Consider the following 288,358-nt stretch of genomic DNA (forward strand, 5'->3'; position numbering starts at 1 on the left):
GCTTGAGTCCAGGAGATCAAGATCAGTTTAGGCAATATAGTGAGACCCTGTCTCTACAAAAAAAATTTAAAAATTAGCCAGGTGTGTTGGTGTGTGCCTGTAGTCCCAGCTACTTGGGAGGCTGAGGTGGGAGGATCACTTGAGCCTGAGAGGTCAAGGTTGCAGTGAGCCATGATCATGCCACTTCACCCCAGCCTGGGTAACAGAGCGAGACCCTGTCTCCAAAAAAAAAAAAAAAAAAAAAAAGACACACACACACAAAGTTTCTTGATATAGTGTATTCATAAATATTTTTTATTCTCTCTGTCTCTTAAGACCCAAGTGAAAGGATAATAAATTTTAAAAATATATAAATCAATGCAAACAAAGAGAATTGGAAAAGAAACAATTCTAGATGAAAGATTTCAACAAATTTTCAGAAGACAGAAGACAAAAGCAGCAGCAACAGACGTAACAGGGTGGAGAAAGCCATGATATAATTTATGCAAAAGAGGATAGTGATGAAAAGTGAACTTGAGACTCAGAGCTGATAAGCACAAAAAGGGGCATACCAGCTTTTTGAACAGCGGCATGCAGCTGTTCTACATATGCACTAATAAACCATGAGACAACCATGGTTTATTAGTCCATATGTAGACTAGCTGCAACTCTTCATCTCTGCAAACTTCTGCAAAGAATTCCTAGCACCTATACCCCAAGCAAGGGTCCAACTTCTCATCTGATTCGCCTTAGAGCAGAGGTCTGCAAAGTGGCTCAATCCCTCTTCTTACAAATAAGGTTTTATTGAAATGCATCCTGTCTATTCATTTACATATTATCTATGGTAGAATTGCAAAGTTGCAACATAGACCTTATGGCCTGGAAAGCCTAAAATATTTTCTGGCCCTTTACAGAAAAAAGTTTGCTGGCCACTGCCCAGAGTAGAGCCTACCAGAGGAGCTTCACCTACACTCTCAGAGCTGCTTCAATAAATGTTTTAGTATCATCTTTCCCTAAAACTAAATAGACCATTAGGCATCCTAGATGCATGGAGAAAATCATTATGAAAGGGAAAATCCAAATTAAATAGGCAAAATAATTAATAGAGAAAATAACTCAAGAAAAAGTAAGAAATGGTTTTTAAAACTAATTGGTATGCTCAATGACAAAGGGAACTCTATTCTCACATTTCTATAAGGTTATTATTTCTTTGGAAAAAAGAGAATTTATGTTTCTGATTGGTGAGTGGCAAGAGTTCAACATCGCCAGGTGTGGTGGCTCATGCCTGTAATTCCAGCACTTTGGGAGATTGAGGTGAGTGGATCACTTGAGGTCAGGAGTTTGAGACCAGCCTGGCCAACATGGTGAAACCTTGTCTCTACCAAAAATACAAAAATTAGCCAGGCGTAGTGGCATGTGCCTGTAATCCCAGCTATTCGGGAGGCTAAGGCATGAGAATCACTTGAATCTGGGAGGCGAAGGTTGCGGTGAGCAGAGATTGCACCTGGGTAACAGAGTGAGACCTTGTCTCAAAAAAACAAAAACAAAAGAAAAAAAAAGTTTGACATCAGTTGCTCCCCCCAGCCCAAATTTTCTCTTTTCCTTTTTTTTTTTTTTTTGAGACAGGGTCTTGCTCTGTCGCCTAGGCTAGAGTGCAGTGGTGTGATCATTGCCCACTGCAGCCTCTACCTCTTGTTCAAGTGATCCTCCTGCCTTGGCCTCCTGAGTAGCTGGGACCACAGGTAAACACCACCATGCCTGGCTAATTTTTGTTTTTGTTTTTGTTTTTTTTTGTAGTGATTGATAGGGGTTTCACTATGTTGCCTCAGCTGGTCTCTAACTCCTTGGCTCAAGCAATCCTCCCATCTCAGCCTCCCAAAGTGCTGGGATTGCAGGTGTGAGCCACCGTGCCCAGCCTGTTTCCATTTCTTAAGTGAGTGCAATACCTGTATTAAAAACCAATTGCATGTGACACTATTCTTTCCCAACACTTGAGGCTTGACAAGTGAGGGGTAAGCAATTTTTCTTTTGGTAGGCTGCCTAAGTAGATAAGTAAGTATCTGCCTTGCCAAATACTCGACCCAGCAGATGCATTGCAAGGTCTAGATTCCGGGAAGAAGGCAGCAAGCTTGATTGTGATTGCAGGTCCAGGTTACAATGTGTTCTGTATTCTGGCTCTACTGACAATAAAGCTGTTAATGTTACCTCCATCTATCTGGCTGCAGTTTATAATTTGAATCAGATCTCTAAGGAATACGGCATGTGATTTCTCAGCCTACTTAATCCTGAACACATGCTATGTTGGCTGTGACTTGAGCTCAGGCCCCCAGATGGCAAGTGAGAATTCTATTTTCTTTCTTTCTTTCTTTTTTGAGACGGAGTCTTGCTCTGTCACCAGGCTGGAGTGTAGTGGTGCAATCTCAGCCCACTGCAACCTCTGCATCCCAGGTTCAAGCAATTCCCCTGCCTTAGCCTCCTGAGTAGCTGGGACTACAGGCGTGCACCACTGCACCTGGCTAATTTTTCGTATTTTAGTAGAGACGGGGTTTCACCATGTTGGCCAGGATGGTCTCAATCTCCTAACCTCATGATCCACCCACCTTGGCCTCCCAAAGTGCTGGGATTACGGGCGTGAGCCACCACACCCAGCTGAAAATTCTACTTTCTAATCTAACAAATAGATGATATGAGAAGGCGGTATATTTATTCATAAAATAAAAGTTGCTATATGAAGGGAGCAATCAGAGAACAAGAAAAAACCTTCAAAATTTAAAATATAGTTGTAATGAATTATTTAATATTAGAGTTAAAAGATAGATATAATGTTGGAAAACTCTCAAAGAAGACAGAGCCAAAAAGGAAAGAAAGCGGGGTGGGGGGGAAGAGCAAAAAACATAGCTGAGAAAATTAGTCTAAAAGGAACAGTATCTACAGATTTAAGAGGACAAATAAACTAAAGGGGAGAAAATTAGTAAAGAAAATTCTCCAGAGCTAAGGACACAGATTAAATAAGCCTACAACACACCCTGCAAAATGAATTTTATTAATTTTTATTAAAACAATAGAGATGGGATCTTGCTTTGTTGTCCAGGCTGGTTTTGAACTCTTGGCCTCAAGCAATCCTCCCACCTCAGCCTCACAAAGGGCTAGGATAACAAGTGTGAGCCATGGTGCCCAGCTGCAAAATGAGTTTTTTAAAAAAGATTCACATTAAGGGACATCGCTATGAAATTTTAGAATACCAGAAATACAAAACATATCCTAAAGTCTTCTAGAGGGGAAACACAGATCGTATACAAAAGAACAAAAATCATAATTGTATCAGTCCACTTAACAGCAACAGCACAGGCTAGGAGACTATGAGAAGCTTTCAAAGGGAAACTTTTCAACTTAGAATTCTAGACCCGGCTATCAATCATGAGACTAAAGACGTTTTCAGACATCCAATAATTCGAAAACTTTGTCCCCATGCACCTATTCTTAGGAAGTTATGGCAGGATATGCTCAAGCAAACCGAGAATTTTAAGCTAAAAGGAGAAAAGTATGGATGCCAGAGATGGACCCTGGATCCAGCCAGAAATGGGGAAGGAAAAGTCTGGAACAACTTTGCAGCAGCCCTGGAAAACGAATCCACTTTGATACAAAACTAATGGGGAGGAGGGGCTGGGATAGAGGAAGAGGGTGGGGGAAGACTCCAAAGAGCGAATGATATAAAAGAACATTCCAAAGGAATTAAAGTACACAAGAAAACATCATATACAGGAACATGTATTTATAGTACACTAAGTATTGGCTCTGATTAAACAATATTTACATAGTTTTATATTATATAAATGCTCATTAAATATATCCATATTGGGAGGAGAGGGGAAGGACATGAAAGCCAAGTCCTTACCTATCATAAAAAAGTCAACAGACATAATATAATTCAATATGTAAGGTCTAGTGTTAACAAATTGTAACAGTATATTCTTTAGAAATATAAATGACCCAAAGAAAGAGCTAAGAATTTAAAGTGGTTGCCTCTACAAAGGACTAGATGGAGAGAGGTGGGATAAGGTATTCTTTCTTTAATTAGCAAAATCAAACTATTAAGTAACAAACTTTATTGAGTTAAAACCTTCATTAATTGTCTTGAAATTACTTTGAATTGTATAAATGGTAAAATGTTAAAGATTCAGTTGACTTTTTACAGTTATGCAGGAATCCACCTAGACTACTTTTCTCCTTTCTGGATAATGTAATATATTTAGATTCTTCACTTAAAATCATGGTTGTTCCCTCATGGGCCATTCTCCAGAAGAACGAGGAGTAAGTCATGTTTTCTCCTATGTGGATGCAACCCAGGAAGGCTGGCTTCACTCATCTGATTTTACTAAGGAAGTTCATACTTGTTATCTCCTTATTACAATTTAAATTATAATAACCAAAGATACGTGACTGACTTAACTTTCCAAACAAATGAGGCCACTACCCTCCCTCCACTACTACCACCCCCCAGCCCAAGTTATCGTCATCTCTCACATGGAACACTATGACCCTGCTCCAATCATTCTATAGGTCGTAGTCAGTGATCTTTTAGAAACACAAATTGAATTCTACAAATACAAATCCCTATTCCAGCCCCAGGTATCTTAATCTCTTTAATGGTGCTCTGTTGTTCATAGGACATCCTTAACACGGCCTACAGAAGCATGAATCAGCCCCTATTTCATTGCCTTCATCATTCTCTCATTTGTTCTCCGCCATTCGTAGGAACTGTGAAGCTTCTGAGGGCCACATGCTACTTTATCCAGGGCCTTTGTAAGTGCTTGGTCATCTGTTTGGGACACTCTCCTTGCTTCCCCCTCCCTTCAACTTTTTCCCCTTCATACTTTAAAGCTCAACCACCATGTCCCTAAGGAATAAAATGTGGGAGCATTTTTTTTTTTTTTTTTTTTTTGAGACAGGCTGGAGTGCAGTGGCACATCACAGCTCGCTGCAGACTCAACCTCTCTGGCTCCAGTGATCTTCCTACCTCAGCTTCTTGAGTAGATGGGACCACAGGTGCATATCACCATGCCCAGCTAATTTTTGTATTTTTTTGTAGAGAAAGAGATTTGCTATGTTGCTCAGGCTGGTCTTGAACTCCTGAGCTCAAGTGATCTGCCCGCCGTAGCCTCCCAAAGTGTTGGGATTATAGGCATGAGCCACTGCACCCAGCCTGCAATTTAAAACAAAAATCATTTCCTATTTCTCAATAGTTCAGACATTATTTGGTATCTGTTATGTCCGTTGCATGTCCTGCTTTATCTGAGAATGTTTCACTTGGAGAAGGAAGCCTTTCTGATCTCCCTCAACCATCCAGACTATGTCAGTGCTACATACTCTCCTGGCTTCTATTACTTTTCCTTTCAAGCACACATCTCAGTTGTTATTAAATTGTGTACTTTGTGGTCATTTCCTGTCTCCACTACTGGAATGCAAACTTACTGCCAATGGGTGCAGCACAGCTCATAGTAGGCACTCAGCAAATACTTGTCAAATGATGGAATCTGCAAAAACTAAAGATAATAAACCAGTGTCAATACCAAAGAAAGAATAAGCCATTGTTTTAGCTCAGGAAAGGAGTATAGAATGTACCATGTGATTCCTTGATCTCCACAATGCAACTCTTCACTTTACTAATTAATTCCCAAGGCCACACTCTATACCTTGCACCCAGAACTGCTCTCAGGAATCTCTTACATCCCTTTCTCTGACCATATCATCCAATTATTCCACATCTGCTGCTCACACTCATACTTGCTCTCCCACTTCATGGAGACTTCTGAGCTTGGATTCTTCCATTTTCTCTGAATCTAGCTCTTCAACTAGAGCTATCCCCGCATCCTGGCTTGATGCCATACTCAATTCTTTGTTGGGAGCTGAGTACTACTGGAGAAAAACAATACAATCATGCAGTTTGGCATCACCACAATTTCTCTACATTGTAGCCAATTACTGATCTTTCTGAACTACAGCCCTTAGTATTATCTTACCCCATTTAAAGCTCTTCCAAATTCCTAAACGTGACATTTTAAATGCTTTATTATTTGCTTCCCTCCCCAGCTTCCCTTCTCAGAATTTCAGTACTCTATATAGTTATAGCTTAGCCGTTGGTAGCCTCCAAGATCCTCCCCTTGCTCTGTGCTGCTCCTACTCTACAGCTTAAATGCTGTTGACTCCAATAGGGTCCCCACCCTGGCTACCCAAGTGTCATGCTTGTGTATATTCCCACCTCTGAACATCACCATCACCTGAATGTCCCACAGGCACTATCAACATATTTAAAATTGAACCTGGTGACTTAAGCCAAAGAAATCTGATAGCTATCCTTGTCCTGATGTTTTTATTTCCTAAATACATTTGCAGATCACTCCAATCTTCATCCCTACTGCCATCATCCTCCTAGTTCAGTCTCTATTTCTGAGACTATTGCATTAGTGTCCTCTTCTTGACATCCTTGTCTTTCCCCTATGTAGCAGAGTGAGCGTTCATCAATCCCTTGAGCCCTTCAACTGCCTATACATTAAAATGATCAAATTATATTACTACATTACTAAAGTTATCAAAATTTCATACTTATCTCTCCTTTCTATAGCTTCATCTTTTGACATTGTACTACACGCACGCCAGCTCCTCTACTCACTATGCTGCTCCCACTTTCAGAATTCCATCCCCCATCTCCCCACTTAACCCAGCATTCTGATTCTCTCTCTCTAATGTGTCTACACAAAACCTAAGTATAGATTTCTTTAAATAAGCTTCCACAAAATAAGCTAAGTGATTTTGTTTACATTTCATTTCACACTTGTTTCAGAAACCCATGGCTTTGTCTATGGCTATGACTATGTCTTCTGACTTCAAAGTTAATACTCTTTTTCACTAACCTAAGTTTTAGTCTTCTACATCAAGCCAGGTGATGTAGAAATAATTAAAACACAATAAAATATCACATTTTCCCTTTTCTACCTAATAGGATGGTAGGCATCACAAAATCTGAGAACACAAAACGTGGATCTTTTGAAAAGGTATAGAAAAAAAAATCAGTAAAATTTAGTCATTAAGTAGCCTACATTCAGATCTTAGCAGGAGACTGAATAAGAACTTCCCAAGATTAAATCTTCCTTATGGGAGATAAGAACCCAGTTTTGCTTTTGACTCTAGCAATAAGTAGGTATGCAGCTTGGTGATATCAATTCACCTCTTTGAGCCTTAATTTCACCTTCTTAAACCTGTAGTCAGTCCATAGATTCCCAAGATAGGCCAAAGACGGAAATGGGATGGGGATGTCCATGAACCCCTTGAAATTTTATGCACAATTCTGAATATGAACTTATTCTATTTTCTAAGGAGAGAGATTTCTCGGCTTTCATTATATTCTCAAAGGGGTTAGTAAATTCCAAAGTGATTAAAAACTTCAGATTATTTGTCATCTCTCATATGACTGTATAAATATTTTTAAAACTATGGAATTGGAGATCCATTATTGGTTTAAATTTTATAACAAACTTAGACCATAATAACCTTTTTCTGTTCTTTGCTCCAGGATCTAAATCTAGTAAGGTTAAGGCTAAATTACAATTCTAGGCATGTTATAATCAAGAAAAGCTTACTCTGCTATTTCTTAGCAGAAGAAAGGTCAATGTAAAGGGTTTGATAAAGCAACACTAACTTTTCATTTCAAGTTCTATGTGATTGAGATTTAAACAATGACTGAAAAAAGTCACAAAAGGGCAAAATTCCATTCAACAAAAACTGTAACACCCTGAAAGCTGTATCATTAAAAAAATCATAGCCTGCAGTCAACTTATTTCAAGCAGTATGTATTACAAAATTACTGACCAACAAAAGGAACTCTGATTATAGGGCATCCTCTGGCATCTAGTTCAACTTCCATTTCCTTACTTTAAATCTCTATCTCCAACTGCCTGCTTGGTTATTTGCCAACTCCAAATCAAAGGATTAATCAGTGCTTATCACCATCTTCCTGAAAAGTGGACCTATCTCCGTACTTCATTCTCTCTGTAGTGGTACTCTGTTCTAGTTATACAGGCTCAAGCTACTTATGAATTTGAAAGAGATGCAATATCTCTCAAGCCTACAATAACTTCAGGTAAGAAAACTGATTAAAAATCAGAAAACAACTAGACTCTCCATTTAGAATCAACTACTTATTTATTTATTTTTTTTTTGAGACGGAGTTTCGCTGTGTCGCCAGGCTGGAATGCAATGGCGAAATCTTGGCTCACTGCAACCTCCGCCTCCTGGGTTCAAGTGATTCTCCTGCCTCAGCCTCCCAAGTAGCTGGGACTACAGGTGCGTGCCACCACGCCCAGCTAATTTTTGTATTTTTAGTAGAGAGAGGGTTTCACCATGTTGGCCAGGCTGGTCTTGAACTCCTGATCTCTTGATCCGCCCGCCTTGGCCTCCCAAAATGCTGGGATTACAGGCATGAGCCACCGCGCCCAGCCCCTAGAATCTACTTAAGAACCCAAGGAAAAATACTTGTGTTTTCAATATAAGAAATTTGCAAGGAATAAAAAGACATGAGAAAGCCTACAGAAAGGACCTAAAAAATGACATTTATGAGAAAATAAAAAATTTAAACACTTACTGGATATTTGATATCAAGGAAGAATATTTAAAGATAACCTATTTATGGGGCTGGGCACGGTGGCTCACGCCTGTAATCCCAGCACTTTGGGAGGCTGACGTGGGTAGATCGTGAGGTCAGGAGATTGAGACCATCCTGGCTAACATGGTGAAACCCCGTCTCTACCAAAAATACAAAAAATTAGCCGGGTATGGTGGCGGGCGCCTGTAGTCCCAGCTACTGGGGAGGCTGAGGCAGAATGGCGTGAACATGGGAGGCGGAGCTTGCAGTGAGCTGAGATGGGGCCACTACACTCCAGCCTGGACGACAGAGCAAGACTCCGTCTCAAAAAAAAAAAAAAAAAAAAAAAGATAACCTATTTATGGATAAAATAAAATGATGCCTGAGACTTGTTTCAAAAAGAGTGGAAAGGGGTGCATGGAGTACAGCTCAAATAAATTTGGTCAGAAATTCAGAATGACTGAAACAGAGGAATGGGTAAATGGAGATTCTCTTAAAGTAAAAATAATTTACAAAATTCTTATAAGAAAAATAATTGTGTACACCGTACCACTCTCAGCAGTGAAGCCATATACAATTGAGGTCTTAAAAACGAAGGGTGGCTTGGTACTCACATCATCATGCAAAACACACAGGAACTTTATGACCACTTAGTCAACAGAGTACCAAACTGAATTTGTTTGGTCAGTGACTTTCTATTACACTAAATTTGCATGTAATTGTTTCTCGGCTAGCACCAATAGGACAGACTGTATTTCAGAAAAAAATTCAAGTGAAAAATTAGTAAAATCAATTTGTAACAAATGCTGCCTATGACAAACATTAGCTATAGGACTAAACAAACTTTGGTTTTAAAATGAGCAAGGCAAACAGCAAAAGGTTCAAACACGTAGGATTTTTATGGGGCAAAAATTACTATCAAGTGTTTCAAATTACATTATTTCAAGTGGGTAATCTGATGAGTTTTATATTTGCAAAAGTAATCTTATTCCAATTATCCATATCCACAGTTCTGAAGATGCAGACCACCTGGACACAGGTAGTGACAAGGATGAATTTTTCTGTGCAACTAAAAGTGGTGTGTAGGGGAGGGAGAACCACATACTTCCCTGGTTAATTTATTTCTAAATAAAAATACGGTAAATTTGCTTGCTGATCATGAAATCTGTATTGAACAAACATCAGCTTGACTTACCTGTTTTCATGAGACAGACTATGGTCATAAAAATCACCTGTGTGCTTCAGTTACCTGAATAATTCAAATACTCAACCTATCAACAGAGTAAGCTACATATTTCTCTCAAAAAAACTCAGCATTTCTTCCATTAGAGATTACTACATCTAGAAAATTCTAGAGATCACTGAATTTTCTGCCATGTGTATTTTGGTATGAACATATTTTTAAAACCAGCCATTCTTTCTTAATAAACAATTTCAATAAGGCTAAAATTTCATATTAACGTACTTAAAAAGTGAAGAGATACTTGAAAATTTTTATATCAAATATAACCTATCTTTTCAAGTCAATATAACAAGATTAATCTATGGTAATTAATCAACACACTATAGAGTAAGACTGAACTTTCTAAATAATAGAACTTTGTAAATCCCCAATATACTTAAAGTTTGATTTTGTATATTTGACTGCCAAAGCTTTAATAGTGTTAAGACCTAACAATTCATCTTGAAGAATCTTCAACTTTCTGAAAATTTTGGTTTGTATATTTAAGAGTTAAGGCTTATATTAACATTTGGCTTCTATTAATAGATAAAATAGGAGCTTAGAATATATAAAAAATTTCAAAACTGATTCCTAAAATTCCTAAATTTCTTTTTCTTTTTTGAGATGGAGTTTCGCTCTTGTTGCCCAGGCTGGAGTGCTATGGCGTGATCTCGGCTCACCGCAACCTCCGCCTCCTGGGTTCAAGCGATTCTCCTGCCTCAGCCTCTTGAGTAGCTGGGATTACAGGTATGCACCACCACGCCCGGCTAATTTTGTATTTTTAGTAGAGACGGGGTTTCCCCATGTTGGTCAGGCTGGTCTTGAACTCCTGACTTCAGGTGATCTGCCTGCCTCGGCCTCCCAAAGTGCTGGGATTTCAGGTGTGAGCCACCGTGCCCTGCCTAAAATTCCTAAATTTCTAATGAATGGCAAACACAGAATTCCATCTATGGCCAACTGAGGCAACAGAAGACTTACTACTGTGTACCTACTTCCTAAAAATTACTCTAAACAGGATTCCCAAGTATGTATACTACAAGGATCCTTTAGGAACTGGTTTACTTCAATAAGGATCATCTCTCTTAATGTCTGATGTTCAATTAGCTTAGAGTAGTGAGACACAATTACTTCAATTCCAGATTTAAATCCCTATCATGACATTAGTAAATTACCAAATCCTTCTAAGCCTGCTATCCTCATCTACAAAATGAGGATAAAATATATAACGAGAATTAAATGACAGCATGCATCACCGTCACGTAAATAGCATTCAAAACTGGCTTTTTACTCACATTTACATTCTTAGTACTCTCTCTGGGCTGGATTTTATTCTTATATTTTCTCTAACCAGTACCCTTTTTGATATATTATTCTCAGAAGTGACCTCAAATCCTTTGTTGATATACATAAACTCCAAGAAGAACCAACCAACCAACCAACCCAATCTAGTTTTGTTCCAGAGTTCACAGTATAAGGAAAAGAGAAACATGTAAGTAAGGGGAACAAAACGAAGAGTGAGAAAACATTTCCGTGAAGAAAGCATTTGAAAGAATTCCACATAGGAAATAGATCCTGAAAAGTTATTTTCATAGTGGTTTAATAGGTGTCACAAAAAGGTATTTTGTGGCAATGTCATTCTTCCTCAAAAATTGAATACCTTCATTTATTTGCCAATTTCATAAAACAGCATTCTGGAGGTCAATTTTTTCAAAGTGATTTAAAAATAAGTAAAACATTTTAAAAAAGAATTAAACTTGAAACAGACCTCATCCACTGTAAATTTTAGGCATTACTATTCCTGAGTGTCAACTATACATATCAAATGATTAAACACCTCCCTCCTGATTTAGTCAAGATATCTGCAGTAAGTAATGTGTAAATGACAACTGTTCCCAAGACTTATGATAAAAGCTTTTAGCATAGAATTATTAGAAAATGAATAAACATCTCAACAAGTAAAATTACTCTTTTCAGCATTAAAAAATAATTTGTGAAAAATGTAGTGAGTGTAATTATGAAGTGTCATATTCATCTCAACTCTAGTTCTAAAATAACCGGACATCATTTTAACCAAGAGAAATGCTGGTTTTCCAAATAACAGGTTACCTTTACCCGAGGTTTAAAGAATAAATATCAGCATCATGACATCACTAGAAAGAAATTGAAGCATACAAGGAATAAACTATAGTTTCTTTTTATATCAAAATGTACTCTTGAAAATGTGTTTGGCACAGTGCTAAATCATATATAGTTAATACTAAATATTGCAGGATACAATAAAACCCTGGAGTTAATTGTTTACACCCTCTTATGGGAATGAAAATAATAGATACCAATTATTCAGAAGTCAGCCTATACAAACTGTATAAACAATATTTTATGTTTTGCTTTGAAAACCACTGATATAATAAATTTTACATAAAAGACTGTAAAATAATATAAATGGATTTAAACAGATTTTTACAATAAGAAATTCAAATGGAAACAGACAAGTAACAAAGAGAAGTAAAAAAATTTATTGCAGTATTCGCTCCACCAGATTACCTGGGGATCCCTTTTCTTGTATTGTTTTCAGGGTGACCTAATACATCAAAATCTACATTTACAAAAACTCCTTCTGCAGATAGGTCATAGATACTGCATGCTTTTTTTTTTTCAACAGAATAAATTATATATCCAGGAGATTCTGCCATTTTACAGCCTGGAAAAAACAATGCTTCCCTGGAAACTGGGCTAAGCTAAAGAAAGCCATCCGCTGCTAGGTTAAACTCCAAGAACACTTTATTAAGAACATTAACAGACTAATTTCCAACATTCACTTGTTTATTTTTTTTAAACAGAAAGTTTTTTTTCCAAGATATAAACAATTTTTGTTAAACTATAATACAGTGGGAGTAAAAATGAACTGAGAATCTGTTTCTGCTGCACAACAGCGAAGGGAGCTCCCACAAAAATGTTTGCCCAACATTTCCTTCTTTTGTTCCTGCATCCCAGGTTCCACTTACTCTTCATAAAACTGATTTTTTTTTGCCAGAATGTTGGTATTTCAAGTTTTTCTGCCTTTTAAAAAAATTCCTGTAAATTTGGCTGCATGTACAAATTCATTAGCTGGAAGTCCCATCCTTGGCGGCATACAGGGATCGTAAAGTCTGAACAACTTTATTAGTCAGCTTATTAGCACTCGTTAGAGCAATTTTTTTGTAAATAATGTCTGACTCTTTAATAGTGTCTACCCAAGGCACCAGTTTGCGGCCATCACGGCGCTTAGCCTCAGTCCAGGAGCCACTGTAGGAGCCTGCCATCCACTGAACACTGAAGCCACTGCTGGTTTTCTGCACTACTCTTGCAATTTGTGGTCGATCTTTGTACTTTGGACAGCAAATAGCGATGACATCCATGACGTCAACACTTTCATTCATCTGTGCTGCCAACTCCGTAGAGTCTGAATTTCGTTTTGACCTTCTCAATGACTAAAACATTGGGAGGGGGGAAAAAAGACCAAGTGTTACACAAAAGAATTTTAGTGAAATTATTGTTTTTATTGCTTTTAATCCCTTGACGCCGGGAGTTGGGATTTCCCGGCACACTTCCATTGCCGGCAATGAGACGCACCGTGACCGCCAGCGCCAAGGGGTTAACATATACTTGTAAAACCATATAACTCTTAATTTGTACCCGTGTCTTTACTCTTATTGATATATAAAATTATATATACATATGAACCATATAGCTACATAAAACTTAGCAACAATAAAAATAACACACATTAATACAATTCAAAGAAAAATTAACCCTTTATGCTGGATAAATCTCATTTCTGTTTTTTTATTGTCTTTTATGTTAAACTTTCTACAAAAGGATGTATAAATGGGTAAGTAGAGAATCTCTATCTACAAAATGTTTTCTCTTTTAAGTATTACATTACTTGGTGTACATTTAATAGACTGACATATATAAGCACATAAAAATCATTTTACGTAATACGCTGCGAAATACGTTGACTCCTCCTCCGCCTCACCCCTGAAGTGCCTCCTCCTCTATCCTCCCCATCACTTTCATCATCTTCTGTCTCTGCTGCTGTATTATTTTTAGGGCTGCCTCCTCCAAGCAGTGAGGTAATTGCTTTGTTCCGAGCATTTGTGCTAGCTGAAACCTCCCCTTCTTCTTCTTCTTCATCAGGGTCCAGATGTTCCATGAGAAGTTTGAACTACAAAAAACAGATATTATTTCAGAATTTTAAGTAAATATTTCAAGCAAGATTGTCAAATTCCTAAATGTTTTCTATGGCAGTAGTTTGGTGTGGGTGAAACAGACGTTAGCCATCATCTAAATTAGGGGCTAGTAAACATTTTCTGTAAACAGCCAGGTGGTAAATATTTTTCATTTTGAAGGTCAAATAGTCTGTCACAACTACCCAACTCTGCCACTGTAGTATGAAAGCAGCTACAGAAAAATAAATGAGTGGGCATGAATGTTTTCAATAAAACTTTGTTTGCAAAAACAGGCAATGGGTTAGATACAAAAACAGCCAGAGTTTTCAGACCCTTGGTCCAAGTCATCAAGCAACCAGGTGATAATTACTGATAGACATTTTCTAGTTATCTCCCCTCTTTGCTCTCTGCTAAGAGGATACAAGAGAAAGCAAAGAATGTTGAAAAATTTTAAATAAGAACTAAAATATTTTTAAATTTTAGAGTAAGGTTTGCAGTCAATGAATAATATGAAAAGCCACTGTGTAGATTATATTCTTAGTTCAAAAAACCTTATTTTATGTTCAGCTACTTGCTTTAAAGTAGATTTTTAAAAATTTTTTTAAGAAAAATAGAAATGGGGTTTTGCAATGTTGGCCAAACTGGTGTCAAACCTCTGGCCTCGAGTGATCTGCCCACCTCAGCCTCCCAAAGTGCTTGGGAGCCACTACACCTGAAATTAAGTAGATTAAAATATAAAACTTTATTTTTATTTTTTAGGATAGTCCTCTAATTTCAAAAACATTTTTAAAAACTTTTATATTGTGGTAAAATAGAAATATCATAAAATTTGCCAGCTTAACCCTTTTTTTTTTTCTTTTTAAATTGAGACAGGGTCTCACGCTGTCACTCAGGCTGAAGTGCAGTGGCACGATCATGGCTCACTGTAGCCTCCACCTCCCAGGCTTAGGTGGTCCTCCCACCTCAGCCTCCCCAGCAGTTGGGACTACAGGTGCACACCGCCATGTCTGGCTAATGTTTGTATTTTTTGTAGAGACAGGGTCTCACCCTGTTGCTCAGGCTGGCCTGGACTTCCTGGACTCAAGCAAACCTCCTACATAGGCCTCCCAAAGTGCTAAGATTACAGGTATAAGCCAGCATGTCCAGCCTACCAGTTTAACCATTTTAAATGTATAATTCATTGGCATATTGTACAACTATCACCACTGTCCATTTCCAGAGCTGTTTCTTTTTTTTTTTAATCACTGGAAACCACAGCTGTCCTCATTAAACAATAACTCCCCATTCTTTCCTTCCCCGGTCCTTGGTAACCTCTAGTCTATTATCTGTCTCTATTTTTAAAGCACATTTTATATACATACATTTGCATACTTGATAAGTGAGAAAATCTACAAATATATATATTGGCATTACTCATATAAGAACATACGAAAAAGTAATAATATTGGTTATCAGAAAAGAAAGGAACAGAATAGCCAAACACGGTAAGAGAATGACTGCTTGCAGTTTTACCTTTTATGACATATAAGCCATGTATTTTTCTGAATTAAAAACATAGCCCTCTGTATTCCCGGATTCCGCACCTGCGGATTCAACCCACAGTGGATCAAAAACTATTTGGAAAATGCCACAATAAAAAATAACAGCACTGGCCAGGTATGGTGGCTCATGCCTGTAATCCCAGCACTTTGGGAGGCCGGCGGATCACCTGAGGTCAGGAGTTTGAGACCAGCCTGGCCAACATGGTGAAACCCCATCTCTACTAAAAATACAAAAATTAGCTGGGCGTGGTGGCTGGCGCCTGTAATCCCAGCTATGCGGGAGGCTGAGGCAGGAGACTTGCTGGAACCCGGGAGGCAGAAGTTGTGGTGAGCCGAGATCGCGCCATTGCACTCCAGCCTGGGCAACAAGAGTGAAACTCCGTCTCAAAACAAAACAAACAGCATTACAATAAAAAATACAACTTAAAAAAAATGCAGTATAACAACTATGTATATAGCATTTACATTGTATTAGGTATTATAAGTAATCTAGAAATGACTTAAAGTATATGGGAGGATGTATGTAGGTTATATGCAAATACTATGCTTTTTAAATAATTTTTTTGAGACAGGGTTTCACTCCTGTCACCCAGTATGGGGTGTAATGGTGCAATCTCAGGTCACTGTAACCTCTGCCTCTCAGGCTCAAGCACTTCTCCTGCCTCAGCCTCCTGAGTAGCTGGGACTACAGGTGCACACCACTGCCCCCAGGTAATTTTTTGTATTTTTTATAGATATGGGGATTTGCCACGTTGCCCAGGCTGGTCTCAAACTCCTGAGCTCAAGTGATCCACCTGCCATGGCCTCCCAAAGCATTGGAATGACAGGTGTGAGCCACCTCACGCAGCCTACTATGCCATTTTTTATCAGGCCCTTGAATATCGGAGGATTTGGGTATCCATTGGGGGACTGGAACCAATTTCCCGTGGATACCAGGGGACAACTACAAAACACACACAGGTTTTCCTATAATCTTTCATTTTTGCTAAAATAAAATTATTCGTGGGCTGCTGTTTCCTAAGAAAAAATAATTAGGATGCCATGGGTGCAATGGGAAAGACAAGCTTAAAGTAACTCATTAAAACAAGATAGAGAAAAATTATCTTGATAGTTCATGAAGCTTATATTCAATGTGAAGGAGATAGTTATCTCCCCACCGGCCCCCCACATTTACTTGTCAAAAAAGCCCTTATGAGAAGTAAAAACTTTTGGTTTTACTACTCACATCTAGATACTGTTTTACTATACTCCTTTTCACCTCTTCTGTGATTTTGGAATTAGCCATGTCACTCCGCAGGAAGTCCAGTGTTTGTTTTGGATGAAAATGAACTCCTGTTTTTCGGTTTATCGCTTTATCATATACTTTTGCAGATTCAGATGGAGAGTACTTCTGAATTTTACTGTTTTGGGAAAACAAAACCAAAAACTTTAAAACTATGGAAACAACATATTTGGAGAAATCCAATTATAGGTAGGAAGCACCATATTAATGAAATTAGTTTCTCATGTCTATTTTTAATACTATTGTGATCCTAGGACAGCTTCAATACAATTACTTAATACCACCTAACTGGTTTACCTCTTTCTACTAGTTGCTCCCCCACCCCCAACCTATCCATCCTCTATATAGTGGCCAGAATGATTGTTTATAAACCTGTTTCAGGTTATTAACAACTCTGCTTAAAAATCTTTCCAACTCCTTAGCATTGCCTCAAAACCTTACAAGGTTTTAAATTATTTTGCATCTTGCCAACATTTAACATCAAGATATTCCTTATAAGGCCAGGAGCAGTGGCTCATGCCTATAATCTCAGAGTTTTGGGAGGCCAGTGTGGGAGGATCACTTGAGGCCAGGAGTTCAAGACTACCATGAGCAACACAACTAGACATCATCTCTACAAGTAAAAAATAAAAAAAATTAGCTGGGTGTGGTGGCATGCATCTGTACTCCCAGCTACTCAGGTGGCTGAAGTAGGAGGATTACTCGAGCCCAGGAGTTTATGATTGCATAACTGCACTCCACCTGGGCATCAGAGCGAGACCCTGTTGCAAATACAGATATTCCTCTTAAAAATCTGGATTTCTAGTGTCTCCTGAAAAAGTGGGAGCTCTAGCCACATTATGCCCACCCTCTCCTTTGGCAACAAGCTTATGGAAACTTGAGACAGGTCCACTTAAATGACCTCTTTACATGCAACACACTCTTTCCAGTTGGCCATTGACCAGGTAGCCTATTAACATTTGATTTTGTGATTCCTAATCTTAGATTTCAATGAATGTAAAAAATGACCAAAATTCCATGGTTACAGGCAGAAAAGAGGTATCTTTAATGACTACTGGTGGGTAAAACTACAGGGTGTTTATAATAGCTGTACCTTTTCTCTCTCTTACTTTATAGAGTACTTTAAATACTATTTGAGTTCTACTGGAGCTCTGTTTAGTTGGTTTACATCTGTTACTTCAGAGCTCTTTAAAAACTTAAACTTGTAATCTATTTTAAGGTTAGCTTGAGTCTTTTTAAGGAAATCAACAAAATAAGTCCTTCAATTTGTAATGCATTATCACCAAGTATAGGAATATGTTTTTTTCCCTTTAATAAAAATAAATTATGGCATATTACACAATAGAATACTATCCAGCAATAGAAGAGAATAAACTCCTTTTTAAAAAAGGAACATTTCTAACATTAAAGTAAGCATGCAAACAAAACTGGGTTTCATATTTATTATTATTTTTTTAGACAGAGTCTCGCTCTGTTGCCCAGGCTGGAGTGCAGTGGCGTAATCTCAGCTCACTGCACTCTCCGCCTCCCAGGTTTAAGCGATTTTCCTGCCTCAGTCTCCTGAGTAGCTGGGGCCACAGGCGTGCACCACCACACTAGGCTAATTTTTGTATTTTTAATAGAGATGGCGTTTCACCATGTTGGCCAGGCTGGTCTCGAACTCCTGACCTCAGGGGATCTGCCCGCCTCAGCCTCCCAAAATGTTGGGATTACAGGCATGAGCCACCACACCCAGCCCAAATATTTATTATTTGAACAGAGTGAAGTTTTTTCTCTCACTGCTTATGTAACCTTACCTATCAGAAAATCCACAAAGATTCTTCAAATGTTGTTTTAACATTAGAAGTAATAAAATACCCTGGGACACATTTGCAAATTCGATTAAAGGAGCTGAATTTTCTGGCAAACATTTCATCACTGAATTTATATCGTCTTCTGAATCTGAATCTGAATCTGAATCTACACGTTTCCGTGACTTCCGAGGCCTGGAAACTTCTTCTTCACTGTCGCTTGACTCATTTTCCTTACTAGGTGATGATTTTCTCTCTTTCCTTTTGTCCTTTACCATAGACTGAAAGAAAAAATTGTTTGATAAACAATAAAAACAAAATGCCACTAGTAAATATAAGTATGCTCCATTCAACAGCTTGAAAAAGCTTCCTTAAACTAATATTTTATAAACCTCTTGACTTTATATCAACAACTGGATATGTAATCTTAGGGGATAGTTTCTAAAACTAAATAAAATTATATATAATATCCACCCCCTCCCCTACAACCACTCCTTCAAAAAAATCCTTCTGAAATATCATTCAAAGGGAAACAATTTTCTTCTAAGGACAGTAATAAAAGATAGTTATTAAAAGTATCAATTTGGTGCATAGGTAAGTCATTATGAGGAAAAGCAGTAATTATAATTTAACTGAGGAGAATAAAGTAATCTTGGACATCCCAGCTTCGAGCAAACTCTCCTTTTCAAGAACATTTCGGCAAGATAATAAGCAATTTTCTCTGAAGACTTAAATCCTGTTTCTTTGTACTTTATGAAAATGTTAGCTCTTAGAAACAAAGTCAACTGGACTTAAGCAGGTTGTGTGGTGTGTGTGTGTGGGGCACATTATAACAAATTTCTTCAAAAGTGGAAGAAACATTTACAAAGATAGCCATACCAGTAAGTAGGTAAAATAAGAGAACATGAGGGCTAAAGCTCCTGGGAAATTATTAACTTCTCAAACTTAAATGTGCATATTAACATCTGTGGATTTTGTTGAAGATGCAGATTCTGTTTCAGCAAATCTGGGTGGGGCCTGAGGTTCTACAGCTTTAATAAGCTCTCAGGTGAAACCACTGCTGCTGGTGTGTGGTCCATACTTCAAGTAGTAAGGGTTTAAGACACCTCTGTAATTCCAGCCCTCAGGAGGCATCTAAAATAATCTGTCTGATTTACTAGTCTGACAAGGCTGAGTTGTGAGCAATACAATTTTATAAAATGAGATCTACTTGGATCATTAGATACATGAGAATATTCAATTTGTAAAGAATTTACTGAGTGCTTACTATATGCCTAGTGCTACACCAGGTACTTTTATAATTAAATAAATTACATTCCTCCTAAAAGTCATGACAGAAACGATGGAAGGTTCAACAAGAAATTTAGCAAAGATTTTGGGCACACATATGCAAACTCTATTACGGTGCTGTAGTTGAGGGATAAGAAAGTCAATGGTGTCATAAATTTTCTGTTTAAGTGTAAATAAGCTATATATTTTCATGTGTAATGTTGTGATTACAGCATTACAAGATTTACAGAATAATGTTTTAAAATGGGGTTTAAATGAATGTATGAATGGATGCAAACACTTAAGGTCAGTGCTTAAAGTGAGAGAAATAAATGTGATGGCTTATCAACAGAACAATCCATATATCTATTTTAGATGTTTCTAAATAGAGGTAAAGTGGCAACGTACATCCTCTCCCAAGTCAAGTATTGCCCAGATTTCATTAAGTTCACTTAGAAAGATTTTATATACTCGTGAAGAGGATAAAAAGAATAATGAGAAACAAAACAGTGAAAACAGCATGCCTGCACTTTGACAGATGGATTAAGAATAGTAATGTGTGTAACTTACCTCCTTGAATGACTGCAGTAGGTTACTACCAGAAACTGAGAGTGTAATGTCTATATGATGCATTATAAACAACGGCTCTTCCTGTGTCTGGTATGGAAAACAGGCTAGATTGTCTGCTATATACAAGAGCATAGTCACGTCTGTTTTCTGTAAATTTTAAGAAAAAGCACACATGTTTAGCGGATAATCTAGAAACCCAACCAAAAAACCTTTTTAAGAAAAAATACAGGGCACTTTCACCTCACTTAATGTTAGACAGAGATAAGCAGACACACACGGAGAGAGTGGGGAGAGACACAGAGAGACAGAGGGAGAGGAGGGAGAGAAATATAGAGGGGGAAAAAGGGAAAGGGAGACAGGTGTAACGAAAAGGGAAAAGGGGGAACAGAAATGGAATTTTATAAAATAATCTTAGGCCCATTTTGTTTTATTTTATAATGACTTACACTATGCTATCTCAAGAGAAGAGGTGAAATTTTTTATTGCATCCATGTGAAATTCCTTGAAGTTTTCTTAGAGTATATGGAATCTTTATGATAAATCCATACCATATCAGAAAGTATACATGAAAGTTCTAGTTATATCATTGTGCTACTAAGAGTTTAACCTATATGGAGATCAGTTACACACAGTTACTATTCTGCCCTCAAAATAACTAGTAATTATAGTACTAATACATAGGTTAAAAGAAAAAACCCAAATCCCATGTACTCATAAACATTTGTCAGTTTCCTGTGTATATGTAATTCAGAATGTCAGAGTTGTTTTGACAATGCTATCAGTTTCACACTGTAAAAACTGTGAGGCAGGCAAAATTTAAGAGAAAAATTATGATTATTTAGTTGCTTGCTTTAAAAAGAAGTAATAGAGAATTCAAGCATTTCATGATCATAAACAGAAAGGCATATTAATATTCAAATTTCTTTTAAATATTTATAGCTCAAGGAAAAAAAAAGCTCACAACTGGAAAACACTCACTCCTACCATCTACCTTCCCCTGCCATGGAAACAACATAAAACCCAACAGCAGCAGCAGCAAGATCCCATAGCACAGATGGAATAACCTTGCTATTAATATTCATAAGAGTATCACTCTCACTCTATTTTTACTTTACAATATGTATCAACACCCACGTTACAGATGAAAAAATGTAGACATAAAACCCTACCTCATCTATTAGTTTTAACACTATAATTCATATATATATTTTCAAAACTCATATAATATTGAAAATATACATATTTTCTTCAACAATCATAAAGGCCCTGTATTTCTCTTTCCTTTCAAAGTTCTTCAAAGAATAGTTTAGACTCCTCCTCCCATGTCTTCCCCACTATTTTTTTTTAAAGGAGACATGATACCACTCACTGCCACCTTGAACTCCTGGGCTCAAGCAATCCCTTTGCCTCGGTCTCTTCAGTAGCTAGGTAGCTAGGAGTATAGGTGCATACCACCAGGCCTGGCCAGTTTTTATTTTTTAATTTTTGTAGAGATAGGGTCTCACTATGTTGCCCAGGCTGGTATGGAACTCCTGGGCTCAAGCTATCATCTGCCTTGGGTGCTGGGATTACAAGCATGAGTCATCTCACCTGGCCCTCCCTCTTCAATTACAATCTGCTTTTGTCCCTCACTGCTTGACTGTTTTTGTCCACGAAGTTCACCATTCTACTCTATTTTTCACTTCTTACTCTCCTTGACTTCTCAGTAGCATCTGACTATTACCCACACTTTCCTTCATGAAATCTTCTTCCTAAGTTTTCTCTTCCTACCTCTTTGACTACTCCCTTTTTATGTACTCCTCAAGCCAACTCCTTTGCAATCTGACTTTGGCAACAATCCTATTATTATTGTTTCAGGTGCTCAAGATAAAAATATTCCAGTTGTCCACTAACTATTCTTTTCACATAGTCTCATTTAATTCTTTCCTCAACTTTCTTTTCTTTTCTACTATCCATTCTTTTTTTTTTTTTTTAAATATTGAGATGGAGTCTCGCTCTGTCGCTCAGCTGGAGTGCAGTGGTGTGATCTCAGCTCACTGCCAATCTCTGCTGCCCAGGTTCAAGTGATTCTCATGCCTCAGCCTCCCAAGTAGCTGGGACTACAGGTGCGCGCCATCATGCCTGGCTAATTTTTTTGTATTTTTAGTAGAGATAGGATTTTGCCATGTTGGCCAGGCTGTTCTCGAACTCCTGACCTCAGGTGATCCATCTGCCTCGGCCTCCCCAAATGCTGGGGTTACAGGCATGAGGCACCACACCCAGCCTCTACTATCCATTCTTTTTCTCCCCTACTGTTATCATAATAATTTATTATTACCTCCAGTGTGACCACAATGCTAAAAAAATTCATCTTCCTAAACTGCTCTTTGGCAATTGTCCTCATTATTTTATTCACACACTTACAATGTTTTTTTTTTTTTGCCATCTACAGGATCCTCTATATACTATTCCTCATTATGACCTTTCTGCCCCAGTCAAATAACAAACTATTCATTATTTCCCACACATTCTTATCTTTGTATTTTTAATTAATTTTTTGGCCCTGACTGGAACATCTTCCTTCCCTGGTTTATATAGCAGATCCCTCTCATTCTATCCCTCTGGGCCTTCAGGCATTTGTTCCTTCTCTGACATTCTTTGTTGGAGGTAGTCAGAAGAAAGCATTGCATTGTGAGAGCTGGGTTTCCAGTTTAGCATTTCAAATGCTGAGATGACAAAACATCTAGTCAATGACATAAAGCAGGCAGTGAAATCACATAGAAATGAAGTTCTTTTGGACAGAAACAAGGACTGGAACAATATTATCAATACAAACCATCAGGGCACTCAGGATATACTAACCGTAATCACTATTAATTTTGTATCCTATCCCCACAGCTGGAGGGAAAATCCTTTCAGGGCAAAAGCGCTACATTATATCATCTGGCACTCCTCGTATAGTGTCCTATACACAATGCAAACTTAATACTGATAATGATATGATGATAATGTTGATGATAAATTTCATGTAGTACTTGAAGAGGTCTAGTAAGATATCTACACTATGGTAATTATAATTTTGCTTTATTGCAAAAATCTGCTGTCAGGCTAACAAGTAATTAAAGTATTTCTTTTGTTCTTTTTTTTTTTTTTTGAGACGGAGTCTCGCTCTGTCGGCCAGGCTGGAATGCAGTGGCGTGATCTCAGCTCACTGCAACCTCTGCCTCCTGGGTTCAAGCAATTCTCCTGCCTCAGCCTCCTGAGTAGCTGGGATTACAGGCGCGTGCCACCACGCCCGGCTAATTTTTATATTTTTAGTAGAGATGGGGTTTCACCATGTTGGTCAGGCTGGTCTCGAACTCCTGACCTTGTGATCCACCTGCCTTGGCCTCCCAAAGCACTGGGATTACAGGCGTGAGTCACCACTCCTGGCCTCTTTTGTTCTTTTAAAAGTTGCTATACACACAGATTCATGTGTGCTCTGTGTGGGCAGAAACCATATCTGTTTTTACTATTTTATGCTCGTTAAACTTCTTAGCGCAATGGCTGGTACATAGCAGATGCAGAATAAATACTGTGTGAAATAAATAAATTAAAAGGTAAACTTAAAAGAATATTCAGTTTTCTTGGCCTATGGTCCTGGCCAATGCAACTAGTGCAACAGCCAGAAGTGTCAAAATTCAAATTATGGTAATCTCCCCAATTGCTGTTTTGCTTTCCATAGTTTCAGTTACCCTTGGTCAACCATAGTCCAAAAATAGGTGAGTAAACTACAACAGGGTATTTTGAGAGAGAAAAGCAAGATCCCATTCACATAACTTTTATTACAGTATATTGTTTAAATTGTTCTATTTTATTATGTTAATCTCTTACTGTGACTAATTTATAAATTAAAACTTTAACATAGGTTTGTATGTATTGGAAAAACCAGTACAGTCATGTGCCACATAACATGTTTCAGTCAATTACAAACTACATATATGATGATGGTCCCATAAGATTATCCTATCATATTTTTACTGTACCTTTTCTATGTTTAGATATGTTTAGGTACATGAATACTTACCATTGTGTTATAGTTATCTACAGTATTCAGTACAGTAACATGCTGTACAGGTTTGTAGCCCAGGAACAATATAGCCTAGGTAGGCTACAACATCTAGGTTTGTGTAAGTAAGATGTTCACCCCACAAAGAAATCGCCTAACTATGCATTTCTCCAAATGTATCCCTGTCATTAAGTGATGCATGACTGTATATATAATAATTAGTACCATCCATGGTTTCATGCATCCACTGGGGGTCATGAAATGTATCTTTAATGATAAGGGAGGACTACTATACATAAAAGTGGACTACTATACAGAAAAGTGACTTCCTTTCATTAAGGGAAATCAAGTTGAACAACTAGGGATCTCAATAGCCAAAAACCTAGAACAGTTATTCTCTAACAATATTTGAGGTAATCGGTTCCCAAAGCGATTAGTTTAGTGATGTTGCTTATTTAAAGATACGCTTACAGAAACTGTTATCAAAGTTTATAGGATATTCAGTATGGAGGCAAAATTATACATTATTCCTCATTACACTTATTCTCATACAAAATTTCCCCTTCACTTCTGACTGTGTACTTTGTAAATAACTTAGAAGATTAAGAAAACACTTAATGAAGTTACTATCATATACTAATAAAATGGTAATATTTAAAAAATGACTACTTTATCCATAAAATTTCTAGAGCATTTATTTTCTTAAAATAATAAGTTTTTGTGCTTACTGCTGTGTCATCAAAGAGGTTGAGTAAAGAAATAAGAAAGGCTCGTCTGTGTTGGCGGTTTCCACGGATCATGGAGTAAAGGTGTGAACACAAAGCGCTAGAGGACTCGTCTTGTCTGAAACCCCTTACAGGATCTTTTAGGCATGTGTTGATTGCCTGTTGTACCTGGTAAGACATCTTCATACCAGCCACTGCTTTCATCTGAAATCAATAAAAGTCTCATTTTTGTCAGGGAAATTAAAAGACACAAATTAAAAATATACTTAGAGCATTACATTCTGAGGCTAGCTTCATTGTTTTTTTTTAATTAAAATAATACGAATCACAGAATGAAGTGCTAGAAGGAACATTAGAGATTATCTCTTACAATTCCCTCATTTCAAAGAAGAAAAAAAAAATGAGGCCCAGGAGAGTCACTGCAGCCAAGTTCACATAGTAAGATATAAAATCCAGGTTTCCTGATTTTTAGTCTGGTGTGCTTGGTACTGTCACCTCTAGCCCAATCTTAACTTTAGACTAGAATAAACACCTTGGAAGACTAACTTAGTTGCATGTTTAGAAGATAGGTACTAAGTAAGACATTTTATTCCAATTATGAATGTGGGCAGGGCATTTATCAAAGAAATGCTTTACTCAAGAAAAATGTTTAAATTTAGGTTATAAAATGTTAAAATACATACATGAATGAATCCAGCATATTTTTTGTCTATTTCCACAAGTTGCTGATCAGCCTTGTTCCGCATAGCAGGTTCTGGGTCTGTGCCCATAGCAATTAAATATGGCACACACTGGAAATAAAAAAAAAAATTACGAGATATCACGGTAGTAAAAATTCTCTATTTAGACATATGTCAAAACTTTTCGTATATCTGAGATATATGAATTTAACCTTATAGGCCTTCCTATAAAGTCTATGTTTTAGTGTTCTTTTTAAAATGACAGATCTTTTGAGATTCAGCTTAAATCCAGAAAGCACTGGAGCACCAGCAAAAATACTGACGTGATAAAATTTAAACAATTTCATTGTAAAGTTTAGGTTCTTTAAACATAAAGCATTCTCACACTAAGAATATCTATTTAAGATTATGATATAGACTACAAATGTATAATCCAGTAGTTTTTAAAGCTTGACTGAATTTGCCTTGTAAAGATAATATAGGGCAAACAGTAATTTGTTTTCCATACTCAAAGCTACGAAAATATAATTGTTTTTCAAAGTTGATTTCAGATGTGGCTTTGAGGAACAGAGAGTTGATAACAGTCATATTCACTGTACTTCTAGAGTCAAAAAACAGTACTACTATGTTAAGTGAGTCTGAATTAAAAAGCAATGTGAAGGCCAGAAAAACAACAACAAACCTAACTTTAAAATACAGACATGGCACTAAATGAAAGAAATGATCATATTAAATCTCGAATCAGGAAAGAAAAAAGGCTGTAAGGTGGGTGCGGTGGCTCATGCCTGTAATCCCAGCACTTTGGGACACTGAGGCAGGCAGATTACTTGAGCTCAGAAGTTTGAGACCAGCCTGGCCAACATGGTAAAACCCCGTCTCTACAAAAACACAAAAATTAGCCAGGTGGTGGCGCACACCCGTAGTCTCAGCTACTTGGGAGGCAGAGGTGGGAAGAGTGCTTGAATCCAGGAGGCAGAGACTCCAGCCTGGGAAACAGAGCAAGATCTTGCCTCAAAAAAAAAAAAAAAAAAAAAAAGAAAAGGAAAAAGGCTATAGAGAACGCCCTTGGTTAACTAGCAGAATCTGCAAATGAACTGTATATTAGATAATATTGTATCAGTGTTAAACTTCCCAAATTTAATGATTATATTACGGTTTTGTAAGACAATGTCCTTGTTCTTAGAAAATATATGCTGAAGTGTTTAGTGGTAAAGAATCATAATTACTTGAAACTTCCTACCAAATGATTCAGAAAAAAGCAGATGTATAAAGGGACAGAGAGAAAGCAATTGTGGCAAAATGTCAACAAATGGTGAATAGAGGTGAAGAGAATAAAGGAATTCATCGTATCACTTTTGCAATTTCTTTGTGTGAATTTTTTTTTTTTTTTTTTTTTTTTTTTGAGATGGAGTCTCCCTCTGTTGGCCAGGCTGGAGTGCAATGGCACGGTCTCGGCTCACTGCAACCTCTGCTTCCTGGGTTCTCTGCTTCCTGGGTTCAAGCAATTTTCCTGCCTCAGCCTCCCATGTAGCTGGGACCACAGGCATGTGCCACCACACCTGGCTAATTTTTGTATTTTTAGTAGAGATGGGGTTTTGCCATGTTGGCTATGCTGGTTTTGAACTCCTGACTCAAGTGATCCGCCCACCTCTGCCTCCCAAAGTGCTGGGATTACACGTGTGAGCCACTGCACCTGACTCCTTTGTGTGAAATTAAAAAAAAAAGTTTAAAAGGCATATATAATAAAAAGCACCCAACAAAGAACCCTCGGTAGTTTAAAAAGGTGACAGTCTCAATGTACTACTGTTTCATTATAATGTATGATTCTTTATGATAATAGCCTGGAGTCATGAAGAACAGGATAAATATTTGTTAACATGTTTTGTTTCAGGACACAGGGAAGACCACAGTATGTTTAAATATATCATATTTTTAAAACGTTCCATGAAAAATACCCAAAATAAAAATCTTGAAGGGTATAGACTCTGCTTACTTAATACATACACTTTTGTAGCCTATGGTGCTCTCTTGACCATCAGATGGTATATACTACTACATCAGCATTGGCTGCCAATCTTCAGTAACACTAATGTCTTTATTATGTCGTTGTGTCCTCATATTAATGCTATGAGGTGTCGAGTAGTTGGTGTTATACCCAACTTAAAGATGAAGGAATTGAGTTTACATAATTTACTTTTCTGTGGACTAAGACTCCACCCTGTTGAACAGATTATACTTTTAAACCCAGTTAACTCTCTTCACATTATAGATTGTTGGATCTTAGGGACAAAAGTAAATATGAATTAAAACAAATATATTATCCCTACTTAGAAAAATAATTTGAGTATATGTTCTGCCAATAGAAATTACAAGTTTATAACAGAGACAATATTATGAATATATGGGTATTTTGCAGTAATCATAACCCAAGAGATTATCTAAAACTGCCAGATTCTTAAGAGTTTAGTACAAAGAAGAGTAAGAGGAACAAAGAACTACTTATTCTCTATAATCACAATGTATCAAATTACAACTAATCTTGCTCTTTTATTAAGTGCTGCTGCCATAAAACATGCTTACCTGAACTGGATGAATAAGACCTTGATTTAGAGTCAATGCAATGACATTTAGGGCAAAGTGGCGTACACTTGACTGGGTGTGAAAAAATGCCTCAAGCACCTGTTTGAGATAAAGCTGCATGATGGAACTACTCATCCCTGAGGAAACATCACCCATTTCTTTTAAGTCTTCCTGTTTTGCAACTTTCTTCCCTACAAAAGCAAGCAAAGGATAAACACACATTAAGAGCACCTATACTAACTTTACTAAATATTTCAAAATTAGGCCATAACCAAAATCACAAAACGTTACAGCTAGTGTTCTGGCTCAATGGTTCTTAATCTGTGTGTGAGAGTGTGTGTGTGTGTGTGTCTGTGTCAGAGGCCCCTTTGAGAACCCAATGAGAACTATAATCTCTTTCCTCCCTCAAAATGTTAATGTTTACACACATATACAATTTTAAAACTATTTTAGAGAATTTAAGAATATGCTAAAGCCCAGCTATAGACCTCAGCATAAGGACTGCTATTTAACTGAATTTCTTCATCTAACAAATAAGGAAATTTAGATATTTAGATTAAAGAAGATAAAGCCATTATAATATAAATGTAGCTATGAAATTTAAAAATATATTTTCACTTACAGTCTCTATCTGCCTGCTGCATACGTGTATCTTCTTCTTGTAGGTAGGTCTGGAGGTTTTTTAACACTTGTATTTTTAAATTGACTGAGGAGTTCTTATCAGATAAAATATTATTATATAGATTCTTCACTTCTTGCTCGAACATTAGACTTGGATGCTGAATAAAGGCAAACCCTATGGGAGAGGGGAAAAATCTCATCATATATTCATATTAAAATTAAATAAAACATTTAATAAATATGTTAATAAATTATATAAACGGCTCCTTATTTCAAAAAATTAAAACTTAAAATGACTGGAAGAATATGCTGGTGGCCTTACCTAGAGAAGCCTTAGAGCAGGTACTTCTTTCCCCATGAATTAAAAACAAGAAATTGCATTTCAAAGGAGAATTTCACACAAGAGGAAACCTTGAGGAGGGAGCAGGGCCTAGTGGCTAGGGGAGTGGATTAGGAGTCAGGAGTCTTGGGTTCTATTCCTGGCTCCACCACTGACTTGTAGTGTGACCTTGGGTGAGTCACATAATCTCTCTGTGCCTCAATTCTCCATCTGTAAAATGGGGATAATAATATTTACCACCCACCTACCTCACAGGGATGTTTTCAGGATTTAAGAAATAATGTCTGCAAACATTTTTCAGATCCCCAGCAGAAGGTACTACATTGACATTATTTTAAAAAAAAAATTAAAATATATTCATTTGATGAAACAATATAATAAACCAGAGCTAAAAATATCTTCCATTTCTTTCTCATATGGCATTATAATAAGGCCACAATGCTGAATCCTATAACCACGGGTTAATAAGTAGCAATATATCATCCATGTTTATTTGTATATAATGTTTATTTGAGGAAAAAATGAAGATCTCTGATGATAGCAAGTATTATTGGTAACAAACAACAAACTAAACTCAAAGCATAGAGTGATCAGATAACTAGCCCAAGGTCACTCAGGATAACTATGGCCCAGGCAAGATGTCTTTTATTAACTGGTCTAGAGGCAATATTTTCTGAATAGCACTGCTTAAGTTAAAACTTCATCTTTTTGTACTCTGAAATACTTGTAACACTGTATTCATATTAAAATTATATGAATTTTAATAGTTTTGCCACTCTGTATAAATTATGTCCAGACTGAATATTTGAAGGTACACATTGGCTTGAAGTTAATATTGCACCAATTTAACTCCTTAGTAAATGATGTCTGAATTTTTACTCTATGTGCTATACGTAATTTTCAAAAAGGGATGGAGGAGGAATAAAATGATAAGGTTTCAATTTATTTACAGAAATCATAAACATGATTTAATAAGGTATGGGTAAGTTAGAATCTTTTCTTACTCATTTTTGTTCAAAAGACTAATATAAATAACTACTCATGCATATTAAAGTATAAACCTTAATCATAACACCAAAATAAAATTTCCAAATAAGTTTTTAATCTCATTGGGTAGCTTTACGTGTACAGTCATTGCTCGGTATCCATGGGGGATTGGCTCCAGAACCTCCCAGGGATACCAAAATCCGTGGATTCTCAAGTCCCTGATATAAAATGGGGTAGTATTTGCATATAATCTACTCATATCCTCTCATATACTTTAAATCATCTCTAGATTATTTATATCTAATACAATGTAAATGCTATGTAAATTGCTGTTGTATTGTTTAGAGAACAATGACAAAAAAAGTCTGTACATATTTAGTACAGGTGTAATTTTTTTTTTCTCAGTATTTTTGATCCTTGGTGGTTAAATCCACAGATGTGAAACCCATGGATATGGAAGGCCAACTGTATTTGTACCGAAAAAAACAACAACAAAAACCAAAAACCTGGACAGACTGTTCTTGTATTTTTTTGAAGTGCATTCAATTCAGGTACTTTAATGCCATTCACCTCCTATTTCCTCATATTCTAATTCCTTCCTAGATATAAGCCACATAGACCTGCCTAACAATTGCAAAACATGTTTTTATTACATCAATCCTTCCTGGAAAAACATTATAAAACAGGTATATATCCAAATTGTTCCTTCTGGGTTGCTTACTATTTGCTTTTATATAAATAAGTCAGTGTAGACTGATCATTGTTTTAACCAGATGTGGCAGCTTCCTGTAGTGACAAAGCTTTGCAATGAAAAAGAACAATTAAAAAAATGCAAAGAGCACAGAATTCTTCTACGTTATTTTTCTTTATCAAAGGGCTTTAATAAATGTTCTTAAGATACCCTATGGAGGAGGGGTAGAAGAAAGTATTGTTATCTCTATTTTACTAATGAAGAAACTGATGAACAGACAAATGGCTTGCTCAAGGTTACCCAGGAAGTCAATGGCCATGACAAGAATGCAACCCAGTTGTTTTAATCCTCAGACCTACATTCTATACACCAAATCTTACTGCTAATAGAAACATATTAAAGTAAATCAACAATTTAGATTCACAATATTTAAAAATATCCTCTATCCCTCTCAAATAGCTACAAATTATAAAGAAATTTAGACTTACCTAGACCAATGATAGCTTTTGTTTGTACTTCTTCATCTGAGTGTTTTGTAAAATACATCAATAGTTCAAGTACTTTATCTTTTATGTTAACCTAAGGGGAGGAAAACACATTAAAGTGTTCATGAACTGTAACTTAGATTAATTTTCAACTATAAAGGAAAAAATACCTAAAGACAATGAGAATTTGTGTGAACTTTATTAAAAAAATAAGTAACCAATTCCATTTATTTTAGAACAGTGGCATTCAAAGTATCAGTCTGTGACAAAGAAGCTTGTTTCAGAATGTAAATCAGTGCATTGTTTCCTTCATTGAAAAAAATTTTTTTTAAAAAGTCAGCTGTTGATGTCAACAGTGTGCTACTGTTACAAAGCTGATATAACTTGTCAGGGAAATTTCATTATCTGGTTACACACCAGTAACAAAAAGTTGATGGATTAGCAGCCAGTCTGAGGACCATGCTTTGAGCAGCACTGTTTTCAGAATTTTCATTAAACCAGACTACTCTAATGTTGCCTTCATCCTGGGTCACTACTGTCATTCTCAGATCACAGTGCCATATAGTTCTATGTTTTATAGCATTTTAAGTATTACTATCTTTACCTTGCTGTTGCCTTTAAAATCTTCCAGATCAAAATCAAAATGCCGACATAGTGCTCCAACGGTGAAAAGGGATCTAAGAAGTGCTGGTTTGTTTGTTAGAAGTGAAGTGTTATTTGGGTCCTCTTGGTGTTGACTTTTTAATTTTGAAATGGCACCTAATAAAGATAAGTAATATTTACTTATAATATTTATCTTTGTTCAAGTAATTACTACTAATGAATTACAATTTTTTTTTTGAGATGGAGTCTCACTCTGTCACCCAGGCTGGAGTGCAGTGACGTGATCTTGGCTCACTGCAACCTCCGCCTCCCGTGTTCAAGTGATTCTCCTGCCTCAACTTCCCAAGTAGCTGGGATTACAGTCGTGTGCCACCACGCCTGGCAAATTTTTGTATTTTTAGTAGAGAGACAGGGTTTCACCATGTTGGCCAGGCTGATCTCGAACTCTCGACCTCAGGTAATCCACCCGCCGTGGCCTCCCAAAGTGCTGGGATTACAGGCATGAGCCACTGTCCCCAGCCAATTAATTTTTACTAATGGTTCTAAATATTAAATATGTCTAGAATTATGAGAGTGCTCTTCAGAGTCTAAACTAACTAATGTAAGAAAATTTAAATTTTACTTTTCACAGTGCGCAAAAAATTTACCAATCTTTACTTATCAGGAGATAAATTTCTGAAGTAATCACAGTGGGTTCTTCAGGAAATACAAAAGACACTAGAAAATATTGTTTCTGAGAGGACCACGGTGGATAATCACACCTCATAATTTCCTCGAGTCTAGCCTTTTATCAAATGTGTTTAAAATAAGCTGACCCCCTGCAGGACCTAGCAGAATAATTTTAAAACCCTGGTATTGAACTTACCATAGTATCTATTGAAACAAGCCCACACAAATTTAAAATTTTGTGTCACTTTATTTACAACAGCTCCAAGACAGCTCACACAATGTTGCACTACCTAAAAGATATAGAAAATGTTTAGATAAAAGTTAAAAATATACTATTTTAAAAACTTAGCTTTTTACAAATATTTGCTTTAAAAATTTTAATAAAATACATTAGAACTTTACAGTAATGAATAAAGAAATGGTAAACTGAGTGCTTACAGTCATGCCATATTTGATGATGAGCTTCATTAGATCTTCCTCAATAGTGGCAAGAAAAGTTTCACTTGGATGCTCCATCAGTGGTACAACTAGCTCTAGGATTTTTGCAACATTGCAGATAACCATGAAATCATTTTGCGTCTATAAGAATAAAATTAATGCTTTATGAATATCCAAAACCTGAAGAGAAACTATATACAGCTTTACGTATTTGGGGGCAGAAATAGGGCATTTTGCACGTAAAGGTCCAGTTAAAAAAAAAAGTCTGTTAGAGTTTTTTTTTCAAGGTATGGAAGGAGAAGCACCAGCATGTCAGGAATATGGACCGACAACTAACTTACCAAAATGTGACTTTGGGGTCACTTAATCACAATGTTATATTTTTTCCCTAAAATGTAACACAAGTCAATTCTAAACAAAGGTATTTACATATTGACAGCATTATACAAAGACTGGTACAGTTTTTACGATTAGTATTTTCCAAACTGTGTATATTAACCCAGTAGTTCTCAATCAGGAATGAGCTTTCTTCCCCCGTATCCTGACACAGGAGTATTTGGCAGTATCTGGAGACATTTTTGGTTGTCACAATGGGAGCCACTACTGGCATCTAGTGGATAGAGGCCAGGGATGCTGCTTAACAACCTGCAATGCACAGAACAATCCTTGACAACAAAGAATCATCTAGTCCTGTCAATAGTGCTGAGGTTGAGAAACCCTGTGTTAAAATTTTCTAGGACAGATAAACATGTAGAATCCCAGAACCAGGCAAAAGGCTTCTTTATTTCTAAGAAACACAGTCTTGCTCAATTGCCCAGGTTGGAGTGCAGTGGCACAATCACAGCTCAATGCAATCCTGCTCCTGAGCTTGAGCGATTTTCCTGACAGTCTCTCGAGTAGCTAGGACTACAGGTGCATAATACCACACCCGGTTAATTTTTTAATTGTCTTTTTTTTTTTTTAGACAGAGTCTTGCTCTGTTGCCCAGGCTGGAGTGCAGTGGCACGATCTTGGCTCACTGCAACCTCTGCCTCCCGGGTTCAAGCAACCCCCTGACTCAGCCACCCGAGTAGCTGGGATTACAGGCGCCCACCACCATGCCTGGCTAATTTTTGTATTTTTAGTAGAGACGGGGTTTCACCATCTTGGCCAGGCTGGTCTAGGACTCATGACCTCGTGATCCACCTGCCTCGGCCTCCCAAAGTGCTGGGATTACAGGTGTGAGAAACTGCGCCTGGCCTTAATTTTCATTTTTGTAGAGACAGGGTCTCACTATGTTGCCCAGGCTGGTTTTGAATTCCTGGCCTCAAGTGATCCTCCTGCCTTGGCCACCCAAAGTACTGGGATTACAGGTGTGGGCCACCATGCTCAGCCTAGGACTTCTTTATTTTAAATTTAAATGTGTATTTCTTTGATTAGAAAAACTAATAAGCATGTTTAAAAAAACAGGTAGAGACTTTTTAAAAAAAACCAAAAGGTAGAAAAGGATTTACAATAAAAAGTCTTGTTTCTATCTATCCTCCAGCCACCCAGTTCATTTCCCCAAAGGCAATCAAAGTTATATATGTGTGTGTGTGTGTGTGTGCGCGCGCGCACGTGTGTGTGTGGTAAGGCTTTCAATGCATGTTTTTAATCTAGTTTTTTTTTTTCCTTTCTTTTTTTTTTTTTGAGACGGAGTCTCGCTCTGTCATCCAGGCTGGAATGCAGTGGCGCGATCTTGGCTCACTGCAACCTCCGCCTCCTGAGTTCAAGTGATTCTCCTCAGCCTCCAGAGTAGCTGGAGGCATGGAAGGAGAAGCACCAGCATGTCGGGAATATGGATCGACAACTAGCCTGCCACCACGCCTGGCTAATTTTTGTATTTTTAGTAGAGATGGGGTTTCACCATATTGGCCAGGCTGGTCTTAAACTCCACACTTTGTGATCTGCCTGCCTCGGCCTCCCAAAGTGCTGGGATTACAGGTGTGAGCCATCATGTCCAGCCTTAATCTAGTTTTTAAGCTACTAATCCTCATTGTTAGTAATGGATTACCGGCATAGATTTTGGACTTTTTTTTTTTGACACAGAGCCTTGTTCTGTCACCCAGGCGGAAGTGCAGTAGCGCAATCTCGGCTCACTGCAACCTCCGCCTCCAAGGTTCAAGCGATTCTCCTGCTTTAGCCTGTCGAGGAGCTGGGACTATAGATGCGCACCACCATGCTTGGCTAATTTTTGTATTTTTAGTAGAGACAGGGTTTCACCATGCTGGCCAGGCTGGTCTTGAACTCCTGACCTCGTGATCCGCCCGCCTCGGCCTCCCAAAGTGCTGGGATTACAGGCGTGAGCCACCGTGCCCAGCCCATTTTGGACTTTTTGAGTGCATTAACACACTAGTTAAAAACATTCCCACCACTTGGCTTGTAGGAGTATTAACTACAAAAAAAAGAAATTCCCACATCATATTCATCCTTCCTTTTAGGATCCCCACAGGATTAAAAAGAAAAGATAAATTCTTTTTAAGTAGCATAGAAATCCTGTTGTTTCCCATAATGAGTTAAAGTGGGTCTAGGGATAGAAGAATTTTTGTTGGGTAAGATATTCATTTGAGAACCAGTGCTAGCATTTTACTTAAAAAAAAAAAAAAATGTAGTGGCTGGGCACAGTGGCTCACGCCTATAATCCCGGCTCTTTGGGAGGCCACAGTGGGCAGATCACTTGAGGCCAGGAGTTCAAGACCAGCCTGGCCAACATGGCAATTCCCTGTCTCTACTAAAAATACAAAAATTAGCCGGGTGTGGTGGTGCACACCTGTAAAATCCCAGCTACTTGGGTGGCTAAGGCATGAGAATCGCTTGAACCTGGGAGGCGAAGGTTGCAGTCAGCCAGAAGTGCAGGACTGTACTCCAGCCTGGGCAACAGAGCAAGACTGTGTCTTAAAAAAAAAAAAAAAAAGGCAGGGCACAGTGGCTCATGCCTGTAATCCCAGTACTTTGGGAGGCCAAGGCGGGGCAGATCAATAAGGTCTGGAGTTCAAGACCAGTCTGGCCAACATAGAGAAACCCCGTCTCTACTAAAAATACAAAAAATTAGCCAGGTGTGGTGGTGTGCACCTGTAATCTCAGCTACTTGGGAGGCTGAGGAAGGAGAATCGCTTGAAGCCAGGAGGCAGAGGTTGCAGTGAGCCAAGATTGCACCATTGCACTCCAGCCTGGGTGACAGTGTGAGCCTCAGTCTCAAAAAAAAAAAAAAAAAAACAAAACCACCACATAACAACAAAAAAGTAGCATTTTCTGAACCTTCCCTTAACATCCTGGCCTGGAAAATCAAGTAAAAGAAATATCTTAAATTCTAGAAGAAAAATTTAAAGAAAGATGGAAACCATTAAGTAAAAGAGCAACAGAACAGAATAGGAAAAAATATTTGTAATGAATATACTATAAGATGGTTTAATATCTAAAATAAAGAGCTCTCCTAAAAAAAAAGCCTATTATTCAAAGGTAAAATGAACGAATGATACGAAAATGATATAAATAGTGAATTAACAGAAAAGCAAGCCCCACTGGTCAGTACCAAGAAAAGATGCTCAACCTTCTTTGCAGTCAGGGAAGGAAACTGAAGCAATAATGAATTATTCCTTACCACCTGTTAGACTGGCAAGGAATACTAAATAATGACTGATTGTCACATACAGCTTTCCAAAAGGTTGTATAAAACACATCCACTGCAAAATGGCAAGATCAATTAAAAATGAAAACCAAAATAACCATTGTTTCAACCTAGCAAGTCCACTTCTCAGAAACTGTTCCAACAAAATAAAGTCACCAGTACTTAGGTATTTAAATTGGAATGTTTATTTAAAAATTGTTTGTAGTGGTGATCCAAAGGAAATATGTAAACATCTGCCAAATAGGGAAATGATTAAATAAGGACATCTATAAAATGGATAATATATAGCCATCTAAAACAAGGAATTAGATATATACCAGGTAATGTGAGATTACCAAATATGCCTAACAAATATCTATATAATATGATTCAATTTTTACAAAACCCGGTCAACCATTTATATATACCTCTGTGTCCACAACTATAAAAGTATGTTAAGGATACTCTAAGATGTTTATTCTGAAGGGAAGATGAATAAAGATGGAGATAGGATATAAAAACAAAAATCAAAACCACAAAACATTAAAAAAAAGTTTACCATGTATGAGATACTCTTATTTATATACAACTTTATATTTGTGTACATACATACATAAAAAATGCACAAGACATTTTAAAAGTGATTTTGTTTTAAAAAAATCACTGGTTCAAAATCATGCAAGGACTATTTATGATATAAATAATATATAACAGGTTTCATTATAGTCCAGACTCTACTGGCAGACATGGGGCTGAATTCTAACTTTGGGACTGCTTAGCTATGTGACATTGGGCCAGTTATTTATATTCTTTAAGCTTTCATTTCCTTATCTGTAAAACTGAGATCATAATAGTACTTACTTCACAAAGTTAATGAGATAATACATGTAAAATTTTCACAGTGCTTGGTACTGTGCTAAAAAATTATTAGCTATTATTAGCCACAATATTAAACAATTTATTTCTGGATCTAATACGAACCCTAAAGATAGAATTAGTGTCTCAGAAGTAAATGCATGTTGTTTTTAGGTATTTATTATCCTTTACTACTCTCCTCAGTTCTTAAAGTTTTCTCAGGAAGTCCTGAGGTTTTCACCTAGAGCTTGTAATTTAGATAATCAAAAAAACTGACCACAGCAGCAAAACAAATGCAGCAGAGAAAACAGTTAAAATTAGCTCCTTAGGAACATTAGGAACACAGTATGTGAGAAACCTTTATATTTGTTAAGTTTTTAGAGTATTTTAAAATTTCAAATTTTTAGCAGTTACTTATACTCTTTAAGCTTCAGTTTCCTTATCTGTAAAACAGAGATAATAGTACCTACTTCATAAAGTAAATGACATTATACACGTAAACCACGTAACTCACTATGCTGTCATATATACTTTAAAATCTTTATTTGATGGATAATTTTACTTAAGCAATGTCTTACTACTCACACCTTATTTTAGAAAAACATAGTGTATGTTAATATTAACAGCCTAACATCTCTGGTATGATATTATAGATTTTCCATATTTAATATATTGTTCTATTATAAAAATAAAATATATTTATAAAATATAAAAAATTAAAAAAGACTGTATGAAAAATATAAAGCATATCAACAATTTCCTTAGGTGCCATAAATGGACCTCTGTTAGAGGCTACTGGCTCTCAATTTTGGAGAATGACCGAGGTTGACTACTGTTCCTTATTAATGTGCATTAGATGGGAAGTAATGCTAGTCTTTGTGTGCTTCAAGCAATGGGTATCAATTTTTATATTTATTATATTATAAATGACAGACAAATGAAAAGTAAATTCAGGACCCAAAAGATAGTAAATTTCTCAAAGAGAGGAACTCTGCTTCATTCATTTTGAGATCTTAACAATAGCTATAACATTTAGTAAGCATCTACTGAGGGTTTGGCTTGAGGAGTTTACAGCAAAATGGAACCTGAACTTTATTTATGTCAGACTTGATGTTTATAGATCACTTGCTACAAATAGCACATATATCTAAGTAAATGACACAGTTGATCTGTCAGTGAGAATGTGGTTGACGCATATGAACTCTAAATTTAAAGCACTTAATGTTTTATGTAAGATACAAGAATAAGACAGCTCTATACTTACACTACATTTAGTGGTAAGGTATGGTTGCATAGTCATTGCATGTTTAACCATGAGCTGGGGTCTTATTTTGCTGAATAAGAACAAAGTGGTTATGCAAGCTACCAATCTTCCAGAATTCACACCTTTATTGTCAGAGTCTGGAAAAACAAACAGAGAAATAAGACACTAAAATATGACAAGGTAGTGGAAATTATACAGAATATTATTTAAATTACTTATACTATCCCCTAAATAGGTCCAGTATAGGCCTCAATATAATGAATTAGTAGTTCTTATGATACTAGACTTTCTCCATCTCATTTTTTCTTTGATATAGAAATAACATATACTCAAGATAAAGAACAAGAGGCCATGCTCTCTATAGAAGGCAAGTTTTATACTAATGGAAATTGGGAAGCTTAGGAATGGGCTTTTGGGAATAAATGTCGTATTGGTTTTATCTAAAATCAATGGGCTGGGTGTGATGGCTCACACCTGTAATCCCAGCACTTTGGGAGGCCATCACAGGAAGAAGGCTTGAGTCTAGGAATCTGAGATCAGCCTGGACAACACGCAAAAACTGCATCTCTACAGAAAAATAAAAAATTAGCCCGGTGTGGTGATGTGCACTTGTAGTCTCAGTTACTCGGGAGGCCGAGGTGGGAGGATTGCTTCAGCCCAGGAGTTCTAGGCTGCATTGAGCTATGATTGCGCCACTACGACCCCAGCCTGGGTGACAGAGTGAGACCCTGTCTTTAAAAAAAAAAAAAAGGAAGTGAATATGGGAAAAAAAGCAATTTAGCTGAGGTGAAACTGTGTTTAAGGGTACTGGTACAAAAAGACATGTTGCTGCAGTAGAAGAATGTTAAAAAATGGGAGCAACAAACAAATTGGAACAATGCTATAAGACAGCTCTAAACAAAATGCTGTTCAGGTGGGAAGAAAATGTTGCTAATCAGGAAATACACTGGTTCTTAGGAAACAAATTTTTGGAGGAAATTAGCAACTTTTTAACATTAAGGGACATCAGTATCACCCCTAAATTCCAGGATGGGGAAAAATAAAAAAACGGAACAAGGAGATAAAAAGAAAAAAAAGAGGTACACATGGAAAAAAAAAAAAAAGACTGCATAAAAAATATAAAGCATATCAACAACTTCCGTAGGTGCCATAAATGGACGGCTGTTAGAGGCTATTGGCTCCCAATTTTGGAGAACAACTGAGGCTGACGTTGTTCCTCATTAATGTGCATTAGATGGGAAGTAATGCTAGTCTTTGTGCGCTTCAAGCAATGGGTATCTATAACTATATCTATCTATGTATCTATATATACATATATATATATATATATGTTTTTTTTTTTTTTTGAGACGGAGTCTCGCTCTGTCACCCAGGCTGGAGTGCAGTGGCGTGATCTTGGCTCACTGCAAGCTCTGCCTCCCGGGTTCATGCCATTCTCCTGCCTCAGCCTCCCAAGTAGCTGGGACTACAGGCGCCCGAAACCATGCCTGGCTAATTTTTTTGTATTTTCAGTAGAGACGGGGTTTCATCGTGTTAGCCAGGATGGTCTCAATCTCCTGACCTCATGATCCGCCCGCCTTGGCCTCCCAAAGTGCTGGGATTACAGGTGTGAGCCACCACGCCTGGCCCAATTTTTATATTTCTTAAGTAATCATTTATTTATAATTGATTTAAAAATTTCAGATTTGTGATTGGTAAATAATGAGATAATATAAAATATTAAGTACTTAAATAATTTGTGATTTTAAACATTTTAATAAATTTCTAGCTCAAGATTAAGCAAACTTTATGTAACAATTATAAATAATAAATATTAGGAATGTAATATAAATCTTTAAAAAACATTTTTATAATAGCTAAAACAATTTCATTTTGAGAGATAATTTTATATGACTTAGAAGATATCAGTTTTGTGATGAGTATCATTAGCTAGATACATATTAGCCCCTGGATTTTTACTCCTATTCAATATGACATCTAAAATTATAACATGCTATTAAAAGATATGTGGAAGAGGTGAGGCCCATGCTTTTATTACAATGCTCTAGATAATCTTAGTCAATCTTAATATAATCTAGGATGCAACATCAAACAGATATCTATATAACAAAAATGTATTTCATTTAAAAGTGAAGTAATCATTAGACAAGCAGAGCCAGAGGCAAAAATGAGAAATTTGCTCAAAATATTTAAAAATATCTTATAAAATCAACTAAAGATCAATATATATATAAAATGTCTTACCAGCTAGAGATTCCTCATATTTAAGAATGTGCTCAACTAGGTTATCAACAAGTTGAGTACAAGCTTTCTTCACAGGTTTATATGAGGAATCCTCTTCGGACTTCAACAACTATATATATATATATATATATATATATATATATATATATATACACAAAAAAGAAAAAAAAATCCCGGTATAATTATTCATTAGGCAATAATAATATAAACACATTAAAAGTGTCCATAAGTAACATACTTTTCAATTTGTCATTAACAATTTAATACTCAAAGTGCAAATTAATAAAACAAAAATATATATGTTTAAAAATATCTTATAAACCAGTAATTTACCAATACTTTCAAACAATTTTACTACAAAGTACTTAAATTGCTGTGTAAGACCTAAGGTAATATGTGAAAGATGTAGAAAAGATGACCTTCCCTTTCTCCCTATTCCAATCAAAAACACAGTATCACATAATACTAGTTGAATTATTTTAAATAATTAATAACTGCATCTGAATTGCACCTTAAAAGGCAATTATAAAACATAACGGTAGATTTCTTTTCTGCATTATCCTTTGCAAAATCACAAACAATGCTAGAAAAGTGTTATGAATAATGAGATGAGGATAGAGCTCATTCTAAATAAAGCTAAAAAGTAAAACCAATCTAATCTTTCATAATCAAAGGTCAACAGAAAAGTCATAAGGTATATCTGTTTTCCTAAGAAAAGCTAGCTAATCTAATTCTGGGGATATTGAAGGAATCTAAATGTGTATTTGATTTCTGTGAAGAGTTCCACTGCTGTTAAATATAACTTTCTCTGCAATAATGGAAATGTTCTATATCTTTGCTGTCCAATATGGTTTCCAAGAGTCACATGCAGTTATTAAGCACTTGCAATGTACCTACTGTGACTGAGAAATTAAAATTAAATAAAATAAAAATTGAAATTAAGTTAACATTTAAAAAAATGCATGTGGCTTACAGTTGGGCACAAGCTTGGGCAGCACAAGCTTAAACTTTCCCCACAAGATGCATAAATGACTAAAACAACTGACAGCAACCAGAGTAACATAACACACACACTGCCCCTTTTCCTCCAATTTGAAGAAATAAATAAAGCAGACAGCTTCAATGTACTAGGTTTCAACTATGAACCGCAAATTCTTCCTGCCCCATTCTCTAATTTCCTTAAAGCAGCTATTAATATCACATTCTAGTTTGGTCTTTTCTGAGACAGGGTCTCATTGTCACTCAGGCTGGAGTGCAGTGGCACAATCAAAGCTCACTGCAGCCTTGCCCTCCCAGGCTCAGCCTCCCACACAGCTGGGACCACAGGCGTGAGCCATCGTGCCCAGCTTATTTTTGTACAGTTTGTAGAGATGGGGTTCTCTATGTTGCCCAAGCTGGTCTCAAACTCTTGGGCTCAAGTGATCCGCCTGCCTTAGCCTCCCAAAGTGCTGGGATTATAGGCATGAGCCACCATGCCCGGCCTAGCTTGGTCTTTTATTTAACGGCAGGAGTAGAAAACTATCCTCTCTCATCCTTGGTTTTTCCTTTTTCATTTCCAAGGCTTCAGGTACACACAAAAGAATTAATCATAAATTTTGACTCATGACACACTGTTGCCACTCGTATATGCCCTTTTAATTTACTAATAAATAATGGCATACTTTGAATCCAAATCAAGAACACGAATAATTTTAATATCTTGTAGCTCCCAATGTGCTCCTTCCCTTATCCCATTTTCCTGTTTCACACTTGAGGTAACCACTATCAGAAATTTACCATCTCCTTGTTTTTTAAAAAAGTATAAGCTGTATGCTATTTATATTTTTCTTTGATTTTCCACTTTCTAAAAAGGTAGTATACTTGATGTAGTCTTCTGAGATTTGCTTTTTTCACTCAACATTATGCCACTATGATCTAGGTTGCTGCATACAGCTGTATTTTACTGATTTTCTCTGCTGTACAACACCCCACTGTGTGCCTATACCTTAATTCATTTATCCACTCTTTTGTAGATAGGTTAATCCCAATTTTAGTACAATAAGCACTCTTGTATATGCCTCCTGATGCAAATATGCAAGATTCTTTTGTGTGTATATATACTTGAAGTCGAATTGCTGGGTCATTGGATACATGCATTGTTCAACTTCACAAAATAATGCTTTTATGAGATAATTTTATGAAATCATTTTTCAAGTGGCTGTAATACTTTCTCAATTATTATCTGTATTAAAAGACACTACCTGATCCCTCTTTTCCATTACTTGTGATTGTCTGACTTCTCCATTTTTGTCAATAAAATGGTGTAGAATGTGGTCTTGATTTGTATTTCTTACTTTACTAACGGGGTTGAACACAGTATAGGTCCTATACTGTGTTTTGCTATTTTCTCCATGAAATGCCTATTAATGAACTTTATCTATTTTTCTACTGGGACTCTTGACTTACACTGGTTTTGTAGGAGAGGAGTTCTTATGTATTTATTCTCAGTATGAATTGTTGGTTATATATGTGCCAAATATCTTCTCCCATTTTGTGACTTGTATTTTCACTTTCTTCAATCTTTTAAGGTTAATGGTTTTTGTGACTTGTTTAAGGCATCCTTTCCTACCCAGAGATCAAAAATATATTCAGGCTGGGCATGGTGGTGCATGCTTGTAGTCCCAGCTACTCAAGAGGCTCAGGTAGGAGGATCACTTGAGCCTAGGAGTTTGAGTCCAGCCTGGGCAACACAGCAAGACCAAGCCATTAAAAAAAAAAAAAAAAAAAAATATATATATATATATATATATGTGTGTGTGTGTGTGTATATATGTATATATACACACACATATGTAATTAAAAATTTTCTTTCTCCTATATTTTCTAAAAGTTTTAAAGTTCTCCTTTAATCTATATGGAGTTGATTTTTGAGCTGAAGTAGGAATCTTTTTTTTTTTTAATTCTTATGGACAGTCAAATATCCCAACCCCATTTACTAAACAGTCTATCTTTTCTCCATCATCTGCAGTGCCACTTCTGTTTTATAGCGTAAGCCTGTTTTCTGGGATCTCTAACCTGTTCCATTGTTCTATTTAGTACTAATCTACTTATTACTGCTCTTAATTATGTAATGTATCTTTGAAAATAAGTCCCAATATTTTGTAAGGCAAGTCAGTGCTTCAGCTTTTTTCAGAAATTGGTTATTTTTACCTTTTCTCTGCTTTTCCATATACATTTTACAATCACCTTGATATATTTAAATTTTTTTATTCATGATTTGAAGAAAGCTCACAGTTTCCCATTTTGCATTATTTTCATTTTAGGTTTTGTAGTTTTATCTGTCAGATTAAGGAATTTACATTGTATCCTTGTTTATTATAAGTAATCATTCAAGGATATTGAATTTTATAAAAATTTTTTGTTGCCTACTCTGAAATGATTTCTTCTACTTTAATGTTAACCTACACACATATATTAGCCATGCACTTATAATATAAATAAGAACTAATCAAGGTGCATAAAATTTTTTTAAAGTATAATTTAGTTTGCTCATTTAAAAAATATCTTTTAAAGGTACCAACATTCTCAGTGATACAGGTACATTTTTTACACCATCTTAATATTATGAAAAATTTCAGCCAAACAAAAGAGTTGAAAAAAGTTTTATCATGAACACTCTCTAACGACCATCATCTAGATTCTACCATTAAAAACATTTTTGGTGAGTGAGATAGAGTCTCACTCTGTTCCCCAGAAGAAAGGGCAGTGGCACAATCATAGTTCACTGCAGCCTAAAACTCCTGGGCTCAAGTGATCCTCCTGCCTCTGCCTCCCACGTAGCTGAATCTACAGGCACAGGCCACAATGCCCAGTTAATTTTATTTATTTATGTTTTTCAGAGATGGGGTCTCAGTACATTGTCCAGGTTGGTCTAAAACTCCAGGCTTCAAATGATCCTCCTGCCTCAACCTTCTAAGAGGCTGGGATTCTGGGTGCAAGCTACTGAGCCTGGCTCCTGGATCCTACCTTTAAGATTTTTTCTGCTGGGATGAACACACACACTACACACACACACACACACACACACACGTATACATGTATGCATATGCATACACACACACCTATATCCATTTTACTTTCAATGCATTTCAAGGTAAACTGGAGACTTCAGTATACTCCCCGTTTTTTCCTTGAGATAAAATGTACATGCAATAAAATGCACAAATTTTTAGTGTACATTTGCTCAGTTTTGTCAAATGCATTCACCACTGTAACTCAAGTCCCTACACCAATATACAGAACAGTTGTTCTCAATCGTCAACTTATATCTGAATCATCTGGAGAGAGACTGTTAAAATACAGAATGATGGGCTCTACCCTCAGAGTTACTGATGAATTAAGTCTGGAGTAGGGCCTAAGAATTTGCATTTCTAATAAAACTCCAGGTAATGCTGGTAACCTTTAGAACCACTGATAGGGACCATTACTATCATCCCTGAAAGTTCCCTCATGTCCTTTCCCAGTCAATCCCCAGCTCCCTGCAGCCACTCTTCTGATTTTTTCCAGTATAGATTAGTTTTACCTCTCCTAGAATTTTGTATAAATGGAATTATAATATGTACTCTTCTACGTAAGGCTTCTTTTACTCTGCACAATGTTTTCATTATTTATCTATGTTGCTGTATGTATTAATACCCTGTTCCTTTTTGATGTGGAGTACTATTAAATTGCATGGGATTGTCATAGTTTATTTATCCATTCACTGGTTGATAGAGATAAAATATTTTATTGTAAACTCGGAAAGATCTTGCTCTGGATTACAAAGGACAGGAAGAGATGAAACAGGTTACTCTTAACTGTTTTTCATTGCCTGTATTTTCCTTACAAACTAGAAAATGGTCAGTCTTAGATCTTAAGTAATTGAAATGAATGGCACTGTAAAATCTATTTAATTTTTGTGTACCCATCACATGGCTATCAATGTGTTTTTTGAAGAAGACTGTCATAAAGGGCTACTCAATTTATGGTAGTGGTTTAAACTAACTGGAGTACATTTTGGAAATAAAAAAAATGTGAGGACCTTCAGGACAGAAGTTAATCTTCCACATCCTACTGAAAAATGCCAAAAAACTATGAATTGTTAAAGGTTATAAAGGAATGATAGCACCATACATTTAAAAATGACATACTGGCCAGGCACGGTGGCTTGCGCCTATAATCCCAGCACTTTGGGAGGCCAAGGTGGGCAGATCACCTGAGGTCAGGAGTTCAAGACCAGCCTGGCCAACATGGTGAAACCCCGTCTCTACTAAAGATATAAAAAAATTAGCCAGGCATGGTGGTGGGTGCCTGTAATTCCAGCTACTCGGGAGGCTGAGGCAAGAGAATCACTTGAACCCAGGAGGCGGAGGTTGCAGTGAGCGGAGATCGTGCCACTGCACTCCACCCTGGGCGACAAGAGTGAAACTCTGCCTCAAAAACAAAGACAAAAGATATACTAAAAGCTTGAGTAATATAGTGACATCCTGTCTCAAAAAAAAAAAAAAAAAAAAAAAAAAGGCTAAACATGGTGGTGCATGCCTGTGGTTCCAGCTACTTGGGAGGCTGAGGAAAGAGGACTGCTTGAGCCAGGGAGGTTGAGGCCACAGTGGGCCATAATGGTGCCACTGCACTCCAGCCTGCACGACACAGCGAGACCCTGTCTCCAAAAAAAAAAAAAAAAAAAAAAAAGATATACTAACATAATTATTTAGACAATGAACAGAGTTTAGTACATGTGGGAATTTGAAGCTATTTTAGTAGTACTTCAAGTTTCCCTAAAAAAAAATTCAATAAATGGGGAGAGTCAATGATCTACAACAAACAAACAACAACAACAAACCCCAAAAACCCAATCCAAAAATAAAAATTAGAAATATCTGAAATTGGACTGAATGCAATGCATGCATATGTGCTCATGTAAAAACAGTAAGCATGTTAATTATTCTGGACTCAAGAGTTTGTAATAACTCCAGCAGTCCATTCTTTATATCCTTCCTAGCTTTTCTTAACATTTATGCATACATGTTATAATTGCTCAGAGTAGTTATGTCTCTGTCACATATATATATATGAGTTTGCTTTCTTTCACTAAACCAAACTCTGCTAGTATAAGGAAATATATCACAAAGTCACAATATCATTGGTAAACTAAGTTGCTGGCAGAAACTAAAGTAGGAAAGCATAGAATAGAGAGCATGAATAGGATGGATAAACTAACTTACTAACTAAATAAATGGGACTAGAGAATAAAGATACAAAGAATATACAAGTAAAACTATCATTGTTAAGAGAGTATAAATCTGGTCATGTCCCTTCTGCTTCTAATTTGCTAATACAAGATGACATTATTGTAGATTCTTTTTAGTAATCCTAAATAGTGACATTTCTGATAATTACATTGAATTCTTACTTGATCATTTATAATAACTATCAAATGAAATATATGATTTAGAGCCTTTTAGAAATCATGATGTACCTTTTGGGATGGCTGACATAAACTTAACTAAGGTGGTCATAAGGTTCTATGATATAGAGCTAACTATTTGATTTAGGAAAGAAATGATGCCAAATATATCATGTAAAAATATGAAATGAAAGATGATTTAAGAAGACAGTCTAAGATTACACACTGAAAACACCATGAAGGTTTTTTAAAAAAGACATCTTAAGAAAGTAATGTACTACTTTTACCACCACACCAAAATGGCTAAAGTTTTTAAAAAAGTGACAATAATGAGAACTGGTGAGGATGTGGAGCAACCGGAACTTTCATACACTGATGGTGGAAATGAAAAATGGTTTAGCAATTTTGGAAAAACATTTTGGCAGTTTCTCACTCACCATATGACCCTGTAATCACATTCCTGGGAATTTACCCAAGATAAATGAAAACATACATCTACACAAAACCTTACACACCAATATTCACAGAAGCATTATTCATAACACCCCAAACTGGAAAGAACCCCAAAGTCCACAAAATGGTGAATGATAAAGAAATTATGATATATCCACACTACTGAAACTACTCAGTAATAAAAAGATATATTAATATATTAGCAACAAGAATGAATCAACATTCTAAGTTTAAAAAGTCAAACACAAGATTACATACTGTATGACTCCACTGATAGGAACAATGTACATGAAAAGGTACAACTACAGTGAGAAAAAGTAGATCAATAGTTTTCTAGGGCCAGGAAGAGAGGATCAACTGCAAAAAGGCATTTTAGGGTGAAATCCTGTATGTTCATTGTGTTGGACGTTACATGACTGTATATCATCACTTAAATTCATCAAAGATCAATCACTGAAAATGAGACAACTAGATATGTGCTTCCTGCTGTGATGCAATAATATTCAACACCACCTATGAGGTATTTGTCTCCTAGATTAAAAATTGAACTTTAATCATATTAAGCCTCTAGATTTCACTAAGAGTTTACTTGAAAACTGGTGGATAGAGGAACAACTTAAATGACACCAGAAAAAAAGTGGACTATTAAATCCAGAATGTGGGAGATTCTACAGAAAAACATACAAGTCGCATGAGAAAAGGGAGGTAAGGGGCAAACTAACATAAGAGACTTAAGAGTGTATCAACCAAAGCAACTGCAAACCAACTATAAAAATACATTTTTGAGACAGGAAAATATGAACACTGAATAGGTATTAGTTATGGAATAATGCATTATTATTTTGGTATAAATGATAATTTTTTTTAAAAGTCATCTGCTACAGATAGATAGATGCTAAAGTATTTATGAATGAGATAATATAAAGTTTGGCCTTTGTTTTAAAAGTATTACAGGCTGGGCATGGTGGCCCACACCTGTATCTCAGCACTTTGGGAGGCCGAGGTGGGCAGATCACCTGAGGTCAGGAGTTTGAGACCAGCCTGGCCAACATGGCGAAACTTCATCTCTACTAAAAATACAAAAATAAGCTGGGTGTGGTGGCAAGTGCCTGTAACCCCAGCTACTTGGGAGGCTGAGGTAGGAGAAACCCTTGAACCCAGGAGGCGGAGGTTGCAGTGGGCCGGCCAAGATGGCGCCACTGCACTCCAGTTTGGGCAACAGAGTGAGACTCTATCTCCAAAAAAAAAAAAAAAAGTATTATGGAAAACAAAAGAAGAAAGAAAGAAAAGGAGAAAACCAGATAGGGGAAGGATAGCTATAACAAGACTAGGAAAATGCTGATAATTTTTGAAGCTGGGTGATGGATATTTCTGCCTATGTGAAATTTTCTAAAATAAAAAATTTAACAATTCATAGGGAGATAGACATTTCTATTTATGAAACTTAAAAAAAACCCACTAGTTGTGGTTTGACTCTGTACTACTAAAGGAAATTCTATGCATAACATACTAAATCATGTAATTATATTTTTAATGCAATATATTGATCCATTTATAAATCTTGTATCTATTAATCACAGAGATTAAAGAAAAAATAATTATCTGGAAAGAAAGTAAGATACAATTTTAGTTAATGATTCAGAAAACTTACTTGTACAATAGACAACTGAAGGCCAGGCGCAGTGGCTCATGCCTATAATCCCAGCACTTTGGGAGGCCGAGGCATGCAGGTCACCTGAGGTCAGGAGTTTGAGACCAGCCTGGCCAACATGGTAAAACCCCGTCTCTACCAAAAATACAAAAATTAGCCAAGTGTGGTGGTGGACACCTGTAATCCTAGCTACTCTGGAGGCTGAGGCAGGAGAATTGCTTGAACCCAGGAGGCAGAGGTTGAAGTGAACCAAGATTGTGCCACTGCACTCCAGCCTGGGCGACAGAGTGAGAGAGCGAGACTCCATCTCAAAAAAAAAAAAAAAAAAAAAAAAAAAACCCACAACCAGGCAACTGAATTAATTATAGAAATTAACAAAATCATCCAGCCTAACATATTGAAATAAATTTTCCCTACCAAAAGAACTAAAAAGGTTCTTTTAAATCATACAGTCCAAAAAAAAAAACACCAACAACAAAAAACTAACCTATTAAATTTTAGGTTATCAGGAGTCAAAAGAACACTCACGTTTTGAAGCAGTTGCTCAAACCAGTCATATCCAGTATCTCTGCATGCTGCAACCTAAGGGTGATGAAAAGAATCAAAGTTAGAAGTATATTTAAAAATCTGAATAAAATATACTTTTGTTATGCTTTAGCCTGAAACATGTTTCAATTTTCTCAATTCAAAAGTTTATTTTTAAAGTAAACTATTCTTTCAGTAACACAACCATTTACCAACGTTACAGAACTTTATTCTAAAAAATATCTCGGAAAACATTGAAGAAATTAGTTTAATGTATTGAGGTTTAATATGGCACTAAATGTTTAAAGTGGCATAAGTTTAAAATGGCCCAATAACTTGAACTACACTCTGTGAGGAAAATCTGTAATATCTTAAACATTAAGAACAAAAATATTTTTCTTATTACGCTTCTAGATGGCACATTTTAAAGACATCAATAGAAATGTAGAAGATGATGTAATTGAATATACAGAATTTTTCTTTTTTTTTTTTTGAGAAGGGATCTTGCTATTATATTGCCCAGGCTGGAGTGTAGTGCCTATTCACAGGCATGATTACAGTATACTGCAGCTTTGAACTCCTGGTTCAAAGATCTCCTGATCCCCCATCTCAGACTCCTGAGCAGCTGGGATTATAGGCATATGCCACTGTGACTGGCAAAAATTTCTTATATTAAAAACACAAAATGTATAGCTTATGCATAATAAAAAATGTAGCTAATCCATATTCATAATTTCTGAAAAAAGTAGGCATTACTATCTTTGCAGATTATTACCCTTGGGCGATTGTATCTGTTCTTCCATTTCTCCTTTCCCTCCCTGTTTTTAATTGCTGGAGGAATAGGAAAATCTCAGTATCAGTGTTTACATCAATTAATGCCAAGAAGTAGGGCTATATGGAAGCATCAACGACATGTTACTTGCATCCCTTCAGCATCTCCAGAAATATAAAGTAAAGGCAGCAGTACGAAATGTCAAGATTAATGAAATATCTCATTATTGTCTCTTCCTTCATAAGACATGTAGGCCTCAATTAGGTCTGGATCAACAGTGACCACACCCTTGTTCCAGTCCTTCTTACCACATCGGTAATGTTTAAAATTTTCCTTGTCATTGCTTCTTTGTCATTGTGTGGAGTTGGAGTAAACCAGAGTTTCTGGAATGTTTCATTTACTAATTTCTAGAAGGAAGAGAAATTTCAAATTAACTAATTATAACAAATACGGCAATTTCACAATTCCAAATTCTCATTAGGCCCAACACAAAGCTATAAATAACTAATCAAAACACAAATTGCCAGGAATTTCTGGTATTAATTTCCTCAGTTTTTTCTAAAACTACTAATTTCTCAAAACTATAAAAATTTTCAATTTGGTAAAGATTTTAAACAATACGAATGGGTGATACTATCCCTAGCCTAGAACTTCTTCATACTATACACTCAAATGTTTATGATCAAACTAAAAAATATATTTACTGCTTTTGGAGAAGAAGTTGTTACAGTGTTTGCTAAACTTAAAAAAAAGGGACAATTATACATATTATTATATAAAATGTAAATTTACTAATGAATTTAGGACTAAACTTAAAATTTTTTTTTATGGATACATAATAGCTGTACACATTTATGAAGTATATTTGAACTTTTGATACAAGCATACAATGTATAATGATCAAATCAGGGTAACTGGGGTATCCATCGCCTCAAGCACTTACCATTTCTTTGTGTTAGGAACATCCTATTTCCATTCTTCTAGTTATTTTGAAATGTACAATAAGTTATTGTTAACTATAGTCACCCTATTGTGCTACTGAACACTAAATTTTATTCCTTCTAGGTGTATTTTTGATAACTGTGAACCAACCCCTCTTTATTCAACCCCTCACAACCCTTCCCTCCCTCTGCTAACCATCTTTCTATTCTCTATCTCTATGAGATAAATTTTTTTTAAGCTTCCACGCATGAGTGAAAATATGTGCTATTTTCTGTGTCTGGCTTATTTCACTTAACATAATGAAACAAAGTATTTATTTAATAATTTAGAAAACTAAAAACATTTGAAAATTAAAATAATCCCATGAGAAACCTTTGAATATAATGCAATCTCTTATAATAACAATCAATAAATCAATCAACACACACATGCACATTTTTTGAGATGGAGTCTCACCCTTGCCCAGGCAGGAATGCAGTGGCAAGATTACAGCTCACTGCAGCCTTGAATTCCTGGGCTCAAGTAATCTTCCTGTGTCAGTCTGTAGAGTAGCTGGAACTATAGGCATGCTCTACTATGTTTGGTGAAATTTTTAAAAATTATTTTCATCATTTTATTTTTTATAGAAATAGGATTCTTACTATGTTGCCCAGGCTGATCTCCAACTCCTGGCCTCAAGCCATTCTCCTGCCTTGGCCTCCCAAAGTGCTGGGATTATAGGCATGAGCTACTATGGCCAGTCTTAAATAAATATTACCACTGAGGAATTGGTTGGTTAAAATCAGATTATAATAATTAATATAAAAATATAGAAACAAAAAAAATTAAAGTATGTATTTTTCTTAAGTTTATAAACTATAAACGATTCATTGTAAAGTGTTTGGATATATTTAAAATCAACATTTAGGTGCAATAAACATTTAACTTATTTTAAACATTAATGAAAAATAAATTTAAAACAGTCAACACTACCTTAATGCCCTCTTCATCATTGACTCTGCGAATCATTTTTACACACATTTCTGTGATTTTTGGAAATGTTGGTTGTTCAATACAAATGTCTCTGAGAATCTTTATTACTCTTTTCCTGACACTGATACCAGTATCCTAAAAACAGAAAGGTATTTTTAAGTGTCAGAAAAATTGAGATGCCTAGTGTGTGAAATTAGAAAATAAGTATCCATACGCAGTATATTCACTATTTGTTAACATGATAAACACATTTGACATATTTGCTTTTTACATGCTTTCTTACTGCTACTATAAATGTGTTATTTTATTATGTTGTCTTTACTTTTAAAGTATGATATCTAAGACATAGAAACATATTTTATAGTTAAGCCCTGGACACAAGACTAGAAGTATACGCTTGTCAAAATTAAATGAGAAAACAAACATAAGCTTTAGAATAGTGTCTGGCACTTAAACAGCACATGAAGTATCACTTAAAAGTAGACTTCATAAAAATGTTTAACCTGAATCTAATCAAACCTTTGGCACTATCTTATGGTTACTTCTTTTTTTTTTTGGGATGGAGTTTTGCTCTTCTCGCCCAGGCTGGGGTACAATGGTGCGATCTCAGCTCACTGCAACCTCTGCCTCCCAGGCTCAAGCGATTCTCCTGTCTCAGCCTCCCGAGTAGCTGGGATTACAGGTGCATACCACCACGCCTGGCTAATTTTTGTATTTTTAGTAGAAACAGTGTTTCACCATGTTGTCAGGCTGGTCTTGAACTCCTGACCTTGGGTGATTCACCCGCCTCAGCCTCCCAAAGTGCTGGAATTACAGGCATGAGGCACTGCGCCTGGCCTATCTTATGGTTTATAAGAGATACAAAACACAAGTTAAATTAAACGAAGTATGGGAAGATAACAAAACCGATCAGGCCTTTTTAATCAGTCAATGTCATACGGGATGTGTAAAAAAAAAAAAAAAAAAAAAAAAAGAATAAGAAAATAGTCTTCAATTTTAAGACATGACCCCCAAATGCAATGTATTGCCTTTGACTGAATTCTGATTCTTAAAAAAGAAGAATGAAAAAACATTTTTAGGACAACAGAGGATCTAAGAACTAGTATTCAGATGATACTAGAGGCTAATTTGGGTGAGATAATGGTTTTGTTTATATAGCACAGTATCTTTTTTTGGTGTTACAAACTGAAGTGTTCACAAGAAAAGAAGTAAAAAATGTTTGACTTAAAATAATTTAGCAGAAAGTACAGATGAAGTATGGAGGTAGGTACAAGGGTGTTCACTGTACTATTTTTCTTTAACAAACTTTCATATTAAAGAGTTTTAAAAATAAAAAGCATCATACATGAAGTGTGCAAAATTATTAATCTCCATTATGTGATTTTAGCAATCCCCAAAATATTTTAGGATATTTTACTAGGGTTACAAATATCAGAGTTTATCAGATACGTGGGAATCCTGTTGATTTTACCCTTCAAAAGATGGAAGCCCTAAGAAGGAAAAAAATTTTTCCAGCTTTTCTTTAAATTATTTGTTTCTCAACCAAGATTTATGCCTAGTTGAAGCTAAAAATGACTCTATACTTCTGTCACACAATGTTCTGATATTAGGCCAAGGGTGACAAAATAAACTCTTCTCATTGAGGTAATACTTAATTTTGTGCACTAGTGCATCTATGTTGAGTTCTACAATAAGTCAATATGCCTGCAATGGGTAGTGTGGAGATTCCACAGATATTTCCTAATGCCAATGTTTCCTTTCATTTTTCAGAAAAATGCTTCAGAGCCAGAGAATTCCATGATGTATGTAGAACCTCTTTAGTTTGCTCTTAAACCTCAACGGACTTTTGGGCTTAACTTGTAGGTATCTGAGCTCATCATTAATCAGCTTTAAGGAAACAAGAAGATGCACCTAAGGGATCCAAAAATATTGTCAGGTACCAACGTTCTGTACGTGTCTCTCACTGAAATAATTCTTCCTGTTTATATATATACATACATAAATATATACATAAAATCACTCTAGATTCTTGTTCAAAAACATTTAACTATCCCATGTGGTTCCTATCATCTACTCATTGTAAACTGGTATAATTAAAAAGAAACAGCAACTGAAAAAAGGAATCCAATTATTACCAATGATTTGTTTTATGATATTGCAAGGGCTATTCTTGAAAATATGTACTTGTTTAGAAAGTGGCAATATTTCATAAATTAGACAATATAAATATATAATTGGTACATTTATTTTTCTAACTTAACACTTTAAAACAAAACATGATGCTTGAAAGGCAAAATTATATTCATGAATCATTATAAAAATGACAAACATACCAATATTCTTTCAATCAGCATATCATAATACTGTTCAGCAAGCTGAGGTCGACAAAGGACAAATCGACCTAGTAATTCTACTGCTGCTTCTCGGACACTAGTCGAATTATCCATCAATCGTCCATGAACACCTCGTTGCATATCAAGCTAAAGAAAAATGAAGAGAAAAAAACAATTTATACCTAAATAGAGTGAATATTCCAATTCGAGTAGAAAAGAAAGAATCATTTTTGCTCTTTACCCTTGCTAGAATACTGGGGTCTACAGCAACAACCTCAGACAAACACTTCATGGCTTTTGTTCGAACAGCAATTGCATTTTCACCAAGAACTCGTAGGATCTGCCAAGCAAACATTGACATTTTTGTAAATTTTAGAATACATAAAATTTAATTAAAAATAGCATGAAAACATGCAAAAGAAAACAAATCTATTATTTACCTCTCTTTAATCTGTATCTAAATGAGTAAAGGATCTTTCCTAATGATTCAAAGTTTAACGTAAAGATCAGTACAGGTGTTAAGCGTATAGTCCATACTTTGGAGCCTTTCGTTTATCCAATTAAACCTGTTTTTTAATTGTTATGCTTCATTTGCAGAACCTGTAGCCCCACTAAAACCTGCTATGTGTAACTTGAATCAAAGATATTTAGTATCATTCAAATCATAATTTGGTAGTTGAATGTTTTGTATTTTATTACTTTATTTTTTGGGATGGAGTCTCGCTCTGTCGCCCAGGCTGGAGTGCAGTGGCGCAATCTCGGCTCCCTGCAACCTCCATCTCCCGGGTTCAAGCGATTCTCCTGCCTCAGCCTCCTGAGTAGCTGGGACTACAGGCACATGCCACCATGGCAGCTAATTTTTTGTATTTTTAGTAGAGACGGGGTTTCACTGTGTTAGCCAGGATGGTCTTGATCTCCTGACCTCGTAATCTGCCTGCCTTGGCTTCCCAAAGTGCTGGGATTTAGTTGAATGTTTTTATAATGTCACTTACTCTACTGATATTGTATGTGTGTGCATTCATACAAATATATATTTGTAAAACAAGAATATGTAAAAGGGATGTAGAACAAGGACTTTTTTTTTTTGAGATGGAGTTTCCCTCTTGTTGCCCAGGCTGGAGTGCAATGGCACGATCTCGGCTCATTGCAATTTCCACCTCCCAGGTTCAAGCGATTCTCCGGCCTCAGCCTCCCGAGTAGCTGGGATTACAGGTGTGTGCCACCACGCCCTGCTAATTTTTGTATTTTTAGTAGAGACGGGGTTTCACCATGTTGGTCAGGCTGGTCTCGAACTCTTGACCTCAGGTGATCCACCTGCCTTGGCTTCCCAAAGTGTTGGGATTACAGGCGTGAGCCACTACACCCGGCCGGAGAACCTAAAAACAAATACTACATCTATGATCTTTTAAGTATCTGTACTCAACAATGAATGATATTATATACTGCTCACAAGCATCCAGAATCAGAAAAATCAATATCACTGTATAAGGAATTCTTATCCAGTTTACCTGTGTCAAATAAATATCAAAGCTCTGGGCAAACGGCCTCATGGAGGCCAAGTATCGAACAATCAAGCAAGCATCATCATAGTCCACAGTATCAGAGTTCATCCTGCAACAAAAAGTCATTAAAAATTTATTTTTCTTTTTTTGTAACTTAGGGAAATAGATATCAAGGAGATAAATGTAAACTGTTTTCTCCTTGGATCTTACTTTAATGTGCTAAACTGAGAAGGTGTGGTTTTGATAATGCTTCTAAGAAACTTTTTTCGGTTTTCAGCTCGATGCATAATTTGGCCAGTTGTCTCAATTTCCTTTGCATGATGTGTTCCTTCAGATGATTCTTCATCTTTTTGTGATTTCATTGCTTTTTCTGTTTCCAGAGTTGTGTCTCGAAACCACTGGGCTATATAGAATTTACGAGAAAACTGGAAAGAAATTAGACAGACTTGAGCTTGATGAAATTAGCAACAAGATTTCCAAGTTAATAAAGTTAGAGTGCTCACATTACAGGAATACAAATATTAAAGTTTACTTTAAAACAACTTCCATGTGATAAAAACAGATTTTAAGAAAGCCAGAAAATATAGAATATCCTAAATGTTAGAAAACTTATTATTTTACTATGTTCCAATACTTATATTAATGAAGTCAAGATAATTTGATAAACACAACTGTATTAAATATAGAATACTATTATCAACTACTTAATCAAGGACAATATCATGACAAAGTTAAACAGATGATGGGTCAACTAGGAAAGTTTAAAACAAATTGATAAAATGCTGAAGGTAGAAGACTTCATCTGTTTTCAAATTTTGCCTTAGTTCTCCAAGAAACACACAAGACAATTGTCACTGAAATAGTTTAACACTGAGACACACCTGTAAATCTGTTCCTTTGAATACAAACTGAAAACCTACAGTATTTGGCTGAAGAGCTTAGTAGTATCCCATTTCTTTCAATTGCATATCCCACCAGTTAAAAAATAAAATAAAATATCTCTATGTATAATGTTCTCAAATAATAGTTTATAAATTTTGTACATGAACCTCTCATACTAATATTTTGGTTACGTTGTGTAACATACATGAAATAGAAGTAAAATTATATTTAAAAATATACATATAAAAATCCAATAGTTTATTTTTACAGGCTTGTAGATCATCTCATGTACCACTCGGCCCATACTCACTCTGAGAACCAATGACCTAGCCTAGTCTCAAAGATCACTTACGGAGAGACTTCCAAATATTTCTCTTGTCACACAATTTTAGTACAGTACAGTATCTGTAACCAGAATTCCATATAAGACAAATCAACCCAAAGCATTCTTTTCTGTTTAGATTATCAAGTATCCCTTTGTTTTGAAAATCAATATTCCAAACAACTTAAGTTTTCCTCTTCATCATGCTACCTCCCAATTTTCTTAAACCCAATTTAAATAAACATGTAGTATCTCCAAAACAGGGGAAAAGAATCCTACCACTAGTGAAGGATCAGTCTCAGTGTTTTCATCCAAGTAATCAAGCAATGCTTTTTGTAATTGTTGGATTTCATCTTCCCCTCCTGAAACCTATAGAATAAACCAAATAAGAACAAAAAAGATATTACTGGTGTGCTTTAATAAATCATCTAATTGTAAACACAAATCTGAAAGAAAAACTGATATTAAAAATGAAAATACAACCACAGTAACTAAAAGGAAAAAACAGAAAAATATTATTTCCGAAAAATATTATATATTGATAGCTGAAGTTTGCCTTTTTTGTTTTACTTTTTTTGAGATGGAGTTTCACTCTGTCGCCCAGGCTGGAGTCCAGTGGCACTATCTCGGCTCACTGCAATCTTTGCCTCCTGGGTTCAAGCAATTCTCCTGCCTCAGCCTCTCTAGTAGCTGGGACTACAGGCATGGTCCACCATGCCTGGCTAATTTTTGTATTTTTAGTAGAGACAGGGTTTCACCATGTTGGCTAAGCTGATCTCGAACTCCTGACCTCAAATAATCCACCCTTCTGAGATTACATGTGTAAGCCACTGCACCCGGCCATTATTTTTATGAACCATATGTCATTTTTTAAAAAAAGAGCTCATAGGTAGTTGACATAAAAATGATCAGAAAAATGTGTTAAATCTTCAGAGGTAGGAAGAATTTCCTTTTGGAAATATGTGTTGAGAGCCATAAAAATTTACAAATGATCCTTCCCCTTGAGCTGCACAATGTATAATCAACATAGCCATACATGGCAATAAGAGGTTCCAGGCCCACTTTAAGAAATACAGAAAGTCATCCAGTAACTAGATCTTGGTTTCTACATTACAATTCACCAACAAAAGGAACCAAGATTCCTAGGAGAAACAACTGATCCCAGGGCAGGGGTAGGGAAGGTAAAAGATCTGCCTGAAATACCTTTTTGTTCTAGAAAGCCCTCAAATTATGATGGGAATATATCAAAATGATATAAAAGCCAGCTTCAAAGGGTTCTCATTGATCAAATCTAGGATGATTTGAGCATTAAAATAATGATGGCAACAAATTATAATTTACCAGAGTAGGTATTGTATTACATCAGATGTTAATATTGTATTAATGATAATTTTTTGCTTTTGATAATTGTACTATAGATATTTAAGTGAGAGCTCTTGTTTGCAGAAATATACACTAAGCAGTGGCTCCCAAGTTTCAGCATTCATTCATTCATTAGAATCACCTGGAGGGCTTGTTAAACCAAGAGTTTTTGATTCAGTAGGTCCAGGGAGGGTCCTAAGAATTTGTACTTTTGTTAGAAATGTACTTGTTAGTTCCCAGATGATTTCAATGTTGGTGTTACTTGTCAAGGGGATCATACTTGGAAAATCACTGCATTAGAGAATTCAGGGGTAATGAGGGAATCATGTCTGCAACTTAACTTCAAGTGGTTTGAAACAAAATTAAAAAAAAATGCATATACAGACACACATACATCTATATTTTGAAAGATGAGAAAGGAAATTTTGTAAATTGTCAATAATTGAGGAATTTGCAAGAAGCTTTTATGGGAGTTCTTTGTACTATTCCTACAATTTTTCTCTAAGGTTGAAATTATTTCAAAACACGAACTATAGCTAAAAAAAAATTAGAGGCATTTCTACCAACATGGATATGATTATGAGCATAAAAAAGGACTAGAAAAAAATGAAAACAGAAGTTGTATATAGTAGGATTAGAAATCATTTCTTCACCAGTTTTCTCAAGTAACTTTATTACTACCACTTCATCCACATTAAAAAAAAAAAGCAATAAAACACTTTTTCCCCCAAGATGAAAACTCTCTAATGTAATAAAGTATAAAAAAGCTCTCCTCACACCTCCTTGGTATGAGAAGATACATAACATTCAAAAGTACAAAACAATCTTATTGGGTATGCTAAATCACCATTCAATAAATTAAAAACTTAAATAAAATTTATGTTAAATCAAATATTAAACAGCATTATACATTATTAAGAGTACTTCACAAAAAGAAAGTAAATGATTTATATGAACCATTCAGAAGTCCCTGTTAGACTAAATAATTCATTCTCGGGTCTTAAAATTTCTCACTGGGGCTTTGAAAAGCCCACTTTTAGAAGTAAAAATCTTATTTTGAATCCACACAAAATGAAATGCAAAACTAATGTAAGGACATGCAAAGAAAATAACTATTATTCATTCCCATAATTTTAATCTTTTATCTTAGTACCTGTTTTAAAATGCGTTCTATAGATCCTTGATCCATTTTGCTCGTAACAGCATCTTTTCTTAGCCGTGCAGCAACAGTTCCAAGGTAATCAAGAGACGCCACTCTTAAAGCCATCTCTGTTGACTTGTTACTGAACTGATGAACCTAAATATCAAAAGTTTTTGATTGAATAGATTTATAACAATATATTTTAAATAGCAATTTATCATATAAATTCCCAATCTAAATTGTATAATTTAAAATTTAAACTTTTTTTTTTCCTGTGATATTGTCCCATAAAGTCATTTTTGCCTTTTGATTTTCTGGAATCTGAACATTTTCATGTGACTAAAAAATTACAGATTAAACTTCCTTAAGAACAACACAACTCATTAAATATGCAGGCTCAACTGTATTATTTGCACAAAATGTGGTATTACTGAGTAAGAATTTCTTAGGGTGGAATTCTGATGCCTATGAAAAGTTATTATAGTTTCCGAATAATATTAACATATTTTCCCATTCACAAAAAGGTCCCAGAAGCTTTGTAACAATGTGTATTGTGCAAGTTCAAATGTAGTTTAAAAATAGAGTCACAACATTTCTTTGCATTTACCTACTGCGTTACATGACGACTACAAAATGCCATACATTTGTAGAAATACTCTTAAAGATGATAAGGAGTCTATATTAATCATTTTCTTGCTTTGAAATGAGTAACTTATGACTCAGTGTTGAGATGCTTTTAACAATATAACATTTCCAAAAAAAAAAAAATTGTTAAAGCACTGTTATCTTATGTAATGAAATGAAAGCACCAAACTTCACAACATTTGAAAATTTTCTACAAGGTACTGACAATATTGTGTACAGTTATGCACATGCAAAAAGAGATGCAATGTTCATATTTCCTTACACATTTTTAAAGAATTCATCATCTGTGAATCAGAGTACATCCTCATTATGTTGTCTTCTAGTAATCTAATAATCTTTAAATGCTATACTCTTACCAACAGTCTCCCTAACAAACTAAGGAGTAGTTCAGCAGCTGGCCATTCAGGCTTATTGACTGTTGAAAGAAGGTCTTGAACAAAATTTTCAAACAGTGGTCTGTAATCTTCTTCACCTTGCTTACTACCACATCTGTTCAAAGACAAATAATGAAAAGGATGTCAATTTAGGTGACACATGTCAGTCATCTGTCTACCAACATGATTGAAATTGTTAGCTAAGTTTTCTTTTTTCTATGTTTAGTAACAAAATATATAAATGTACATTAAATAAAATATGGTTTAAAATGAGTCTATTTCACAAACTCCACTTTCTCCTTAATTATAGGGAATTCATTTATTAAGCAATACTAATACTACTTTCTTGCAAGTGAAACACATTTAAAAAAATGATCACTGTTTTTCTACCTAAAAGATCACCATAAATTCTTTATTTTTTTGAGATGGAGTCTCACCCTGTCACCCAGGCTGGAGTGCAGTGGCATGATCTTGGCTTACGGCAACCCTCCACCTCCCGGGTTCCAGCGATTCTCCTGCCTCAGCCTCTCAAGTAGCTGGGACTACAGGCGTGCACCACCATGCCTGGCTAATTTTTGTATTTTTAGTAGAGACGGGGTTTCACCACGCTGGTCAGGCTGGTCTCGAACTGACCTTGTAATCCACCTGCCTTGGTCTTCCAAAGTGCTGGGATTACAGGTGTGAGCCACCACACCTGGCCAAGGTCATCATAAATTCTTATGGAGGCTGGGCTGGGCGCAGTGGCTCACGCCTGTAATCCCAGCACTTTGGGAGGTCAGGGCAGGCAGATCACCAGAGGTTGGGAGTTCGAGACCAGCCTGACCAACACGGGGAAACCCCGTCTCTACTGAAAATACAAAAATTAGCTGGCCATGGTGGTGCATGCCTGTAATCCCGGCTACTTGGGAGGCTGAGGCAGGAGAATCGCTTGAAGCTGGGAGGCGGAGGTTGCAGTTAGCTGAGATCGCGCCATTGCACTCCAGCCTGGGCAACAAGAGCGAAACTCTGTCTCATTAAAAAAAAAAAAAATTCGTATGGAGGCTAAATAACATCTCTTCACAAACTTTCCTATTCAGGTACAATAGGAAAATTCTCCAAAATTTACTGAAGACAAATTACAGAATTTCAATCTAGTACTTTAATTTCTGGAGTCTAACATATAAGCAAATTCACAAAATTTTAGATTTTTTTCCCCCGTGTAGTCCCATCCCAATTTTAGATTTTTAATACTCCAATTGCCTCATTTTAAAGATCAAGAAACCAAGTGTCAGGAAGATGTACTCATGGTTCAGATTATGGCAGGAAATTGGATTCATCTTTTTAAAAAAATGAACTATTCTCTATACTGTGGAAAAGAAAAACCAGATTTATATTAATTTTACTCACTTTTTAAGGAAGATGGAGAGGAAGTTTTGGGCTGTTCGCATAGCTGTTTCGTAAGAGTTAGTAATGACAACATCCTGGTCAATCTAGAATGAAAAAAAATGAGTTTATAAAGATACAAGAAATAATAAGTTAGCCCTGTTGCTATTGTCATGTTATTACTGAAGAGGGGTAATATATTTAAATACTAAAATGCTTAAACTATTACATTATATATAATAAGAGAAGCCAAAATTAGCACACTAAGCATATTTTAAAACTTTATAGAAACAAATAAAAATACAGATAGAGTGTTATTAAAATAATGTAAGAGTAACATATGTGGTTAACAAATTTAATATCAATAGTTGTTTATCATAATCCTGGTCAGAACAGAAAGAAATGGATTGAAAATAAAAAAAGAATTTAGAAAAAATATGTCAACCTCAAAGTTTAAGAAACATATAATCTATACAATCAAAAAAAAAAAATTCAAAGCCTTCATCAGAAATTTAAAGATTAAGATATAAACAGTCAATTCACAGTTATAAAAATACAACAGACAAATAACTATAGGAAAAGGGGCTCAAGCTCACTAATAACCAGGAAAATGCAAAATAAGATGGGTATTTCTCAATGACCATAATTTTAAGTAAGAAGTAGGGCTATAAACTGAAACACCACTTTAGTAAGCAAATTGACAACTTCCAGTAAATTTAATGCATGTATACTATCTTAATTTTACTTCTAAGTGTATCTAGAGAAACTTTTGCTTTAAGTTGTGATTCTATGATATGGTGTTTTTAACTCAAGTAAAAAACAATCTAGTATGAGTTGTATGTATTAAAAGCGATGTTGAGTGAAAAAATTAGCTGTAAATATGTCACTGTCCTTTACGTAAAAATGAAATAATTGTATATCAAATTTACATAAAAATAATTAAAAGAAAGAAATAAACATATTCATGATACTTGTCACCAATGGTTAGGAAAGGAAGACTAGAGACAAACAATGGGATTGGGATGGGAGAAATAAAGAGGATCTGAACTTTTCAGAGAGTGTTTGACTTTCTTTCATTCATTCATTTTTAGACAGGTTCTCAGTCTGTCATCCAGGCCAGGGTGCAGTGGCACAATCTCGGCTCACTGAGTCTCGATCTCTCAAGGTTCAATCGACCCTCCTGTTTCAGCCTCCTGAGTAGCTGGGATGACAGGTGCACAACACCATGACCAGCTAATTTGTGTATTTTTTGTAGAGACAGAGTTTTGTCATGTTGCCCAACTGGTCTTGAACTCCTGGCCTCAAGCAATCTGCCCACCTTGACCTCGCAAAGTGCTGGGATTATGGGCATGAGCCAAAGTGCCTGTCCAGTTATTAATAATTATTACATATTTATTATTATTCCCAAAAAGATACACACATATGCTTGGCTCTAACAGTAGATAAACAAAATTATTTGTTTCTCTTAAACTTTTGTTGAGATAAAAGTATACACTTGGAAAAATTCTAAACATCTCCAAAAGCTATAAAACCAAACGCAAATCGTCGGCATGAGCTACCTATTAGGGAGGGAATAAACTCATTTTCCACATGAATTTAATGTTAATTATAATCCTATGTTATGTATTTATATATGGGTTTAGTACCCCTAATCTGAAAATATGAAATGCAAAATGCCCTAATGAATATTTCCTTTGAATATCATTTTGGTACTCAAAAAGTTTCAGATTTTAGAGCATTTCCGATTTTAGATTTTTTGGATCAGGGATACTCAACATGCATATATATTACATATTGTATTATTCACTTTCACATTTAATATCTCACTGACCCTTACAACCTGGTATAGCAGTTTTGATAAGTATTATCACCTCCATTTTACAGCTGAAGAATAAACTCAGAAAGATTAAAATGATTTATATGTTTTATGACTGATAGATACAACAGAATCAGAACTCAACTCTTCCAACACCATGTCTAGTGCTCTAAAAGGACCTTAAAGCCCAGCCATGAACCTCTAATTAAGAACATCAGCTTTGGCCAGGCGCAGTGGCTCCCACCTGAAACCCCAGCACTTTGGGAGGCTGAGGAGGGTGGATCATGAGTTCGAGACCAGCCTGACCAACATGGCGAAACCCCGTCTCTACTAAAAATACATAAATTAGCCGGGCGTGGTGGTGCGTGCCTGTAATCCCAGCTACTCAGCAGGCTGAGGCAGGAGAATCACTTGAACCCGGGAGGCGGAGGTTGCAGTGAGCCGAGATCGCGCCACTGCACTCCAGCCTGGGTGACAGAGCGAGACTCCGTCTCAAAAAAAAGAAAAAAAAAAAAAAGAACTTCAGTTTTATAAGAATGACAGAGAATATAGGTATTTCCTTCAATAAAAGTACAGTTGTAAAACCTTTAATAGATTCCTTACTTTTTTATTTGAATCTTCTTCTGCATTAGAGTCCTTCTCTGATGATGGTAAGTGTACCACACACTGAATAAGTTGTAAAACCAGTGCTGTAACCATCTGAATATACATAGGTTCTCCATCCATATCACTACTGTTTAACCTTTAATGAAGAAAAAAAATTTGTATGGAGTATCAAGATAATCTCATTTAAATGTCGTCTATTGTCTGAAAGTTTCACGATACTGTGTTTGCCAATATTTCTAGGCATGATCTTAGTGCTTATAGTGTTCTTATGTGTAATTATTTGTTGTAAGTTAGCAAAAACATCAAGTAAATGCCTATGCATGCTGAGATAATTAAAATAGTCAAAGGAAAAATACAGTATTTAATACAAATTTGTATGCTTTACATACATTGCAGATAAAAATTCATACTACTACTAAACATTTCTCAAAATGATTTTGAAAATGATAAGTCTTCAAAGTTTCCAAATGCCCATATATTTTGCTATTCATCTGCTGAATCTGTTATTCATTTGGTATTAAAATCTGCTACACAGCTCTTGATCATCTGTGCTAGTGTTGGTAGCACAGATTATAAAAAATCAATTTCCACATCTTTTGTTCTATAGGTATTGTAAAAAATCTAAGGATTCTTTTATGTGTTGATAGTTTTTCTTCATAGTTTTTCTTCAGGTTTAACAGACAATAAATGTTTATCAGTATACAATTAGTCCAAAAAATGATTAAGATAAAATAATTATTTTAGAGAAGAAAGAAGCCTTCAAAGCAATCTTAAAAACAATCCTATATGCCACGTCAACACTTTTAATCACTCAGGAATATTAAGATAATTCCGGTGATTATCTATGATGGCAAAGACAATAATGCTGACCATAGCAGTGGGTAACATTCCTTATTAACAGTGTGCTTAGTGATTAAAGAGCATTTAATCCCCATGTTTATTCTCCATACTGCCATTAGAGTAATCTTTCTGTTTTTTATTTTTTTTTGAGACACAAAAATCTTATAAAATCCTCTTTGAACTGATCTGATTATTTTGAGCCATATTTCCAACAGTATCAACAAGATCTTCTCACTGACTAGTGGTTCGTATTAAGGAATGATTTTGCTCTCCAGTGCCTGGAAATAATTTTGGTTGTCACAACTGGAAGGAGGAAGGGTGTCTATTGGTATCTAATGGGTAGAGGTCAGGGATGCCGCTGAGCATGCCATATTGCACTAGACAGCTATGCATAACAAAGTGTTATATGGCCTAAAATGTCAACAGTGCCAAGACTGAAAAACCCTGCCACAGATCTTTACCTTTGAGAATCAGTGAAGTTTTCTAAGCCCCCTAAATATGCCATGTTATTTCACACATCTATTTTTCATGCTGTTCTGATGTAACTGCCTAGTTTTTAATTATTAAAATATAAATCAGACAGAAATGAAGAATAAATGTATGATGGTTCAATATAATGGTGGTTCTTCATTAAACTTGACCTCTGTTATAATTAATTACCTGAAGTTCCTTAAACTCCTCTTGCTGGTTGGTAATCTTGCAAGTGAAGTAAAAATTTCTTCCAAAATTAACTGCCTATGTTTTTCATATCTTGAGAATACCTGTTTAGTAATTATAAGATTCCAAGTTAAACTTATAATAGAAAACAAACCAAAAAATAATATCATGTGATTAAAAAAATTACCTGCCATTTAGAATGAAAATGTTTTCAGTATCTAAGGTAAGCTGCTCTATTTTCCTATCATTAATTATAACATTCTTATAGAAGTCAAAGAGTACACTAGTTTCATTTAAAGGACTATGAAATCTTGGCTATAGGCAGTCAGACAAGAATTTAAATGATTTTAAACCATTCTAACTTTATTATAAATATCAAGGAATTATTAGCTGAAATATTTGCAAATATTTGGAAGTGTTGTAAATGTGACAAAAACAGAATAACCCAACAAATTAACCAAACAGAAAAATAAATCCTCAATTAATAAAGTCTAATAAGACTTAGTAAAATAGTCCTTAGATTGAAATGAATGTACTGAAAACCAGGTATCTTCATTATTTTTTGGAAATTTGGATTAAATGACATCAATATTGTTTTATTTGTGGGGTAACTAAAAATACAAATTGATTATACTTACTGCAGTGACTAACTTGATGGCACACAACTGTAGTTCACTGACATTTTCCACAAAAAATGGTGTTATTCCCATAGATGAAACCTGTTTAAAAAAGAAGAGTAAGTAGTATACACCTTTAGTTGATTTCCGTAACATTCTATCTTACTAAATCCCAATACATTCATAAGCTTACTGGAAAACACTAAGAAAGCATTTTTTCTTTTCCCCACCTAATCAGCATCTATTCTTTTCTCTGTTTCCCTTCATCCTCAAAGCACGTTAGCATATACAACAGGTACATTGCATTATAGCTATCAGTCCTCTAATCTCTACTTTTTGAGTTTACAAATGTCACAGGAATATAAAGAAATAACAAACATTTAATATCTGCATGAAAATATAACCCATCTTTCAAAGAATTTAGAGTTTGGAATTTACACTACATTTGTCTGTCTCCTGATAAAATGTCTTTTTAAAACTCCTGAAGTTTTATTTCTTCGATTTAGATATAACATACTCTTAACAGGAAAAATTCTTGATAATATAGTGCTGGTCTTATTACTGAGTGAGCTAGGTTATACTGGACTTAATCATTTAGTTTAGAAATATACAAAATGCTTACCAAAAAAACTTACCTGAAGAATTGTTGTGTCTGTAAGAAGTTGTATCTCTAGCAATTCTGATAAGCTGCTAACAATGTCACAAACTTTGTTATAAAGCATTACTATTACTCTCTGCTTATGGGTAGAACATTTAGCCCGTTTTGCTTTTGAACTTAATAAGCCTCCTAAAATGAAACAAATTCAAGATAAGGAAAACATCAACTTTTAATAATTTTTAATAAACAGTACTCAAACTGTTTTTTGAATTAAGAGAACACAATTTTCTAGCTACAGAACCTGGAAGATAAAGCTTTTTATTTATTAAAATAGAAAATTACTCTCTAGAGATATTCTATTAGAAACATTCTTGCATCAGATAATCTTCAGCAGCTATTAAATCCCTGTATCTAAAATATTATTTTATCTTGATTTCTACTTTTCTCCATTGGAGCAGGATAGTAAGATTATATTTCCCTTTAAATTAATTTGCAGTTATACAATAGATCGTCAAGTTCATTATTCAGGAACTATACTTAGGTATGACCTTACTCCCTTCAAATGTATACATTTCATTGCTCATTTATAAAGGTTAAGAACAAGAGAAGGAGTATTTATCTTGAATCAATCCATTTTGTAGACAACTGCTATTTTGGGTAAAATTAGGGCAAAGTGATAAATGCAACCAGAAGGTAGTATTTTCTGAGATTTTCCCTGACAAGTAGAAATAACTTCTATTATATATAAATGTTCCTAAAGAAATTATAATTGAACAAGTACTATATTCTAGTCAAATCCATAATCAAAATCAGTGTTTATTACAAGTTATATGATTCAAAAATTTTGGTGCCATTTTAAGTCCTATTTTGACTCATCTAACATGGCAAAAATTTACAATAATTTTGATATTATACGAACTAACCTCCATGAGGATCTAATCTGTAAACAGGATCATACTGAGGATAAAGTGTATTCTGCAAATGAAATTTAGTGTACTGTATAACTCTTTCAATTACATCCTCAATGTACACAGCTTTTGGCATGTTAGGGGATGTCATAATGTTGATAGTTGTAAGACAAGCATCCGCTGATTTTGTAACTCTCTCCATAATAAGGTCTCTCCATAACCTTTCTTCTTCTTCAGTATCGTTATTCTGTAAAACAGTATTGTTAATGAAATGGAAATAAACACATTTATAGGTTTAAAATATACATTAAAATTATGATTTGATTTTCACTGGTGGAAAAGTGTTATGATGTGTGTTAATTCTTTTAAGAATATCCAGAATGAGGTACAAATACTGATACTACTTTGAGCACGATTTGTGTTTCAATGTTTTCAAACGTGATATACTCTACCTCATTTCACCACTAGATGACACCCTACTGACAAAGTTATAATTATCTTTATCCTTTGTGTGCTTTATCCGAATCTAAGATTTAGCTTATGACTTTAACTGTATATAAATTAATTTTGTGTTTTGGGTATAAACATTATGATAGTTTAAAGACTTTATAAATTGTGCTTGCTGCTGTGATAACAAAGCAAAAATTAATGACCAAGGGTAAAATCTTACTTAGTACTAAAATTGACAATCATTCCTAACACCTGTTTTTCGACAACACAGTTTCTGAAACTGAGATTAAAAAGTAGTAATATGCAGACTAATGAAGACTTTTTTTAAACGGATAATTTAAGAACTGACAGAAGACTTTATTTTAATTTACACATCAGCAACTTGACATTGCAAATTAGGAGTAATCTCACTGTTAAAGTAAAAATCCTTCTATCACATCTTTAGTTATGAAATATAAACTATATTACAGGACTACTTCCAATTCAAAGCTTATACCCTAGGAAAACGAACAAAAACACGATATATAATATGTAAAGCAGACAGGGCTTTCTGTTCAGTAATGCCTAAAACCTCACAAAGGAAAGACAAAGTAGCTTGTCTTTGATGCGAACATTGCTGTTTGTTTGGAAGAGTCAGTTAAGGAGGCTCATGATTCATGCCAAACGTTAAGGCTATCCACAACATATTAAATACTGTTACGGTTTTTAGGGATGAAAGTAATTTCCTTAAGACTGAGTCAGCCAGCTCTCCAGAACTCTAGATTTCTGATGATGATTATCACAATTTCTTGGTGAAGTATTTAAGTAACTTGTAGACTAACAATGGAGTAGATTGTTACTTTAGGTTTCTCTAAGCCTTTGTTTCTGTGATGCAAAAAGTAAAGAAAGGGCACTTAAAAATATAAATATATTTAATAATCCAGAAAACAACCACCTGAGGTTATTTTTCTACATATTTTATTCCAGAAGTGTCCAATCTTTTGGCTTCCCTGGGCCACAGTGGAAGAAGAATTGTCTGGGACTACATATAAAATACACTAACAATTACGATAGCTGATGAGCGTAAAAAGAAATTGCAAAAAATCCTCATGTTTCAAGAAAGTTTACGAATTTGTGTTGGGCTGCATTCAAATCTGTCCTGGGCCACATGGGCCACAGGTTGGACAAGCTTGTTTTATTCCATGTAGATCCCCTAGCAATCCTGTGGCTTTTGTAAACACCAAGAGCATTTCCCTCATAAGATAAAATAAAATCTAGTGCTTGTATATTAAATATATATACTACATATGTATACATGAGAAGTATATATATCAAAAGTGTTCAAAATGGTTATTGCTGGATTAGAATATAGCTTTTTTGGTGCTTTCTGTGTTTTGGAAATTTTCTACAATAAATATGTTACTTTTATAATCAGGCTTTTAAAAATAAAGAAAATTTGGCCAGGTGTAGTGCCTCACATCTGTGGTCCCAGAGCTTTGGGAGGACAAGGCAGGAGGATTGTTTGTTGCCAGCAGTTTGAGATCAGTCTGAGGAACAGAGTGAGCGCTTGGCTCTACAAAACATTTTAAATAATTGGCCAGGCATTGTGGTGCATGCCTGTAGTTCCAGCAGCTTGGGAGGCTGAGGTGGGAGGATCACCTGAGCCCAGTAGTTCCAGACTACAATGAGCTATGACTGTAGCACTGCACTCCAGCCCAGGGGACAGAGCAAGACCCTGGCTCTATCAGGGGAGAAAAAAAAAAAGGAGAGAAAGAAAATTTATCAACTCAGAACTTACTAAATGCCTATAAGCATTAGTGTTTGCATTCATTAATGTCAGAGATATCAAGATCAATTTGAATGCACATATAATTTATAGTCCACTACAATGCTAGGAAGGCAAATCCCAGGAAATTTGCTTCACTCAATTAATAAACCATTGCAACCATGTTGCTACTGCTTTTGATATAAGCATATTAAAATATAGTAACAGCTGGAGTTAACATTTACTGAGAAGTTAAAGTGTGCCAGACACTGTTATAAGTGCTTTACATGAATTAATTCTTTAATCCTTTGAACAACCCTTTGAGGTAGGTATAAAAACGGTATATAAGGAGTAATGTATATTAATTAGTATATATTAGGAAATCATAAGGTTTCTAACTATGTTATTTCTTCAGGGAAGCTCAACAAAAAGAATTACTACCTACTATCATCTCATAACTCAAAAACAAAATTTAAACATTCATACACTTACATAAGGAAGAGCATAAACTAAAGAACTGCCCCTTAAATTGACAAACATTTTCATGTCTTTATTATTCTTACTTTATGGCAAAGCTGTGAATTGACAACGTGTAACATTAATTCTGAATTACTAAAAGTGAAGTTCTATTAGCAATGCTAATGAATGTAACTAGTAATTCATGGTAACATGCTCGAATTAACGAAATGTGAAATTTCCCCCACATGAGAGTCATTTGTGAAAAAATTCACATTAGTCCCTCCCTAATGCACAGATGATAGATTCCAAGACCTCGAGTGCATGCCACGGATACTATCAAACCCGATATACACTATGTTTTTTCCTATACGTACATACCTAACATAAAACTTAATTTATAAATTAGGCATGGGAAGAGATTAATGACAATAAAAAACAGAACAATAGACTGTAATAAAAATTATTCACCTACTTTCAGATCACAGTTGACTGTAGGTAACTGAGAAAATGGAAAATGAAACAATAGAGAAGTGGGGGACTACTATAGATCTTAATAACATTAAGGGTAAAATTAACAGTATGGATCTTAAACTTACATGATTTAACAAAGTGGAAAGCTTTGACCCATCCTGAATATTCTTCTCCAAGATATTTAAGACTTTCACAGTTTTGTCAGTTGAAAGCTAAAATAGCAATATAAATTCTTTATCAATCGTTGGTAAAAGTTATATATTATTCAAGAAACAATCTGTACAATTATTCCCTTTGAGCTATGGAGGAAATAGCATTGTCACCCTCTTAAAGAGTAAGAAAACTTTCCCACTTAGAACTTCTACTCAACGACCCTAAATGACTAAAGTAAATGTCAAAGAAAACTTTAATATATTTCTGCATTTAAATAATCTAAATATTTGAGAAAATGAAAAAAAAAAAAAAACTCTGGAAAAAATTAAAGTCCATGCCTCTTTCAATGCAGTAATATGATTCTCTTTAGAATAATCTGCAGAATACTTGTTTTTTCTTTTGTAAAAAAACAAAAAAACTCATTTAGACTCTCAGAAGTCAACAATGAGTTTTCTTTTTACTATTTACTTTACATAAATTTTATAATTGACCCTGAAAACCTTAAATTAATTTCAAATGTTTCTATGAAGTAAATTTATAAATTTTACTTTGGTGAGATACCTTATCCATTATACCCATTGCTTTTATTTTAGCAGATTCACTGCCAAGTTCATTAAGCTGATGTTTTCCTAAGAGCAGTTCCTGAGGAATTTCATCATCATCACCTGCAAAATCAAGCCAAACAAACACAAACAAAGTTTAGGTAAATAAAATAGTTCAAAATGTCAAGCTTAACTTTCTAATAAAATTTTTAGACATGCAAACTAAACAAATAACCTAAGACGCCTCTATATATAAACCTCAAGTAAACCCTGAATGAAAAAGGACAGAAATTGAAGTCAGATTTATGACTGAAATGGGAAGATGAGATAGATATCTTATCTTTACTACTTTAGATATACTCTTGACTCTTTCTCAACCACATTCTCTGCCTCAGGAGGCTGACCTGAATGGACTACATCAAGAGTCTCCCATGCCCTCTGGCTTTTGTTTGGGTTTGGCCAGTAGGGTGCCCCGTTAGAAGATCAAAGAGGAGTGTAAGGTCAAAGTATTTATATCTCTTACTCTTTGCTTACAAGGTCTCCTCAGGCTAGCTCAGTCCCCTGACCAAAAGGTATTGCTTCTTTCAAGGCAGCCTACTCTACTTTTTTTCCTGCAGAATGAGTTCTGGTGACTTTTCGGTATCCTCACTCTTTTGGTTTAAGGCTGTTAACCCTGGGTTCTGGTACTATTTTGCCTCCATTTTTTAACTGGTCTCTTTGTAAATAACTCCTCCTCATATTATCCTAATTTGAGAGTGCCCTTTGTACTTTTGGACCCTAAATGATACAGAAGACAATTTCTCAGCACAGAATTGTAAAGTTTTAAAAAAGATGAAACTGACATTCTAAATAATCAGCAAACACAATGATACTCAGGCAAGTAATTCTCACAAAACAAATACTTACTTTACCAGCTGAAGGTGGCATAAGATTGTTAAGAATAGCTCTATACATTGCAAGCAGTGTTTTTATAAACATATTTTAATATTTATAGATGTAATCTTTATGTCATTGTAAAAGTAATACATGAATATAACATTAATCCTACTGTATTCTAACTGGTTTACTATTTTGTTTTCCATATTAGAATCTGTATTCCCTAAAGCCAGGTGGTTGGGTTTTAGTTATTTTTACATCTCCAGCACTTAACATACTACTGGCATACAGTAAGTATTCAATAAATATTGGTCATTAGAATAAATGAACAGAAGAATAGATGCTTATTTCTGCATATATGCTCCTATCAGTACCTTCATTATACAGGGCCTTTTCAAGCCTCCTCACCTGCATAAAGACTTTTTAAATTACTCTCACTTACTCATGATTCTTTAGATACTATCCAGACTTGATTAATATATACTTGAGTTTTGTACTAAAGTTTTTAATTTCTTGGTAACAGACTAGATTTGACTTTACAACTAGATTTCAAGTTTCTCGATAGCACAGAGTATGCCTCTGTATCCTCTAGAGTAACTGAGTTAAGTCTTAAGTATTTGTGTATTTATCATAGTTAGGGATTCAGAAAAGAGCAGTTGCCAGTCAAATAACAGACTAGAAAGTTTATCATTGTCAGCAACAAGTGATCACAACAACAACCAGTATATGATTTCAAGGTAGGACACATCACTAGAGTAACTGAGTTACTCTAGAGGATACAGTTAAGACACTTAGAGTATGTGTAAATGTATTTTAAGTTGATTTTACCAAACGCAGTAAAATCCATATCTTCCAAATTATCCAAAATATTCTCTATTGAGGCTGTGAATCTCTTAAAAGTTGAAGAGTCCATCATTTCTGCAAGAGAGAAAAATATATTCATTATTCTCACATTACAAGTAGACATGTGAAGCTGAAGAATATGAATAAAGACAAATTAAATAAACTAACGTGTTACCTTCAGGTGTTAGTTTTGGTTCATATGCTTTCCTTTTCTTCTGTTTTTCTTTTTTCTTCATTTTCCTAGCAACTAAAACGAACAAAAAGAAGTACTGAAATGTAGGACTGACAACTTAAAATAATTCCATTTTTGTTTCTAGTTTTTTTCCTGAACGTTAAAGACTTAAACAATAATCACTGCACATAGAAACTAAGTATTTTTGTCTTAATTGAAAATTAGTTATTAACTCATAAAAATATATAAAATATTCTTCAAAGTTAAAGCCCTAAATTTAAATTGGTTTATGTAAGAAATCCGTTGACACTGATGAATTACCCTCACTAAGGCTGGGAGGAGGAGAATAATCTTCCATGTCAGAATCTGACGGACTTCGGTTTCGATAACGACCACCACCTGAACTCCTTCTTCCTTCATGAGAGTGGCCACTTCTCCTATGATCCCCAGAGCTTCTTCTGTCACGCTCTTCATATTCCCAAGCTTTATCATCATCTTTTTTATGTCGTTTCCTAGAGGCTAGAAGCAAATCCCCATGACAAATAATTTACCTCATTTAAAAAGATGATTAAAACTTGTACTTTACAAATGAATCACATGGGGAAAAAAAATCTTCATTCCATAGGGTCTAGGAAATTCAGTGATTTTGTCTATCCAGAAGTTTAAGTTATGATATAGAAAAAGTATCACTAATTTTAGCACAATCTACCCAGATTTAAAGATCTTTACATGAACTCAGTATTTACTGTTAATAAATACAGATAGGAAGGTTCTTGAAATTAAACTACAGTGTTCACTTCAAGGACAGTTATTCAGTAAGTCAGTAAGGGTTATACCTAAACTTCAAGATTAATTGAGGCTGTAAAACAAACTATATTTAGGAATTAGATGAAAAACAGAACCACCTTAAAGCACTTAGATTACTGATGGGGAGCAGGGTTTGGAGGAAAAGTCAACTTTTGAGAAAGTGTTACAGAATATGGGTAACCATGTACACCATCAATTAATAGCTAAGTTAAACCCACAACTCAGCGATAAATTCCATAAGCCCTGGTGACCTAACATGACAAGCCTACTGAGACAGAAAAAACCTGTACAGTTGTAAATACTCACATAATGAATTCAGTTCTTCAACAAAAGTCTTGCTTAAACCCAAGAAAAGTTTCTAAGCTTATGCACGCTTCATAAGCATGATTATGTATGTTACCTTCAATCTTTTCCCCATCATTTTAGCATTCTGCTAAAATCACCCGTACTGACAGGAGCCTTTAGGCAGACCTGGCAAACAGATTTCATCTAACACATCAACTCTCATCAACTGGCAATAGCTGCCTAGAACATTATGTTGAAAATAACCCCAAGCCCTGAGAAAGCATCATAGTTCAGCAAGAAAGACTGATTAGAAATGTCTGCAGTAAGAGCTGGGGGCCACTATAAGTGACAAATATTTATCATGTCTGTTCTAGGATGCAGTAGGTACCACCAAGTTGAAACCAGGGCAGAGAAGTGATGTGTCCTACCTTGAAATCATATACTGGCGGTTGTTGTGATCACTTGTTGCTGACAATGATAAACTTTCTAGTCTGTTATTTGACTAGCAACTGCTCTTTTCTGAATCCCTAACTATGATAAATACACAAATACTTAAGACAAATGTTTTGCTTAAGTCCCCTACTTGGCTTAGATGTAAGGATGCCAACCTCTGGCCCAGGCACTCTATGCTTGTGCCAGTGTCTTCATGTGTGGGTAACAAATGTCTATACTCTGTCTAATCTTATTCTTAAATGCTACCCTAACTACTCCTGTTCAAGAATCTAGGTTGGTTTCTGGTTCTGGACTCTTCTAGCTAATCTATGGACAACATGGCAGGAAAAGGTCATTTTGTTTCCTCTTCTTTACAGTCACAGGCTTGGATAGCAAAAAGGTTCATGTAAAGCACAAATGTAAATGGATATAAATATCTGAGATTTTCTTCATAATTAGGTATGAATTTGGTTATGACGTATGTGAAGAGTGATAGGACTGTTCCTCTTTTATGATTACAGTATGCTCTAGTACGTTCCTTTAGTGACAACTTGTTTCATACACTAATATAAGTAGGGTGTGTGTATGTGTGACAGAGAAACAGGTCATTTCTATATATAATTCCTTAGATTTTTTTTCACAAGTACTGAAATGCCTACATTACAAGGGATGACAACTAATAAGCAAACATCTTCAGAAAGCACTATTTTCTTATGTGGGCAGAGAAGGGGTCTTGCTATGTTGCTCAGGCTGGTCTCAAACTCCTGGGCTCAAACAATCCTCCCACCTCGGCCTCCCAAAGTGTTGGTATTACAGGCATGAGCTACTGCGCCAGAAATTAGTATTTTACAACCTCGAATATGACCTGCTTTAGTCTTTGTACATTTTAATTAATTTCATAACAAATCTGTTTCAAGCATTCAATCCTATGAGTAGAAAATGCTTGAAGAATCTTATAGTGGTTTGTAATTACATAGAATATGCTGTATTGGTGGTAACTATCCACAGATCTTGTAAATCTTTATTTCACATTCATCAAATTTTAGACAATTTAGATAAAAATGGGGTGACAAATTAAAAAAAAAACAACTTCCATAACACATTGTGTTATAATGCGGTTATTAGGATACCAACTCATTGTGGTTAGCTTATTCTTTCTCCATTTCTCTCATTACCCTGGAATAAGCAGGGGAGGGGAAAGGACTCAAAAGAGAGGTACGTAAAACATGACTTGGGTGTTCTCTATCTTCTCTTTCCAAATTTCACCTATATATCTCTTGAGCTTCTTACATCGCCCCTCTCTCCATTTTCCCCAGGCACCCAGTGACCTTATATTTGTGCTATGGCCATCCAAATCTGTGTACCCCAACTTTCAAAATTATCCTTCAACATTTTCCCCTAACCTTCAACAAAACTATTTCCTTGGTTTTAGATTTTGAGAAACCAATTTGATTAAACTGCTAAGTTTCAAAAATTTTTTTTTCTCTCTCTCAGCAGCATAATGCTTGCAACTTAACGTTCTCATAATAGTTTCACATTTTGTATTGTGCTATATTTTCAATACACTGTTTCTGTTGTGGTGTTACCATTTGGTTGTTTATGTGAACAATCATTTGGACTTCTTTCACCATTCAAATCGGTGGCTCCAGTGTCCACTTTTCTATAGTTACTTGTATAGAAATAAGTGAAGAAAAACAGGAAGCTACTCTTGACATCTCTTTAAAAATCCAGAGAAACTTTCCTTTCTTCTAGCAGTGTGTGAAGCTTAGGTTCTTTAAAATAAATATTACCTTTCGATATAGTTGGGCATAGATATAACAGGATCCATGGCTTTATAACGAAGCTATGTGCCTCCATAAGATGAGACAATAGCTTTCATGATAGAAAGCAAGGGGAAAAGAATGGTGGCTGCATTGGTGACAAACATGAGGGATGTGTGGCTCTACTCTCCACTATTTTACACTTGGTGGAAATTTTTGATTATGTTATCCTTTCCACTTAACTGTGAGACAGCTTCAGAAATCTTTGCAATTTAGTAATGGAGGCAGTCACTTTCAGTCAACTGGATTTGAAATGTCATTTGAAATCAAACTGGAATTCAGGGACTCCTCCTTCTCGGCTGTTCTAGATATGGGTGATATGTTTATTAGAGGGAAAGAGGCAGAGTGGTAAGGCATGTATATTAAAGGGAATGAGTTCCTGGGCCCCATGTTTCTTTTATCTTCTCATCTTCCAGAGCTAACCACGTCCCCATATGACCAAAATATCTGATTGTAATAAAAAAAAATTAACTTTAGCCATTTTAATATACTGTGTGTCAATACATTTCATAATACAATTATAACAATTATACATGATTAAATGTTAAGTTTGCTGTATATTTTATTTCAATTTTAAAACTTTTTTCAGATTTGTTCAGTATTCATAGTCTACTGCTCATAGCTCAAGAGCTCACAATTAAAAAAAAATCAGTAAATTAACATTAAAAACTTTGGAGGAGGTGAAGGGCTTCCATCAGCAATATACATTTAAAAATGGCAGCATGCATCTGTCCTTCCTGCCCTTGCTTGTCACACCTCAATCTATGGACACTAGGTGGAAAAAGTAGAACACTGGTGGTCTTCCCACTTCTTTTGGTCATTATGACTAAGTCAGTTGGCACACAAGTGAAGATCTCCCATAGTCTGTTTCCACTGAATGCCGTTTAAGTCAAACAAGGTTGCTGACCCCTCTTGGCTAGGCTCAATTCTCTTGCTCCAGAAGAAGGAAGATAGGGATAAAAGAGAAGAACTTTTTCAGTGGACCAGTAGGAAGACAGGCGAGGTATAGCAAGTCTAGTGCAAAGACAGGTGATCACAGTGTTGTAGAGAGGTAGCTGTGTAGTGAAGAAGCCAGCTCTGGAAAACAGTGAAACAAGGGAGGAATTCCAGGACACAGCTGGGCAAAAAGGAGAAGCCAGGTCCAAACCACACAGATAATCTGCAATGTGGCTAATCCATTCATAATTTAGTGATAGTATGGTTTTAAATATTTCTTCATCTGGCTATCTCCTACGTGTCCTTCAAGACTCAACTCAAGTGTCACCTCTTCCAGTAAGCATTCCCTGAGCCCCCACTCTGATTCTGATGCCAATCCAATGTGTTCCCATAGCACCCTGGATTTACTGTTATCATTGTACTTTTATCAGCATACTGCAATTATTTATTTACATATTTCCCCCATTAGACTGAAGGCTCTTTGAAGACAGGGACCATATCTTATTTGCATTTTTACTCTCAGTGTCTAGCATATAATAGGAGCTCAATAAATGTTTGCTGAATGCATACAGACACATACCTACCTGTGTTTTAAAATTAATTGTAGCTTATTTAATATTTTTTTCTTGGTGCCAACTGATCTCATCTTTCACACATTTTTAAAGTATAGAGAAAAAAACTTACTATACTGTGTTATTAAGAATTAAGGTGACTGTGCTTTTGCTAAACCCCCAAATTATAAATGAGAAAAACACATCAACCTGCTTTTAAACTCTAAAATAATAACAAAGAGTTCTGTGATACTTACATTCAAAAGCTTCATCACTATCATTATCTTCATCTGAACTGATTTCAGCATATTTTGGCTTTTCATTAACTGTGCTACGCTTGCGTTTGTTCATTTTCACACGTTCACAAAGTGGCATGGTGGACTCAATTTCTGCCAGGAGTTCAGGGGGTAATTCTTTTAACACTGATTGATCTATACTACCTATTAATGAAAGGTAAATTAAAAAAAAATGTAAATCTGAAGATAAAAGGAAAATTTTAACTAAGTTAGCATAATAAAAATATTAGTATTTGTTTTCTAAATCAACTGTTTATTTTAATAAAACACAACTATAATACTCTTAACCCTAAAGTGACAATATAGTTAATATATACGTATGTGTACATATATACATATAATTATGTAATGACTTTAAAAACATGACACCACCATAAAAATGAAGGGTAATTATGTAATACATTTTTGATATAATGCCTTCAATTTGCACTGACTAAAAACTTTCTGAAACTAGAGATTCACTGACATTAGCAAGTGGATTTGTGGTAAGAGGTACACTTGACATTCTTGGTAGTACATAAATTTTGTTTTGTGTAGGTCTGAAGTAGTTTGAATCTAATGTTACCCCTCAATACAAGTGAGAAGTGTTGGAAGACACTTACCACTCCTCCTCCTTCTCTATGATCTTGGCAGTTGTGTATGGTGGCTGAGACAAGAGCTTTACATATGCTTTTACCTACTACTGTCTATTTGAGGGCATGGTAATGCCTTTAGCATTACGGAGAACTTCTTCAAACAGACAAATCAATATATACAATTTAACTGAAGACGAGAGAAACATGTAACACAGGATAAATAGATGACAAATCTTTTAAAATATAAATGTTTGTAACTGAAAAGTACATTTCAAGTTAGAAATTCAAGTTCATATCTTCCCACAAAAGAGTCAAGGCAATAAAAAAGAAGACAAGACAATAAGAGCCATTATACTACTTAATCCTACACACATACACACAAACACATACACAAATAGTTCTTCTGAAGAAATAAACTGGGACTATCTTCCTGATAGTTTAAAAAATAAAGTAGAAGTAGCAAAAGCTACTTATTCAGGATAATTTGTCCTTAATGATTACTAAAGATGGCAATTTTAGCTTCCTTTACTTACTTTGAGTGGAAGTATAAAAAGAAAAATCTTACCTGATAAATTTTATGAATTGGAAGCAAAGAGTACCTTTGTGGTTTATAGCAGGAAATATTAGTAACTTACAATCAACATTAACACTATCCTTTATAACATGCAAATGATAATAGTGTTTACGTAAAGAATAAAAATCATGACAGAAAAGTAAATAGCTATCAAGAATATTAAGACGATACAATCAAATAACTCAAGATGGAGATATAAAATATTAATCTTAATGAAAGAATAACCCTTTTTTTATTCTTCTGAAACTTTTATTCAGTATCACAAAGGAGTTATTTCAGTAACTTTTAGGCTTCTGTTCTTCTAAGGACATGCATAGGAACAATTTTACCCAACAAACATGAAATACTCATGACTGGTAATATCCCAAAGACTTCATTGCTAAGAATTCTAACTAACGTTGAGTTTAACTTCTGTGTCATTTTGAAATCAGGTAATATTTCTCTGTATTGGCTTTCTTAATTTAACTAGTTAAGTTTTATCAGTGAGGGCCTTCTTTTTTAGAATACTGGTAGAAGTAAAAGAAGTCAACTTTAGCTTTGCATTGCGTATCTTCAGCCCCAAACTGAACACGTTCTGCACCTCACTATAAAGTCTTTGAATATCTCTACTTTAATATGTGTCTTTTTGATGGAAAATCATGTTTTAGAGTATACATCTTCCCTTTTCCACATGACCTACATAATATTGAGTACATATATATGGATAGTCAATAGATGCTTCTTGATTGCCTAACTCTGTGGTTCACAATTTCTCATGTTCACTTACAGATGTACTTCCTGGATAGTTTCTGAGTTGCTGTATTTGATAGACAAATGAGTACATTTCCAAAATTTCTAAGAATAGAAATTTTTTTTTGCAGTATATTGGAAACATTATAATCTTCATGGGTTTATAAATACAGATAACCCAAAGTATTTGGCCTTTCATCCATCACGGGATTTTTTTTTTTTTAAAGAAAATGTACCTAAGTGTTTTGCTTAGATTAAGTTCACATCACAGACACACTGACTCAACACTAATATCCCAGAATTAATATTTTCCTTGTTAATTAACACAATAATCAAAGGTTAAAATATGTACTAGTTCTTGTGCTCTCTCTGCAATGGATTATGTTCCCAGAGCAAGGACTCTGCTTCTTCTTTTTAAAAAAATTACTCACAATAGCCAAACACAGATAACCTATGCCTTATATCCAATAAAGCAGGTATCAACATTTATCAACAGTAGTTTACCCTTTCTTATTCCCTACATTAACAAGAATACTATCAATTAAGACCTCTCTAGTATTCTCTGGATCATTTTAACTTCTGTAAAACTTTGAAAGTCTAAACAATATAATTCAAAGGCCAAATGTTTTATTTCTGAAGGTGCTCCAACTTTAAAGAAAAAAAATCCAGGAATCAATGTCTCTACATGTATCATCCTCCAAAAGTGAACGCTGTTTCATTTTGAACAGAATTGTCTATTCCACAGGTTTCACACATTTTCTGAATTAACCACATCCTTTCTTCCATTTCATGAAGCTCTTTATAAATGGACTCTGCCAGGTTCCTTGATTACAAAGATAAGAAATAAAGGGGCCGGGCGTAGTGGCTCACACCTGTAATCCCAGCACTTTGGGAGGCCGAGGTGGGTGGATCACGAGGTCAGGAGATCGAGACCATCCTGGCTAACACAGTGAAACCCCGTCTCTACTAAAAATACAAAAATTAGCCAGGCGTGGTGGCGGGCGCCTGTAGTCCCAGCTACTCGGGAGGCTGAGGCAGGAGAATGGCATGAGCCCGGAAGGCGGAGTCTGCAGTGAGCCAAGATCACGCCACTGCACTCCAGCCTGGGCAACACAGCGAGACTCCATCTCAAAAAATAAATAAATAAATAAATAAAATGCATGACTTTCCCATATTCAGGCCTGAGATCTTCAATATGACATCAAGGATCTGGATAACTCAGCCATTTGGAGGCTGAGATGGGAGGATCATTTCAGCTCAGGAGTTCCAGGTTGCAGTGAGCTATATTAGCACCACCGTACTTCAGCCTGGGTAAGAGAATGAGACCCCGTCTTTAAAAAAACAAAAGGATCCTGATCTGGATAACTAACTCAGTTTAACAGAAATGAATAAACAGCAAGTACTTAAAATTATCTGTATGACATAATTGGTTATGTTATTTCCCCTGAATTTGTTAATAATCCATTAAATGCAAACATAAAGTCTTGCTATCTCTTGGTATATGATGATGTATTTTAGGGATTGATGATTTTAGGGATTATTGTTGCTTGCCAAGTTATTTGTTCCTAAAACTTCAGATTACTAGTGCTTTATGATTATCTCTCACCTAATTTCTTTTGTCCTAACTACTTTATTCTTTAAATCAGCATGTCTGAATTCCCATAAAACTTTATGTTACTGGCTTGATGAATAATGTCATTTAGTCACAATTTTGTGAGATATCAAATTTTCAGCTTCTGTACATATATTCCATTAGATACAGTGCACTCTATACTCTGGCTTTAATATGGCTAAAGAATACATTTACTCCTAGATATGCTACATTTAAGCAATCTTTGATTTCCATTATAAATCACTCAAATCAGCACTTGCCAGATTATTAAAACCAGAAATCATCAAAAAACTTAAAAGAATCATTGATTTGATAACTAACAATGTGTTCTGTTTTCTTTTTAAAACAGGAAAACAACTCTGAGATAGAAATAAATCACGTAAACTAATAAAATCTTTGGGACTGAAGTGAAGCTTTGGTCAATGGAAACAAGTCACGTTCAGAAACAAAACTAAGAGCCTCACATAAACTTCCAAATTTTATAAATCCTAAAAAAAAAAAAAAAACTTGGGCAGGCATAATGGAACAGTTCAGTGACAATTCTTCCACTAACCTACCCATATAACACAGAAGCACCAAATGGATCTTCAACTTCAATTAGAGGTAAGTGGGGGCAAAAAAAAAATTTCAATACTGCATGTAAATGACAATTTACTACTCATTATGTAAGTAACAACTTACTACTCATTACAGAAAAGTAGGGGGCAGGGATCAAATGATTCTTTCCTTGATATGTATACACGGTGACAAAAATAAATTGTGGCAGTAATATCTTTAAATCTACACTGAATATAAAGTACAGATACATAAAAAGATTTATTTTAAAAAATTACTTTCTTCATTAGATAAATTCAATTCAATTAGAAATTGAATGACTGTACTTTCCTTTATATAAAAAAATCGGACAAACTTTAGCTTTTACTATAACAACATTCATTTTTGTCTTTATAACTGTATAAAGTAGGAGGGAAATTGGTTTCTTTATTTTAAAAGCGAATGAACCAAGCTTTGAAAGGTTAAGACTTATTCAGGGTTTTGATACTAGTTCTCTTTGTACTATAATTTGTAATAAGTTTAAAAGAGAATTTTAAAAAATTGATACATTAGAAGCCAGAAAACGCTAATATTTTTATAGGCAAGACAGAGAGATCCATATTAAAAAACCCATTTTATTGGTGGTGTAATACTAGTAGGTATTCATACTCTTAATTTCACATCAGGCCCTTGTAAAGAAGGGTTTCATTAAATTTTTTTTTTTTAGAATATAAAAGGGAATTTAGCATGTCAAAGATTATTTCTTCATAAATAGGCACAGGGTCTTACAGAATTAATATTTGCTAGCTCCTTAGCTGTTAAATCATATACCTATTTCTACAGACACAAGAACCCTATAGAAACTATGTTTTTGGGCTGGCTTAAGAGACGGAATGGAAAGGAGAGAGAATACCTCCAGCAAACTTTAGTTTTTATAAAAAGATTTCTACTTAATGCATTTCTTTTAAGCAATATTTGTATGAACAATCTATTAAGCATACTTTGGAAAATTTCTACAAATGGAAATCATGAGTACAAATTTTCAAAATACTGCTCTAAAGTCACAAGAGCTAGATACAGATTATGCCAACTTCTGTAATAAACTTTCTCCAAACATTTCCTAAAGATATCACTGATATCAATATCTTTACAGAAACTGAAAATTTGAGTTTTTAAGAAAGGTATTTTATAAAACTGTACAAATGAAACAAAATAAATTTCCACTGCATCATTAAATATTATTCAATATTACAATCTACTTTAAAGAAAACACACCGAAAATTCCTCAATTTAGGAATAAACTGTGCTATAAATTCACTGTCAGAAACAATACTTTCAAACTTGCAGAAGCTGAGGATCCTAAACACCATCTAACTAGACTGGTTCAGTGCTAAGTAAAAGGCAACCAGCTGATGATAGTTATCAGCATTTAGTAGTGTAACTGTAACAGTAGATAACTGAAGTGTGATCACTGTCGCTAGTAAGGCCTGCAATCATTAGCTCATCAAGTGAGCAATATAGGCTAATCGCTATTGACTATTAAAGCTGCTAGATACATTCCCAGTGAAGACTACTTTCAGAAACTGCTTTACTCTTCAGTTTAAAGGATGATGTCAAATAACAAATAATACGGATATTTCTTGAAAGCACTGAGTCCACACAATGGAGAATGATATACTAGTTGGAAAGAAGTAGGGGGAGAGAGAAGAAAAAATGGTTTCCTTAGACATAAAGCAAAGATATTTTGAGACACTCTGGAGTTAAAAAAAACAAAACAAAACAAAATCAAATATGTTTGTAATTACTGATAATAAGCTGTTAATAACACTGAAGGCATGTGTTAGTTGATGATTATGCCAATTTTTTTTTTTTTTTGAGACAGAGTCTCGCTCTGTCACCCAGGCTGGAGTGCAGTGGCACAATCTCAGCTCACTGTAATCTCCTCCTCCTGGGTTCAAGCGATTCTCCTGCTTCAGCCTCCTGAGTAGCTGGGGCTACCAAGTGCCTGCCACAGTGCCTAACTAATTTTTGTATTTTTAGTAGAGGTGGGGTTTCACCATGTTGGCCAGGCTGGTCTCTAACTCTTGACCTCAAATGATCCACCCACCTTGGCCTCCCAAAATGCTGGGAGATTATGCCAATCTTAAAGGATCTCATAACTTTATTATTTTAATTTAGAGACACTATACATTAGGGTAATAGTCTAATAAAATTTTTAACAACATATTTTTTGGCATGTAACATACTGATTGAAGTATATTTTAGTAGAAGATATTTGAAGAACTTAAAAAGAATTCTACAAACAGTTACATTGCCTGACTGCCCCCTCCACCCCTCCCAGGCAAGGAATAAACATGGTGATGGAAAGATAGGGAAGTTAACAATGCAGGATAAGAATGGGAATAATATTAATCCCAGTATAGATCAAAATAAGTGTGACAGAAAAATTAAACACATATTACTATAAGCAGGTTTTCTTTGGATCTTAACAAAAAAACTAGGTAGTTGACAGGGTGAAGAGTTATTAACAATGTTTAGGAAGCAGGATTTGAAAAATAAGTAGCTCTTGAGCTAGGGTGTATTGATGGGAACATAAAAGACGATTATCTAATTTTAATCTGTACACAAAAGCTTTTCCTGAAAATGGTGGCAACATCATCTCCATTCAATAGGCATTAAATATGATTTATTATGTATGAAGTATTTTGTTAGGTACTAGGGATATAGATATAGTGCCACAGAAATCAAATCAAATGTAACAATGCCACTTTACATTTATCATGCTCATACAAAAGACAAAAATAAGTAATCTAAATTAGGAGTAATAAATCTATACCTCTATCACACAATCAAAATTTATCAGCTTAAAATATATCCTAAAGAATCAATATTTTCTATATGAACATCAGGTAAAATATTTAAAAGATGGAAATTTATGGCTCTTCAATTTTGGCCCTAGGAACCAACCATACAAGTATCCCAGCAGTATTCAGACTAACTCCTTTACTCAGAAAATCATCAACACATCAAAATGTGATTTTCTGTGAATCTCCAAAGAAAATCCCAGTATATACTACAAAGGGTCAGTAATCTACAACTGTGCTTCATATACATGCAATTTTAAAAAATCCACAATTACCCAACTCTGCTATTTAAACTGAGTAGCAAAAATCTAAAACAAAACCAAAATTGGATCATTACTAAAAAAAAAGATATGGATCCTAAGACATAAATAAATTAATCCAAAAGATAGCTACACGGCATCCTGAAATGCATCTAAGCACTGACATAGTATTTTTTGATGAAAAGGACTGTTATTGTAATTGCAGTTACATTAATATATGTGTATATATACACAAACATGCACATGTACACATACACACACATCACTCTAATAGGCAGACACCCAGATAGCTTACTTACATACTAACATGACCATATCAGGTATATACATCTGCATTAAAAGTATACTATCAGAAACACATTTTGGTGCTAAAAACATATTCATAGGCAATATTATTGCATGTGAAAAACCCAGGTGAAATAATATACCAATTACTAACTAAAAGCTATATTCACTTCTGGATGTTCTTTAAGGAGTTTTAAAAGACTCTTTGTTAGAACAGAGTTTAGAAAGCAAGGCTAGGGTAAGCTGAGAGGGGAGGGAGAGAAAGATGGTCCAGATCAAAGGAACAAGAGGGTACCACTTTCCATCTTTCACCTGACTCTTCTAAAATTGTATAGCCATACTCTTTAGTTTATAAATATAAGCTACTCCCAAACTTTCACTAAAAAATTTTAAAGAAAATTTTTACCTAAAAGAAAACAATTGTGGTGTTAACCCCCACATTCTACAACCTCTTTTATATTAACAAGTAACTCTGAAAAGATGCATTCAAGTTAAATAAAAAAGCCTACTTATTAATTAAGGCTGATGTCTTAACTGACTTTTGGTAAGTCTAATTGCCATAATTTAAAATTTAAAAGCTTCACTCAAAGAACACAAATATTAGCGACTCAGAAGGCCATCTTTTTTCATTATTGTAAGACAAAAGGAAATAAATTAATAGTGAAAAAATGAATGTTGACGAAGACCAAGCAAGAATAACAACAGATTAGCCACAAGTCATTCTTTGAATAAAGAGTTCTTTATAATATGTTTTCAAAGAGCTTTCTTGGTAGACAAGCTACAACAGCATGTTATGAAAAACAATAACCACACACTTTTTGTATCTCCTAATACACTGCAGTGCTATACAACTTTGTGATGATGCAAATGTTCTGTTTTGTCCAATATGGTAGCCAACAGCCACATGTGACTACTAATGAAATGAACTTCCAATTTTAGTTAACTTAAATTTAAATAGCCAAAAAAGGCAATGGCTACCCTCTTGGCCAACGCAATTCCAGATTTCATATACTTGGTTATATATAAGTATAAATCTAAATTCTTAATAATTCTCTTTCACAGAAGGAAAACTTAAATAAACTCTCAGTTCTATTGCATTCACTACACCTCAGTATATTTAGACTGTATGGACACGGTGGCTCACGCCTGTAATCCCAGCACTTTGGGAGGCTGAGAGGAGAGGATCACTTGAGGCCAGGAGTTCGAAACCAGCCTGGTCAACAAAGCAAGACCCCATCTCTATTTAAAAATAAAAAAAGTTATTTTAAATACTTGTGTACAAAGGGATACAGAAGTATATCTTCTGCACAAATGGCCATTATCTTTTGGCACTTAAGACATTCTTCTCCCTTTGGAAATAATTTTACTCGAGTAACCAGAGAATTTAATTCAGAAACCATGCAAAAATAACACCAGTCCCCTGCCTCCCACAAACTTACAATTTAACCAAATTTTAAAAGTAAGTACCATTCCCTATTACCTTTGCATAAACAAGGACAAAAAGATATGTTTTAAAAATATAAAACATATTTAACTAACCATCTCCCCAACAAAATGAAAAATAACCTTTTATATAACTTTCTAAACTATACAAATTATTCATCAATAATTGGCTCAGACACAGGTCTGTAAGAATGTAGTATTGTAAGACATTTTTAAATAGAGAGTTTTTAAAGACAGCTATTTTAATACAACATTCACTTAAGCATATTTCAGAAATATAAGAAATAACTAAACAGCAAAATAACTTATCTCTGTGTAACCAAATAGCAGTAACATTCATAACTACCTTGAGTAGTGGGTGGGAAGAAAAAAACTGTGGGGAAAAAAAAATTCACTGGAAACTTTTTATCTATACTCCTGAAAAAAATTTCCTGTTGTTTGACATAAATGTTATATTTTCATGTAGTAGCTTTCTAATTTTTGTAAATTTCCTTTTTAATACTTAGTAATCTTAACACTTAAAATCGATTATATTATAAATGACATCAGTAGAAGTATCCTTACCTTTATTTGACTTTGATGGTTTATTCTTGATAGGTTTAAGGGAACTTCTTGATTTGTCCTCTCTATCTTTAATAAGTTTCTGAACATCATCCAAAGACAGTTTTTGTAGCACAACTACAGGCTTAGCTCCTTTATTTAGATCTTCAACTAATCCTATTTTTTCTACTTTGTCTTTCGGCTCTCCTTTCATTTCCATTTTCTTTGTCTCCTGAGTAACATTGCCATCTTTATCCCTCTTGATTTTCGGAATGACAAAATTTTTCAACGCACCAGACCTGCCCCCCAACAAATAACTTGGAAATTCTGCCTTATTGTCAGGGTGTGCTTTATTAGTGTCTACTTTACTCTTGTTACCCTCTGTCCTTTTGTCATCTTTACTAGTTGGTGATTTAAAACCAAGTTTATCAGATCTTGATTTATTAGAATCTCCTTGTTTAACACGAGGACTGTCAGGTCTTGATTTTTGTTCCCCAGAAGATGGTCTTTCCCTTGAGTCCCCTGATTCATGCCTGTGTTTTCGTTCTAGTTTATCAGTTTTTGAACTATCAGATTTAATGCCGTGTTCATTTCTACTAGAGGATCTCAATGTTTCTGGTCTTCGAACCCTAGACTGATCCCCTCGATGTCGCTCTGATTCACCCCTGTCATCTGATTTTTGTTTATTATCATGGTCACGTCTTAGTGACTCAGAAACAGATCGCCCATCAGGTCTCTGCTTTAAGGCTTCAGCTCGTTCTGATTTTAACCGAGGTGAGTCAGATTTAGTATCTTGTTTATGTTTAGACACGTCAGGTTTTTTCTCTGTAGATGGCTTTCCAGAATCCCTCCTATTGTCATGCCTGTGTTTTGGTGTTTCAGGTCGCCCTTCATTTTTTTGCTTTGGAGTTTCAGGGCGGCTCTCACCTTTTTGCTTTGGAGTTTCAGGCCTTCCATCACCCTTCTGTTTTGGGGTTTCAGGATGCCCATCACTCTTTTGTTTTGGAGTCTCAGGCCGGCTTTCACCCTTTTGCTTTGGGGTTTCAGGCCTTGACTTTGTTGTTTCTGATCTGCCATTATTTTGTTTGTTGTCATTTGGTTTTGTGTCAGACAGTCTATTTTCATTTTGTTTAGGCTCAACTATGGTGCTCTCGTTTTGTTTGCATTCAGTTGTTCTGCTTTCATTCTGTTTAATTTCTTCTGTTTGGGTCTCAACTTTAGTTTCTAACTTATTTTCACTTGATTTTGTCTCCACCAATCGGTTTTCATTTGGTTTAGATTCTGCTAATCTACTTTCACTTTGTTTCATTTCACTCTTCGAAAGCTCAGGATCAGACTTTTTTTTAGGTGTCTCAGGATGGTTTTCTGGTGTAGATTTAAGACTTCCAACAATATCTTCCTGAAGAACAGAAACAGGTGCATCATTACATTGTTTGATTTCTTCAGGCTTTTTTATGGAGTCTGAATCCTGAGTTATAGAAGCCTGAGAGTCCACTCTTCCTGCCTGATGAAGATCAATGCTAACCATTAATGCTGGCCTTGACCCATTTCCCGTAGAACCCGTCTCCTGAGAAGCTGGTCTATTACCTCCTGTAGCACCCCCAGCCTCCTGTGGGTAAGAATCTTGTTTTCTTTTTTTCAAAGGCTTATCTGAAATTTAAAGATAAATATCAATATCAGTAATAGACATGTATTCTTATCTTATTAAAAACCCTATGGACGTTGTTTATCTTTTTAAGGTTATGTTTTTAAAATGGAGTAAAATGCAAATGCAAATATGTACACATAAAATAGTAAGCATGAATGACACAATACTTTGAAAACCAAGGTTTGAAGAAATATACTTGAGAGATCTCAATAAATATAGTAAAAAGAATTTAACTGCATACTCTTTAAGGATATAAATAAGTGTAAGAATATAAAATGAATAGAACTTGTAATGTACCAAATACAAACATATATTTATGTTCATAGATGTCACGGATAAATCAGATTCTCTTCCTAATAATAAAGCAACCAGTTATAAATCATAAAGTCTCACTCAGGTTAATTTTAACTGTTAGCCAAAAACCATAAAGAGCTCCAAATCTGCCAATATACCAAACAGGAAATATAAGTTTTTACTGTATCTAAGATAAGTATGGAAAAAAAAGAAAGAAAATATATACCATGCCATTGGGAAAAAATGAATTTAAAAAAAGAATTTAATAATTTGTCATTTAACTTTAATCAATAATTCAAATTCTTTAAAGTGTTAAAAGTGTGAAAGGAGTTTAAAAGTTAACCACAATGTTAGATAGAAGTAAATTTAAAATAAGGAAGCAACAGATTTCATAGGTATAGAAAATTTAAAATCAGGGAGCAATAGGTATAAATTAGAATCCTGTCTTAAGCAACTTCCACTGAAGAAAACAGTTCCTACTCTTCGATATAAAGTTATAATGTTCTGGGATCCATTCTGGTCTCAGAAAGAAATAATTTACAGTATTATGAAATGTAAAGACAAACACACAAACACAAATTCACCATTACAATAAAATGTGAAGGTATTTTTAACATCTATATATTTCTGTGTATGACTCCATTTCTGACTTAAGAGGGAGCTAGTCATTTTCTATAAATTAAATCTCCAGTTAGGTCTTGGGAATGGTTACATTATAGCACCTTGAGGTTTGGCTTCCTTTTGTTTATTTGCTGAATTGCTTGAGTATGTTTTAAAAGTCACTCTTATTTCTTTTAACAAGACAATCTCTAGATTCTCTTGCAATATTCACTAATGTGATATATCATATAAGGAAGATGGTATTACAAGGTTAAAAGTCAAACTGACAACTGAAAAATGGCTCCTTATTGTTAGAGAACCAAGTTGTGATTTTTTTTTCCTGATGGTAATGCTTCTTCTATATAGCAAAGTTCCACTGTTTTCTTTTTAAAGTGGGAAGTAGCAGTTCTTGCCAGTTTAAAATCTAATCAAATATAACTGCAATTTACTTAAGATATTTGTTAGTTATATTTTGTAAAACTAAGTCCTTCTGCTCCTTCAGTTGTCCAGTCAAATCTATCACCACACATGCTCCATTTGCAAAACACTACCATTTTAATTCTAAAGTATAATATATTATCATTAGATTGTTTCCACCAGTTAAAACTAACATGGTAAGAATTTATAGGAAGTTTTCTACATCAATACCTTAAAAAAGAAATCAGAATACTAAATTTATGTTTATAGAATCCTCTTTTAGAATGTTCTGCCATTCAAAAATCATCTTTATGTTCTGCCACAGGGCAAACCAATTGATATCTCATGAATAAGATGCTTTATCAATTTATGCTTATCCCTTAAACTTTTATAAGAATCTAGAAATTCAAAAAGTATAACCTAAGATTTCTATATTTTTGAGGAAATATGCTTTGTAAAAATAATTAAAATGGTAGACTAATCATACTTAAGATACACAACGACATAGGTCTCAGGCATCTGAAGATTTAAGATATCTATGGCTCACTCTTTTATGCACAGTCTTCAGAAAAACATTAACATAGCTTAGAGGGCTGATTTTTAAAGGATTACAAAATACTCAAGAGTTTATATATTATTAACCTCAATCCAATTTACGTAAAGACATTAAAATGAAAATTTAGCAAATACAGTAAGTTAATTTCAAAGAAATGATTTATTTAAACTATGAATCCTATGATTATTTATAATAAAAAATGTATGAAAGTATTTGCACACAAGTAATTAAGATTGGGAAACATCTTACCATTGTTTTTCAGTATATACAAAATGCTGTTAAATACAAAATTTTAATCATTCAACTACTGAAAAGTACTTTACTCCTGTAAAACCTGGAAAATTTTCATTACTGTGGCAAGGATTCTTAGGTATGTTAAGAGCATGTATGTTCTGATTCACTTGGTCTGATTCAATTCCACCATGAACTTACTCCTTATAAAGCAGCTCTGAATCTGTACAGGTCACTTTTGTCCACCCACTTTTGTTATGAGTCTTCATTACATCATAACCACCTAATAATCATGGAAAGCCATCTCTATTAAGAATCACTTTGGTATTTAGGACAGTGATTACCTGTAAGCCCTCTTCAGCACTGGGAACCATAAGATTAGCTATCAGAATACATATATTCCTAAAGAAAATGCATACAAAAGGATTATCGTAATCTCAAAACCAACACTTGTCATCCAGATGCTGATATTCTCAAAATAAGATGCAGCCCTTACAGAAATTCTAAACTCAATTACGCTTACAAGAAAAACAAACTATACCACTTACTTAAATGTACAAGTGATAAATGAAAACACTTAAAGCAGAAAGCACAATAATTGTGTATACATGGTAGCCAATTATGTAAAATGAAAACACACCACCCCTCAACCACAATACAGGCTGAGTGGCTATATTCCTTGTACCAAAATCCCGGTCTCTTATTCCAAATGACAGTAGGTAATCATTGACTTTTAACAAGGGCTATAGTGCAAGAATACTGTAACATTATAAAAACATTAGTGAAGCTGAGCCATTCCTTATACTTGCTAACATGGAAAGTGGACCTTGGGAAAAGATGAAATAGGCAAAGATGAACAAAGGAACCCCCTCTTTGACAAAAGAAAGCAGAAATTTTCAGCACATGAAAAAGGTATTAATATCTAATGACAGGTCATCCCAGAAGCAAAGAAAGATGAATAGCCTTTTAAAATTAATTTATGTAATTAGAGACACTAAAAGTATGAGCAAAAAGATTGAGAAAAGGGTCCTTTTGGAATATTATAAAATATTAGGTTACAAAGTTGCCTTATCAACGTATATACAGAACTGCTCAAAGAAGAGAGAACAGGACAAAGGGACATAAATACCTAGCGGCTAGAAAAATGTCTTTCTTCTGCGGAACAAGGGTACAATAGGGTCTACCACAGCCTAGGTAAAACATTTCTTAAGATTATTCTATCCCTTTACTTGAATTCCACAAATATTCTACATTTGTTGAACTTTCTAATCTTACTTATAAGGTACAGTGTTTTTGATTTCTGGTTATTGAGTGGAATATTTCTCTCACAGTAAACGAATATATTGGCAAACAAACTCATATCCTAAAGTACAACTAGTAGGCCAGACAAATAGTCCTGCCTGCTCCATATCACCAGTAGTAATACAACAGTTGTAAAAAAGTCCTCAGTGCCAAATGTTTGAATATATTAAATGTCCACTTTAACATTTAGTCTTTAATAAGTAAAAATAATGGTAACTAGGGACAAATTAATTTCAAGGAAGTATTTCATCTCTTAAGGGCTCTAAAACCACCACTTCAGAAGAATTTTGCTTTTATTTATGACCTCACCTACACCCTTGGACCAATATACACACCTTTAATCATCTCAAAATCTCAAGGTAACTTCTTATATAACAAATACCATCCCATCACACAATGCAGAAACTGAATGCAATATGCCAAGTTCAAATCAAAAGGGTTAGGTGGCATCTAAGTTCCAAAAGTTTTCAAATGCGGTCATGTATTTCATGTATTGCTTAACAACAGGATACATTCTGCGAAATGCATTGTTAGGAGGTTTCTCTATTATGTGAACATCATATAGTATATTCACATAAACCTAGATGATATAGCCTACTATGTACCTAGGCTATATGGTATAGCTTATTGCTCCCAGGCTATAAACCTGTACAGCATGTTACTATACTGAATACTGTAGGCAACTGTAACACAATGGTAAGCATCTGTGTATCTAAAACATATCTAAACATAAAAAAGGTAGAGTAAATATACAATATTATATTTTTATGGGACCACCATTGTATATAAAGTCTGTTGTGAAATGAAATATCATTACGTGATACGTGACTATAAATCCACGAAATAAGAGGAAAGTGGCTTTCAGGAAACAAGTTAGAAATGACAACAATAATATGAAATCAGCAAAACCTACTTTAATCCTCAGGTTGTCACCGCATACCTGTATTTTCACCAAAATTGAATGTCAACTCTGCTCATTCAACTTTTCAGTTATCTGTTAACTATGCCATCACAGATTACAGAAAAAACTATTTAGATAATTGAAAATAAAATATACAAGTTTCTACAAGAACAGTATGTTGTATCTGTTGACTTTGTTCTATTTTTCCAAAGGAAAGTTCGCAGTATAAAATAAGTTTGCTAATATGCAATTAGAACTATATATGACCCTTATTTTAATTCCATTTTTATAAGTAGAAACTTTGGATTCAACAAACATGATACATAAAAAAGGGTCACCATTCCTCCTCTGTTTTTGTTACTATCAACAACTATTAAAATTCACTTAAAAAGTACATTCTTTTTCAAGAACACATTTTTCCATAATACAGATTTAACGTCATGCAAAAAATTCAGTTATCAGGGCAACTAATATTTCTTGGTCAGGGAATTGTGATATTGTATGTTTCCTGCAAAACTGGCTATCCTAAGATTCAGGAATTTTGAACAGGTTAATAAGAAAAGCTGAGTAATATTACTTTTTTCATTTGATATGCGTATACTTTTATAACAGGTTAGAGGAAGAGATATAATTTGGCACCTATGTATTTATTTCCTGAACCTCATACTGCAAACTAAAGAGAAGAGGTACAAGCAACATTTCACCCTTAATATCAAAACTTTACCAGTTTAAAAAAAAATTCCAGAAGTCCTACCCAGAGCAATCAGGCAAGACAAAGGAATATTAGGCATCCAAATAGGAAAAGAGGAAGTCAAATTATCTCTGTTCACTGATGACATGATTCAATACTTAGAAAACCCCAAAAATTCCTCCAAAAGATTCATAGACCTGATAACTTCAATAAAGCTTTAGGATACAAAATAACTGTACCAAAATCAGTAGCATGTCTATACACCAATAACGTTCGAGCTGAGAACCAAATCAAGAACTCAATCTCATTTACAATAGCCACACACACAAAATAAAATACCTAGGAATACATTTAAACAAGGAGTTGCAAGAGCTTTACAAGGACAACTACAAAACACTGATAAAATAAATCATAGATAACACAAACAAATCAAAAACATTCCATGCTCATGGATAGGAAGAATCAATATTGTTAAAACTGACTATACTGCCCAAAGTAATCTACAGATTCAACACTATTCCTATCAAACTACCAACGTAATTTTTCAAAGAACTGGAAAAACTATCCTAAAATTTATATAAAACCAACAAAGAACCTGAATAGCCAAAGCAATCCTCAGCAAAAAGAATAAAGCTGGTGGCATCATATTAGGAAACTTCAAACTACACTGCAAGACTAGAGTAAGCAAAACAGCATGGTACTGGTATAAAAATAGGCACACAGATCAATGGAACAGAATAGAGAACCCAGAAATAAAGCCACATACCTAAAAACAACTGATCTCCAACAAAGTTGACAAAAATAAACAATGGAAAAAGTACACGCTATTCAATAAATGGTGCTGGGAAAACTGGCTAGCCATATGCAGAAGAATGAGACGGGACTCCTGCCTCTCACCTATACAAAAATTAACTCAAGATGAATTAAATATGTAACTGTAAGACCTCAAACAATAAAAATCCTAGAAGAAAACCTGCAAAAAACTCTTTTGGGACATTGTCCTAATTAAAGAATTTATGACTAAGACCTAAAAAGCAAAAACAACACAAAGAAAAATTGACAAATGGGACTTAATTAAACTAAAGAGTTTCTGTACAGCAAAAGAAACCATAGCAGAGTAAACAGACAACCTAGAGAATGAGAGAAAGTATTTACAAACTATGCATCCAACAAAGGTCTAATACTGAGAATCTATAAAGAACTCAAATCAACAAGAAAAAAACAACCCACTAAAAAGTGGGCAAAAGACATGAACAGACACTTCTCAAAAGAAGATGTACACACAGCCAACAAACATTTAAAAAAATGCTCAGTATCATTAATCATCAGAGAAATGCAAATTAAACCACAATGAGATACAATCTTACACCAGTCAGAATGGCTATTATTAAAAAGTCAAAAAATAACAGAGGTTGCAGAGAAAAGGGAACACTTACACACTGTTGGTGGGAATGTAAATTAGTTCAACCCTTATGAAAAACAGTATGGAGATTTCTCAAAGAACAAAAAATAGAACTACCATTTGACCTAGTAATCCCACTACTGGGTTTCTATCCATAGGGAAAAAAATTACTTTATAAAAAAGACACCTGCACTCATATGTTTATCACAGCACTATTTACAATAGCAAAGTTACAGAATCAACCTAAGTGTCCATCAGGAGTGGACTGGATAAACAAAATGTGGTATTTATACACCATGGTACACAATCATAAAGAAGAATGAAATCATGTCCTCTGCAGCAACATGGATGCAGTTTGAGGCCATTATCTACCCTAAGTGAAATAATGCAGAAACAGAAAATGAAACACTACAGGTTCTCACTTATAAGTGGGAATTCAACAATGGGTACACACGGACATAAAGTTAGAAACAACAGACACAGGGGACTCAAAAATGGGGGAAAAAAGGACGAAGCCAAGGTTGAAAAACTATCTAATGGGTACTATGATCACTATTTGGGTGACGGGTTCACTACAAGCCCAAATCTCACCACCACACAATATACCCATGTAACAAACCCCTGTACATATATCCCCTGAATCTATATTAAAAAAAAAAAAAAGACAAAGAAAAAAAACCCCAGCTCCCTAGCCAGTAAAATGAAGACTTCTAGCAATCTCTTTATTTGCATCTATTTCTGATTTACATATGTTGCAAACATTGTAGTACAACAATTACTAAATACAGTCCATTTTTTTTCAATAACATTAAAATGAGCCATCATGACAGGCAGGAGATATAATACTAATCTTCAGCATGTTTCTTAGCATAGAAACACAATTATCTTGTCATGATCCTGTCAAACACTGAACACATCATATATAAAAATCAGCTCTACCCAATATCAAGAAGTTTTATCATTACCAAGAAATAAAATATAAGAACTGAAAATCAACCTAAAATATTTTAATCATAAAATTAAATCATAAAGCATGCTTTTGGTCTGATCAAATGTGTATATGCATTTATATAGCAATCAAATTCATCAATTATATTGCTAATTTGAATCACTGATTCATCAGTCTCTTAAAACATGAAAGAAATTTTGTATACAGTGTATACCAAATTACTAAGAACTTACTAGGAATTTATTTTTGTTTGATTATGAAGCACAAGGAAAGCTCATAAACTCATAGACCAGGTATGTCTTGAAACTCCATCCTAACATACTAGTCAGACAAAAGGGAACACTTCACTGTAATTACCACCAAAAGACTCTTAATTTCTAAGGTTTGCTATTTAATATTAACTCTTTCCATGATTTGTTTACTAAAAAAAATTGACATTATTAAGCCAGTAGGATCATAAACCAAGTGAAATATCTAACTGCCTAATAAGCATACACACGAGCTTTTCTTAAATGTACCTGTTCGAAATAATTCTACAGTGGTTAACCTTGTTTTAGCAGAAAAAAATTTGAAGGTGCACAACAATATTAATGTAACTTGTGAAATATACATGTTATATAGAAATGCTAATGTTCATTTTAGCAGAAAAGCACAAATAAGTAAAATCATATAGTACATAATGAGTAATAGACCTGTAGTAGAGAATTACCAAATCTCATATAGTTGTTTCAGACAATAAATGAAATTGTTACGAATTTAACTTCTGCATTATGAGTATTAGTAATAAAAATATGTACTTGAGTAGACATAAATTATACAAAATATTCAGGAAAAAAGTAACGTGAAAAAAATTTTTGACACTATAATTACATATTTGCCCAGATGAGGAAGTGGTAATAATGAGATTATTTTACCTTTATCTTGAACTTCTTTTGAGAAGCGCTCCCTTTCAATAGCTGATTCTCTCTCTATTCGCTCAATTTCAGCCAATGCATCCAATTCCACTTCATCATATATAGGTCCCTGTTGTGATATCTGTTGTTGATTCTGTACCACAGAAGTCTGGGGTTGTTTTGCAGCAACTGAAGTGTTCTGTTGTAAAACAGGCACTTGATTTGCTGGAAGGAATGCTGTTTGTTCTTGCTGCGACAAACATTGAGCAGCATTTAGTGGGCGGTTTATATCTTGTGGAGTAATGGGTGTTTTTGAAGTCTGTCCTGGGTACTGCACATTAAAAGGAATATCATTTTCTGAAACATTGCTATTTTCCACACCAGAAATCATATCCTCTTGCTGGTCCATGTCTGAAGACCTTACACGAGAAAGTCTTAATGTAAGTTTAGTAGAGTCCTTGGATGGAGAACTAATTATATCATACATTGCCGCTTTCTCACTCTGCTCTTTTTCATCCTTGCCTAATTTCATTTTCTTCTGCTTCTTTTGTTTTCTTTCTGGAGAATCTAGCAAGATATCTGGTGGAACATCTCGAGGTGATGAACAAGGTAGAGACTGAGATTGTAGGATTAAAGGTGGTCTTGAGCCTAGAAAAATAATTCGATAGAAGTAACAGTTGTGGTGGTTTCACATTTTCTTACAATGTGATAGAAATATTAATAAGTGACAATATAGTAATGCTAGAAAAAAATAAGAAATTATATAATCCAAGCTACTTATTTACGAAAGATGAAAAGAAAGCTTAAAAACTTGTCCCACACAGTTGTTTAGCTTGCTAGTAGTTAATCTAAAATCTAGGTTTGAATCTAAGTATGAGTATTCAACTTTTCAGACCAGTATTATTTCTATATTTTTGTGCCTATAAAGTATACATATTTAGCTTTATAGGGGTAAAAAGTTCATTGCTTCTAAAGATGACACAACACAAATATTTTGGGTATGACCATCTCTGTTCTTTCATGGACTATCTGGGAAAACAGATATATCCTGATTAAAGTAAGAATAAGTACGCTTTTGTTAAATTACACAAAAATAACAATTTAATCCTAGAGACTATCTTACATGAATACTACTGGGATGATAACAAAAAGCAAGCGGTCAATTTACAATTACTAGAGCCTTTACTTACTTCAAAAACTGGTGGTAAAATATTGATTTATACTTTTATGTGGTCTTCTCTTTCTCCCTTAACATCATTCACATACTCTCTTCAGCTTGCTAATCCTCTTTTTATTAGAAAAATAAATAAGTTCAGTAAATTTCAAGGCCCAATAAAATATATTGAGCCCAGAGTCCATTAAATCAACCAATGTTATATGAAACAGGAAAGTGTTAAAAATAATCAGATGGAAAAATTATCCTAGTTAATAAGCCTTCAGACAAAAATTCTCCTTCAGACATGAAGGAAAAAGTGCATTGATATGCTTCAGAAATAATAGTATAACTGCATCTGAATAATGTATACATTTCTTATCACTACACTATAAGATATTTAAAAACTTGTAAGAAATTGTAAAAATTGGTCAAGATAAAAGTTTTTTTACAGACAGAACTTAAACCTAGAACTGCCTTCAATTAAGCTTTCAGTCTTTTTCCATGATACATAAATCTGGACTTTCAATTAGCAAGGTTAATGTATTTTAAATGTTATATATAAACATACAACTTTATTGACTCAAGTGTGATAAAGATATGGGAGCAATTAACTATAAATGTTAGTCTAACATTTTGTGTCAGAGTTGTGAAAGGTGCTTTACATATCAATTCACTTGATTTTTACAACATTCTTGAGTATTATCTTTAAAATTTTTCACAAATGGAACATGAAGCCTACAGAGGTTAAGAAATTTGCCCAAGGTTATGTAGTTAACAAACCTGAAGATTTAAAACAAGATTTGTCTAAGTCTGAATTGTAATATACCATTATGCCTTTGTATTTAAATTCTATGTGGCAAATTATATATACTTTAGAACAAACTTCAAATTCTAATAATTAATCTAAAAATCAAGATAGACTGACAATGCACTTACCCTTCAAAACTAGTTAGAAAACAACTTCATGACAGAAGTTCAAGCTTTTGGTGAATAATATATTAGTGAGGTTATTTGTTTTAAAGTTTTCCATTTCTATCTAAAGTTCATCTACTATTTATCTATCTAATCTCAAGAGTCAGAAGAAAAAAAGCTAGTTATCTAGATCAATCACCTATCTCCCTGTTCTCTTTCCCCGGCAATCTAAATAACTTCTCACCTTGACAACATTTGTGGGATATGTATCTAACCTACAAATAGTTACTCTGGAAGTTTTTCTCTCTTTCAGAAGCCGGGTTTTTATCCCTGAAAATTCATACAATTTACAGAATTGAAATGGCTCATAACAGCTCAACTTTCACTCTATGAAAAATGTCCTTGATAGAAAACCAAACACTGCAGGTTCTCACTCTTAAGTGGGAGTTGAACAATGAAAACACATGGACCCAGGGAGGGGAAAATCACACACCAGGGCATGTTGGAGGGTAGGGGGCAAGAAGTGGGAGAGCATTAGGACAAATACATAATGCAGGCGGGGCTTAAAACCTAGATGACAAGCCTGGTGTGGTGGCTCACGCCTGTAATCCCAGCACTTTGGGAGGCCGAGGCGGGCAGATCACGAGGTCAGGAGTTTGAGACCAGCCTGACCAACATGGTGAAACCCTGTCTCTACTAAAAATACAAAAAAAATCACCCGGGCGTGGTGGCATGTGCCTGTAATCCCAGCTACTCAGGAGGCTGAGGCAGGAGAATCGTTTGAACCCGGGAGGTGGAGATTGCAGTGAGCTGAGATCATGCCACTGCACTCCAGCCTGGGTGACAGTGCGAGACTCTGTCTCAAAAGAAAGAAAGAAAAAAAACCTAGATGACGGGTTGATAGGTGCAGCAAATCACTATGGCACATGTATACCTATGTAACAAACCTGCACATTCTGCGCATGTATCCCAGAACTTAAAGTAAAATAAAATGAAATTTTTAAAAAATTTTTGAAAAAAAAAAAGAAAAATGTCCTTGATAAATAGTACGAACACAATCAGTGAAAAAAAGATCTTTACCATATGAAGCAGATACGAGGTAAAATATCTTTATGTTTCAGATGGCTATAATTAGAAATTCTCATTACTTGAGAGAATATCTTACCAGCTATGTTAAAATTAATTATAAGCTAATTTTAAAAAGTAGAAGACAGTTTTCTCTTCCAACAAACTGATAATTAAAACTATTTGACTACAATTTTAAGTATTTTAAAAACTGGCTCAAACCTGGACTTAAATTCACAATTTTGTGAATCTGTTACAGATAGAAGACCATGCAAGGTTCTTTGAAAATTCAAAGATAAACTGAAATTCGTGTGCATAAAGTAGTAAAAGTTCTTACAAAAAATATAAACTAATAGCTTGAGGAGATTAGGGGAGGGCCCATGGAAGATCACCCATTTAACTTAGATCTGGAATAAAAGAATTTTAAAAGGCAGAGATAAAAGTAGATGTGAGAGATTTAAAAATTAACATAGAACAGGTTAGATTTGATAAATGACTAAATAGTTGAGAAGAGGCTTTATGATAACTTAAAATTTTTAAGTTACAATGATTCAGGACTGGAATAGCATTAAGACAGATGGGATGGCAGAAAGAACAGTGAAAACCATTTTGAACATGAATTGGAAATATCCGCTAGGTATGAAGGAAGTTTTGTCTGGAAATGAAGAATTAGAACTTGGGAGACAAGACTGGAGCCAAAGATTGATTTAGGAGTCTTATGCATGAAAATAATCAATGCTGTTAATGAAACTTAATAAAACGGCCAGGGAAAAAAGTACAATGAGTGATAAAAGGTCTAATAATAGAAATCTTGAGAAGAATAAGAATAAGGAGAGGAGCTAATGAAGAAAAAAAGTATCAATGAAAGAAGTGGGAGAAAAACAGATAGGCTCATATGAAATAAGTCTTTTTGGAGGAAAGAGGAAAGCTGATCAAAATTTTCAAATGTTTAAGAGAAGAACGTTGTGGTTTGAAAAGACCACTGGATTTATCAGAGAGAATGGATACTGGATGTATCCGAGAATACTATCAACAGATTACTGGGTAAGTGGAAGATAAATGAATCAATGAATAGGGACAGATTTAAATCCCATGATCCAGACCTGCTTGTACAGGTTTATTTTCTTTTCTACAATGAAAAAAAAAAATACAGAATAACTTTTTAATATCTGCTTTAGGAAGTCTGAGTTCTTTATTCAACTTCAAATATAAAATATACAGAAGGAAATTTTAGTTACAGTAGTACCTTTAGGAGTTCCTTCACTTCCAGCAGGGGAGCATACTGGCTGTGGAGATCTCAAGGGAAAAGATGCAGCATTCCTCATTGTTGAAGAATCTCCATCCTAAAAATAGAGTATACAATTTATCTTTTGAATGACAGGAGAGGCTTTATAGAAATCTTAAAAGAGAACCAATAAGAGACATAAATTACTGACAGGTAAAGTGTTGGAATTCAAAAGCATAATTCTTCTGCACTTTCCTGTTTTCTTCTTGGTATATCTTAGAAGAATTGAAATTGTATCCAAAAGAATCAACAGCCTAAGCATGGCAATGAATAAGAAAATTTGTATTACTAGTATGCTCCATTTTTGTTTGCTTTTTTCTACAAAAGGAGCTATGAATACTCTACCAGGTGGTAAATGTCTTGAGGGCAGAGTTTATTGTCATCTGTGTTATCCTTAGACACATGCAGCTTACATAAAATACAATCAAATCAATAACAAGGCAAATTTCCAGAATGTGGAATATTTTAATAACATCAAGGCAATATTAAATTTCAGACCCAAAACTTTGTACAAGTATTAGAGGGAAAAAGAGTCAAGTACTAATAAATACAGGCTTATTATCTAAAAAAAAAAAAATTTTAATGTGAGCAGTATTAACCTAAAACTGAAATATTTCATTAAGAACCTAAACCTCGAGGTCAGGGGTCAGCCAACTTTTCATTATAAAGGAACAGAGAATAAATATTTTAGGCTCTGTGGGCCACACACAGTCTCTATCACATTTTTTTTTTTTAAATAACTCTTTATAAATGTAAAAACCATTCTCACTTTGTGGTTCAGGCTACTGGTCACACTTGACCAATCCTGCTCTAGACTAAGCTCTGTATGTGCAGGAGCCATGTTGTACTCAGTACCTAGTATAATGATATACGGTAGGTATCATTCAAATTTTGAAATGGAAATACTAGGTTATATGACAAATATTAGAACTATTTTATCACCTTAATGATAATATATTACATACGTCACTACTTAGCCTGTGCACCATGTGTAGGTAGTCCTCACTTGAACCATGTCTAGGATTATCAGCATGATGATTAGCTGAATTGCCAGACAACGGACCAGAAACTTTATTATCATGTATGTTTCTCAAACCACCTGCAACAATGGGACTTGATACCGATGCTGAAATTAATAAGAATAAAAAAAGGTTTAATAAAAGATTCTTAACATTCTTGGAGAATAGTAATTATTCACAAATATTTTAAGCATATAGAAATTACAGAGAATAATATAACAGATACTCATGTACTGACTAGTTTCATCAAATCTTAACACTCTGCCAGATTCCAATCTATTTTTGAAAAGAACTAAAACATTACAAATACAGTTGAAGATCTCCATTTATCTGTTATTTCTCTCCTCTATTCCTTTCCTTTTACTCCCTAGAGGTAACCACTATTTTGATCTGAGTTTATTCTGCCTATGTGTTATCTTTATACCTTTGCTATGCATGAATATATTCCTAAGTAATTCATTGTGTTGTTTTTACATTATAATTTTATATAGATGATATATGTATCTATCCTTATATAACTTGTTTTTCCATTTAATATTATACTGAGATTTTATATATATATATGTATATATATATAGTTTTAAATTCTTTTATTTATTTATTTTTTTTACAGACAGCTCTGTTACCTAGACTGGAGTTCACTGGCATGATCATAGCTCACTGTAACCTCAAACTCCTGGGTTCAAGTGATCCTCTTGCCTTAGCCTTCTGAGTAGCTAGGACTACAGGAAACTGCCACCACATCTGGCTTTTTCTTTTTTTGGTAGAGATAGGGTCTTGCTATGTTGCCCAGGCTGCTCTCAAACTCCTGGCTTCAAATGATCCTTCTGCCTTAGCCTCCCAAAGCACTGGGATTACAGGTAGATGTGAGCCACTGTGCCTGGTGTAAATTCATTTATTTTAAATAATTACACATACTCTGCTGTATGATGTACACTATTTATTTGTTCATTCTTATGTGGATGTTCAAATCGCTTAAAATGCTTGCTGCCATAAACAATGCTGCAATGTATGTTCTTGTACATGAGGACTGTTTTTATAAATGTGTAAGAGCTCTAGGTGCCAATACCTAGGAGTGAAATTGCCAGATATGCATATTTTAACCTTACTAAATAACAGATTACTTATGACCATTTGTATTCACTGGTAGCGTATGAGAGTTCCCACTGTTCTATATCCTTGCCAATAATTTTTATCATTCTAAGGGTAGGAAATGTTTCTGACAGTCACTTTAATTTGGATTTCCTTGATTACTAGTGAAGCCAAGCATCTTCTCTTGTGTACTGGCCATTCAGATCCCCTCCTTTACACAAAGTCATAAAAAGACAGCCTCCTGTATCTTCTAAAAGCCTTACAGTTTTGGTTTTTCAGTTAGGTCTTTAACCCATGTAAAACTTATTTTTAAGTGTGAGATAGGGATCCAATGTTACTTGTTTCCATATGAAGAACTGCATCATTAATTAAAGAAATCATTCTTTCCCCCATTAAGATATAATGCCATATGGACCAAGTTTACATTTGTCCATGGGTATGTTCCTAAGCTCTTCATCATGTTCTACTTCACTATATGTTATTTTTCCATGTCTGCACCAATATTACAATAAATCTTGACTGTTGTTAGACTGAGCTGCTACACTTCATTCCTTATTATTTTGTCTATTCTTGAACAACTTCTACATGAATTTTTAGAAGCAGGTTAAATTCCACAAAAACCTTCCTTGAGATTTTTTATCAGTTATACTGAATTTATAGATACGGGTGTAATAATAATCTTTACCCTATTGAGTCTTCCTATCCATGAAGATGGCATAACTCTTCATTTTCTTAAGTTTTCTTCTATCTCTTTCAAAAGTTTTGTAATTTGCTCCACAAAAGTCTTTTACATCTTTCATTAAATTTATTCCTAGGTATCTTGTGGTGCTCTTTTAAACTGTTAATGCTATCAAAAAAGATTATAACTGCTTATTTCTGTATATAAAAATGCAATTGATTTCATTATAATGATGCTGTATCCAGTAACTAAGTGGAATGCTTTTATTAATTCTAGTATCTTGTCTGTAGCTTATCTCGGATTTTCTGTGAAGACAATTATGTCACCTGAAAATGACACTTTTTTCTTCCTTACCAATAATTATACATAGTTTAACGCTTCTTATCTTCCTGTATTGGCTGGGACACCCACTAAATAAATGTCATTATAGGCATTCATGTCCTGTTCCTGAATTGAAACAAAATGTTTCTAATTTTTTCTACCACTAGGTAAGATTAAATCAACCTCTTCTCCTTTTTTTTCCATACAGATGGGGTCTTGCTGTATTGCACAGGCTAGACTTAAACTCCTGGGCTTAAGTGATCCTCCTGCCTTGGCCACTTGAGTAGCTGGGACTACAGATGTGCACCATCACACCCAGCTTAATGTATTTTTCTTCTTTTTTTTTTGAGACGGAGTCTTGCTCAGTTGCCCAGGCGATCTCGGCTCACTGCAAGCTCCGCCTCCCAGGCTAACCCCATTCTCCTGCCTCAGCCTTCGGAGTAGCTGGGACTACAGGCGCCCGCCACTACGCCTAGCTAACTTTTTTGTATTTTTAGTATACACGGGTTTCACTGTGTTAGCGAGGATGGTCTCAATCTGCTGACCTCGTGATCCACCAGTCTCGGCCTCCCCAAGTGCTTAATGTATTCTTATTCAGTGAAAAGTTTTAAATGTCATGAATGGAAGTTGAATCTTTCTGAATGCTCTTTTGAGACCTGTTAAAAGGCTCACAGGACCCCAGGCCCATAATCTGAATTATATTGTCTTCTACTAACCAATTCATATATATATCCAATTTTGTCATATAGGTTGATAACACTGCTTATTCGTTTTTTTTTTTTTTTGAGACAGAGTCTCACTCTGTTGTCCAGGCTAGAGTGCAGTGGCGGGATCTCAGCTCACTGCAACCTCTGCCTCCCAGGCTCAAGCCATCCTCCCACCTCAGCCTCCGAACAGCTGGGACTACAGGCACACACCACCTTGCCTGGCTAATTTTTTGTGGAGAGAGATGGAGTTTCACCATGTTGCCCAGGCTGGTCTTGAGTTCCTAAGCTTCAAGCAATCTGCCCGTTCTGGCCTCCCAAAGTGATAGGATTACAAGAGTGAGCAATCATGCCTGGCCTGGTTTCTTAATATTTGTTTAAAAAATTTGTTTCACCTTAAGGCTTAAGGATCACTTAAGCCCAGGAGTTTGAGTCTAGCCTGTGCAATACAGCAAGACCCCATCTGTATGGAAGAAAGAAAAAGAGATTGATTTAATCTTACCTAGTGGTAGAAAAAATTAGAAACATTTTGTTTCAATTCGGGAACAGGACATGAATATTCATATGTGATGACTGATTTATAATTTTCCTTTCTCATACTCCCCTCACTTCACCTGATTTTGGTATCCAGATTGTAATTTAACTTTATAAAAAGAGTTAAGAAAGTGTTGCTGTTTTTCTTTTTTTCTGGAATGGATTAAGATTAGCATATCTCTTCATTTAATGTTTGGTAGAACTTGTTAGAACAGTCTGAGTATGTTTTTATCCCTTTCCCCTTCTTTTAAGGGAGGTAGATTTTGGACTACTGAGTGAGGTATATGAATTTTAAATTATATGATAGATACTGTCAAACACACGGTTCTCTAAAAAAGTTGCACCAATTTATATCACTATGAAGACTGAAATGTTTATCAATCTGATATAAAATTTTATTTCATCTTAATTTTGAATGCATCTCTATTAGCTAAGGTGACCACAATTTCATATATTTATTAAATCTTTCTGTATCGACTTGGCTATTCTTTTCCAGTAAATTGCCTGTTTACTTCTTTAGTTCATTTTTGTCTTGTTCTTATCGATCTGTATGAGATTTCGGTATATTAAATCAATACTTTGTGTTTATAATAAATGTTGCATATATCCCCCATATTTGTTTTATATTTATGTAATTTATATATTTCTGTTCTCTTATATACAAATTTATAATTAATCTTTTTTTTCATTTCTACAATCGAGGTTTTTGGTCTGCTTAGAAATAATGCCTTCTCAACTCTTAGAATACCAAAAATTTGCCCACGTTTTTCTTATAATTTTATGACTTAAAAAATACAAACAGCTTATTAATCTAGAACACTTTTGCTTTCAGTGATCCAGGAATCCAGCTAAAATTGCAAAATACCTAGACAATCACCAACATCATTTATTAAACAATCCATTCTTATATGCTGATTTTAAAATGTAATCTTTAGAATGATAAAATTTTTAAAAATCATCGTTTTTCCAATGACTTTGTAAAAACTGATAAAATGAGATTCACTGAATGCTACCCCCTTTAAGTAAAAGATTAATGGGAAATTGTATATTTACATGATCTCAAAGTATCATCCCACAGATTATTTACTAATTGCAAAGGGAAAAATATGTACTTTTACAATAAGGAGAGGTTCACCACCTAAACACCACCGATACTGAGACCATTTTATGATAATGATAAGATACAATGTAAAGTGCACAACACTGCTTACCAAGTACTCTTGCCAAAAATGTGTAACTGGAAACTAGTAAAACCTTAAAGCTAACTTCTACTTGATAGGAAATACAGAAAACAAATTAAACAACACCAGCAGAAAATAGTGGAGTTTAGAATATGAAATATTCTACAACAAAAGTGGCCAAACTCTTCAAAAACCAAAAATTAGTGTCATGGGGTGAAAAAGGTGTAAGATTGCTTTAGATTAAAATAGCCTCCATAAGAGATGTAAAAATCAAATGCAATGTGTGAAAACCTAGATTTGAACATGCTTTGAAAAGATATTAAAAATATATTTAGGACAACTGGATTGGTAAAAGTCAAATGTATTCTGGATATTAGATGATACCACAGAACTGACCTTAATTTTTTATATAGGAGAATATTCTTAGCAGATGTACTTAAGGACAAAGTGGCAGGATACCTGTTGGTGAAGGGGTTCATTGTGCTAATCTTAGAACTTTTCTGCATGGTTAAATTTTTGTAATATAAAGTTGAAAAAAAATGCAACCTTTCTCAATAGTCTAAACTGTCTCACGTCTGCATTCTCTCTGTCCTACTGACCTATCCACTTTTTCCCTGCCAGACTTTCTTCTTTTTCAAATAAAATTATGTTTTATTATTGACAGATAATAGAGGCACGTATTTCTGGGATACATGTGATAAATACATTCATATAATTTGTAAAGATTGCATCAGTGTAATTCAGATATCCACCACCTTAATATTTGTCTTTTCTGTATGGTAAAAACATTCAAATTATCTTCTTCCAGCTATTTTGAAATATAAAATAGATTGCTGTCAACTACAGTCACCCTACTGAGCTATTAAACACTGTGTGTTATTTCTCCTATCAGACAGTATATTTGTCCCCATTAATCAAGCTCTCTTCAACACCTCCCTCCTCTACCCTTCCCAGCCTCTGGTAACCACCAATCTATTCTCTATCTTCTTAAAATCCACTTTAATTGCCACATATGAGTGAGAATATATAATATTTGTCTGTGTTTTGCTTATTTCACTTAACATAATGACCTCCAGTTCCCTCTATGTTGCTGAAAATGACAGGACTTTATTCTTTTTTATGGCTGAGTAATATTCCATTGTGTATACATACACCTTTTCTCTATTCATCCACTGATGGGGGACTTAGGTTGATTCCATATTTTGGCTATTTTGTGAATAGTACTGCAATAAACATGGGTGTGCATCTCTTCAGTATACTGATTCCCTTTCTTTTGGATACATACCTACTAGTGGAATTGCTGGATCATACAGTAGCTCTATTTTTAGTATTCTGAGAAACCACCATACAGTGTTCCATAAAGGCTGTACTAATTTACATTCCCACCAACGGTATATGAGGATTCCCTTTTCTTCACATCCTCACCAGTATTCACTATTACCTGTCTTTTTGAAAAAGGCCATTTTAATTAAGGCAAGATAATATTTCACTGTGCTTTTTGTTTGTATTTCTCTGATGATGAGTGATGTTCGGCATTTTTTGCTGTATCTGCTGGCCATTTATGTCTTCATTTGAGAATGTCTACTCACATCTTTTGGCTTTTAATCAGTTTCTGTTGTTATTGTTTTGCTATTGAGTTCCTTATATATTCCTGATATTCTAGTTATTAATCACTTGTCAAACAGATAGTTTGCAAATATTTTCTCCCATTCTGTAGGTTGTCTCTTCATTTTGTTGATTGTTTCTTTTGCTGTACAGAAGCTTTTTAGCTTGACGTAATCCCATTTGTCTATTTCTTCCTTTGGTTGCCTATGCTTTGAAATCTTAAACAGAAAGTATTTTGCACAGACCAACATCCTGGAGTGTTTCTTCAATGTTTTCTTCTAGTAGTTTCATGTCTCAGATTTAAGTATTTAATCCATTTTGAGTTTATTTTTCACAGCATTATTTATTGAAGAGACTGTCCTTTCCTCATTTTATGTTCTTGGTGCCTTTGTCAAAAGTAAGTTGCCTGTAAATATCTGTATTTATATCTGGATTCTCTATTCTGGGATTGGTCTATGTGTTTTTATGCTAGTATCAAGCTGATTTGGTTACTACAGCTTTGTAATGTATTTTTAAGTCAGGTAGTGTGATGCCTCCAGCTTTTTTCTTTTTCCTCAGGATTGCTTTGGAAATTTGGGGTCTTTTTTGGTTCCATATAAATTTTTTCTGTTTATGTGAAGAATGTCATTGGTATTTTGATAGGGATTACATTGAATATAGAAACTGTTTTGGGTAGTACTGACTAAATTTTTTTATTTAGAATAACTTTAATATCTGGGTGAGGCTAATCCCTGAGTATGGTTTTTAGTTCTTTATCTGAGCATTTCTAAGAAATGACACAATACTGAATAGGTCCTCAAACTACATTAAAAAGCTAAGTTAATTTTGTGAAAACACATCACATTTCTTAGAGATAAAATTTACATTCTGTTTTACACACATTCATGTGTATATGGACATTTACATAAGAAACAGATGTGCTCTTTTGACATTTTTCCTCCATTACATATAAAATGTCCCTCAGACTTTTGTGTACTTGAGTATAATAGTATTTTACATATATTAAGAATCTGCATATACACATAGATATGTATGTTTGGCACTCACACTCAATTCAGTAATTTTCTAAGTGTCTATTTCTTTTCTTTGAGATAGGTCTCAATCTGTCACCCAGGCTGGACTGCAATGGTGTGATCATGACTCACTGCAGTCTTGACCTTCTGGGTTCAAGCAATCCTCCTGAGTAGCTGGGACTACAAGTAAGTGCCACCATGCCTGGCTAATTTTTTTTTTTTGTAGAGACAGGGTCCCACTATGTTGCGCAGGCTGGTCTTGAGCTCCTGGGCTCAAATGATTCCTCTGCCCCAGCCTCCTACAGTGCTGGGATTACAAGTGCATACCACCACACCTGGCTGTGTCTATTTCAAATGTATCAAATTTGCTTCCCAGTTTCTCCTTCAGTTCGTGTGTAAAAAAGCTCAACCTAATATTTCATAATCTGGTTTTGGGAAACCAGAGTTAGCTGTTTTGATGGATGACAAAGTTAAAAGTTTATACATTAATAAGTTTATTAATGAATAAAGTTTCAACTTCATGCATAATAAACAAGAATACACATGTAGAAACTAGTGACTGAAAGCAAGTTTTTAAAATTTGCTGTTAATTAAGGAGGACAAAAATAAAGATGTTTTTTATATTATCCTTTGCACTTTTCTGCTTTAAAAAATTTCTTTAAAACATACAATTTATACTAATAATAAATCAATTATTTAGTAACCATGAAATATATCTCCAGGCAATATAACCTTAAAAAGACATCATAATATCAACATTATGACATTAAGAACTAGTAATCAAGTAAGAACTGGTAATTTAATCTCAGATTTTTGCATCTAAGATTAATTTTCCTTTACTGTACTACAGTAAATTTTTACTACAAATTATTACAGTATAGTAAATTTTTCATAGTAGTCATCCCTCAGTATCCATGAGGGATTGGTTCCAATACCTTCTGTGGATACCAAAATCTGCAAATGCTTAAAAGTCCCTGATATAAAATGCATAGTACTTGCATATAGCCCTATGCACTATACAGTACTTTAAATCATCTCTAGATTACTTACAATGCCTATACAATGTAAGTACTATGTAAACAGTTGCTATACTATATTGTTTATGTAATAACGACAAGAAAACACGCCTGTACATGTTCACTACAGACTCAATTTTTTTTCCAAATATTTTCACTCCGTGTTTGGTTGAATCCATGATGCAGAACCCATGTATGTGAAAGGCTGACTGTATCTACTTTACCAATTAAAATGTAATTGTCCCTTGGCTTAGTGCTAATGTAAGAAGAAGGAGCAATTTTTAAAAACGCAGTTCTTCTTAATTTCACACCTAAATATACTTAGTTATATAATAACTGAACCCAAAAAGCCAAAATGACACTGCTCCTTTCACCTCCTAAAATGGCAAATTTTCAAATGGTAAGTGTAACATTGTTTTAATGACTTAAGCCATATCTTTAAAAAGGTTCACTGACAAATAAGTATACAGTATAGTATTTTAGTTTGTGTTTAATAATTATATTTTAAAAAACAAATTTGCTTGGAATTAAAGCACTTAGACATTCCCAGTAAAGTTACAAACAACTTTCTTACCTTGTTGCATCTGTGGATGTGTTGTGTAACTTGAAGGATGGGAATATGGCATGTATCCTGCAGGGCTTTGTGGGGCATATGGACTAGGCACTGGGCTATTTTGCTGTGGCATAAATCTGTTCCCAGAGCTTGTCTGTGGTGGCACAAACCGGCTAAAACCCAAAACCCAAATAAAAAATATAAGGAAATAAAATAAACATGCTATTCCTTGAAATCTGACTGTCACAAAGTCCTCTGAACTCTTAGTTTATATATGTAAAATCTATGCAAACAGAAGAATCTTGCAAAATAGTCAAATAACATACAAAAATTGTTCACAATTCATAATCAAAGAGTTACAATAAAAAAGTTTTTAAAAACAGGTAATTTGTTTACTTATATAAAAGTACCAATCTGTTTAAGGTACTTAAAGCCATGCTCCGTAAATCTTCTTATCTCAAACACATTAGTTATTTTAACATTTTTTGTCTGTATGAAATTACGTTACTAAGATGGTAGCTACTTCAATTAGCATATCAGACTATTTCCATATACAACATTTTAAGGCAAATGCAAAGTGGATTACTATTTAAGTATTTCAACTATTTAAACTCTAAATAATCCACCATTACCTAAATGTATGAACCATATATTCACCAGCATATTCACCATACAAGACAATATTTAATAAACGATATATACATATATTACCTGGAGGGGCTATGTGAGATAGTGGTTTGTTGATAATTGGAAGATGCAGGACTACTGTGCATGGAATTCTGAGAAAGTTTATACTGAGACATCATCATTCCTATGCAAAACACAAAAATACAGAACGTTATTTTCTTCTAACAGTAAAGTGTCCTTTAAATAACTGAAATCAGTTATTCTTTCAAACATTCCAGAGATTTTTTTGATCAATGTTTTCATTTCAAAGAGCAAAATATAGACACTGTAAAACTGTAAATTTCAAGAACAATTTTATTACAACACCATTTTCCATAAAACTAATCCAGGACTAGAAACAGAGATTATAATATTTTTAAAAAATTTACTTGCTTACTCAATATTCTATTATTTAGCCTTAGAATTGAAAAGATTTTTTAAAAAGTTGTCTTATCTAACCTCGCACCTAACACAATACACTTCCTTCTACAACAGGACTCAGGGTAGTTTTTATTACATGAATATTTTATCATATACATCTCTCATGCTTGGGAACTTAATTTCACAAAACTATTTGTATTATCATGGTTCAGACACAGGTTTTAAAAAGTACTTTATTTATGGGCTGAAAGTTTGAATTCCTGCAATTTCCATCTGAATGTCTTCTGAAGCAAAACAGAATGTACCTATTCCTTCTTTCACAATAACTCTTTGTCACATAGTAGGGATTAACGGAATATTTTATTAAAAAATAAAAACCTGTGAAGAGCATTCTGGTTCTTACATTTATTTCCAAGCTAGACATTATTTCTCAATTATTCACATGACATTTCATTATATGGGAGACACAGAAAAATTCACTTATTTAGACATTTCAAAATCAGATAAAAATCTACAAATAACACCCTGAATTTTCTTATGATTTCTATAGCCAATCTCTTTTTTGGCAGCTGCAAGCATCAAATTGTATTTCCAAATTTCATTTCCTGCTGTTGTTATAAAAAGTGGCTTTCACTAGAAATATTCAAACAGAAGTTGATTTGCTAAGAGTACTACAAAAGAGATTGTAGCTGAATGAAATTAGGTTTCAAAATCGCCTCTAAGTCTACCATTGAAGGGTGTTTTCTTAAGTATGTAGTCTAAATTTCAACTTCTGACTTTTCTTTTCCAACTCAAACTCAGCACAGAATTGTTTTGCTCCATAGCTTAATAGCTTAATTACTATAATTATTGTTGCTGGAGGGTTTTTTTTTTTTTCTTTTGGAGGGAGATGAACACTCAATGAGACAGGAGTTAAAAAGCTTTTCCCCCCTGAATTAACAGCCATCACTGGGGACAAACTGGAATTACTAGTTTGAAAGCAATGGCTTTCTAAATAAAACGGGTAAATGAAATTCTAACAGTCCTTTTCAATTAATTCTAAGTTCCAAAGAACTATGATTAAACTGATTTGCATTTTATTACAATTTTCTCCACATGCATGACTCATATTTAAACTTAACAACCCCAAAATCAACTTTTAAAATTTCTATTTTATTTTTATTTTTTATTTTTCAATGAGACAGGGTCTCTCTGCATTGCCCAGGCTGGTCTTGAACTCCTGGGCTCAAGCAATCCTCCTACCTTGGCCTCCCAAGTGCCAGGATTACAGGCGTGAGCCACCACGCCCAGCCAACTTTTAAAATTTCAAAGCCATATATCACCAGGAAAATGCTTTAAAAAAAAAAAAATAACATGCAATTAATTGATTAATTTTAAATGCTAGTTTATGCTTTTACAAAGTAGGGTATATAGAAATCAAACAATATTTTGGACTAAAAAACAAGTATATGTAGTATAAAACACAAAATATGTGACTGAGAGGTGAACACTCTAAAAGTTTTTATCAGGGTGATTTACTACCCAAATACTCAAAAATGTAAGTTGCAAAAATGTAGTATTAGTAGCCTTAGATTCATTTATCCAATATTAGATTTACTCACATTCTCATAAAACTAATACTCCTACTCTTATTAGTCTTTCTTCCACACAACTCTTTCCACATTTTCTTTCAATTCCAACATTTTTCCAGAAAGCCGTCATAACTCTAGCTTCCTTCATTATTTATATCTGTCTCCTACTACTGCAATCTAACTTATTAGTTCTGGTGAAGTCAGGGCCCTGTCGTGCATACCTACCTTCAACTTGCTAAAAGGCAAGTCGGTCAGAAGCATCCCCATTATGCATTTTGAGGAATCAATAGTAACTATGCAATTGCTTTCAAAATACCATTCAAACAACACAAGTACACAGAATCAGCAAAGCAATATTATTTAAAGGAAACAGAATGGGAAGCATCATGGAAGTGCTGCCAACAAAGTAAACCAAAACCAAAATGAATTTGGCAAAATTATTTTATTTATTTTTTCTTTTTGTTTGGAGACAGGGTCTCGCTCTGTTGCCCAGGCTGGAGGGCAGTGGTGCAATCTCAGCTCACTGCAGCCTTGACCTCCTGAGCTCAAGCGATCTTCCCACTTCAACCTCCCAAGTAGCTGGGACTACAGGCGCACACCATAATGCCTGGCTAGTTGTTGTATTTTTTTGTAGAGACAGGGTTTCACCATGTTGCCCAGGCTGGTCTTAACTCCTGGCCTGAGGCAATCCACCTGCCTCAGCTTCCAAAAGTGCTGGGATTACAGGCGTGAGTCACCATGCCCGGCTGATAAAATTCTTAAATACAATTATTTAATTAACAAAGTTGAACTTTCTGAAGTTGTCCAAGCTATTCCTGCCCTGACTATTTTAATCTTGAGAGCCAAACAGGCACTTGGGCTTGTCAAATTCAGTAGGCTTGAACAGAACAATGCTCTTAACCCAAAGGTACTCCATGACTACATAAAAATTATATCTGTGTTGGATGTAATATTTTTATTATTTTATAATACCATGAATCAATTTTTCTTTAATAATAATACTTAACCAATTTTTCTGTTGCTAAGGCAACAGGAGTATTAAATCAATTACTAGAAAACCATGAATATAATCACAATCAGTATTAAAACTCTATATACCTGCTACAATGTACATGTTCAAAAGCTTTGCAAATATTTATTTAATTAATGAAATACTTATTTCAAATTAATTCTGATTTTCTAAAACAAAAAAATTTTTAAGCTGAGTAAACTGATATATTCCAACATATTTAACAAAATACACTTAAAGCTTTGTCTAATTCTCAAGGAATTTAGTTACATATTAAACTACAAGAATCTTATCAGTTTAGTTTCCTTCTTGTTCTTGGCTTGACTGAAGGCATAAACATCACATTCCTGATAGGCCAGCCTGTTAAAGAAGACACCTGGATTTAAATATGTATAAAACAAGTTTGATATGGGAATTCAGTTATTAAGAAACTCACCACTTTGTACATATCTGTTCTGCATGCTTTTCTCCCTGAAAACATTAGGACTCCTTGCCAGGATGGCCTGCAACAAGACTGGTATGTCACCTTCTGGGTCATCACTGCCAAGGTTATCTTTCAACTCTCTGGCATTGAGAAAATAAGTATCAAAAATTAAAATGGTGACTGATTCTTAAGAAGACTTATCATATAAAAGTAAATCACACTGGTATGGCCAACAATATGAATTTTTTTTTTTTTTTGAGACGAAGTCTCACTCTTGTCCCCCAGGCTGGAGTGCAATGGTACAATCTCAGCTCACTGCAACCTCCGTCTCCCAGGTTCAAGTGATTCTCTTGCCTCAGCCTCCCGAGTAGCTGGGATTACAGGTGCCTGCCACCACGCCCAGCTAATTTTTGTATTTTTAGTAGAGACAGGGTTTCACCATGTTGGCCAGGCTGGTCTCTAACTTCTGACCTCAGATGGTCTGCCCGCCTCGGCCTCCCAAAGTGCTGGGATTACAGGTGTGAGCCACTGTGGCTGACCCAACAGTTATGAATTTTCAAATATGCTATCCCTGGGAGAAATATAATTATCAAAAATAACAGAGAGGGATTCTTCTAAGGACAATCTTTTTCTTCATTTTACTTTACACAGTCAAGAGAAAAAAAGCCCAAAACACTATTTTATTGAACTATGAGTTTAATAATTTCCAAGTAGTTCTAAAATAGAAAAGAAATACATTCTATTCTAAACTATTCAAAATAATGGAAGGGTAGATAAGTGAAAGTTACACAAAAAGTTGATATTTGGTATTGGAATATATTTTCTTACAACTGAATATGAGTCTGACTTTCTGGGAATGTCTTACAAATAAGATACTGTTGCCACACTGATAAAGACAAGACCCAGAGGTTATGTAATTTTTCCATCTTACATTGCTTTCTCAAATAATGTCATGGTGCGGGAGAAGCGGAAACCAAACAGCAAATTTCAATACACTTCACAGCAGCAATTTTCAATAAACTTCAATGTAAGTAGCAAATTAAATTCATAACCATGGGAGATGATGGTAAAATTAATTATAGGCAGTGTTTTAACTTTACATTATACATGTCAATGTTCTACTCATTGGATCTAACCATGAAGACCTATAAAGATGGTGTCCAATGATAAGACTCACTACATTTCCAGGGCAATCTTACAGGAGCTCTCCATAAAATAAGTCCTTATTTTACGTGTGCTATTTCCTTTACATCTTTAAATATTTGGTGAAAACTACTGAATAAGTATGTACAAGCATAAGAAGTGATTTAGAGGCTGGGCACAGTGGCTCACCCTTATAATCCTAGCACTTTGGGAGGCCGAGGTGGGTGGATCACCTGAAGTCGGGAATTTGAGACCAGCCTGGCCAATATGGTGAAAACCTGTCTCTACTAAAAATACAAAAATTAGCCAGGCATGGTGGTGGGGGCCTGTAATCCCAGCTACTTGGGAGGTTGAGACAGAACAATCACTTGAACCCAGGAGGTGGAGGTTGCAGTGAGCCGAGATTGCACCACTGCACTCCAGCCTGGGCAACAGAGCAAGACTCCATCTCAAAAAAAAAAAAAAAAAAAAGAAGTGATTTAGATATTGCTGAATTTTTGGAGTGACAAAATATTAGTAGTAGTATACTTCTTTCTGATTTTAACCAATCATTTCTTAGCTTCTCCATTAGAAAATCCATTTAGTAAGTATCTCACCTTAGAGTCATCAGCTTTAAAAATGCCCCAAAAATATGTACCGCATCTAATGCAGATATCTCTCCATTATAATGTGTTTATCCTCATTCCCCTACATGATGAATTTTTAAATTAAAAAAATAAAGAATGCGAGGTTACATGAGTAACATTGTGTGGTGGAATATGAAGGGATAAGAATGAGAGATTTTACTTTTTACACATTTTTGTGTTGTTGTTATAAATATGTATTGGTTTTGCAGTGAAAAATAATTTTTTTTTCCCCAGACGGAGTCTTACTCTGTTGCCAGGCTGGAGTGCAGTGGCGTGATCTCGGCTCACTGCAACCTCTGCCTCCCGGGTTCAAGTGATTCTCCTGCCTCAGCCTCCTGAGTAGCTGGGACTACAGGCGCCCGCCACCACGCCTGGCTAATTTTTTTTTTCTTTTGTATTTTTAGTAGAGATGGGGTTTCACCATGTTGGCCAGGATGGTCTCAATCTCTTGATCTCGTGATCCGCCTGCCTCGGCCTCCCAAAGTGCTGGGATTACAGGTGTGAGCCACCGCGCCCAGACAGGGATATAGTTTCATGACCAGATCTCTGCACAAATGATGGATCCCCCAAGATAAGTTCAAAAGAGCTGAAAAAATATCCATAGAGCTACATGGGTCAGAATTATTATCTAAAAATAAATATTGCCTACTTAAATCTCATTAATCTATTATTGCAATAAGACTATATTCTCCCTCGGATACGGATATTTTTAAAAAATAAACTATGTATCTAAAAATTTCTGAAATAAAACCAGGAATACGGATTCTCTTAGTAAGGCCAAAACTTTTCACTTATAGTAGATATAAAATTGATCATACTTACATGTGATCTGTTGATACCTGGTTGAGGCTATGGACAAGCTGTGAAACCAAATTGTCATCCCTACAAGCCAAAAGGCAGTTCACCTCTTCTGCTATTCGTGCATTAAAGAGAAGGCTCTTTGTAGTTGTAGCAGGTAAAGGAGATGGAAGAGGCAGCTGGTTCAGGACTATTTGGAATAAAATCAGATTATTAGAAATTGAGTGACTGTAGAAGTCTCTTTAGTGCTTATCTGTATTTTGGGATTAAAAGTAAGTTATAAATATCAATGTGACAAATTATTAAAAGGCATTCCTCCTCTTCCTAACAAACCTCAATCAACCCTACAAAACTTCCAAAACATCACTTGGACCATAACAGATTATACTAGTCTCTAGGAATAAAATTCAGCTCCCTTATATTCATCCTTGCTTTTCATTTCTTAAATTTTATTAACAAATGACTAGTGAAAAGGGCATGGTTACAAACTAACTTCCAATGTAGCAATTCATTAATCTCATTTGTTCTTGTTTATAAGATTTTTCAGAATCAATAGTACGCTCATACAAATAAATAACAATATCTGACTCTTCATAAAGTAGACAAGTAACGTTTTTTAAAAGCTTAAGAATATACAAATAAATACCTCACTTTAGCAAGAAAGCATTCATAGCATAGAATTCTGTAAGAATATTAAAATATTCTTCTAAATTCCAAATTCCTAGTTGTCTCCTACTTATTCTCTTCTAATAGCAAAGAACATAAATGTTTTATAGTAGCTTAAATTCAGCCGTTTAATCTCTGTTCACCTAACAAATTTGTTCATTTGTCTAAAGGTTAAGAAAGCTCACTAAAATATCAGGTGTCTTTGTTTTTGGCTTAATTTCTAATCACCTATACAGTATAATTATCATGGTGCTCAGCCTCAATAGGTACCAACAGGATTTTCATTAATAAAAACACAGAAAATAAATTATTACTTAATGAACAGGGCTCCTGGAAAGACAAAATATTTAGGTATAGCAAAGATCATGGGGAGAAAAACCAAAAAGAAATTCCTGACAGTATATCTGATTTTGAACTCCTATTTATGCCTTACCTACACCAAAGTGATAATAAAAACTAATGCCAGTTTCAAAAAGTTTTCTTACCTGAGTAATGCTGACCCAATCACCTACAGCACTCTCCTGTTAATTTAGACCTCATAAACTAGTTACGCTTATTTCCTAAGCTCAAAGCTAACAGGCTGTTATCTATTTTACCCCACTAAAACCAACTGGAAATTCACAAAACAAAACAAAAGCCAGAAAAGTTGTATTTGGAGGATACTGAACATGGACAAAAACATTTCTTGAAGATACTTTCTCCTAGCTCCCTTATTATGAAGTCCCAAATCTTGCATAATGCTATCCAAAGAAAAGTATGCCATCCTCTCACTTTCTACCCTTCCCTCTCATATCTTTTTCCTTTTATTTATTCAGGTAGGATGACACAGTAACTAAAATTGTAGGTAGCTTTTTGTATCATAATTCAAGGACTAAGAATTATAGTTACAAATGCCTAACAAAAGAATAAATCTGTGAAAAATTGAGTTACATTAAATAAATCTCAAAAGACTGGCAATGTTCTTTAAAATTCTTAAGTCCTTAGAGTAAAATAGGCTGCTGATACCTCCAACAAGCTCCAACAGATTACTGAACATGACAACCAAAATAAACATCACTAAGAAGTTAGATAAATTAGGCTATCAATTTTTTTTTCTTTAAAGGGCAGTTTCAGTTGCTATTTCTATAAATGTGTTTTAAAGAACCTATAATAATTTTTAGAACAGTCACTGTAAAAATTATTGTTAACACACAGTAGAACTTAAATTAGATAAATTAACCAAACTTACGGTCTGTGAGACTAGCAATCCCCGCAAGAGTAGTAATGGGGACATGGGGCATATCCCCATTCATCCTGAATTTCTGGAATGGTGTTGCCTATAAAAGTACTTAGTTCAGGTGCCAGCTGTCATTACTTCCCATTTCCCAAACACTGCAACACACAAAACAGACAATTATTTGTAGAAATATGTCAGATATATTACTATGAGGAAAATGCTTAATCACTATAAAAAAAAGTTACTGCTTTGGTTTGTTCAACCTATATAATAATCATTTTCACATACCACTTATTACATGTTAAGCAATTGCAAAGTGCTTTGCACACATTAATTCAGTTCTCACAACAACCCAGTACAGTAGCTACTATTGTTTTTTGCATTTTACTAAGAGGAAATTAATTTACAGTGAGTTTAAAGTAACTAGTGGAGCAAGAATTAGAACCAAAGCAATCTGGTTCCAGAGTTTGTTTCTTAACTGCTAGGCTGGATTGCTAGAAAGGAATACTTGATCAACCTCGACAAGCACTGCAATTCATTTCCACATTATAAGCACGTTAAACATTTAACCTCATAATCTAGCTTCAACTTGCCTTTCTAGCTGTGTCTTTTATCACTATCCTACATAAACCACCCTCTCCAACCAACCTGATCTAATCAGATTCTCCCAAATCTCCCTTGTGTATTCCCATCTTTATACATTTCCTTAAGACATTCTTCCTACCTAGGGAGCCCATTCCTACTTTGGTCCAAATCCTATAATTCTTCAAGATCCAAAGCACGTTCCCACGATTTCATGAAACCTCAAATTCATCCAAATGAGTATCTTAATCTACTCTGAACTTATGACATTTATTGCCCAATATTATTTTGGTAAATAATTATATATTCCTTTGTGACATCTTTTGAAACTTGTCTTGTTTCAATCTTGCACGATTACTTAATGTTCATGTACTTAGCTTGTCTTTCCAACTATCACTACATGTTTCTTACAAGTCACATAATCAATATGCAACCACATAAAGGACAAAGACGTGTTAACATTTTTAATGTTCCCCATACAAATGACTTAATTGACTTTAATGTTCAGTATTTATCATGATGGAATTCTCTCTCTTCACACACAGAAAAATATATGAAGACATTCTGTAAAACTGAACACTTTGTTATTCTGTTCCAAGCCCCCACATTTTTCTCTTATTTTCAACATATGGCTTGTAAAACATTTATCTTTCCTTTAACAGTACTTGGTAAGTCCTTTTTTGTAAGTAGATAATATTTTAACAATGTACGCATTAATCAAAGATATGCTCTCATTAAGTGACTTTTACTTTATAAATTAATCAGCAAATGGAAGTCTACATCAACTAAACCATAGAGCTAAGATTAAAAACGGAATTGTAATTTCCAGTTTAAAAAACTTAAATATTTATCTTTTTAAGGTTGTATTTGCTAGTCAGTCACTTTTAAGAGAACCTCTTAAGTTTTTGAGTTGTAAACGTCAAACATTCAAATGACATAATACTAATAATTTCCCTTACTCATATGTCTGAATGCAACATTGCAAATAGAATTATTTAACGTATAATTATACGGGTAGTTAAAACTAAGAATTTCCTTCACCCCAAACATTATTATTATAAATATAAGACCTATTGCACAAAGGTACATTAAACTGGTACACACACACATGCGCGCGCACACACACACACACACACAGTTAACAGAGTTATAAAGTAAGCATCCATAGAATCATCATCCAAAAGGCTAGCATTCTGGTTCCTTCTAGGGGTATTAACTATCTTGTCTTTGTGGTAATCATTTCCTCTTTTTTCTTTACAGTTTAAAGACCTTTATATGTACATTCTTTACTAATTGCCAGCTAAGGGAAAAAACATTACTTTCCTTTGGTGAATGACTGACAAAATTTCTAGCAGAAGCCCACTGAAAGGAAAAGGCATAGGAAATAATATAGGAAAGCTATAATCACTACTAGCTATTCTATATTTGTCCATTTGCTACACTGTGAAATTACTAATTTCTACTCTTTGAAATTATTAATTTGATTATTTAACAATTACTAAAGAAATGTAATGCAACACTGCATAGTTAGTAGTCACATCAAGCACTTTAAAAAGTTGGTTGGAATTTAAAATCTGATAAAGGTCACCAAAACACAATGAATTTTTCCTAAATTTATGCTAATAAGAAAGTTCCAACTTATGCTCAGTAATTAATGGAAAGAAACCATTGAATGAAAATTACAGATCACAAAAATATCTTGTTATTCATATACAACTCACTGTTGTACACGTACACTGCCATATTCAAGCAGATTAAGTAACAAATGACTGTATTTAATTATTTAACTCAGAGAATAGGAACCTAAAGAGAGTAATATGCTAGAGGATTCTACTGTGGGCTATCTGACTGTTTTCTTAAGTCCCAGGTGAGTAACAAATAGAGCAGATCCAACCCCAGGCTAGGATTTTTAGCCTAAAAATGACTATGTATTTAGTTACCCATATATGAACTAGAAGATTAATAAACCTAACCACAAGATTGTGCTTTTCACAGTGACATAAAAATGCACTGAAATGATGTCAACTAAACACTGGGAGTAAAGGGGAAAGGGCGGGAGAGCAACAATACTTACTTGGTTTAAAGTGCTTTAATTACACGTTGATAGATGATTACTGACAAAAATATTTGATCTTCACTGCTGAACTATGGCTAATTCCACTGGAATCCAAGATTTTGAAGAACAGCAGAGGAATTTGGTAGAAATGAGGTTACAATTTTAGCTAAAGTCACAGCTTTTAATAAATGTAAGTAATCTGTGGAAATGTTGCTACTTTACGTTGGAAGGTGACCAGGGTCCATCAAGAAATAGCGTTCCTAGGATTCTAAACATGAACAAACACAACCCTAACTAACTAGCTATGACATTTTTGGCTCTGGATTGAATAATGTTTTGGACTGCTTGGCTCTGTGAAAGTATATTGTTTTTCGTAAAACTGAAGCTGACATGTGTCTAGAATGAAACTGCAACCAAACTGTAAAGAAGATTTTAATGAGGGCTTTAAAACTGTCACTTAAGGTAGTGCTTTACAATCTGTGATTGGTGACTGATTAGTAGATTATAAAATAAATTTAGTGGGTTGAACACTGAAAGGGATGGAGGGAATAGAACTATAAGAGTATACTGCACAGTGCTTTGTGAGTTCAGGTAAAATGTCTTTAAAATTGTGGGTAAATTTTAAACCAGGCAAAGCCATCTGAGAGTTGCTGATTTGAAAAAATGGAAGAGTGAGGAAAGTAGCCCACCTCATAAGTGGTGATGAGAATAAAATAAAATAATGCACATATATCATTTGACATACCACCTGGCACATAGTAAGTGATCCAGAAAGTTAACAGCATTACTAAACAGATTTGGGAGAACAGATGAAGAACAGGAGTCTTTTCAAAACAAATAGAGGGAAAGGCATCTTTTCAATACAAATAATTCCTACTTCTAAAAGATCTATTATAAATAATTATTTGGCATTCCAGTATATATTTCACCACAGTGTTAAAAGTCATAGTCTTGGGCCTGCTCACCTACAATTATTTAAATCATAAGGTAGGAGAAATAAATACTGGCAACAGAAAGCAGAAAAAAATTTAACTGTTGTAATACTAAGAACTAAATCGAACAAAATACATTGAGAAATCATTTATAAACTAAATTTAAGAATGGCTGGAGGTTTAATTAAAAGAATGCTTAATTAGGGGAAGATATTATAGTAAATTATCAATTTAGTCCATTCTAATGAGTCTGAAGGGAACTTTTAAGCATTTGCCAAGATTTTTAAAGACTCCACTTCTTCATTTAATTTCACAACAAAATTTACAACTTCCTCAAGCAAACAAAAGAAATGCAAATAAAACAGTATCAGTAGGGATTATAATAATACTAAAATTGGGACAGATTTGGAATAAAAGGCATTCTTATTATCTGATGGTAGATAAACTTTCTGGAGGGCCACTTTGCACCCTATAACCAACGCCTTAAAAAAATGCATCATTTTTTCTCAACAATTTCACTTTTAGAAATATATCCTAAAGAAATAATCATATACATGTTAACATACACATGTAGATATTCCCACATTTTTACTTTTAGTGATTAAAAAATAGAAATGGTAACTCATGTTTGCTCAGCACTTACTATGTAATAAATTTAATCCTCATTTAATCCTCATATGAACCTGAGGTGCTAATATTACAGTTCTATTTGATGAAGAATGTGATGTACAGAGAAGATAAATAATTTGCCTAAGGCCATACAGCTGGAGTCAAGATCAGGCTATCTGGCACATGGACACTTAAACTAACAGCTAAAATGTATAACAATATTATTAGTATAACAAATGATGGTACATCCATGAGAGATTACTATGCATACACAATCAATGTACTCAAAATATATAGCCAAGAAGAAAGAGATTAATTAGGCTGTGTGTTTGAATCCAAGCTCCCCCACTTACTACATAACCTTGGACAACTTATTTAATCTCTGCACCTCAGTTTCCTCATCTCTGATATACGAGGTAGGTAATTATTATTAAATTTTGTTGTGAGGATGAAATAATATGTGTAAAGTTCTTAGAATTGTGCTGGGCATGTACTAAGTGTTCGTTAAATGCAAGCTGTTATTTGTTATATATTCTTCTGCATCTTGCTTTTGCCATGTATATTATCTTAGAAATCTTTCATTTATATAGATGTCTCATTCTTTTTTAAATATTATTTTATGGGTTGATTGAAACATCCAGTTTAAAAGACTGTTAGTCAGTATACTACACCATGTGACAGTAAAGTATGGTGACTCTGGCTTTATGGAGTTAGGATCCTTACTTTATAACCACATTTAGTATGTGATTCACATTTCTATGGCACTTCAATTACTCTTACTTCCTTCTTGATCTGAACTATTGAGCAGAAAGCAAAATTCACTTTGAGGAAAATCAGTTTTGGATACAAGATTACAACGAGTAAGTAAACACCATGGTATTTTTTATGTTAAGTTCATAACCTTTCTTTTCAAAATTTGTACAATGACATTTTAGCAAATGAATCTTACCAAGCACAAACCCCTTATTTCCTCCATCTTTGAATACACTAAAAATGAGCTAAATACATGATGGATGTAAGATACGATTTTGGTAACTTTTCTCATAATAACTATTCAATCTGTCTTAGTAATTTAATAAATTGCTTTAAACTCTACTTTGTGTTGTTTTCCAGAAAAATCTGCTTCATCTTGTCTTTAACATAACTAAAGCATTTTCCTTTTACTATGCTTAATAGTTAACAGTTTAAAATGCCGTATCAGGTTACATAACAGTTCATTCAAACCTGTAAGTACCTCCTGAGTTATAAGTGGCACCCAACACAACATACTATTTCTAAAATATTTAGTCCTTCATGACGCATCCAATTAATATTTATCTTATGTTACTGTGTCAGACACTATGCTAGGCAAGCAAAGTACAATGGTTAACAAGATGGAACATCCTCTGCCCTTTAAAATTTGAGTTTGGCCACAAGAATGTGGTAAAGGGGGGTACATATTTCAGAGGGAGAAAAGAGAAAGAATCATTGAATTAAAGCCTGAACCAACTTTACAGTGATGATTCTATATTTTAATCTCTCAACAAATTGGCACTAAAATAAAGAAGAATGGCAAAGATTCTTGAAATTCATGAAAAGATATTAAAGATATATTGCTAACTGAAAATATCAATGTGCATATCATAAGCTCATCAACCAAGCTAAATACTTCTGCTTAAAACACATTTTCATAAAAATGATGGTCTAGGCATGAAAAAAAAGAACATTATTAAACCTTTAACAATGATTAGGGGTCGGGTATATGCTGAGATGCTGGGGAATTCTTATTTTGGTGGTATTTCTATCTGTACTCCTTGGGACTTTTATTATGATTAGAATATTACTTTATGATTCAGGAAAATACTAATATAAACTATGATAAAATAAAAAAATTAGTAAGTCTCCTGTTGCTGCTATATGTACACAGATTTCTCTGAATATTTAAATAATTACCTATGTTAAGCATCTTCTATGAAGTATACTGAGCTAGGTACTAAAGACTAATATAATATGCAAGGTATATTCATAAACGCTTTAGACAGAGCATATGGCCAGAAAAGTCAATTGGAGTCTGCAAGGGAGTTTCTTACATAATGTTGATATCTTTTTCCACATCCTTAAGCTTTCAGTTAAGACTAATTTAATGGTGATAAGGAAGATAAGGTGGGGGAGAAAGAGACAGAGGATGGAAGCAGAAAGTTCTGTTAGAATACTGCAGTACTTACATGTAACCATGGTGTAATTTTGGACTTGTTCAGATTAAAATGCCAGTGTAATATCTAGTTGGAGATGTCTAAAGCAGGAAGTTGGAAATTCACAATCTGACAAAAGTAGTCTGAACTATAGCTATAGTTATGGAAGCCACTTATTGAGGGTTGATAACAGTTACATTAAAATAGATCAGATAGGCAAGAAATAAAGTAATGCTGTAAGGGAAATTTTTTTTGGCACTTCTTATGTGTCAGATATTTATATATTCCTTTCCTTAAACATTCCAATATCAAAGGATTGTAAAGATTATCACTATTTCACAGATGCAAAAATTAAGTTTCAGGGCGTAAATACTCTCTCTACAGCTAAACAGGCAGCATGCAGCAGAAATAGGATTTGAACTCAGGTGTTTCTAATCAAATCTTACATTCTTATGTTTCTCTAAAGGACATAAAACTGAGAAACATCTACACTGCTATGGAAAAAAGATAAACCTACAGCAAACAGTAAAAGTTCTTCAAAGAACATAAGTGTCTGTTCAAGGTCTCTGAGCTAGTAATTCACTAGCCAAGACTAGAATATAAGTGTTTGATCTCTAGGTCAGTATTCTTTATACTATATTGTCACCTTGTGTGATTATAACATTATTTTGAATAAACTGAAATTTCATATATGTGGAATATTTAGCTAATTAACACCTTTGCTAATGTTAATTTTTTTGGTGGTGGGGGAAAGGCTTAAAACTAAGTACATATATGTGTGTGTGTGTATATATATATACACACACACACATATACACACACACAGATACATGCATATATATATATACACACACACTGTTTTTGAGCAGGAAAAATTTAATATATAGAATTATTAAGTAGTAAAAAAATGGTTAACTAGAAGGTATAAAAAGGATTCTACAAAATACAGGAATGGCAAATACAGGAAACAGCTACCATCCACATGTTTAAGGGAGGAAAATATCTGAGGAAAATAAGAATTTGGAAAAGCATACTCATCTCACAAGGCTGAGATTCAGACCTTGTTATAGTGTGGCTGCAGCCCAGCCTGTTGGGCAACAGAAAGTCTGCTGGAGTCTTGGTGGGCCAGAAAACTAAGGGTAAATCTGTTAACATACTATGCTAAGAACTAAGGTCAGACCTTAGAATTGCCCTGCCACCACTTGGAGAGATGATTGAAAGCTTTAGTAAAAGAGGAGCAAGATTTCTGGGGGGAGAATGAAAAGGTTCTCCTTGCCCTGTGCTCAGCCTTCTCACACTAAAGAATTTTTTAAAAAGTTTAAACTAGTATATTTTTATTGTCCTGGTTTATATTACATTTAACATTATAAAACACCTAAAATCCTTTTAGGAAATAGGTGGGATATAAATGCTAAATAGCTACACAGGTTAAGTAAATAAATAAATCAATCTATGTGGTACTACTTACTATTTTAAATAGGTCAGTGAGTCCCTAGAGAGTGGCACCTCTCCAGCAGAATCCTTTCACTTCAGTCAAGCCACCTTCAGATTCCTTTTCCCTGCCTGCTATTCAAGAACAGATTTTTCACATGCTATTTAAGATACTTCTGAAAGGATCTTCCTCAAATCCTACCTCAAAAACAAAAAGTTCCCAATAAGCTGCACTGTAAAAATTCTCACTTTCTTTAAAACATTTCTGCTTTTCTAAAGTTTCAAATTACTTCCAATAAATTTTTAAAATGCAAAATAAAGCAAAGTTCTAAAACTCTCTTCAGACACTTGCTTTGCTTCTGGAACCCTGAGCTCTCTGCAGCCACCGCTGGATACCAATAATGTATATGCGTGTCCCAATAGTGTAGCTATATCACATATTTATAACGTGTATTAGAAGGATATATTTACACTACTGAGTACTATTATGCAGAGAAAGAAAAGTTACCACTAAGTAAATAAGGTTGAGATTTAGGGTTTCTCAAAAGCAGTTTATAAAATATGTGTATGTTTGCTGAGAAATAAAACAATAAGCAAAACTATACACATCTATGAACTGACTTTAATAAAACTTCACATAACTTTAAATAGTCCCAGTTTGTTATACAGTTAAATGGATTTGCAGAGGCCTGTAGTTAGTTATGCAAAGTTTAATTGTACCAAACTATACAAAACTACAAACTACTTCAGGAAAAAAATAGTCCTGTGTCCTGGAATTTGATTATTAAAAATTTATTTTTACATAGAGGCTACGGAGGAAATTTCCAAGCGCGTCTATGAATTGTTTGGATTTCTAGTCCACTCCCAACACACCAAAACAAAATTTATTTCTCATCTTCTTTTATATTGCAAAAGAAATAGCCTGTCTCCAAGTCCCTTATATAGGTTGAAACTGTTATAAGAATGTTTCATACACAATTGTATTAGAAATGCAAAATCAAACAATGACTGTTTGTTTCCAAATGAGGTTTAGGTTTTAAAGAACTTAACATTAAGATCTAGATCTCAACGTCTGACCAAAACATATGTGATGATATACAATTAATTTAGTCTGCAATATACAAGGAAAAGGCTTTTATGTGAAAATTACTGAATAGTCCACAAGAGGGCACACTTTCAACTTATGTAAATAAGTGAGAAAATTAAAAATTCAGCTTTGGTTTTTTTTTTACTAGCACATCAAAGATTGGCCAGATTCTTCTGAATTGATTATTCAACAATATTAGAAAGCAAAAGATCCTGAAGTGTGTGGTTTTTTGTTTAAATACTGAAATGGAAACTTTTTGAGATGTACATGTGAAATATAAGAAAAATTTGTGAACAAGACTTCTATATTAATATTAAATTATAAAAGTATGTAATAGTCTTTGCCATTTTGGTTCTGTTAGCCATTTGGAATCTGGCTGCCTTAAGAATCTTTTCAAGAAACTCTGGCTACTTTGATTTTTGATCCTCAGTTCTTCAAGACAATCTAGTACGAGAACATGGAATATGCTTCAGATACTTTAGGAAACTCTCCCAATAGGTAAGATCATTAATAAAGCACATGAAAGAGCAATCAAGAAAAGGTATACGTGGAAGAGATGCAAAAAATCATGGATCACTTATGTGTCATCTGCATACTGATCTCTATCCTGCTCTAACTCATTCAAAAATACCGTTTCAGCAATTCTCCTCTCTCCTGCATCATCAATTTTTCCACATATTGAATAATTCCAATCAGCATAAAACATATATATGCAAATAATTGTCCCTACTTCCAATAAAAACAAAACACAAAAAAACCCCACCCTTTATCTTGACCCCTATGATCTCTCTCCAACAATGGCTTAATTTTTCTGTTCCCTTTCACAGCAAAATTCCCTCAGTTGTTTATATTCATCCCTAATTCTTCTCCTACTTTCTCTTGGAACCCATAACCATATGTGTTTTTATTCTCCATTCCACCAAATATCTTGCCACAGTTAGCAATTACACTAAAATTGCTAGATTCAGTGGGCAAGCCTCTCACCTCATATGATTTGACCTAGAAATCAACAAAGTTGATCATTCTCTCCTCCTTGAATAATTCTTTGTCTTCCAGAACAACACATTCTCCTAGTTTTTCTGCTGACTAAACTGGCCACTCCAGGATCCTCTTCTGGTTCTTTTTATCTTCCTCTCCGTACTCTACTGTTGAACTCATTCAGTGGCATGATTTTAAAATAGTGCTTCTGTGCTTCTGGCTCCCAAATTTGTATCTCTAAATCTGACTTTTCTCCCATATACTAGACTCATATCCAATTATCTAATCAATATCTCTGCTTTAATACAAATTTATTCCCTCTTCCCAAACTGTTCTGATGCTAGGGTTTTTTTTTTATAGTTACATATGGATTTTAGAATCATCTTGTCAGTTTCTACAAAGCTGCTTGGAATATGATAGATATAGCATTCAATCTATGTAACAATTTGAGAACTGATAACCATATTGAGCATTATGATCTACAAACAATTTATATGTCTCCACTAATTTAGATATTCTTTAATTTCACTCAGCAATGTTTACTAGTTTTTGGTCTACAGTGCTTTCACATACTTTTTCAGATTCATTCCTAAGTAGTTCACATTTTTGATGTTATTATAATTGACAAATTTTTGATTTCCAATTGTTAATTGTTAGGATGCAGAAATACAATAGAATATTGTATATTAATTCTGTATCCCGAAAGCTTACTAAACCTTACTTATTAATTCTGGGATCTTTTTTGTACAGTTGGCCTTCCGTATTCACAGGTTCCACATCCATGGATTCAACAAATTGTGGACTGAAAATATTTGAGAAAAAACAATATGACAATAAAAAATACAACAAAAATTTGAAGTTACAGTATAACAACTATATAGTTTTCTATAATAGAAGGGTTTTTTTTTAAACTAAAGATTACTGCGGAAAATTTTTTGTTAGGTACAAAATACTACAGTCTCACAGTGAGGTTAGCAAGAATTAAAACTTTTTTTCAGTCCTACTACTGCTAAACCATGTTTCCCTTGGGCTGTATTTGTGCAATTGGTTTCAAAAACTCAGAAAACAGTTCAAGAGAACCAAATATAACCACTAAATAATATAACTAATGAATGTGAAAAAAGATACTGGAATAGCTTTTTAGGGAGGATAATTTTTTTTTTTTTTTTTGAGACAGAGTCTGTCACCCAGGCTGAAGTGCAGTGGTGCGATCTCGGCTCATTACAGCCTCTGCCTCCAAGGTTCATGTGATTCTCGTGCCTCAGCCCCCCAAGTAGCTGGGGCTACAGGTGTGCACCACCACCCCCCAGCTAATTTTTTTATTTTTAGTAGAGATGGGGTTTCACCATCTTGGCCAGACTGGTCTCGAACTCCTGACCTCAAGTGATCTGCCTGCTTTGGCCTCCCAAAGTGCTGGATTTCAAGGCGTTAGCCACCGCACCTGGCCTTTTTTTTTTTTTTTTTTTTAAAGACAGAGTCTCACTCTGTCACCCAGGCTGGCATGCAGTGGCACGATCTTAGCTCACTGCAACCTCCGACTCCTGGGTTCAAGCCATTCTTGTGCCTCAGTCTCCTGAGTAGCTCGGATTACAGGCATGCACCACCCCACCTGGCTAATTTTTGTATTTTTAGTAGAGACGGGCTTTACCATGTTGGCCAGGCTGGTCTCAAACTCCTGACCTGAGGTGATCCGCCCCACTCCGCCTCCCAAAGAGCTGGGATTATAGGCATGAGCCACTGCACCTGGCCAGGGAAAATAAATTTTTAAAAAGTCAACTTAGACCAATAAAAAACAGCTTTTTACTAAGGATCTAAGTTTTTAAATTATTTTAAATAGTTCGATTTACAGAAAAAGAAGCTATCAATGGAGAAAAGTGACTTGTGACTCATTACCTACAGTAACCTTTCTATGATTTCCACTGGACCCCTGCACTATATGACAAGTATACAAATTAAGGATGATGTAAATTAGGGATGTATTTTTTTCTAAATTAATATACTCATGGTCAATGAACTAATCATAACATGTAAGTTTTGATAACATCAAATACTATATCCTTTCTGTACATAAACTTTTAAAAATTTAGTTCTGTAATATCAATTTTTTATCAGAAAAATAATTTTTTAAATTTTAAGTGAGATTTCTGATTTATTTAATAATAGAGTTCCACAAAAGTAAACTTACTGTGAAACACAGATTATTAAAAAGAAAATGTAGTAGCCATATATCCCAGGGTAGAAGGCTAATGGGAACAGAATCAAATGACCATGTGTTATAGCATAATTTCTCAGATAATGATTCCAAACAGTAAAAACACCTGAACAAACTCTTTAATTAAACCTGAAACTCTCCAAACAGCATTTTTGGTGGTTTTTTTTTTTTTTTTTTTGGTTCTGGGTTTTGAACGTCTTAGGATATTAACTCAATAGTGATTCCCCTTGTCCAGAACATGTGATAGCTGATTGATTTTTTTTAAAGTACCTAAAGAAGATAATTAGGAAGAAAAGCTTTCTTATGTTACAGGAGACTTTTATTGTTGTTTAAGAAAGTGAAGTAAAATTGGGGGGTATAGAAAAGAGGGATATAGAAAGATCGGTTTCTAAAATTATGTTTTAACACAATTAATTATGACATACAAACACAAAAGCAAAACTAGACTTAAAAAGGAAACACAACACTTTCAATTAGAATACTGAATTGCCTGAACTTGAAGGAGTAGTTTAATCTCTCTTTACCTAAGTTTTCTTATCCCTGGGAGATGAAACTTATTAAGTGATTAATTTCTTTCTTTTTGATTATCTGGTTTCCTGAATTTTTTTAAAAAAATAAACCTTTATGTATTCACTATCATGCACTTAATACCTAACACCTACAATAGGGACAATCAGCAGTTGTTGAGGATACAGTGGTAAACCAAATAGACATATCCTCACAGACCTTAGAGTCCAGTAGGGGTGATGAATAATCACTACGAAACATATAATTACATATTTGTGATAAATTCCATAACAGTAACAACAACATTTGATGATACTAACATAGTGCTTAACATATGCCTAGCATTGTTATCTAAGGGATTTATATATTTTAATTCATTTAATCCTTATCTTATGAATTAGGTACTACTTTTATGTTCATTTTAAGACAATAATTACAGAGGCACATAAAGATTAAGTAACTTGCCCAAGTCTGATTCCAGAATCCCCACTCTTAACATTCCAGAGTCCTAGCTGTTTTTTATATGAAAAACAAAACAAAACAAAGTGCTGCAAGAGAAAAAAAGAAGGTAACTAAACTTACGTTTGGGGAGGGAGGAAATGTCTCATTAAGGAAATCTCATAAGTAAGAGTTAAACAGGCAAAGGCGGAAGAAGAAATGAGGATCCGTAATGATTAACATGTTCAAGTCCCTGAAGAAGGACAGAGCCTAGCTAAGGAAAGAAGATTATGTAACTGGTACATAGTGAAGGACTGACACAAGATGAGGGAGAAAAGGTACGTACAAATTAGTTCATTCCTGACCTGACAGACAAGCTGAAGGGGCTCTCAATTTGATTTATTTTGACTCATGCTACTTCAAAAAATAATCTACTGGTTATTTACATACATATCTTAGTTAATACACATGGCACACTTAAAAGCTGCTTAGTTTTGAATCCATTTCTCTCTTTTCACACAAGGCTGTATATACTCCTTAAAAATATTAACCTGAAATTACAATAACTGTGTTTACAGAATTAGTCATAGCTTTAAGGCCTTGGAAAGAACAATAGTTTCTCACAAATAGAGTATGAAAACAATTGCCTCAGAATAAACTTTAAAGGAAAAATCTAAATGCTAAGTAAAAGGGCAATTGTACATTCTTGGGTATTTATGAAATGAAAACTGTGTTCATGCAAAAACCTGCAAATGAATGTTCATAGCTGCTTTATTCGTGCTATGGTTTGACCGTGTCCCCCAAAGTTCATTTGTTGGAAACTTAATCCCCAATACAACAGTGTTGAGAGATGGGACCTTTAAGAGGTGATTAGTTCACAAGGACTCTGCCCTCATAAATGGATTAATGTTGTTGTCTCAGGAGTGGGTTCCTGATAAAAAGAAGAGTTCTGTCCCCTTCTATTTCTCCCCACTAATGTCTTGTGCTCTCTTGCTCCTCCACTTTCCATGATGGGATGACACAGCAAGAAGGTCCTCGTCAGATGTGGGCCCCTCAATCTTGAACTTTCCAGACTCCAGAACTATAAGAAATAAATCTCTGTTTTTTATAAATTACCCAGTCTCAGATATTCTGTTATAGCAGCACAAAATGGACTAAGACAATTTCATAATAGCGAAAAGCTGGAAACAAATGTCCTTCAATGCAGAATGGTTAAACCAACGATGGTAGAGCCATACTACAGACTGCCAGAACAATAAAAGGGAAAAACTATTGGTAAAAACATCAACTTGGATGATATAAAGGAAATTACACTAAGTAGAAAAAATACCAATTTCAAAAGCCTACAAACCACATGATTCCATTTTTGTAACATTCTTGAAATAATAACATTGTAGAGATGGTGAAAAGATTAGTGGTTGCCAGGGGCTGAAAACTCCCAAGTGGGCCAGGCGCAGTGGCTCAAGCCTGTAATACCAACTTCAGGAGGCCGAGGCAGATGGATAGTTTGAGCCCAAGAGTTCAAGAATAGTCTGGGCAATATGGCAAAAGCCCATCTCTACAAAAAGTACAAAAATTAGTCAAGTGTGGTGGTATGCACCTGTAGTCCCAGCTATTTGGGAGGCTGAGGTGTAAGGATCACTTGAGCCAGGGAGGTTGAGGGTGCAATAAGCTATGACTACACTACTGTATTCCAGCCTGGGTGACAGAGCAAGACCCTGTGAAAAAACAAACAACAAGAGCGCAGGTGTGGTTATGAAGAGATACCACCTGAAGTAGTGTTTACAGTGATAGAATAGTAAGTTGAGTGTGGTACTGTTACACATAACTATATGTACACACAACTGTACACACACACACCTGCTGTACACGCACACAACAGTACATATCCAGCTGGTTAAATATGAACAAGCTCCCGGATTGTATCAACGTCAGTTTCCTGGTTTTGAAGCTGTAATACAGTTATGTAAAATTGTATTATTGTGAGAAGCTGGGTGACGACCTCCTTGTATACTTTTTCCCAACTTCCTATGGATTTACATTATTTCAAAATTAAAAATTTTAAAAAACAGTAATAGTCTGTGTATTCTGGACAGTACCTAGTTCATTAGTATAGATTTTTATCACTGAACAAAGTTTAATGTTCAAACTAGCTGATTTAGAAACTTTGCAGAACAATTTTCTTAAGGTTTTAAATGTTTTTACATTTTTAGGTGGAAGAGATAACTTTTACTTTTGATATAATTTCAAACTCAAAAAATTACATAACTAGTCAAGAAACTACCATAATCTTTAACCAGATTCACCAGTTGTTTACATTTTGCTCCATCTGCTTAAATAATCACACTCTTTCCTCGTCTTTCCCTTCCTCACTCGTGGTGTGGTGGTGGTGGTCGGGGGTGTGTGTGTGTGTGTGGTGTGTGTCTCCCTGAACCATTTAAGAGGTGACAACATCAAAGTTCATTCCCCTAAATACTTCAATACGTACTGGCCTAAAACTACAGTCTCTCAACCCTTCTCCCGGAACCAGTGGGCCAGGCTGGACATGGTCTTTTGGAGACAATAGAGGCACAAAAGTACAAGCCTAATCCTGCCAGTGCTATTCAAGCCTTTGGTCATGTCACGCCCACTAAAACCAAAGTAAGTCCTATGAGCAAATCCAAAGTCGGGGGCAAGGAAATATAATCTGCCCCTTTAGGAGCAGGGGGTAAATGGTGTGGTCACATGGCAAACAACCGGTGCTATTAATGCAATCTATTATACCCGCTGAACCCAAGGTTTTCAGGGATGGGAGCTGGTATTTAATAAGTGCTTCAGATAATTCTGATGCATACATATGACTAAAAATAAACAGGGGAAAGATTCAGGGCAAACGATATATTTTGATATCGAAAATAAAAATGGCACATAGAAACACACATTGTTCTCCAAACTCCAAGAGTTGGTCCTAAAATAAGGCTTAAGTCTCCTTGTTAGTAAGGCAAAGAAGAAAATATGTGTATAAAATAAAAGTGAATTAGTAGTTGTTCAGAAGTACAGCATTTCCAAGATGCAGAAATCTGAGAGTAATTTCACTAGTAAGTCCTCAGAAAGACGTTGGATGACATAATGGAGAAGGTCCTTAATAGCATTCCTAAAAAAACTAAAGATCTGTTTTAGGCAACTTCTCCTTTTCCTCTCTTTTCTTGGGGAAAAAAAAAAATCACATCCTGAAAGTACAATCCAGCAAATGCAAAGTTAACAAGAGGTCAAAATCATGCAATCCATGCACACAGATTTCCAACGGTATGGTTTAACCTAAAAGGAAAATTTGAAATATTCAGAGGAATGCAGAGAATGCCAACCTTTAGTCAGTCCTCTATTAATACATTTTCTCAAAATTGGGTGTTAGAAAAATTTAGAATGTCAAGAGTATATGGCTGAAGGTCATTAAGAGCAGAAGTACATGTTTTATTAATTAAGGCAAGGAATAAATGAGAAGGTGATTTTATGAAGTTTAAGAAGCTTACCCAAAATACATTCCACTTCTAGACAGAAGCCTCAGGCAGGTTAGAATTGTTTTTAAAATAAGTCTGACTCTGCTCTAATACATAAATGAATGAGAGGATCAAGATTCCAAATTTTAAAACTAGTGCTACTAACTATAGATAAATGCTATCTATAGTTTCAGGAGCTGAAAGCCAAAAAATTGATAAAACTTCTGGGTAATATTTTATAATGCCTGTTTAATATATCACAAATTCTCCTTTATAGAAAGAAAAGGCTATATGTGAACAAACTGATTAGCCTCCCTAATTGTAGGCAATACATAGCCTATATTATGAGGTACAGAAGGGAAAAAAGGAAATTGTATCTACTATGTGCCAGGCACTGTGCTAGTTGTTTTACTTTTTTTTTTTTTCCATTTAATCTTCAATATAATCCAATGAGTTAAGTCTCGTTATCACCATTTTAAATATAGGAACTTTGAGGAGTTTGCTTGTTTTTGTCCCATGATTAAGATGAGGTTAATCAATCAGACTTACTTGTTAGGTCAAGATAAACTTGAAAGTAGTCATGAAATGGTTATCCACAAGGAAAGTAAAATGGGATGGTAGTGAGAATTCTGGGCATATCCTCCTAATATAACTTTGACCTCTGAGCTACACACAGTTATGGGTCACATAATGACAGGGACAAACGTTCTGAGAAATGTACCATTAGGCAATTTCATCACTGTGCAAATATAATAGAATGTACCTACACAAACCTAGATGGTATAGCCTACTACGCACCTATTGCTACTGGTATAGCCTATTGCTCCTAGGCTACAAACCTATACAGCATGTTATTGTACTGTATACGTAGCCAACTGTAACACAACAGTATTTGTGTATCTAAACATAGAAAAGGTACAGTAAAAATATGGTATTAAAATCCTGTAGGACCTGTAGGTCATTATGGTCTGTTGTTGACCAAATGTCATCATATGGTGCATGACTGTGTATGTTATATATACTCAAAAATCAGTATTATGATTATTGGATGAAAAAGCAAATCCTAAAACTGAACACAAACAGCAACAAACAAACCCAACTATATATCAAATAATACCATAATCACACAGAAAAATTTAATTCAAGTAACTTTGATGACAGGACTATAACTATGCAATTACTGAATAGTTTATTGAAATGTGAAACCCTCAACCCCCTGCAAATAAGTCCACTGGGAGCCCATAAATGTCACCTTATTTGGAAAAAGTGTCTTTGCCAATGTAATAAAGGATCTCAAGATGAGATCATTTTGGATGGTCCCTAAATCTAATGACACACATCCTTATATAAGATAGAAGAAAGAGACAGACACACAAAGGGAGCCACGTAGGGATAGAGTCAGAGACTGGGGTTTTAGGTAGCCACAAGTTAAGGAATCCCTGGAGCCACTACCATAGCTGGAAGAGGCAAGGAAAGACTCTTTCCTAGAGCCTTTGGAAGGTGAATAGGCATGCTGACATTTTGGTTTGGACTTCTGGCCCCTTGAACTGTGAGAGAATAAATCTCTGTTGTTTTAAGTCACCAGCTTTATGGTATTATAAGTTGTTATAGCAGCCCTAGGAAACTAATATACTGGAATATATTCTAAGAACAAAAAGAACTGAAAAGAAACCTTGGATATTGTGTGTTCTGTGTTGGCACTGGTATTGATACAGCAATTCTAATACAATATGGTACCTTAGAAGCACAACGAAGAGAGCCCTCAATACCAAAGGAGTCATCAACTGGTCACTGAATCTTGAAGTCTGAGAACTGATCACTAGACTTGATGCAAGTTACTGGTGACTTAGAGAAGACCCATTTTGAAAACGGTGGGAAAGAAGAGCAGAAACCTGTTTAGAGTAGGTTTAACAAAGAATAGGAGGACAAATGTGATGTCAGGTACTTGTGAAAACTTTTCTGATTGCCTTGATGAAGAAGAGATGTTGGAGGTTTTCAGGAGAGGAAAAAGAATGAAACAATCATCTAGGAGAGTGAATGGATCAAAGAAGTGTGGTACAATTGCTGGGTAACATTAAGAGCCCACTGCCTTTAAAGTGAGACCAGTCATTATGTTTTTTGAATTATTTTCCAGTCCCACTTAGCTGCAAGGGTGAGATTTAACCAAAGCTGTGGTTTTGCCAAAACAGAGGGGAGCGAAGGAACTGAAGGTATTTGTATGCAAGGAAATGATTAAATGACCTTTGAATTTAAGCTACAAGGAGGAAAAGAGGGACACTGAAGAGAAGAGAAACAGTATTGCAACATTCAACGCGCATGGTGAGTGTGAGTCCTTCTATCTGGTAACTCATTCTTTGGTTTCTGTGACTCAATCTTCTTTCTTGTACCTTAGATTGACTCTACTGACTCCACTTTCTCCAGTGGTTCATTATCTTTGATAATTTCTTAACTCTAGCTACTTAGGTCTACCTGTAGCTCTTCAAAAATTCATTTATTTCCATGGCCTCTGAAAGTTCTTCATAGCTTCATTATGTGGGAATTCATTCATGATTCTTTTCTGGCACTACAAATTCTTATAGTACCAATGTATGAATGTGTCAATGTGACAATCATTTCCCCTTAAAATGTTAGTGCTCAAATATTTCTAAAATGAAAAGCCACTATCTGTAATCTTATAATTTCTACCATTGCTCCCATTCATTAGTAATCTAAACTGTAAAGTTGACCCACTGTAAATCAAGGACTGTCTATGTTACTATTTTATCATGACACCTAGACAAAATCTATCTATCCTCTATTCCTCTATCATTTCACTTACCATCCTTCAAGTTCCAACTCTTCCTGGAAACCATCCTCTACCTACCATTTTACTTTACAATCTTTTCCTTTAATGAATTTCTGTATTAGATGCACACAAAGTCAGCATCCAGTCATGCATAATTACATTCTATCAAATCATTTCACTGGCACCTTAGGTACAGAATCTTGTCTCATTAATTTTTAAAAATTAATTTTTGAAATCTTTCCATAATACCTAGCACAATGCTGGTCATATGGTTACCAGGTTGAAATAAAATATAAAACTGCTAGAGAATGTATTAGATGAAAAACACAACACCTTACACAATCAAACACTAAGTTAAAGAGTGTGAAATCTGGATGCTGAGCAAGTTCATGTAGTTAAAATGATGACACCAGGTGGTCATATACAAACATAAATCAAGTGATCTTAATACCATGATCTTTACATGTTAAACTTACATTAGCCACGTCACATTTGTTTTTTATTAGAAAGAGAACCTCATTTTAACAGAGACCTATCAGTTAATTATAGAAACTGCCCACCCCCCCATACTCTTATTAAGAAAAATAAGAGTTGAAGTTTTACACAGACTGAAAATGTAAAAATCCTTGGGAAAATTGAGAATAAAATCCAAAACAGATCCACAAAAAGCTAGCAATATGAGTAACTTTTTACTTATAAAATATAAATATGGTATAGTTGATGAAGGAGCAAGGAAGATTAATCAATAAAAGCCAACTGGTATCTTACTGCTACCGAATTAAATGGAATTGGGTAATTTTCACTACTGGTGTCTGAAACCATACAGAAAAATCTGCTCAGCCTTAGATTTAATTAAATTAAAAAATTAAATGATCAAAAATTACCATTAGATTGACATTAAAAACAAACTTCTTTTACCATGTTATGGATTCTAATTTATAATCCTTTTCTTTCCTGAAATCAGATCAAATTTTCATCCATCCAAGACTAAAGTCCAGAAATAAAAAATGTCTCTAGAACTATATCTCATCAGATGTCAGCAAATAATATATGAGTAAGTTTTGAATAACCGCTATATAAACATATCAAATTAAGTATTATTTCCACAGACCCTTTTGACCAAACAGAATCACAGAATTTTAAAGGTAGAAGAAAATTTAAAATTAAGAGTTCAAATTGGAAAAATACCATTCGACTATGTAATGAGGAAACTGGTTATTATAAGTAACCATGAAACTCGTAACAGAATTCAATATGACACTGCTAAAAATAACTAAGTATAAAAATTAGGATTTTAAAAACAGTACATTTTTAAAAAACAGTATGTTTTTAAAAACTTATCTACTTTAAACTTTATTAAAGGAAGAGTTTTTCTACTACTATACTGGAATAAAAATTTAACTATACAAGTAGATTGTGATAAATTAAGAAGCATATTGTAATCCCTACAGTAACCTCCAAGGAAATAACTCTAAAAAGTTGTTTTAAAAAAAATCAAGAGAGCTGCATGCAGTAGCGTACACCTGTACTCCAATGTACTCCTATATGCCTGTACTCCCAGCTACTCACAAGGCTGAAGTGAAAGGATCACTTGAGCAGAGAGTGTGAGTCTGTAGTATGCTATGATGGCAGTTGTGAATAGCCACTACACTTCAGCCTGGGCAACAGAATGAGACCCTGTTCTTTTAAAAACAACAACAACAACAACAACAAAAACAAAACAAAAATCAGCAGAGGAATTTAAATAGTACACTAAAAGAATATTTAACACAAAAGAAGGCAGTAAAGGAAGAATGGCATAAGTAAATTCACCCATATCAAAAATCACATTAAATGGGAATAGGCTAAATATGACAATCAAAAGCCAAAAACTATCATATTGGTTCAAATAACAAGACCCAATTATATACTTCTACAAAAGACACTCTTTGATTCAAAGATACAAATAGGTTGAAAGTAAAATAATAGAAAATATACTCCATACAAACAGAAACAATAAAAAAGCTGGAATGGCTATTAACAGCAGATGAAACAGACTTGAAGATAAATAGTAATAAAGAAAAAGAGGGATATTTCATAATGATAGAGTCAGTACATAAGGAAGATATAACGTTTATACCTAACAACGAAGTTGCCACATATATGAAGCACAAACCGACAGAACTGAATGATAAATATAACTAGAGAGAAAATTAACAATGATGTAAAAAACTTCAGCAACACTATCAACCAAAATGACCTAACTTAAGTTTACAGAACACTCCACCCAAAGACCACAGAATACTCAATGCCTTTTAAGCATACAAGAACATTCTCCAAAATTGATCACATGCTGGACCATGAAATAAATCTCATTAAATTTACAACAAATCATATAAAGGGTGTTCTCTGACAACAAAAGAATAAAATTAAAACCCATAACCGAAAGAAATCTGAGAAAATCAATGGGTCAAAGAAGAAATCATGAGAGAAATTAAATACTTAAAACTGCATGAAAATGAAAACGCAACATATTAAACTTCATGGGATACAGCTAAAGCAGTTTTATAGGAATATTTATAGCTTTAAATGCCCATATTAGAAAGAACAGCCTCAAATCAGTATTTATGCTTCCATACCTTAAGAAAGTAGAAAAAGTATAAACAAAATCAAAAACAGGAAGAAGAAAAAAATAAAGATAAAAGTAAAAATAAACAAACAAACAAACAAAAAACAGACATACGAATGAATTCAAAAATTACTTCTTAAAAAATAATCAACAAAATTGACAATGTCTTAAATAGAATGATCAGGAAAGTAAGAGAGAACAGACACAAATTACCAAAATCAGAAATGAAGGAGAGGAAATCACTACCAATCCTTTAGAAATTAAAAGGGAAGGCCCGGTGTGATGGCTCATGCCTATAATCCCAGCACTTTCCAGGCCAAGGTGGGCAGATCATTTGAGTCCAGGAGTTCGAGAGCAATCTGGGCAACAAGGAAAAACCTCGTCTCTATAGAAAATACAAAAATTAGCCAGGCATGGTGGCATGCACCTGTGGTCTTAGTTTCTCAGGAGGGTTAGGTGGGAAGATCACTTGAGCCTAGGAGGCAGAGGCTGCAGTGAGCCGAGATCACACCACTGCACTCCAGCCTGGGTGACAGAGTGAGACTCCTTTTCAAAAAAATAAAAAAAGAAAGAATTAAAAGGGAATATTAACTTTAAGCCAACAAATTACACAACTTATGTTTAAAAAAAAAAGGAAATTCTTCAAAAGACAAATTACCAGAACAGACTCAACAAGAAATAGAAACTCTGAATAGATCCCTAACAAATAAGAAAATTGAACTACTTATTAAAAATCTTCACACTAAGAAAGCCGAGGCACAGACGATCTCACCAATGATTTTTATGAAATATATAAGAAAGAATAGCAAACTTTTATAAACTGTTTTATAAACTAGAGAATATTTCCCAGCTGAGTCTGGTATCACCAAAGCCAGACAGAGACAATGCAAGAAAACTACAGACCAATATCCCTCATGAACACACATACAAAAATTATTTTTTAAAAACTGGCAAACCAAATTCATCAACATATAAAAATGACTACACATTATGACCAAATGGGATTTATCCTGTGAATGCAAGGGTGGTTAACCATCTAAAAATAATGTAAAACATCTTATTAATAGAAATAACAACTAAAGCTACATGACCATTTCGAAAGACACAGAAAAACACTTGACAAAATCCAACAACCACTATTTTTTAAAACTCTCAAAAATTAGAAATAAAAAGGCTCTTCTTCAACCTAATAAAGAGCATCTATGAAAATTCTACAGCTAACTTCCCTATCAGGAGAAAAACAAAAATGCCTGTTCTTATTCCTTCCACTGAATATTGTCCTGTAGGTTTTAGTTAGTACAGTAAAACACCAAAAAGTAACACATCTTAAGAAAAAAACTTAAAAAGATATTAAATGCATTCAGATTAGACATGAAGAAATGAAACTGCATTATCAGATGACACCGTCCAGTATGTAGAAAATCCTAAGAAACCACTAACGAACAACTAGAATCAAAAAAAAGCTCAGCTAGATCACAAGATAGAAAATCAACATACAAAAATCAGTTGTATTTCTATATTCTAGCAAAAATGCAAAAATGAAATTAAGAAAACAATTCCATTCAAACTAGGACCATGAAGAATATTTGGGAATAAATTTTTAAAAATCAGTATAAGATTTGTATTTGCACACTGTTATAAGACACTGCTGAGCCAAAAAGATCTAAAACATTCCATGCTCATAAATTAGAAGACTCAAAATTGTTAATATGGTAATTCTCTTCAAATTGATCTATAGATTCAACATAATCTTTTTCAAAATCCCAGCTGTTTTTTTTTCCATAGAAATAAGCTGATCCTAACTTTATAGGAAAATACAAAGGATCTAGAATAGCCAAAATAATTGAGTGAAGAAAAAAGTTGGAGAACTTATACTACCCAATTTCAAAACTTACTATGAAGCTACAGTAATCAAGATTGTGTGCTATTAATATAAGGACAGGTATACGGATTGATCAATGAAGAGAATCTAGAGTCCAGAAATAAATCTTTGTATTTATGTTAGATTTTTCACAAAGATGCCCACAAAATTCAATGGAATAAAAGACAGTCTTGTCAACAAATGATTTTTAGATAACTGGACATTTACATGCAAAAATAAATTTAAAAACAGACCATTAACTTATACCATACACAAAAATTAATTCAAATGGATCAAATACCTAAATGTATGAGCTTAAACTATAAACCATCTAAAGGAAAATATAGGAGAAAACATCTGTGACCTTAGGTCAGGCAGAGTTCTTAGATGACAAAAACAAGGCAGAGTTCTTAGATAACAAAAACATGAGCCATAAAAGATAAAACTGATAAACTGGATTTCATTAAAGTTAACAACTTTCATAGTTCAAATGATATCAATAAGAAAATGAAAAGACAAGCCATAGACTGGGAGAAAATATTGCCAAATCACAAATCTGATGAAGCTCTTGTATTCAGAATTTAAATGAACTCTCACTAGTGAACAAGAAGATAACACAACTTTGAAAATGGGCAAAGAACTTAAGACACTTCACCAAATAACACATACGAATGGCTTATAAACATACAAAAAAAAGTGCTCAATATCACTTCACCAAAGAACACATATGAATGGCTTATAAACATATAAAAAAAAGTGCTCAGTATCATTAGTCATTAGGTATATTCTCACTGAAACCACAATGATACCATGACACATCCATTAAATTGTCATAATGTTATAAAAAAGACACTATTAACTGTTGGTGAAGATGTAGAGAAACTTGAACCCTTACACACTGCTGGTAGAAATGTAAAATGATACAGCCACACTGGAATACAGTTTGGCTGTTTCTTAAAAAGTTAATTTATCATATGACCCAGCAATTCCATTCTTAGAAATGTATCCAAGATAAATAAAAACGTATGTCTACACAAAGATTTCTCCATGAATGCTCAAAAAAGTATTACTCATAAAAGTAAAAAACTGGGAATTATATAAGTATCTACCAACTAGTGTATAGACAAACAAAATATCATAATACAATGAACTACCATTCAGCAATAAAAAAGAACAAAATACTGATACGTTATGTCATAAATGAACCTCAAAACATGCAAAGTGAAAGAAGCCAAATGCAAAATACTACATATAATTCTTTTTAGATGAAATGTCCAGAAAAATTTATAGAAACAAAGAGCAGATCAGTAGTTGCCAGGACTGGAGAGGGCTGTGGGAGTTGGGAACTCACTGCAAATAGGCTTGAGGAAAATTTGGGGACTGATGAAAAGGTTCTAAAACTAGAAACCATTAAATTGTATACTTAAACAGGTGAACTTTATATTAAGCGGATCATACCTCAATAACGTTGTAAAGTAAAATTGCATCTAGATATATTAATCTCCTTTATCTAGCTCTAAACATTTCTCCTTAGGTCAATATTTTTTTCCTTAAGAAATTTTTTTAGTTAGTAAAAACATTTATTGTACATACTGATCATATACAGTACTAACAATTTCTGGGAATGCAAAAACAAACAGTGTGATTTGTTTGTATTAATTAGCTCTAACTTGCACTTGACTAAAATTTCTTGAGAAGAATAGGCAAAGCAATCATGTTTTTAAGCAAGCTTACAAACTGTCACCTGCATGTAGTTAAAGACTACTTCACTTACCCTAGGATGACAGTTACATTCAATATAATTACCCTGTTTTGAAAAGATTCACTGATATATTAAAGTAGGAAGGCATCTTACAAATAATCTAGTCCAATCTCTTCGTTTTACAGATAAGAAAAAGATGAAATTACGTGTTCAAGACCACACATTCAAAGTTAGTTGCAAAGCTTCCCAGTCTCCTGACTTTCCTGCTCTTTTTGTGCATCGAGTATGGTTTTATTGAAAGAAAGTGGTAGAAAATTAAAAAAAAAAATCACTGCAGCCGGGCATGGTGGCTCATGGCTGTAATCCACTTTGGGAGGCTGAGGCAGGTGGATCACCTGAGGCCAGGATTTTGAGACTAGCCTGGCCAACATGGCAAAACCCGTCTCCTTTACCACTTTATTCTCCCTTGGTGATTTCCATGTCTCAAGGATTTTAAACACTATATATATTAAAGACTCCAGCCTGGACCTCTCTCCTGAACTCCAGACTGGTATATCCAACTGCCTATTTGATATCTCCATTTGGATGTCTAACAACCATCTCAAACTTACTTCCAAAATAAATTCCTTATACTGTTCTTTGTGCTTCTTCTACAATACTCCTAATTTTGATTAAAGACAACTCATTTGTCCAGTTCCTTTGGCCAAAAATCTTATTATCCTTGACTCCTATCTTTTTTACACAACTTTTGGATCGTGAGTCTCTACCTTCAAAATATATCCAAAATTCGACCATTTCCAAGCCACCATGCTCCCTTCCCAGACTCTTAATTGGTCTTTTTCACTCTTGCACTCCTTGGCAGTTAAACATAGCAATCAGAGATTCTATTAAAATACAGGTTGGATCATGTCACTCTTTTGGAAATCCTTCAATGACTTTTTCAGAGCAAAGGCAAAATCCTTATAATGATCTACAAGTTTAGAATATGAATAACATTTTAAACCAAAAATCCGCCTTGATATTCTTTTCTCCTCTCAGTAAAATATGCCTGTATCCTCCTTGAGAAAACAATACTTATAATATGTAAGTGTTATATAAATTGGTGAGAACATAACATTAAATGAAATGGAGTGGAGGATTCTTTCTTTTCTCAGATCTCATACACCTACAACTCTTGAACTCAAGTCGTGATACAAAAGCAGATGATAGTATACTGTTAATCATAAAGCAAATATTAGAGGGAGAATATACATATTTATAGGAAAAAGTGTTTATAGTTCTAACATCAACAAAACCAACTTCTCCTTTCAAATCAAACCAATAAACATTTTGGTTCAGCTTCAGGAAAAACTGACTCCAATTATAGGTGCTCTGATTCTAATAACTGTTTAAATTTGTTCTCGGTAAAAAAATACATGAAACCATTTGCCCTATTACCAATTTTTTTCACTTGAATTTACACAATCTAAAATAATTGGTTTAATTCAATGTGGCAGATTAAAAACCACATGATTAGTACTCATGGCATGCCTATACCAAAATATCTCACATACCCCATAAATATATATACTTACTATGAACCCACAAAAATAAAAAATAAAAACCACAAATTATTTGCTAGTCCTCATATTGAGGTAATGGCTAATTCCTCTCCTTTGAATCTGGGCTGACCTTTGTGACATGCATGGTGAATAAAATGCAGCAGAAAGGGGCTAGGTGATAAGAAATCTTACAGCTTTCAAATAAGCATGTTGACAATACTTTTTGGAAACCCTGATCCACTATGTTAAATGTCACATGACCATGAAAAAGCCATGCTGATGATGCTGTATGCAGATGCTACACATGATGTCTCCGTTGAATCGAGCTTTCTGGCTGTCTCTACCAAGGCGGCACTTATATAGGTAAAGCCATCTGGAACTATTCTGGCCAGCCCATCTACCAGCTGAATACCTCCAAGTAACCTCCATCACCACCACATGAACAAAGCCAAGCCCTGCCTAAATTCCTGACCCACAAAATCGTGAGACATAGGAAAATGGCTGTTATTTTAAAACCACACTAAGTATGGGGAGTAGTTTGTTACACAGCAACAGATAACTGGAACAGTCAGTAACATTTTTTTGTTTTGTTTTTAAATCAAACTGGCAACAAAGAAGTTCTCAAAGGTACATTTACAGTGTTCAAAAGTGGTAAAGAATTCACAGAGTGAGCCAAAGGAATTAAGTCAGGATATATGTTTATTCTCATATTCAGGAAGGTATTGCCATGGTAATGGAGAAACTACTGACGTGACTGAGTCATCAATGAATTAGACTTGAGAATGGGTACGAAAATGAGAAGAAAATATTCATAAATGATACCTAACTAAATGAGCATAGCAGGAGGTTAAAACAAATCCATGACTTAGAAGTTTGGGAGACAGGGTATAGAATATTATGTTCTTGGTCTAGTTGGACAGAAATAAGTAAGAATGGAAAGCAGGAAATGTGAGTAGAATATAGGCAAATGAACAGACAATGGGAACTGTAAGTTACGTAGGATGGATATATGTTCTCTTAGCTCAGCCTCAAGAAGAAACAGCCTTCTAACAATATGCAATAGTGGCAAAAACAGGTTTTTAATTATAATTCTGCCACGTACTAGTTGAAAGACTTTAAGTTATTTACTTAGTCTCTTTGAAGGTTTCCTCAAATATAAAGTGAGGATAATAGTGCCTACCTCACAGAGTTATTTTAAAAATTAATGAACTGGCCGGGCGCGGTGGCTCATGCCTTTAATCCCAGAACTTTGGGAGGCCGAGGTGGATGGATTACCTGAGGTCGGGAGTTCGAGACCAACCTGACAAACATGGTGAAACTCCGTCTCTACTAAAATACAAAATTAGCCGGTGTGGTGGTACATGCCTGTAATCCCAGCTACTCAGGAGGCAAACGCAGGAGAATCACTTGAACCCAGGAGGCGGAGGTTGCAGTGCGCCGAGATCACGCCATTGCACACCAGCCTGGGCAACAAGAGTGAAAATCCATCTCAAAAAAAAAAAATTAATGAATTAATGTATGTAAAATAAGTGTAAAAGACAATAAATATTAAATTTGGAGATATGATATATTAGAAAAGAGTGTTTTAAAGTATTACTATCAATGCTATTAATAGGTAGCATCACTTATTTGAGTACCTTCTATATGCCAGGCATTCTGCTAGATAACATTAATCTTCAGCAGATTCCTGTCAGACAGATATTGACCTCCCTACTTCATACTTATGAAATACCTGCATAAGTGGACAAAGTAACTGCTTAGTAGCATCGTAAAATATTTTCCTTTAAAAATACAATTATTGTTTCTTAACCCGATGACAGAATAAAAGATATATAAAATTTTACTGACAAAGATAATGGTATAATGGATGTAAGTAGTCAAAGAAAAAGGCCTTTAATAGAGGCCCCCAGGGATTATTATAGAAAATAAAAGCAAAATGGAAACATCTGGGGTGGGGATAGGACAAGGAAATCTTAAAAGGGAATGTGAGATGAAAGTCTGAGGAAAAATCTATTTCTTGTATTAGCTAGACTGGAGATTTTCTGTCACTGTTGATAATAAGAGCAGTTAGTGTCAGCTATGTACATTACTAGCTGCTTTACATTCATATCATCATTTAATTTTCATGGCAATCATCCAAAGCAGTTATCATTCATTTCATTAAAAATTTAGTGAGTACCTACAAGGTGCCAGACATTGTGGATACACCTATACACAAGACAATACAGTGTTCCTGACCAAACCAGCTGGCAAACTATTACAGAAATGGAAGCCTTTTCAAAGAGGTTACAGTAATTTGCCTAAGTTCACACAGCTAATAAAGACCACAATCAGAATATGAATTCAAATCTTACTCCAGGCCTATGTTCTTAACCACTACACTTAATGACACAATAAAAAAATAAAAAATTCTGTAATGCTGACAAGCTACAAAACTATTTAAACTGATATAAAATTTTCTCAAGAAACATTCAGTAACACACTAAACATTTTATTAATCATCCATAATTAATAATTTATTAGTTATATTTAAATTTATTTCAATAATATTCCATGCTTACTGCAGTTGTAACATTTAAAGATTAAAAATTTGGATATTAGTTCAAGAGGAAAATAGCTGTTATCCAAAGTTAAGAGCTATATTCATTGAGTTCTATGTTATCTGATTTAGTTTGATTAATCACCTAAGCAACCATGTTAACAAATAAGAAAATCCTAAAGATAATAATAACAGATCTTAGTGGAAAGCAACAATGTGAGTGAACAAATTATAACAATGTCATCTATAGGACAATTAGTAGAATACAGATAACTTGGAACTTGCAAATATAATCCTTAACCACTTTAAAATAGGAATTCATTCACTCAAAAGTGCATCTTGCTCTATCCATTTATAAGACTAGATATTGCCAGGACTCAATTTGCAATTTTTACATCATATTATATATGAACTTTCTACAAATAGTAGTGAACATTTTCACAGCCTTAGGGTGTTGATTGGGCCTTAACACTTATTATTATCCCCTTAGAGTCTCATTTATATCAATCAGTTGGTATCTAATACAGACATTACACAGAAAGCCAAAACAGGTCAACCAAGACTACTTCTGTGACTGCAGAAAAAGATCCTTCTGGATATAAAATTTTTAAAGTAAGAGTATTTATCAGAATAACTAAATTGTAAAGTAAATAACCAAAGACCACATAATGTTTCAGGCCACAGAAAGAAGAATGTATATAAAAGCAAGAAACTGGTCACTTTCCATAAAGGACCTTAATGAGTGTTTTTAATAATAACTAACTACCAACAATATTCAAAGATTACTCTAGTTATCAGATCAAGAGATATCAAGATAATGTCCTCAACTTATCCATGAAAGGAAAAAATATATATATATATCTCAGAGAATAACATCATTGGCCCTGAGAAGTCAGCATTTTTTTGTTGTTGTTGTTTGTTTTTGTTTTTTGTTTTGAGATGGAGTCTCGCTCTGTCATCTACGCTGGAGTGCAGTGGTGTGATCTCAGCTCACTGCAACCTCCACCTCCTGGGTTCAAGCGATTCTCCTGCCTCAGCCTCCCAAGTAGCTGGGACTACAGGCACACGCCACCACACCCAGCTAATTTTTGTATTTTGTATTTTTAGTACAAAATTACAAAAATTTTGTAATTTTGTATGTTGGCCAGGATGGTTTTGATCTCTTGACCTCGTGATCCACCCGCCTCGGCCTCCCAAAGTTCTGGGATTACAGGTGTGAGCCACCAGCCCTGGCCTAGAAGCCAGCTTTAATTGGTTTAGTTACAACAAATCTTTTCTTTCAAATGTATTTTTCTTTAACTTTGTTTACAGAGATAATACTGGAAAGGACCTTAAAGGTGGTAGAAAAGAAATCTGTAGTTCAAATCAGTTACCCTTTAACACTCCCTTTATCAAAGGTAAGGTAAAGAAAGGTAAACTAATTTTCCAAGGGTTTGCTTTTTGGCATTTATCTTCTCAACAAAATTGCGATGGTACATAAAATCATCAAGTTTAGGCATAACAACCCTAACAATTTAAATGTTTTATAAGTAATATAAGTACATGAACCTCAGAGTTCATCACTGCACAACTTCATAAAATGAGTAAGACAGTCAAATCCAGGACTTTCTAAAACAAAACCTGTGCTTTCTGCAGTAATACCAAATACCACCATTAGACAGCCAGAGTGATTCCAGAGAAATAAGTATCCAGTATGCTGGACATTTCCTACATTTCATACTAAGTTAAAAGTATAATACTCGACAATGGCCAAAAGAAAACTGACCCCTCAGTTTTGTTTTCTTCATGGCTCTTAAGGACTCAAAATACTTTTTCTATGAATATACTACTCAAGTGGGTAACCTCAGATGAGATTTCACCTATACTATGAATAGCATGATTTTTCTTATTGAAAAATCAAACTAACAGGTTTAGGGTAAGAGTATAAAAATTATGATAAAAATCCAATTTTTAAGAAATGGGTCAAAATTCAAGGTCATTATACAAAAAATAAGGAGGTGGAAAATGGGCAGTGATAGAAACTGGTAACATATTTTTAAGAAAAACATTGAAGGGGCCAGGTGCTGTCGCTCATGCCTGTAATCTCAGCACTTTGGGAGGCCGAGGCGGGCAGATCGCCTGAGATCAGGAGTTCAAGACCAGACTGGCCAACATGGTGAAACCCCGCCTCTACTAAAAATAACAAAAACTAACCAGGCGTGGTGGTGGGAGCCTGTAATCCCAGCTACTTGGGAGGCTGGGGCAGGAGAACCACTTGAACCCGGGAGGCAGAGGTTGCAGTGAGCTGAGATCACGCCACTGAACTCCAGCCTGGGTGACAGAGCATGACTTCGTTTCAAAAAAACAAAAAACAAAAAAAACCCAAAACCAAAAAAACACTTTGAGGAAAATGTATTTCAACAATAAAAAGTTAGTAATTTCTTGTCCCCCTGCATTTTATTTTTGAATTACGATTTACCAAAACTCAATACAGTTAAAGTTTTTAAGCAACAATCAATTCTGTGTTGGTCCCATTCATTTTGGAAAGCTGGTATTTTCATTAAAATAGCTTTATAAAACGTAGGATTTTACTCCTGTGGCAAATGAATTCTCCTTTCCCTAACTGAAGGCAAACTAAAATCCTGCCTATTTTTTTTGTAAGCTTCAAAATTGGGAAAGTGGTGACAATATGAACTTATCTCGACAAATGCCCAAGTCCTAAATCATCACTTTTGATTTTGACCTGGCAAGAACATAAATTACAGAAAAAGTAAGCCAAGAAGAACAATTAATATTTTCATGAAATGGTGAAGGCAGGCACAGAATTATAAGACAACAGTTCCAAGTGAAGACAGTACTTTTTATTTTGCTTTAGTGTGAGTAGTATAACAGACTATGCTACCAGACTAATAGTTCCATGTATAATACTAGTTCTAATGATAATTTTACTAGTTTTAAGATTTCATCATACATTTTTACATCCACTCTATTTCAAAATAGTAGTCAAACCAGAATCAATATGTACTCATGGAAATATCAGTAATTTTTTTTTTTTCAGGAGATGAAATTTTCCTGTTCAAGAACATATAATACACTTTAGGTCCAGGGGTAAAAATGTGGTGTAGGATGAATTTTTCTTGGTGGATCTGGAGGAATGGGGAGACGCTTAAAAATTAGCTAAGAAAACTAGAGTATATTATTTGGTATTGAGGAGAGAATAAGGTAATCTGAAGTTTTTTGAAGATAGGTAAACCTAACCCATGGTAAAATGTAATTTATAGTACAGTCCTGAATGACAAGATCAAAATAGTAAAAGCAAAAGATAATTACAGCAGCCAAAGCAGAGAATGGGAATGTAGAAGAAAGTGACAACTATAGCAGCAATACAGAGGAGAGAATAAGAGAGTAGGTCCAGGCAGTCTTTGAAAAAAAAAAAAAAATTAAGGAACAAAGAAGAAGATATGTAAGGTGCCAGACACAGGTTAAAGATGCCACATAAAGTATATAAGGTGGTCAAGCTACTGAGAGGAGGAGCACAGTACTTAGTGGTGGGTGATCGCAGCAGCAGACAACATTTTTCTTTGCTGAAAGACATTTATAAAATGATTCCATTTTAATAGCCACTAAGTAGCAAAGAACATAATATGCCACGTACATTTTTTGAAATAGATATGAACAGAAAGTGGAAGTCTGATAATTTTCATTTCAGAACACTGTTTCTTGTTCTATATTAGTGCTTTCTTATCAAAAATACTATCAGTCATTAGATTCCCAAGTTTGACCTATTAAAAAATTAAAGCATCAACTTTAAACTTACACAGTCAAATATCAAAAGTTGAGAGTCACATCTGTCCTAAAGCAATGTGCTCATTACTCATTCAAGGTCTACCTGTATGATTTCACCATATCTGAATATCATCAGTGTACTATTATTTACTTTATGTTTTTCTTTAAAATGGCTATTTGTTGAAATACACAAATTGACAAGATGCTTGTAACAAGTGCTTTTCAAGTGACACAAATCTAAATGCGTTACAAGTTCTGTCATCATCAATTTATGCTTTCTTAGTCTCTGAAAACATATGCATTTGTGTCACTTGAGAAGCCTTTTCTTTTTTTAATCCCATGAAATCAGAAGTATAACATGTAGTTATATTTCTCTGATATTCATATCACCTTACAAAAAAGCTGCCTACTGTAATAGCTTCAAAAATGAGTATTTCTATCCTGAAAATGGCAAAATACTATTGCCATAAAAAATACAAAAGAAACTTCAGTGAGTCTCAAATGTTACAACCCATTTTAGAAATCACAAGATAAAACAGAATACCTGACAACAAGTTTAAAAGATATTTTAAAAGGCATCCAAGATAGTTCTATTAAAGTCTGTATTTAGCTTACTGAGTCATCTGGTATTGACAGCTGCAGACACCTATTTGTGTATTTAAATTCTAATCCTGTGAACACTGCAATTAATAAGAATCTCTATGTTCAATATCAGAGGTTTTTCATCATGCATATGGATCAATTTGCTGTGTTAGAAAAAAAGTAGAGGATTATTTGCTTACTTTTAAATGAAAATATCTTCTTTCTCAGTCAGGGATCTGGCACACAAAAACTTTGCCTACAAAATTGAAAGCTCCTTTTCTATTGCAATATTGCAATAAGCATTGTAACCTTCATCACAGGGTGTGTTCAAAATCATGCTTTTCAAGTAAGGATTAAAATAAAGTTCACAGAAGCACATGGTAAAGAGAAAAAAAGTAATACTCGGTGCAGTGGTACATGCCGGTAGTCCCAGCCACTAGGGAGGATGAGGTGGAAGGATCACTCAAGCCCAGGTGTTCAAGGCCAGCCTGGGCAGTTTCATGAGACCCTATCTCCCAAAAAAAAAGAGAGGTAGGAGAGAAATAAAGATAATGGGAGACATACTATATCAGCATAATAATGTCAACTGAAATATATGGAAGGGCAGTCTTTTATTCTGAAGATACACCTTTCCTACTTTACCTTCTGGTAGTAAAATGCCCTCTCTTTTATTAAACTAATTTTTTGGGGGAATAATTTTTACAAAAATGTCCTTAGCAGCATAAAAACCTGGTAATCCTATATTAAAATGTAAATGGATTCGAATAATACCAGAGGTACAAGGAGGAGCTGGTACCATTCCTTCTGAAACTATTCCAATCAAGAGAAAAAGAGGGACTCCTCCCTAACTTATTTTAAGAGGCCAGCATCATCCTGATACCAAAGCCTGGCAGAGACACAACAAAAAAAGAGAATTTTACACCAATACCCCTGATGAACATTGATGCAAAAATCCTCAATAAAATATTGGCAAAGCGAATCCAGCAGCACATCAAAAAGCTTATCCACCATGATCAAGTGGGTTTCGTCCCTGGGATGCAAGGCTGGTTCAACATACAAAAATCAATAAACGTAATCCATCATATAAACAGAACCAAAGACAAAAACCACATGATTATCTCAGTAGATGCAGAAAAGGCCTTTGACAAAATTCAACAGCCCTTCATGCTAAAAACTCTCAATAAATTAGGTATTGATGGAACGTATCTCAAAGTAACAAGAGCTATCTATGACAAACCCACAGCCAATATCATACTGAATGGGCAAAAACTGGAAGCATTCCTTTTGAAAACTGGCACAAGACAGGGACGCCCTCTCTCACCACTCCTATTCAACATAGTGTTGGAAGTTCTGGCCAGGGCAATCAGGCAAGAGAAAAAAATAAAGGGTATTCAATTAGGAAAAGAGGAAGTCAAATTGTCCCTGTTTGCAGATGACATGATTGTATATTTAGAAAACCCCATCATCTCAGCCCAAAATCTCCTTAGGCTGATAAACAACTTCAGCAAAGTCTCAGGATACAAAATCAATGTGCAAAAATCACAAGCATTCTTATACACCAATAACAGACAAACAGAGAGCCAAATCATGAGTGAACTCCCACTCACAGTTGCTTCAAAGAGAATAAAATACCTAGGAATCCAACTTACAAGGGATGTGAAGGACCTCTTCAAGGAGAACTACATACCACTGCTCAATGAAATAAAAGAGGATACAAACAAATGGAAGAACATTCCATGCTCATGGGTAGGAAGAATCAATATCGTGAAAATGGCCATACTGCCCAAGGTAATTTATAGATTCAATGCCATCTCCATCAAGCTACCAATGACTTTCTTCACAGAATTGGAAAAAACTACTTTAAAGTTCATATGGAACCAAAAAAGAGCCCACATTGCCAAGACAATCCTAAGCCAAAAGAACAAAGCTGGAGGCATCATGCTACCTGACTTCAAACTATACTACAAGGCTACAGTAACCCAAACAGCATGGTACTGGTACCAAAACAGAGATATAGACCAATGGAACAGAACAGAGCCCTCAGAAATAATACCACACATCTACAACCATCTGATTTTTGACAAACCTGACAAAAACAAGAAATGGGGAAAGGATTCCCTATTTAATAAATGGTGCTGGGAAAACTGGCTAGCCATATGTAGAAAGTTGAAACTGAATCCCTTCCTTACACCTTATACAAAAATTAATTCAAGAAGGATTAAAGACTTAAATGTTAGACCTAAAACCATAAAAACCCTAGAAGAAAACCTAGGCAATACCATTCAGGACATAGGCATGGGCAAGGACTTCATGTCATTACTAAATGACATGTCATTTACCGAATGTAAATGATGAGTAATGCCATTTAGCAATGGCAACAAAAGCCAAAACTGACAAATAGGATCTAATTAAACTAAAGAGCTTCTGCACAGCAAAAGAAACTACCATCAGAGTGAAGAGGCAACCTACAGAATGGGAGAAAATTTTTGCAATCCACTCATCTGACAAAGGGCTAATATCCAGAATCTACAAAGAACTCAAACAAACTTACAAGAAAAAAACAACCCCATCAAAAAGGGGGCGAAGGATATGAACAGACACTTCTCAAAAGAAGACATTTATGCAGCCAACAGACACATGAAAAAATGCTCATCATCACTGGTCATCAGAGAAATGCAAATCAAAACCACGAGATACCAGTTAGAATGGCGATCCACTAAAAAGTCAGAAGACAACAGGTGCTAGAGAGGATGTGGAGAAATAGGAACACTTTCACACTGTTGGTGGGACTGTAAACTAGTTCAATCATTGTGGAAGACAGTGTGGCAATTCTTCAAGGATCTAGAATTAGAAATACCAGTGGATCCAGCCATCCCATTACTGGGTATATACCCAAAGGACTATAAATCATGCTGCTATAAAGACACATGCACACGTATGTTTATTGCGGCACTATTCACAATAGCAAAGACTTGGAACCAACCCAAATGTCCAACAACGATAGACTGGATTAAGAAAATGTGGCACATATACACCATGGAATACTATGCAGCCATAAAAAAGGATGAGTTCATGTCCTTTGTAGGGACATGGATGAAGCTGGAAACCATCATTCTCAGGAAACTATTGCAATGACAAAAAACCAAACACTGCATGTTCTCACTCATAAGTGGGAATTGAACAATGGGAACCCTTGGACACGGGAAGGGGAACATCACACACCGGGGCCTGTTGTGGGGTGGGGGGAGTGGGGAGGGATAGCATTAGGAGATATACCTAATGTAAATGACGAGTTAATGGGTGCAGCACACCAGCATGGCACATGTATACATATGTAACAAACCTGCACGTTGTGCACATGTACCCTAGAACTTAAAGTATAATTTTAAAAAAATGTAAATGGTTGGTAAAATTCACTCAAAAAACAAAATGCTGTAAAAATTGAGGGCACTTCTGTGGTTTTAGTAAAACAACTGATATTAAACAACCTGACATGTCCAATTTAAAAACCCAAAGAGATACTTTATTTTAGTCAGATGCTTAATTAATTGTATTGTTAAAAAGTTTCAGAAAAAACATTGTCAGTTTCTTTCAAACTAAAGCAGTAAGTTAGTAAGTAACTGTGAAAATAGGTATCATCTTCTGCCTCTTATAAATAAGAAAAACAAACTCAAACACCTACATGAACTTGTAATAAAGAGGAAACTTGCCAAAAGGCAATTATCTACTTTTATTAGGAAACTTCAAATTTGGATAAAGTATAATGAGAAAACAAATTTCACTAACTTTCCTTTTCTTCAAGAAATAGCTTTTTGAAGAAAGGACAACTACCACAAATGAAATGACAAAGACAGTTCATTTCCAATGAGTGATGTTGTTCCTCATATCTTTTTCCACTGAAGATAATGATGAATTAAAGAAATGGACTTCAGATGTATTTCCTTTTAGTCTGTGTTCTATCAATGATAATAAATGATAAAATATAATTTCACTGACTTATAAGCTAACAGCTGGGTTCTTAGGCAGTTTGATACAAATGCCTAAGACTTCCTGGTATGTTCAGTTGGCATCACTTTCACAAAAGATGAAGTCAGTTTTGGAGATACTTGGGCATGTGTTACAATGTATCACTATGATAAAATTTATCATTTTTACATGTCAAACCAAAGGTCAGAGATTAAACATGAAAGCTATTTTTTGATTATAATTGAACAAAAGTTAAAGCTACTAAGCTAATAAACCTGCTTCAAACATGTAAAGCTTTAAACATTTTAAATATTAAAATGTAACTCTCTCCCCTTCATTCCATAGTTATGATATAGCTTTGGCGTTTGTTCATAAGAGTATGATTTTGAGAACAAAACTCCAATCAGGAATTACAGGGGTATAACAGACTGTTGAATCTGTAATGACCTGAGAACTTCATCTAGTAAGAGCTTTTGGTTTACAATTTACCTAATTCAATAAAAAGAAGTGTGCAGGAAAGGTTGGTACAGGGATCAAGTCAATTGAAGAATCTGGTTAACTGACTTTGTTTATAACTAGATTTAAAATAAATATCCTAAAATTAAATACAATTTAAAATGTTTTCTATTGTTTGTGGTTCTATTAAAATTTTTAATATTAGAAATTAATTGTAGTGCCATATCTTAGAGACATGTTACTAAAGTTTATATAGATTTCATCAATCTATTATATGTAGACATTTCAAATGTGTTTAAGATAAACTATGATATAGGACATTTTGGATATTTTTTAAGAACTACATTAGAATTTATACCTTTGAGAAATGTCTAACTAATTAAGTGCCCAAGAAAAAAAGAATGATTATATACAGGGCTGATAGACTTCATTCTGAAAACACTATCTAATGTTATTTTTTAAATGTAAATAATATAAATTTTAAGAAGAAAAATAAAAATCTGAGGAAAAAACTCCTTTTTAAAGATATTTTAAAAAGTTTCAGGTTAAAATAGTATTTAAATGTAGCTATCATTAAATTTAAAGGGAAAAGCAAAATCTCAAAACTCTACAAGCTCTCCAAGTGACAGACTCTGTAACTCTGGGCAAATCACTAAACTCTCAAAATCAGTTTACATTTATTATATAGTTTTGAAAGTAATAAATAAAAATGGATTATGTGAGAAATAGTCAATATATAAGAGGAAAGCCACTGTTTGTCACTGAAAGTGATTCAGGTTGAGTGTCAATTCTTGGAACCAGAAGTGTTTCAAATTTCGGATTTTCAAATTTTGGCACATGTGCATATACGTAATGAGATATCTTGTAGATGGCACCCAAGTCTAAACACAAAATTCATTTATGTTTCATATACACCCCATACACATAGCCCAGAGGTAATTTTATACAATATCTCTAATACTTTTGTGCATTAAAGTTTTGACTGCAACCTGTCATGAGGTCAGGTGTGGAATTTTCTACTTGTGGCACCACGTCGGCACTCAAAAAGTTTTGGATTTTGGATCATTTTGGATTTCAGATTTTTGGATTAGGGATACTCGGCCTGTAACACTTTTTTAGTACAATTTAATAGGCAGAATTATGGCAACAATGGCCATTATCCATAGGTTTAAAGGCTACGCATATTTCTTGAGATGAAGTACAATATGTGACAGACACATTTACAGTTCACCAAACAACCTGTGCTTCCCACATGTCCCAGACACTTACCAGTAGGGTAAGGTAACTAGTTCTGGTTACTAGGTTGTGAGTGCCTGAATGACCTGGGTGTCATTTCATGGCTGAAATATTTAACGGCCAACAGAAGACCTTCTAGCTCTTTATTTCCATGTGGTGGTCACCGTGGAGGACTAATGTTCCAGGTGTACAGATATACACTGTCAGAAATTCCATCAGTGTGGTTTCTGGAGCTACTGTATGGAGTAGATCTATTTCCTGACAAACTGTTGGATAAGTAATGTGAGCAAGAATAAACCCTAGTTGTATTAAATAACTGAGATTATATCCTATTCTGACTAATACAGGGTTTAATAATAATAGATTATGAAAATAATTTATTCTGGTCCATTTACTTAGTAAGTTTGCCTGCAAAAAGAACCACAGGATAAACCAGCTGCTATACAGTGAATGCGATTTTTGTCTTAACAATTTCCCATAATCAATAGAGAAAAGCACAAACATGTAATAAATACAATTGTATTCAACCTCTAATATGCTACCACATGCAAAAATATATTAAGAAAACTAAGCTGGGCACAGTGGCTCACACCTGAAATTCCAGCACTTTGGGAGGCTGAGGCAGAAGGACTGCTTGAGCCCAGGAGTTCAAGACCAGAAAAATTGGGAGTTTCTCTACAGAAAAATTAGCCAGCTGTGGTGGCACACATCTGTAGTCCCAAGTATTCAGGAGGCTGAGACAGGTGGATGGCTTGAGCCCAGGAAGTAGAAGATGCAGTAGCTGTAATCATGCCACTGCACTCCAGCCTGGGAGACAGAGCAAGACAGTCTGTCTTTAAAAAAAAAAAAACAAAAAACGAAGGAAATAAGAAAACTAGGCACTTTTATAAAAATACATTTTTACATAAGAAGAAGCACTTACAATGCAAACTACATTTGCTTTATCACTTTACACATACTTTTTTGTGTGTGCTGAACCACTGCAGTTGTTGCATTATGGCCCTTTACCCTACGTAAAAGGACATTCTCCTATACAACAATAAATTATCACATTTTAACATTGTTACTATTATCTAAAATACAATCCATATTCAAATTTCTCCAATTATTCCAATAATGTCCTCTAAAAAGATTATCTGGAATCAATCAATCAAATCAGGTTGCATTTGGTTATCACGTCTCTTTTAGTCTCCTTTAACGTTGAACAATTCCACAACCTATATTTTTAATATTTCAAGACACACATTGTTGAAAACTTAACGCCAATTGTTTTTCACAGTGTTCCTCAACTTGGATTGCTTTGATTTTTTTCCCCTCATGATTAAATTCAGGTTGAAAGACACTGTTTCTATAATAAAAACAATAATAGAAAGTAAACCATAACAAATACTTGCTAATGGAAACACCAGAGAAAACAGTGAAAAAAAGGTTCTAAAAATCAACAACACACTGGGCGCGGTGGCTCACATCTGTAATCCCAGCACTCTGGGAGGCCGAGGCGGGTGGATCACCTGAGGTCAGGAGTTTGAGACCAGCCCGACAAAATGGAGAAACCCCATCTCTACTAAAAATACAAAATTAGCCAGGAGTGGTGGCACATGCCTGTAATCCCAGCTACTCAGGAGGCTGAGGCAGGAGAATCGCTTGAATCCGGGAGGCGGAGCTTGCAGTGAGCCAAGATTGCTGCCACTGCACTCCAGCCTGGGCGACAGTGAGATTCCATCCCCCCCCCCCCCCAAAAAAAAAAAATCAGTAATACATGTTCTCTAGGACAAACTCTAGCCACTCTTACTCTGAATCTATATGCTGATGATTCTCAGACTTGACCGCTCCATAAACCTGAGTCTTATATAACCAACTGACTGCTGGACATCTTCAACTGGCTCTCTTACAGACAATCCAATATCGCCACACTCAAAACTCATCTCAGCCACTAAAGTTACTGCTATTCTCCCTCCTCCCTATATTCCTTCTCTAACTTAGGTGTCAGCACTTCAATCTCTAAAGCCTCATCAAGATGCTTCCATCTGCCTTACTTCACATCAAATAAGGCACCAAGCCTATCAATTTTATCTGTATTTCTTAAATCTATTCTCTTTTATCCTACTATACTGCCTCTGCTCTAAGATTTTAGGATTTATTCTTTCCTAGATTCTTGCAATAACCTAATTGGGTTCCCATCTTCTGGTGTTACTATCTGTACAGTTAGCTTCCTCATTGTATCAGACTAATTTATTTAAAACACGAATTTGATCAAATGACTCCCCTCTTAAAAGTCTTCAAATGGCTCTCTTCAAGTACGGAAAAAGGTCAAACTCTTTGCATTACCCACAAGGTTTTATAAAATTCACTGCTTATCTACATCTCTACTCACTTCTAGATTTACACTAGCTCCTTCTTCAATACATTGCTTTCCTAATTTCAGTTATTGGATATCAGCTTTATAATTTTTGCTAATTTTTCTCTGTGGTAAAAGACATTTTAAAGGGGTAGAAGAGCAATGACATTTGAAGTTCATTAACTTTTGCCTAGCAAACTTCACAATTAATAATATGATCAGGAAATATTTGCTGAGCCTCTATATTATGTGCAAGATGTTCTATTAAGTACTGTGAGAATACAAGAGGCGTTAGACATTTACTCTGCTCTAGGAAGAGTTTCTAGTATAGAATATAGATTTTTTAATAAGCACACACATAATTTATAGTACAATGTAGAAAATAACAAGGGTCATAAACAAGATTCAAGTAAGATCAGAAGAGGGACAAATTAAATAGGAAAGGCCAGAAGGAAAGCAGGGAATATTTCCTACAGGAAGTGGCAGTTTTCAGCCTTAAAGAGTATGAAAGATTTGGGCATGGGAGTGAAGGAAATAATCACTGTTACTGCCAACTCACTTTCTTTAAGGTAACTGTTCCAAATTAATTTTCTGCCCCTGCACATGAGAAATAAAACACATTCCCTTAGTAATAATGACTCATTAAAACTGATTCTCCAAGGGAGAAAGGTGATAAGTGGGATGCCATCTCAGAATGTGATGACTGTCACTTAGGAAAAACCTCTCCAGATGCTATGACCTCCCTACTACATCCTCCATATGAGAAATTGCTATCAAGGGGATACACCTTACTAACTGACCAGTTTCTAGCAGGTTTCTACAGATTTCTGCAGTCTTCATTCATACAATGCTAGTCTAGATATTTTTTTAAATGATCTTTTTTCCTCTTAATTCAACTGAGGATTTCTAAAAGGGAAGATAAAAGACATGGAATAAAATAGCCCCAAACTTAACAGATATTAGAAAAAGAGCAGACATGCTTACTCATTCAGAATTCCTACCCTAAAACACAATTCACTAAGCAGGCTTCTCCCATAAATATATCCATTTTAAACCTTGGCTACAATCTCTCTCCTAGTTTTGTTAACACTCTCCCTTCTAGAAGAGTTGGGTCAGTATGCAAGCTTATATAATTATTTAGCAATAGATCACCAGTACTGAAACACAATAGTATCAGCTCCTATATCTCCCTTTACCTTTACCTTCTTACTCCACCACTAAAAAAAGGTAAGATAAAAAATAAATTATAGAGTAAAGAGGTACAAATTGCTACAGCAATATTTTCATTGAGGTATACTCTCCACAGCTGGAAATACTTAAGCCGAAAAGAGACCAGCTTCACAGGCTACTATAATAATCTAGGTATGAAGTGAACTAGGATAAAGACAGGAAGAACAATAAAGGTATATGGAAAAGATGTGCAAGTTGGACCCAACAACTGAAGATGACACGGGAGCAAAGACAGAGAAACAGTTAAAACATGACAAATTCTGAGCCTAAGGTGCCCATGATGATAGTGCTGCTTATTGCCCCATTAGTTACTAGATCCTTTTCAAAATATCTTTGGGTAGGGATTCAAGAGGAAGGGTTTACTGCAAGTGCAACTGTGCAGTCTAAAGGAAGAAATGAAGGAAAATGATGGGAGGACCAATCATGTTCTAGAAAAACAAAGGAAGTATTATTCCCTTTCTCAACCTTTGAAAGCCTTGGTTCTACTTTTTTATTTATTTGTTTCAACAATATAAGAAGTCACCTTCCAGGCCTTACTTATCCATACACACACATTTTATTTCAAAACTGAAGATCATACTAATCATAACATTCTTTTTTTTTTTTTTTTTTTAGACTGAGTCTCACTCTGTCACCAGGCTGGAATGCAGTGGCGTGATCTCCGCTCACTGCACCCTCTGCCTCCCGGGTTCAAGTGATTCTCCTGCCTCAGCCTCCCGAGTAGCTGGGACTACAGGCGTGCACCACCATGCCCAGCTAATTTTTGTATTTTCAGTAAAGGCGGGGTTTCACCACATTGGCCAGGATAGTCTCGATCTCTTGACCTTGTGATCTGCCCACCTTGGCCTCCCAAAGTGCTGGGATCACTGGTGTGAGCCACTGTGCATGGCCCATACTGTTCTTTTTTTCCTTTAATAATACATTGTTAAAAATTTATTCAGGATATAGAGTCCTGGTTCCTTTTAAATAATAAACGTATAGCATGTACTATATGCCCATTTAACCTTTTCTCTATAATACTCATTTAGGTAGGTGGGGTTATATTGTTGTTGGTTATTTCGTTCTTTTTTTTTAGTTTTTACTATTTTTGTGATTACCAATAATACTGCAAATGAACATCCTGGCAAATAATTTTTTATGCCCTCCAAGATTCCTACAGGCTAGATTCCTAGAAGTGGGGTTAATGACAAATGCGTAATTTAAAATTTTGATTCAAACAGTAGTGCAAAATTACCCTCCAAAAACACTGTAGCAAGTCCTCTCCTGAATTTCATCAATCTTGGAACAAAATAAGAAGATTCAAAGATCTTATATTAGTTTCCTGAATACACTGAACTCTAATCCTTTTAATTCATGTCCAATGTGAAGCTTTTACCTAAACACTATGACAGGAAATTAACCTATTTTAGAAAGAGCTACCTAGCATTCTTCAAAGGACTAGACCAATTCTCAACAGAAGGTACTTGCTCACCAACCCCATGAAAACTGTGAGGGTGTTTCTAGTACTCAATTCCTGAGGGTTGCAACTGGTAGTAATGAGTGGGACACAAAATCACAGGGCAGTCCAGCACAAGAAGTGTCTTGTCCAAAATGCCAACAGCTCTCACCCAACATATGGCTGGGAAATACTCAACTAGATAATTAGGGTATGCTATTTGGTTTCAGTTTTAAGAAGTCTGGAAAAACAGTCAACAAGGTTCAAGTGGAGACAAATCATTTCAGACAAGGATATACATAAAATAATAGCTCTGTAAAGTATTTGCAATATTAAATGTTATGTTCATGTAACATGGTATATGTTATACATTCCTTTACCTTGTTCCTTAGGTAAGACTTCAAGTTTCTACAGAACCTGCACCTGACCGATTACTTCTGAAAGTCTCTGCTTAAACTTTTTAATACTGTGGCTTACTGGTACAGACCATTTCTCTTTTTGCTTTCCAAGATTTAATGCACATGTTTGGCAGTGGCTGTGCTATTTTGGATGCAATTTTGGACACTGAAGAGAAGAAACTGAAACCAGAACTTACAGATTTTTTTTTAATGCCTAAAGTTCTCCAGTCATTTCTGAAATAATATCTTTAAATCTTTCTATTTCTTAAAATCATTATTTCCTTGTGGTACCAATTCTACGTTCCCTGTATGATAACTAGATAATAATTGTACCACATACAGGTGAATTCAATAAATTTGGAATAAGTGGTTGACTTTAGTACTAGGAAAGTTAAAAACAAATCTCAAGACTTGTTTCTAATTTAGGAAAATTCTATAGGAATTAGTCTAAAGAGGGCTAAAAACAAACAAAAAAGCATAAACATCCATAATATGCAAAATGTGGTTTACTTACTTGATAGAGGGCTATCATATGTAAAGTTAACTTTGGTTATTTGCTTTTTTTAAGTTAAGAAGACTTAAAGAATGTTTAAGCAAACACTAAAGCACTCGGTAATCTCATCTCTTTATCCTCAAAGAAGAGTTTTTTCCCCAAAAGATTGTCTTTCAGCATGCAAACATGTTACATAGTGACAGATGGAGTGTGTATAGTATTTTTGTATTCTATTGCCATTAAATATTTATGAATCTTTGTGTTAATCACATTACCTTTCAAAAGGATGCATACTACTACCAGAAATGAACAAATATATTGGTTTTGCTGTGCCTTGTCAGCATTGGTTGTTAGCTCTAAAATACTTCCTTTTGGAAAAGATAGATACCTGCTTAGCTGCATGTTTTTTTACTATTGTGTAAAGCTGTTTACTATTTTACTAAAGCTGTATTTGATTTATTCTTTTCAGTTGTTCATTTACCATTTTTCACTTGTGTGAATTATTCTTTGTCCATCTTGATGATTTTCATTTAAATTGTAAAGTATTTATTTAGTTTAGTTATTATTAACTTTCAGACCTTTTCCTCAGTGGCATTTCTGAGAAGACTAAGGTTTTTAAATTTTTATTGTAAAGGTAACATATGCACATTATAAATATTGTGGACTGCAGATAAAAGGAAAAAGTGCCTGTTATAATCCTATCACCCTAATGCAACTACTGTATGCTCTGACATTTTCTTCTGGTCTTTTCTAAGTAAATACATTTTAGTTTCAGTCATATTACTCCCACAATGTTTGTTTTCTTTACTTAAGGTGGGAAAATGCATATAATACTCCCGAAGCTATAACTTTAGTTCCTTTTAGAGCTTTAATCTTCACTTGGAGTCTTAAACTTATAAATAAATATTATTTTAATTTCTGGTATCTACGTAACTTTTATTTTTCTTCTTTTTGCTTATCTGAATTTTCCATAATGAACATGTATTACAGTCTTGCAGGGGTGTTGTGAAGATTAAGTGAGAAAAAATATATGGGACTCACCTAACAAAATATCTTACAATTATAAGACCAAGAACAAAGCAGTTCTTTTTGAATAAAGACATCGCAACAACTAAGTCTATATAGGAAATTTAGCAGTCTAGAACCTTGCTGAGAGCATAACATCACCTTTGGGTTTGTTAGAAATGCAGACTCTCAAACCCTACTCCAGATCTACTGGTTCATAATCGCCATCTAACAAGATGTGGAGTAAGAATCTCAGAGCATTGCTTTTAAAACTTGGCTATATATTCACCCGGAAAAACTAAACAAGTATGATGGGATGAGAAGCGGAATCCACATTCTACTAGTCACCACCTGTGCAAAGACATACACCTGTGCAAAGACAGCACTACATTGAAAAATTCAGTCAAGTCTAAAGTTACAATGTAGTGTATCTTTAGGGGCTGGGAAGAAGAAACTCCTGTTTCTTGTGGATCTATTTTCCCACATCAAGACAGTGCTTAACAATAATTCCCCTTGAGGAACATATAGATTAAAGTTCTAGAAAATATTTAAAATCTAGCATTCTTCAATTTGGTGCCCTTTTCTCCAATATTCAGATTTAGAAATCACCAAGTATTAATTATATCTTCTACTGAAGACTTAATAAGATAACTAGACTTTGACAAAATAAAAGCTCAGATTGCAACAAAGTCAAGTAAATTCTTTTACTTGATTAAGGTAGTTAGGACAGTCTACACAGTTGATTAAATTTTCACTTCACTTCGTTTTGCAAGTTAACAATCTTAAGCAATAAGTAAAACAAAATCTGTCCTGGTAGCAGAAATAATTTCTAAAAGACATTAGTAGTTTGATAGAAAAAAGGACATATCACTCTTAATGAAAAGACTAATAAAGACAACAAAATGATTTTAACAGGATGATAAATTATGTAACCCCAGCAACCAAGATTATACTTAACACAAAATACATTCTTGTTAAAATTAATGTTAAAACAGAGTCCCAAAATAATCATAATATTATTCGTATCACTGTCACTATTTAAAATCGTTGTGGGAGGTCTAAAAATGCAGAATTCCTTTACACATCTTATGTATATTCATTACATGTTATATACTACATATTACATATTAGCTATATTAGATAATGATTATATACTTCATTCGCAGAAATGGTAGGGTTTTATTTTCGGGTTGTTCTCATCCACTGATTTATCATGATGTATTGATGTTTTAGCTACTACTGCTTGAAATGACATTTTACTATGTAGTAAGGCGTGTCTGTTTTTCCTTCCCCATTAATATAGTTTTCAGGGCTGGGTGCAGTGGCTCACGCCTGTAATCCCAGCACTTTGGGAGGCCGAGGTGGGCGGATCACGAGGTCAGGAGATCGAGACCATCCTGGCTAACACGGTGAAACCCCATCTCTACCAAAAATACAAAAAAAATTAGTCAGGTGTGGTGGCGGGTGCCTGTAGTCCCAGCTACTTGAGAGGCTGAGGCAGGAGAATGGCGTGAACCCAGGAGGTGGAGCTTGCAGTGAGCCAAGATCGCACCACTGCACTTCAGCCTGGGTGACAGAGTGAGACTCCATCTCAAAAAAAAAACACAAAAACAAAAACATAGTTTTCAGAATTTTCTTTGACTTTCTTATTTTTTAGATAAATTTCAGAAATATTGCACCTACCTAACATCTCACTGAAATTTTTATTGAAAATAAATTAAACCAATAAATAATTTATGAATAGGCATCTTCAAAATATTTTCTCTATCTTAAAGTTTTGAAGTTTTTGGTACATGTCACACGCATTCCTCATTAAGATTGGTTCAGGAAGGAGAAGTGCAAGGAAAAACTGCACAGGGGAAACTGCCTCACTCACACATGTAAAACTAAATTTAAGAAGGTAGTATATTCCATATTCAAAACACCGATTATGATCTTACAAGCCAACAGTAGTGTTTTCTGCTCAATCCCAAGTCCTAATCATCAAATAACAATCCTCCATTAGTGGATCTCACTCAAACAGGAAAAAACTCCTGCGTCAGAACCAACACAGAAATGAGAAATACATAGGAAGAGATGAACTGATCCCATGAACACACACATTACAGTAATATTATCTCTTAGTAAATTATTCAAATTCATTGCTTATTACCCCTTTCCAACTAACTGCTGACAAGCTACATATTTCTGTTCTTGACTAATTTTTTTTGGCCAATTTACCCTCTATGCATTAAAAGTTGTAAAACAAACCAACCAACCAACCAACCTCAACTTGCTTCCTGTACTTGTTTTTGTCGAATTTTTCACTTTTGCATCACTGGAATTCTCATACTAATGCCATACTAATTGCACTGTGATAGGCAGCCTTTAAGACAGCCTTCAATTACGCCATCCACCTTGTGTAATTCCCTCCTATTGTGTGTTTGCTTCTAACAAATATAGAATATGGCAAAAGGGATGGCATGTCACTTCTGAGATTAGGTTACAAAAAAACTGGCTTCTGTTGTGGTACCCTCTCTTAGTCACTTTAAGGGAAGTCAGCTGCCATGTTGTGAGCTGCTTTAAGGTGAGACACAGGTGGCAAGAAACTGAAGTATCCAGCCAACAGCTATAGGCAACCTATGGCTCACCAAGAGCCAAGTGATTAAGCTTGGAACAGATTCTCTGCCAGTCAAACCTTGTGATGACTGCAGCTTCAACTGACCCTAACTATAGGAAGACTATAGCCTCCTGAGATACCATGAGTAAAAGGGCATTCAACTAAACTGTAGCCATATTCCTGGCCCATAGGAATACTAAGATAATAAATATTTATTGCTCTAAACTGCTAAATTTTGGTGTAATTTGTTACATGGCAATACATAACTGCTTGTTTGTTTTTGAGAGGAAATCTTGCTCTTGTCACACAGGCTGGAGTGCAATGGCACAATCTTGACTCACTGCAACCTCCGCCTCTCGGGTTCAAGTGATTCTCCTGCCTCAGCCTCCCAAGTAGCTGGGATTACAGGCACACGCCACCATGCCCGGCTAATTTTTTGAATTTTTAGCAGAGATGGGGTTTCGCCACATTGGCCAGGCTGGGCTCAAACTCCTGACCTTGTGATCAGCCCAACTCGGCCTCCCAAAGTGCTGGGATTAGAGGCGCGAGCCACCGCACTTGGCCCAGTTTTTAAAAATTCTTAAGAATCACTTTATCTACAGTACACTAAATATTTAATAAAATTCATTTTGCAGAAACAAACATCCTACTTACGAGCACTTCTATTTATATTATCTCAACTGAACCTCATAAACAATCCTATAGAGTATGTGGTATGTGTAAGAGCACATATAATTCTGGTTTACACTCTACTTTAGGACTCTATAATTTAATCTAATATATTCCTTTCTATATTTCTATATTCAAATTCTTAACCTGTTTATTCCTATAAATCTGTCTGCTTATTTATGATCACATCTTTCACTGATTAGGTTCTTCCCTCCATTCTTAATTTTTTCCCTAAAAAACATCTTAGAAAATACTAGCGGCAATCTTTGGATGGTGTAGTATCTCCTCAAATATTAATATTTCTTAAAGAATGCAGCCTTGAGAAATGGTGCTCATAAACTAAGAAGTAGCCTAAAATCACAAAGCAAATGACAGTAATTCAGAGAAGACAAAGTTTAAATAAAGTTCTCCATCATTTATCTACAAGTCTATTTTTAGCTTGTTTATATGAATTCATTCAGCCCAAACATTTAGTGAGCACCCACCAAGTGCCAGAAATCATACTTGAGACTGACAATAACTGAGATGAGTTAGATAAAGCCTACCACTGTCCCCCCACCAACCTATAAAGAATTCCCAGGCTAGAGGAAGTAGATAATTACAATATGAAAATAATAGGTATTACTAATATATTAAAGTTTAAAAAGAGGGGCAAAATAGTAAGAGCCATCTATAGCAAACCCACAGCCAACATCATATTGAATGAGCAAAAGCTGGGAGCATTCCCCTTAAGAACTGGAACAAGACAAGGATGCCCTCTCTCACTATTCCTACTCAACATAGTACTAGAAGCCCTAGCCAGAGCAATCAGGCAAGAGAAAGAAATAAAAGGCATCTGAATAGGAAGAGAGAAGGTCAAACTATCTTTCCTCATAGATGATAATGATCCTATTCCTAGAAAACCCCACAGTCTCTATTCAAGAGCTCCTAGATCTGATAAACCACGTCAGCACAGTTTCAGGATACAAAACGAAGTGCAAAAATCAGTAGCATTTCTATAAACCAATAACGTCCAAGCTGAGAGTCAAATCAAGAATGTAATCCCATTTACAATAGCCACAAAGGAATAAGATACCTAGGAATACAGCTAACCAGGGATGTGAAAGATCTCTACAATGAGAATTAGAAAACACTGCTGAAAAAAATCAGAGTTTACAAAAACAGGTGGAAAAACATTCCATGATCATGGATAGAAAGAATCAATATTGTTAAAATGGTCATACTGCCCAAAGTAATTTACAGATTCATTGCTGTTCCTATCAAACTACCAGTGACAGTTTTCACAGAATTAGGAAAACAAACAAACAAACAAACAAACAAACAAAAAAAACTTCTAAAATTCACATGGAACCAAAAAAGAGCCCGAATAGCCAAAGAAATCCTAAGCAAAAAGAACAAAGCCAGAGGCATCACACCATCCAACTTCAAACTATACTAAAAGGCTACAGTAACCAAAACAGCACAGTACTGGTACAAAAACAGATACATAGACAAATGGAACAGGTGAGAGCCCAGAAATAAAGCCACACACCTAAAACATCTAATCTCTGACAAAGTTGAAAATAACAAGCAATGGGGAAAGGACTCTCTATTCAATAATAACTGGCTAACCATATGCACAAGACTGAAACTGGACCTCTTCCTTTCACCACATGCAAAAATCAACCCAAGATGGATTAAAGACTGAAATGTAAAATTTAAACTATAAAAACCCTAGAAGAAAACCTAGGAAAAACTCTTCTGGACATCAGCCCTGGCAAAGATTTCATGATGAAGACTTCAAAAGCAACTGCAACAAAAACAAAAATTGGCAAGCTGGATCTAATTAAATTAAAGAGGTTCTGTACAGCCAAAGAAACTATCAACAGAGTGAACAGACAACCTACAGAATGGAAGAACATGTTTGCAAACGATACATCCAACAAAGGTCTAGTATCCAGAATCTGTAAGGAATCTAAACAAAGTAACAAGCAGAAAACAACTCTATTAAAAAAAAAAACGGGCAAAGGACATGAACAGACACTTCTCAAAAGAAAACATACATACCGCCAATAAGCATATCAAAAAAAGTTCAACATCACTAATCATTAGAGAAATGCAAATCAAAACCACAATGAGACACCACTGCACACCAGTCAGAATGGCTATTCTAAAAAGTCAAAAAATAACAGATGCTAGTGAGGCAAAGGAGAAAAGGGAATGCTTATACACTGCTGGTGGGAATGTAAACTAGTTCAGCCACTGTGGAAAACAGTTCAGCAATTTCTCAGAGAACTTAGGGCTGGGTGCAGTGGCTCACCCCTGTAATCCTAGCACTTTGGGAGGCAGAGGGGGGTGGATCACTTGAGGTCAGGAGTTCGAGACCAGCCTGACCAACATGGGGAAACCCCCTCTCTACTAAAAATACAAAATTAGTTGGGTGTGGTGGTGCACGCCTGTAATCCCCGCTACTTGGGAGATTGAGGCAGGACAATCACTTGAACCTGGGAGGTAGAGGTTGCAGTGAGCCAAGATCACGCCATTGCACTCCAGCTTGGGCAACAAGAGCAAATCTCCGACTCAAAAAAAAAGAAAAAAAAAAAAAGGACTTAGAAGGACCATGCAACCTAGCAATCCTACTGCTGAGTATATACTCAAAGCAATATAAATCCTTCTACCATAAAGACACATGGAAGTGTATGTTCACTACAGCACTATTCACAATAGCAAAGACATGGAATCAACCTAGATGCCCACCAACAGTGGACTGGATAAAGAAAATATGGTACATATACACCATGGAATACTATGTAGCCATAAAAAAGGATGAAATCATGTCCTTTGCAGCAACATGGAGGCAGCTGGAGGCCATTATCTTAAGCAAATTAATACAGAAACAAAAAAATCAAATACTGCATGTTATCTCTTGTAAGTGGGAGCTAAACATAGACCACAGACGGACACAAAGAAGGAAACAAGAGACACCAAAGCCTACTTGAGGGTGGGAGAAGGGTGGAGATCAAAAACTACCTGTCAGGTACTATGCTCATTACCTGGGTCACAAAATAATCTATACAACAAACCCCCTGCGACTCGCAATTTACCCATGTAACAAACCTGCACACGTACCCCCTGGAATCTAAAATAAAGGCTGGGGGAAAAAAGGGAGTGGATAGAAAAGGGAACAATTAATTCTGCCTAAAAGAGACAAGGAAGGCATCAAAGAAAAGATGGAATTACGCTGGAACTTGAAGAATGAACAGGAACTTACTAGGTCCCCTGCCAAGTGGTATTCCAAGGCAAAGGAAAAAAAATCATGCAATGTAAATGAAATTGGTATGGATTCCCTCCAGAAGACTTACAGCTAAAGCTAATGAATCAGCCTCTCACAACTTCATTTCTTTATTAAAAAAACAAAACAAAACAAAACAAAAAAAACCCGAGCATATGCCATATGCTGGGTGCTGTGCTTGGTACTAGAATTAAAAGAAATAAACATATTAAGTCCCTGACCTTAAGGAGGTCAGGAGTCTAACTAAACTTAAGGAGAGCATACATTCATTGTAATTATGTTGACTGAATTGCTCATGGGACTTCCTTCTCTCATCACTTGAGCAAGTCACATTCTTTGTAAGCATCAGTTTCCTAATTTGGAAAGTAGAGATATTATAGCTAGACAGTCCCCTTTGGCCCTGAGGGGACTGGTTCCAGGATCCCTGCAGATATGAAATTCATGGACGCTAAAGTCTCTAATTTAAAATGGTGTAGTATTTGCATATAAAATGCACACCTTCCTGTATACTTTACATCATTAATAGAATACTTACAATACCAAATACAATGTAAATGCTACATAGTTTTTATACTGCACTTTAAATGTTTTTGTATTTTTTTTATTGGTTTCTTTTCCTGAATATTTCCAATCTGTGCTTGGCTGAATCTGCAAATGTGTGACTCTCAAATATGAAGGGCTGATTATACCTCAAGAACTGTAGTGAAGATTAAATAATGCCAGTCAAATATTCAAAATAGTGAGCTCATGACAAATACTGGCCATCATTGCTATTAATATAATCATCATCATCACTAAGAATAAGGCTATTAAAGGCTTTAGCGAAGACTTTTTCTATTTTCTAAATCATAAGGAAGGAACAGAAAAATACTTTTCTGTTTAACTCCTTCTAGATTCTATAAACAAAGTGTAAGAAGTAATAATGTGATTATCAACTAAGGCATTAAGTACCCCTAGTCTGTCATAAAGTCCAAGAACAGTATACTGAAAACAACACCTGATCCATCAGCAGGCAAATCTCTGTACAATACAGGACTGATTTTTGAGTACTAGCAGGTTTTTAACTCTGTGTATATACATGTACTTAAGTAATATTCACCAACTCAAGCAGGAAAGCTTAATTCACTTTGGGGCTAAAATACAAAATCAGGAGGCAAGCATGTCTCTAACACAAAATTTAGAAAGCAATCCTTTGGAGGCAGTCATTTAGTTTAAACCTATTTAAAAATTCACTTTTGAAAGGGCACAACAGCCAAAGTTCTGAATGCTTTAAGCTGAATTTCCTTTTACAAAATCCTACTGCTCACCAGGTCAACAAACCAAACTCATTACAACAGTCTGCACTGAATATGAGATTCCCAAAGAAAGGTATAAAACAAAGAAAGCAAATGATATAAAAATTCCACAGAGATGCAATTAAAGATACAATACATATTAATTTGTAAGTACATAAGACAATCACATTACACTTTTTTTTTAATGCAGGCAAGACTTAATGCAAAAACAAAAGTCTTCAACATAGAGAAAACAAGAGGTATTAAGTTTTCTTCAACATTTACCCATCCTTCTCTTTAAACTGTAACTTTTTGTCCTAAAACTATTTAAGGGGTTCTCCCATGACTGTCTCTTTCACTGAGTCTATTTGCTTCTGGACCCAAAACTGGATTTCATGAATTTCAAGACCCCATTTCCCAAAGTGAGAATCAAAGAAATTTTGGAAATCACAATTGGGAAATACAGCAGCATTACAACTATGGGCAAATGTTTTGTTTGATTTCCCAAAGCAAAGACTTGAGAGTTTTCTGAAGTAAAATCAAAATCCAATTTTAAAATTCTACTTTAAATCTTATTTAATACAATTTAAAACTCCAAGGAATACTATTAATTATATAATCCACCTAGGAATAAGTTCAAAGGTAGTGGAGAAGCAATATAGTATGCCAATTAAAAGTTAAAGACTAAATTTTAAAAAAAGTTTAAAACTAAGTTTTAGAATCAGAAAAACAGGCCAGGTGTGGTGGTTCACACCTATACCCAGCACTTTGGGAGGCTGAGGTGGGTGGATCGCCTGAGGTCGGGAGTTTGAGACCAGCCTGACCAACATGGAGAAACCCCATCTCTGCTAAAAATACAAAATTGGGTGGGCGTGATGGCGCATGCCTGTAATCCCAGCTATTCGGGAGGCTGAGGCCAGAGAATCACTTGAACCTGGGAGGCGGAGGTTGTGGTGAGCTGAGATCGTGCCACTGCACTCCAGCCTGGGCAATGAGAGCGAAACTCTGTCTCAAAAAAAAAAAAAAAAAAAAAAGGAATCAGAAAAACATAGGTTTGATCTCTTCTTCCTCGTTTCAAGCTGTGTAAGCTTGGGCAAATTATTTAACTTCCTACGCCTCAACTGTCTCAAAAATATCTCATGGGTTTCTTCAACAGTATTAAATATGACCATGAATAAGACATAAAGCATTTGATGAATTTTTTTTTAAAGGCAGGATTACACTACCCTTCTCTACATCTATTTTAAGACCTAAAGGTCAGTGATAAGAACAACAATATTAATGATAATACAGGATACAACTTATCAAACAAGCATACTTTATAGTATATGAAGCATACTTTCAACACTTTATCCTTACTGATCAACAAAATACATAATAAGCTAGCTAGATTTTTACTCTTTATTTCTCTAACTGCTAGTAAGTTTGGGCATCTTTTTATATGTGTATTTGACATTTTAGGTTTGATTCTGGCATTAAGAAACACAGAAGTTTGAACTTGAGGAATAATACTGTAATCTGTTATTTTTTCCTCTTTTGTTCCTAATCAATAGATTTATTTAAATCACAATATTATCTGTATTAACAAAATTCAAATTATTAATCTTACTTCCTTTTGTTTCTTCCTTCCTTGCTTTTTTTTTTTTTTTTTTCCCTGTATGACTCAAGCTTTCCAGATGCACTACTGAAAATCACTTACTGACTAGTGGAGTAAAGACTTCAGAAATTACTGACCAATAGAATTTATTTTGCATCCCTATATACACATTGTTAGCAGGCATTTATTTATTTCCGCAACAAATACTCAAGATGCCTCACTATAGGCAAAGCTTACTGCTTTAACTACTGAACCACAATCCTCAAATTTTTAATCCTATGTTACAGCCAGAGCGCTAAATGAAAATGTTGACATAGTTTTTAGTGGATATCGTTTTTCTTCTGAGTTGTCTGATCTTACTTTTCATATGTGCACAAGTTTGTTTAAGTCACAAAGCAGGATTGAGAAAATAAGAAATTTCTTTCTTATAACACTGTTGACATGTATTATTTGGAAAACTGGAGGAGGGCACAATGAACCAAACTAAAGAACATAAACTGTCCCTAGAAAGAAGAGCATGAGTTACAATTAATAAACAAGTTCAGCAAGGTTGCAGGATACAAGATCAATATATAAAAATCAACTGCACTTCCATACCCTAGCAGTGAACAATCTGGAAGTAAAATTAAGAAAGCAATTTCAGGCCGGATGCGGTGGCTCATGCTTGTAATCCCAGCACTTTGGGAGGCTAAAGCAGGTGGATCACGAGGTCAGGAGTTCAAGACTAGTCTGGCCAACATAGTGAAACCCCATCTCTACTAAAAAAACAAAAAATTAGCCAGGTGTGCTGGTGTGCACCTGTAATCCCAGCTACTCGGGAGGCTGAGGCAGGAGAATCGCCTGAACCTGGGAAGTGGAGGTTGTAGTGAGCCAAGATCGTGCCATTGCACTGCAGCCCGGGTGACAGTGCAAGACTCCTTCTCAAAAAAAAAAAAAAAAATATATATATATAAAAGTCTATTCCATTTACAATAGCATTAAAAAGAACACAATGCACAGGAACAAATTTAACAAAAGAAATGCAATATTTGTACATTTAAATCTACAAAACACTGGCCAGGTGTGGTGGGTCAAGCCTGTAATCCCAGCACTTTGGGAGGCTAAGGCAGGCAGATCACTTGAGGCCAGGAGTTCGAGACAAGCCTGGCCAACATGGCGAAACCGCACCTTCTCCTAAAAATACAAAAATTAGCCAGGCATGGTGGCAAAGGACTGTAATCCCAGCTACTCGGAGGCTAAGGAACAATATTCACTTGAACCAGGGAGTCGGACTTTACAGTGAGCCAAGATCATGCCACTGTTCTCCAGCCTGGGCCATATAGCGAGAGTTTGTCTCAAAACAAACAAACAAAACACTAAAGGAAATTAGGGCTTTAAAAAAATGGAACGTCTTCCCATGCCCTTGGATTGTTAAGATTTAATATTATTGTAAAGGCAATACTCCCCAAAATCATCTACAGATTTAATACGACCCCTATCAAAATTGCAGCTGCCTATTTTGCAGAAAATGACAAACATCCTAAACTTCATATGAAAATGAGAGATCCAGAATAGTCAAAACAATCTTGAAAAAGAACAAAGTTGGAGGACTCACACATTTCACTTTCAAACCTTACTACAAAGCCACAGTAATCAAGACAGTGTAGTACTGGCATAAGGACAGACATATGGACTGATGGAATAAAACTGAGAGCCAAAAATAAACTCTTAAATTTACATTCAACTGATTTTTGACAGGGATGCCAAGACCATTCAATGGGAAAGAATAGTCTTTTCAACAAATGGTAATGGAAAATTGGATAAACACATACATAATAATGAAGTTGGATCCCTACCTCATACCTTATGAAAAAGATTAACTCAAAATGGATCAGAGTATTAAATGTAAGTGCTAAAACTAAACACAGGTGTAACTTTTCCTGTCCTTGGATTAGGCAATGGTTTCTTATGACACCCAAAGCATAAGCAACCAAAGGAAAACAATAGAGATCTTTAAAATTAAAAATGTATGTGCTTCAAAGGACACTATCAAGAAAGTGAAAAGACAATCCACAGAATGGGAGCAAATATTGCAAATCACGTATCTGATAAGGAACTTGTATCTAGAATATGTCTAACAACTTATAATTCAACAATAAAAAGGCAGATAACCCAATTTAAAAATGGGCAAAAGATTTGGATGAATGTTGCTCCAAAGAAGATACACAAATGACCAATAAGCACATAAAAAGGTGTTTAATATCATCAGTCATTAGGAAAATGCAAATCAAAGCCACATAGAGATACCACTTCACACCCTCTAGGACCAATACAATCAGACAGACAATAACAAGTGTTGGTGAGGATGTAAAGACAGTCTAACCTTCATACATTGCTACTACAAATGTAAAATCATGCACCTCTTTGGAAAACAGTCTGACAGTTCCTCAGAGTTAAACATAGTTACCACATGACGTAAAAATTTTACCCCTTTGTACCTACTCAGGAGAAGTAAAAACATGTCCACACGGAAACTTACAAATGAATGCTTATAACAGCATTATTCATAACAGCCAAAAGTTGAAAACAATCCATGCGTCCATCAAGCGACAAAGCAAAAGTAAAATGTGGTATATCCATACAATGGAGTATATTCAGTCCTAAAAAGAAATGAAGTACTGATACATGCTGCAATATAGATGAGCAATTAAAAGAAGCCAGACACAAAAGGGCACATTATTTGATTCCACTTATATGAATACAGAAATCCACAGCAACAGAAGGTAAATTAATGGTTGCCAAGGACTGACTGGAGACAACAGGGTGTGACCACTAATGGAAACGTGGTTTTTTGGGGGGTGATGAAAATGCTCTGGAACTAGAAAGTAATGATGAATGCATAACTTTGTGAATATACTAAAAATCACTGAGTTTTACACTTTAAAAGGGTGAATTTTACAGTTTATAAGAGTGTGAGATATTTTCCAAACCTCTTCAAACCAGTCCAGATGAGCTACACCAGTTATCAGCAAACACTTGCTACAAGCCTGTTGCAGGTAAGACACCAAGCACCACAGGCAGACTGTGTCCTCTAAGAGTTTATAATCTGACTGAGAAGACAAATAAGGTAAAAATAAAACAAAATAAACTTTAGCTTGATATACAGTAAGAAAATGTGACAAGCTAACATATAATTTCTATAACTCCTACACACAGGTACTGCTAGAAAAGATCAAGTGAACTGGGGCAGGAGAAAAGGTGGAAAGGATTTTAAGCTTGAAAATAATCCACAGAGGATTCTGATATGCCACCTCCCCGCAGTGGGGGGAAAAAAACCATAAGATCATGATAGAAAGAAAGTATGATTTGGATAGATGGATAAAAAAGGAGGTAAATGTTTTGATCAAAAGGTGTGAGGTAGGAAAATACAAAACAAGTTATCAAAATAGAGCTATCAAAGTGCATAGGATATATTTGTATATATGATTATATGTATATATGTATTTTTATATACATGTATTTTTGAAAGTACATACATGACAGTATAGTATAGTACAATACCTTTGGACACATAATTAACTTTAGATATTAGACAAAGGTTAAATCAAACTTCTCATATAAATAGAGTTTTTTTTGGATACTTCACTTTATCTGCGGTTTCTAGCTAAGCTGTGTTACTAAGGAGTACTTATCATATTTCAATATCAGATGAACTTGAGCTAATTTGATTACTTTTTCTTTGCTTCTTATCAAATACCTTCCTTCCTAATAATCCATTAGAAATGTCACAAATTAGCAGATTTTCTTTTTTTTTTTTTTTTTTTTTTTTTTCTTTTTTATTGATCATTCTTGGGTGTTTCTCGCAGAGGGGGATTTGGCAGGGTCACAGGACAATAGTGGAGGGAAGGTCAGCAGATAAACAAGTGAACAAAGTTCTCTGGTTTTCCTAGGCAGAGGACCCTGCAGCCTTCCGCAGTGTTTGTGTCCCTGGGTACTTGAGATTAAGGAGTGGTGATGACTCTTAACGAACATGCTGCCTTCAAGCATCTGTTTAACAAAGCACATCTTGCACCGCCCTTAATCCATTCAACCCTGAGTGGATACAGCACATGTTTCAGAGAGCACAGGGTTGGGGGTAAGGTCACAGATCAACAGGATCCCAAGGCAGAAGAATTTTTCTTAGTACAGAACAAAATGAAAAGTCTCCCATGTCTACCTCTTTCTACACAGACACAGCAACCATCCGATTTCTCAATCTTTTCCCCACCTTTCCCCCCTTTCTATTCCACAAAACCGCCATTGTCTTCACGGCCCGTTCTCAATGAGCTGTTGAGTACACCTCCCAGATGGGGTGGTGGCCGGGCAGAGGAGCTCCTCACTTCCCAGTAGGGGCGGCCGGGCAGAAGCGCCCCTCACCTCCCGGACGGGGCGGCTGGCCGGGCGGGGGGCTGACCCCCCCCACCTCCCTCCCGGACGGGGCGGCTGGCCGGGCAGGGGGCTGACCCCCCACCTCCCTCCCGGACAGGGCGGCTGGCCGGGCAGAGGGGCTCCTCACTTCCCAGTAGGGGCGGCCGGGCAGAGGCGCCCCTCACTTCCCCGACGGGGCGGCTGGCCCGGCGGGGGGCTGACCCCCCACCTCCCTCCCGGAGGGGGCGGCTGGCCGGGCAGAGGGGCTCCTCACTTCCCGGTAGGGGTGGCCGGGCAGAGGCGCCCCTCACCTCCCGGACGGGGCGGCTGGCCGGGCGGGGGGCTGATCCCCCCACCTCCCTCCCGGACGGGGCGGCTGGCCGGGCGGGGGGCTGACCCCCCCACCTCCCTCCCGGACGGGGCGGCTGGCCGGGCGGGGGGCTGACCCCCCCACCTCCCTCCCGGACGGGGCGGCTGGCCGGGCGGGGGGCTGACCCCCCCACCTCCCTCCCGGATGGGGCGGCTGGCCGGGCGGGGGGCTGACCCCCCACCTCCCTCCCGGACGGGGCAGCTGGCCGGGCGGGGGGCTGACCCCCCCACCTCCCTCCCGGACGGGGCGGCTGGCCGGGCGGGGGGCTGACCCCCCCACCTCCCTCCTGGATGGGGCGGCTGGCCGGGCGGGGGGCTGACCCCCCCACCTCCCTCCCGGATGGGGCGGCTGGCCGGGTGGGGGGCTGACCCCCCCACCTCCCTCCCGGACGGGGCGGCTGGCCGGGCAGAGGGGCTCCTCACTTCCCAGAAGGGGCGGCCGGGCAGAGGCGCCCCTCACCTCCCGGATGGGGCGGCTGGCCAGGCGGGGGGCTAACCCCCCCACCTCCCTCCCGGACGGGGCGGCTGGCCGGGCCGGGGGCTGACCACCCCCACCTCCCTCCCAGACAGAGCGGCTGGCCGGGCAGAGGGGCTCCTCACTTCCCAGAAGGGGTGGCTGGGCAGAGGCGCCCCTCACCTCCCGGATGGGGCGGCTGGCCAGGCGGGGGGCTAACCCCCCCACCTCCCTCCCGGACGGGGCGGCTGGCCGGGCCGGGGGCTGACCCCCCCACCTCCCTCCCAGACAGAGCGGCTGGCCGGGCAGAGGGGCTCCTCACTTCCCAGTAGGGGCAGCCAGGCAGAGGCGCCCCCCCCACCTCCTGGACAGGGCGGCTGGCCGGGCAGGGGGCTGATCCCCCCACCTCCCTCCCGGACGGGGCGGCTGGCCAGGCCGGGGGCTGACCCCCCCACCTCCCTCCCGGACGGGGCGGCTGGCCGGGCCGGGGGCTGACCCCCCCACCTCCCTCCCAGACAGAGCGGCTGGCCGGGCAGAGGGGCTCCTCACTTCCCAGTAGGGGCGGCCAGGCAGAGGCGCCCCCCCCACCTCCTGGACAGGGCGGCTGGCCGGGCAGGGGGCTGATCCCCCCACCTCCCTCCCGGACGGGGCGGCTGGCCGGGTGGGGGGCTGACTCCCCCACCTCCCTCCCGGATGGGGCGGCTGGCCGGGAGGGGGGCTGACCCCCCGACCTCCCTCCCGGACGGGGCGGCTGGCCGGGCAGAGGGGCTCCTCACTTCCCAGTAGGGGTGGCCGGGCAGAGGCACCCCTCGCCTCCCGGATGGGGCGGCTGGCCAGGCGGGGGGCTGACCCCCCCACCTCCCTCCCGGACGAGGCGGCTGGCCGGGCAGAGGGGCTCCTCACTTCCCGGTAGGGGCGGCCGGGCAGAGGTGCCCCTCACCTCCCGGACGGGGCGGCTGGCCGGGTGGGGGGCTGACCCCCCCACCTCCCTCCCAGATGAGGAGGGAGGACGCTCCTCACTTCTCAGACAGGGTGGCTGCCGGGCGGAGGGGCTCCTCACTTCTCAGACGGGGCGGTTGCCAGGCAGAGGGTCTCCTCACTTCTCAGACAGGGCGGCCGGGCAGAGACACTCCTCACATCCCGGACGGGGCGGCAGGGCAGAGGTGCTCCCCACATCTCAGATGATGGGCGGCCGGGCAGAGACGCTCCTCACTTCCCAGATGTGATGGCGGCCGGGAAGAGGCGCTCCTCACTTCCTAGATGGGATGGCGGCCGGGCAGAGACGCTCCTCACTTTCCAGACTGGGCAGCCAGGCAGAGGGGCTCCTCACATCCCAGACGATGGGCAGTCAGGCGGAGACGCTCCTCACTTCCCAGACGGGGTGGCTGCCAGGCAGAGGCTACAATCTCGGCACTTAGGGAGGCCAAGGCAGGCGGCTGGGAGGTGGTTGTAGCGAGCCGAGATCACGCCACTGCACTCCAGCCTGGGCGCCATTGAGCACTGAGTTAACGAGACTCCGTCTGCAATCCCGGCACCTCGGGAGGCCGAGGCTGGCGGATCACTCGCAGTTAGGAGCTGGAGACCAGCCCAGCCGACACATCGAAACCCCGTCTCCACCAAAAAAATACGAAAACCAGTCAGGCGTGGCGGCGCACGCCTGCAATCGCAGGCACTCGGCAGGCTGAGGCAGGAGAATCGGGCAGGGAGGTTGCAGTGAGCTGAGATGGCAGCAGTACCGTCCAGCTTCGGCTCGGCATCAGAGGGAGACCGTGGAAAGAAGGGAGAGGGGAGAGGGGAGAGGGGAGAGGGGGGAGGGGGGAGGGGAGCCAGATTTTCATTTGGAAATATATTTGAGAAGGATATATTTTCCATCAAATCAGTAGAAAGGCAACTATGAACTAATAAAGAAGAAGTATTTGCTGAGGACTTAGTGTGAACACATAGGCATGGTTTATATTTTTAAGTAGTGTGTTTCTAACAAGATTCAATTTGACTTTTGAGCAAACTTTTAAAATATAAGACACCTTTAGGAACAGATAGGTCAGTTCACAATTTCTAATTTTACTTGAAGTACTGCTGGTAGGCTGTACTGAATTTTTTCTACCAAATTCATTTACACTATCTCCTACCCTAACTTCTTTCCTCAATTCTACGTCCTCGCTAGTATCCAGCAACTCCTCCTCCATTCTTCAGAACTAAACACATCTCACCATTCTCATTTTTTTAAAAATCTAATTCGCTAACTCTGCTCAGAGGATTCCTTGCTCCTTTATGCCTCACAGATGATGTTTTTATAGAATACAAAAAAGAGAGAGATCTTTTAGGTAGCCATGTAAAATTCAGGAGGAAGACTCAAAAAAAGTCCATATCAAATATCTAGTATTCATTGCTGAACACACTGCAGTTATTCAATTCTTACTGAATGATTGAGAAGTCTAAGGGAACACAGCTAAAAGAGAAACTTAAAAACTTACATCTCCAAAAAAGGATTAAAGTTTGAAAAAAAAAATCCCTAGGTGATTCTGATATGCTACCTCTTAAGCCAAAAAACAAAATGAAGTACATTTGTTTAAGTATACTTAGAACCTTGGAAAGTACTAATTTTCATTTTGGCAGTATGTCACCTGGTCAGTTATTTTGGATACATCAGTTTGACTGCTTTATAACTGTTCCTGCATGTAACAATTCTAAAAAGCTACTGCCATTTTAAAATTTATTTTAAAAGCATCCCTTTAATTATATTTGTAAAGATAATCCCTTCATGAACAAAGTAACATAGTTCTCACTACAAGATTTCATTATAGTGTATGTATGGATTTAGTATAAAACTAACTGAAGAGGCAGTCTTCAGATGAGGCTGGATAAACAAATGCACCAGAAAGGCCCTAAGAGAACTTTGCACAATAGAAAATAGTTATTAAAGAACATTCATTATGTTATTCTAAGCTCACAAGAATATAGTCAATATACTAGAAAACAAAGCATTAAAAAGAGATAGTATTATCTTATAGTAATTTAATCAAGTAAGATTATAATCCACCATGCTACTTTTTTATATTATACTTTAAAGTTCTAGGGTACACGTGCACAACGTGCAGGTTTGTTACATATGTATACATGTGCCATGTTGGTGTGCTGCACCCATTAACTTGTCATTTAGCATTAGGTATATCTCCTAATGCTATCCCTCCCCACTTCCCCCACCCCACAACAGTCCCTGGTGTGTGATGTTCCCCTTCCTGTGTCCAAGGGTTCTCACTGTTCAATTCCCACCTATGAGTGAGAACATGTGGTGTTTGGTTTTTTGTCCTTGCAATAGTTCACTGAGAATGATGGTTTCCAGCTTCATCCATGTCCCTACAAAAGACATGAACTCATCCTTTTTTATGGCTGCATAGTATTCCATGGTGTATGCGTGCCACATTTTCTTAATGCAGTCTATTGTTGTTGGATATTTGGGTTGGTTCCAAGTCTTTGCTATTGTGAATAGTGCCACAATAAACATACGTGTGCATGTGTCTTTATAGCAGCATGATTTATAATCCTTTGGGTATATAGCCAGTAATGGGATGGCTGGGTCAAATGGTATTTCTAGTTCTAGATCCCTGAGGAATCGCCACACTGACTTCCACAATGGTTGAACTAGTTTACAGTCCCAACAACAATGTAAAAGTGTTCCTATTTCTCCACATCCTCTCCAGCACCTGTTGTTTCCTGACTTTTTAATGATCGCCATTCTAACTGGTGTGAGATGGTATCTTATTGCAGTTTTGATTTGCATTTCTCTGATGGCCAGTGATGAGCATTTTTTCATCCACCGTGCTACTTTTAACCCTGATTTAACACTGGAGAGATCTTCTAGGTCAGCTGTAAAAGTCATTTCCAAATAATCATTAGTACAATTTGACCAAGCCACTAAATTTTTCAATATCCATTCCTTTTAAAATGTGAAAGGTGATACAGGTTTTGGTACACTATATTTTTACTCACAGGCAGCCAAAACTGATTTAACTTATATTCTACTCTCATATGCCCACATGAAACTTGGGAATCAAGGATATATCCTTGACTGTTTTCATTCTCTCTTACCCAATCTACCTACATAGAATCACTAAACTATAACCAGATTAACTCTTTAATATTTGTTATGGGTTTCCTTCGCTACAATCCCCCTATCTTAATTGAGGACCTCAACACCTACTGGCCTCCTGAGCCTCCCTTTTCCTGCCTACTATCCAAAAATTTTTTTGCATATGCATAAAACATACTCCATTACTAAATAACTTCCTGGCTTCTCGACTTTAAAATAAAACACAGAATTCTTAGTAAGGCATATCCACTCCTTCATAATCTGTAGCCTGCCCCTCTCTGTAGCTTCAGACCTTTTTGGCATGCCCCTTTTCCAGCCTATGTTCTAATAATCTAAGCCATCATCAGTTTCCAAAAATCAAATTGTTGGCCCAGACTCCACAGTATGACTAACAGCCTTCAAAACTTAGTTTGCATATCTACTAACCATCACACCTAGGAGGGCTCCTGACTTACTGCACCTCACCACACTAGTCTAAATTAGGTGACCACCCCTACCACCAGTGCTCCAACTGCACCTTGTTTATCCTGATCATAGCACTTAGATATTGTAACATCATCTCTGTTTACCTGTCTATAAACTGTATTAGACTATAATATGGGTGGGCTGAAGTCTTTTATTTCTTTTTCTTTTTTTGTTTTTTGAGATGGAGTCTCGCTCTTTGCCCAGGCCAGAGTGCAGTGGCGCTATCTTGGCTCACTGCAAGCTCTGCCTCCCGGGTTCATGCCGTTCTCCTGCCTCAGCCTCCCAAGCAGCTGGAACTACAGGCGCCCGCCACCGTGCCTGGCTAATTTTTTGTATTTTTAGTAGAGACGAGGTTTCACTGTGTTAGCTAGGATGGTCTCCATCTCCTGACTTCGTGATCCGCCCGCCTCGGCCTCCCAAAGTGCTGGGATTACAGGCGTGAGCCACCGCGCCCGGCCTGAAGTCTTTTATTTCACCATCTGCAATGCCTTAATAGCTCCTGAGAAAAGACATAGGAATCACTCAGTGTTTGATGTACAAGAGAATGAATATGAGATCATGACCATGTTCACATCACACTGGGTATTTCACATTTCAAATATTAAGACTAAGTAATGGGTCTTACCTAGACATTACTTTTCTTTTTACATTCCAATCTACAATATCCTTACCACTTTATTTCTGCAGAAAAGCACTTTCTTGCTTTGTTCTGACTAGTCCATGAAATCTCAAAAGCTGAGAACCTCTTCAGTTTACAGTTGAAGACATGGGCTTGGGTTAAGAATTGGCCTAAATGCCACTTGGCTAATAGCAGTTTAGATCCCATGCTAATTTTACTATATAATACCTCGAAATGATATACACCGTTTGAAAAGCCACAACTGTTTATCATCAAGAGGTTAAAAATATATAGTAAAAAGAGACCATAGGCACAATAGTGGGAAAAGGGAGCATTTAAATGACCTAATAATATTCATAGGAAGTGTGTATTCTATATGAAAAATACAATGAATCTACTGAATGAATTAAGATGTGAATGAAAATAAAGATTATAGCAGAATAAAATTAGTTTTGGAAATATATATTAAAGGCCATAAAAATGTTCAAACCTTTTGACCCAACTTCCACTTACAGGATTACTTCCACTTAAGAGATTCTACTCTAAGTGAATAAAGCCCCTAAAGGGGGAAAAAACTACATATAAAGATGTTCACTGCCTCATTATTTATATAGAAAAAAAGTAAAAGCAAAACATACGCAAGAATAGAATGAATAAATTATGGTTCATCCACTGACAAAATACTGGGCAACATTTTAAAGAATTATGAACATTATATAGAAAACTAGGAAAATCTTTATGATCCAACGTTAAAAGAGGAATAAATTTATAGCATTAATATATGTATTTAACCGTAATTACATTCATTATAAATATTTTTATGTAAAAATTTAATAGGAAACTTAGTAGGAAAAACTTAAAATTTGATATTTTTCCCATTTCCCAAACAGCATGTAGTTTTTTTTTTTTCACATTGGTTCTACAATTGAAAAAAAATTAAGAAAAGTCTTCAACTTTGAAGCTCTTGAAAATTTTTAAGTTCTAAATTCCACAGTTTAAGCTTAACATATCAGGAAACTATATGTAGTTTTGGCTTCCAAGAAAATAAAGGAATGGATTGTTACTGAATTATAAAATTTTTATAAAACACACTAAAACTGTGGTGTTTATCTTCCAGTTTAAAATATCAGAATCATAAGAACCATATGATAATCAGAGTAGATGGCAATGTGGCTCAACAGCTAGGTAACTAATTATTACAGATTCAGATACTGAACTTCATACTAGGACAGTTACAAGCTTATTGTAAATTATATGTGATTTTAAATTCTAGTTTTTAGACATCCTCATATGAATACGGAGGACAGTGCAGTGGCACCCTGACATATACTAAGAAACATGAGTAATTGGAAAGATTGAAGAACTGTAAGAAATACCTCTTTCCCAACACCTCCTCCCAGTTCTTAATATGAGTATCTGGATTATGCAGATCATTTTAGCCCCAAGCCAACAATTAGTTCTTTAGCAGTGAACCTGGGGGTTCAGAAGTAGAGCCAGAGTGGAAATAAGAGTAGAAAGAACTCAAAACACTTCTGTATATAGATCTTTCTCTTATCCAACTAAACAAACCTTATTGTCCAGATAAAAATAGTTAACTAAATTACACCAATTCTTTGCTGTCAATGTTGTCCACCATTTCTGGGTTTCATGTTTTCTTTCCTCTATAAAACTTGCTCAGTATTTAGCAAGCCCCACCCATCTTCTGTCACTCTAATTAGTCCTATGTCCCCAAACTGAAAATATATTCAAATTCATTTATTCAACAATTGTTTGTTGAGTGCTTACTATGTGCAAGCCACCAAAGGGATCCAATGACTACCAAACTGGGTCTCCCTTCAGCCTTTGTAAACTGCCTTTAGATTGATTCTATTCATTCCAAAATATGGTACTTGGCACTAGAGCAAAATATAGCACATATTACTTCTTTAGTTATAAACTCTAGATATAGTGAAGAAAATGCTTGCTTTGTTTTTCAAGGCAGCATTACATTTTAAAATGCCCTTTACAAAAGATGCGCTCAGGATTATTTAAACTAATAATTTCAAGCAGACCCTTTGGCTCAAACTGTGGGCTGGAGGGGTAATTTCTTATTTTAAGGAAGAAATATCATAAAGTTATACAAAACCATGAACATTAATTTCCAAACTCACAAACAAGCAATACTGTACAACACATCTAACTCCTGTCATTAAAAATATGTGCATGCCTAGCACCTGAATGGTATCATATCCCACAGCATTTCTTTAGTTTTCTGTTGTTTGCAATAAAAGTGAAAATGTTATTTAAGTAAACTTGTTTCCACAGTATAGGAAAGTCAATTCAAAAGTCCTTCCTTTAACTTTCCTTATACATTCCCATTTTCTCCTCTACCCTGCTCCAAAACACATAAACACGAAGTATTGAAATGAATATACAACTCCATGAAATGCAGTATTCTAAAAGCAAGAATGAAAAGATGAAAAATGAGTTAAAAAATGAGTTCAAGTCTTCCAGCTGATAAGCTGGGCTGTAAGTCAAAAGTCCTAAATTTTAGATATAACAGAACACAGTGACATTTAGGCTATATAGTATCACTGTTACTAAAGATTACACCTTAATTTTAAATACCAGAGCCCAAGCATAGAAGCAAAAAGTATCCAATACTAAATACATATTACTTTCACAATTACTGCTAAATCTTTCTTAAAATACTAGAAGTTATTAAATCTGAGAAAACTGTATGTTCAGGACCTCTCACAGAATCAAAACATTGGGGGAGGGGTAGATTCAAGTGATAATTCAGGGAAGTGTTACAAATGTCAGAACTGGGTGAATAACTGAACTGGAAGTATGGTAAAGAAGTGTCAAGGATTATCCCAAATTTCTACTTTAGGTAAATGAGTTGATAGTGAAAACATTAACCTACTTCATGTATTTTTTAATAGTTTTCTTTCTTTGGGTGACAGGTCAGAGTAAGGAAGAATTAAGGGATGAGTTCAGACTTACATACTATCGAATTTCTGTTATTCGTGGGACATCAGGAGGTACCTGGTAGACAGCTGGATCTGGCTCAGAAGAGAAATATATTCTGGAGATAGATTTGTGAGTCATCAGCATACAGGTAGCATGTAACAAGTCATGTGAATAAATGAGATCAACAGGAAGAACAGAAATAAGTTTGAAGCACCTCCTGGAGAATACAAATATTTAAAGGGGTAGGTAGAGGAGCAAGACCTAGCAAAAGACTTAAAAAATGGGAGGTCAAAGACATAAGCAAACAACAAGAGAATATCCCAGAGATGAAGCTGTTTCAAAAAGGAAAGGGTTGGGGGAAAGGTGGTCGAATAAAATGTCCAGAAAATTACTCTTTTCTCATTATCTGCCCCCAATTTTCAGTAAAGGGCACTGCTTTTCTAACTTTAATCATTGGAAGAGAGGCTGTGACTGTTATTCACTATAATCTATGCTCTTTTTTTTTTAGCACAAACTTACAAACACTAAACCTAAAGCAAATGTAAACTCAAGTTTTTGGTGTTACTGCACCATCCCTCATTTTTTATTCTAGTTTCTATGTGCTATATGTTCAAAATGCAAGATGCTACCTATTTTAATTATGAAAAAGAGAGTAGGTCTATTTCACATGCTTGGTAGAGAATTAAACAGCATTTACTAATATAAATAAATGCCATATAATAATGTCAATTAGACTAGATTTGGGGGGTGAGGGTTAAACAGGTAAGTAAAATTTGGGGGGTGAGGGGTAAAAATGAGCAAGTAAAATGTTCAATAATAAGGCAGCTGCCAAAATCTGAGAGAAATATCTACCACTGTTCAAAGTACTATTTTTTGATAATACTCTTTCGTAAGAGCTTCACCAAAGTTAACAATTTTAAACTTCAGTCATTGACAAACTACTGATACATAGAACATGAATGAATCTCAGAAGCTTTCTGCTAAATTAAAAAAAAAGACATAAAAGGCTATATATGATTCCATTTTTATATTCTAGAAAAGGAAAAACTATAGAGACAGAAACCAGATCTAGTTGCCTCGGGCTGCAGTAGGGGCAGGAAACTGATTACAAAGGGATACATGGGAACTTTTGGGGGTAATGGAAATATTCTGATTGTGGTGGTGGTTTTAAGACTGTGTATGTTTGTCAAAACTCATCAAACTGTACACCCAAAAGACTGAGTTTTACTGTATAAATTATACCTCAATACACCTGACATATTAAAAAAATATTTCAGTCATCAGATAACTATTTTAACTGAATAGCCTATTTTCCCCCAATGACCTCTGAACATTTTATGGGCCTCCTGCTCCCCAAAGGGTACCCTGCTTCTGCTGACTTAATGTCTCAGAACTTTGGTGTCACTGGTCTCAGACACCACTCTGCCATCCACTATCCAGCGGGTGGTGGTCTTTTGGATAGTTTGCATGGAGTTGCTGCTGTCCAGGGCATCATCAAGACTGAAGTTCTTGCCATCTTCAAGCAGGCGGTGGTAGGTGGCGCTCTCAGCCTGCAGCTTGACCTTGATGTTCAGCATGGTCTCGTACTCCTGGGCCTGGTGCTGCCCCTCTGCCTGGGTCTGTGCCAGCTCTGACTCCAGGTGCAGCAGGATTCTGTTGAGCTGCTCCACCTGCAGGGCATAGCAGGTCTCCACCTCCCTCAGGCTGTTCTCCAGAAGCTGGCCTTCAGATTTCTTATCAAGTCCAGATGGATCTCCAAGGACTGGACCGTATGTCTCAGCTCCGTGAGTGTCATCTCAGCAGCTCCGACCTGCGCGGACTGAGTGGTGACCACTGTGGTGCTCTCCTCAATCTGCTGAGACCAGTACTTGTCTAGCTCCTCTTGGTTCTTCTGAGCTAGCTCGTCGTATTGGGCCTGTATGTCTGCCATGATCTTGGCGAGGTCCTGAGATTTGGGAGCATCTACCTTCACGGTCAACCCAGAGCTGGTGAGCTGGGCTTGTAGGCCTTTTACTTCCTCTTCGTGGTTCTCCTTCATTAAGAGCAGCTCCTCCCTGAGAGCCTCGATGTCTGTCTCTAGCTACAGCCAAGTGACACTGGTGTCATCAATGACCTTGCAGAGCCCACGGATGTCGTTCTCTACAGACTGGCACATGGCCAGCTCTGTCTCACACTTGACTCTAAAGCCATCAGCAGCAAGACAGGCATTGTCAATCTGCACAACAATGTAGGCATTGTCCACAGTATTTGCAAAGATCTGAGCCCTCAGATCCTCGATGGTCTTGAAGTAATGGCCCCAGTCTCTGACCTGGGGTCCCTTCTTCTCCAGGTGCTCCCGGGTGTTGCTCTCCAGTCTCTGGCTCTTGGTCTCTAGGCTCCTCACTCTGTCCAGGTAGGAGGCCAGGTGGTTGTTCAGGCTTTGGAGGGTCTCCTTGTTCTGGATGCCTCCCATTCCTGCCAGACCCTGGGCCATCCACTTGGCCAGGCCCCTGGACCCCAAGCCGCCGCGGAAGCTGGTGGAACAGGACACGGAGATCCGCGAACCAGAGCCCCTGGCGCCTGCATAGACGCTGGCTGCACTGCTGACCAGTCAGGCACCATAGCTGGGTGGCTGGACGGAGCCCAGGAACCAGCAGTTGGTGGAGAAGGTGGAGCAAGTGGTGAAGCTCATGCTGTCCAGGGAGGAGAGCGAGAGGACAGGACTCAGGCTTTGCTGACCCTGAATAGCATTTTTTATGTGCTGTAACGTATTTCTCATTATTTAACTTATCTGATTATATATAATACTTAAATTGGCAAAAAAAAAAAAAATTAAAACTGCAATAAATCCAAAGATTAAAACAAGAAAGTATTTAGATACTTCACCTCTTGCAATACTCCAGTATCTTACTCCAATTATACTGCCTAAGGAATCAGAACGAAAAAGCCTTCCTGTACTTCACGATCCTCATTAACAGCTTAAAAAGGAACTTTAAATTTTTCTTTATTTTTATAAAGTTACGTATGTATTGTTAGGGATATATGTAAATAAAATATTCCTACCCCCAAAGCAAGAAGCCCTCAAGGACACAGCTCTACCTAAGAAAATTATATTTTGAAATTAAGAGAAATGTACTTGCCATTCACTAATCTTAGATTTAAAAACATACCTTTAAGAAATACCACATGGCTCAATTCTAACTAAACAACAAATATATATTGAATACCTAAAACAGGAGCAGCACTGTGATGATGTTATAGACATATAGATGAAGATAATACAAAATCTCTTTGCTTTCACAGAGCTGATGGTTTAGTATGGCTGACGAATATAGGAACAAATTATTTTATCAAGAGATACAAGTAAAAAACTGTACAAATGCTATGAAATGGAATGATCAGGGAAACTTTTGTAAAGGCAATGCTTTCTCTTTCTCCTCAGAAAAAATTTCTGGTCCTTGAGCTGACATTTTGAAAAGTAATATATGTCTATAGAAGTGGGAACAATACACAAATATATATTTTCATGGTTAATGTCAATGCTTTTCTACCAGCAATCTATTTTGAACTTAGGAAGATCTCATTATTTGAGGCCTCTGAAACTGCTCTGGGTTTCATCAGGGAAAGTAACACATTACAAGATCAACCACATTAACAACAAATACCTGTATTAGCCACAGTATGTAAAAATTTGCTTTGGGGGAGATGAAATGGACATTGATAGTGAAAGGAAGAGATACATAAAAAAAGGGAAAGAGAAAATAGTAAAAAGATTAGTAGAGTTAAATAAAAGCGTATGTCATGTGTGTCTTTCAGGATAACTTGAAGGTAACGTTATGGAATAAATACTAGTTTCCAAATTCTTTTCTTAAAGGGGAAAGAATCAGTAGTTTTCAGGTCATGACATTTCAGCTTTCAATCTTAGAGCTTTCTGAGGTATACGCAGAACCCTAGGAAGAAATTTTTTCATGTGCATCAATTTTAAAGAATAGTATTAATAAAAAATAAATAAATAATAAATGGAGTTATGCCCAACTTAAAACCATGTAAAACTTCAACTTGGTCATTACCAAAAAAAAAAACTGAATTACATAGAGCATACACTCAGACGATCGATGTCTTTAGCTCAAAACTGGCAACCCACAATCTGATTCAAATAAAGACAACTAAAGGCAGGTTTTAAAATACTGAAAGGGTTGACAAGTAGCAGTGTTGAGAAAACTCTGTAATGTATTTCCTCACCAGGATTAAAGGACATTTTTGCTTTACAAATACCAAATTAAATATCATAAATATCAATCATAAAGACTAATATTTTAAAAGTATAGTCAGAATTTAATAATTTATTAGTGTTTTAGACATTTGTTAGTTTTAATGTATCTAGAATAGTATTTTTTCAATAGTGCTCATATAAAAATAACTGTGCATTTCACCTGCATAAGTGACCCAAATATGTTAATTCTAACAAAAGGAAATCCAGCATTTTAAAATTATGTCACAGCTTCTGCATTTCTCAGGAGAGGCAAAAGTATATATATAATTATTTTAATAAATTAATATTGCTAATTTCTGAAAAAGTTTTTCTTTTCTGTCAAAGGAGAAATATGTACAAAAGAGAACTCAAAGGAAATTGGTATATCCATGTTAAGAGATATGTCACACATGTAAGATGGCAAAGCAATTTACCTACATGAATTATTTTGAAAATTCAATGCATTCTTGGGAATTTTTTTAATGCTTAATATTATTAAAAGTAACGAGAGTCACAATAAAATCATAAAAATACAGTTAATCTATAAATTAGCATGACTGATCATTTTTTAAAAATTTCAGTATTGTTATAGCCTGAGAATAGCTTTTGCCAAATTTTCTAAAGCTACTTATTCCACAGATACCTACATTTAATATATTCCACAGTACCTGCATTTAAAAATCAATATCCTATTTACATGCATATTTGAATATACAAACATTTTGTGTACTATACATGAAGTAAAGTAACAAGGTGGTTTTTTTTTTAAAAAAAAAGACTATAATCAAATAATGAATCAGCTATAACTGATCAAAACATTTTAGAATTACTCTTGTAAGCTCCACAAGAAAAACAGTGTCACTAACTTCATAATCAAGGCTACCCTTTCACCAAAAATTGTATTATAAATTTTGAAGAGCCAGGGTGGTAGAATGTAAAGAATAGAGGTTTTAGAATTAGATACATTTTAGCTGGAATCCTACTTCTAACACTTGCTTGGTTTGCTACCCTGAATAAGTTTCTTAAGCATGATGAACCTCAATTTCCTCTGTAAAAAGAGAACAGTATCACTAACTTCACTGAGTAGTTGGGTGGTTCAAATCATGATACACAGTATCGTGGTTAAGGCTTATGGGTAAAGTATCAACTCTGAAATCCTTTCTCCACTGTCTTGAACTTATTAGTTGTGTGATCTTGGGCTAGTCACGTAATCATTCTATATCTCAGTTTTCTCATACAACTAACTTCAATTTCATATTCAACTTTTCAATACCTTGAGGAACTGAAAAACCTTTTCCCTCGCAGTTTCTGTCACATGGAAACATTCAATAATACTACATATTACAAACATAAAGCACTCAACATAGTGCCAGACACAAAAAAAATCCCTAAACTAAGTTTCAAGTGATGTTGTACAGTATCTAAAACTCAAATTCACCCCAGAAAATAAAGATTTGTCATAAAGATGAGAAAAAGACTATTTCAAACGTGTTAAAGGTATTCACAAAAGGAATTCCTATAAGGTTGTATGTAATGGCAACAGTTCTGGAATAAGCGCACAACCTCCCAAGTTGATGACTATAATGATCAACATTCTCTGGCTATAAAAATACTGAAACTTTACAAAATGATCAGTCATACTAATTTATAGATCTAGCTACTATCCTACAATTGGTCATATACATTTCTATGAATGAAATGACTCTCTAAAGCTGAACTTTGTCTAACAACAGATGCTTTGACAAACATCTTCAACTCAATATAAAATACTTCAAAGAACTAAAAGCTTCACAGACTGCTTAACAAAAATTGTTTTAAATAAAAGATGGTAAAGAGTTATTGATTTTTAAAAGTATTATAAATACAGAATATATAGCCTGAATTCTATTTCAGCTTCTTTGCCTGAAGTACACAATTTTCTTGACTAAGTGACTGGCAAGTATCACATCAACTAACACCCAAAAGATAATATTAAAATTTCATTGAAACTAGATACATAGAATCCTGAATCCATAAGAACAAATGTAAATCAGACTGATCATTTACTAATTGTAGGACCATGGGCAGTTTTCTAAACCTTTCCAGCCTCAGGTTCCTCATCTGTACATTGTAGATAATTATTGTTTCTACTTTTGGGCATGTTAAAAGATTAAATGAGATATTATGGGGACAGACTTAACTCCTGGCAAATAAGTCCTCAAAATCTTAGCTGGCAATGCTACATCAAGCAATGATCTCTCCTAATGATATAACTTTGGGAATAGAAAAAAATATGCCTTAAAACATAATGCAACTTGACAAAACTCAATTCAACAAAACTGACTCCAGATTTACACCAAAAAAAAAAAAAAAAAAAAAAAAAAGAATTACACACAAGACAAATACCTAAAATTACTTTTATTACTTAATTTATTTGGGCAAAATATTCTAAGCACATAAAATACCCTTTAAAATTACAATGATGGCCTTAAGAGACGTGGAGTTTAAAATTCCTTTTAAATCAACCAGAAACACTAAAATCCCACTCTATTTTCATACCAGGAAAATACAACCAAGAAACAGGTATCCTCTCTCTCAAAGACAAGAAAAATGCACTTTGAACTTAGATAATTGAAAAAGTAACAAATGGTATCAGTGTCAGCACTGAGCAATACCTAGCTTCAAGACCAGAGCTCACACATTTCTTAAAGCAACATAATCTAAGAAAACACTAGTGTCAGGGAATCCCTTATCCTCCGGCTGACTTACTACATGAATCTACACAAATCATATGGTCTCTTAAGTGTCAAGTATTTCATCATTAAACGGAAATCATGCTGGTCACTTCTCTCACAGGGATATCAGAATATTTTTAAATGAACTCAGGTCACCTTGAAAAAGGACTAGTTTTAAAATACAAAGAATTATTATAAATGACAACTGCTGAAAAAACGAAAAACTTTGCTTAAAAAGTCCATCTTAAAACAATTTTTAAAGGCTATATAAGACCATAAATTACCACCAAACCTAACCTAGTATGCTCAGGATATTAAAATAAGCATGTTCAACTGAACAGTTAATTGTCAGGCTTCTATAAAGGTTCCTAGTCAATTATTTCCCATTCATTTTTATGGCAAGTAAATGTGATAAACAGAATTAAAGTTACATTTCTCTAAAAGGAATTACTGTTTACCTCACACTCCCTAATCACTTCACATAAAACTGAAATCTTAATTTAAAATTTTAGAATTTCTTCCAAATTATCCTTTTCCTAATAAGCACCAGAAAGGAGGATTAAATGAAATTAAATAAAACTCAAACTCCTGGTTTTTATTTACTCTTATATTATTAATTACTACATCTTATTTTGAGAAAGTAAAAATACCACAATGGGGTATATCAAACATGTAACACAGATATGTTCAAATATTTCTATGACAGTTTGATGATGGATTGGTACCAAAAAATTAAATATGAAATTAGTTGAAGAAGCCTTAGAAAATACATTTTTCGGCTGCAAGTAAAGAAAATTTTGTATTGGTATAGCTTTGCTCATATTTTTGAAATTTAATAATGATTACTATGAAGAACCAAGTTTACTGCCATAGTAAAAACTTTCACTTTTCATCCCTAAAAAGAATCTCAAGTAGACAGTTTTTCTTTTTTCAAGTAATGTATAACTTTTCCTTAAAAGCAGAAAATATTATAATGATCTCTAGAACAGGTTCAAAAATGTTCTCAAATAACTTTAGTAAACAAATTGTTGAATAACTTTAAAAAGGAAGCATCCTATATACACTTCTCAAACATTGAAAATTATCTATTTAATGTTCAACTCTGATTTACTTTCATTACTTGAAATCTCTTTTCAAGTAACAAAAGTTATTGACAACTCTTCAGAGTTAAGAGAAACAATAAGCGACATTGTTGAAATTTCCTTTAGGTGTATGAGAAAATATTTCTCCAAATAATATAACTAGGATTATAAGGTTACTGGAACACTTCTGATTTCTCCTTTCACTGAATTTTAATTTTTAATGGAAATAGATGATTAGCCACTAGTGAATATTCCAACCAACAGAGGGGAAACAGAACACTCTACACTCTTTAGGGAAACAAACTATTCTCTCCAACTAGGTTATCAGAGATTTAAAGTTCAAGTTTAAATTTTACAATTTGAATTTTACACAATGTTTTCTCCTTTAAAAATGACGTATTTAATTGGTTTGGACCAAACAAAACATATTTTTAAATTTAAAGAAATGTTTATGCTATCATAATGAAAGCTATCACACAACCCATATTACTCACAAATTACTAAATATGTAGAATTGGGAAAATAAGTTGGGAAGAACTAATTCACTATAACAATTCCAAAGTCTCAGGAAAAAAAAGAATCAATCACATAAACCCATCTCTAACACACTTATTCAAACATCTGCATAAGACAATCTCTAAAAATAAGTTGCTTCAGTTCGTGAAAATTAAGCAAGCACAACTCCTCTATTATCTTTAGTAAAAATATGTTTATCCCTTGAAATAAAAGTTGTAGAGACAATCACAGGAATATATGAAGGCCTTTTAAACATTTATAATGAAGCCCTTACCACCTCCATCCCCCAAAAAGCAAACCCTCTGCTTTCTTAAGATGTGAACTATTCCTCCCGTCTGCATTCCCTCCCTGGCATGCCCCCCACTCGCACACCCCCCCACCCGCAGTAGGCCTGAGGCCCCGTAGCAAACAGTGTCTAACAGGAGCAGGCAGCACAAAGACAGGAATGGGAGATTAGTGGGAGGGAGGGAGGCCGGGATTGGGGCTCAGCAGGAGCTTCAGGCTTTTTAAAATTCAAACTGCTCCCTAACCAATACAAATCACGGACACGCTACTGACTACTACACGGATTTATAGCATTAAAAACATGCCTAGTACGTGACAGCTATATTAACTTCATTCTTTTAAACATTTATCCGTACGTTTGCAGGAAATGTGAAACAATTTATTGTAACCAGGACGCTAAACTCAAAAATAACCTCCACAAAATAACTTATTCTACAGTGACAATAATTTAATGACACAAAAAATATGAACCAATGTAACAAACACTAGTAAAACAAGGGATTTCGCTGAGCAGTGCTGCTTCATTTTAACCAATGAAAGTTTTCCTTCAGCGAATATGAAACAAAATATCAAAACGTGTAACCCAGGTACTCTTTTCTAGCAATTTGCCTGACTGAGGAATTTTAAATTGGTGTTTCCCCCTTATACCAACCTACATTACGAACGCCTCCATAAACAAGCTCGAAACACTTAACTTACTCATGAACTAGAACTTGTCAAGTTAGAACTGATATTTTTCTCCAGCATTTACAGATACATTTGACCTATTAAAATGACACCTCTCTCATTACACAGTCAAACATCATGGCACAAACAGCCAATGACAATCCTGGGACCTCAAGAAGAACTGCCCTGACATAAAAGGATGGCACCTTCTACAATTTTTTAACCTCCCAAGGATTTTAAGTATAACTTAATTTCTTTTTTGGAAAAAGAAAAGAAAAGAAAATTGGTTTTACCCGTATCTCAGCACAATTCTCAGAACACTTAAAATTCTTTGTATGCTCCTACACGTTTTGGTCAGGAAGTACCTGAGTGTTTTACGTATAGTCGCTTAAAACTGCCCTTACATAACGCATACAAATAGAAAGTGGCAGAGTAAACCTGTCAAGTACTTTATACTTGTCTTTGAATAAAAAGTCCATGTGCAACAACACACTGTCAAAACAACAAGATAAAAGCTCTTGGGGAGGGGGAGATGTGCAGTGTCTACCACAGTATGTTTTTCTGTATTAAATATTCATGTGGACGATTTAATTCTTTAAAAAAGAAAATGAGTCTTTATGAACTTTCCAACGTCCAAACAAGTTTTAGAAAGAGAAAGAATTACCACTGGATCCGCGTCTGAGTATTTACGTTTGTCTCACTAACTGAAACTACTTCCTCCCTTCATGGGGTCACAGGGGGAAGAAGGGGGGTTGTTTGTTTCACTGGGACGTTCCCCACTCCCGGACCGGGAAAGTTGTAAATATGGGGACGATCAGGGCACATTTGCTGTTAGTTGTATTGTTTCCGCCTCCCCACTAGCTACGGCTCCACTCCCGGGCGAGGCCTGTCACCGACCAGCAGTCGCTCCGCTCAGCCCGGAGCTCTCCTAATCCCCGAGCTCAAGTAGATTCCGCTGGCCCGCGGCCTGCACTCTCCGCCGGGCCTACGCCTCCCCGGCCGCCCGGCAGCAGCCCAGTCCCCGCCACCGGAGCCGGCCGGGAGAGGGTACAAAACCACCGCTACCCAAGGCGGCTGCCACCAGAGAGGAGCGAACTCTAGACTCGCCTGTGGAAGAGACCTGGGGCCGCTAAGGAAACGGCGGGGAGGGGAGCGAGGAGGAGAGACGCTGAGGACCTGGCGCCGCCGCCGCCGCCGCCGCCGAAATAAAGAGCAGGAATTTACCTGGGCGAATCGGCGTCTGAATCCAAGGGGAGGCCGAGGCCGCTGTGGCGAGAGACTATAATCCGGGCCGGGAGGGGGGGTGGCTACGGCTCCTCTTCCGTCTCCTCAGTGCGGGGAACATGTAGAGCCGGGGGGAGACCAGCCGAGAAGACAAATCGTTGCTTCTTCTTCCTCCTCCTCCTCCTTCTCCCACATAGAAACACTCACAAACACCCGACCACGGGCCCGAGCTACCGGGGGGGCATCGCCGCGGGCCCGGGAACCAATTCTCCTGTCGGCGGGGGCGTCCCTCCCTGCGGCTTGGTGGTGTCGGGTGAGTCGGTACCGACGGAGGGGGGGGAGGGCGGGGGGAAGGAGCCCTGTGTGTGTCTCTCTCTCGTTCCGTCTCTCCCTCTCAGAACAAAATGCCGACCGGAAGTGCAGCTGCAGGAATGACTCCCTCCGCCGGCGCCAAACACTAACAACCACCCCCTCTTCCCCACTCCACTTCCGCCACCGCCGCAGCCGCCGCTGCCGCCACTTGGGCTCGCGTCCTCGGCCGCGCCGCGCGGCACCCGGGCCCAGCAGCCGGGAGGCGGCAGCTCTCCTCTACGCCCGTCCCCTCAGGGCGGCTGTGGATGTTGCCAGTATTGTCGATGCTTCAGAGCGACGTTTGCCCTGCGACACAGGCGGGCCGGCTCTCCTCTGTCTTTATTTTCCTGGAGGCCGACAGGAGCGGGGCCCGAGTTCGGTGGTGGTCGTGAGCGTGGGGGGCACTCAGGCCCGGACGGGCTCTCAGGTCGCCGACGGCGGCGGCTGGAGGCCGCGCTGGCTGTCCCAGGTCGTCGTTAGGTTTAGGGAGCCGATCTCCGGGCGGCCCCACAGAGGACGCCCGCGATTCGACGGCGATGATGCCCGTTTTAAATGGTGTCCCTGCAGCCGGGTGGATGGATGGATCGTACACCTTGCCTTTTGAGAGCCGGGACCTTACGCCCGACTGCGTGTTATTTCTGCGGAATAAGAACGCAACCTTTGGAGGTGAAGACGACTGTCGGCTGGATTGAATTGGAATCGTGTTTGTGATGCGTTTATTTCTGGAAATACGCGGTCTCCGCTGCTTTTGCTTTTTGTCGGCAGAGGTTTGGGTTCTTCTCTAACCGTCAGGATAAAGGCCTGTAGGCGACGCTGCGCGAGCGAGAAGCTCGCCCGCGGCGGCCCGGGCGCCCCCCTCTAGGTGTGGGTGGAGCCGAGCGCGCGGGGAGAACCGCCGGCCGCGACTCAGCCACCGGTGACTGCGGGCGACCCGCGGGCCTGCGGCCAGCTGATTTCAAACATCGTTTTCCTCTTTAGGTTCGGAAAACTGAGGCGCTGGACAAGGCTGGAATACAATATGTGATTATACGTACAGTACTATGGTTGTTGTAGTTTTTAAATTGTAAAACAAGAAGTAACCATCGTTCCACAGTTCTCTATTAAGTTTGTGTAAATTAAAAAGGGGCTATTTTCGGTAAAAAGTGCAGTAGGTAAGCGGAATTTTACTCAACCGGGACGAAATTCGTGTTATATGAATTGTATTGTGTATTTGTGTGTGTACCAGTGCGCTAAAAGTAAGTAGGAAAACTTGCTTAGATTATTCCTTTTGCCTCAGGCCACTCAGGGGGCCAAGATCCTGTCACTCCTTTTCTCTAGGCCCTGCGAATGGCTTCCCGTCTTGAGGGGAGTGAGCCAAAGCCTTGACTGCGGCAGAAGTCCCCGCGCGCCGTTGAGGGTGGGGGCGGGCCTGCCCTGGCATCCTTGCGAGTAGGACTCTTCCCTGAGCGTCGTCCACAGGGCTTGCTCCTTCACCTTCAGGATTTTGCTCGTGTCACTCGGTGCTTCCGCGGCTACTTTTAAACTGAAAGTTCCCTAGCCCCCTTCTCATTTTATCCTTTGGACAGTCTACATATCCATACTTGTTTATCTTCTTATCTCTCCTTCCCCAGTGCAATGTAAGCTCTAAGAGGACAAGAGGTTGTGTTTTTCTGCACTGGTGTTACGGCCCCCGCCTAGAATGCCACACAGTAGATGCGTAGTATGTGGTTAAGGAATGAATGACGATTATAAGGGCCTTGATGCTCCCCCATTTCTGTCTTTAATATGTACTTATATGCTACAGAGAGCTTTATAAAAGATTTAAAACACGTTTATTACAGAATTCTATAAAAATATATTGCTTCTAAACATTGGAAAGCCCTCCACAACACCAGAAACCCACAAACGAGGGATAAAATTTGTTTTTAGGCTTCTGTAAATGAGCATGCCCGAGGACGGTGCATCAAATGATCATATCCATACTGGGCCGATTATGTTTGCTCTTCTGAGTCTCAAACTGCATTCTTCATCTTGTCGTCCTCTGTCTTGCAAAATACATTAAAAGTGAGAATTTGGTTGGCTCAGAGCAAATCCAGCACTATTGGAAAAGTTCATTCAGCAAGTATTTATTGGGCACAAATGGGTACCAGGCACGCTAATTCAAAAGGTGTGTGTTTCTGAGGCTAGAAGGCCTTACATAAAGGACCACATATGGCTACTTTGGTTGCTACTCAATTATGCTGTCAAGCAAAGCAAATGCTAGTGAAATTTATTTTTAGTTTTCTTCTGAAGAAAAGGTTCAATGAAAGCTGAGGTCAGGCTTGGTGTGGATATTTTAATTCACCATTTAGTTTGCTGTTTGCTTACACTTAGGTTAGCATTAGATATACTTAATCATGATTTTTGAGTACTATAAAACGTGAGAAATCTTATTTCCTAGTGGCTGGAAAAACAGGCTTTTTAAATTAAAATAAGTAAATATATCAGTAAGCTAGAAGCTATGCAATAAGGCTTTGGCTATGGTATTACAAATTTTCATATTTCATGTATTGAATTTTTGGACAAGAAAAGACAGCCTTGATAGGTATTTTATAACCGTTAATACAATTAATCAAACATTGTTTAGTAAATCCAATCGTCTGTTCATTATTATTTTTCCCATTAATCTTCAGAACAGCTTTAAGTTAATACAGATGACTCAGAATGTGTTTTTCACTCAGTTTCAAAATACCATTATTTCAATTCGCTAATAGAAGCACAATTATCTTCTTGTCTGCTTTCTTAAATGTTACTGGTAAACTAGTAATTTTGCATGTCCAGGTAACTGCAGCTGCTACAGTCAATCTGCTTTGGAAAGTCTTGGCATTATTGTGTCATTTAATTTAAAATTTTTAAGTTTTTTTAGTTTCTTCCCTTATTGAGGACTTATTAGGCGCTAATTAGCTTTATGCTAGACATCTCATGCATGGCAGTGAATGAAAACAACACTGCCTTTGAGGGTTTTAACTTGTATATAGTTTATACCATTTTTTTTCCAGGTTATAGAATCAAAGAAATTGTTTCAATTCATATCACAGTATTTTTCTATTAAATCAAATGGTATTTTGCTTGCATAAATTTAAGTATCCAAGTTGAGATCTTACATAGAATCTGTTAATCTAATATTAGTGTTTTCTTCATTTCATTGTCTTGGGTTTTTTTTTCTTAATAATTATTTTTCCCAATACCATCCATTTGTTTTGCTCTTACATTTTTAAGTCTTTTATGTTCCAAATCAGGTGACTTACATCCTCCACTTGTCCATTGAGGATAGCCCAGTAAACCTTTATTCTGACTTTAAATTGCCTCCTTGCTTCAAGAACTGAGTTGCATGACTCAGTTTTCTTTGCTAGAAATATCCCTGGATAGTCTCGTATGTATTCTTGATCAATGAATTGCAGAAGATTTGATTAAAAATTTTAAATGGATTTCAGGGATAAACTATTTGTATCAAATGTCATCACCAGGAATTTCTACAACTGAAAAATTTGAATTGTTATTTTTATTGAAGAATATTTATCTTTAAGATAAATGCAACTTGCTATAAAATGATAGAAATGAAAAATTTTAGAAAATCATTTTCTACTCACTATTTTATGCCTGCCAGTTATCCTTTGTTAGTGATAAAATTGTCTCTTATGGGAACGAATTTGTTAAAGGTAGAAAAAAAAACTGGTAGTGTATGTATGTTTTATAGATTAGACACTACCAAAATTATTTAACATTTAGAATAATTAAATTGCTTTCAGGATGACAGATGACTTAAGAAACTGATGAAGAGTTAATTAAGGATATTGATTTTTAGGGCAGAACTACAAAATTATCAAATCACTTAACACTGTAAATATGTTCCTGTTTCAGGTTTTCAAAGTAAATACCTTAATCAAATTTGGAAATAGTATTTATGGATTTTATTCAACATAGATTATCTTGTTAAAATTATAGAAATGAACAGTTCTTTTCCCATGGATGCCTTTTTTCATCTTGGCCTATTCTGATCCTTTAAGAACAAGCTTTGTCCTTTCATTAATACTTCTCACCTATAATTACAAATTTTCTCTAAACTTGTAGACTTTATTATCCATGCCATCTATTTATAATCCTATGACACTCCTATATTGTTTATGGGTTTTTTTTTTTTTTTTTTTAGACGATGTCTTGCTCTGTCACCCAGGCTGGAGTGCAGTGGTGCAATCTCGGCTCACTGCAAGCTCCGCCTCCCGGTTCACGCCATGCTTCTGCCTCAGCCTCCCCAGTACCTGGGACTACAGGCGCCCACCACCACGCCCGGCTAATTTTTTGTACTTTTAGTAGAGATGGGGTTTCACCGTGTTAGCCAGGATGGTCTCCATCTCCTGACCTCGTGATCCCCTGGCCTCAGCCTCCCAAAGTGTTGGGATTACAGGCGTGAGCCACTGTGCCTGGTCTTACTGTTTATGTTTTCATGCATCTATACCTTATGTTACTAAATCAAAGTGACCAGTTCCACATTATACTGCAAGTTTCACTGTGTAATGCATAAGAATTACACAGAGGGAAGGGCCTCAAAAAATGCACTTCTGAAGTATTTTAATGTAAAATTATTTAAGACCATAAAGTTTCATGAAAGCCTAATCTTTCTGGAACCTACACATACTCTGCATGTGAACCAGAGTTAAACTAGTCAAGTATTTTAATACTGAACTAATCTAAAAACATCATTTAAAAAATTACTGTATTTATGAAGGAAGAATATAAAATCTGTTAAAAACTTAAAACATCTAAAATAGGTATGAAGAGAGGCTTATGGTGCTCATTTTAACAGCATTCTTGAGTAGGTTAGCTTGCAGTCAAAGCATCTGCTCCAGACCAGTGTTTTAAACTGTGGATTATGGTACCACTATGGGTCATGAAATTAATTTATTGCATTATGACTAGCATTTTTTATTTAAAATAGAGAAAAGAATAGAAAATAAAAGCGTACATCACAGATGGTAAGGGTATGTGTTTTTAAGTAAACATTTGTTCATGTGTATATGTGTTAGATTACCTTGTAAAACATATTCCTTATTGTGGGTTACAGGCCAAAAAAAGTGTTTGTTTTTGTTTTTAAAAATCTACAGTTCAGATTTTCCTTAGAAAATGGAGAAAAAAGGAATGTTAGAAAGATCTGACTGCCTATGAACTAGTGAAGGATTTTAGAGGAAGTACCAGGCTATTTTAGAGATCTGATACTGGTTTCAGAAAGGTAATCTTAAGGCAAAGGGTAGGAAATAAAGTATGTTGTTAGTAGAAATGTCAAATACGGTTAAAGTTGTGAGGAGGAATTATTTTCCTAGTGGACCTACATTTGTTGTGTGTAGATCTGTGACTCTTATTGATCTGTTGTAGCACATTTTCCAATCTAAAATGTCCGATACAGCACAATAATAAACATGGGGCAAAATATATATTTGTTTCTATTTCTTCCCACCTTCCCTTCAATCTTAAAACAAGTGTTTATTAATAAGTCAGACCAAAGCAAATTTCTATCTTTCACAGAGTAATTATCATAGGAACAAATTACTCCCTGAAAATGGTGGAAACTTCTTTCTCCCTCCGAAAAATAAACTTTCAATAAGTGTTTTCTCTCTAGCCAAAGTAAATAAGTTCTTAAATAGGTAACTCTCACTTGCCATCCAACTCATTCTATATATTTAAATAAATGTACTTACACTTGTGTATAGGATTTAAAAGGGGGAAACTTAGGAAGGAAGAAATTGTGTATAGAATTTAAAAAGGAGGCATTATGTTGCATGAGTAGAATGAAAAGTATCTAACCAGAAAGCAAATAAGTTAAGGATTATATTATACTGAAATATTTTAATACAATTTAAATATTTCATTACTCTTTCACTTTATTTGCTATTTGTAGATTTCAGTATTGTAATGTTGGCAAGTATATTTAAGACGGCATTAATAAAAATTTTGTTTTTCAGGCATGTGATACCAAGTCCCTTTCCATTATAGATAAGTAAGGCCTAGGTTGGTTAAAACCTTAGCTAAACACAAAATTTGCTAGAGAATCAACATATAAGAAGCTCTAACTCCAAGCTTATTCACCCCAAATATTTCACCAATGTTAACACATACCCTGTTGAACTAAGAAAGGAATTATATTACTAACCAGCAGAGGGAGCCAAGTCAATCATGAAAGGTAGGAGTATAAAGGAACATCATATGACTTCCTGTTTTGAATTTAACTGTATGGCCCCTGCTCACTTTTTGAGTTTACCAAAAAGACAGTCATAAGGAGAGAAAGGCGACCAATGTATCAAATAAGGATACAGTGACAATTATAACTTAGAATTACCTTGCATGAAATAAATTGGAAGAAAAATTGAATGCAGAACTATACAAGTGAAATGTCTCAGTATTATAACCCAAGATGGAAAAACCGTGGAAAACAGTACCTTAATGCCATGATGAATTGCTAGCCAAATGTAACAGTGAATATTTCTTAATAATTCCATTTTCACTTAAAGTTGAAATTAGGCCATAAATAGACACATTTTAAAACTATAAAGTTGTACATCAAATTTATGTGCATTTAATCTAAGAAATAAGGGATAAAATTTAATAAAAAATTATTACAGTGAATTAATAAGGACACGATTTTTCAGCTTAAAATTAGAGAACAGAATTGTTTCCACTACTGTTTATAAACACAACAAATAAAGTAATATCTGTTTTGTGAGAGATGTTTGGAGGAATCTAGTAGCTAAGTGATTATGTCAGTTTATTTAATTTTGTCTAAGAACTTCAAAATGCCTGATAGAATGGGTGCATATTGAATGAATAGATGTGATCTATATATTATTCGAAGTAAAAGTGTAAGAGCTGAGCGTTAGCTAACTGCATCAAAATAAATGTAAAGACCCAAACATTTTTAGTTGAATGACCAAATGAATTAGCTAGTCTAGCCCCTTACTCGTTTCAAGGTTTGTGGAAACATACCATATATACTTTTACTCATGTGTTTATTCCTTTCAAAAATATACTTCTTAAGCACTATCTCCATAGGACGTGGAGCATATCTTCATTATGAAGTAGACAAACTTCTTAAATTTTATTGAAAGATTTAATTTCATTGATATATGAACAATCATACAAATTCAGTATGCCACCAGTGATTTCAAGAAAGTGATACTTAGAAGCAAATCATTTATGGGACTAGACTGCCTTTGTAGGACTAACAAATTAGGCACAAGATTAGAAATTATAGTTTAATAGTCATGCAGCTGGAGGCTACAAGATTCTGACCCTCCCTAACCTGCTCCTAAGATCAGTGCTTGAGATATTCTGCAGACCCTGCACTTGATGGATCAGCTGGCACCACCCAGATCAATAAACTGGCTCATCTGATCTTGTGGCCACCCACCCAGGAACTGATTCAGAGCAAGAGGACTGCTTCAATTCCCTATGATTTCATCTCCAACCCAACCAATCAGCACTCTCTATTCACTTGCCTTACCCCACCCACCAAATTATCCTTAACAACTGATCCCCAAATGCTCCAGGAGACTGATTTGAGTTATAATAAAACTCCGATCTCCAGCCAAAAAAATAAAAAGCAAATTATTCGATTTTGAGTACTAGAAAGTAGACTGTAAACTTCTTGAAGGGTATATTCTTTTATAATGCTATATTATACTGGCATTATTTTATAAATTGGCATTTGGTGTCAAGTCAGTTAATCACAGCGATAATATCCAAGATGTACAGCTCATCAGTCCTAGAGACTTTTTTTTTTTTGTTTAAGACAGAGTCTCACTCTGTCACCCAGGCTGGAGTGCTGCAGTGGCGCGATCTCGCCTGCCTCGGCCTCCCAAAGTGCTGAGATTACAGGCGTGAGCCACTGCGCCCAGCCTAGAGACATTTTAATGCCAAAAAACCCTCAATGCCACCAGTATTACTACTTCTAATTATTTGTTTCCTTTACACACGAGTTGTGATGAATATGGGCTATTAGAATTGCATAAACAGCCTAAGCTTTTAAATGTTTCCACTCATGAAAAATAGCTATTATGAACTTTTAAACATTAAATTAATAAAGTGGCAATAGCTTTACCATGAACTATTCCTTATTGATAAACATAGTAATGGGTTAACTCATGTCAAAGTCCAATAAAAACTAGTAACTTTGTCACCAAAGTCAACATTTCAGCATCTATGATATGTAGTATAGGTATTTCTGTTTTATCTAGTTTTCATTTAATAATCTAAAAGATTCTGGCCGGGCACGGTAGCTCACGGCTGTAATCCCAGCACTTTGAGAGGCCGAGGCAGGCAGATCACGAAGTCAGGAGATAGAGACCATCCTGGCTAACATGGTGAAACCCCGTCTCTACTAAAAATACAAAAAATTAGCCGGGCGTGGTGGTGGGCGCCTGTAGTCCCAGCTACTAGGGAGGCTGAGGCAGGAGAATGGCGTGAACCCGAAAGGTGGAGCTTGCAGTGAGCCGAGATTGCACCACTGCACTCCAGCCTGGGCGACAGAGCGAAACTCCGTCTCAAAAAAATAAATAAATAATAAATAAATAAACTCAAAAACCAAACAAAGGCTGGTGAGAAAATAGCTCATTTCTTGTCTTATTCCAGAGTAAGGAGTGGTGACAGATTAGGAAAAGCATCAAAAAAGTGACTTCCAGTGAACAAAATCAGGAAGTTTGAGTAAAGAATTTCTCTTTTGCTAAAAAATTAAATATAAAAGTTTAGTCAGGAATTTGTACCCACACATGAATACTGCTTTTAACATTTTTCTTTAGACATTTGAAATATTTTATTTTCTCTTTAAAAAAGCAGCACCAAAACCTAAATTTAATAGTAATGTTTCTGATTTATCAGCTTTCTTTCCATCTTACACTGTTGAATTCTGTACTGCTTCTAAAGCACCTACAATTAACTCTACAAAAACTGCACAATTAACACTCGGCATTGCCTTCTTCCTAATTCTAACATCGACATTCATCAGCTTTCTCCAATACAGTCAGATGATTCCTTATAATCATATCTAGCCAAATGATGTAACTTTTGCTTGATGTATGGGAAAATAGCTTACATTATGAATTTAGAAGAGCTATAGTAGTATTTGACAATATAGATGGAAAAGTATTTTTAATTTAAAGAACATATTGCACATCTTTCAGAATTTCTGTAAAAACTTTTGAATGTCCATTTTGGCTAGGAGCTTAGAAATGATCATGCTTAAGTTTAATTTTGTGTTTACATTAAATCTTTTGGATTTTCATTCTGTATACAATATTGCTGTAAAACATCATAGTTGTGAAATCTGGCTCTTTAGGAGATGCTTACCATAAAACTGGTTTGAAAACTATTCTGACTACAATGTAGCTATTACATTCACTAATAAGAATTTAGTATGCCTCTGAATATAAGTAAGTCTCTAATTCCCTATTTTTTTGGAATATTACTGTATTCTAAGAATATCAGAATATGAGCTTCTTAAAGATTTTGAATTAGCATATCCAAATTGACAGATAACATTCTTAGGTGGGGCGTGGTGGCTCATGCCTATAATTTCAGCACGTTGGGAGGCCGAGGTGGGCGGATCACTTGAGGTCACGAGTTTGAGACCGGGCTACAAGGTGAAACCCCATCTCTACTAACAATACGATAATTAGCCAGGTGTGGTGGCGCATGCCTGTAATCCCAGCTACTTGGGAGGCTGAGGAACAAGAATTGCTTGAACCTGGGAGGCAGATATTACCCCACACTCAAAAAATAAATATGAAAGAACTTTACTTACAGGATAACATCATGATAAAATTTGCATTTTAGAATAACTCTACAATTAACAATAAAAAGAAGTACCTATAACATTACCCCACAAAAGGGATAAGGTGTGGTGAACTTGGAAATTTCATACAATTTAGAAATATGTATTGAGCTGTAAAAATGTTCATATTCATTGACATAAAACTTTCACATCTGAACTCTTGAGGTGGCTATATATTGCTTTTGTAATTTCAATGAAAACAGAAGCTTGGGCAACTGAATGAAGGAAGGATGGAATGTAAGAGAGGGTGGAGAAAGGTGAATCAATGAGAAAGTTAATGTAACCAGTCAAATGATTTAATAATTTATTTTTTAGCAGCAAATCTCCTTAACAATAATACTTTCAACTTAATAATACTTTCATCCCACATCTAGAAAGCTTACAGCAAACTTTCCAAGTAGTTTGTCTGTTCTCACCCCAAGGTGCAACTCCAATGCAACCCACGCTTGCTGACCATTCTTGCTGCTTCACTTTCATCACTCCTTCACAACACGTTTATCTTACTACCAACCTTCTCATAATATCTATCCACTCACCATTGGTTCCCACCATCCCCACACATTTTGGTTCCTTTAAATCAAGGGTAAATATAGTCTTGATTGTTCATGTCACCTAGTGGTAAGACAAAAACTAGCATGACAGGGTGGAAGTGAAGATTATGCCATATTTCAGAGGTTTACATGTTTTCCAGTAGTGAATCACAACTATCAGAAATCCATATGTATGTGGGCCACATACATTTTAAATTCTAACAATAGTAGAATTATAACCTATTAGCTATTCAAAAGTATTTAGTTTTTGGCTGAGGACAGTGGCTCATGCCTTTAATCCCAGCAGTTTGGGAGGCTGAGGTGGGAGGATTGCTTGAGTCTGGCAGTTCAAGACCAGACTGGGCAACACAGTGAGACCCCCATCTCTAAAAACAATTTTTTTTTTATTGGCCAGGTGTGGTGGTGTCGACCTGTCATCCCAGCTACTTGAGAGGCTGAAGTGGGAGGATCGCTTGAGCCCAGGAGGTAGAGGCTGCAGTGAGTCATGATGGCACCACTGCACTCCAGCCTGGGTGACAGAGTGAGAGCCTGTCTCAACAACCAGAAAAAAATTATTTAGTTTTACAGTATTACAAAGTAGTGTCACATTAGTTTAATGAGGTTTATTTATACAAAGGTGTAAAATTATGGGCCAAGTACTAGCCTTCAAGTAATTTCGAAGTCAGCGAGAATACTGGTATATAATGGATCAAACTTTGTTCAAGAACCAAAGGCTATTGTTCAATGAATGGTGCTGAGACAACTGCAAAAGACTAGGACCCTTACCTCACATGCAAAAGACTGGGACCCTTACCTCACACCATTTTGCAAAAATTAGCTCAAAATGGATCAATGACCTAAATGTAAGAGAAAAACTATAAAATTCTCGGAAAAAAACAGAAGGATAAATTTGTATAACCTTGGATTTGACAGGATTCTTAGCTATGACACCAAAAACACAAGCCTCCAGAAGCAAGCAAACAAAAACACCATAAACTGGACTTCATCAAAATTGAAAACTTTAGTGGTTCAAAAGACACCATCAAGAAAGTGAAAAAATCCACAGAATAGGAAAGATATTTGCAAATCATGTATCTGATAAGGGATCTATGTCTATAATATGTAACGAACTCTTAATAAAAAATAACCCCACTTAAAATGGGCAATGAATCTAAATAGACATTTCTCCAAAGAAGAAATGCAAATGGCCAATAAGTACATGAAAAGATGCTTGACATCACCAGAGAAAAGCAAATAAAGAAACTGCAAGGTTTTCATTCTTCACTTACAAGGCTTCATTCTCACTATGATAGCCAGAATAAAAAAGTCAGATAACAACAATTATTGGCAAAGATATAGAGGAAAACTGCAAACCTTATACATTCTGATAGGAGTGTAAAGTGGTGCAGCCACTTTGGAAAACAGTCTGGCAGTTCCTCAAGTGATTAAACATCTAGTTTACTATATGACCCAGCAATTCTACTACTAGGTATATACCCAAGAGAAATGAAAACATATGTCCACACAGAAACTTGTACACATTTGTTTATAGAAGCATTATTCAGAATCACCAAAAGGTGGAAACAACCCAAATGTCCATCAACTGACACATGCAAAAACAAAATATGGTATCCATATAATGGTATATTATGGTATATAAAAGAATGAAGTACTGATACATGCTGCAACATGAATGGATCCTGAAATCATTATGTTAAGTGAAGGAAGCTAGTCACAAAAGACCATATGTTATATGATTGCATTCAAATGAATGGAATATGGAAATCTATGCAGACAGAAAGTAGATTACTGGCTGTTTAAAGCTGAGGGTGGCAGCATGGGTGGGCAGGGGAATAGCTAAAGGGTACAGAGTTTCTTTCCGAGGTAATGAAAATGCTCTAAAATTGACTGTAGTGATGATTGCACATATCTGTGAATATACTAAAAACCACTGAATTGTACACTTTAAATGGGTGAATTGTATGGTATGTGAATTCTATTTCAATGAAACTGTTAAAAAAAAAAAAAGCGGGGGGGAACTGAATATAGACAGGGCCCATCTCAATTCCCGGTCCAGGTTTACATTATTGAAAGTGGCCCTTAGATTTTATTTCCATAGTTTCAGGAAAGAAAATATACATTAAAAGAGTTGGAAGACTCTAATGTTGCAAGAATTTGACTACAGAGCCAGAAATTTCAGAATGGTAATATATGATGTATATGTTCATTAAAAAAAATCCTAGAGATTATATGGGTTTGCTTTCAGCTCAATCAATTCCTCTTGAAGTAGAGCCATGTTGACAAGGCAGATGCTTACAAAATTCAAACACATCTCTCTAGTCAGCTGCAGAAACTTAAAGCATAATTCATGCTAATGAAAACTAGTGAATTTCTTCTGAAATTCAGATTTTATTTCTACCAAATAGCTCAGCCGTTCTTCAAATTCTGTGATTCCATTTAGCACAGGACAGTTCTGATATGGGACATGAATGCACGCTCCAAGTAACATCTACCCACTCCCCAGGTACTGGTATTAATATTAATAACTATAGTTCCTTCACAGACTCATCTATTTTCTTACTTTTTTCTCTACAGTCTCAAGTTCAGTGTATTCAGATATCTTGCTTGCAACATCAAACAGAAAATATAATCATGTTAGGTATTTGAGCTCGGACAAAGAGGGATCCCTTTAATTACCAAAAGTTTTACATCGGAGATAGCATCATTGTGGCTTTCTTCAACAAGCTTCCATAATCTTGTCACCTTATTGCATTAAAATAAACTAAATCCATTGCATTTACAATAACAATATTAATAACAAAATACTTAGAATAATTCTTACAAGAGCCCTGGCATGGTGGTTCACGCCTGTAATCCCAGCACTTTGGGAGGCCCAGGCAGGCAGATTGAGGTCAGCGTTCTAGACCAGCCTGGCCAACATGGTGAAACCCTGTCTCTACTAAAAATACAAAAATTAGCTGGGTGTGGTGGCACACGCCTGTAATCCCAGCTACTCAGGAGGCTGAGGCATGAGAATTGCTTGAATTCGGGAGGCAGTGAGCTGAGATTGCTCCATCTTAAAAAAAAAAAAAAGAATAATTCTAACAAGAAATATGTGAAATCTATACAAAGAAATAAATAAAACTTCATACTGAGCTATAAAAATTAAAAGAGAACTTCTCAATTTCTAGGGTTTTTTCTTAGCAATTGAAAAAAGATTCTAAACTTCATATGGAATAATAGGTGGAAACAGACAAATATTTTGTTTGTTTGTTTCAGAGACAGGGTCTTGCTCTGTTGCCCATGCTGAAGTGCAGTGGCATGATCATAGCTCACTGTAACCTTGAAATCTTGGGCTCAAGCAATCTTCCTGCCTCCACCTCCTGAATAGCTAGGACTACAGGCACATAACACCACCTCTGGATAACTTTTTTTTGGTAGATATGGGTCTTGCTATGTTGCCCAAGCTTGTCTTGAACTCCTGGCCTCAAGTAGTTCTCCTGACTCAGCCTCCCAAAGTGCTAGGATTACAGGCATGAGCCACAATGCCCAGCCAACAAAGATATTTTTAAAAAGAAGAGTTTTGGTGGAGTGTATTCGTCTCTCTAAATATTGAAATACATTGTAAAACTAAAATGGTTGCAACATATTTGCCATAGAAATGTACAGATAGTTGGAAGAAACTCCAATATGTCATAACCCAAGAAGGAATGATAGCCTATTTAACAAATGATATTGGGAAACGGCTTTTTGTGAATACAGTTTTGTTCAAGCCAGAAATCTAGAGGTCTTCCTTAATACCTCTCTCCCTTATCCCCTGACCAGTACCCCACCCATTCAATCAATCACCAAATCTTACTCATTTTGTTTTCTAAATATCCATCAAATCTGTCTACTTCTCTCTGTCTCCAGCAACACCAACTTAGTCATCAATTATTATTCGTAGCCAGAAATGGCTACCATCATTTCTTGCCTGTGTTACTATAATAGCTTACGGGCTTCTGCCATCCACAAAGACACTCATCCCCTCAACTCTTTCTTCTGCTTCCATAGTGATAAATTTGATCATGTTAACCTGCTGTTAAAATCTTTAAATAGTTCTCACTACTCTTAAGATAAAGATTAAAATTCTTAATAAGTCACAAGGCTCTACATGGCATATCCTTGCCTGCTTCTCCAGTCTCGTCTCTTAGTTATCTCCACCTTGCAGCCCAACACCAGCCACTCTGGCCCTCTTTCTAATACTTTAAATGATATCATGCTCCCTGCTGCCAAGGAACCCATATTTCCTTTCATTTTGGGCACTTATCTCAGTTTATATTTGTATGTTATTGGTGTGATTATTTGATTTATGTCTGTCTTCACTCCCTAAACTGTAAATTCCACTAGAGCTAGGACTATGTTTGGTTTATCAGCACCTAATAGAATATGTACTTGATAAATATCCACTGAATTAATCATTGGATAAATAAATGAATGCAAAACTGCAATCTCACATTACATCCACTAAAGCAAAGTGCAGATGAAATTCTAAATTTTAAATGTAAAAGCAAAATTAATCCATCATTAAAAATTATAGGTTATTCAGGTAAGTTAATAGAACTCAGGATGTGAACAGACTTTTAAAATATTTTAGAGTGACTCATAGAAAAATGATGTACTACTTATAATTGCAAAGAAATAAAAACTTAAATGTCTACCAATTGAATGCTTGTTTTTAAATATGTATGTTTTAAAGGATATTAGACTATAGGAGAAAAAGCACATATGGTATCGAAAATCAGAAAAAAATACATCATAATGCCAATTTTGTTATTTAAAAATTGGTTAGAAAGAAATACACCAAAATGTTATCTCTGAAAGATGGGCTTGAAAGTAATTAATTTCTCTTCCTCATACTTTCTTTTATCCAAACTTTTTATAGTTGATCAAGAACAACCAACTAAAAGATACATACTTTTAATATTATTAAAGAATTACTCTGAAATATTGCTAAGTCCAGACAGATCATTTCATCAAACTTTTATGGAATGGCATTTTCCCCTGCTTTATAAGCTATTCAGAAGTTAAACATGGTTAAAAATTATCCAATTCATTTTATTAGCCTAATAGAATTCTGAGACTAAAATGTAACCAAAAAATTATTAAAATGAAAACTAAAGAAAATCTTCAATTAAATACTAAAAATCTTAATTCAACAGTAACTTAAGGATTATACCATAATAATTAAGTTCATAACATAATTGCAAACATGTGAACCCATTACTATAATACAAATACATCATATCAGCCAGTGAAATCAGAAAACACATATGATCATTTCGACAGATGCCCAAAAGGTGTGCAACATTCATCTCATATAAAATCTCTCAGAAAGAAAGATGGTGGGATGGAAAATTATTCAATAAATGGTGCTGTGAAAACTAACTGAATATTTGAGAAAATCTATTTAGTGTCTCACTCATCATCTACCAAATCCCAAACACTTTAAAGAGTTAGAGTTAAAAATCAGCAGTACACATCTAGAAGAAAATATAAGGGATTTATATCAAATTGTTGAATGACTAAGGATTTCAAAGCTTTAAAAAATATGAAAAGTTTTATAAAGAGAAAATATAAATTAAGTTATAATCACAATTATAGACCAAAGAATCCAGCATTTCTTCAACTAATTATCAAATATAATCTAAATTCTAACTGGAAAATTGATCCTAGTGGGATAAAATATGCAGACTTTTATAAGAAGTAATAACTGGAGACTTTCTTCACTTGTTCCTTAGTTTGTGTAGGAATTAATATGTACTGTATATTTACAGTACATATTAAATATATTAATATATTTTACACTTAAAAAAATCCATTCCCCTAACTATTCTTGTAGTTTCAGCAGCAATACAGTGCTTGGCTAGGCACTCTATAAATGTGTGTTGAATGAATGACACTCTCCTCCCCACAAAATGTTCATATTTCATTAAAAATGTAAGGTTTCTGGTTTTTATTTTCCTCTCATATACTATCAGGGCAAGAAATATCCTATAGATTGGAATAAAACTTAGGGATAAACCCGTGGACTGTAAAATGAGATAGGACTTACCGACATTACACTTTTTGGCAAATCACTAACTTTTGTACAAACAAATTGACAACACGATATTGTGTGTACCAAATCTACTTTAAGATGATTTAACTAGACTGAGTCACTATACCACTATTTCCCAAATTATCTCACAGAACATTAGTCTTGCAAAATGATCCAGAAATAAAGAATTCTTTGGCCATATTCTTCCACTTGAAGATTTATCATGCATATCAACATATTAAAGGCTCTGAACGTTCCTTAATGAAAAAATCTGTTAAATTTTGTTTAGCCCATTTTTTATCATGAAATCCTGTTATCACATAACCTCTATTAATATCCTATGGAAATGCCTTTCTGTGGAAAATCACATTACCTAATTTCAAATTGAACTGATAATTAATTGTTCAAATGTTTTGGTTATGGAATGAATAGACATTGTTCAAAATTTGTTTTCTAACTAAACCCAAACAGGCCCACATTCTCTACATATTCTCTGAGTTTACATTCTTTGAGTTTTTGTTATGCGAAGAAGTTCCTATTTTATAAGTCAACATATTTAACAATTACCTTTATCTTTTCAATACTTTCAACAATTTAAACCTTTAAGTTTTAAAAGTAACGTTCGAAGTAAGTCATTTATTTGGGTAAAATCAACAAGATTTTTAAAAACCATGAAGTGGCAGGATTTATATGGAAGAAGAAATACAATATTGCAGGAATGGGTCAAACAGAAGCAAATTTTACACCTAAAATATTACATTATTTTTATGTGTAGCCTTTGCTATTGTTAATTTGAAATTTCATTTCTATATAAAATAGAGAATTTCACAAAAAACAAATATTGAAAATGTAGATTTAAATAAGTAATTGATATGACTTGGGATGGTAATCAGGAGTATTAGCACTTAATCATAAAACTACTTGTACTAGAAGAGTAGACACCCTACTGTAAAATGAGATATCTCTGAGTAATTTTAAGTTATTATGTTAATTTTAATGTTGTCATAATGAGTATTTTATTTTTATTTTTATTTTTTGACTATTTGTATTTTCTAACTTCTCTGTAATAAATATAAATCACATTGATAATAAGGAAAAAATTACAAGTTTTCATTTAAAAAATCCTTTATGTAGAAAGCTAAAACAGAAAGGTTGCAAACATTTCAGGCAAAAAGAGCAAGGCTGGCTATAGACCAAATTGTGAGAAAGGCAGTTTACCTCCAGCACTCTCTCTTTCTCCATCCTGTTCCTTCCTTCTTCCTCCAGTTACTGTGTGCCTTCATGACTAACCTAACTACTAACCAGCCCCACTCCTTCTTGCCACCACCATCTCAATTTGGCCCCTCAGGCATAAAACATTCAATGCTGTCTTCCCCAATCTGACACTACCTCTTCTGCTAATTGCCAATTGATAAATGAACTTAGAACAATTGTAAGCAGAATTAAAATTCCTTCCTATTAGTTTGTTATCCTTGACATAAGAAACCAATATAAACTAGCATCAAATACAGATTGACAGGAATCACACACACCCACATATACACACACACACACACACACACTATCAATAGACCTTACAGAATCATCTGGTGAAAAGAAAGAAAGATCTGGACAGTATTAGAACAGTATTATTGCTCTTAATCATCTTTGATGAAGGCTTCACCAGTTCCCCAGTGAGAAGTAATTGAGATTAACATGAAAACCACACTCTGTATTATTTGTACTTTGCATATTTATATATACACATATTAACTATTTTTTTTAATCATAGAGTTTACTATGGAGTTCACTCATTCCCAATTACATCATTGTATTTTATTACAAAGGTTGAAGTTAAAAGAACCCCTTCAGGCACTATTAAAGATAGGGTAAATCCAAAGATTGTGATAGCCTGGGATGGCACCTCACATGGATATTTGCCTCTTTGTATATGTTGCCTACTCCAAAACCAGTACTTCTGGATTAGACATGTCACTTTTACTGGGTGTTGGGCTGCTTGAAAGTATCAGATAAGAGTACTGAGAGGAGGAAATTTTACTTTTTCACTTACTCAGAGATACTTGGGAGACAATGCACATAACGGTTAAGAACCTGGATGTCACTTAACTTTCTAAATCCCAGTTCCCTCATCTATAAATTAGAAATTATAGTTGTGGATCAGGAGTGGTGGCCTCATGCCTATAATCCCAGCACTTTGTGGGGACCAAGGTGGGAAGATTGCTTGAGGCCAGGAGTTCAAGATGAGCCTGGGCAATATAGCCAGATCCTGTCTCTAAAAATAAAAATAAAAAAAACTAGCTGGGCATGGTGGCACATACCTGTAGTCTTAGCTACTTGGGAGGCTGAGGTGGGAGGACTGCTTGAGTCCAGGAGTTCAAGGATATGATCTTGCCACTGCATTCCACCCTGGGCAACTGAAAGACCCCATCTCTAAAAAGATAAATGAATGAAATAAACATTTTCAAAAGGAAATTATAGTTGTGGCTAACTCATATGACTAAGGGTAAGAATTAAAGGAGATAATACTTGTAAAGTTTTACCACAGTGCCTGGCACATAATTAATTCTAAATAAATATTTGTTATTATTGGGAAATTTTAATTCTGACTCTGATGGTAGGCACATTACCCAAAATAATCCAGTGTGCACAGTTTTAAAACACTACCTCATAGGACTGTTGTAAATATTTTACAATGATAGACAACAGTTTTATTTTATTTTATTTTTTTAAAAGACAGGGTCTCGCTCTTTTGCTCAGGCTGGAGTGCAGTAGTGCAATCATGGCTCACTGCAGCCTCAACCTCCTGGGTTCAAGGAATCCCCCTGCCTCAGCCTCCGAAGTAGCTGGGACCACAGGCATGTGCCACCACACCCGGCTAATTTTTTAAAAATTGTTTTTGTAGAGATAGGATCTCACTGTGTTACCAACAGTATTTTTAAAAATGCTTAGGTACTAATTGAACATGTAATAAAAGTTTTCCCTCTTTAATTTGTGCCTTCCTCCAAAACATAAAGATTACTAGTTAATTTTTCACAAAATTTTCTGAAACTTTCCATGTTACCCAAATTAGAACCTAAGAAACATCCTTGGCTTTACTAAGAAATGAATATTTTGTGACTAAGGCATTATAACATTGTACCTATTTCACTGATGAATAAACTATTTGAAAATAATTGGTCTAAGTCACAGAGAATTTGTGAGAAAAGCAAAAATAGGCTGTGCAAGACCTAATTCACCATCACGTGAAACAAAAAGCCCAGGCTCTGTATGGTGATTTACACCCAAGTTATCGCAGAAATAGTACATATGCTATAGCATTATAGGCTATTGCTTATTATATGTGCTATCAAAAACAAGGACTAATATTCTTAAGCCCTTAGCTGCTTTAAGAAAAATAATTTTAAAAATATTTTTCTCATCTTTAATTCTACATTGGTTAAAAGCCAAAGACAAAATGGCATAATCACTACAGTGAGAAAGCAGCTGAATCCCAAAGTCTACCTTTTCATTTTGGTTCTACCACAAACCAGTAAGGTGACCATTTTAAGTGTTATCTTTCTGGTTAAATGGTTTCAACTGAAAGTGAGGGAGATGACCTAAGTAACTAGCAAAGTCCTTTACTTTAGAAGCAGCATGGGACTGCAGAAAAAGCATGGATTTACGAGTCCCATCTGGGCTCACATCCTCTAATTTCGACTAGTTCTATTATCTTTGAGCAAATTGATTTCCCGAAATAAAATGTCCTTCGGTTTTCCAGTGAAAAGTAAATGGGTAAAAAAGTAAATCAAGCCTGTAATCCCAGCACTTTGGGAGGCTGAGGCGTGCGGATGACCTGAGAGGTCAGGAGTTCGAGACTAGCCTGACCAACATGGTGAAACCCCATCTGTACTAAAAATACAAAAATTAGGCGGGCATGGTGGTGCGCCTACTCGGCTACTCGGGAGGCTGAGGCAGGAGAATCGCTTGATCCTAGGGGGCCGAGGTTGCAGTCAGCCGAGATCACGCCACTGCACTCCAACCTGGGTGACAGAGTGCGACTCCGTCTCAAAAAACAAAAAGTAAATGAGATAAGGCATGTAAAGTCCCAGCTCAACTAGTGGCTCTGCAGGTGGCTCCCCGGCGGCACCAGGGCTGCCTGTGCCGTGCGTTAGGGAAGAAGGGCGAGGGGCTGTAGATTACAGTCAAGCGAAGACAATCTCGTTATTTAAAGACCTGGCTCGCCCTAATAGAGACTTTTTCTTTTACTGTAAGTAATGAAAAAGGAGGGAAAATATTTGAAAAGAAATCGTATTCGTATTGAGATACTCAAACTACAACGGATCCGTTTTGCTTTTTACATAATTGATACAAATTAAGTGGAGTTCAACCATTACTTTTCTAAATATAAAGATTGTGAGAAATAATACGTGTTCATTTCTCCCTCGCAAACCTGCATTTCAACTGTGTTCCTTGTAAAAAGCTCAGCTTTCCATCTGAGCTGGCTTCAACTATAATGACCCGAAAATCTGGGCACGTCGATTCTTTTTTTCTGTTTATGTTAAACATTGAACATTATAAAAAATTAAGTTACATTTAGCTGAATTTAATTACACTTAATGAGTGACCCTCATTGAAAACAACACATTGGCCGGGCGCGGTGGCTCACGCCTGTAATCCAACACTTTGGGAGGCCGAGGCGGGCAGATGGCCTGAGATCCAGAGTTCGAGACCAGCATGGCCAACATGGTGAAAGCCCGTCTCTACTAAAAACACAAACATTAGCCGGGCATGGTGGCATGCACCTGTATCCCACCTACTCGGGAGGCTGAGACAGAATCGCTTGAACCTGGGAGGCGGAGGTTGGAGTGAGCCGAGATCACGCCATTTCACTTCAGCCTGGGCGACAGAGTGAGACTCTGTCTCAAAACAAAACAAAACAAACCCAAAAAACAAACAAAAAACCCAAACAATACATTGACATGAAATTAGGACTGTACTGGTAAATCCAAGGGCGTGTGGTTTCCCTCCCACTACTGGCCAAGGCCGCCCTGTCAGGCGTCTGAAATATTCCGGGTATGAAGCTTAAATGCAGATTCTATTTATAGGATTCGGCCAAGTCCCACGTGCCCTCCCAGCCCTGACCTGTACCCCGGAGGAACCAGACCCAGAATTCAAATTTTTGATTAATCGCTGTAGTTCAGGGGAATTCATGAAAAGGGACAAAATGAGTGCTTATATTTCTGGAAGGAGACACACTAATAAGGACTTGGTGCTGTTACAGAATTACCTAATTATTAAGGAGTGTAAAAACAAACAAACAGTGAGCTTCTTACTTGCGCGGGATACCTCGGATTAAGCGAAGCTTGTCCAACCCACGGCCCACAGGCCCATGCAGCCCAGGACGGCTTTGGATGTGGCCCAACACAAGTTCGTGAACTTTCTTAAAACATTATGAGAACTTTTTTTTTTTTTTTTTTTTGCTTTTTTTCTTTTAACCTCATCCGCTATCCTTAGTGTATTTCATGTGTTGCCCGAGACAATTCTTTTTCTAATGTGGCCCAGGGAAGCCAAAAGATTGGACACTCCTGGATTAAACCATTCTCCCTAGTGAGTTCCTATTGGAGAGACAAAGAGAAGCTCAGGTTCAAAATTCTACCTCAGATTAACTTATATTATTACACATGTTTGTTTATTGTGATTTGTTCTGTTGATTGGATTGGGAAGATTGAGGTTCTTTTATTGAATTTGGGCCTAAATAAGTTATATTTCTAAGAAAATCCCCCCCTACTCCTGGAAAGTGGAACAGTCCACTGGCGATGCTTGGGGTCTCGGATGTGTTCAACTGGTGGCTAGGCAGGTGGCTCCGCACGTAGCTTCCTGGCTGCACCCGGCACTGCATGTGCCTATGTCTGTGCTTTAGGGAGGAAGGGCGAGGGGCCATAAGTTACAGTACAGCGAAGGCAATCCTCTTATTAAAGAGATGGCTCACCCTAACAGAGATTTTTTTTTTAATTGAAATAATGAAAAAAGGAGAGACAATATTTAAAAAAAATTGTATTCGTATTGAGGTAAACTACAACGAATCCATTTTATTATTACTTTTTACATAATTGATGTAAATTGAATGGAGTGCAATGATTACTTTTCTAAATATAAAGATTGTGAAAAATAAAATGTGAAGTTTATTTTTTCTAATGAAGATAGCTTTGTATTTTTCTAATTTTAATTATAGTACATGATAATTGTTTAAAAAATCAAAACAGTATACAAAAGCATAAAAGGAGAAAATAAAATCACCTGAAATCTCACCACTTTGAGATAATCACTGCTAAAATTTTGCTGAGTAATTTTCTAATCATCTTATAATGCATACACACACACATATACATATAATTTTACATAGCTGGATACTTCTGTAGACATAGTGTTTTGTATGCTGCTTTCTAATGAAATAGTATGTGGTACATATTTTCTTATGTCATTAAATATAGGTCGACATTATTTTTTCTATGACTGGGTAGTATGATTGAACATAAAGTTATTTAATCCCTGTTAAAGGATAATTCGATTGTTTCCCATTTATTTAATAGCAAGTAAGTGGTACTGTAGAGAATATTCTTGTATATACAAATCTGAGTACTTGCAGGGTTATCTTCTAAGGATAAATTTCTAGAAGTAGAATTGCTGGATCAAAAAATTATATCTACTGTATTGAAAATTTTGGTACATATTTTCGAATTGTCCTCCAGAAACATGATATCAATGTACAATCCCAGGTACCAGAGAATGTCCATTTCTTTTTTTTATCTACATTATTTTATTGTGAAAAACTCAGAATATAATAATTTTATGAGAATATTTTAAAACTACAAGGCACCCTATAAACATCTGATGAAACAGGGATTGACAGCTGTATTTCTGAAGCATTATATTTCTCATGGGGTATATTAGCTAGGCCTCTTTTTTTTATTATTATACTTAAAGTTCTAGGGTACATGTGCACAACGTGCAGGTTTGATGCATAGGTATACATGTGCCATGTTGGTTTCCTGCACCCATCAACTCATTTACATTAGGTATTTCTCCTAATGCTATCCCTCCTCTAGCCCCCCACCCCCCGACAGGCCCAGGTGTGATGTTCCCTGCCCTGTGTCCAAGTGATCTCATTGTTCAGTTCCCACCGATGAGTGAGAACATGTGGTGTTTGGTTCTCTGTCCTTGTGATAGTTAGCTCAGAATGATGGTTTCCAGCTTCATCCATGTCCCTGCAAAGGACATGAACGCATCCTTTTTATGGCTGCATAGTATTCCATGGTGTATACGTGCCACATTTTCTTAATCCAGTCTATCATTGATGGACATTTGGGTTGGTTCCAAGTCTTAGCTATTGTGAATAGTGCCGCAATAAACATACGTGTGCATGATTTATAATCCTTTGGGTATATACCCAGTAATGGGAATGCTGCATCAAATGGTAATTCTAGTTCTAGATCCTTGAGGAATTGCCACACTGTCTTCCACAATCAAACTAATTTACACTCCCACCAACAGTGTAAAAGCATTCTTATTTCTCCACATCCTCTCCAGTACCTGTTGTTTCCTGACTTTTTAATGATTGCCATTCTAACTGGTGTGAGATGGTATCTCATTGTGGTTTTGATTTGCATTTCTCTGATGACTAGCGATGATGAGCATTTTTCCATGTTTTTGGCTGCATAGATGTCTTCTTTTGAGAAGTGTCTGTTCATATCCTTTGCCCACTTTTTGATGGGGTTGTTTGTTTTTTCCTTGTAAATTTGTTTGAGTTCTTTGTAGATTCTGGATATTAGCCCTTTGTCAGATGAGTAGATTGCAAAAATTTTCTCCTATTCTGTAGGTTGCCTGTTCACTCTGATGGTAGTTTCTTTTGCCATGCAGAAGCTCTTTAGCTTAATTAGATCCCATTTGTCTATTTTGGCTTTTGTTGCCATTGCTTTTGGTGTTTTACTCATGAAGTCCTTGCCCATGCCTATGTCCTGAATGGTATTGCCTATGTTTTCTTCTAGAGTTTTTATGGTTTTAGGTCTAACGTTTAAGTCTTTAATCCATCTTGAATTAATTTTTGTATAAGGTGTAAGGAAGGGATCCAGTTTCAGCTTTCTACATATGGCTAGCCAGTTTTCCCAGCACCATTTATTAAATAGGGAATCCTTTCCCTATTTCTTGTTTTTCTCAGGTTTGTCAAAGATCAGATGGTTGTAGATGTGTGGTGTTATTTCGGAGGGCTCTGTTCTGTTCCATTGGTCTATATCTCTGTTTTGGTACCAGTACCATGCTGTTTTGGTTACTGTAGCCTTGTAGTATAGTTTGAAGTCAGGTAGCATGATGCCTCCAGCTTTGTTCTTTTGGCTTAGGATTGTCTTGGCGATGCGGGCTTTTTTTTGGTTCCATATGAACTTTAAAGTAGTTTTTTCCAATTCTGTGAAGAAAGTTATTGGTAGCTTGTTGGGGATGACATTGAATCTATGAATTACTTTGGGCAATATGGCCATTTTCATGATCTTGATTCTTCCTATCCATGAGCATGGAATATTCTTCCATTTATTTGTGTCCTCTTTTATTTCGTTGACCAGTGGTTTGCAGTTCTCCTTGAAGAGGCCCTTCACATCCCTTGTAAGTTGGATTCCTAGGTATTTTATTCTCTTTGAAGCAATTGTGAATGAGAGTTCACTCATGATTTGGCTCTCTGATTGTCTGTTAATGGTGTATAGGAATGCTTGTGGTTTTTGCACATTGATTTTGTATCCTGAGACTTTGCTGAAGTTGTTTATCAGCTTAAGGAGATTTTGGGCTGAGATGATGGGGTTTTCTAAATATACAATCATGTCATCTGCAAACAGGGACAATTTGACTTCCTCTTTTCCTAATTGAATACCCTTTATTTTTTTCTCTTGCCTGATTCCCCTGGCCAGAACTTCCAACACTATGTTGAATAGGAGTGGTGAGAGAGGGCATCCCTGTCTTGTGCCAGTTTTCAAAAGGAATGCTTCCAGTTTTTGCCCATTCAGTATGATATTGGCTGTGGGTTTGTAATAAATAGCTCTTATTATTTTGATATAGGTTCCATCAATACCTAGTTTATTGAGAGTTTTTAGCATGAAGGACTGTTGAATTTTGTCAAAGGCCTTTTCTGCATCTATTGAGATAATCATGTGGTTTTTGTCTTTGGTTCTGTTTATGTGATGGATTACGTTTATTGATTTGCATATGTTGAACGAGCCTTGCATCCCAGGGATGAAGCTGATTTGATCATGGTGGATAACTTTGCGATGTGCTGCTGGATTCGGTTTGCCAGTATTTTATTGAGCATTTTCACATCCATGTTCATCAGGGATGTTGGTATAAAATTCTTTTTCGGTTGTGTCTCCGCCAGGCTTTGGTATCAGGATGATTTTGGACTCATAAAATGAGTTAGGGAGGATTCCCTCTTTTTCTATTGATTGGAATAGTTTCAGAAGGAATGGTACCAGCTCCTCTTCGTACCTCTGGTAAAATTCGGCTGTGAATCCATCTGGTCCTGGACTTTTTTGGTTGGTAGGCTATTAATTATTGCCTCAATTTCAGAGCCTGTTATTGGTCTATTCAGAGATTCAACTTCTTCCTGGTTTAGTCTTGGGAGGGTGTTTGTGTCCAGGAATTTATCCATTCCTTCTAGATTTTGTAGTTTGTTTGTGTAGATGTGGTTGTATTATTCTCTGTTGGTAGTTTGTGTTTCTGTGGGATCGGTGGTGATATCCCCTTTATCATTTTTTACTGCGTCTATTTGATTCTTCTCTCTTTTCTTCTTTATTAGTCTTGCTAGTGGTCTATCAATTTTGTTGATCTTTTCAAAAAACCAGCTCCTAGATTCATTGATTTTTTGAAGGGTTTTTGTGGCTCTATCTCTTTCAGTTCTGCTATGATCTTAGTTATTTCTTGCCTTCTGCTACCTTTTGAATTTGTTTGCTCTTGCTTCTGTAGTTCTTTTAATTGTGATGTTAGGATGTCAATTTTAGATCTTTCCTGCTTTCTATTATGGGCATGTAGTGCTATAAATTTCCCTCTACACACTGCTTTAAATGTGTCCCAGAGATTCTGGTACGTTGTGTCTTTGTTCTCATTGGTTTCAAGGAACATCTTTATTTCTACCTTCATTTTGTTATTTATCCAGTAGTCATTCAGGAGCAAGTTGTTCAGTTTCCTTGTAGTTGTGCGGTTTTGAGTGAGTTTCTTAATCCTGCATTCTAATTTGATTGCAGTGTGGTCTGAGAGACAGTTTCTTGTGATTTTTGTTCTTTTACATTTGCTGAAGAGTGCTTTACTTCCAATTATGTGGCCAATATTAGAATAAGTGCGATGTGGTGCTGAGAAGAATGTACATTCTTTTGATTTGGGGTGGAGAGTTCTATAGATGTCTATTAGGTCTGCTTGTTGCAGAGCTGAGTTCACGTCCTGGATATCCTTGTTAACCTGTCTGGTTGATCTGTCTAATATTGACAGAGGGGTATTAAAGTCTCCCATTATTATTGTGTGGGAGTCTAAGTCTCTTTGTAGATATCTAAAGACTTGCTTTATGAATCTGGGTGCTCCTGTATTGGGTGCATCTATATTTAGGATAGTTAACTCTTCTTGTGGAATTGATCTCATTACCATTATGTAATGGCCTCCTTTGTCTCTTTTGGTCTTTGTTGGTTTAAAGTCTGGTTTATCAGAGACTAGGATTGCAACCCCTGCTTTTGTTTGCTTTCCATTTGCTTGGTAGTTCTTCCTCCATCCCTTTATTTTAGCCTATGGGCATCTTTGCACATGAGATGGGTCTCCTGAATACAGCACACTGATGGGTCTTGACTCTTTATCCAATTTGCCAGTCTGTGTCTTTTAATTGGGGCATTTAGCCCATTTACATTTAAGGATAATATTGTTATATGTGAATTTGATCCTGTCATTATGATGTTCACTGGTTAGTTTGCCCGTTAATTGGTGCAGTTTCTTCGTAGCATTGATGGTCTTTACAATTTGGCCTGTTTTTGCGGTGTCTGGTACCACTTGTTTCTTTCCATGTTTAGTGCTTCCTTCAGGAACTGTTGTAAGGCAGGCCTGGTGGTAACAAAATCTCTCAGCATTTGCTTGTCTGTAAAGGATTTTATTTCTCTTTTACTTATGAAACTAAGTTTGCCTGGATATGAAATTCTGGGTTGAAAATTCTTTTCTTTAAGAATGTTGAATATTGGCCCCCACTGTCTTCTGGCTTGTAGGTTTTCTGCTGAGAGATCCGCTGTTAGTCTGATGGGCTTCCCTTTGTGGGTAACCTTACCTTTCTCTCTGGCTGCCCTTAACACTTTTTCCTTCATTTCAACCTTGGTGAATCTGACAATTATGTGTCTTGGGGTTGCTCTTCTCGAGGAGTATCTTTGTGGTGTTCTCTGTATTTCCTAAATTTGAATGCCGGCCTGCCTTGCTATGTTGGGGAAGTTCTCCTGGATAATATTCTGAAGAGTGTTTTCCAACCTGGTTCCATTCTCCCCATCACTTTCAGGTACACCAATCAAACTTAGATTTGGTCTTTTCACGTAGTCCCATATTTCTTGGAGGCTTTAATCATTTCTTTTTACTCTTTTTTCTCTAACCTTGTTTTCTTGCTTTATTTCGTTACTTTGATCTTCAATCACTGATACCCTTTCTTCCACTTGATCGAATCAGCTGTTGAAGCTTGTGCATGCATCATGAAGTTCTCATGCCATGGTTTTCAGCTCCATCAGGTCATTTAAGGTCTTCTCTACACTGTTTATTCTAGTTAGCCATTTGTCTAATCTTTTTTCAAGGTTTTTAGATTCCTTGCAATGGGTTCGAACAGGGGAATGTCCCCGAGAATGTCCATTTCTAACACACACAATGTCATTGTTACCAATCCTTTCCAGCTTTGACAAGCCAAAACATTTTTCTTTTCTTTATTATTAAGTTGAATATCTTTTCTTACACTTACTGTCCATTTGCATTTCATCTTCTGACTTTGTTCATGTCATTTACATTTTTTTCTATTGTGGCAGCCATCTATTAATTATTTATAAGAACAATTTGTATGTTAAGAATATTAACCTTTTGTTTATAATAACAAACATATTAATAATTAACATTATTAATAAACATATTTTCCCAATTTATTATCTGACTTTTAATTTTCCTTATTGTGTATTTTATACATATATTCATTTAAAGTGAACAAATCCATCTTTTTTATAAACCTTACTACTTAAGTATGGAATTTTATTTTAAAGTATAGGAATACAAAGAATTATAAAGTAGGTGCCTTTTCTCAGGTTGTCACCTCCACTATTTTCTGAGGTATGTCAGTAATACGTTTGATTGACTTGTCACTTGCCCTTCCAAAAGCAGTTTTACAAAAGTAAAATGTCACAGCCTAGCAATACTGTAACCAGAAAGTAACCCTAATTCAAACCTAATCTAAGAGTTTGTACACATACAATAAGAGACAATTCAATTTCCCATTATTCTATTTTTTTCAGATACCAAGAACTTTCACACAGATTCTAGACTGCCCAAGGAAGGCATCTCACCTTGAAGCCTAGAATACCAGAAAAGAACACATCAGGCTCTAGAACCTTTCCTGACAAACTTAATTTGTAATAACTATTACCAAGTATGTGACTTATTGCCTTAGGATGATAATAGTCACTATCAACTACCACTGTTTTAGATAAAACCTCCATGAACATTGTTTTATGAAAAGTTTTTTATTCTTTTAAATTGTCTTTGAAAATTTTTCAAAAGTGGGATTATTGGATCAAAGGATATAAACATTTATATAACTCTTGGTACTTAGCACCATATTGTTCTCCAAATGAGCAATACCACTAACACTATTTCTATATTTATTCCATCTCAGCTTTACTAATTCTGAGTGTTATTAATAATTATTTTTGGCCAGGTGTGGTGGCTCATGCCTGTGATCCCAACACTTTGGGAGGCCGAGTTGGGCAGATTGCTTGAGCCCAGGAGTTTGAGATCAACCTGGGCAACATGGCGAAACCCCATCTCTACAAAAAAATACCATCATTAGCCAGGTGTGGTGGTATGCACCTGTATTCCCAGCTACTGGGAGGCTAAGGTGGGAGGGTTGCTTGAGTCCAGGAGGTGGAGGCTGCAGTGAGCCATGATCTCGACACTGCACTCCTGCCCAGAGACAGAGTGAGATCCTGTCTCAATTAAAATAATAATAATAATAATAATAAATAATTATTATTGTTGTTATGAGCTTGCTAAACATAGAAGGGACGTTTATTGTACTTTTAATACTTTAAAAAAATTTTCCACATGCGTTAGGTTGCCTGGGTTTTGGGATATATTTTGTATTAATTAAAAAATTAATCATGATAAAATTTGCTCCATATTTCTAGATATTTTTAAAGGTAGGAACAACTAGAACAATCCCACTTTTTAAAATAAGGAAAATATATCTTTTTTAGCAGAAAAATAAGTAAGAATGTAAAATAATACATTGTGTCCTAGATCTTTAGATTCACTTTCCCTTAATCTCTGAAGGCATTTCACATGTAATCAAATTTATAATTGGGCCAAAAATATACTTTCTTTCCACATTGCAGTTAGAATGATCTTTTTAAAATACAATCTTAAAACAGTTTTCATAAAAGTCCCAAATTCTTAACATTACTGTTCAGCCCTTCCATGATCTGACATCTGTCTCCTCCTTCAGTGAGGATCCAGCATGTAGCCCTCACTCTTAATGCTGGTCTTCTCTTAGTTCAGAGAATCTCTTGTCTTTAGTACCCAGTATGGTGTTTCCTTTGACTTAAGGGTTTTTCTGCACCTACCTCACCCAACAGGTCTTCATTTTTCAGGGGTCTCTTGGAACATCATGTATTTTCAACTAGATGGCCAGGAAAGAATTTCTAAAACATGGCAATCACACAAAGATCATGTTAGGAAGAATAATACAGCAACACATGACTAGGTCTCACCCAGGAGTCTCAGGTAAATCAGGGGTATTGAAACTTAGCTCCACAATGTCTACTTCTTGCTATAATAATACCTGCTTAACTTGCATCATAGGTCATGAGGATCAAGAGATAATATATCTGGAAACAAGTTGAAATTTAAAGTAGTACCCAGTTACCATTTTTTATTGATGTTTTGCTTGTTGTGAGAACAATAATAAATGTTTGACTTCAATTAATTGACAAATATTACCTAAGTTGAACAAACAAATCTAATCAATTGTTCATTTAATTTACGGACTATTCTACTCTTTTGAGGCTGTTAGCTTATCTGTACTATGCATTAAATTGGCCAGAAAAATACATTTTCTTGAATTAATACAATTTTCCTCAAGGCTAGTAATTGTATTTAAAAACATCTTTTAATGGGAACATGACATCCTTCAATAAAAGCAGTTAAACGAGTATATGTGAGAAGAAGGATCATTAAGACTAATTTTCTGGTTATTAATAGATAACCAGAAAATAGATAATTAGATACTCACTACCACATATACTTGTTAAAAAGATTCAATTGATCAGTGACAGAGAAGAGACATAAAGGAAGTGGGGTGAGCCAAAGGCAGGAAGATAGGTTTTTGCAGAGGAAATGGAAGAAAGATGACAAATTTCGTTTACTTTGCAGTTTGTCTCTGGGCTATTCTGGGACCAAAGGTCATAATGATGAACATCATTTTTCTATACTCTTATGGAATATTTTTCTTATTTTACTTTTCAGTTGCTTTAATTGTATGCAAGTGGAGAGTTATTCTAACTTTTTTGTAGTTCAAAGTAAAACAAAGCTCTAATGGGCATTCATCTTGAGAATCTATAAAAACTTGTGATAACTATGTATTATACCTATGACTCCAAAAATTTCAAAGTATTTCTTGTATTCATTTATTTATTTGACAAACGTTTATTGAACACCTGACAAATATTTATTGGGGAACCATTTTAAATGCTAAGGATGCAGTGGTGAACAAGAGTCTATATTTTAGTGGGTGGAAACAGCCAATACATAAAAGAATAAATATCGAATATAGAAGTGCAATAAGTGCTGTTGAGAAAAATAAAAAGGATGGTTAATGATGGCGGTTGGTCAGGGGAAGGCCTGTTTGTGGAGATAGCATTTGAGGCGAGACATGAATGAAATGAAGGGTGAGCCATGTGAATGTCTGAGCAAAAGTTTCCAAACAGAGGAAAAACAAGGATTAGGCCAAGGTGGGTTGGAGCTTTGCATGTTGTAGAATAGCAAGAAGGCTCTTTTGTTTCTGGAAGAATGAAGTTTCTTGAAGAGCAAATCAAACAGCAAATCCCTGTTCTTTGGAACTTACATTATACTAGGGGGAGGGAGACAAATAAAATGAATCAACCATCACATAAATACATGTCTGGTGGTGATAAGGTATATGAAAGAAAGAGCAGATCAGGAGAAGGGGTAGGGGAGAAAAAGGAGCACTATTTTAGGTAGACTAGTGAGAGAAGGCTCCTTAGAGGAGATAACATTGAGCAGAATTCTCAATGAAAAGATGAGGGGCAGTGAACCATGCAGACATGTAGGAAATAGTGTCATGGGCAGTGAGTGCAAAGGCTCTGAGATGCTTAGAGAGATGCAAGGTGTCTGGGGAATTAGCTAGGAGAAAAGTGGTAAAAGATGAGGTCAGATATGTAGCCAAGGGCAGAACTGCTTGGGGCTTGTATGTCTTTAAATTTATTCTCAGTGAGATGGGATGCCAGTAGAGAGTTCTGAGCTTTGATATGACAACGTTTTAGAAAGATCACTCTTTCTGCTGTGTTTAGGGGACGAGGGTGGAAGCTGGGAGGCCAGTCAGGAAGTTAACTGTGGTAGCCCAGGTGAGAGGCAAAGGCCTTTGAAGTAGCGGAGGTGTAGTAGAAAGGGGTAGAAATTGGATATCTTTTGAATGTAGAACTGACAGAATTTAAAAAATTGATTAGCTGTGGGATATAAGAAAATAAGTACCAATTGGAACGCATTTGCAAAACTTCAGACAGGATTGTGTAGTATTTATAGATGTAATTATTTGAAATGCTTACATCTTAATTATTCAAAGATGTTATTAATAACACGAATATAGATATGATGAATTCACTTAAGTAAGTTCTTTTAAATGTGAAGATCTGATTGAAAGGAAAATGCAAAAAATAATTGTCTTGTTTTGGCTTTTATTTAGCATCTGGCCATATGAGTAACACTTATAATTAAACCATTTGGCAACAAATTCACCAATTACTTGTTGTGCTGGGCACTTGAGTTTATCATAACAATTAGTTAAGTGGCACTAACAGGTGTTCACTGAGGTATCATACAACTCTTTTTGTTTGTTTGCTTGGTTGGTGTTTTTTTTGTTTTTTGTTTTTTGTTTTGAGACGGAGTTTAGCTTTTGCTGCCCAGGACACAGATCAATAAAGTTCAATCTGGAGTAATGTTTAATTATTTTTTGGTAGGTACTCTTACAATAATATCCATGCTAGTGTCAGAAACATAGAATCACATAATATTATAGTATTTTTCCTTTTTTAGATACAGGAGAAGGGATGAGGAGGGCGGGTCTCACTATGTTCCCCAGGCTGGAGAATAGTGGCTATTCACAGGCAGGCTCATCGTCCACTATGGCCTTGGATCTCCTGGGCTCAAATGATCCTCCAGCCTCAGCCTCCCAAGCAGCTGGGACTACAGGCATGCACCACTGTGCCTGACTACACAGTATATATTTTTAGAAATAAAAACATTCCCTATTATAATGCTGTTGTGGGGAAATAGGAAATAGGGCTTCCTTACAGGGTGACTTAGTTGTTACAACCTTTATTTATAAGTTATTTTAATTTTCATGTGACAGAGTTTGACTCCTTGAATTACTATAAAATCTATGTTAGGTAATAATGAGCTATGATAAAAGAGTTTTGGTGTACATTTGATTCAAGTTAATGATGCTTGATTTAGGTGTTTTCTTCAGTGACCAAATATGTATACTATTCTAAAGAATCCATTACTAGGCGGGGGCAGTGGTACACCTGTAATCCCAGCACTTTGGGAGGCCAAGGTGGGTGGATCACCTGAGGTCAGGAATTCGAGACCAGCCTGGCCAACATGATGAAACCCCATCTCTACTAAAAATACAAAAAATTAGCTGGGCATGGTGGCGCACGCCTATAATCTCAGCCACTTGGGAGGCTGAGGCAGGAGAATTGCTTGAACCTGGGAGGTGGAGGTTGCAGTGAGCCGAGATCACGCCTTTGCACTCCATCCTGGGCAGCAAAAGCTAAACTCCGTCTCAAAACAAAAAACAAAAAACAAAAAAAACACCAACCAAGCAAACAAACAAAAAGAATTGTATGATACCTCAGTGAATACCTGTTAGTGCCACTTAGCTAATTGTTATGATAAACTCAAGTCTAATTTTAGTTTATTTTACCAAATTACAGATGAAGGTTAACATATTTTTAATGAATTGATTTTTAAAACATTAAACTGTCCTTTATTCTTGTTGTTGGCCTGTACTAATCAATGAACAATTGTTTTTTTTAATGCTGATTCAGGGATCAAAAGATAGAGTTACACTTATAATGTATGCCTGTTATGCTTCTAAATCATATTTTGTGCATTATTTTTACATATATTTTTAAACAAATTAATATTGGGGGAGTGACCATTGTCTTGTTCATAGGACTCGTGCAATTCTTTTTTTTAAGCAGATCTGGAAGTATTTTATTATTCTGATAGAATTACTGTAAATTCTTGCCTACCCAGCATCCATTTTTAACAACTCTGAATCTTCAAGAACAAGTCTGGAATCATAATTAAATGAAATAAATATTGCAGAGAAAGGCTTCAGACACTTCAGTTTGAGGTTAAGAAAGGCAGAGGCTTATGATGGTTGTGTTAACCAAAACAAAACAGTGCCTTAATTGGTGAATACTATTCATAAAAATCATCTTGCTAACTTTTGTTTGTTAAATCCATGAAGCAGGGAATAAGTGAAAGGAACTAGAAAACAGAAGAAGAAAGAGGAGTGGTTAGTAAAGGAAGTGGTATAATTGCAGAAGTAGCAGAGGTTAGAAATGGTAGAAATGATGAGAAGCTGCAGGGATGAGTGGCAGCAGAGACCCCTTGAGGAGTAGATGGGAAAGTGGTCAGCTCTGCAGCCCACCTGCTCTGGAGCTCGTGAAAGCATAGGACAACCCCCTGGTGAGTCTATTAGCAAAAGAAAATTGACACCCAGGTAGACCCTTTCTAAAAGCATATGTTATATATCTATAAAACACGTGTAGTAAGTTTCTTTTAAGCTAACATGAAAGAGAGCCATACCTTCTTCTGTTGTTCTGTTGCTGAGAAATGCTACATAATAAACAGTTGAATATTTCATGATTAATTATTTATGCCACACTTTTTGGTGAAAGAAAACATCTGTAAATGCCTTTCTTATCTGTTGAAATGCTATTTCAAGAAGTAAAAGGCATCCAGATTGGAAAAGAGGAAGTCAAATTGTCCCTCTTTGCAGATGACATGATCTTATATTTAAAAAAATCTAAAAACTCCACCAAGTAACTCTTAGATCTGATAAACAAATTCACTGAAGTTGCAGGATACAAAATCAACATACAAAAATGAGTGACATTTCTATACATTTATATTAAACTGGGTGAAAAATAAATCAAGAAGGCAATCCCATTTACAATAGCTACAAAAAAATTCTAGAAATAAGTTTTACCAAGGAGGTGAATGACCTGTATAAGGAAAGCTACAAAACACTGATGAAAGTAATTGAAGAAGACACAAACAAATGGAAAAACATCCCATGCTCATGGATTGAAAGGATTAACATTGTTAAAATGACCATACTACCCAAAGCAATCTATAGATTCAATACAATCCCTATGGAGATACCAACAACATTCTTCACAGAAATAGAAAAAAACAATCCTAAAGTTTGCACTGAACCAAAAAAGAGCCCAAATAGCCAAAGCAATCCTGAGCAAAAAGAACAAAGCTGGAGGCATCACACTACCTGTCTTCAAAATATATTACAAGGTTATAATAACCAAAACAGCATGGTATTGGTATAAACAGACACATAGACCAATGGAAGAGAATAGAAAACCCAGAAATAAATCGATGTATTTACTGCCAGCTGATTTTTTTTTAATTTGATTTTTTTTTTTTTTTGTAGAGATGGGGTCTTTCTCTGTCACTCAGGTTGAATTGCAGTGGCACAGTCATAGCTCACTGCAGGCTTGAACTCCTGGGCTCAAGTAATCCTCCCACTTCAGCCTTCCACATAACTGGGATTACAGGTCTGAGCTACCAAGCCTGGTTTACAGCCAACTAACTTTTGACAAAGGCACCTAGGACATCCATTCAAGTCTTTTTAATAAATGTGCTGGGAAAACTCTATATCCATATGCATAACAGTGAAACTAGATCCCTTTCACTATATATAAAAATCAACTCAAAATAGATCAAAGACTTTAATATAGAACCTGAAACTATAAAATGACTGGAAGAAAACATAGGAGAAACACTCCAAGACATTGGTCTAGGTAAAGATTTTATGGCAAAGACCTCAAAAGCAGAGGCAACAAAAGCAAAGATAGACAAATGCAACTGATATGGTTTGGGTCTGTGCCTCCACCCAAATCTCATGTCAAATTGTAATCCCCTACGTTGGAGGTGGAGCCTGGTGGGAGGCGATTGGATTATGGTGGCGATTTCCCTTTTGGTGCTGTTCTCATGATAGTGAGTTGTCACAAGATCTGCTGGTTTAAAAGTGTGTAGCTCTTACTACCTCTCCCTCTTCCTCCTGCTCCGGCCATGTAAGAGACTACTCCTGCTTTGCCTTCTGCCGTGAGTAAAAGTTTCCTGAGGCCTCTCCAGGAGCCACTATGCATCCTGTATATCCTGCAGAACCATGAGCCAATTAAACCTCCTTTCTTTATAAATTACCCAGCCTCAGGTATTTCTTTATTGCAATGTGAGAATGAACTAATGTGGTGACTGTATTAAACCAAAAAGCTTTTGCACAGCAAATAAAACAATCAACACAGTGAAGAGACAACCTGTTGAATAGGAGAAAATATTTGCAAGCTGCTCATTTGACAAGGGAATAATATCCAGTATGTACAAGGAACTTAACCGCAAAAAAAACCCCCAAATAACCCCATTAAAAATTGGGCAAGGATATCAATAGATATTTCTCAAAAGAAGACAAATGACCAACAGCTATATGAAAAAATGTTCAACATTACTAATCATCGGGGAAATGTAAATCAACAAAACCACAAAGAGATATTATCGTATCCCAGTTAGAATGCTAATTACAAAAAGACAGATGCTGGTGGGGATATGGAGAAAAAGGAACTCATACAGTGTTGGTAATAATGTAAATTAGTATAGCCATTATGGAAAATAGCATGAAGATTTCTCAAAAAACTAAAAATAGAATTACCATATGATCCAGCAATCCCACTACTGGGTATTTATCCAAAGAAAAGTAGATCAGTATATCAAAGGGATACCTACACCCCCATGTTCATTTCAGCATTAAGGAAATGAAGCCTCAGAGAGGTTAAGTGCCTGGCCTCAGTGTCACCCAGCCAGGAAAAAACAGAACTGAGAATTTACTTGTGATTGCTCTATTCCAAAGACTAAGCTTTTGACCAATTTATTACACAATGTTAGGTCAGCAGAGATTGAAAGTTGCTAATCAGTGTGTTCCTCATTCTCTCATTCCCATCCCAGGATTTGGGCAAATATTAATAAATGTGATGACTGAGCAAGGCCTGTGAAGTCTGAATCCCAAGAATCCCTAAAATATATCTCCCACTTTCCTGCTAGTGTCTGACCAGATTTTGGGGTCCTAATTAATGTCTGGTTTGATAAGCTTCTTTAAAACATCTGAACTTAGCCAGGCAAGTTCAAGTGCAACAGGATTTTTCCAAGCAGCATCAGTCTAGAAACTGAGCAGTTGTGGTCTCAGTTCTGAACCACCAATCTTCTCTTACTTGAGTCTTGCAGGGAATTATTGTGAAGTTTGAATCTTGTCTCTGCCACCTACTAGCTGTGAGAACGAATGTAATTATTTACATTTCTGAGAATGATATTTGCCCCATCTGAAAACTAGTGTATAAATACCTTCCACAAAGTGATAAAAGGATTAACGTGAGATCATGAATTTGAAAGTGGCTGGTATGATAAATGCTAAGTAAAAAAATTTAAATGAAATAAAATGGATTAAGTGAAATAAAATGGTCTCCTTGTTTCCAGCTTCCAACTGTCTCTTCAACCTCTCTCTGCCAACGTCTGCCCTGACTTACCATGATTGCTCCTGGTTCTAGACTTCTGGCACCACCTGCCAATTCTCTTTCCCTCTGGCAAGCTCTGGCACTACCTTCCTAGGCAACATGAGGGAGGGCCTGGACTCGAGAACAGAGTCCCCCGAGTCCTGAGCAGAATTTATGTCTTCAAAACCTATTTATGGCATATGTAATTGTTGTACTGTCTTCAAAAACACAATGTATTTCCATTATTTTTCCAATTAAAACTTTAATAAAAACTCAGTGAGAAAAATTAGAAAATGTCAGAAACTTTAGAAGGAAAAAACCCACCATAATCTAATAACCTCTCAATAAACAATGTTAACAGCTGGATATATACTTTCAAGTGTTTTTCACTGATGTATCTTGAGAAAGGGAGCCTGGTTCCTTTTAAAGATTTCATTCTGAATCAGAAATTCAGTTACTAAAAAAAGCTAATCATCTCAAATTAGCATTTGATATTGAGGACCTATTATAGGCTGGACAGTTGACAGTTGCCTAGAGAATTGAAAGTAGAAATATCAGTCTGTCTCCGCAACAACATATAGTAGAAGCGCAGGCAGGGGCACACTATAAAAAGTTAGATGTAAATTTAGGTGCTAGATGGGAATAAATACAAAAGTAGGAGAAATTTCATATGTCAACTCATAAAAAAATTCCCAAATGAATGATATCTGTAATGAGTACTATGAGTTCAAACCTGCCAAGATCTTGTGGCTCTTAGCAAGAACAATTATAAAGAGATTAAATTTTCGGTAAGAAAATGAAAAGCATACGTGTCTTGGGTTAGGTTGGGAGTAATATCTGAAGGGCAGGGTTTTCCAAACGAGAATAAACAGGGTCAAATGTAACATAGATGCCAGAGAATTTGTTGCTTTGAAAAAGACTTGAAAAGAATTTTACCTATACTAGAACCTATTTTTTTTCTATATCAATATTTCAATCTTATCCTCTTGGGTCACAAATGAACAAAAGGAGCTGAAGAAAACTGGGGAAACTTGAAGGACAAAGGCAGCTTTTCATTCACTTACTGGATTTTTATTGAGCACCTATATGTGGCAGGCACCTAGAGAGCAGGCCACCATGTATGTATACACATAGACTATGATACAATTGTGCAGTGCATAATCAATGCCACTGTCTGTGATGACCCTGCAATAAAGACACAACAGTGAATAGGTTCCTCACATTTGGGAAAGCGGGGGTGGGGGAGACTAGTAATAAATAAGGAAAAAATAAGGCAATTTCAGGCAGCAGTAATTGCTATGAAGAAAATAAAATAGCACAATGAGATAGAAAGAGATGTTGGGGGCAGGATCACAAAGAATGACTAGGGAAAGCCTCTTTAAATAAGGAGGAAACCACACAAAGATTTGGCAAATGCGTAGTTCAGGTAGAGGAAAAAGGAAGGGCAAAGTTCGTGCATGGGAATGATTATGCATTCATTCCAGTGTGTCAGTGGTCTAATGTGCAAGTGGCGAACATCGAGGCGGTAGAGCTAGACAGGGGCTAGATTATGTAAACTATGGTGAAAATGTCTGGATTTTATTCTAAAGGAAATATTGAATCTTTAATAGCATACAGTAGGAAAGAGTCAGGTGCTTCTTGTTGGCATGAAGATCTGGTTGAACAAAAATCCTAGCTGAAGGCTGGCTACAACAGTTTTTTTTTAACTTTGAACAAGCATGGTTAGAAATCTTGAAGTCAGGAATAAGCTGGGAACAAACAAAGTATGGAAGCCTTGGCATTAGTTAGTTCTAATAATGATTTGGTAGTGTACAAGACTGGTGAAACAGGTATCTGATTATACTTATGTGTTTACATTTCTTTTCATCTTGCTTTAGTTAAAACAATTTTTAAAAAACATCTTTATTATCTTAGCTCTCTTACCATTTTAGTAAACATCAGCAGGTCTAGTTATTCCCAGAGTTCTCTATTTCTCTAACTTCCTTTTTCGTGTGTGCAGACCTAAAGCTGCCCTACCACATCCCATTCCCCATCTCCTCACTTCATCAGGAAGTGCAGAAGAATGTGAACTGCATGCTTTGCCATCAGGATGTTCCTGGGGTCCTGATTTTCCTCTTAGCTTAATAGTTTATGTCCTGGACCAGTGGAAATATAATATGACATACATTTGCTCTTTTAAGTTTTCTAGTAGCCACATTAAAAAAGTAAAAAGAATTAGGTGCAATAAATTTTAGGAATATATTATATTTAACCCAATATATCTAAAATACTATCGTTTCAACATGTAATCAAAATTTAAAATTTTAATGAGACATTTTATGTTCTTTTAAAATAATGTCTTCTAAATCCATTGTAGGTTTTACACTTACAATACATCTCAATTCAAACAAGACACATTTCAAGTTCTCACTAGCCACATGTGGCTGGAGACTACCATATTGAACTGGGAAGTTCTAGATCTTACCCCCATTGACTTTTGAGACCTGGCAATCCTAATCTACCTTGTTCTGTAGTGACTGCGCTGCAAGTACCTTGTCTAGACTCTGACATGACTTCCCATTTCTAGACCACCGTTCACTTTGAACTTTTAACTCCTGAATTGCTGATTCCAGAAATGGACATTTTGCTTGGCTCTCTCCATACTTACTCCCTGTCTGACTAACATTGTCCTGCTGTTACATATTTGGCATGACATCAAGTAATTATTCAGGCTTCTCTGCATTAGAAGAGAGTTCTATTTTATAGAAAAATTATCATTGAGTGGAAGAACATGCTGAATTCTCTGTGGATCCTTTAAATTTACCTATGGGAAACTCAACTATTTGGAAAATAGTACTATTATCTGGTTTCCAGATCCACTTATGGCTACTTACTGCTTGCTGACATAGTACACAGAAGAAAATAAGTTTTAAACATCAGAAGCTAAATATTATCTTAGTCTTTCTCTTTAATTTTTTCAGTGAAAAATTCCTAATTTGTTTTTCCAAAGCCAATAGATGTTTCAATGTTTCAAGTAGAATGGGGCCAATGTCATGCACTCAGAAAGGCAGAGGAAAAAAAAATTAATAATTTTCAAAATATACCTAACCCTGTCCTCCCCAGTTAGCTTGGAAACCTTAATAGTCTTTTAACTTTTCTATTTTACCTTTGAGGGCAAACCTCTGTGGTTGCAAGTGTATGCTTGCAGGCCAAATTCAACCTTGAAGATGTGTTTTGTTGGCTCACACAGTGTTTAAAATTTTTCTGAACCAACATTTAGAAATTGGGAGCTTTCATGTAAACATTCAGCTTTCTAGCTTCTTTTAAAAAATTGGAAGACTTGTCCACACTGGGCAATCTTCCTACATAGTACTTTTTGGCTGAGCTGGACTTGAGAAGGGCCATGCTCTTGCTATTTTGATATAGTCAATTACCCCGGCCCGTTTCTTTCATGTAATAGATAAGTCTGTTCTCATCTGGGCACTTGCATCTGCAATATCTAGAACTCATCACACCTGTCTGCCCTTTGTCTTTCACCACTCTCTGGGGGACAGGTGTCTCTTATTTTTGAGAGGCCTTCTTTTTAGCTCCTGAATCTTCTAAAGATTTTAGCTCCTGAATCTTCTAAAGATTCAGGTGGGGCAGAACAGTGGAGGTAAGCTGATTAAGTATTCAAGTACCTCTTAAGTCTCAGGTGAAACACAACCAAATTCATTGATGGTCATCAGTTTTAGGGGAATTCTTGGCTAGTAATCTGGGAAACTCCCTTTCCTTGCGAGCTCCTGGAAATAATAGGTCATTTTATAAGCCGGTGAATGAAAAGTTCAGATGTCAGTGAGAAATACTTTTCAGCAAAGTCTCTTTATTCTCTACTCAAAATAATATTGATAAATAATGAAATGTTACTTATACTAATTACTCAAACCACTGGTAGTGTAGTGTCTTTCCTAAATAGTTGAATGATTTCAAAGGTCCAAACAGGAATTAGAGATCCCCTGCCCTCTATTCCACTCCAGCTATCTTTCTTAAGGAAGGCAGAATAAAAAGGGATTTGTCTGGGTGGAATGCAATATCCAGAAACTGGTCATTGCTTCCATCCCTTAATGGGTCTGATCTCCTTTAATACTCAAGGTGATGGACAGTGATGATCTCTGATTAATACTTTTACTTTCTCACATGCGGGTATTAAAAACCAATTTTTAGCAGAGATTTTTCTATCAGAGATAACTCAGTGTAAGCCAAAAAAATTAGTAGTCCATGGACTTTGTTATTGCTGTCAATTACATAAATGATTTCATTAGAAGGGGAAGCCTCACTGTGCCTGATCAAAGTTTAGAAGTTTGTATGTTCACTGACAAGGAAGCGTTGTAACATGGCAAATGGCCAAGAGAGTCCCCAGCTGTCCCACTTCTTCAGGATGATTTAAGGGTCTGACTTACCCTACCTCAAAGTCTCCTTTACCTCCAACCAACTCTACAAAAAATAAGTCACCTTAAGCCTGTGGCTCTCGATCCTTAATGAGGGAGCTTATACAATGCAGATTCCTGGGTCCTACCTTTAGAGACTCCAGTTTCACCAGTTCTGGGATGGAGCTGAGGATTCTGCATTTTTAAGAAACCCTTGCAGGTAACTCTGATGCAGGTGATATGTATATATACATTGAAAAATCACTGCCTAAGGGCATTCTAGCATCTTGATGTTAAAATCATACTAAGGATATAACTCTCTAACATCCTCTCCTGAAAACACATTCTAATGTTGATGGTGGGATTTGGGAGGAAATCGTATACGTTAAAAGTTGACACATCATAAAGATGGGACCAAGGTACATAAAATTGGGACTTTTTGCAAACCTAATTCTTTATAATTTCATAAAGCTTCTTGCATAGTAATAAAATTTTAGAATAGGCATACAGCACAAGACAGAATAAATGATGGAAGAGAAAAACATTTATCTTCTAAAGAGGTATCTTTTTGGCCGGGCGCGGTGGCTCACGCCTGTAATCCCAGCACTTTGGGAGGCCGAGGCGGGCGGATCACGAGGTCAGGAGATCGAGACCATCCTGGCTAACATGGTGAAACCCCGTCTCTACTAAAAATACAAAAAATTAGCCGGGCGTGGTAGCGGGCGCCTGTAGTCCCAGCTACTCGGGAGGCTGAGGCAGGAGAATGGCGTGAACCCGGGAGGCGGAGCTTGCAGTGAGCCGAGATCGCGCCACTGCACTCCAGCCTGGGCGACAGAGCGAGACTCCGTCTCAAAAAAAAAAAAAAAAAAAAAAAAAAAAGAGGTATCTTTTTTTTTTTTGACAGGTCTCACTCTGTCACCCAGACTGGAGTGCAGTGGCACAATATTGGCTCACTGCAACCTCTGCCTCCCAGGTTCAAGTGATTCTCCTGCTTCAGCCTCCTGAGTAGCTGGGATTACAGGATGCTCCACTACCGCCTGGCTAATTTTTTTTTTTTGTATTTTTAGTAGAGACGGGGTTTCACCATGTTGGCCAGGCTGGTCTCAAACTCCTGGCCTCAAATGATCTACCCACCTCAGCCTCCCAAAGTGCTAGGATTACAGACATGAGCCACTGCACCCGGCCTTGTTTTTTTTTTTTTTTTTTTTTGTAGAGACAGGTCTTGCCATGTTGGCCAGGCTGATCTCGAACTCCTGAGCTCAAGCGATGAGCCTCCCCTCGGCTTCCCAAAGTGCTGGGATTACAGGTGTGAGCCTCTATGCTCCTCCCAAAAGGGGCATCATTAAAAGGCTTTAGATAGTGCTTGAAGTTGAATGGAATGGGGAAACTATCAACTTTTACTTTTCTGAAAATTAGTTAAGAAGATTTTCTATTACAAGTAACAGATTATCTAATCATTAATTACATAATCCACAAAGACATCCAAATATCTCAGCAAACAAGTAGTCTGCAAGTAGGGGGTTCCAGATGACCCAGGTACCCTCTTCTCTGCCTTCCTCAGACTGTTGGCCTATTGTTCTAGACTTAACCACCTCACAGTGACAAGATTGTTGCATCCTTATATATTTAAAGCAGAAAGAAAGGATTATTTTACTTTGAGTAAGACCCTCCTAGAAGTCTACTCAGCAGACTTCCCCTTAATCTCATTGGTCAAAATTAGGCAAAACTAAGTCACATTAACCATTAACAAAGCAGGATGAGATTACACTCTTCATTTAGACCAATTATGGTTCATTTCCTCGTCTGGAGGGAAAACCCACCTTCTCTGAAATGCTACTGCTAGAAATAATTCAAGGTTCCTTAAATTGCTATATAAACAATGAAAAATTAGGGAATGTTAGGCAACCAACCATATCTACCTCAGTTTTGAAATTATCCTTTGGATTTTAGTGGTTGCAGAATCCTAGGAATGCATTGAGAATGGGGTGGTAGGTTGAGTAAGTGAAAGGTTATGGTCAGAATTACTTCTGGGAATGGTGGTAGGGTAGGGTAGAGTGGGAGTGGGTATATGGGAGAGATAACTTGGGGGAAGAGTTGGCCTGTTTTGGTCCTTGGTAAGAACTTAAAGGGTTTGTAAAACTCATATTATCACAAGGAATAATAAATACAAGTGACAGAAAGCTTGTTACATCTTCTAATGATCTTTTGGTTATTTCTGGAACCTATCTGTAAGATTGCTTATGGCAATAACTCAGTATCTTACTGCTTCTATTTGAATATAAAACAAAGTATAATTTCACCTTCTTACAACTCACTTACATAAAAGACGACAGTAAATAGTACTGTATAGTGTTTGATTTTTATCATCAATCATGGAGATCACATAGATATTCAGATATGCTAGAAAAAGAAATGTCAACAAACATAATGCATTTGTTTATTTTGTGTTTTGCTTTGTTCCAAAAATACTTGAAGTAGCTTAAAAGAATGTGTCTAATATAAACAGAGTCAGAAGTGGAAATGTCAGCCTAACACCTAAGGAGTACAAATTTGCTTTTGTTTAATTATACATAACACAAAATGGTGAAAAATAAATTTAACCCTTTCTGTGACTAATGTTAGACTTTTAAAGATTATTATTTCGAAATTAAAATCCAAATTATTGCAATTGGGAAGTTTTTGTTTTCAACTATGTCCTCATTAAAATTGTTTAAAGCAAAGGAATTTGTTCTTTTGTAAAAGTTTCAAAACACTAAACTTGAACATTGATTTACATGTCAACACACTTAATGATTACTTAAATTTTTACTTCACGAAAATTGAATTTCTATTTCAGAAGTAGAGTTTATATTTAATAGTTATTGACATTTTAAACATTTAAAGACAATTGATATGAACAATATTGAAGAAATGGGTGTCCATTGACATTTTATGAGGAAGTTAAATTTTACTGAAGTGAATTGGAAATTGCTGCTGTTTCAAAATAATTAATGCAATGCAATGCTCTTCAACTTTAATAAAGGATCATCCTTTCTTGAAATATGAAGGGAATTGACAACAACATGTAATATTGTCTTTTTAAATTAAAACCTTAAACTTTGGAAAATAAATCCTGCAGAGTGGCTTAATAATAGGGATCCTCTTGATTTTTTTTTTCAGTTAAGCAATTAGAAAACAGCAAAGATTTTAATCTCCTTTTCCCTCAAAAATGAAAAACATTCCATCTGTGTTAATGGCATAAAAAATTTAACCTTAAACATTTGTAATAGAATATAAAATTCTTCATACCAGACTTTATAATAGAAAATAAGCTTAATCTAAATTATATTTTTTTGTTTTGCCAATTATGTATGTACGTGTATACATATATGTCTATGTGTGTGTATCTGTGTATGATCTGAGAAACTTTTCACAATCACTTAAAATATAATTTTTTTTTTTTTTGAGATGGAGTCTCCCTCTGTTGTCCAGGCTGGAGTGCAGTGGCGAGATCTTGGCTCACTGCAACCTCTGCCTCCCGGGTTCAAGTGATTTTCCTGCTTCGGCCTCCTGAGTAGCTGGGATTACAGGCACGTGCCACCACACCCGGCTAATTTTTGTATTTTTAGTGGAGACGGGGTTTCTCCATGTTGGTCAGGCTGGTCTCAAACTCCTGACCTCGTGATCCACCCGCCTCGGCCTCCCCAAGTGCTGGGATTACAGGTGTGAGCCACCACACCTGGCCAAAATATAATTTTTAAGAACTGCAAAGTGAGTTAATTGAAATAGTTATCTGACTTAGTCCTCATTTATTCAAGAGTTTTCGAATTACTTAGGTTAATGATGGCAAAACCAAAAGCACATAAATCAAATAGTATAAAAAGTTAACCTAGAGGGATTGAGTTAAAAAGGAGCATTCTAATCCAGTCTGGGCAAATGAAGGTTAGATTAAGCAGTGATTGTTGAGAGTTAAATGTTAGTGAGAAATGCACTAAAGTGTACCATCTGCTTTTTTTTCCTTCAAAATTGGCTTTATGCGTATCACATTTATCATTACACTGTAGTGTTATTGAAATACAACTGTTTCATAAGAAGTTTTATATATATATATTTATTTTTTTATTTTTATTTTTATTTTGAGGCAGAGTCTCACGCTGTTGCCCAGGCTGGAGTGCAGTGGTACGATCTCGGCTCACTGCAACCTTTGCCTCCTGGGTTCAAGCGATTCGCCTGCCTCAGCTTCCTAAGCAGCTGGGACTACAGGCACCTGCCACCACACCCAGCTAACTTTTGTATTTTTAGTGTAGACGGAGTTTTACTATGTTGGCCAGGCTGGTCTCGAACTCCTGACCTCAAGTGATCCACCTGCCTCGGCCTCCCAAAGTGCTGGGATTACAAGCGTGAGCCACCATGCCCAGCCCAGAAGTTATATTTTTGAAAAGAGAAAAAAACCTGAAAACTTCATGATCTAACGTGACTCTCAGGCAAATATACTTAGGGTAAAAATACCATTGTGGTTGGCACAACATAGTAGGCAGTGAATAAAAACTTACTGAAATTGAGGCCAGGTGCAGTGGCTTATACCTGTAATCCCAGCACTTTGGGAGGCCAAGGCAGGCAGATTGCCTGAGGCCAGGAGTTTGAGACTAGCATGGGCAACATGGCAAAACCCCATCTCTACTAAAAAAAAATTAGCAGGGTGTGGTGGCACATGCCTGTAGTCCCAGGTACTCGGGAGGCTAAGGCACGAGAATCGCTTGATCTTGGGAGGCAGAGGATGCAGTGGGCCGAGCTCATGCCACTGCACTCCAGCCTGGGTGACAGACTGAGACTCTGCCTCAAAATAAATAAATAAATAAATACATACATAAGTACTTATTGGAAATGAGTTAATAAGGTGATTTAATTGGGGCAGCAGAGCAGAGCCATATGCAGATTCAGTTCTTCTGGGTTATGGATACACATGTTGAACATTGTTGATGATAGCAATATTTCTATTACCAAAGAACAGCTATTTTTTATTAGTTATTTGACAGTGCTATACTTTAAGGAAATGAGAAAAAACACTTGGAAAACAGAGTGTATTAGTCCATTTTCACACTGCTACTAAGAACTACCTGAGACTGGGTAATTCATGAAGAAAAGAGGTTGAATTGATTCACCGTTCCATATGGCTGGGGAGGCCTCAGGAAACTTACAATCATGGTGGAAGGTGAAGGGGAAGCAAGGTATGTCTTCCCATGGTGAAGCAAGAGAGAGAGAGAGAAGAGGAAAGCATCACACACTTAACAAACAATGAGATTTTGTGAGAACTCGCTATCATGAGAACAGCAAGGGGAAAGTCCGCCCCCATGATTCAATCATCTCCCACCCAGCCCCTCCTCTGACATGTGGGGATTATAATTCGAGATGAAATTTGGGTGAAGAGACAGAGCCAAACTATATCATGAGCTTGTTGAAGAGGGGTTTGCCCAGCATGCCAGAAGTAACAGTTTTATTATTATTCTATCTAATGTTTGACATGATTAAATCAGTCATATAGCAAAGGCTAGTTATACATGAAGTTTAATATTATAATCACACTAATTTTATGACAAAGCCTATCTGATATACATGTAATAGTAACCATAATTGTACTATGCCACTTGGTCTTTAGGCAACAGGAATAACATGATCAGAAAAATAGATGTTATGAATTAGTATTCATTTTATATGAGTAGGTAAGGGTTAATGGAGATAAATGGGGAAGGCTATAGGAGATAAACAGACAGGAAAGCAGTTGGGGTCAGTGAGGAAAGATTGAACAGTTCAGAGTACCAGGAAGGCTTCTCAGAGCATCTGGAGTGCTACATTCACTGCCTTCTGCTACAGGCATTGCCTGTGGCCTGGTGTTCTACAAAATTCTGGCTAATGGGCTTCACAAATAGCTTCATAAACCCAGGAACTCAGACAGCAAAGACACGGGATGCAATATAAGTTATGTATCTTCCCTGGTGAGAAAAAAATTGATGGACAGCTTGGTTCTTAAGTTCCTGACTGAGGATAGTGATGAACAAATAAAGCAGGAAGAGCAGTGACTACTATCCAACTTTCTCATGAAAAAGGACTGGGAAATCTCAAAAATCTCCTTTCCTCTCCTCTCAGAGTTACGTTACACTTAAAGGAGAGATTTGTTTGGTAAAATGAAGGGCTGTCCATCTGCTCACAAATCTCTGAATCCTCCAGGGAGAGAGAAAGAGACTCCAAGGATGGTAAGGACAGAGGAGTGGCTTTTGGGAAAGCACTGAAATATCTGATGGTGTAAATATGCTAACACTCCTGGGAGGTTGAAATGAAGGCTATCATTCATGTTTCACTTATTCATTCAGACAGCATTTATTGAGCACCTAGTATTTTCTTCAAGCCATTCTATAAATACAATGCAATTCTAATCAAAAGCTCATTGGGTTTTTTTCATGGAACTTGACTCCAGGGCTAATTCTGGACATACGCTCTAATGCAGAGACCTACTTCCAGCCTCTTTAGGCCTTTTCAACTCCATCAACAGGGGCTAGAAAGAAGCTGTTACATAGTTGGAGGAAGATCTGGCCTCCCCTGATCAGCTTGCCTTCATCAGCCAAGGGTCAAGTGAGAGCCCCATATACTTGTAGAAAGACTTTTCTCCTGTCAGGAGTCAAGAATCATCCAAGGACATTGGATCTAATTGCTGTTGTCAGGACCAAGAGGGGACTCCTTGAGCCTGAGGAAGACTCTGCCTTCCTAGATGTCTTTGCCTCCTTCTGTAGGATCAAGAGGAATTCCTGGAAAACCACTATTCCTTGTTCCTCAACGCTTACAGCCTTACCACTAGTCTCTGCCTCCAGCCCACTAAAATTAGTCTGAGATTAAATCTGCAAATAGCACAATACTCTCTTTCCTATTCATTTCCCATTCTAATTTCTACTCTGTGCATATCTCCTATTTTATTCATTTTTCCCACCACTCCCTAATTTCCAAAACCTTTAACACTGTGTCCTTTGCAACTCATGATCCAGCATCAACAAACAGTTCTATATCTTCAACCCTCTCTAAAGGTTCCCCTCACTTGCTCTAATTGAAACCTAGCTCTCTCCTGAGCCTACTCCTACACTGTCAAGTGGTAAGATATTTCTTCTTCCATACAACTGGGGCCAGGTGGGAGTATGTGTCCTCTTTGCTCCTTGTTACCAGTTTCAGAGCATTCTCACTTCTTTCTCCCTAAAAAAAATACTCAGATGTGAGGCTCAGGTCATCAGACTATATCATCCACTGTCTCCATTATTGCTTCTGTCTCCTAGCCCCCTGGGTTACTGTTCTTCATTTCTTTTATTTTCATTTTCTTCTTGGTAGGATCTGGGAATTTTGCTTTTTTTTTTAAATTCAGCCTTATTGAGGTATAATTGGCAAATGAAAATATATATTCAAAGTGTGCAATATGATGTTTTGAGACACATACACATTATAAAATTATTACCACAATCAAGCTAATTAACATATCCATCACTTCACATATTTATAGTTTTGTATGTTAAGAATACTCAATATCTACTCTCTTAGCAAATTTCAAGTATACAATACATTATTACTAACTATAGTCACAGTGTTGTACATTAGGTCTCCAGAAATTACTAATCTTATAACTTCAAGTTTGTACCCTTTTGACCAACATCTCCTCATTTTCCCCTCCCTTGTCCTTCATTTCTTGGTTTTATTTCCTGACCCACTGTTTACTACTCCTGTCTTAATTCTTGGTAATGTTAATAAACACATGGGAGAACCTTCCAAAAAGCTGGCCATTTAGTTCCCTGGATATCTCTTCTCCAATAATCTTGTCTTCCACCATACCTCAGCTCATCATTCTCGTAATTATATCCTAGATCTTCTCGTTGCCAATAATTGCAATAGCTTCATAATCTCAATTTGCTGCATACTATTCTCTGACAACCACTTTTCTTTCTTTCTCTTCTTCCTTCCTTCCTTTCCTCCTTCTTTCCCTCTTTTCCTTCCCTCCCTCCCTTCCTCCCTTTCTTTCTTCCTTCCTTCCTCTCTTCCTTCCTTCCTTCTTTCCTCCCTTCTTTCCTTCCTTCCCTCCTTCTTTCCCTCCTTCTTTCCTCTCTTCCTTCCTTCTTTCCTCCCTTCTTTCCTTCCTTCCCTCCTTCTTTCCCTCCTTCTTTCCTCTCTTCCTTCCTTCTTTCCTCCCTTCTTTCCTTCCTTCCCTCCTTCTTTCCCTCCTTCTTTCCTTCCCCCTCTCCCTTCCTCCCTCCCTCCATTCCTTCCTCCCTTCCTCCCTTCCTCTCTCTCCCTTTCTTTCTTTTTCTTTTTCTTTCTTTTCTTTCTTTCTTTCCTTCTTTCTCTCTTTCTCTTTCTCTTTTTTCCCTCTCTCTCCTTTCTCCTCTCTTTCCCTCTTTCTTTCTTTTTTTCCTTCTGACAGAGTCTTTCTCTGCTGCCCAGGCTGGAGTGCAGTGTCCTGATCACGGCTCACCACAGACTCAACCTCCTGGGCTCATTGGATCCTCTCGCCTCAGCCTCCCAAGTAGCTGGAATTATCACCATGCCCAGCTAATTTTTGTATTTTTTGTGGACACAGAGCTTTGCCATGTTGCCTAGGCTGGTCTCAAACTTCTGGGCTCAAGCAGTCCACCTGTCTCAGCCTCCCAAAGTGCTAGGATTACAGGCATAAGCCATGGGCGACAACCACTTTTCTAACTCGTCTGTCTATATTGTAACTCTAACAAGCCTTGGATCCAACTAGAACCTACAGTCTACTGATCCTACCATGTTTTTTTAGCTATCTCACCTCTTCCTGTTGGCCACTTTTCCCTCCTTCCTCAGTTTAAATTCCATAGTCAAACACTATAATCATTCACTTTATTTCATCCTCAAATCCTTTGCCTTTCTCTCTTACCTCATCATATTGCCTTGGCAAAACCACAACCCTGATTAATTCAGCTATTGCCTGGTGGGTGTCTACATCTGCATAACCAAACATAGCTTGGAAAGAACACATAGTTGTACTTATTGGTATCAATGTAAATTAATGTTCATTATCCTCATGTGGGGCCTTAATGACTTTTGAGAATTGTTCTGTATTCTTCTAGTCCATTTACTTTCCCACTCTCTTAAATGACAGTTTCATACCTTCTCTTATCTCCTCAAATCTCCAACATCTCCTTTGAAGTGATCTCACTCAAGGGAGTGTTATTTTTAGATGAACAATCTGGGTGCCTGTTACAGGCCAATCTCAGTCTCTCCTGTTTACTAAAGTACATCTCCAGCAATTATTCCCTCTTTTTCCTACTGCTATGGTTTGAAGGTTTGTCTCCTCAAAAACTCATATTGAAATCTAAATGCCATTGTAACTGTACATACAGGTGGAACATTTAAAAGGTGATTAGGCCACAAGGGCTCTGCTCTCACAGGTGGGCATGGTGCTGTTATAAAAGGACAAGTTTGACAATAATAGTGGGAGACTTCAGTACTCCACTGACAGCACTAGACAGGTCTTCAAGACAGAAAGTCAGCAAAGAAACAGTGGACTTAAACTATACACTAGAATAAATGGACTTAACAGATATTTATAGAATATTCTGCCCAATAACTGCAGAATATACATTCTTCTCATCAGTACATGGAACATTCTCCAAGATAGACTATATGATAGGCCACAAAACAAGTCTCAATAAACTTAAGAAAGTGAAAATCATATCAAGTATTTTCTCAGACCACAATGAACTAAAACTGGAAATTAACTCCAAAGTGAACCCTCAAAACTACACAAGTACATGGAAATTAAATAATCTGCTCTTGAATGGTCTTTGGGTTGACAATGAAATCAAGATGGAAATTAAAAAATTCTGTGAAATGAATGATAATAGTGATACACTTATCAAAAACCTGTGGAATACAGCAAAAGCAGTGCTAAGAGGGGAGTTACAGCATTAAATGCCTACATCGAAAAGTCTGAAAGAGCACAAATAGACAACCTAATATCAACCTAAATTACCCAGTTCTCAAGGAACTAGGGAAACATGAACTAATCCCAAATCCAGCAGAAAAAATATATAACAAAGATCAGAACAGAACTAAATGAAATTAAAACAAAAAATTCAAAAGATAAATGAAACAAAAGCTGATTCTTTGAAAAGATAAACAAAATTGATAGACTTTTAGTGAGATTAACCAAGGAAAGAAGAGAAAGAAGAGAGAAAATCCAAATAAGCTCAATTAGAAATGAAATGGGAGATCTTACAACTGATACCACAGAAATACAAAAGATCATTCAAGGATACTATAAACACCTTTATGCATATAAACTAGAAAATATACAGGAGATGAATAAATTCCTGGAAATATACAATCCTTCTAGATTAAATGAGGAAGAAATAGAAACTCTGAACACACCAATAACAAGCAGTGAGATTAAATCAGTAATAAAAAAAATTGCCCGCAAAAAAAGTCCAGGACCAAATGGGTTTGCAGCTGAATTCTATCAGACATTCAAAGAATTGGTACCAATCCTAATGAAACTATTTCAAAAGATAGGGAAAGAGGGAATACTTCCTAAATCATTCTATGAAGCCAGTATTACCCTAATACCAAAACCAGGAAAAGACATAACAAAAAAGGAGAATGACAGACTGATATCCCTGATGAACATAGATGCAAAAATCCTCAACAAAATACCAGCTAACTGAATCCAACAGCATATAAAAAAATACATCATGATCAAGTGGGTTACATACCAGGGATGCAGGGATGTTTTAACATATGCAAATCAGTAAGTATGATACATTACATAAGCAGAATTAAAAACAAAAATCACATAATCATCTCGATAGATGCAGAAAAAGCATTTGACAAAATCCAGCATTGCTTTGTGATAGAAACCTTCCACAAAATTGGCATAAATGTTCATACCTCAAAGTAATAAAAGCCATCTATGACAAACCCACAGCCAACATCATACTGAATGGGGAAAAGTTGAAAGCATTCCCCTGAGAGCTGGAAGAAGACAAGGATGACCACTTTCACCACTTCTATTCAACACAGTACTGGGAATCCTAGCTGGAGCAATTAGACAGGCAGAAGAAATTAAGGGCATCCAAACTGGAAAAGAAGAAGTCAAACTGTCGTTGTTCACCAATGATATGATCGTAAACTTAGAAAACCCTAAAGACTATCCAAAAAGCTCCCAGATCTGATAAATGAAATCAGCAAAGTTTCAGGATAGAAAATCAATGTGCATAAATCAGTAGCTCTGCTCTACACCAAGAATGACCAAACTGAGAATCAAATCAAGAACCCAATCCCTTTTATAATAGCTGCAAAAAACAAAACAACAACAACAAAAAACCTTAGGAATACACTTAACTGGTGAGGTGAAAGATCTCTACAAGGAAAACTACAAAACTGCTGAAAGAAATCATAGATGACCCAAACAAATAGAAACATATCCCATGTTCATGGATGAGTAGAATCAATATTGTAAATATGACCATACTGCCAAAAGCAATCTACAAATTCAATACAATTCCCATCAAATTACCACCACCATTCTTCACAGAAAAAGAAAAAACAATCCTACAATTCATGTGGAACAAAAAAAGAGCCCACATAGCCAAAGCAAGACTAAGCAAAAAGAACAAATCTGGGAGCATGTCATTACCAAAACAACATGGTACCGATATAGAAATAGGCACATAGACCAATGGAACAGAATAGAGAACCCAGAAATAAAGCCAAATACTTACATCCAATTGATCTTTCACAAAGCATACAAAAACATAAAGTCAGGGAAATGATACCCTGTTTTAACAAATGGTACTGGGATAACTGGAAATCCACATGCAGAAGAATGAAACTGGATCCTCGTCTCCTACCGTATACAAAAATTAACTCAAGATGGACCAAAGACTTAAATCTAAGATCTGAAACCATAAAAATTCTAGAAGATAACATCAGAAAAATTCTTCTAGACATTGACTTAGGCAAAGAATTCATGACTAAGAACCCCAAAGCAAATGCAACAACAACAAAAATAAATAGATGGAATGTAATGAAATTAAAAACTTCTGCACAACAAAATAAATTATCAGCAGAATAAACAGTCAACCCATAGAATGGGAGAAAATATTCTTAAACTATGCATCTGACAAAGGACTAATATCCAAAATATACAAGAAACTCAAAGAAATCAGCAAGAAAAAACAAATAGTCTCATCAAAAAGTGCACAAAGGACATGAACAGACAATTCTCAAAAGAAGATACACAGCCAACAAACATGAAAAAATGCTCAACATCACTAGTTATCAGGGAAATACAAATCAAAACTACAATGAGATAGCACCTTACTCCTGCAAGAATGGCCATAATTTAAAAGATAAAAAAATAAAAGATGTTGACATGGATATGGTGAAAAGGAACACTTTTACACTGCTGGTGGGAATGTAAACAAGTACAACCACTATGGAAAACAGTATGGAGATTCCTTAAAGAGCTAAAAGTAGAACTACCATTTGATCCAGGAATCCCACTGCTGAGTATCTACCCGGAGGAAAAGAGGATATTATATGAAAAAGACACATGCACACCCATGTTGATAGCAGCACAATTTGCAATTGCAAAAATATGGAACCAACTTAAATATCCATCAACCAATGAGTAGATAAAGAATATGTGGTATGTATACACCATGGAATACTAATCAGCCATAAAATGGAATAAAATGATGGCATTTGCAGCAACTTGGATGGAGTTGGAGGACATTATTCTAAGTGAAGTTAGTCAGGAATGGAAAACCAATTATCGTTTGTTCTCATTTATAAGTGGGAACTCACTTATAAGCTTAGCTTATAACCTAAGCTGTGAGGATACAGAGGTATAAGAATGATAGAATGGACTTTGGGGACTTGGAGGGGAGGGTGAAAGGGGGTGAGAAAAAAAGGCTACATATCGGGCACAGTGTACACTGCTCAGGTGATGGGTGAACCAAAATCTCAGAAATCACCACTAAAAAACTTATCCATGTAACCAAAAACCACCTCTACCCCCAAAACTTCTGAAGTAAAATAAAATATTTAAAAGGTGTGTTTGAACCCCTCTTGTTCTTTCTCACCCTCTTTCCATCTTCCAAAATGGTATGATGCTGCAAGAAGGCCCTTGCCAGATGCTGGTACTTTTATATTGGACTTCCAAGCCTCCAGAACTGTGAGCCAATGAATTCTGTTTATTATAAATTACCCATTCTTAGGTATTATGATAGCAGCACAAAAATGCTAGAGGCATAAAAAGGAAAAAGAATCATTGCATACTACCTCTATAGGATACAGGAAAACTTCTCTAACACAGATTCTCTAAGGACTAAAGACTTTAGGTATAATGAGTTATAATACTTTAATATTATCTGTGAATTTCCATAATACTAGCCTTTGATTGACCAGGTTACATCTATAATAGAGGTTATTTTGCTCAGAGTAGAACATTTTTAAGGCTTTTCACACTTTCACAAGAAATGACAAATTTGATCTTAATTATATATTCTTACATATAGTACCTGGCTATTTTCCTCAAAAAAAAAAAAACAAATAAGAATCTTCTTCTTAAATTAAGGTTAGGATAATAATAATTGCTACAATTTATTGAATATCAATAAATTTATTGAATGCCAGATTCTGGGCTGAATGTTTTCATACATTTGTTCACTTAATCCTGACAGCAATCCTATGAGGCAGGTAGTGTTCTCTTAATTTACAGGTAGAAAACTGAGAAACAGAGAATTTTTTTATTTTAAATAAAGTCCCTCTCCATGAGCTTTATATAATTTTTATTTTAATTAGAATAACATACAAATTCTGGTTTGAATACTCGAAGACAAAAAAAGCATGCATGCAGATGGTCTGAACTAAATAAATCATGTGCACTTGAGAATGCACGCCATCTTATGACAGTGAATGTGTCAACGGTTACAGTAGATTTACCGTGTGAGTGGTTTCTGCGTGACACTGCAGACCAAGAGCAATGACAGGGCAATTTCGCCCCTCTAGAGTGCATATGGGTAGAGGGCATGGGTGAGAAAGCAGGAAGGAATGCTCACTTATTGTTAGATACAGTATACTTTAAAAATTATGTAGTTTAGATTTCTTTCTCTCAATTTTATATTTTTAAACTTACAGAATGGTTGAAAGGATAGTACAATGAACAACCACGTATTACTCACATAGATTCAAAAATTGTTACCACTTTGACGTAATTGCTTCTTTCTGTATATTTATAGTTTTTTCTTTGGCTGGTCTTTGTTTTTTTTTTTGTTTTTTTTTTTTGTTTTTTTGTTTTTTTGTTTTTGAGACGGAGTCTCACTCTGTCGCCCAGGCTGAAGTGCAGTGGGGCAATCTCAGCTCACTGCAACTTCTGCCTCCCGGGTTCAAGTGACTCTCCTGCCTCAGCCTCTTGCATAGCTTGGATTACAGGTGTGTGCCACCATACCAAACTAATTTTTTGTATTTTTTGTAGAGACGGGGTGTCACCGTGTTGGCCAGGCTGGTATCGAACTCCTGACCTCGGGTGATCTGCCCACCTTGGCCTCTCAAAGTGCTGGGATTACAAGTGTGAGCCACCACGCCCAGCTGGCTGGTCCATTTTTAAAGTAGTTAGAGACATATTAATGCTTCTGTGTGTATCTGTCAAGAACAAGGACATTCTAGATAATAAACAATCAAATTTTCCACTTAAATTTAACACGAATCCATTATTATTGTCTAATATGCAGTCAATTTTCAAATTCTCCCAATTGTCCCAGTAATATCTTATATATATGGTTCATTTTCCTCTATGATTCAGGATCCAATCACAGATCTTCTCTTGCATTTAGTTATCAAGTCTCTTTAGTCTTCTCTAATCTGGAACATTTGCTCATCCATTTTTGTCTGTCATGACATAAAAGAGTCTAGGCCAATTATTTTCTAGGCTGTCCTTCAACTTCAATTAACTTTTTTTTCTCTTATGGTTAGATTCACATTAAACATTTTTGGCAGGAGTACTATATAGATGATGTTGAGATTAGTTTTAACAGATATTAGTTTTTCTTGATAATGTATTAATATACATTTTTTCATTTCAGTAAATCACATGTACATTTCAAATATTTATTTTCTTTGCTTATAATGTAATTTTACACAAAACTGTTAAATATGAGATGAAATGTTGTACTGTACTAATTGTCATGAGTAAGAAATTTTTTGATTAGCTTACATATTTTTATAGACAAATTTTAAAATTAAGAATGATGTAAACTAAAATGTGTGAAAGTAATTGGTTTAAAATATTTGTGTATTTTCTGTTTACAGGGCTAATAAATGTACTATATTATTTTTGTCTAGGTGATACTGAAGTTCTAGTAATATGAACCGTTTTCAGTAAGTCTTAATAAGGTTTTGCTAGAAAGTGGAATAAAACTACAAGGTGTTTTGTGATAATTGCCAATATTGTTAGTTATTAAAACAGGAATTAGAGAAAATCTCCTGAAATAGGCCATTTGTTTACAATCTTTATTTATAATTTTTAAACGCATGCTTTAAAATAATAATGGCTGCTGTTTATTATGTGCCAGATCTTTCACAAGTATCTCCTGTAATTAACACAACAACTTTAGGAGGCAGGTATAATTATTAACATTTATAAACCAGAAACAAAGGAGCTTTTAACCATTTATTAAAACCTCCTGGCTTTATAAGTCTACAAAAATGCTATATTTTATTGCCATGTTTGATTCTGTAGTATATTGTAAACTCCAGGTGAGTGTGAGTGTGTGTGCGTGCGCACTTTTCTTATGGGAAAAGAGAATAAACTTAAATTTACATCTTCGTAAAACTAGTTTGTGCTGTTTTCACCTGGCAGAGTCTTTCATGTTCTGGATAGAACTCTGAGGATAGTCTTATTTTTCCTATTTTTTTAAAATAAAAAGTATTAATTTGGTGTAATATAAACAATTATACCAACAGCCAAGATGCCTAAGAAAGGAAACTGCTTTTTATATTTTCTTCCTTAATTAGCGTTATGTTTGCTTTGGCTAAATAGCTACTTTGGCAGATTATCATGTTTTCAATGTTACATTTTTCCATGTAAAAAGTGATGTATATGTAAATTTAAAGAAGTGAAAATTTCATTTTACTTCCCCTAAATTTTAAGTCCACTTCTGAAACGAACATTCAACTGTATTTCTTTAGTTTAGTATATAAATACCTTCAAAATAACCTATGGTTAAATTAATAATATTAAAGTAGACATTTAGAGTAGGAAATCCAAACAGTAAACTCTCTTATCATTAGTGCTTAATTGTCAAAAGGCTCTCAGAAGGAAGCCTTTATAATAGGAATAATTTTTAGTTCAAATCATTACCCAGTATCTGATTTTAATTTCTGCATGTTCCTAGGTCTAACTTTTCTATGCCTGATGTGTTAGAGCAACCAGGCTTGTAGAATGAAAAAAAAAATGGAGTATGTGAATAAGGTTTTCTTGAATATCGTCACCAGACAGGATTTCCCCAAATGTCTGGCTAAGCAGTCTGACAGATGTAGGTCTGAAGAGAAAAGGACTTCTGGACATACACACATGCTCAAGGGATCACAGAGGAAACCAGAGTCAAACATGTAATGTAAGTGCTATGATTTGACTCACTTATTTAATGTGATGATTTAAAACTGTGATAAGAGGCAGGCAAAATGTGGTGTTAAATTCAAAACAAAGTGTGGTGATCTTCCTTGTTTTCAACTTGTTGCTATCTGATGAAAACACTTTTCTACAAGCAAGACTGATGAGCAGATGGTGCTAATAAGGCCAATTAAGTGCTAAGCTTCTGGAAATGTTTCTGTTGAGTGACATCTTAAGACTGGTTTCTGCTAACACGCATCTTAAGCCATGTGTTTGTAAAGTGCAATGGCATTAATACTTATGGTCACTAGATTTTCATTTTCAAGAATACAGACTCAGACAAGACAAATAAAAATCCTTTGCACCAATTCCAAAGACAATATATAAAGTCGAATGATAAGATTTGAACCCTTTGACTACTTGGTGAGGCTCAGTGTAGGTCGCTGGTGTCCAGTAGCTAGTGCATGAAGAAAATTTCTCTAATCTGCAATGAAAAGAGAAATATACCAGAAAAAACAAAGGAATAGATTTTTGCGGTGCCTTTTCCCTCTTAACTTTAACTTTTTCCCGGTAGTTTGGAAGCTATTCCTATATTGATTTTTATCTACATATTATATTATGTTTACATCACAGGTAAACAAAATTGAATTAATCATAATACATTGTTAACATTTGTTCATGGGTAACCTGTATTATTTACTTTCACTTCTATTTTATTTTGAAAATTTATATTCACTTACTCCCCGACAAAAGTTATGAATACCCACCCAAGCCAAGAATCAAAAAGTACCAATAATTTATATCTACCTATAGATACTTCCTTTATTCCATCTCTGATATGGTTTGGCTGTGTCCCCCCTCAAATCTCATCCTGAATTGTACTCCCATAATTCCCATGTGTTTTGGGAGGGACCCAGTGGGAGATAATTGAATCATTGGGGGCAGTTTCACCCATACTGTTTCATGATAGTGAATAAGTCTCATGAGATCTGATGATTTTATAAGAGGTTTCCCCTTTCCTTTGGCTCTTATTCTCTCTTGCCTGCCGCCACATGAGACGTGGCTTTCACCTTCTCCCATGATCGTGAGGTCTCCCCAGCCACGTGGAACTGTGAATCCATTAAACCTTTTTCTTTATAAATTACCCAGTCTTGGGTATGTCTTTATTAGCAGCATGAAAAGGAACTAATACAATCTCCCTCTCTGCCTCTCCTCCACCAAGCCCCGTAGGTAACCATTATCTCGAAGTCTGTATTTATCATTCCTTACTTTTAAAAAACATACAAATATATTTTATAATTATATTTTAAAACATTGAAAATAATTTTATCACAAACATATGCATAATTAAATGTTACATATTTTAGTTTTGCATTTTCTTGGACTTTATACAGAAAGAGAGCTTTATAGAAAGGAAATCATATAAAAGGAGCAACATATTTTATAAAGAGGGCATTAAAAGGGACTTACTTTTTTCTGTTCAACATTATGTTACTAATATTAATCCATGTTGTACAGGGAGCTGAGGTTCAATCATTTCCATTGCTATAAGAATAAACTATAACGTATTTACCCACGGACATCTAAGTTGTTTCTAGTGTTTTGCTATTACAGACATTGCTTCTATGAACATTCTAACACATTTCTTGCAGCATAGATAGAATTTACCTGAAATATACTCAGGAGTAAAAGTACTGCATTGTAAGATAAGCATGTTTAACTCTACAAGATTATACCAAATTGTTTTCTAGAGTGGTTCTGCGGTTTCATAAAATAATGCCAGATTGTTTTTCAAGTAGTTGTATTGAGTTACATTCCCACCAGCATTGAATAAGAGATCTTACTGACTCACATATTCTCCTATACACTTAACTTTGTATTTTCTAGAACTATTTAATAAAATAGGAACCTTAGCACTCTAACCATCCACAATGTATCTTTTACATTGCCTTCATTATAGTTTTCTATTTTTGTTTCTCAACATAAACAAATGGCATTAAATTTTTTGGTCAATAGTTAATTAGCTTTACCAAAATGATACCAACTTCTTTGCTTATCATTTCTCCTTGCATCCCCTCCTTTCTTCTTGATTGCTTTTTCTTCTTTCTCTATGTGTCCTTTAATAGTTTTCTCAGTGAAGGTTTGCAGGTAGTAAATTATCTGTGTTGCATGTGTTCCAGTTATCTATTGCTGCATAACAAACCACTCAACATTTAGTGGCTTGAAACAACAACGTTTTGCTCACAAATCTGTAGTTTGGACTTGGTGGTGAGGGTTTATCTCTGCTGCATATAGTGTTAGCTAGGGTAGCTTAACTGAGTGATGAGGGGACTGAGTCCCGAATGGTTCACTCATGTGGCTGGCCAGTTGGTGCTGGCAGTCAGCTGGGAGCTCAGATGGGGCTTAAGTCTGGAGGCCTGGGTTCCACTTCATATTGGTCTCTCCATGGTCAACTCACAGCGTGATGTCTGTATTTCAAGGGCAAACATCTCAAGAGAGAATTAGGTGGCAAATGATTGCCTTTTATGACCTGGTCTCAGAAGTCACATAGCACTACTTCTACTGCACTCTTCTAACCAAGGAAGAGTCACAAAGGCCCACCCAGTTTTAAGGGGAGGGACCATAGATTCCACCTACTAATGGGATTGGAAACAGTTACAGAGCAAGAAACTTTATTGCAGCTATTAAAAATGCACTATGAGGATTCATGCTTTGTATTTATTTATTTTAATTCTGAGAAATTCTCAGTTACTTTCTCTAGTCTATATTTCTAGAGCTTCTATTAATGTGTAAAGGAAATTATCAATCCATCCACTCACATATCTTAATTTCTCTTATATTTTCATCCCTTTATTTACCTGTGCTGTGTTCTGAGTTGATTCTCCAATATTTTTCCATTTAAAAGAAAATATAGTGGCTATGTTTTTTTTTAACTTCTGGGATTTCTAATTGGTACTTTTAAATTATCCATCTATTTATGTTTGACTTCTTTCTATTTTTGTTTCATTTTTTCTTTTATTAGTGCTATTCCTTCCATGATCACTTTGAAGATATCAAACACTGATTGTGCTATTATTTCAGTTTCTTTGGAAGTGAATTATTCAATTTGTTGAGTTTGTGGTTGTTCTTTCTCAGTAACAGTTTTCCTTGCAGTTTTGATTTTTTTCATCATTACAGGTTTATCTTCATTGGGAATCTTATTTTCCCTCTTTTGCTGAGTTAATCTTTCTCTAACAGTTTTGGCATTGACACCACCTCTCACCTATCATAGGTTTTCTAGTTCAGAGCATGGTTTTGTGTTGGTAAACCAGGGCTCTCTTTCCTCAAAAAAAATCTACCACTGAGCAGGCCTTGGCCTGGTCCCTAAATTTTGGCTCCAGCTGTTATAACTTCTGGCTATAGTTCTGAAGTGTTATGTTTCATAAAGTGTGTCTGGCTAACATTTTCAGAAATAAGTAGGGCACTTTTAATTCTCATCCACTTATACCATTTGAATTCCCTGAAGTCACTTGTTTCCAGTGCTAGAACCCAGCAGTCCCAAAGTTTCAGAACCTGCTTATTTTCATTCCAGTTTGAAAATTTTACATAATATTTCATTTGTTTAACCCTTGCTTAAATTAAAGATAGTGTACTATTACCACTTGAAGACATCGCATCAGCTTCTGTAGTGAGTTTTTTGTTAAATGAAATTATATGCATTTAAGTTTAAAGGATTGTCATTTATTCTGGGATACATATCCTTTATATTACTTTTGTGTTAAAACATCTTTCAAAGATAATGGTAGTCATATTTCTTAACATTTTTTCTTGCCAGTTAAGAAGTTGACAATATTGTGATTGACCCAAAAATAGTTCTCAAATTTTACCAGTCTGTTATATCCAAAATTTGGAAATCATTGATTGAGCATTCACAGTTTCTTTGGAGCAAAGGTATATTGTGTGGCTATCATTCATCAAAGTGCTTTAATACTGTCCATAAATTGTACATAGTCCTGTTCTAGATGCTGAGAATGATACAATAAAACAGACACGTTCCTTCTCCTTCTGGAATTGAAAGTCTACTTATGTGCTTTCCATTTGCTGCATACCCCAGAGTATGTCCACAGGCTCTGGTACTGAAGATCAAGTACCATGTCTAATTCATACCCTAAATGTCATATTGAATAATGTGCTGTGGCTATATTTACTTCATCATACTTTTTCTTCCTTATCATCATAAAACTAAAAAGCACCATAAAACAGTTATAACGAAGACTAAGAATTAGTCCCTGCCCTCAAGGAACTCATAATCCAATGAGCTCTTCTCCAGCTCAGACCCCACTCAGTAATGCAAAGACTCAGCACTTGGATCCATCTTCCTTTGGAGTTTGGAAAGTTTCTGTTCTTCTAAGAGAATAATGCTTATTCTAAGCTGTTTATCAAAATACTTCTTCCCAACATAGTATTCTACCAGAGATAATTTTAGTGCCTCTATGGTGTTTTAGCATGCCTTATAGATTGGCAATACTACAAACGTGCTCTAATGAAAGGAGAATAGGATTTTAATAAGTAGAAGAACAGTGGAAGCATTTCAGGAAGGGGGAATCACATAAGTAAATGTGTAGATAAAAAATATCTTAAGAGTATACTAGTATTTATAATTAATCATTAATTTTTTTATTATTATTATACTTTAAGTTTAGGATACATGTGCACAACGTGCAGGTTTGTTACATATGTATACATGTGGCAAGTTGGTGTGCTGCACCCATTAACCCATCATTTACATTAGGTATATCTCCTAATGCTATCCCTCCCCCCTCCCCCCACCACACAACAGTCCCCAGTGTGTGATGTTCCCCTTCCTGTGTCCATGTGTTCTCATTGTTCAATTCCCACCTATGAGTGAGAACATGCGATGTTTGGTTTTTGGTCCTTGTGATAGTTTGCTGAGAATGATGGTTTCCAGCTTCATCCGTGTCCCTACAAAGGACATGAACTCATCCTTTTTTATGGCTGCATAGTATTCTATGGTGTATATGTGCCACATTTTCTTAACCAGTCTTATCATTGTTGGACATTTGGGTTGGTTCCAAGTCTTTGCTATTGTGAATAGTGCCACAATAAACATACGTGTGCGTGTGTCTTTATAGCACATGATTTATAATTCTTTGGATATATACCCAGTAATGGGATGGCTGGGTCAAATGGTATTTCTAGTTCTAATCCCTGAGGAATCACCACACCAACTTCCACAATGGTTGAACTAGTTTACAGTCCCACCAATAGTGTAAAAGTGTTCCTATTTCTCCACATCCTCTCCAGCACCTGTTGTTTCCTGACTTTTTAATGATCGCCATCCTAACTGGTGTGAGATGGTATCTCATTGTGGTTTTGATTTGCATTTCTCTGATGGCCAGTGATCATGAGCATTTTTTCATGTGTTTTTTGGCTGCATAAATGTCTTCTTTTGAGAAGTGTCTGTTCATATCCTTCACCCACTTTTTGATGTGGTTGTTTGTTTTTTTTTTGTAAATTTGTTTGAGTTCATTGTAGATTCTGGATATTAACCCTTTGTCAGATGAGTAGGTTGCAAAAATTTTCTCCCATTCTGTAGGTTGCCTGTTCACTCTGATGGTGGTTTCTTTTGCTGTGCAGAAGCTCTTTAGTTTAATTAGATCCCATTTGTCAATTTTGGCTTTTGTTGCCATTGCTTTTAGTGTTTTAGACATGAAGTCCTTGCCCATGCCTATGTCCTGAATGGTATTGCCTAGGTTTTCTTCTAGGGTTTTTATGGTTTTAGGTCTAACGTTTAAGTCTTTAATCCATCTTGAATTAATTTTTGTATAAGGTATAAGGAAGGGATCCAGTTTCAGCTTTCTACGTATGGCTAGCCAGTTTTCCAAGCACTATTTATTAAATAGGGAATCCTTTCCCCATTTCTTGTTTTTGTCAGGTTTGTCAAAGATCTGATAGTTGTAGATATGCGGCATTATTTCTGAGGGCTCTGTTTTGGTTACGGTAGCCTTGTAGTATAGTTTGAAGTCAGGTAGCGTGATGCCTCCAGCTTTGTTCTTTTGGCTTAGGATTGACTTGGCAATGAGGGCTCTTTTTTGGTTCCGTATGAACTTTAAAGTAGTTTTTTCCAATTCTGTGAAGAAAGTCATTGGTAGCTTGATGGGGATGGCATTGAATCTATAAATTACCTTGGGCAGTATGGCCATTTTCACGATATTGATTCTTCCTACCCATGAACATGGAATATTCTTCCATTTGTTTGTATCCTCTTTTATTTAATTGAGCAGTGGTTTGTAGTTCTCCTTGAAGAGGTCCTTCACATCCCTTGTAAGTTGGATTCCTAGGTATTTTATTCTCTTTGAAGCAGTTGTGAATGGGAGTTCACTCATGATTTGGCTCTCTGTTTGTCTGTTATTGGTGTATAAGAATGCTTGTGATTTTTGCATATTGATTTTGTATCCTGAGAGTTTGCTGAAGTTGCTTAACACCTTAAGGAGATTTTGGGCTGAGACGATGGGGTTTTCTAAATATACAATCATGTCATCTGCAAACAGGGACAATTTGACTTCCTCTTTTCCTAATTGAATACCCTTTATTTCCTTCTCCTGCCTGATTGCCCTGGCCAGAACTTCCAACACTATGTTGAATAGGAGTGGTGAGAGAGGGCATCCCTGTCTTGTGCCAGTTTTCAAAGGGGATGCTTCCAGTTTTTGTCCATTCAGTATGATATTGACTGTGGGTTTGTCATAAATAGCTCTTATTATTTTGAGATACATCCTATCAATACTTAGTTTATTGAGAGTTTTTAGCATGAAGGACTGTTGAATTTTGTCAAAGGCCTTTTCTGCATCTATTGAGATAATCATGTGGTTTTTGTCTTTGGTTCTGTTTATATGCTAGATTACGTTTATTGATTTTTGTATGTTGAACCAGCCTTGCATCCCAGGGGTGAAGCCCACTTGATCATGGTGGATAAGCTTTTTGATGTGTTGCTGGTTTTGGTTTGCCAATATTTTATTGAGGACTTTTGCATCAATGTTCATCAAGGATATTGGTGTAAAATTATCTTTTTTTGTTGTGCTTCTGCCAGGCTTTGGTATCAGGGTGTTGCTGGCCTCATAAAAATCATTAATTTTTTCATCTAAAAAGGTTTTGTGGGCAGATGTTAAGAACATTGAGTTCAGTCAGAAAGCTAGTTATTAATTTTAGTCTATTACTACAACTTTATCATATTGAGCTATACTTCTGAAGTTTTTTTAGATGTATTAGTTTGCTAGGGCTGTTGTGACAGAGTACTACAAACTGGTGGCTTAAACAACAGTAATATATTGTCTCACAGTGCTGGAGGTTAGAAGTCCAAAATCAAGGTGCTAGCAAGGGTTAGGGTCAGGTTCCTTCTGAGGGCTGTGAAGGAACGATCTCTTCCAGGCCTTTTTCATTGGCTTGTAGATGACCCTCTTCACATACAGTCCCGTGTCACATAACAACATTTTGGTCAGTGATGGACCGACCACATATATGACAGTGGCTCCATAACATTATCATACCATACTTTTACTGTACCTTTTCTATGTTTAGATATACAAATACATAGTATTGCCTTCAATATTCAGTACAGTAATATGCTGTTCAGGTTTGTAGCCAGGAGCAATAGGCTATACCATATAGCCTAGATGTGTAGTAGGCTATACTATCAGGTTCGTGCAAATCCACTCTATTATGTTTGCACAATGATGAAATTGTCTAATGACACATTTTTTAGAATGTGTCCCTGTTGTTAAGTGACACATGACTGTATACGTGGCATTCTCCCCATATGTATGTGTGCATCTCCAAATTTCCTTTTTTAATGAAGACATCAGTCACATTTGATTAGGGCCCACCCTAATAGTTTCATCACCTCTGTAAAGACCTATCTCCTTACAAGGTCATTCTGATGTACTAGGACTTCAACATACAAATTGTGGGGAGACAAAATTCAACCCATAACAACAGAGAACTTACTTTTTTGCTTAGTAGTATCAAGGTTAACAGTGAGCCACTCAGAAATGTTCAAAGAGTACTTGGCTCAAATCCTTTCCTAGAAAGGAAACTTAGGGAAGGTGGGGAAAGGAGTAATTGGAAAAAAGAAGTTAAATGGTGAACATCTACATTTTTTTACCACCCAGAGTGTTGTCTCCTTTTTTGGAAATATCACCTTGATTGTGCTCATATGTGTTAGTTTGCTAGGACTGTTGTAAATCGCCTTGATTTTGTCACATTGAATGATGTGCTGTGGCTGTATCTACTTCATCATACCTTTTCTTCCTTATCATCATAAAACTACAAAGCTTGTGCTCCTTGTGGTTTAAATAGGGTCTGAAACAGAATATTCCAGGCTCCTATGCTGAGTTATTAGAGCAGAGATTACTATATGACCTCAGATGGGCCAATGTTAACATCTGGAAACGTTATATGGGACTTTTGTTGGAGCTCTTGAGAGAATTGTATGCTCTGTCTCCTGGACTTGCTGATGGTTAACTCTGCCACATCTTGAAGAGAGCCTAAGTCAACATGGGGTCAAGTACAACTGAAAGATGGAGAGAGGCAGAAGTATAACAACATCATTTTGAGTTCTTACATTCATGCCTACAATTCACCCTTTGAACTTCCAACTTACATGAGCTGATAGATTTCCTTTTCAGGTTAGGTCAGGCTCCTGTTACTTGTAATGAAATTGATCATTCAGATTTTGAAAAAAGATAATAGGAAATAGGCAGTTACAGAAGTGAAATAATTTGTTACATGCTTCAAGCAAGTGCACAAATAAAAAGAGGATTCTAAGTCTTCCTAAGATGAACTAATGTATTGTCTCTTTTCATTTTCTCTTTCATTGATTGCTTAAGAACCTTGCTTTTGGCTGGGCATGGTGGCTTATGCCTGTAATCCCAGCACTCTGGGAGGCCGAGGTGGGCGGATCACTTGAGGTTGGGAGTTGGAGACCAGCCTGACCAACATGGAGAGACCCCGTCTCTACTAAAAACACAAAATTAGCTGGGCAAGGTGGTGCATGCCTGTAATCCCAGCTACTTGGGAGGCTGAGGCAGGAGAATCGCTTGAACCTGGGAGGCGGAGGTTGCGGTGAGCCGAGATCACACCATTGCACTCCAGCCTGGGCAACAAGTGTGAGACTCTGTCTCAAAAAAACCAAAAAACAAACAAAAAAAAAAACAAAAAAAACTTGCTTTTTAAGTCTTTTTTGATTAGAGAGGTTTGTATTTTGTTACTCTTTAAGTGTGCTTTCATGTACAGTTGGCCCTCTGTATCCTTGGGTTCTGCATCCGTGAATTCAACCAACCAGGGATTGAAATTATTTGAAGAAAAAAATGGATGGCTGTGTCTGTTCTGCATGTGTACAAATTTTTTTTCTCGTCATTGTTTCCTAAATAATGCAATATAACAACTATTTGCATAGCATTTACATTGTCTTAGGTATAAATAATCTAGAGGTGATTTAAAGTATGCAGGAGGATGTGCATAGGTTCTATGCAAATACTATGCCATATTATATAAGAGCCTTGAATGTCCATGAATTTTGGTATCCACAATGGGTTCTGAAACCAATCCCCAATGGATAATAAGGGATAGCTGTACTTATCCCTTCTTCCTTTTCCAAAGTAATCAAATGAGAAGAAAAACATGCGTATTGTCTGTAAGTGACTGGGTCTAAGCATCATTGATGAGCATTAACTCATGTGTAGCTATTAAATATTTTATAATTGAAACATATTTCTAATAAAGCTATTATTTTATTATTAGTAGCCCCTGTGCATATATGCTCAGAAATTTCTTATTTACTGGTGAAAGTGTACTAATGTGTGAGTATTTATCAACTTATGTACAGGATATATTATAAGGCAGCTAAACATCTATGGAGAAAGGCAGTATAATGTGTCTGGATAAGAACTTGGCTCCTGGACCCAGACTGTCAGGGTTTAAATCTGAGCTCTGCCACTTATAAGTTTGTCCTTGTGCAAGTTACTTGACTTCTTCGTATATGAATAACACAATGATATCTGGAAAATCTCCAACATTTGCAAACGAAATAACAAACTTCTAAATAGTCCAGAGCTTAATGTTAGGGCTGATGGAGGCTTTGGCCATTTGAAGTATCAGATAAAGGAAGTAGCATTTATATGTGTGGGAGATTTTAAAGTCATGCTTTAAATGTTAGTATATAAATCTTTGCACGTATTTAACAAAAAATTTTGTTTTACATATTTATATTTTAAATTTTCATATGTTTGATGCTATTGTAGATGGCATTTTTATTTGAATTTCTAATAGCTTATTAAAACTATATAATGAAATTATGTTTCTTTATATTTACATTCAGGTAAAAACTGTTATCTAAGGATGTTTTTCCCAGGAGAAAGTGCATTGGAAGAAATTACCTCTGCAATTTCTCAATGTATGTAAAATTTAACTACAAAAATCTTTGTCATTCGTAGATTAGAGAAGTTTAGAGATGATCTAATCCTGATTTTATAGATGAGGAAAACTAGACTCACAGCCAAGTTGCACCAAAGCTGAAACCAGGACCTAAATACCCAGACTCCTATACCCACTCCAAATACACAAACTTTATATTATATAAATAATTTGGCCTTAAGGAGTCTTTTAAAGGGATTTGTTCATCAAGAGGACTTAACAATCCTAATTGCACATGCATATAACGGAGCTTGAAAATACATGAAGCAAAAAGTAACAGAACTGAAAAGAGAAATAGATGAATTCATAATTATAGTCAGTGATTTCCACACTCTTTCAATAATCGACAGAACAGGTAGTTATAAAACTAGAAAGGATATAGAAGATTTGATCCATCCTGACCTAAGTGACATATATAATATAGAAAGCAGAAAACAATAGGGAAAAAATCAATAAAAGCAAAAATTAGACCTATGAGAAGATCAATAAAACCATAAATCTTTAGACTCATAAGAAAAAAAAGAAAAAATGAATTATTAGGAATAAAAGAGGAGACGTTACTACAGACATTAATAGAATAATAATAGAATATTATGAAGAACTTTATACAAATAAATCTGATAATCAAGATAAAGTGGACACATTTTTAAAAATATATAAATACCAAATGTCACTCAAGAAGAAATAGATCATCTGAATAATCATATATTAATTATTAAATTTATAGATAAAGACCTGTCTACAGAGAAGATTCCAGGTACAGATGACTTCATTAGTTAATTTTATCAAACATTTAAAAAATAAAAAAATATCAATTCTACATATACTCTTCCAGAAAACAGAAGAGAAAAAACAATTTAAAATTTATTTTATAAGGCCGGTATTACACTGCTATCACAGCTAAAAAAATGTTGCAAGAAAAAAAAAAAACTGCAGACCAGTATCCCTCAGGAATATAGGCACAAAAATTCTTAACAAAATGTTAGTAAATGATAAATAAAAAGATTTATATATTATAACCAAGTGAAATTTATCCCAGGAATAAAAAGTTGGGTCAGCATTTGAAAAAAATCAATCAATGTAACTTACCATAGTAACAAATCAAGAAAGAAAATCATACGATTGTCTCAATAGAGGCAAAAAACCATTCGATAAACTTCAACATCCAATTATGGTAAAACAAAACAAAGTAAAAGTCTCATAAAACTAAGAATAGAAGAAAACTTTCTCACCTTGATAAAGGGCATCTACAAAAAATCCTACAGCTAACATCATACTTTGTGAAAAAGTGAATGCATTCCCTCTAAACTAGGAACAAAGCTAGAACGTCTATGCTCATTACTTGTATTTAACATTGTTCTGGATGATTTTATCAGTGCAATAAGGCAAGAAAAGAAATAAAAGGCATACAGTTTGAAGAGGAAAACTGAAAACTCCTTATTCTCAGATGATTTGATTTTCTATGAAGAAAATCCTAAGTAATCTCAAGAAAGCAACCAGAACTAATAAATGAATTTGGCAGGGTTGGGAATACAAAGCCAATATTAAAAAATCAATTATATTTCTTTATACTTTAACAAACTATTAGAAATTCAAATAAAAATGCCATTTACAGTAGCATCAAAAACTATGAAAATTTAAAATATAAAATATAAAAATTTAATTTTTATATGTAATATTAAAAAGATGTGCAAGTCCTGTAGACTGAAAACTACAAAATATTGCTGAGAAGCCAAGTGCAGTGCCACATACCTATAATCCTAGCACTTTGCAGGGCTGACGTGGAAGGATTATTTGAGCTCAGGAGCTCAAGACCAGCCTGGGACAAGAGATGGCCATGACCCATCTCTACAAAAAATTAAAAATTAGCCAGGTGTGGTGCACATGCCTGTAGTCCCAGCTACTCCGGAGGCTGAGGTGGGAAGATCGCTTGAGCCCAGAAAGTCAAGGCTGCAGTGAGCTGTGGTCACACCAAATTCATGCAATTCCAATAAAAATATCAATAGACTTTTTTTTGGTAGAAATTAGCAGGCTAATTTTACAATTTACATGGAAATATGAAGGCTCTAGAATACCCAAAACAACTTTGAAAAATAACAAAATTGGCAACCTTACAAAACTGGATGTCAAGAATGATTACAAAGTGCGAGTTATCAAGTCAGTATGCTATTGATATAAAGGTAGACATATACACCAATGGAATGGAATAGAGAATTTGGAAATTGACTCAGATATACATGATCAATTGATTTTCACAAAGTTGCTAAGGCAATGCAATGGGGAAAGGACAATCTTTTCATTAACAATGATAAAACAAACGGACAGCAATATAAAGCAAAAAAAAAAAAAAAGAATCTTACCTCTTACCTCATACATACAAAAATTTACTTTAGATGGATTACAGTCTTAAATCCAAGAGCTAAAACTATAAAACTTCTAGAAGAAACATTATATGAAATCTTAGAAACATTAGATTTGGCAAATATTTATTTAAAAGGTCACAAAACAACAAATGTAAAAGAAAAAATCTAACATATTGGACTTTATCAAAATTAGTAAACTTCCCTATTTAAAAGACACTGTAATAAAAATGAAAATGCAAGCCACAACCTGGAAGAAAATATTTGCAAAACATATATCCGACAAAGAACTTTTATTTAGTATATATGAACTCTTACATCTTAATAAGACTAACAATCCAATAAAAAATGGGCAAAAGACTTGAAGAAAATACATTGGTAACAAATAAGCACAGGGAAAGATGCTCAACATCATTGGTAACTGGGAAATGCAAATTAACCTGACAATGAAATACACCAACTAGAATACACCTGCTTTTTTTTTTTTTTTTTTTTGAGACGGAGTTTCTCTCTTATTGCCCAGGCTGGAGTGCAATGGCACAATCTCGGCTCATTGCAACCTCCGCCTCCCGGGTTCAAGCGATTCTCCTGCCTCAGCCTCCTGAGTAGCTGGGATTACAGGCATGCGCCACCACGTCCAGCTAATTTTGTATTTTTGGTAGAGACGGGGTCTCTCCATGTTGGTCAGGCTGGTCTAGAACTCCCAGCCTCAGGTGATCCGCCTACCTCAGCCTCCCAAAGTGCTGGGATTACAGGCATGAGCCACCGTGCCTGGCCCACCTGCTTTAATTTAAAAGACTGACTTAGTCTGTATTCTATTGCTATAACTGAATACTTGAGACTGGGCAATTTGTACAGAAAATGAATTTATTTCTTACACTTCTGGAGGATGAGAAGTCCAAGGTTAAGGAGGCATGTCTGGTGAGGTCCTTCTTGCTGGTAGGGACTCGGGGGAGTCCCAGGGCGAGGTGCTATAGGGCATTGCATGGCAAGGGGGCTGAGCATCTTAGCTTAGGTCTCTCCTTCTCCTCTTATAAAGCCACTAATGTCCCATTCTCATGACCTCATCTGATCCTAATTACTCCCTAAAAGTCCCACCTCTCAAATAGCATAGTCAGATTTTCCACCCTCTTAATACTTTTACAATGAGAATTAAGTTTTAACATGAGCTTCAGAGGGGACAAACATTCAAACCACAGAACTGATCATACCAACTGTTAGCAAGGAGGTGGACCAATACAAACTCTGATGTACTGATGGTGGAAATGTAAAATGTATAACCACTTTGGAAACGTGCTAGTTTCTTGGTGTATTCATATGTCAAAACATATCAAATGATACACTTCAATAGGTTCTGTTTGTTATATATCAATTATACCTCAATAAAGCTGTAAAATGTGTTTTTGAAAGATTATTTTGCTGGTATTTATATTCTCTAACTCCTGAAAAGCCTGAAAAACAAAAGTGTTACCTTTGCATTCCCCTCCTCCATCTTTTATTAAAACAACAATAACAACAACAACCCTCAAATTTGAATAAAACAAATAAGAAGACAAAACCCCAATTTATTCTATTTCAAAAATTTATTTTATAAATCATGTCTGCTTATGCCAATATTATTTTAGATGCAACAAATTAAGTTATTAGGCATTGTTATTTTGTACTTAACCATGCTACAAAATCACTTAAATCTTGTTCTATTAAAATTTTCAGGTTTTTATGACATATTAGAATATTTAGACAGGCCCTTCTAGACTATAATCTAATACCGGGAACACTCTTTGCTGACACGTTAGCTGCTGGTGGTTAGTTAGTCAAAAAAGTGGTTAAAGGGGGAAAAACAATACAAAAATTACATGTTTTAAAATTAAAGCTTGTATTTTATGCATTCATTCACCAAATGTTCAGGGGAGTCTATTTCTTTCATTTGAGTTTTAGCCCCTGATCAGAGTTTTACGCTTTGTTTTAATAAGGCACAATCTCATTTGCATTATCTTCAATTTCATGGTTTCCATTTTATTAACATGGAGATAGAATATAAGACATTGCAGAGCAGTCTGAATGCAGAATCTTTCTGGATTTTTGCAATTAAATTTTTTTTTTTTTACAATTGCTTCACCTCCATGTAATTTGCGAATATTTTTAAGCAACTCACTTTTTAAGCATTTTGAAGCCTTTGACTAAGTCTCCATCAAATTAAAGCTTAACGTTTCTGCATTCATATTTCTCATTTTATGTAATATTTAATTAAATTCTGCAGTTGTAACAACTACTATAACTGGCATCAACAGATCTGGGGATAAACAATTGACCCTTGGTTAGCTTAAAACTCAAATACAGAAGCAGAAGCTCCCAGGTCTATCCTGGAGCATTCAGAGTCTTGTGATTAAACTATTGTTTACAGAACTCATTTGAAACACATTAATTTTATACTCTATGTATTTTATATAAAAAGTAAAGTAAAAAAGGTAGTACAATCACAGAAAAAACAAAGGATGGCAGTAATTCTGAAGTAAAATTGCACAGAATAATATGACAAAGCAACATGCTAAAAAGAGTGATTTATTTGAGTTATAATTGTGTAAGAAATAAGTATTAACTTTGGTGAAATATTAACCACATCAGCATATTAAAATGATTTATACTATCCCAAGGGAAATAATAATCAATATTGCAGAACTTATAGTGCTAGTTCTAAATTAATACAGAAATAATAATTTTCATGCATTGCAAAAACAATGATAGCGTCACTGTGAATATTTCAGTTAAGTAATAACAAAGATATGCTTTTTATATTATTTATCAATTCTTCCAGTTTATCCAACTATAGATCCTCTGCACCAAATTATGAGTGCATTTGGATATTTTCTACTATTATAGATTATATGGCAGTTTTACCTTTGAAATGTCTGTGAAATTATAGAAAAGAAAAATAACATCTTGCAACAACAGCTAATTTATAATTTTTATCAATCACTGAGGAAATATAATGATGCAGTTAGACTAAGAGCTTACAGTATTGCATATGAATGCAGAAGGGAACTAACCACTCACGGAAATGTCTTGGTAGACTGCCTATCCCCTTAAACATGCAAAACTGGTAAAATATGTATTTATCTGGCATTCTAATTTCCATAGCTAGATTAGTGAGCAATAAAATCCACACTGACTCTGTGAATATTGTTATCACTCTGAAACTTTATTGCACTGTTACTAATTCTAATAGTATGGAGTGCGTTCACATAAAGAGATAAAGCAAGGTAAGTGAAATCCTTTTGCACATATACTAACTGGTATTCTAGGAGCCGCCAAATAAATGCTACTCAAACATGGAAGGAAAGGCTGGGTGTGGTGGCTCACGCCTGTAATACCAGCACTTGGGGAGGCCCAGATGGGCAGATCATGATATCAAGAGTTCAAGACTAGCCTGGCCAACATAGTGAAACCCTGTCTCTATTAAAAAAAAAAATTACAAAAATTAGCAGGGTGTGGTGACATGCACCTGCAGTCCCAGCTACTTGGGAGGCTGAGGCAGGATAATTTCTTGAATCCGGAAGGCAGAGGTTGCAGTGAGCAGAGACTGCGCCATTGCACTCCAGCCTGGGTGACAGAGTGAGACTCTGTCTCGAAAAAAAAAAAAAAAAAAAAGGAAGGAAAATGGAAAACTTCAGCAAATTGTCTTTATATATATTTTTAATTTTCTACCTATCTGTATCCTTAATACCAAGTAGATAAAGCATTAGTACAGTGGAATTTTATACTCCAGATTAATTACTTTTTAAAAATACTTGTACATTTTTTATTGTGGTAGAATATACATAACAGTAGTCACCATTGTAACCATCTTTAAGTGTAAAATTCAGTGGCATTCAGTGCCTTTACAATGTTGTGCAATCATCACTATCCATTTCCAGAGCTTTTTCATCATCCCAAACAGAAACTCTGTACTCATTAAAACAATAACTTCCCATTCCCTCCTGTATCCTGTCTGTGGTAACCTCTATTATACTGCCTTTATAAATTTGCTTATTTTAGGTACTTCATATGAGTTGGAGGGTTACCTGAACCTGTAAAAGGTCACTTAACCATCTGGTAAGCTAGATGCTTTGGGATAAAGAGGTATGTGATAAAACTGCTATGTCTTGTGGTCCTGTACCCACTGACTTACTACTTTTGCCATAAAATGAGACCCTCAGAGGTAATGTTGTGTCCATTGCTATGCTGATAGATATTCTGTAAGCCTCTGAAACTGTCCCCCAACCCCTTGGCCAAGATAGTGAATCACAAATAATACCACAGCTCGGAGGAAATGGTAGCCCCATCAACACTTAAAGAATTCAGTGGTTGAGATCCCCATCATATCTGCGCTCAATACACCTGTTTAGTCACTGCAAAAACCTTTTAGATCAAAAGGATTTCAGGCCACCACTACAATCATAATGAACATTACCCCTGTTAAGTACCTTAGCTACTGCATAACCCAGTACTTCACTTTTGACATGCACCTCATCTCAATCTTGGACAATTGAGAGCTCAGGAATTGCAGAGGAGTTTTACTGCAGTTTGTGAGTGATCCAGCCCCAAAATCTCATCCCAAGGGCCTGTTTTCTAGGGCCACTACTGATACCAATTGTCTTAGTTTAGCGTCTGAGATCTTGTTTCCTAGGAAACAGGCTCTGAGGTGGATATTTACATGCAGGAGGTTTATGGGGGAGTGTTCTCAAGAACAACACCTGTATGGGAGTGAGGAAAGCAAGACTGAGCAGAGGGAGAAGTTGAACTGTGATGTAGTTGCCATTTATTGGGCTTGGTGCATCCCATGTGTGTTAGTCCATTTGCATTGCTATTAAGAAACATCTGGGACTGGGTAATTTATAATGATGAAGTTTATTTGGCTCATGGTTCTGCAGGCTGCACATGAACCATGGTGCTAACATCTGCTTCTGGTGAGGGCCTCAGGAATCTCACAGTCATGGCAGAAGGCAAAGGAGAGCAGGCGTGTCACATGGTGAGAGAAGGAGCAAGAGAGATGCCGGGCTCTTTTAAATAACCAGCTCTTGTGTGAACTCACTGAGTGAGAACTCACTCATTACCACGAGGACAGCACCAAGCCATTAATGAGGAATCCACTTCCATAACCCAAACACCTGCTACCAGACCTGACCTCCAATATTGGGGATCACATTTCAACATGAGATCTGGAGAGGACAAAACATCCAAACCATATCACCATGGAACTATCTGGAGTTGAGCTTGTTCTTCAAAGAGATCTTAAACAGAGACACGGTAGTTAGGATCCTTTACCCCTAAACCTACCAGTCACTCGGTTAGGCTGTGGGGAGAGTGGAGCAGCTCCCTTTGGCTAGGGTAGTGCTCCGAAAGGGACTCAGTAGGCAACATTCCCAGTGGCCAAGGGAATGAGTACCGTGGGCTTGAAGAAGGGATCTGGTTGGTGCACCATGAGTTTACTACATTTAGATTCCTCTGAAATCAGAGTTGAGACAAATGCTTTGCTGCAGATATTTTATTTAAGAAGTCATTGCAGGGAACAAGAGTGAGAGACAGGGAAGTGAAAGAGGATGAAAGAAACCTAGTGCAAAGATTCAGTATGTTGCTGCTTTGGAAAACTAATGCTCAATTCTGTGAGATCTTCTGAAGAGCCTTAGGAAATATATCATAGAAGTTTCCAGCTGGGAGAGAAGCATTTATTGATTGGCTTCCATTGGTCAAGGGGGCTACACGGGCATTAGACGTCCCTGTGCTTCCAGTTCTCTGATGTGTGAGTGTTGAGAATGCCAAGAAAAGGTGCTGTCAAATTACATCTGCGTGAAGCTTGTAGATACCTGCATGGAATAGGTTGCCTAAGAGCAGAGTGGATTTGAAAGTGTCCACAAAAGGTGTCTAGTGCTTCTGAAAATATCTGACAGAATTTAAAACGTAAACTCTTTATGATCCACAAATTCACTTACAGGAATTTATATGGTGGAAATTTGTGCATATAGGTGCAAATATCTATGTGAATTAGATAGGCTATGGGACCAGTTGCCTAGGTTTAAGGCCAGGCTCTGCTGCTATAAATAATATACCTGTAAATTATGTCACCTGTCACATAGAGTTGCCAACAGCATTAGACTTAAAATATACCACATGATCTGAATAGTGCCTTGCACACATTATGGTCTCAATACATGTCAGTATTACTCTTACAAGAATATTTATTATAGCTACTGTTTATAGTAACAAAATACTAGAAATAGCCTACATATCCACCAATCAAACAGTAGGTAAATAAATTATAGTGTGATCACATGTAGGAAATTATCATATGCATCATATCTTCCAAAGTGAATAAAGCAAAGCAAAGTGGAGAAACTATGTCTAGTATGCTCCCATTTATGCAAAATGAACATATAAGTGTATTTATGATAGAGATTATTAGTGCTTACTGATATCTGGCTCTCCCCTCCCACCTGGGCACACAGAAGATGACTCTACAGTTAAGTGGACCATGTGATTAAGCCCCTGTGCAACCTTCCAGCTCTTTCTTCACCCAAAACTATATGTTGAGATGACAGCCTCACAAAGTGATGCAGCTTAAGCATGCAGTTTGATGCAGAAACAAACCTTTGTTGTATTCAGCCACTGAGATTTTGGGTTAAATTTGCTGCTACAGTATAACCTAGCCTATCTTGACTAATATAATATACTTCTGGGAAGATGATACAGAAAAATTAAAACACCAGTTACTGCAGAGAGGAGAACCAGAGACTATCAGGGGGTTGGAGGGAGACTGATGCTGACCTCTACATCCTTTCATGTTACTTGAATTTTTAAACTTCAACTTTTTTTAAAAAATTAAATATAATTTGGGTCTGACAGGAACCATCAATTTTCCTTAAAACATAAGAAAAGCTGCAAGCCTCATCTCCTTCAAAACAAAAACAAAAGCTAAAACATCCTTCCCCTACCTGAAAAAGACTAAACCTCAGAAATCATTCAGCCTGGTCCTGTTATTTCCTCCAAGAATGTTCACTAATTTAAATAGACAGGCAGAAAAACAACATTTTAGGAAAGGAAGAAAGTTAAACTGGTGAGGGGTGGAGTGGGATGTGTAACAGTGGATGGGGAGAAAGTGGCAGGGGCATTGCACTGGAGGTCTCAAAGCAGTTGAAGAGTTTTTGCAGTGGTGCCCATGAAAGTAATCTGGAAAAATAATTGCTGGTGATCAGGGAATGGGATACTTGAAGAAAAGAATTACTAGTTATGACAGGGTCCAGAAGCTGGCAGCTGAGTTATGGTAAAAGTAAAAGACAGTATGATTCTGATATTTTAATACAAGTTCTATGAAATCTGGTTTTGTTTTATATCTCATTGTGCTAATAACATTCTGAGTGATTGCAATATATATGCCATATTTCCTAACATAGATGGTCATGATGAAATAAATCTTTATCATTTTACCTGAAAGAGCTTTTGCAAAGGAATTTCTGATTTTTCTATGAATTTCATCTGCAAAGGATGGTATGACATATTGCCAATTAATAGTGACCTAGCCGGATATTTGCAGGGCAGCTATGACAAAGGTGGATGGCAGTTTCACAATAAGGATGAATAATGCGGAAGATAAAAGATAACCTTGACACATAACTCAGTTAAGAGGGAAATTGGAAAGTATTTAAAGATTCTGATTCATACCAATAGGCCATTCTATGGGATTATATCTAAAATAATAAAAAAAACATTTATATAGACGATTTCCTTGAGCCACAGACAAATTTTCTTGATGACTGGAGAACTATGGCATTTTGGAAAATAGATGAAGGGTTTTATTAACAGGAAAAAATACAACCATTCTCAATAACACTAGGAAATGTTGTGGGAGAAATTAATCAATCAAAGCAGTCATTTGGCACCTACTGTATGCCTCGACAATGGGATGGATGCTATTTGGGGGCTACATGATATTTGTTTTGTTTTGTTTTAAGACAGAGTCTTGCTCTGTCGCCCAGGCTGGAGTCAACTGGTACAATCTTGGTTCACTGTAACCTCTGCCTCCCGGGTTCAAGCAATTCTCCTGCCTCAGCCTCCTGAGTAGCTGGGACTACAGATGTATGCCACCATGCCCGGCTAATTTTTGTATTTTTAGTACAGATGGGGTTTCACCGTGTTGGCCAGGCTGGTCTCGAACCCTTGACTTCAAGTGATCTGCCTGCCTCGGCCTCCCAAAGTGCTGGGATTATAGGTGTGAGCCACCGCGCCTGGTGGAGAGGCTACATGATATTTGATCTTAAGGTACTTTTTGTTCATTTGGCCAGGTGTGGAATAAGAAAATATTCCTCAAAAGAATGATGAAAATAAGATGGTAATCAGTGATGAATTGCAAGGTAAAGAATAAAAGTAGTATAGAAATTCGGAGAAAGGTGAGCCCAGGAAAGTTGAAATACATGGTGAAGGCTCAGTGGAAGTCATTGTCAGCTGGGTTTGGAATGAGAAGACCTGGAATAAAATCTGTTGCTGCCATCTACAGCCTTTGTGACCTTGAATAAGTTTATTTAAATTGCCTTCATTTCCTAATTTGTAAAGTAAGAATGATAATAGCTTCCTTGCAGTGTTGTGAAGAGCATGCCAGTCCTTGTCCTGTTTGCGATGACAGATGCATTTCTTGCATTTTCTATGTCCCAGTGGTATGGGGGTGGTGAGCGGCTGTGTTTCCCAGGTGCTAGGGACTGAATTGTGCCCCCTCCAAATTCACATGTTGAAACCCTACTCTCCAGTGTGATTGTATCTAGAGATGGGGTCTTCAGGAGATAATTAAGGTTAAATCAGGTCATAAGCGTAGGGCCGTAGCCTTGTAAGATGAGGAAGAGAAAGAGATGTCTCTCTCTCTCTCTCTCTCCAACACGTGAGGACACAGCAAGAAGGTGGCCATCTACAAGCCAGGAAGAAACCTACCTTTGCCAGAAACCTACCATACTGACCTCTTGATTTTGAACTTCCCAGTCTCCAGAACTGTGAGAAATAAATGCCTATTTTTTAAGCCACCCAGTCTGTGATATTTTGTTATTGCAGCATGAACTGGCTGAGACACCAGGTTCCTGTGTCATGCCAATGGCAAGTACAGAGAAGACTGGAAAGTGAGAAGAAGAGAAAAGCCAGAGTATTTATTTTCTTCTTTCCCTGCAGCATCTTCAGGAGCAGTTGTGCCTCTTTTATGACCTCAGTTCCCTTGTCTCTAGGCTGACTGTGGTTCTGGCCCTGAATTCCAGTAACACCACCCCCTATTTTTGTCCTTCCAGCTTAGGGGAGCCAGAAACATCCTGCTGTTGCTAATGTCTACGTTGTTTCCAGTTTCACTTTCAGCCTTTCCATCTCCTATGTTACCAATTTCCAGTATTAAATTCCCTCTATTGTAAATAAGTAAATATATTTTCTGTTTTCTAGTTGAATTTTCACTAAGACAGAGTAAATTTTAAAATGTAATATTGTGAAGCTATAATGTGCCATATAAATAACAACTATCCATACACTCAGTGGTCATACTGGACATTTCTATCTTTGCTTGTCCTGCCCACAAGGTCTGTTTGGCCATTTTTGTGATCTGTCTTCTCTGATCTAATTGATTATTCCAGAAGACCCACAAAGGGCCCATCACAGGTCACATTGCTGACTCTATCTAAGTCCCTCTCTCAGAAACTTGAATTAGGAAACACAAAGGGACATTAAAAATTTTTTTCTAGAGAGGGGTCTCACTTTGTTGCCCTGGCTGGAGTGCAGTGGCACTATCATAGTTCACTGATGCCTGGGTACAAGTGATTCTTTTGCCTTAGCCTCTGGAGTAGCTAGGACTACATGTGTGCACCACCACACATGACTAATTTTTAAAACATTTTTTGTAGAGACAGGGTCTCGCTTTGTAGTCCAGGCTGGTCTTGAACTCCTGGCCTCAAGAAATCCTTCTGCCTTGGTCTCCCAAAGTGTTGGGATTACAGGCGTGAGCCATTTTGCCTGTCCACAAAAGACTATTTTAGTTGGTGGTGCTCACTGGAGCTGAGAAGCCAAGCTATGAAGTCATACCAGATTACCATGTTCTGATAAGTAGAAGACTCCAATCACGAGAGAGAGGACTAAGGACAAAGTCACATGGTTCCTGAGAAGTAGAGAATGTAGCCTTGGTTTCAAGCAACTCAGGAATGGAAAACCAAGCATTGTATGTTCTCACTGATATGTGGGAGCTAAGCTATGAGGACGCAAAGGCATAAGAATGATACAGTGGACTTTTGGGACTTGGGGGGAAGAGTGGAAGGGGGACAAGGATAGAAGACTACAAATATGGTGCAGTGTACACTGCTCAGGTGATGGGTGCACCAAAATCTCACAAATCACCACTAAAGAACTTACTCATGTAACCAAATACTACCCGTACCCTAATAACTTATGGAAAAATTTTAAAAAGAAACAAAAACAAATAGCTTTCTAATCCTCGGTACCACTTTTGCACAAGGCTTGCTATTCCTATCCTCATATTTCATGAGATTCTTTATATGTCTTCCATATCTGTCTCTTTGTTGGAGCTAGCTTGGGTATCTGTGATTTTGAACCCTGACTAGAACACTATGTGTGTCCGTGTACACACACACACACACACACACACACACACACCCCTTTTCTGAGTTTGAGCTGCTGTTAAAAATATTCAGCTTGTGACTGGGCAAAGAAAGTTACGTGGAATTGTGTTTGGGATAAACAACAGGAACAAAAGTCCATGAATGAGAGATGAAACTCTAAAACATCTTTGACTGCTCTGCTTATTTTAACGAACCTAAAGTTTATCAAGATGCCTTAAAGGTTTAGGCAAAATTATTTTTAAGTTAAATATAGTTGGAGTTTTATAGCCTTTACCCTATACAGTTAGCTAATAATGTTGGTGTTCACTGAAGCTGGCTTTAAAATAATTACAACACTAAAAACAGAGCAGCAGTGATCATTACATTAAAATGTGTTAAAAACCATCAAGATCAAGGTAATGGTAGATTGAAGAAAAGAAAAAAAATGCATTAAAAACTGGATTTATAAGTGGTACCTTTCTCCATGGCCTCAAGGTAATGCCACCAGGTCTCAACAAAAATCGGGCCAGGAAGAAAATACAGTAGGTAAGGGCTCTCTCTGGAAACTCTTCTATTTATAGTTTCCTGAAGACAAATTTTTGAAACTCACTTAGAGCACCTAATAGATCACAATTACCATACACAACAGTTTTTTTTGTTCCATTTTGTCTTGCTATTAGGTATTCATTCTCTGCCCAACGAAGAGTCCTGCTACTGAGATAACACCATTCCTGTGTTGATTCACTGGCTACATTCTAAAGCAGGTTGTGTATCATTTTGTTATCATAATGTAAAATATAACAGAGAAAGGACTTGGATGGAAAAGAGAAATGTGCTGTCTGAGGAAAGTCCAGCTTGCAAAGTTTTCATAGATACTGGTCAGCTTCACCAGTATCTGAAATTTGTCTGGAAGTTGTTGTTGCTTTATTAAAAAGAAAAATTTCCAGACACCATATTTGTATACTCCAGTGGGTTTTAGCTGATTATACAAATCTATTTGTTGTCAAAAGGCCACAAATATCTTAATGAACTTTTTGATCACACACAGTCAGGTATTTTTTAACATCTGTAACTATGTAATTTGAGCTGTCATTGACTTTAGGGATCATACAATCCATGTGAAAAAGCACAAAAGTTTCTTCCCATTCCAAATATTAGATTATATTAATGATACTTAATAATTGTTTATATTTTATGCATATTTAACTGCTATTGTGAAATGGTCGAGTATTCTTTTTTAAAATTTTTATTTTAAAAATGTTTTTTCGAGACAAGGTCTTGCTCTGTCACCCACGCTGGAGTGCAGTGATGTGATCACGGTTCACTACATATCTCAAACTCCTGGGCTTGAGCAATCCCCTCCCTCAGCCTCCCGAGTAGGTAGGACTGCAGGTGTGTGCCACTACACCTGGCTAATTTTTTAAACTTTATTTGTAGAGGCAGGAGTCTTCCTATGTTGCCCAGGCTAGTCTCAAACTCCTAGGCTCAAGTGATCCTCTTGCTTTGGCCTCCCATGGTGCTGGGATTACAGAAGTGAGCTATTGCACCTGGCCTGAATATTCATATTGGGGCAGAGAATGTTATCTTTTATGTGTTATCAGAAATGATCAGTAGTCATTATTAGAGACCAGACTCATTCCAGATTTCTAGACCTGTTTCTTTGTCTTTTTACAGAATCGTACTTCTATAAAAGGTCATTTATAGAAGCAACTTTTATGAAACCCGATTTTGATTAATTTATTAATATTTTAGCTTTCTATTGAATGTTTAAATAATAAAGTATAAAATTATTACCCGAAGAGTTTTCTTAAAATGCAGATGTTTTATGTATCTTATAGATAAATGTTTTAAAAATAAAACAAAATAATTTTTAAAAATTTGTCCTCTTGAACCCTGTGACTGTGAGAAGAGTGGTACTAACATTTATTACTTTGCTATTTATTGTAGTCAAGATCTGTCTTTTAAATTCTGTCGCTCTAGCAAGGTTATTTTCATTGCACTGGATCCCCTGAGCATTCTGTATTTTGGGATCTGGCTCCTCTTTCAAACAGAAGTATGTAAGTCTTTGTAGCAGCTGCTGGACTGTGAAGAACTGCTGGTCAACTGTGTTTTATTTCTCTATTTGGCTGCCTGGCATCTCTGGCCTGCCTTGACCTGCAGCACCCATGTCTCCACTAGTTCCTGCCAAACTCTATACTGCATCCCAAGGCCAATCTCTTTAAATTGGTTGAGGCAAAAGCAGCGAGGCAGTCTGCCCATGCCTTGGTGTTCTTCTCCACCCCCATCCCTAGGCGGCTCTATTTTGTTGTGCGTTCTGTTTTGCTGATACTCTAGTTCTTTGCATTGTTGGGACCCATTACTGTCCTCTAACCCCCAGCATTTTGATTCTCTGCTTTTGCTAAAGTCAGTTTGGGTCATACTCAATTTGAGTCTTCTGAATGTCAGTCTTGACTTACCAACTTGGACATGAGGTTTTGATACAAGCCCTGACTTCGTTTCGTGCACGAATAACAGACCAGTGAACTGATTCTAGTTTCTCCTGCTGACCATGGAATTGGCTTTTTCTCCAGGGCAAAGCCTTTCCTGACTCGTTGTATTCTCTCTTCTTAATTTACTCTCTGCTGCTCTTGAATCAGGAGTGTGGCATATCCAAGATTCCTCAATGTCCACTGTGCCTGCTGGCTTCCTGCTCTCCTTTGCTAACCAACATTGCCTCCTGGCCCTTGGTCTTCTCCAGCTACTCTTTGAGCCCCTGAAGTACCAAAAATAACAATAGGAGTTTGACAGCTTTTGACTACATTTGAATTACTTCTTTCTCCAGATCTTCAGGTTCTATAATCCATCAATGCCTAAACTTCTAGCATGGCAGGCTATAACAAGCCAGCAATAGTAGGAAATAGTGCCATCAACACTCATCAAAGACTTCAGCGATAAATATAGTGACACCTGTACATCAATTCCTAAATTATTTTTTAAGACTCAACAATGTTTCAGGAAACCTGCAACAAAAAGTCTAAATTAATAAATGATGTGTTTTATTTTATCTTAAACCTTACGTAAGTATAAAATGCAAAAATTATCTGCTTCTGGGAAAAGTCTTTTTCTAGGATTAGTTTTATATTGTAACATTTCAAATTCAAATGAAAACTAAGATTTTAGAGGGTGAATTTCTCAAGTTCATGTTTAATAAAGATCACATCTGTAAATGATCCTCCTGTATTACGAGCATGATATAATGGTGATATCGCCTCAGGGTGACTTCAGATCTTGCTCTAAGAGGTCCTGGTAGCCATATACTAGAACCCCTAGGAGTAAGGAGCTTGAGGGACTGCGGTAGCTTGCAGGTACTATTAGAGTCACTAAGATGCAGTGAAGCTGAATATCCAAGTGATTCAGGAGACCATATGTTATGAGTGTCTAGCCAGGTATGTTGGATGTGACCAATTAGCACTTGGCCTTAATTTCTGCTTCCTAGTGTGATGTCTTGGGTTCCAGAGGCTCAAAAGTTTTTTTTAAAAAAACCATTTCTCAGACTCATTTGCAGCTAGCACTCTCAATACTTGTTAAGGGCTTCTAAAAAGATGCATTTGTGTGAGTTTTGGAAATGAAATGTGAGGTGGAATTTACTTTCTATTGTGTTTGGCTATTTTCTGCTGGCAAGAATAGTTATGGAGTTTTTCTGCAGCCGTGTTCCAGGATCCACTCTCCAGTTTCATGGATGTGAGAGACACTTGTAGGGCAAACAGTGACAGCCACATATTCCAATGTCTTGACACCTGCTTGAGGGCATTGAGTGGGAGTGGCAGGGGTTTCTTGATTCCAATCTTCTTACTTCCCTGTATTCCTATTATTTTCCATGTCACTAAATGAGAGAAATACAACCAACAGTAGAAGGTGGAAGTGTTGGCATACCAGTTCTGAGCCTAGCCCTTAAGAGGACTTGTGGGTTTCCACTCACCCTTATGACATCACCATGAGATGACTACACAGTACTCCAGTAAACATGCTGGTCCCAGCAGGTAGATGAGAAACACATGGAACAGAGCTTCCTGCCTCAGTCCAGCTGCTCCCAGAAAGTCTAGCCTAGATTAGCCAACTGC

General features: G+C 36.0%; 1 protein-coding gene and 1 pseudogene across 4 annotated transcripts; both read right to left on the reverse strand.

Moving 5' to 3' along the window:
- Nucleotides 1-12,332: 12,332 nt before the first annotated feature.
- NIPBL (NIPBL cohesin loading factor) lies at nt 12,333-202,905 on the reverse strand. 4 transcript variants are annotated; one of them, XM_001146090.7, is made up of 47 exons: nt 201,695-202,905; nt 121,825-121,967; nt 119,955-120,120; nt 117,376-117,503; nt 114,024-114,123; nt 113,334-113,485; nt 104,561-104,721; nt 103,557-103,653; nt 99,199-99,825; nt 89,318-90,943; nt 79,839-80,021; nt 75,072-75,269; nt 74,754-74,825; nt 74,564-74,653; nt 72,879-72,982; nt 72,290-72,376; nt 69,056-69,287; nt 68,170-68,321; nt 67,556-67,636; nt 66,921-67,021; nt 65,418-65,556; nt 63,023-63,105; nt 61,619-61,751; nt 60,630-60,773; nt 58,394-58,483; nt 57,121-57,335; nt 56,917-57,019; nt 55,650-55,748; nt 55,409-55,555; nt 53,076-53,210; nt 51,470-51,568; nt 50,393-50,446; nt 41,337-41,445; nt 39,093-39,229; nt 33,349-33,489; nt 33,107-33,200; nt 32,243-32,397; nt 31,642-31,732; nt 29,137-29,310; nt 28,515-28,705; nt 25,938-26,045; nt 25,258-25,458; nt 20,503-20,649; nt 18,670-18,944; nt 16,817-16,991; nt 13,858-14,046; nt 12,333-13,309 (listed from the first exon to the last, which is right to left on the reverse strand). In XM_001146090.7, the coding sequence occupies exons 2-47, from the start codon at nt 121,886-121,888 to the stop codon at nt 12,944-12,946; spliced, it is 8,415 nt and encodes a 2,804-aa protein (XP_001146090.1). In that variant the 5' UTR covers nt 121,889-121,967; nt 201,695-202,905; the 3' UTR covers nt 12,333-12,943. The 4 variants fall into 4 exon arrangements, with proteins under 4 accessions (XP_001146090.1, XP_024212399.1, XP_024212398.1 ...); XM_024356631.3 differs by having other exon boundaries at nt 13,817-14,046; XM_024356630.3 differs by lacking the exons at nt 39,093-39,229; nt 41,337-41,445.
- LOC471568 (keratin, type I cytoskeletal 18-like) lies at nt 192,224-193,647 on the reverse strand (annotated as a pseudogene).
- Nucleotides 202,906-288,358: the final 85,453 nt, after the last annotated feature.

Source organism: Pan troglodytes, chromosome 4 (assembly GCF_028858775.2).
Source record: "Pan troglodytes isolate AG18354 chromosome 4, NHGRI_mPanTro3-v2.0_pri, whole genome shotgun sequence".
Taxonomy (NCBI): domain Eukaryota; kingdom Metazoa; phylum Chordata; class Mammalia; order Primates; family Hominidae; genus Pan; species Pan troglodytes.

What these genes read in the sequence shown, in the direction of transcription:
- NIPBL (XM_001146090.7), bottom strand. Translation starts at nt 121,888, where the DNA reads ATGAATGGGGATATGCCCCATGTCCCCATTACTACTCTTGCGGGGATT. An exon ending in CAGATTAGATCCTCATGGAG is followed by an intron (nt 68,322 to 69,055) that starts GTTAGTTCGTAT and finishes GTTTCATTTTAG; the next exon opens with GAGGCTTATTAAGTTCAAAA. An exon ending in TTGAGCAACTGCTTCAAAAC is followed by an intron (nt 41,446 to 50,392) that starts GTGAGTGTTCTT and finishes ATATATATATAG; the next exon opens with TTGTTGAAGTCCGAAGAGGA.